The following is a 243,793-nucleotide window of genomic DNA, read 5'->3' as shown; positions in this document are numbered from 1 at the left end:
CTCCAACACCACAGTTCAAAAGCATCAATTCTTTGGCGCTCAGCTTTCTTCACAGTCCAACTCTCACATCCATACACGACCACTAGAAAAACCATAGCTTTGACTAGACGGACCTTTGTTGGCAAAATAATGTCTCTGCTTTTCAATATGCTATCCAGGTTGGTCATAACTTTTCTTCCAAGGAGTAAGCATCTTTTAATTTCATGGCTGCAGTCACCATTTGCAGTGATTTTGGAGCCCCCAAAAATAAAGTCTGACACTGTTTCCCCATCTATTTCCCATGAAGTGATGGGACCAGATGCCATAACCTTTGTTTTCTGAACGTTGAGCTTTAAGCCAACTTTTTCACTCTCCACTTTCACTTTCATCAGAGGCTTTTTAGTTCCTCTTCACTTTCTGCCATAAGGGTGGTGTCATCTGCATATCTGAGGTTATTGATATTTCTCCCGGCAATCTTGATTCCAGCTTGTGTTTCTTCCAGTCCAGCGTTTCTCATGATGTACTCTGCATATAAGTTAAATAAACAGGGTGACAATATACAGCCTTGACGAACTCCTTTTCCTATTTGGAACCGGTCTGTTGTTCCATGTCCAGTTCTAACTGTTGCTTCCTGACCTGCATATAGGTTTCTTAAGAGGCAGGTCAGGTGGTCTGGTATTCCCATCTCTTTCAGAATTTTCCACAGTTTATTGTGATCTACACAGTCAAAGGCTTTGGCATAGTTAATAAAGCAGAAATAGATGTTTTTCTGGAACTCTCTTGATTTTTCCATGATCCAGCGGATGTTGGCAATTTGATCTCTGGTTCCTCTGCCTTTTCTAAAACCAGCTTGAACATCAGGAAGTTCACGGTTCACATATTGCTGAAGCCTGGCTTGGAGAATTTTGAGCATTACTTTACTAGCATGTGAGATGAGTGCATTTGTGCAGTAGTTTGAACATTCTTTGCGGTTGCCTTTCTTTGGGATTGGAATGAAAACTGACCTTTTCCGGTCCTGTGGCCACTGCCGAGTTTTCCAAATTTGCTGGCATATTGAGTGCAGTACTTTCACAGCATCATCTTTCAGGATTTGGAATAGCTCAACTGGAATTCCATCACCTCCACTAGCTTTGTTCATAGTGATGCTTTCTAAGGCCCACTTGACTTCACATTCCAGGATATCTGGCTCTAGGTGAGTGATCACACCATCGTTATTATCTGGGTCATGAAGATCTTTTTAGTATAGTTCTTCTGTGTATTGATGCCACCTCTTCCTAATATCTTCTGCTTCTGTTAGGTCCATAGCATTTCTGTCCTTTATCGAGCCCATCTTTGCATGAAATGTTTCCTTGGTATCTCTAATTTTCTTGAAGAGATCTCTAGTCTTTCCCATTGTGTTGTTTTCCTCTATTTCTTTGCATGAAAAGGCAAAATGAATGGATACTGAAAGAGGAACTCCCCAGGTCAGTAGGTGCCCAATATGCTAGTAGAGATCAGTAGAGAAATAACTCCAGAAAGAATGGAGGGATAGAGCCAAAGCAAAAACAATACCCAGTTGTGGATGTGATTGGTGATAGAAGCAAGGTCCAATGCTGTAAAGAGCAATATTGCATAGGAACCTGGAATGTCAGGTCCTTGAATCAAGGCAAATTGGAAGTGGGCAAACAAGAGATGGCAAGAGTGAACATTGACATTCTAGGAATCAGCGAACTAAAATGGACTGGAATGGGTGAATTTAACTCAGATGACCATTATATCTACTACTGTGGGCAGGAATCCCTCAGAAGAAATGGAGTAGCCATCATGGTCAACAAAAGAGTTTGAAATGCAGTACTTGGATGCAATCTCAAAAATGACAGAATGATCTCTGTTCGTTTCCAAGGCAAACCATTCAATATCACAGTAATCCAAGTCTATGCCCCAACCAGTAATGCTGAAGAAGCTGAAGTTGAACGGTTCTATGAAGACCTCCAAGACCTTTTAGAACTAACACCCAAAAAAGATGTCCTTTTCATTATAGGGGACTGGAATGCAAAAGTAGGAAGTCAAGAAACACCTGGAGTAACAGGCAAATTTGGCCTTGGAATACGGAATGAAGCAGGGCAAAGACTAATAGAGTTTTGCCAAGAAAATGCACTGGTCATAGCAAACACCCTCTTCCAACAACACAAGAGAAGACTCTACACATGGACATCACCAGATGGTCAACACCGAAATCAGATTGATTATATTCTTTGCAGCCAAAGATGAAGAAGCTCTATACAGTCAACAAAAACAAGAGCTGACTGTGGCTCAGATCATGAACTCCTTATTGCCAAATTCAGACTTAAATTGAAGAAAGTAGGGAAAACTGCTAGACCATTCAGGTATGACCTAAATCAAATCCCTTATCATTATACAGTGGAAGTGAGAAATAGATTTAAGGGCCTAGATCTGATAGATAGAATGCCTGATGAACTATGGACGGAGGTTCATGACATTGTACAGAAGACAGGGATCAAGACCATCCCCATGGGAAAGAAATGCAAAAAAGCAAAATGGCTGTCTGGGGAGGCCTTACAAATAGCTGTGAAAAGAAGAGAAGCAAAAAGCAAAGGAGAAAAGGAAAGATATAAGCATCTGAATGCAGAGTTCCAAAGAATAGCAAGAAGAGATAAGAAAGCCTTCCTCAGATTTCAGTTATCTGTGATTAACTGTGTCCAAAACATTAAAGGGAAAATTCCAGAACTAACTAATTCATAAGTTTTAAGTCTCACTCCATTCCCGACAGTGGGATGAAATCTTGAACCATCCCACCCAAGAAAGAGGTGAATCAGCCTTTTGTCCAGTGAATCCAGCCAGTTAGTCACTTAGTAAGTGTCTGTCTGGCTTATTAGATCAACTGTTGGGATATCGTAGTGCTTTACACTCACACACACACACACACTCTCTATATTACTTAATAATGGCCCCAAAGCATAAGAGTAGTGATGCTGGCAAATCACATATGCCAAAGAGAAACCATAAAGTGCTTCGTTTCAGTGCAAACTATAAATGAAAATTGATGACATTAGCAGTTTTCATTGTATGTGGAAGAAGTGATTAATGAATGCTATATAATAAGAATATTGTGTTTCATAGAAAAAATCATATTGACTTTTTTTAGTTCTTGCCCTAATAAGGGAAAAAAAAAAATCACATATACCGCTGACAGCATGAGGCTGCTAACATCTATGGTAAGAATGACTCTACTGTCCGTGAAATGGTAAAGAAGGAAAGAGAAATTTATGCTAGTTTTGCTGTCACATCTCAAGCTGCAAAAGTGATGGCCACGGTGCCTGATAAATAGTTAAGGTGGAAAAGGCTTTATATTTGTATAATAAGGTATTTTGAGAAGGAGATACCACCTTAATATAACTTTTATCATAGTATACTGTTATAATTATTCTATTGTATTATGGGTTATTGTTGTCAATCTCTGTGTCTAATTTATTCTAAGTGTGTGTGTATAGGAAAAATATAGTATAGTGGGAGTACTATCTATGGTTTCAGGCATTCACTAGAAGTCTTGGAAAATAACCACCAAGGATAAGGGAAAATTGTTGTATTTAAGATACTCAAATTAACAAATGAGAATAGGGTCTTTTTTTAATAAAAGAAATCTGGAAGACGTAGGAGTGATAATTTTAAAAAGCTGCTGTAGCTCTGAGACTTTATTTAGGTGAAAAAATTGAAGTTTTATTCTACTTACTATGTGATAATTTGGCAGTGACTTTATCCTTACAGAGCACCACTATTTTCATTAAATAAGTATAGCCCATGCTGTCTAAAAAAAGTCAATATGATTTATTCTATGAAACACAATATTCTTATTATATAGCATTCATTAATCACTTCTTCCATGTACAATGAAAACTGCTAATGTCATCAATTTTCATTTATAGTACCCTGATGTGAATAACTTTGAATAACATTTTGCTAAGCAACATTAAAGTACAATTGTGTCCCTGAACTGCATTCAGTTTACAGCCAATCTGTGCCAAAGGATTATGGATAATAAAGGTTGGAATACTTTGTTGCTCCACTAACTTGAGTGACCTTTTTGAGTCACTTAATTTTTGCATTTTAAGTTTTTCTATCTGTCCTTAGAAATGACATATGAAAGAGACCTCAAAGTTGGTTCAGAACCTCAGGAGTTCCCCAGGTGAAATTAGAATCTGGCCCCCAGATACAGATGGCAAAGAGAGACCAGAGAATTAGAAAGACCACTCCAGATCAGTAGGTGGCAGTTTTTATCAGCAAGAGAACTTACATACCAGGCTTGTCTTGGGCAGCTGTAAGATGAGTCAAACTCTGCACCCACCTGCTAGTATCTTAAAAATTCATAGAGACCTTAATGGGGTTCAGGCATGGATACAATCCAGATGGCCTCAATAACATTACTTTCTCAAGGCTGCTTCCTTAAAGTGGTTCCTAGCGTGGGAACAGTGGGTGAAATGTACATCCAAGGACAGGGCGGGGGTTAGGTGTCTCTGATTGACCAGGTCCCGCTTAACGATCAGCTGGTGGTCATGTCCTCTTGGTGACCTTCTCCAACATTTAAATATCATTTAGTCCTACTCTTTCTTTTGTTCTGCAGTAGAGGAATGCCCAGGAATGACCTGTCTGAGGAATATTTCAAATCCATTTATGTGTCTAGGAAAATACTATAAAAACTAAAATGTATAATATTTATGTAAACAAATAGCCCTGCATTTGATTAATTTCATTCTCTTTAAAAGAGAAATGTAGTATTCCTTACTATCCTGAACTCAAATGTATTGGAATGTTTAATATGTTTTAGTAGTATCCTTTGGAGAAGGCAATGGCACCCCACTCCAGTACTCTTGCCTGGAAAATCCCATGGATGGAGAAGTCCGGTGGGCTGCAGTCCATGGGGTCAGGAAGAGTCGGACACTACTGAGCGACTTCACTTTCACTTTTCACTTTCATGCATTGGACAAGGAAATGACAACCCACTCCAGTGTTCTTGCCTGGAGAATCCCAGTGACGGGGGAGCCTGGTGGGCTGCCGTCTCTGGGGTCGCACAGAGTCGGACACGACTGAGTGACTTAGCAGCTGCAGCAGCAGCAGTAGTATCCTTTAATAGTGTATTTCATGTGCCTTTTTATATGGGGAATCATTTCTTAAAGATTTGCAACCCATCAGATATGCTGATATTTGACATTCACTGCCAATAGTTTATTTCCTTTATCCCACAATCTCAGTCAAAAATTCAGTCCAAAAATAAGTGTAAATGAGGAGTTAATTAAAGTAAATGTTTGTGAAGGGTTCATAATATATATATATTTTTCTTATGCTCTATGGACAGAAATAAAGTTCCTTACTCATCTGCCTTAGATTTCTGCCTACTGACCCATAAAACAGGAACTCTTCAATATTTATTTAGCCTCAATAACATGTACTATGCTAGGTACTGCAAGAGATGCTAAAAATGAATAAGGCATGAGCCCTCAGGGAATATATCATCTCTAGGAGGAGAATAAATAAGCACTGTATTCAAATTCTAAAGTGAGAATTATAAGTGGTATATGGCAGTTAAAGTAAAGAACTTGTGGGAATTTAGAGGAGGGATAGATCATACCAAGTGGGAGAAATCAGGAAATGAAGCCTAACCTCAGGAAGTGAGACCTGAATAGAATTTCCAGAGCAAGGTCTTCCAAGGAACCAGAATGCTTACAAGGATGAGGGGAAAAGAAAAAGTGGAATGATCATGTTTCAGTAACTTGGAGAGACCCAGATTCCCTATAGTGCAAAAGAGTAAGGGGGAAAAAAGGAATGGCCCACGAGCAACCCCTAAACTAGTTATCCCAGCTGCTGCTTCTATTTACCATATATTGTAACATATACAATAAATTTACTCTCTTCTGAATAGAAAAAGTATCATTCCTGACTAGGAGCCAGAATCTTGAGGCTCCACCTCTGCCCAGTTAAATAAAACTGAATATTTTGACTTACTGAGTCATACCTACTGGAAAAACAGTTAACTCTGCTCCAAGGCTTTGTCATTGAACTGGATGTACTAAATTCAAGAGTTTTGAGGGTCGGACAGTCCTTGATTGAAAGTGAGTTTCAATCACAGCTGATAATGATTTTGGCTGATAATGACAAGAGCAACTATCACTTTTCTATGCATTTTCACCTGTTTTTTCTCTAAACTAGTTCTTCTGAAAACTTTAATGAGCACAGATATCACGGGAGGTTCCTGTTACGCCAGGGGTTTGGATTCAATAGGGTTGAGGTGGGGCCTGAGATTCTGCATTTCTAATGAGCTCACAGGTGATGCTGACGCTTCAAGTACGTGGACCACTTTAGAGGACGAAGGCTTTTGCACAGCTCCCAGACAGCAGAATCAGCATTACCTGGGAACTTGATGGGTATGAAATGCGGATTATCAGACCCCCGCAACCAGACCTACTGAATCAGAAACACCGGGATGAGACCCAGCACCTTGTGTTTTAACAAGCCCTCCAGGTGACGTCACTGTTTTTCGAACACACTCGAAGCACCTGGCAGGAAGGCCGGGTAAAATACTATTTATTGAAGACTGAATCTCACCCCCAGATAGTCCCCTGTAACTGGTGCGTGTTGTGGTCTGGGGAAACGGGCTAAAAGCTCTACCAGGTGACTCAGATATGCAATAAAACTTGAGAACCCCACGAGGGAGGTATTTAACTTTTGGAAGACCTTCTTTTTCGCCTATGTAAAGAAAGCCTTCTTTCCACGCTGATTCCTGCCTTCGCGTCCAGATTTTGCCATCTTCAGCCACACTTAGTCGGCCAAAATCCCACTTCAGTCTCCCCTCCCGGTGTCCCACATCCTCGGGCCGAGAGCCTGAGGTCCCGGTGGCGGGACCCGCCAGGGCACCAGCCAAGCTCCGCACTCCGGCGCCGCCTTGCACGTACGTGGCCCAGGGGTCCGCCCTCGGGGGCTCCCGGGACGGCGGCGGAGCGCTCGGCGCATGCGCTCGGCACCCGCCAGGCCCCGGCCCGTGTAACGGACTCGCGCTCCCCCCACCGGAAGTGGGCGGTCGCGCGACGGGAGGAGCCGGCGGTAGCGTGGCGGCTGTGGGCTGAGGGCGCCGGGTCTGAGGGGCTCGCGCTTCCCTGTCCGCACCATGGCAAAGGCCGCCGGCGTAGTGCGGCTGCTCTTGGGCTTCATGGCGCTCTGGCTCTCGCTGCTCGGAGCCCGGACGGCCTCCGCGTCCAAGGCGGTGACGGCCCACTTGGCCGCCAAGTGGCCGGAGACCCCGCTGCTGCTGGAGGCCAGGTGAGGGAGTGCGGGCCGGACCCTCCGCCGAGCCCGCGCGGAGGGAGGGTGCGGCGGGGCTATGGGCGCCCCGGGACCTCGACGACGCCTCGGACGCCTGACCTTCAGAGCATCACCTCCTCCCCTTGGTACCCTGGGCGCCGCACTCACTTGCGGCTCCTTTTCCCCTCCATTCCTACTTGGCCTCACCCACGGGTTTGAAAATTTTTAATTCCTTTGGATTTTCTTAGCATTTACGTGAGAGAAAAGGAAGACTGGGAGGTGGACTGTGGCGTTTAGTGCAAGCTCTGCAATTGATGGAGGCAGTTCTAGTTTTTAGGAACCGGTATTTGAAGCACCTAATTTCTCATACGATGGGTTTCTATGGAGAAGAGAGCGTCCCAAAGCTCTGATTTGTTTCTGAATCTCCTCAGTTGGAGTTAGTGCATAAGGTATCATGTACCTTATGTGGAGAAACAAAACTGGGAGATAATTTTAATCTTAGTATTCCAGTAGTTAAACAAAATTTGAATTTTCTTTTTCCTTTTTTAACCGGCATGAAGTTTTGTTGGCGTGAAGTTTTAATGCCAGTTGCTTTTGTATTAATACTTCACCAGAGCCATAGCTTTTGGTTCCAAAGAGTCTTCATCACCTCCGTGAAGTTGCATATATAAGATACGAAAACAGATTTTTTTAATTGAGCTATAATTTATGTAAGGTATTAGTTTCAGGTGTGCAACATAATGATTTGATGATGTATTCACATGGTGTGAAATTATCACCATGGACATAAGTCCAGTTAATATCTGTCAGCACACATAATTACAAAGGTTTCTTTTCTTGTGAGGAGAACTTTTAAGATCTCTCTTGGCAGCTTTCCAATATGCAGTTCTTTAACTATAGTCACCATGCTGTACGTTACATCCCCATGACCGATTATTTACATTGTAGCCAAAAATTTGCACCTTTTGACCACCTTCACTCGTTTCTCCCACCTCCCTGCTTCTGGCACCCAATCTGTTCCCTGTATAGGAGCTCATTTCCTTACTGTGTTACGTTTGTTTTAAGATTTCATAGGGTATTTGTCTCTGACTTATTTCACTGAGCAAAATTCCCTCAGGTCTGTCCAAGTTCTCACAAATAGCAGTATTTTCTTTTTTTATGGCTGAATAATACTCGTCTGTGTACATTTTCTGCACTCTCCAACAGCCCCGAATGCTTCTCCAGTGTCCCGCACAATTTCCCTTATAAGGGGAACTGACCTTCAGGTCCCCCACCCTCCCATGTGCGGGTACAGTCCTGCTCACTCTCCTTTTTTCCCACTTCTCCTTTCATCCTGCCAAATTTTGCATGGATCTGTATACTCCTTTCTAGTGGTCAGGGACTCTTGCCCACTCTCAGCTGATGTTCTGCAAGACCTTCTGTGTCTGAAGGGGTATTCCTGATACATCCATGGAGAGAGATGCACTCCATGTTCACCTGCTCCTCTGCCATCTTCCTGTCTCTACATTTTCTGTATTCATTTATCATTCAGTGGATTCTTAGGTTGTTAACATATCTTGGCCATTGTAAATAATGCTGCACTGAACATAGGACTGCCTGTATTTTAGTTATGGTGTTTTCACCCAGAATTGGAATTGCTGGATCATATGATAGTTTGTAAAAATTTTTTTTATCTTATTTTTTAACTTTACAATATTGTATTGGTTTTGCCATATATCGAAGTGAATCCACCACAGGTATACGTGTGTTCCCCATCCTGAACCCTCCTCCCTCCCCATACCATCCCTCTGGGTCATCCTAGTGCCCCAGCCCCAAGCATCCAGTATTGTGCATCGAACCTGGACTGACGACTCGTTTCATATATGATATTATACATGTTTCGATGCCATTCTCCCAAATCATCCCACCCTCTCCCTCTCCCACAGAGTCCAAAAGACTGTTCTATACATCAGTGTCTCTTTTGCTGTCTCATATACAGGGTTATTGTTACCATCTTTCTAAATTCCTTATATATGCGTTAGTATACTGTATTGGTGTTTTTCTTTCTGGCTTACTTCACTCTGTATAATAGGCTCCAGTTTCATCCACCTCATTAGAACTGATTCAAATGTATTCTTTTTAATGGCTGAGTTTGTAAAAATTTTTGATGAACCTCCAAACTGTTTTCCATAGTGGCCTTATCTGTTTACATAACCAGCAAGGGTGCACACGGATTCCTTTTTCTCCACAGCCTCACCACACTTGTTATCTCGTCTTTTATATTTATATGATTATATATATATAATTTTATTTATTTTTGGCTCTACTAAGTCTTTATTGTTGCATGGGCTTTTCTCTAGTTCCTGGGCTCTAGAGCACAGGCTTAATAGTTGTAGTGCATGGGCTTAGTTGCTCTGCGGTACATGGGATCTTCCCAGATCAGTGATCAAACCAATGTCTCCTGCATTGGTAGATGGATTCTTTACCACTGAGCCACCAGGCAAGCCCATCTCTCTGTTTTTTTTTTTTGCTCTTGTTGTTGTATATGGCCTTTATTATGTTGAGAAGAGAGAGGCTGCCCACTCCAGTATTCTTGGTCTTTCATGGTGGCTTAGACTGTAAAGAATCTGCCTGCAAAGCAGAAGACCTGGGTTCAGTCCCTGGTTTGGGAAGATCCCCTGGAGGAGGGCTTGGCAACCCGCTCCACTTTTCTTGCCTGGAGAATCCCCATGGACAGAGGAGCCTGACAGGCTATACAGTCCATGGGCTTGCAAAGGGTCAGACATGACTGAGCAACTAAGCACAGCACATGTTGAGGACATTCCCTCTATACCCATTTTGAGTTTTTTCATCTTGATACTGATTTTTTTTCAAATGCTTTTTTTTTGTGTGTGTCTATTGGCCACCTCATGCAAAGAGTTGACTCATTGGAAAAGACTCTGATGCTGGGAGGGATTGGGGCAGGAGGGGAAGGGGATGACAGAGGATGAGATGGCTGGATGGCATCATTGACTCGATGGACGTGAGTCTGAGTGAACTCCGGGAGTTGGTGATGGACAGGGAGGCCTGGCGTGCTGTGATTCATGGGGTCGCAAAGAGTCGGACACGACTGAGCAACTGATCTGATCTGATCTGATTGGGATGATCATGTGATTTTTATCTTTAATTTGTTAAGGTGGTGTTTCACATTTGTATATTTGTGGGTATTAAACCATCCTTGCCTCCCTGGAATAGCTTGATTATGCTGTATGATCCTTTTAATGTATTTAATTTGCTAATATTTTGTTGAAGATTTTTGCATTTATGTTCAGCAGGAATGTTGACCTTTAATTTTCTTGTGTCCTTTTCTGGTTTTGGTATCAGAATAATGCTGGTCTTATAAAACAAGTTTGAGAGTGTTTTATTTTGGAAGACTTTGAGGATTGATATTCTTTATTTTTTAAGTTTATTTTTAATCGAAGGATAATTGCTATACAATATTGTGTTGGTTTCTGTCATACATGTTTGGTAGAATTCAACAGTGAAGCTATCTGGTTCTGGACTTTTGTTTATTGGGAAGCTTTTGATTACAGATTCAGTCTCCTTACTAATAATAAGTCTGTTTGGATTTTTCTATTTCATGGGTCAGTCTTGATAAGTTGTATGTTTCTAGAAGTTTATTCATTTCTTCTAGGCTGCCCAGTTTGTTGTTATTTAATTGTTCATAGTAGTCTCTTACGATCCATTAAATTTCTGTGGTATAGATACATCTGTATAGATGTTACAATATATAGATATTTAGATGTAGTATAGAAATTACAATAAAACAGTTTTTATTAAACAAAATATTCTAGTTTAAAATATGTCCTATTCCTCTACCTTTTCCCCAGTTTCTTCCATACTTTGCATGGATATGGTCTCACACTCAGTTCCAAATCAGTCTAACTTCTTCCAGTATTAGACTGGCAGTTGGAGTGTTTCAATTTCTACTTGCCTCAAGGGTCTGAGAACGGGAACTCCCATAGAATGCTCTAAGGAGCATCCCTGGGTTCTTCACAGTCTAGTCCCACTCTGATGTACCAACCCCATAACTTGTAGTGGGTTGAAAGGTGGCTTCCAAAAAGATATGTCCACATCCTAACCCCTGGAACCTGTGAATGTTACCTTATTTGGAAAAAGGCTCTTTGACAATGTAATTAAGGGTCTTAAGACATGGATCTGGATGGGTGCTAAGTCCAATACGCTTATAAGATACATAAGAGAAGACACAGGAAGAGGAGGACATATGAATAGAGACAGAGATAGGATTGATGTAGCCACAAGCCAAGGACCACCTTAAGCTTTCAGAACGTGGACGGCTCTCCCCTAGAGCCTTTGGAGGGAGTGTAGCCCTACCAATACCTTGATTTTGGACTTCTCCAGAACTGTGAGACAATAAGTTTCTGTTGTTTTAAGTCACCAAATTTTTGATAATTTATTACAGCAGCAATAGGAAACTGATTTGATTTTGTACCTTGAAGTAGGGTACTGCTGTAACAAATACCTAAAAATGTAGAATTATCTGTTGAATCTGACAGAAGCTGGAAGAGTTTTGAGAGGCAAAAAAAGCCTAGATTTTCTAGTGGTAGAAAAAGCCTAGATTGCCTTGAGGAGACTGTTGGCAGAAATACAGAATACTGGAGTGGGTTGCCATGTCTCCCTCCAGGGGATCTTACCAACCCAGGGATGGAACCCAGGTTGCCCACATTGCATGCAGATTCTTGACCATCTAAGCCACCAGGGAAGCCCAGGAATGCTGGATAGCCCAAGAATACTGGTAGCCTATCTCTTCTCCAGGGAATCTTCCTGACCAACGAATCAAACCAGGATCTCCTGCATTGAAGGTAGATTCTTACCAGGTGAGCTACCAGGGAAGCCCTAAGACATTTATAATTTAGTACTATTTGCTAGGGATGTTTATAGGCTGGTGAGATTAAATTTTTCAACACATATACCATAACTTAAACATTTAAACCGTATTTATTCCACTGGTGTTGCTCTTACTGAAAATATTTTTTGAAATAACACTTATAATTACTGTCCAGCTCTTTAGTATGTGTAAAATCATCCTCTACGGAAATTTTTTTTTTATCTATGTTAGAATAGATAAAATTCTTTTGGGAAGAAACCTTGTTATTTGGTGCTAAAGAGTCGGACACGACTGAGCAACTGATCCGATCTGATCTGATTATATAAAACAAGTAAACAAACTGGAAATACCAGAATTTTGGATTTTTTTTCCTTTTAAAAATTTTGACCAAAGTAATAACTTACATTTTTGGAAGGTGAGATGCTGATTTAGATGGTCTGTCAAGGATATTTTCTCCTCTAAGAGTAGTGACTGGCAAATTACCCATGACAGTAATTCAAGAAGCGTTCTCAAAGTGTTAGAGCAGTGGTAGAGTGAAGGAGTAATTGTAAGGGAATACTTTAGTAAGGTGATGACTTTGAAGGATCATACTCATATGTATAAATTCTGACATATGGAAGAAGTGTTTTTCCCATAGTTGCACAATATATGAGCATTGTCAATAGTGTTTGGTCAAGTCAGTTAGATAATAAGTGTTGTGCTCTACTTTTCTAAAGGTTTTGTACCATCACTTTTTGGTTACATCTATTTAGTGTTTCCCATAGTTTCCTTCCTTTTAGCCTTTTTGGGTGTTTGTTTGCCTGTTTTAATGCCATTGAGTTGGACACCATTAATAACAAGGGTTGCCTTGGAGTTACTGCTTTAAATTCATATACCTGTCATGTTTAGTGTGTTGATGAATTAATCAGTTTTCTCACCTCCTTTTCTGCCTTTACTGATCATCTCAGACTTATAAGAATTAGCTAACTTTGCATGTGTCTTGAATCTCCTCAATAATTAGCATTTATATTAATCATTAGGTTTACTGAGGCTGAAAAAAAGATAAGGTGGGCAATAGCAGAATCTGTACCGTCTGTTTGGTTATATCTTTTCTAGTTTAAATAGTTAGATCTACTTGTTTTTGGTGTCTTGCACTTTGTTCTAAACAAGACTAAATAACCTTTCACTTATTTCACTCTTTCCAAAAGGCTTTACGTTGCTTTGGCTAATTTTTCTTACCTATGCTCTTTGGATAAATGGCAGTTTTGGGGGGGTTTCCAGGCCAAAGACCTAATGCAGTGTATCAATTTTCTGTTAATTTTTTGATTAAGGTATTTTCTGTTTGAAATAAAATTGTCTACACAAATACGTAGCTAAATAAAAACAATAATATTGCTTTCTAAAGATGTTTATAAGACCAGGTTTTGTTTGTGAAAAATAGGCTGTCTATTTTTTACCTTTTTTACTTTTATATAACACTATCTGTATTGCCATTAAATTATACCTCTCAGGGCATTACACACGTGTGCATGCTAAGTCAGTACAGTCGTGTCCAACTCTTTTGCAACCCCATGGACCGTAGCCCACCAGGCTTCTCTGTCCATGAGATTTTCCAGGCAAGGATACTGTAGTGGGTTGCCATTTCCTTCTCCAGGGGATCTTCCTGACCCAGGGATCAAACCCTATATTGCCATTAAGTTATACTTCTCAGGGCATTTCACATAGAGGACAAAATAAGTTATCCATTTTTTACCTAATAAAGAAGAAAAACCAAAAGTAATTTGTCATATAGTCTTTTCTAGTTACGATTATATGCCTATAGTTTAGAATGAAAACTCAGGTAAGAATCATCAATGTGTTCTCTTTTTGCATTATAGTAGATGGAAATCGGTAACTTTAGTTTTGGGAGTTTTGGTTTTTACCAGAAGCTGTAATTTGGATCTGAAATACATTTTATAGTATCAAAATCACTTTTATTTTCTAGCTATTAACTGATTACTTTTATTTTTAATAGTGAATTTATAGCAGAAGAAAGTAATGAAAAATTTTGGCAGTTCTTGGAAACTGTACAAGAATTAGCAATTTATAAGCAAACAGGTAGGTGATGTACATATTTCAGTTTTCCAGATACATATTTTTGTGCCTATGTTAGACATGTTTATTGTTTTTAATGGTAATGTTTAAGTGTGTATACTTAATTAGGCTAGTAAATCTGAATATTAACTTTGAAGATATTTTAATGGAAACTATTCCAATCATCCATTTCCAAACGTATAAGGTTTTAATACTTTATTATAAGAAAACTTTTATAATTAGCAGTGTTTGGCTATTACATTATAATCAAGAAATAGAAATTATTGAATTATGGTTTTCTTTTTACCTAGATTTCTTTGAAATAGTATTAGTTTTGCATGTAATAATAGTGAAAGAATTTTTTTTGCCATAATACTTTTACTGCTGAACTCTTAAAACAGATTTTTAATTTTTGCCCTTAACAAGTCGGATAACCTGTATACTTTCATTTCATAATTTAGAAAATGGAGTTAATCATTCCTGCTTTTTATACCTATATATACATACACACACACACACATACACACATAGTTTTAGAATGAACACGTGTTTATTACTGTGTTTCTTAGGGAATATCAGATGCTGAAATTAGATTTTAGCAGTGGAGGCTGAAAGGTTAATTATTGTTATAAGGAAAGGTTAAAGAAAAAGATTAGTTTTCTGTCTCTACAGAGAATAGAATAAATGATGTTAACATTAAAACCCTCAAGAGGAATTTTCTCACCTTTTAAGCATAGAGAAAACTTCATAGTAGGATGATTAAGTAGTTTAGGATTTTATTCCTGAGTGTAAATGTAAGATGAACAATGGTTTTGAATATTTTAAGTGTTCATTTACTAGAGCTTGTTTGGCTTAAGTGGCCTTTAAGTTCAACAATTTTATGATTTTATAAGATAGGGTTAAGATAAAGAGAACAGACATACCTTTAATATTGTAAACTGAAATTATTTCCAAAAACAAGTAATTTACTCTTTGAAAAAACTTACTAAAAACCTTCATTATTCGGTAATCATTATTTGAATCATGAGAGACAGTATGCACTGCTTGAGATACTGAGAATACAAACATGAATAAATGTGATCTGTGTTCTCCAAACCTGTAATATGGAAACAGCAAAACCGCTACATGTACTAGTAAGTGATCACAGCTTTACTAGGAATGGATATGTGTAACATGGAAATATGTAAAGAGGGGCCTGGTCAGTATTTCAGAGAACACGACAACCTTTCCAGTGGTAAGTGCTGGAGTTGAGTTTGGATGACAGGATTTAGTGAAATCATAGGGAAAGGAAAACAAGCAGAAGAGACAACAGGAGTAGATTGCAAGGAGAAACTATGACCACTTAGAAGTCTACTTGTAAAGCAGTAGATTTACAACAATGGGAGATTGTTGGTTTTGTATTTATACCAGTTGAGCTATTTCAAATCCTAAAAGATGGTGCTATGAAAGTGCTGTACTCGGTATGCCAGCAAATTTGGAAAACTCAGCACTAGCCACAGGACTGGAAAAGGTCAGTTTTCATTGCAATCCAAAGAAAGGCAATGCCAAAGAATGCTCAAACTACCACACAATTTTATTCATCTGACGTGCTAGTCAGGTCAGGAAGCAACAGTTAGAACTGGACATGGAACAACAGACTGGTTCCACACAGGAAAAGAAGTACGTCAAGGTTGTATATTGTCACCCTGTTTATTTAACTTATATGCAGAGTACATCATGAGAAACGCTGGACTGGAAGAAACACAAGCTGGAATCAAGATTGCCGGGAGAAATATCAATAACCTCAGATATGCAGATGACACAACCCTTATGGCAGAAAGTGAAGAGGAACTAAAAAGCCTCTGATGAAAGTGAAAGTGGAGAGTGAAAAAGTTGGCTTAAAGCTCAACATTCAGAAAACGAAGATCATGGCATCCGGTCCCATCACTTCATGGGAAATAGATGGGGAAACAGTGGAAACAGTGTCAGACTTTATTTTTGGGGGCTCCAAAATCACTACAGATGGTGACTGCAGCCATGAAATTAAAAGATGCTTACTCCTTGAAAGGAAAGTTATGACCAACCTAGATAGCATATTCAAAAGCAGAGACATTACTTTGCCAACAAAGGTTCGTCTAGTCAAGGCTATGGTTTTTCCTGTGGTCATGTATGGATGTGAGAGTTGGACTGTGAAGAAGGCTGAGCGCCAAAGAATTGATGCTTTTGAACTGTGGTGTTGGAGAAGACTCTTGAGAGTCCCTTGGACTGCAAGGAGATCCAACCAGTCCATTCTGAAGGAGATCAGCCCTGGGATTTCTTTGGAAGGAATGATGCTAAAGCTGAAACTCCAGTACTTTGGCCACCTCATGCAAAGAGTTGACTCATTGGAAAAGACTGAGAGGAAAAGACTGCTGGGAGGGATTGGGGGCAGGAGGAGAAGGGGATGACAGAGGATGAGATGGCTGGATGGCATTACTGACTCGATGGACGTGAGTCTGAGTGAACTCCGGGAGTTGGTGATGGACAGGGAGGCCTTGCGTGCTGCGATTCATGGGGTCGCAAAGAGTCGGACACGACTGAGCGACTGATCTGATCTGACGTGCTAGTAAAGTAATGCTCAAAATTCTCAAAGCCGGACTTCAACAGTACATGAACTGTGAACTTCCACATGTTCAAGCTGGTTTTAAAAAGACAGAGGAACCAGAGATCAAATTGCCTACATCCGTTGGATTATCGAAAAAGCAAGAGAGTTCCAGAAAAAACATCTGTTTATTCCTTATTGACTATGCAAAGCCCTTTGACTGTGTGGATCACCACAAACTGAAAAATTCTGAAAGACATGGGAATACCAGACCACCTGACCTGCCTCTTGAGAAATCTGTATGCAGGTCAGGAAGGAGCAGTTAGAACTGGACATAAAACAACAGAGTGGTTCCAAATAGGAAAAGAAGAACGTCAAGGCTGTATATTGTCACCCTGCTTATTGAACTTCTATGCAGAGTATATCATGAGAAACACTTGGGCTGAATGAAGCACAAGCTGAAATCAAAATTGCTGGGATAAATATGCAGATGATATCAGATGAAATATGCAGAAATATCAGATATGCAGATGACACCACCCTTATGGCAGAAAGCAAAGAACTAAAGAGCCTCTTGATGAAAGTGAAAGAGGAGAGTGAAAAAGTTAGCTTAAAACTCAACATTCAGAAAATGAAGATCATGGCATCTGGTCCCATCACTTCATAGCAAATAGATGGGGAAACAGTGTCAGGCTTTATTTTTGTGGGCTCCGAAATCACTGCAGATGGTTGACTGCAGCCATGCAATTAAAAGATGCTTACTCCTTGGAAGAAAAGTTATGACCAACCTAGACAGCATATTAAAAAGCAGAGACATTACTCTGCCAACAAAGGTCCATCTAGTCAAGGCTATGGTTTTTCCAGTGGTCATGTATGGATGTGAGAGTTGGACTATAAAGAAAGCTGAGTGCAGAAGAATTGATGCTTTTGAACTGTGGTGTTGGAGAAGACTCTTGAGAGTCCCTTGGACTGCAAGGAGATCTAACCACTTAATCCTAAAGGAAATCAGTCATGAATATTCATTGGAAGGACTGATGCTGAAGCTGAAACTCCAATACTTCGGCTACCTGATGCGAAGAACTGACTCATTTGAAAGGACTCTGATTCTGGGAAGGATTGAAGGTGGGAGGAGAAGGGAATGACAGAGGATGAGATGGTTGGATGGCATCACGGACTCAATGGACATGAGTTTGAGTAAACTCTGGGAGTTGGTGATGGACAGTGAGGCCTGGTGTGCTGCAGTCCATGGGATCGCAAAGAGTCAAACATGACTGAGCAACTGAACTGAACAGTAATTTTAGTTTTGCTATTTGAGCTTTTTTTAAAAAAGCTAAATTAATATATCAGGTTTTCATGATAATTAAAAAAAAGAAACTAACACCAGATTTTCTGGCTCTCACTTAAAATCCTGAGTGTCCCTATCTCAAATTTTTTCTTCTCAGTACATGTTTATGGACTTCTTTGGTGACATTTTCTATTGGAGAAGCTGTGTTGAAACTTACTTTTATAAATTTTGAACCCTTTAAGTCGCTTAGGTTTATTAGCATATTTTATCCCTAAATGAAACATCATGTCTGGACAGACTGGAGGCAGGTCATTAACAAGTTGGAATATAAGCTCAGGAATACCTAAACTCAAGCATAGAAGATGTATGTATTTCAAGGTTGAACAGCTAAAATGAATTGTATTAAGATTTACTAACAAAAATATAATTCTGTTGAAGTTGTTCATAATGGTGAGAGTCAAATGCATATTGCTGCCTCATTGCTGATCTTGCTAGGCATAGGAAGAAATGGTATATATGAGGAATTAAATATGTTTAAAACTATCAGACTTCACTGAATTTGTTTTCAAGTCATTCTATAGGATACATTAAAACCCTTAGTTACTTATAATTTTCTAGGTTGTTGAATCTCCATGAGGCCTTTTAAATACTCTTCACTGAAGAATAATTTCAGTGATACACTTGCCTAAAACAAATTATAGATGTTGAACATTAACTTTTTGAATTCAGGTGCTAGTTTCCTGCTATTTCATGAGGACAGTTTACATTATGTGCCAGCATATTAAAACCTTTTAAACATTGAATTACCTGTTTTTAAATGATTTTTTATGGTTCTGCCACAGAGTTATGTATTTATTGATGTCTCAAAATAGTTAGCCAACCTGTGTTGTTTTGTGTGGTGAATCAGAAATGTCAACCAAGGTTTATCTGACTCCAGAGTCTGTCTATTTTCATTTTTCCATGTTCTCAGCATATAAAAATTCTCAAAGTCCATAAAGATTTTAATAGTTTCTACACAAGTAAAGTTGTCTATATATTTTAAAGGAAAGATTTTTAGAAAAGGTTATGACATTTCTAGCTTAGTTACTTACAACTGAGAGCCAGGTTTGGGGTAGGAAAATGTTTGCTGTCTGGATGTGTCACATTTGAAATGCTTGTGGAATATCCAAGTGAGGATATCTAGTAAGCTGATATGAGTAAGAGATTTAGGGTAAAAAATCTAAGCTAAAAGATAGGATTTGGAAGTTAGAAACACCAAGAAGGTAGTGGCAGTTACAGGGAGAAAGGATGGAATGAGAAGAAAATAGATAAAGAACACTAGTGTTTAGGAGATTACCAGAGAAGAACATGAGATAGAGTCTAAGGAGTACCAGTGGAGGTAGGCAAAAACCTAGAAAATGTGGTATGATGAAAGCCATGTTGAGTGATAAGTGATAGATGTTATCAAATACTAAAGGTGAACCAAGTAATATAAATATTAACCTTTAGCAACAGAAAAATTAGTAATGAGTTTGAGAGCAGTTTTACTGGTATAGTATTGAAAAACTATAGTAAGTTGAAGTAGAGATAAAGTATTGTTAAATTTTCCAGGATTGCTGCTGTTGCTGCTGTGTCGCTTCAGTTGTGTCCAACTCTGTGCGACCCCATAGACGGCAGCCCACCAGGCTCCCCCATCCCTGGGATTCTCCAGGCAAGAACGCTGGAGTGGGTTGCCATTTCCTTCTCCAAGGCATGAAAGTGAAAAATGAAAGTGAAGTTGCTCAGTCGTGTCCGACTCTTCGCGACCCCATGGACTGCAGCCTACCGGGCTCCTCTGTCCATGGGATTTTCCAGGCAAGAGTACTGGAGTGGGGTGCCATTGATGAGCCAGTACCTAACTCATCAAGTGCTGCTGTGGCTTTAAAAAAAAAAAAAGAGTGATTTATGTATATTAAATGCCAATATGTAAAAAACTGAGTGAAAGGTGAAACTAAAGATGAAAGATATTGAAAGAGCAAAATCATTATTGGCAGGTTAGTGGTGAGCAAGGATTTAGTTATTTTTAAACATTACCTAAAACATAAAATAGTCAAATGTATTCATGATTGTCTTGCAAGTTAAGCCTAAAATACATGTTTACTTTCTGTAAACCCCTGAATCCTATATCTGTTACTACATTAGAGATAGTTTGGTGGCTCAGATGGTAAAGAATCTGCCTGCAATGCAGGAGATGTGGTTTCAGTCCCTGGGTCAGAAAGATCCCCTGGAGGAGGGCATGGCTACCCACTCCAGTATTCTTGCTTGGAGAATCCTGTGGACGGAGGAGCCTGGCGGTCCACAGTCCATGGGGTCACAGAGAGTCGGACAGGACTGAGCAACTTCACTTTCATTTTTCACTTTCATGCCTTGGAGAAGGAAATGGCAACCCACTCCAGCGTTCTTGCCTGGAGTGCAACTAACAGTGACCTTGACAAATTTTGATGTCTCTGCCTGGTACTACTCAGATTTGTTTCTGTTGACTCAGTTCTATATTTTCATGTAAAACCAATCCATTTTGACTGATGTAGTCTTATTTTTGTTATGTGATTAAATTTTGACTATGTTATTGACCCTGTAGTGATTAGGATTTTTTAAGATCCATTTTTAAGATAATATCTCTTCTTTAGTTGCTTTTGTGTTGCTTTTACTACCAAAGCAAATCTTGCATTATTTTTTTGACTGTTGGAGGGAAACTCAGTATAACTTCCTGAAAAATCACCTGTAGTTTGTTGAAGTAGAAGTGAATGAGCACACTGAGTCTCATATGATGACTTTTTGAAATACAGGGTTAGGAAAGTATTATTGGCCTTAATGAAAAGGTCTGTTCACTTCTTAAATATTAATTCCATAAATGTATTAAATGTCTATTTTGTGTGCCAAGAGTAGAAAGGTATAATTGAAAGACTAGAAAAGATTCCTGCCTCAACAGCTTAGCTTAATGGGAAGGACAGCATTAAACAAATAATTATACAAATAATTTTTAATTGCAGTTTAAGAATTGGTCTAGAGATGGTGTAGAGTTCAATGCTGTTCTTATGCTCCTCTTAAATTTTAAGTAGGGCCTATATCTTATCCCGGAGAAGGCAATGGCACCCCATTCCAGTACTCTTGCCTGGAAAAGCCCATGGATGCAGGAGCCTGGTAGGCAGCAGTCCATGGGGTTGCTAAGAGTCGGATACGACTGAGCGACTTCACTTTCACTTTTCACTTTCACGCATTGGAGAAGGAAATGGCAGCCCACTCCAGTGTTCTTGCCTGGAGAATCCCAGGGATGGAGGAGCCTGCTGGGCTTCCAGAGTCGGACACCACTGAGGAGACTTAGCAGTAGCAGCAGCAGTATATCTTACCCATGTATTATAACTGCAACCTGGGAGTGACTGTTGGTGTCTTCCACTTAGATTTTAAGGGCAAGATTATTTTCATTTAGACTTGTATTAATTGCCTGGACTTCACTGGAAGGTACAAATGAAGTAAATAATAAAATGGAGATCTTGATTTTCCCTTTTTCTGTAACACCTTCTATTCTAAATTTAAAATATGACATTAGTTTAGTTAGCTGTACACTGAGAGATGTGCTAATGTGTTGAAATACAAAATACTAACATCCTTTTCTTTTGAATTCTTTTTTACAGAATCAGATTATTCTTACAACAACTTAATCCTGAAGAAAGCTGGACAATTTTTGGACAATTTACATATCAATCTCTTAAAGTTTGCTTTCTCTATAAGGGCATACTCTCCAACTATTCAGATGTTTCAACAAGTATGTAAAAATACCCAGACTGTATTTGACAAAGAAGCATACTAGAATGTAAATAAATTTCTTAATGTGAATATCTTTAGTTAAAAAAGATCTACAAATTTATAAACCTGGTTCCATAGCCTATGATTGATTATATTTTCATTGTTACCATTGATTATAATATAATTAAATATTTAATGTACTTTTATAGTTATTTGATGTATACAAAAAGGCAAAATGGTTCTCTGAGGAGGCCTTACAAATAGCTGTGAAAAGAAGAGAAGCGAAAAGCAAAGGAGAAAAGGAAAGATATACCCATTTCAATGTAGAGTTCCAAAGAACAGCAAAGAGAGATAAAGCCTTCCTCAGTGATCAGTGCAAAGAAATAGAGGAAAACAATAGAATGGGAAAGACTAGAGATCTCTTCAAGAAAATTAGAGATTCCAAGGGAACTTTTCATGCAAAGATGGGCACAATAAAGGACAGAAATGGTATGGACCTAACAGAAGCAGAAGATATTAAGAAGGGGTGGCAGGAATACACAGAAGAACTATACAAAAGGTTCTTCACCACCCAGATTGATGGTGTGATCACTCACCTAGAACCAGACATCCTAGAATGTGAAGTCAAGTGGGCCTTAGAAAGCATCACTATGAACAAAGCTAGTGGAGGTGATGGAATTCCAGTTGAGCTATTTCAAATCCTGAAAGATGATGCTGTGAAAGTGCTGCACTCAATATGCCAGCAAATTTGGAGAACTCATCAGTGGCCACAGGACTGGAAAAGGTCAGTTTTCATTCCAATCCCAAAGAAAGGCAATACCAAAGAATGCTCAAACTACCACACAATTGCACTCATCTCACACACTAGTAAATTAATGCTCAAAATTCTCCAAGTCAGGCTTCAACAGTACGTGAACCGTGAACTTCCAGATGTTCAAGCTGAATTTACAAAAGCCAGAGCAACCGAGATCAAATTTCCAACATCCGCTGCATCATTGAAAAAGCAAGAGAATTCCAGAAAAACATCTATTTCTGCTTTATTGACTATGCCAAAGCCTTTGACTATGGGGATCACAACAAACTGTGGAAAATTCTGAAAGAGATGGGAATACCAGACACCTGACCTGCCTCTTGAGAACTTTGTATGCAGGTCAGAAAGCAACAATTAGAACTGGACATGGAACAACAGGCTGGTTCCAAATAGGAAAAAGAGTATGTCAAGGCTATATATAGACACCCTGCTTGTTTAACTTGTATGCAGAGTACATCATGAGAAATGCTGGACTGGATGAAGCACAAGCTGGAATCAAGACTGCCGGGAGAAATGTCAACCACCTCAGATATGCAGATAATACCATACTTATGGCAGAAAGCAAAGAAGAACTCAAGAGCCTCTTGGTGAAAGTGAAAGAAGAAAGTGAAAAAGTTGACTTAAAACTCAACATTCAGAAAATTAAGATCATGGCATCCGGTCCCATCACTTCATGGGAAATAGATGGGGAAACAGTGGAAACAGTGTCAGACTTTATTTTGGGGGGCTCCAAAATCACTGGAGATGGCCATGCAATTAAAAGACGCTTACTCCTTGGAAGAAAAATTATGACCAACCTAGATAGCATATTGAAAAGCAGAGATATTACTGTGCCAACAGAGGTCCCTCTCGTCAAAGGTATGGTTTTTCCAGTAGTCAATTATGGATGTGAGAGTTGGACTATAAAGAAAGCTGAGCGCAGAAGAATTGATGCTTTTGAACTGTGGAGTTGGAGAAGACTCGTGAGAGTCCCTTGGACTGCAAGGAGATCCATCCATTTCATCCTAAAGGAAATCAGTCCTGAATATTCATTGGAAGGATTGATGCTGAAGCTGAAACTCCAATACTTTGGCCACTTGATGTGAAGAACTGACTCTTGGAAAAGACCCTGATGCTGGGAAAGATTGAAGGCCGGAGGAGAAAGGGATCGCAGATGAAAAGATGGTTGGATAGCATCACTGACTCAATGGACATGAGTTTGAGTAATCTCTGGGAGTTGGTGATGGACAGGGAAGCCTGGTGTGCTGCAGTCCTTGGGGTCTCAAAGAGTTGGACACAATTGAGCAACTGAACTGAGATAAAGAAATAATGAGGACAAATCACCATTGAAATTAACTATAAAGAATATTTTAGTTTAATGGTACATTTTCAATAATTTCAAAGCATATTTTCGTACTATAAAGTTGATTTTGTTAAATTGTTAGATTCTTCCTCTGTATAGGTATTTTTACTTTAATTAGAGCAATAACTTAATAGTAGTTGATAAGCTATTTTAATCAAAGTAATGTATGAGTTTTAAAAATGATATTGTAATTACCAGCTACTGTAGCTAAGTGTCATCTTTGAAATCTTAGATTGCAGCTGATGAGCCCCCACCAGAAGGCTGTGCTGCATTTGTGGTTATCCATAAGAAATACACCTGTAAAATTAATGAGATTAAAAAGCTGCTGAAGAAGGCTACTTCAAGGTAAATTAATGATAGCCTGTAGTAAAAGGAGCAGTTTATAAAAAGAGATGAAGGTTGAAATAGAAATTTCTTGCAATAAAAATTGTAATATTCTAAGACTGTGTTTAAAAAGAATGTGCTCTAAATATTCATCTGAGTCTTAAGTCCTTCTCTAAAATATATAAGTACTTTCAATATTTTGTCTTGATTAGCTTTTGATTTTAGAATACCAAAATACCATAAAACACATGAGAGAGATATTTTATATACATAAGTTATTTTTTTCAAATACAGACAGACCTCAAAGATATTGTGGCTTCATTTCCACCTCAATAAAGTGAATACTGCCGTAATTCACTTGAAGTTTTTGGTATCCCAGTGCATATGAAAGTTACGTCTATGCTAAACCATAGTCTGTTGAGTGTACAAATGACATTTTGTCTAAAAAATGTGTCTTACACATTTTTGTGTAAGACACAAATTAACATTTTGTCTTAAAAACACTTTATTGCTAAAAAGTGCTAACCATCTGAGCCTTCAGCAAGTCTTAATCTTTTTGCTGAAGGAGAGTGTGAAATACTGCGAGAATTAGAGAATCACAAAAATGTGACACAGACAGGGAGTGAGCAAGTGCTGTTGGAAGAATAGTACCATAGACTCGTTCAACAGAGTTGCCACAAACTTTAAGTGATTAATGCAGTTGTCTGTGAAGTGCAATAAATGAAGCAAAAAGCCCAATAAAACAAGGTATGCCTGTAAACATACATAACTGTGCATTTATCTAGACTATATCTCTTTAAATATAAATTGAATGTGTACCTTGGAAATTAAAAATTAATAACAAAAATACAGAACTACCGTTTTATAAACACATTATTCAAAACATTTTTCTTCTTCCAAGTATTTAATGCAAATTAATATGAGAAGTAAGAAGGATATTATTAAGTTAGTAGTGATTTTTACAGAGTAGTATCCACCAGTAAGTGTTTTACTGCCTGATTGTTTATACTTTAAACAGTATTAAAGTTGTTTCTCTAATCTTGAAAGAGTTATTTATATATTAGTAATGTATATTTAGTAATTCATATTAGTACTTATTTGTTGGAATCTTTCAAATATTTTCTTATATTTCATATTAATTTTAATATACAGAAACTTTTATGTAGCCTGATTTTTCCTTTATGTGTGTATGTTTTTATACTGAGACAGTTTTTTCCAAACCTGAGTAAGTAAGAGATTTTACTAATATTTTCCAGTAGCTTTCTTAAAGTTTTTATTTTACCTTAAACTTTTAATATATATATAATTTATTTTCATAGGAAGGCAAGTATCCAGTCAGATCTTTCCCCCCTTCAGGTGCTAGTCAGTTGTTATAGTCATCATATTTATGCTATGATCTATTTTATAACTGTTTGTTTTATACTGTTATGTTTCTTGTAACAGTGCTATGTTGTTAGTATTTATTGCTTTAATAATTTATTCCAGTGTCTCACAGGACAATTTGCTCTTCATAGCTGCTTTTTTTCCCCCTCCAAAAGTTCTTAGCTCTGCGCTCATTGATGCTTTCAAACTAACACTAGAGTCCTTTTTCTCCTGTCAAACTGACTCCCTAAAAAACCTGGGTAGAGTTTTAATTAGAATTCTGTTAAATCTATTAGTTAATTTAAAGAATTTAAATGTTTACTATATCAAATCTCAGTGGATAACATCATATGTCTTCTGTTCACTCCTTCTTTTAAAACTTTGAAGTTTTATACTCTTCTCTGTTTTTAGAATAAGAAATAATTGTTTTATTTTATGAACTGTTTTTCACCTATTAAGATGAATTCAAAGTGTCTCTCTTTGGACATATTGTGTAATATATTTTAAACTATTACACCTTCTTTGTGTTGCTAGGGAAAACTTTGTTAATGGTGTGGTGTTGATTTTTGTTGATTGCTTATGCTTTTATTAAGGCTCATTTTTCTACTTTAATGAGATTAGCTGTTATTTAAACTATGCCAATTTTAATGTTATTCTAACTTCATATAGTGAATTAGGCAACCATGTTATTCTGTAAGAGTTAATTTAGCATAGGAATTATATATTCCTCTAAAGCACTAATAGACTGACTCCAAAATTGTCAGCCCTAATGTGTTTTTTTTCCTAGTTCATTTCATAAAGGGAATTTTGATAACTTTTAGTTTATAATTGCTATCGGTTTCTGACTTCTGATGTCTGATGTTTCAATTTTCTTATGGAAACTAAACTTAAATTTAAATATTTAATATTTAGATATTAAGTCTAAATTAATATAAGATTTAACACAAGGTTAACATCAAGCTGTTAGGAGAGGCACCCTGCCATAGACCTTGTGAATTCCTGCATATTCTTGCTGGGTCTGACAAGTAAAAAAGGCAAGATCTGGACTGCTTTTTACTTGAACCATTTTTCATGGTTGTGTTTGTAGTGAGCAACCTTGAGGAATTACATAATTCCTAATTTTGAGAAGAAATTTCAAAATTTTGCTTTTGAAAAGAAGAGTGGGCATGTTATAAAAGGATGATTTCCCAGGTATGGTGTTCCTTGTACACCCAGTGTTTGTGTAGTATCCATTTGGGTCCATATTTTGTTACTCACACCCTGTTGTGAAACTTGGGGAGGTGTAATGCTCATTCTGCTTGCTATGTCCTGAGCAATAAAGTTCTTTGTCTTTGACACAAGAGTCTCATGTCTTCTGCCAGACATGAGGCATGACAGAAGCCCAACTTATTACTTTGTAAGTAAGCTGAAACCAAGCCATAGCCCTTTTACATTTCTTGACAGTTTTAGAAACAAGGGTGGAATGTTGACAGACAACGTGGCTTTCTGGGAGAGGAAGGACAAGGGCCCCCTGGGTTTGGGAGACTCCCCTCTCTCTCCCCTTGCTGTCCTTCACTCCCTGTGCCTCTGGCTAGGTGATAGCAGTCTTCTGATACCTGCTATTGTAGCTCCTCATACAGAGTTTTAGGTCTTTGTTACTTCAGGAAAAGGCACCCAGACTCAACTGATGCGGTTTGGAATATGCACATAATGGGAAAGGGTATTAAAATGATCTCTAGGCCAATCCGGGCTTCCCAGGTGGAGCTGTGATACAGAACCCGCCTGCCAGTGCAAGAGATGTAAGAGACGTAGGTTGGATCCCTGAGTGGGAAAGATCCTCTGGAGGAGAACAACCCACTCCAGTATTCTTGCCTGGAGAATGCCATGGACGAAGGAGCTTGGTGGGCTATGGTCCATGGGGTTGCAAAGAGTCAGACACGACTGAAGCGACTTAACATGCACACTAGGCCAATTCAATGTACTTTTATTTTTACTGTTTTGGTTCCCACATCTGAATCTGTAACTGGTATTGATATTGTACAGGTATATGCTTTGAGTGATGTGAATGCTTATGAAGTCTAGAGGGAGACGCTCTCATCGTGAGACTACCACATGTAGTACATTCCCAGGTGGTCCAACAGAAACAACATAGAATCCCAGGAGAAGAGGAAATCACAACTTCAGTTACAGACTGAATGGCTGCCTGAGTGCACAGGGATGCAGTTTCTGAGTACAACAGCACCACCTGCCTGACTCAGCCATCAAGTACACCCCCTTTTAAAAAGATAACTACTGCTAAGCTTTAGTTGAAACTGAACTCCTGACTCAGGAAGCCTTGTAACTCTACTATCTGATGTTTACATTTTGGCCTAAGTCAACTAGGATTCAATGACTAATAGGGTGGAAGGGACCCAGCAATTGTCTCTGGTCAACTGGAAACAGTATATTCAAGAGCACTGTTGCTTTGACCTTTTGTGATCTTAGGGTTACATGGTAAAGGGGCAGCGGTTCTCCTTTGGGACAAAGCACATGCCCCAGTCCCTTACCTGAAGTAAAATTTCTGACTCAGTGGGGCTCTCAGTTCTGTTATTCCCTTAAGGCTTGCATCAAGTTATTGATACATTCAGCTCAGTTTGAAGTTGATGGTGTCTTAGGGTTTCTGCTGCTGTCCATCCAGGCTCTGTGTGTGCTAAGTTGTGTCAGTCATGTCTGACTTTGCGACCCCATGGACTGTAGCCCGCCAGACTCCTCTGTCCATGGGATTCTCCAGGCAAGAATACTGAAGTGGGTTGCCACGCCCTCTTCCAGGGCATCTTCCTGACCCAGGTATTGAACCTGCTTCTCTTATGTATTGTCCTGACCCAGGGATTGAACCTGCATCTCTTATATTTCCTGCATTGGGAGGCTAGTTCTTTACCACTGATGCCAACTGGGAAGCCCTCATCCAGGCTGCATCTATGTAAAACCAAAAGCAGATGGGCAGAATTCAAGGCAGTTCTCTTATCCCTGAAGAATCCTTGACCTCTAATGAAACTTGCTGCATTTTTACTGACCCTGGGCTGTTGCCAGTGGCCTACCTATCTGGTCTGCCGCTTGGAAGATGACCAACTGGCAGATTAGAGGCATCACTTTTTGGTTTCATAATTTATTTCTCATATGCTCTTTACTTTCAGTTCTTGTTTGTGTTTTGTTTTCATTTTAGGCCCAGACCGTATCTGTTTAAAGGAGATCACAAATTTCCCACAGACAAAGAGAATTTACCAGTGATTATTCTCTATGCAGAAATGGGTACAAGAGCATTTCGTAAATTTCACGCAGTGTTGTCTGAAAAAGCTCAAAATGGGGAAATTCTTTATGTTCTTCGGCATTACATTCAGGTACATGCTTGCTTTATTCAAGATTACTTTGGCTATAAAAACTTTTTTATAACTACTTTTTATAATTTCTCTACTAGGTTTTACATAATAACTTCTAGAATACTTATATCTGATAACACAACTATCAAATGTGAATTTTATGTGGAAAAATATATTGGGATTCTGTGTCTTTTCTGGAAAGTATCCTGTTTATGTTTCTTTCCCTTATCATATATATATCTGGAACAGATTTACAACTTGGATAAAAAACAAAACCATACAACAATAGGATGCATAATATTTGGTAGGACTAATAAACATAGTTATTTTTAATTAAAATGTATCCATAATGAGGAAATCTAACTTGATATATTGATAGTATATATTAGTTCATTGTGCTAAGCATTGTACAGGAATGCTCTCAAACCAATCTGTTTGAAAGGGTGCTTACTTATTCAAGTTTCAGATCAAATGTGTAGTATTATCCCCCACTCTCCCGACTCTCACTGCTATCACACTCTACCACATTATTCTATTTTTAATGACTTCATAAAACGTATTACTATGCTATGTCAAATTTTATTTAACACCTCCACCCCCCACCAACACACACATACAACCAAACTCTCACCTCATACACTAAAATGGCTCTTAGAAGGACTTTTCTTTTTTACTTCTATATTCCAAACATGGAAAGAGTGTTTTAATTTGCACTTCCCAAAATATTCATGCTAAGTATTAATATACAATTCCTCTGTATCCATGGTTCAGAATCTGCAGGTTCAACCAACCAAGGATTATGTAATAGTGTAGTTTACAATTGGAAAAAAAATCCATGTATAATTCGATCATTGCACTTTACACAGTTCAAACCTATGTTGTTCAAAGGTTTGATTTGATTTGATATCAAATCATTATATTTATTGTACACTGTAAACTAATACAATGTTATATGTCAATTATATCAGAAAAAGAATATGAGATTACAGTATATGTTTATCTTTTTTAAAGAAGTCCCCAAGTGATTTTAATATGCTCCTGCTGGGTGGCATTTTCATCTATTAAGAATCAGTATCCCAGGCTGTTCTTTGGAGAATGTGACCATTAAATATACTTCTGTGAAAGCATACTCAACAGTTATCTGGGTACTTTGTAGCATCAAATTATAACCTATTTAATTAATTACATATTGTGCATCCAAAATAATTATACTGTAAATCTAGTCAACATGTAATTCTAGTAAAAACAGAGTTATTCACGCTGCCTTTTGAACAGATGCCTTTTTTGTAGGGAAAGAAGAAATAAGATGATTAAGAAAGATTCCTCTCAACAGTTGATTTAGCTTGTGAGAATTTTTGGTTTGCAAATCCAAAGTTATTAAACTACAATTCAGATTTTTATATTAATGCATTTTCAAATAGAGAAAGTAAATATGAAATTAATGACCATTTATCTTTATTACTGAGGAGCTAATACTGTTCCAGAACTGATGATAGAAATTGGTTATGTGAAATTGCATTTCTTTCATGAACTATAACAAGATATGTGAATTTAGAGCATAGCCACCAACTAATTGTCTTTTGAATGGACAGTCAAAATGTATTTTTAAATTGAGCTGTATGAAATTGAAAACTCTTTAAAAGACTTTAAACTTTTCCAGATTACTATAATTATAAACAACCCAGTTTTCTTATGCTATCTTTTATTATAGCATATGCCTGAGAAATTAGCAAATTAAATTTTAGTGTGGGCAGCAATGTTAAACACTTTGTGCATATCTGAAGCTAATTCTTACATCATCTTATTTAAAAATAAAACAGTCCAGGAATAGTCACTCAGGTTATATACTTACTTATTTTTAAGACTTGGGGGGAAGTTTAGGGAGGAAAGAAGAGTTAAAAGAGTAGTATACTATTAAGATTTCTTTTCCATTTGGTGTCTGCCTCTTCCTCTGTCATGTGTAGGATTGGAAAACTGCCCTCATCCAGATCGTAGTTAAGCCCAAGGCATAACATCTTCATAGTTCAGTTCAGTCGCTCAGTCGTGTCCGACTCTTTGCGACCCCATGAATCGCAGCACTCAAGGCCTCCCTGTCCATCACCAACTCTGGAGTCTACCCAAACCCATATCCATCAAGTCGGTGATGCCGTCCAGCCATCTCATCCTCCGTCTCCTCCTTCTCCTCCTGCCCCCAATCCTTCCCAGCATTAGGGTCTTTCCCAATGAGTCAACTCTTTGCATGAGGTGGCCAGAGTATGGAGTTTCAGCTTCAACATCAGTCCATCTTCACAGGAGTTTGCTAAGTACTAGGTTAAATAGGTTTTCTAACCCATGGAAAAATATGCCAAATGGTAATGATTATAGCACAACTGATAAGAATTCAGTCTAGAAGCCAGAAAGAACCTTAGACATCTTCTAAAGTTTACGTGTATTCATCCAGGTTGCTTACTTTTTTTTAAAAAATGACTTTTTTTTCTTCTAATGGTAATTTCTAGAAGTACATTTTATGTTTGCCCTTAATATATAAGGTGAAAGAAAGTAAGGTACCAAATTCTGATCACAAATACTTCAGACAACTCAGTTTTAGGCAAATTGTGACCTCTCACTGCAAGGATAGGTGCTAATCTGTGGCATTTGGTATATTTTAATCATCGAGAAACATGAAGAAAGAACTGAATAGGTTGCTCAAGGCACTGAGTTTTTTTGTTTCTTTTGCCTCTACTTTCCAGTATTTGCTTTTGGGGACACTCTAGTTGCCCTCCATCCAGACAGCTAGCAAATGAAAGCACTTACTGGTTTAGGAAATGTTGTGTAGTTCTCCCCAAAGAGTACAGTTTTGTTGAAACTCACTTGTATTGGATCCTCTGTTAATTAACTCATGGGAAAGATGGCAAAATTATCATGGTATAACAGAAAAAGATCAGATACTTTTTTCATTGTAAGAGTAATTAAAACATTAGTGTCATGACAGAGGTTTTAGAAAGTAAAGAAGTGGTCATCAATAAGTTTCTAGTTCCTTGATAGACTATCTCTAAAGAGAATATAAATATCCCCTGAATAGCAGTATTTCACAGTGATTAAAAACTTCAGTATTAATGATTTACCCTCATGTCCTAACACACAGTCATTCTGAATTCAAAAGCAGGTGTTTGACAAAATATTTTCTTTCTTTTTTAAAAAAAAAATGTGTTTGAACAGAAACCATCCTCACAGAAAATGTATTTATCTGGCTATGGTGTGGAGCTAGCGATTAAGAGTACAGAATACAAAGCATTGGATGATACTCAAGTCAGAAGTAAGTTTATTCTCTATATTTGTGTAGAAAAAATTTGGAGGGTTACATACTTCCATTTAATCCTACACATGTTAATTTGAGGCTGGAGGCAATTTAATTTTAAACTAAAATGTATTTCATGTTATTATGCTCTCAGAAATTTCAAAAATTGGAAGTAGCATATTATTTTGGTTATATTCAATGGCTTCCCAGTCATTTTCAGCAACATATAAAAATTGATACTACATATAGGATTTGTAGAAGCAATAGATGAGGCTGCTTATGACTATGAGGGGGCTCACCCAGTTCAGACTGGCCTGTGATGTACCTAATCATCCCCTGGGGGCAAAGATTGTGGATCTAAAGGGGTTGTGTCATGGTAAACCTGAAACTCACTGGTAGCACTGCTTTACAAAGCTTGGTCTGAAGTATTTATTTTTAATAAAGTTAGTTTTGTGTTGTGTTTTTGTTTTGAAATGGGATGGGAAAGTCCTGTGAATATTTGGTTAGATTGATTAGATCTGCAATCTACCAATCCAGTATCTATGTTCTGTGTACTGAGTGCATGCTCTAGATGAAAGAATCTGGAGATTTAAAAACGGTAAAGAACTTTTCAGATTCTTATGGAAATCTTTTATTACCTGGCTCATTGGAAATGTATTTATACCTGATTCTTGGTTAAGAATTTCTAATTCATTCTGTTACATGCTCTCTGATGCTGCTTCTGCTTCCGCTTTGTTTTTCTATTCAAGCTCTGGTCCTGGAGGCCTTGTTCTGATTACAGCTTAGCTCTAGTCCCTCCTACTGAGTGTGCTACAGATCAACATCTGTATTATTACAATTGAAATCCTGCTGGTTACTGAAAAAGTATAGCAGAAATAGTAATACCCAGGTTTTTTATATTTCCATATAGCTTGTATATTGCTCTACAGTGCTTTATAATTTAGTGTCTTCTTTAGTGCTTCCCACTGGTAAAGAATCTGTCTGACAGAACAGGAGACATAAGAGACTTGGGTTCAATCCCTGGGTCAGGAAGATCCCCTGGAGGAGAGCATGACAACCCACTCCAGTACTCTTGAATGGAGAATCCCGTGGACAGAGGAGGCTGGCGGCCTGCGGTCCATAGGATTGCAAAGAGTCGGACACAACTGAAGTGACTCAACACGCACATGCACACACATTTAACAGTCATGGTAGTAGCATAGGCATTTTCTAACTGTCCTTGGGCTTGTAGAAGTTTCTTTAAAAAGTCATGTGATATTCAACAATAAAACAATTTTAAAAAGTCATGTGATTACATATATTACCTATATTACAAACTGCAGGTTAACTTTTATCATATATTTGGAATATATCTTCTCTCCATTCTACTTGCCACTCCTTTAGTGCACTTCTTTTTTCCCCCCTCTGCTTATGACCATCAGTCTTCCAACTGACCTTCTCTTCAGGACCCTTAATCCTCTTATCTCCAAAAGAGAAGAATCCATCTGTTCTCCACAGTACTTTCTGATTGAACTTCCTGTGTTCAATCAGAACTTCTGACTTTGTGATTCTACCAATTAAAAACCCTTAGTTACCTAAATAACTAAGTAACCCTAGTGGTTCCTTGTAACCTCCTCATAAATTAAAGTCCTATTACACAATGGAGCTTTCCACAGCTTGGCCTCTTTCTGCCTTCTTACTGCCTCTCAGACCTCTCATTTGTACCCTGTGGTCCTGTAACACTGCACTACTATACAGAACAATTTTCTGTTTCCTGGATGGGTCCATGTATTGCTCTGTGCCAAGGCTTTATGACCTCTGGAGTACTTTCATCCCTTAGCATATGCTGTTCCTCTGTCTGAAACCTTCCTTTCACCTCTTACTTGTCTGAGGCCTGCTCATCTTTTAAGAATTGTATGTCTCCATCAGTACCTCTGAGATGGCTGCCTATGTTCCTGCTCTGTCAGAGGAGGATTTTTCCATTTTCTGTATTCCATATATTTTGTCCTTCCTTTTGGAAAAGTTTTAAACAGTCTGTTAAAGCTGTCTATTTGTCTCTCTCATTTACCACCCAGTAAGGTTTGTGTCTTTTGCATGTCTCCTCCTGGTGTATATCTGGCAGGCAGTGGGCATTATAGAAGGCAGTCAGTAAATGTTTACCTGATTAAAGCATTCCAGGGTTTTTAGTTGTGGTCTTAGAAGTCCAGACTCTCAGACAAATAAGAACGGAGAAGTGTACTTTATGCCCTCTGATGGAACATAGCCCCTTGCTGTAAAAGGTCACAGATTCTTACAACCTGAAGTACCCTCAAACACACCCTTACTACACTGTATACTATAACAATTTGGTAAGTAAAGGAGAGGGGAAAGGAAATGAATATAAAATATATCTTTATCCTTTGAGACCATGAGTTTTGGTGTCTATCTAAAGGTTTCATGATTATGTCTGAAGGTGTCAGAAATATGTGAAAACTCCTGTATGTTTTAGGGTTTAGATTTCTTGTTGGCATAAGAATAAGCCCAGGGTTTCTTGCAGACTTCTTGGTTTATCAGTTCACTCTAGTTCAATTGCTCATTAGAGTCTGACACTGCGACCCCATGTACTGCAGCAGCACACCAAGCCTCTCTGTCCCTCACCAACTCCTGGAGTTTACTCAAACTCATGTCCATTGAGTCGGTGATGCTATCCAACCATCTTCTCCTCTGTCGTCCCTCTCTCATCATGCCTTCAGTCTTCCCAGCATCAGGGTCTTTTCCAGAGAGTCAGTTCTTCGCATCAGGTGGCCAAAATATTGGAGTTTCAGCTTCAGCATCAGTCCTTCAAATGAATATTCAGGACGGATTTCCTTTACGATGGACTGGTTGGATCTCATTGCAGTCCAAGGGACTCTCAGGAGTCTTCTCCAACACCACAGTTCAAAAGCATCAATTCTTCAATGCTCAGCTTTCTTTATAGTCCAACTCTCACATCCATACATGACTATGGGAAAAACCATAGCTTTGACTAGATGAACCTTTGTTGGCAAAGTAATGTCTCTGCTTTTTAATATGCTGTCTAGCTTGGTCATAACTTTTCTTCCAAGGAGTAAGCATCTTTTAATTGCATGGCTGCAGTCACCTTCTGCAGTGATTTTGGAGCCCCCAAAAATAAAGTGTCACTTTCCACTGTTTCCCCATCTATTTGTCATGAAGTGATGGGACCAGACCATGATCTTAGTTTTCTGAATGTTGAGTTTTAAGCCAACTTTTTCACTCTTCTCTCAAGAGGCTCTTCAGTCCCTCACTTTCTGCCATAAGGGTGGTGTCATCTGCATATCTGAGGTTATTGATATTTCTTGCAGGAATCTTGCTTCCAGCTTGTGCTTCAACAAGTCCAGCATTTCTCATGATGTACTCTGCATACAAGTTAAATCAGCAGGGTGACAATATACAGCCTTGATGTACTCCTTTCCCTGTTTCGAACCAGTCTGTTGTTCCATGTCCGGTTCTAACTGTTGCTTCCTGACCTGCATACAGGTTTCTCAAGAGGCAGGTCAGGTGGTCTGGTATTCCCATCACTTTCAGAATTTTCCACAGTCTTTTGTGATCCACACAGTCAAAGCCTTTGGAATAGTCAATAAAGCAGAAGTAAATGTTTTTCTGGAACTCTCTCGCTTTTTCAATGATCCAGCAGATGTTGGGATTTGACCTCTGGTTCCTCTGCCTTTTCTAAAACCAGCTTGAACATCTATCTGGAAGTTTACAGTTCACATACTGTTCAATTTGACTTGGAGAATTTTGAGCATTACTTTACTAGCGTGTGAGATGAGTGCAATTGTGCGGTAGTTTGAGCATTCTTTGGCATTGCCTTTCTTTGGGATTGGAATGAAAACTGACCTTTTCCAGTCCTGTGGCCACTGCTGAGTTTTCCAAATTTGCTGGCATATTGAGTGTGGCATTTTCACAACATCATGTTTTAGGATTTGAAATAGGTAAACTGGAATTCAGCCACCTCCACTAGCTTTGTTTGTAGTGAGGCTTCCTAAAGCCCACTTGACTTCGCATCCCAGGATGTCTGGCTCTAGGTGAGTGATCACACCATTGTGTTTATTTGGATCATAAAGATTTTTGTTCTTCTTCTTGCCACCTCTTCTTAATATCTTCTGCTTCTGTTAGGTCCCTACCATTTCTGTCCTTTATTGTGCCCATCTTTGCATGAAATGTTCTCTTGGTATCTCTGGTTTTCTTGAAGAGATCTCTAGCCTTTCCCATTCTATTGTTTTCCTCTATTTCTTTGCATTGATCACTGAAGAAGGCTTTCTTATCTCTCCTTGCTATTCTATGGAACTCTGCATTCAAATGGATATATCTTTTCTTTTCTCTTTGCCTTTTGCTTCTCTTCTTTTTATAGCTATTTGTAAGGCCTCTTCAGACAACCATTTTGCCTTTAGACATTTCTGTTTCCTGGGGATGGTCTTGATCACTGCCTGCTCTACAGCGTCACAAACCTACATCCATAGTTCTTCAAGCACTCTATCAGATCTAATCCCTTGAATCTATTTGTCATTTCCGCTGTATAATTGTAAGGGATTTGATTTAGGTCATACCTGAATCATCTGATGGTTTTCCCTACTTTCTTCAGTTTAAGTCTGAATTTGGCAATAAGGAGTTCATGGTCAATGCCATAGTCAGCTCCTGGTCTTGTTTTTGCTGACTTTATAGAAGTTCTCCATCTTTGGCTACAAAGAATATAATTGATCTGATTTTTGGTATTAACCATCTGGGGATGTCCATGTGTAGAGTCTTCTCTTGTGTTGTTGGAAGAGGGTGTTTGCTATGACCAGTGTGTTCTCTTGGCAAAACTCTGTTAGCCTTTGCCCTGCTTCTTTCTGTACCCTAAGGCCAAATTTGCCTGTTACTCCAGCTGTTTCTTGACTTCCTACTTTTGCATTCCAGTCTGCTATAATGAAAAGGACATCTTTTTTGGTTGTTAGTTCTAGAAGGTCTTGTAGGTCTTCATAGAACCATTCAGCTTGAGCTTCTTCAACATTACTGGTCAGGATATCAGTTCAGTCCAGTGCAGTCTCCCAGTCATGTCTGACTCTTTGTGACCCCATGGACCGCAGCACGCCAGGCCTCCCTGTCCATCATCAACTCCCGGAGTTTACTCAAACTCACGTCCATTGAGTCGGTGATGCCATCCAACCATCTCATCCTCTTTTGTCCCCTTCTCCTCCCACCTCCAATCTTTCCCAGCATTAGGGTTTTTTCAAATGAGTCAGCTCTTTGCATCAGGTGGCCAAAGAATTGGAGTTTCAGCTTCAACATCAGTCTTTCAGTGAACACTCAGGACTGATCTCCTTTAAGGTGGACTGGTTGGATCTCCTGGTAGTCCAAGGGACTCTCAAGAGTCTTCTCCAACACCTCAGTTCAAAAGCATCAGTTCTTTGGTGCTCAGCCTTCTTTAATGTCCAACTCTCACATGCATACACGACTACGTGAAAAACCATAGCCTTGACTAGATGGATCTTTGTTGGCAAAGTAATGTCTCTGCTTTTGACTATGCTGTCTAGGTTGGTCATAACTGTCCTTCCACAGAGTAAGCATCTTTTAATTTCATGGCTGCAGTCACCATCTGCTGTGATTTTAGAGCCTGAAAAAATTAAATCTGCTGTTTCCACTCTTTCCCCATCTATTTGCCGTGAGGTGATTCTACCAGAAGCCATGATCTTAGTTTTCTGAATGTTGAGCTTTAAGCCAACTTTTTCACTCTGCTGTTTCACTTTCATCAAGAGGCTCTTTAGTTCTTCTTCACTTTCTGCCTTAAAGGTGGTGTCATCTGCATAGACTTGGATTACCGTGATAGTGAATGGCTTGCCTTGGAAATGAACAGAGATCATTCTGTCATTTTTGAGATTGCATCCAAGTACTGCATTTTGGACTCTTTTCTTGACTATAATGGCTACTCCATTTCTTCAAAGGCATTCTTGCCCACAGTAGTAGATATAATGTTAATCTGAGTTATTAAGAGGTGGCAACAATACACTGAAGAACTATACAAAAGAAAACTTCATGACCCAGACAGTCATGATGGTGTGATCACTCACCTAGAGCCAGACATCCTGAAATGTGAAGTCAAGTGGGCCTTAGGAAGTGTAACTACGAAAAAAGCTAGTGGAGGAGATGGAATTCCAGTTGAGCTATTTCAAATCCTGAAAGATGATGCTGTGAAAGTGCTGCACTCAATATGCCAGCAAGTTTGGAAAACTCAGCAGTGGCCACAGGACCAGAAAAGGTCAGTTTTCATTCCAATCCCAAAGAAAGGCAATGCCAAAGAATGCTCAAACTACTGCACAATTGCACTCATCTCACACGCTAGTAAAGTGATGCTCAAATTCTCCAAGCCAGGCTTCAGCAATACGTGAACAATGAATTTCCAAATGTTCAAGCTGGATTTAGAAAATGCAGAGGAATTAGAGATCAAGTTGCCAACATCCGCTGGATCATGGAAAAAGGAAGAGAGTTCCAGAAAGTCATCTATTTCTGCTTTATTGACTATGCCAAAACCTTTGACTGTGTGGATCACAGTAAACTGTGGAAAATTCTGAAAGAGATGGGAATACCAGACCACCTGGCCTGCCTCTTGAGAAACCTGTATGCAGGTCAGGAAACAACAGAACTGGACATGAAACAACAGACTGGTTCCAAATAGGCAAAGGAGTACGCCAAGGCTATATATTGTTACCCTGCTTAACTTATAGGCAGAGTACATCATGAGAAATGTTGAGCTGGAGGAAGCACAAGCTGGAATCAAGATTGCCGGGAGAAATATCAATAACCTCAGATATGCAGATAACACCACCCTTATGGCAGAAATTGAAGAAGAACTAAAGAGCCTCTTGATGAAAGTGAAAGAGGAGAGAGAAAAAGTGGGCTTAAAGCTCAACATTCAGAAAACTAAGATCATGGCATCTGGTCCCGTCAGTTCATGGCAAATAGATGGAGAAACAGTGACTGTATTTTTCTGGGCTCCAAAATCACTGCAGATGGTGATTGCAGCCATGAAATTAAAGACGCTTACTCCTTGGAAGGAAAGTTATGACCAAACTAGACAGCGTATTAAAAAGCAGAGACATTACTTTGCCAACAAAGGTCCGTCTAGTCAAGGCTATGGTTTTTCAAGCAGTCGTGTGAGCGTGTTAGAGTTGGACTATAAAGAAAGCTGAGTGCCAAAGAGCTGATGTTTTTGAACTGTGGTGTTAGAGAAGACTCTTGAGAGTCTCTTGGACTGCAAGGAGATCCAACCAGTCCATCCTAAAGGAGATGAGTCCTGGGTTTTCATTGGAAGGACTGACGTTGAAGCTGAAACTCCAAAACTTTGGCCATCTGATGCAGAGAGCTGACTCATTTGAAAAGACTCTGATGCTGGGAAAGATTGAGAGCAGGAGGAGAAGGGGATGACAGAAGATAAGATGGTTGGATGGCATCACCTACTCAATGGACATGGGTTTGGGTGGACTCCAGGAGTTGGTGATGGACAGGGAGGCCTGGCGTGCTACGGTTCATGGGGTCACAAAAAGTTGGACACGACTGAGTGAATGAACTGAACTGAACTCAGTTAAATTTACCTATTCCCGTCCATTTTAGTTCTCTGCTTCCTAAAATGTCGATGTTCATTCTTGCCATCTCCTGTTTGACCGCTTCCAATTTGTCTTGATTCATGGACCTAACATTCCAGGTTCCTCTGCAATATTGCTCTTTATAGCATCAGACTTTACTTCTGTCACCAGACACATTCACAACTGGGTGGTGTTTTTGCCTTGGCTCTGTCTCTTCATTCTTTCTGAAGTTATTTCTCCACTGTTCGCCAGTAGCATATTAGGCACCTACTGACCTGGGGAGTTCATGTTTCAGTGTCCTATTTTTTTGCCTTTTCATACTGTTCATGGGGTTCTCGAGGCAAGAATACTGAAATGGTTTGCCATTCCCTTCTCCAGTGGACCACGTTTTGTCAGAACTCTCCACTATGACCTGTTCATCTTGGGTGGCCCTAAATGGCATGGCTCATAATTTCCTTGAGTTAGACAAGGCTCTGGTCCATGTGATCAGATTGGTTAGTTTTCTGTGCTTGTAGTTTTCAGTCTGTCTGCTCTGATGGAGAAGGGTAAGAGGCTTATGGAAGCTTCCTGATGAGAGAGACTGACTGAGGTGGAAATTGGGTCTTGTTCTGATGGGTGGGGCCTTGTTCAGTAAATCTTTAATCCAATTTTCTGTTGATGGGTGGGGCTGTGTTCCCTCCTTGTTATTTCAGTTCAGTTCAGTCACTCAGTCACATCCAACTCTTTTCGACCCCATGAATTACAGCACGCCAGGATTCCCTGTCCATCACCAACTCCTGGAGTTCACCCAAACTCACATCCATCGAGTCAGTGATGCAATCCAGCCATCTCATCCTCTGTTTTCCTCTTCTCCTCCTGCCCCAAATCCGTCTCAGCATCAGGGTCTTTTCCAATGAGTCAGCTCTTCACGTGAGGTGGCCAAAGTATTGGAGTTTCAGCTTCACCATCAGTCCTTCCAATAAACACCCTTGTTATTTACCTGTGACCAAACTATGGTGAAGGTAATGAAGATAATGGTGACCTCCTTCAAAAGGTCCCATGCACGCACTGCTACACTCAGTGCGCCCCGCCCTTCAGAGGCCAACCCACGCCTCTGGACTTGGACACTTTGGGCAAGTCTGGATCAGTCTCTTGGTTTATCACTCTAGTATAAAATAGAGCTTGACTACAAAATGATCTATAGAGCATATAGCTGGTTGTAAAGTATTTAGTATTCAAGCTTGTTTACTAAGAGAGCACACTCTTGTATCATTAGACTGATCCATGAAAGAAAAGGTAAAAAAAAATGCAATTTGATTTTGAGTTCTAATTTTTTATCACATATTCCTCTTCCAGTCTGAAATATGTTCATTTTATGTTTTTGTTTCCAAAATATAGCTGTGACTAATACTACTGCAGAAGATGTTACTGAAACAAATGAAGTTCAAGGATTTCTTTTTGGGAAATTAAAGTAAGTCTGAATAGAAATGAAACTATTACTATACTCTTAAGCTTGTTTTTAAAGGAATAGATTCAATATGTTGTGTTGGCATATGTTTCACATTCTAAATGTACATATTACTGTTTTTATTACAAAAGTAACACAGGGTTAATGCAAAAAAGCTCAAAATTGAAAAATAATCACTAATTCCACAGGACAATGAGTACGATTAGAGATAATGGAAATTTAAAATGATCAGAGTTATCTCTGGCAAAAACTAAAAAAAAATTTGTAGAATCTTTTCTGATGGGTTACACAATTCATAGTTTTTATTGGCTTTTTAACATAAAAAAATCAGCACTTTTATGTCTTAAAAGAGAAAATATTTATTTCCCTAAATTTCTGTCACAAGATTGCCATATTAAATACCTTTTAACTTCTGGTCTTCATTTTATATACACATATAAGTAACCTTTCCAAAAGTAAACTTCTCCTGCTTTGCTTTTCCTGCATCACTGAATGAAGACAAGGAATAGGATGGTGAGTGCTCTCTGAATGTTAACGGATGGGAATTTTAGTTTTATGTGTGGTTTTTCTTATTAACAAGAAGGGCAAGTTTGTGATTCCATTATAAAGGCAAAATTACTTAAAAATAAAGAACCATTTTTATTAATATCTTTAGTTCTTATTTAATATTACAAATATGTATAAAGGATACTTACATCAGTTCTGTGAGGAGATAATTGTACAGAGCAAAGGGAACATTTTTGGACATTATATTGCTTTATACAGATGACTGAATTACATTTCTGTAGTTTGCTGGACAAATTCTATGCTTGTAACCTGTTAATGCTTCTTGTAAAATGGATTTAAGGAAGGTTTTTATTTAGTAGATAACATTTTTATTCCATTTCCAGCTATGTCTCACATCGTAGAATCCATACTTTCTTAAACATAACTATTTATGGGAATAAATTGCTTGTATTCCAAAAAGCCTTTGGAACTCTGGGATATTAGTTTTTTTGGAGAGGAAGTATCCAGGTTTTACATAATTGTTTTAAGCAAAAAGCTTTTGCTTTGATGTATTGTATGAATAATGTCTTTTTGCCTGGATTACATACATAATTTTACCAGTAAAACTTATCATTAAGCTTATGATTAAAGATGAAAAGCAACACAACAGCTCTTACAAACTTAATATTACTCTGTAACAAAATATTGTGAAAGGAGTGGTAAATTCATAGTGAACCTCTTTTCAAAGAAGTTCTATTGCTTTTTCACTATAAGAGCAGTCTTGATTAGTTTTCAAATGTAGTCCCACATTGAAATAAAATTTCAACATAGGACATTGCAGTACATGTATTACAGTTAACTCTGAGATGACTCCATTTATGTATGCATGTTCTGTATATTTAGTTTCCTCTCACTTTAAAATACTCATTTCTCCTTACTGTTGAAAATACAAAATTTATTTATAAATTGTGCCAATAGCTAGATAAACTTTTTAAAAAAGAATTCTCTCTAATAATAGGAAGTGGTACTATGTGTTGAGTTCATGAGAGATTGGAGAATAAGATGATAATTTTTATTATATGTATGGTAAAATGCCATTCTTCTGCATTATTATTTGTCAGTCTTTAAGAATACCTCAGTTCAGTTCAGTCGCTCAGTCATGTCCCACTCTTTGCAACCCCATGAACCGCAGCACGCCAGGCCTCCCTGTCCATCATCAACTCCCGGAGTCCACCCAAACCCAAACCCATGTCCATTGAGTCAGTGATGCCATCCAACCATTTCATCCTTTGTTATCCCCTTCTCTGCACGCCTTCAATCTTTCCCAGCATCATGGTCTTTTCAAAAGAGTCAGTTCTTCGCATCAGGTGGCCAAAGTATTGGAGTTGCAGCTTCAGCATCAGTCCTTCCAATGAATATTCAGGACTGATTTCCTTTAGGATGGACTGGTAGGATCTCTTGCTGTCCAAGGGACTCTTCAGGAGTCTTCTCCTATACCACAGTTCAAAAGCATCAATTCTTCGGTGCTCAGCTTTCTTTATAGTCCAACTCTCACATCCATACATGATTACTGGAAAAACCATAGCCTTGACTAGATGGACCTTTGTTGGCAAAGTAATGTCTCTGCTTTTTAATATGCTATTTAGGTTGGTCATAACTTTCCTTCCAAGGAGTAAGCGTCTTTTAATTTCATGGCTGTAGTGATTTTGGAGCCCCAAAAAATAAAGTCGGTCACTGTTTCCACTGTTGCCCCATCTATTTGCCATGAAGTTGTGGGACCAGATGCCATGATCTTAGTTTTCTGAATGTTGAATTTTAAGCCAACTTTTTCACTTTTCCTCTTTCATTTTCATCAAGAGGCTCTTTAGTTCTTTTTTGCTTTCTGCCATAAGGGTGGTGTCATCTGCATATCTGAGGTTGTTGACATTTCTCCCGGCAATCTTGATTCTAGCTTGTGCTTCATCCAGCCCAACATTTCGCATGATGTACTCTGCATATAAGTTAAATAATCAGGGTGCAAATATATAGCCTTGACGTACTTTTTCCCTGATTTGGAACCAGTCTGTTGTTCCATGTCCAGTTCTAACTGTTGCTTCTCGAACTGAATATAGATTTCTCAGGATACAAGTCAGGTGCTCTGGTATTCCCATCTCTTTAAGAATTTTGCACATTTTATTGTGATCCACACAGTCAAAGGCTTTGGCATGGTCAATAAAGCAGAAGTAGGTGTTTTTCTGAAACTCTCTTGCTTTTTCCATGATCCAATGAATCATGATCAGCAAATTGTAATATGTAGATATGTTTAATTGGGCAAAATTATCTTATTTAAGTTTTCTTTATAAGTTTCAAAGATGGAACTTTTCAGAAATAAGCTAAAATTTTATGGGACGCATTGATGTCTTTCTTTATAAAATAATGTTTGTTTTTAATTATAAAAGCAAGACTTGCAATTTATAAAATGTTAAAGACAACGTGTATAACATAAAAACTAATAATTCTGTCCTCACCCTTGGATCCCTTACAGGTAATGTTAACAAATGACAGTATATATCTCCATATTTTGTTTTGTTTTATACATTGAAAAAAAGAAGACATGCATGTCCCCTTCTGTATTTTTAAATTCTGTCACTATAACTGCATCATTATTATTATCTTGAACCATTAGTTGGTGTTTAAGTATTAGGAAGAGATAATTTCAAAAATATACTGCTTGTATAATAGTGGTTTATAATATGTGATGATAATTAACATTACTTAATATTCTAATACAGAGAAAGATATTCAGATCTTAGAGATAATCTGACAATATTCCAAAAATACCTGATTGAGAGTAATAAAGAAATGATGCCTTTGAAAGTCTGGGAGCTACAAGGTACAGTATTTCAGTCATGTTAAAATAGCATATTGGTAACTGATTTCTGTTTTATTAAATATGCTTTTATATAACATGATGTAAATTATTTCTTAGGCAATAATAATTACTAATTATGTGACTAATATGCATTACTTTTTGTGGACATAAAATTTAATTGAAATGTTATTCATCAAGTAAGTTATATTTTATCTCTGGAAGATTTAAAATTATATAATGTGCAGTTATCTGGTATTACCCAATCATTTTTAAAGTATGTATGAGTTATCTTGTATGTTCATCTCAAATATTAAACTATATTTCAGGGTATCTACAGCACTGGTTAAAAATCCTGATTAGTAAGTTAAGAGAAATCAGAACTAAATCTTAGTTTTCTTCTCTTTAAAATTTTCGTCTTTAGAGACCATTGCATATTTCATTATGACCTCAAAATAGCTTCTGTACTGACATCCTATAAGCAGGTATTTTGAGACCAAAATTTAGTTTGGATTAAACTGTAATTCCTTTTCAGTTTTTAATTTTCTATTTTATTTATAATTTCTAGTGGGTCATAGTGATGTCCTTTTTCTGTGGAATCCATAACTTTTATTATATCTCATCAACTTCTTTTAATACAACAGCCAATTGAAATATACTTGATGCATTATACAGTTCACCATTTAAAGAGTAGAATTAAGTGTAGTATATTTTTAGAGATTTTTAACTGTCACCATACTCAGTTTTAGGGCTTCCCTGGTAGCCCAGTGATAAAGGAACCACCTGCAGTGCAGGAGGTGCAGGAGCTGTGCATTTGATCCCTGAGCTGGGAAGATCCCTTGGAGAAGGGCATGGCAACCCACTTTAGTACTCTTGCCTGGAGAATCCCATGGACAGAGGAGTCCGGAAGGCTACAATCCATAGGGTCACACAGAGTCGGACATGACTGAAGCAACTTAGCACAGCACACACAATCAGTTTTAGAGTATTTTCCTCACCCCTCCCCGAAGAAACCAACATACCCATATTCAGCCACTTTCCATGACTCTCCAACTCTTCCAGCTGTAGACAGACAACAGTCTACTTTCTTCTCCAAAATGTTCTCCACCATGCCTTCCTTCAGGGGATCTTCCCAACCCAGAGATTGAACCCATGTCTCCCATATTGCAGGTGGATTCTTTAATGTCTGAGCCACCACCACCACCAACAATGTGCATGCTTAGTCGTGTCTGACTCTTTGCAACCCCATGGACATGATTGCACAAGGATGCACACTGTTGGTGGTGGTGGCTCAGACAGTAAAGAATCCACCTGCGATATGGGAGACCTGGGTTCAGTCCCTGGGTTGGGAAGATCCCCTGAAGGAGGGCATGGTGGAGAACATTTTGGAGGAGAAAGTAGACTGTTGCTTTCCACCAGGGAAACCCAAAGTGTTCTCCAAGGGACCCATAATTTAGAAAAGTGTAAGTAATAGAGTGCTTTTAAAGACTGGTAAACAGAGAACATGCATAGTTAGCTTAGTTTTAATTAACCTCCGTAATGTCTGTGTAAGGTATATTTGAATGGACTAGAAATAGGAAGTCTAGTTAAGACATCATTGAATTAGTATAGTGAGAGACAGAACCTTTGCTGTGGTAGAGACATAGATGGGCAGGCTGGATTTAGCAAATATTCAGGAGATTAAAAGACTCAAAGATGACTTTAAAATTTCCAGCTTGGAGCCTCTGTAGAGAGAATATAAAACAGGCTTGGGGTTGAATACAGGGTTCAGAAATAATCAGACTGGCATTTAAAAAATTGACTTAAAGTAATTGTGACATATTCAGATGACCAGTTCCAGGGGTGGGGTGAATACAAAGTCCTTATACTGAAAGGAGAAGATTTTAAAAGTGGAAAATGTTAGCATAGAGGTTTTTTGAAGGTGGAGGTGCTAACTGAAAGTGCAGAGTAACCAAATTAGTGCACAAGGGAGAGTCTGCTCATTTATGTGGGACAAGCAGACACAATGGAATGATGATGATGAGAGATGGAAGAGCATGTCACAGAAGCCAAGGAAATAGATTCAGGAGAAGGGAAGTGACCAAGACCTTTTCCTTTTTTGATTGATTTAACAAATATTTATTGAATTTCTGCTAGCAATCAGTAATGTCCCTACAACCATGGTTTTATAATTTTTGACTGACACCTGGAGTAGGAAATATATTTTACATCAAGACCATACAACAAATGTATAATGCGTTAATACATAGATACACTTAAAAAAAAAAAAAAAACTTCACTATAGATATGTGTGTTTACTGTGTGTGTGTATATGTGTGTTAGTTGTTCAGTCGTGTCCGACTCTCTGCTACCCTATGGACTGTAGCTGACCAGGTTCCTCTGTCCATGGGATTTTCCAGGCAAGAATACTGGAGTGGGTTGCCATTCCCTTCTCCAGGGGATCTTCCCAACCCAGGGATCGAACCCAGGTCTCCTGCATTGCAGGCAGATTCTTTACCATCTGAGCCACCAGGGAAGCCCCGTATACGTTTACTGAAAGTGAAAGTGAAAGCCACTCAGTTGTGTCTGACTCTTTGTGACCCCGTGGACTATACGGTCCATGGAATTTTCCAGGCCAGAATACTGGAGAGGGTAGCCTTTCCCTTCTCCAGGGGATCTTCCCAACCCAGAGATAGAACCCAGGTCTCCCTCATTGTAGACGGATTCTTTACCAGCTGAGCCACAAGGGAAGCCCAAGGATACTGGAGTGGGAAGCCTATCCCCTTCTCCAGCGGATCTTCCCTACCCAGGAATCAAACCGGGGTCTCCTACATTGCAGGCGGATTCTTTACCAACTGAGCTATCAGGGAAGCCCAATACTACATTTTATTAATTCTGATAAAACTTTCATTATACCCTGTTTCATTTGATTAAAAAAACCTTCCCATTACCCATTAATCTGATTTCACTACTGACTAATGGGTTGCAACTGACACTTTGGAAAACACATATTCCAAAGGTAAAAAGAGCTAAAACAGACATCACATTTCTTCAAAGGATGTGGATAAACGTAAACAGTTTTAAAAACCAGTGTAAAAATCACTATCACAACTGCTGCAGAATAAAGGAACAAAAGATTAAGAAAAGCATATGTCAGGAAGATCTGAGTGGTGAGATAGGGGCAGAGAAGGGGTAACAGAAAAAGGAGGCTTCCTCAAGAAGGGGTGATTGAATAGAGGTCTGAGGAAGGGTTGGAATAAATTCGAGGGTGGGTTATTTAGAGAGAGTATCAAAGACCTTTGTGAGTGTTGGAAATGGAGTGTGAGGGAGAAGAGACACCAGGAACAACTGCTGGATTCATGGTTTACCCAGCTGGATGGACAGTGGTGGATTTGTTGTAAAGAGAAGACCAAAGAGGACCAGATCTGGGCAAAGTTGGGAGGAATATGACAAATTTGTTACTGAACATGTTGCTTTTGAAGTATCCAAGTGATAAAACCAAGAAGACAGTTAAATATGAGAATCCGGATTTAAGAGGCAAAGTGAAAGACTTAAATAACAATTTGAGTCATCTAGGTATGGAACAGTTTAGAGAAAAGCAAAAGCTGGTAATGGACTCTGATAATATTATATTCATTTACTTGTTATTTACACTATCAGATTTTATCAGTAAAGGTAAGTTAAAACTTATCTTAATTGGATGGAAGTGATAGCTTTCCATTTCATTTACAAGTTCTGAATAATGGTAAGTATGAGTGTTTTTTAATGTTTCTATATATGAATACATGGCAAGAAGGGTTATTTAAATTACATGGAAATATCACAGGTCTAACATGTCAGTTTCTTTAATGATATTTTTCTCCTTCCAGATCTTAGTTTTCAAGCAGCTTCTCAAATAATGTCCACTCCAGTTTATGATGCCATAAAATTAATGAAAGACATTTCGCAGAACTTCCCCATAAAAGCCAGGTATATTAAAGGTTATTGATTGGATGATAGCCAGAACTCTTTCCATTAAATAAATTTTATGAAAATGGCTGATTTCGTTCAACTTAATGATGTCAGTTAATTCTGGTATCTATAGTGTTTGTAGAATGAGGGTCTCTATTCTGTATATTGGGTTTTTTTTTTTTAAACTAGAGCAAAATATTGTCTTGTGCATGCATGTTGTTACATACTACAAAATGGAACTCTTGATCACATCTCTCCAGTTACTCTGATGATTCATTGCTCCATGAACTTGTAGATGCTTCCTCAGCCTGAGGATGAAACAGATTGCATTGGTTTCCTCCAGACCCCATCAATGGCGCAACCATAATTAATGCCCAAGGCTAAAAATCTTGCCTCTATTTATGTTCAGACTTAATAAAAGGTTTTTATTTTTCTTTAAAAAAAAAAAGTCACTCTGTAGACAACCAGGAAATGTTCATTGGAATGAAATACTTGATAAATGAATGAAAAAGTTTGCATTATCAAATTTTCAGTTGTAGTTTTATCTCAAATGCTGCCAAATTTTAGGAAATAATACAGACTTATTATGGATTGTTTTAAGATACCCTTTCTGTTTGAGTTTTACTTAATGTCAGCTTTTAATTAACAGTCTTTTAACTTTTAAATCTTTCTTCTATGCATAAAATTGGCAGACATATAACTAAGCATTCTTAGGCATTATTAGGTCAAATAAATATAATCAATAGACTTATTTAAAAAACATTTGTGCTGTTTTTAAATTATAAAGGAGTTATAAGCTCTTCAAGAGTAAATATATGAAGTCAATATTATCAGTATTTTAGAATTTATATACTCTGGTCTAGATCCCAGGTTAACCAAAATTCTTTATGTAAAAATATTCTAAAATTTCTTATTTGCAGCAACACATATAATGACAGTGGTAATTTCATACAGAATTTCTGCCCTATGGGCAGAACAACACAAAACAACATTTTCAATCAAGAATACTTGAAAAATAAATACCTAGTAGTAAACAAGCCCTGATAGTATATAATGCATGCAGTGGGTGTGCATGAACTTTTTTACAGTCTCTGTTCCACATGAATCAAATACGTTGTCAAGTGAAAGCCATTGTGCCATCCATCAAATAGGCTGTATGGAAATGTGTGCTTCTCAGTTATAATGCCTTTAGAGTTTTAGTTCCTCATCCAGAGTATTATCTTGCATTGAATCATAGTTTAGTCCTAAACATTTAAGGAAGAATGAATTGTATCTCTCTATGTTCCCAGATATCTGACCAGAATTGCTGTAAATCAGCTTATGAGGGAGGAAATACAGGAAAATCAAAAGGTTAGTTTGAATTCCTTTTTTAAAGAAATTTACTACACTAATAACACTGTATTTTAGACTTTGGGTCTTTAATTTTCATACAAAAAATATTAGCTTGTACTTTTTGATTATTAAAACAGTTCAGGTTGTTCCATTTTTATATTGTCTGCTTTATATAGCATACAGTTTGTTATTCTAGCCAATCTTTCCTGACATAGATCCTACTTACTTTCTCATTAACCTTACATACTCCAAATTTTCTGCCCATGCTGTATGGTTTTCTTCACAAAATAGAGAATAAAGGCTATGAGATAAATCTGTTTCCTATAAAAGTTTTGCTTAAAAGCTTGTGAAGATTGAGAAAAATTTAAACCACTGGAATGTTACTAGAATCCTATAGCATATAGTATACAGTTGATCACAAATTTGATAAGATTCTGCTAAATGGTCTCTTAAATTACCTACCTCAAGACTCTAAATGATCCTAATTGTGTAAATACTTAGGGAGTGCTTGAGAACACTGCCTGGCTTTATTACATAGGATTTAATTTGGCTTTAAGTAATATAATGCCAGGCACACAGGGCCTTAAACAGTAGGAATTCACTTTTCTCACATTAAAAAGAAGTCTCAAAGTAGGTTGCCACAGACATGTTTTGTTTTGTTTTTTTCTCTCTCTTTTCTGGTTGCAAAATGGCTGCCACAGTTCCAGACTGCTTATCTATATTTAAAGCAGAAAGAGGTAGGAAGATCAACCATGTTCATCTTGACTAAAGCTTTCCTAGAACACTTCAGCCAACTTTGACTTCTGTCTCATTGGCCAAAATTTTGTACTGTGGTTCTTCCTGGCTACGAGGGAACTAGAAAAGTGCCGTTCCATTCAGTTGCTCAGTCGGGTCTGACTCTTTGCGACCCCATGAACTGGAGCACGCCAGGCTTCCCTGTCCATCACCAACTCTTGGAGCTTACTCAAACTCATGTCCATTCAGTCGGTGATGCCATCCAAGCATCTCATCCTCTGTCGTCCCCGTCTCCTCCCGCCTTCAATTTTTCCCAGCATCAGGATTTTTTCCATTGAGTCAGTTCTTTGCATCAGGTGGCCAAAGTATTGGGAGTTTCAGCTTCAGCATCAGTCCTTCCAATGAATATTCAGGATTGATCTCCTTTAGGATGGCCTGGTTGGATCTCCTTGCAGTCCAAGGGACTCTCAAGAGTCTTCTTCAACACCACAGTTCAAAAGCATCAGTTCTTAGGTGCTCAGATTTCTTTATAATCCAAATCTCATATCCATACATGACTACTGGAAGAATCATAGCTTTGATTAGGTAGACCTTTGTTGGCAAAGTAATGTCTCTGCTTTTTAATATGTTGTCTAGGTTGGTCATAGCTTTTCTTCCAAGGAGCAAGCGTCTTTTACTTTTCTAGTAATTGAGGCAATAAGAGGAGAAATGGGCTAGAGATGATGATAGGTTAGCCAGTTAACAGTGTCTGTCACACCAAGACAGAGTAAGCTCTTCGTAAATATAGGCTGTTTTGATGATGACGAAGGACTACAATGATGATAATGAAGTAGATGCACGGTTCATTGGAGATCAAGTGGTAGAAGCCACAACACATCATCCCTACCTGGGATATTCTTTGCTTCACTGACCACCTAACAAATTCTTGCTTATCCTTTAAAACTAAGTATTACTCCTTTCTGTAATTTTCCTAGTTGCTTTCACCATTCTTCAAGCAAAATGCATTTTTTAAAAGAATTTTTGTTTTTGTTTGAATAATGCCACTTACAATAAGGAAGAGAGATTGGGAAAGAAAGGAATGCCAGTGTATCAGTGGCATCACATAATCCAATTTATTTTTTGCTCAGTTAAGAGTCCAAAATGGTTGTTCCTGGTCATCAAAGTTTTGCTCTGTGTGATTTTAATTCCAGAGGCTGAAGAGTTTCATGAGGTTTAAGAGGTGATATTGTGGGAGTAAAAGAGATAATTGGAAAGACCAAATGGGATTCTTGAGCTTCCCTGGTGGCTCTGATGGTAAAGAATCTGCCTACAACACGGGAGACCTGGGTGTGATCCCTGGGTTGGGAAGATCCCCTGGAGAAGGGAATGGCTACTCACTCCAGTATTCTTGCCTAGAGAATTCCATGGACAGAGGAGCCTGGCAGGCTAGGCAACTTTCACTTTCAAATGGGATGGTTCCAAAGATAGACCACTTTTGATGACATAATCACAGGATGACAGTCAAAGCTAGCTGCTGAAGTAGAACGGAAATGAAAGTTAGGGGAAATGAGTAAATCAGAAAACTCTTAACCTAGAGGTTTGAATGGCCATAGTATCTGGCACAGAGCATTCCACCAGAGATATTTGTTGAATTGAAAACTTTTGAATATTTAGTTTACCTATAACAACTTCCCTGGTGGCTACATGGTAAAGCGTCTGCCTATAATGCGGGAGACCAGGGTTCAATCCCTGGGTCAGGGAAGATCTCCTGGAAAAGGAAATGGCAACCCACTCCAGTATTCTTGCTTGGAAAATCCCATGGATGGAAGAGCCTGGTAGGCTACAGTCCATAAGATCACAAAGAGTTGGACATGACTGAGCACGACTTCACTTTATAAAACAGTCTGTATTTAGCAGTATGTAGTTTTTAAAATGTTTTATATATGGTAGCTGTTGTAAATATCCTAATGTATAAACTGAAATCCAGTGATTTATTCTGGGTCACAGGATTTGTACAAGATGGAACCAGAATTTGTGCCCTGGTTTACAGCTCATTTCGGAACAATTTAATAAGAATTCTGAATTTTTCAATTGCCAGTCATCTTGATAGGTGATTGGAAAGATATTTGAGGAAATTAAGAAATTTGATCTAGTCACTTTTCTTCTAAAAATTTTTTTCGGTATTTCCCATTGCCAGAAGAAAAACATACAATGGGCTAGAGAAATGTATTTAAATAAAACCAAGTGGGAAGGAAGAGGCTGATATAGACTGTCAGCTCCTCAACAAGAACTCAGCAGGGAAACTGTTGCACAGGCAAAGCTGAGTTTAGTAGACTGGCTGCAGTGAAGGAGAGCAACCTTGATAGACTCTTGTTAGTGTCTCAAAAGGAGGACATTAGGGTAGAATATTTAGGTTAGAGAAGGTCTTTGTTCAAGTGGTTTAAGTTGGGCTAGAACTGGAAGAACTTTGTGAAGATATACAAAGTAAAAATAAAAGCATTTCTGAAGTAAAAACTAAAATGATAAGTGGCACAAAGGAGAACTGACCCTATAGGAAGCACAGTAGAAGACAGATAGAAATAATAAATGCGGAGGAAAAAAAAAAAACAGGATTCAAGAGAAAATGATAAAGTACAGGCAGGAAAATGAAATCCAACATACCTATACTAGAGTCACAAAATGGAAAAATAAAACCAATGGACAGAATAAGTGCTTAAGACTACAATTAGAAAATTTTCTGAAATGAAGATCCAAATCCACAAATTAAAAGATGCACTGTGTAACTTGGTACAGTTGACCACGAATGGTCAAAATGAAAACATAGACTATTGAACTTTATAGGAAATAAAGGGAATTAATTATTTATGGATTTATTTAAGAAGATTATAATGAAAGAAAATCAGATTGGTGTTAGACTTCTCAAAAACAAATTCAATGTCAAGAAACAATGAAGCTCTACTTATAAGATATTCAAGGAAAGAAAAATTGTCAGTCAAGAAGATATGAATATATGGCTACAAAGATGTTAAACATCCAAAAATTCAGGGGATATTGCTCCCAAGAACACTTTCTGAGGAATTTCTTTGGGCGAAGAACTGACTGAAGATTCCTGGGCAGAACACCTGCCTTTTGGGCATTGAATATGTTTATGTGAACACTGAAACTAAAAAGTGAGGGACAGGGTAATAGTGTAGTATGAAAACAGTACCTATTCTGACAAAGATAAAATATTGCTACGGGTAAATATAAGGGGAAAGGTAGAAAATAGAATAAACTTGCTGATTCTGTAACTGTAAACATAGGAATCAAGGATATAAAGCTGAAAAATCAAGCAGTGAAAGCCTAAAATTATTAGAAAGTACATAGTTAACCACTAATGACTAAAAACTATTGAGTAAAATTGTCCAAGAGGAAAAGCAGCAGGAAAAGCTTGAAGGCTTATTCTATTATTTTTTGCAACAAATCATTAGCTATTGGTTAAAAAGATGACGGAGGGTATTAAATAAATATGCGTGTTTGATAGTAACTAGTAGAGAAAAGTCTAAATCTTCTGAAGCATGAAGAGAGCTGAGTGAACAAGAAAAAAAAAAGAGAACTTTAAGAATGCATCTTGAAAGAGTAAACAGCATGAAAGAATCCCGTTTGAGGCTAACCAAGTCTAGGATATCAATAAATGTAAATAAGCTTAACATATTAGCAAAAATTTTCTGTTTGTTTCATTAGGTTTGAAATAAACACACCTAATGTTTGTATGTGAAATAAAAACCCTTAACATGATTCAGAAATGTCAAAAAAGAAAGGATGTGCAAAGGTATATCAAGCAAATACTATGTTCTAAGGGTATGATCTTAAAATGCCATGAAGCCAAATTCAGTTCTAAAAATATTAATGACCCAAAAATGGCCCTTTATAACACTAAAGGATACAATTCATAATGAAAATAGAGCAGTTTAAGATAGCTTTACATCAAAACACTGCAGCACCATAATGAAACAAACTACAGGAAATGGAAGGAGAAGTATAATTTACCTCTCTCGGACTAATGAAATGGTCAGAAAGTGAGTAAAGATACAGAAGACCAAGTGAAAGTAGTAATTGCAAAAATTCCAGAAAGTGGAATAAATAGGAAAAAATTCTCAGTCTCAGTGCAAACTAGAAATCAGTAACAAAGTCAGAAAAAGTTTATTCACTTGAAGGTTAAAACCTGTTTACTCTTAAGTAGAAGAAAAAATACATCAAAATTGTAAAAATTCTTGGTAACATTTGAAAGCATAAGATATTAGAATTTTTACATCAATATTTATATCAATAAAAGTGAACTTTTAACTAAAAGTGAACATTGAAACACTGGTTTCATGGAAACTTATGTAGAGTGATTGCTAAATATTTACACACACACCAATGTTTTGAGTTCTGGGCTATCAAAGAATAGGAATGTGCCAGCTGTCAAATGCTAAGTGTTTGTGTGTACATGCACATACAGTATAAAATGTAATAGGTAAGTAGTAGTTGTAGCATTAGGAAATTAATATCACATATTACAAAATCAAAATACTCAAGTATTGTCTCTAACCTTTTATAAGATTCCCATCAAGTGTGGGCAGTACTACCCACATAAAGGCCAAATATGGGCTGCGGCCTGTCTTAATGCATAAAAGTTTTATTGGGAACATAATCATGTTCATTTGTCGATTGCCTGTGGTGCTTTTGTGCTGCAGGATGGAGTTGAGTAGTTGGCAAAGCCTAAAAATATTTACTATCTGACTCAATAGAAATAGTTTGCCAACTCCTGACACAGATCAACTATTATTATATCATTTGGTTAATTATTTTCTCTATTTCCAGCATCTTCAAGATAAATTTGATATTCAGCCAGGCGATGCTGGTCTGTATATAAATGGACTTCGTGTTGATATGGATTCCTATGATCCTTTTAGGTAAGTATTAAATTACTGATAGAAACTCTGGTTTATGTGTAAAGGTGCACTTTTGTTCTGAATTTAGTATTCGTTGAAATGCAGATATTCACTTTAAAGCAAATATATCTTTTTGACTTTGCAAAGCAACTCTGTTATTTTGGTAGAAGATTCTCTTAAGTATCTGAATATCAGAGCTGAAAAAAGTCTTGGAGAAATTTATTCAGGTGATAAAATTGAAGTTTCTGAATTCTAGACTTGTTCTTGTCCTATTATTTGAAACTGTCTTTAATTGACAAGTAGGTCTATCATTAGCTTGAAAGTTTCTTGGGCCAGAGTTGAGTAGCTAGGGAGTTGTACCCTTCAGAAAAGATGTGAAAGGAGTATGAGATGTTTTCCCAGAATAAAGAAACAAGCAGGAAGAATTTTAAGTGCTTGTATCCCTCAGAAAGTAAACTTGAAATGTTAGATTGCTAGGGACTTCCCTGGCAGTCCAGTGGTTAAGACTTTATGCTCCCAGTGCTGGGAGCATGGGTTTAATCCCTGGTTGGGGAACTAAGATCCCCCATGCAGCACACACAGTGTGGCCAAAAGAAGGAAATGATAGATTGCTCGATACTGTCTCTTTAGGTCAGAAAAGTTCCCCAAAATGCTCTAGTGCAGAATTAGAAAGTATTGTATTTATCTTGGCCATTAACCTGTAAATGAAAAGCCATGGGCCACAGAAGAGAAATCAAAGTGAATTTATTTTACTTTTTAAAACTACTTTAAAAATTCATAATTAGAATATAAGATGAATTTAGTAAACACAATATACTTTATTTCAAATATTTAGTTTTAATTGAATTCAGTTTGCTTTTTTTGAATGTAAACTTTCATTTTCTTAGCAAGTTTAGAAATATATAGGAAAACACAGGAAAGATTGAGAAGTTGGATTCAAGTGGAGCTTTTATCTTTATTTAGTTGAGTTTTTGCCCCTAATATTGGGAAAATGCTAATCTAAGATGTGAAGGATAGATACTACACATAGAGAAGAGCAGTTGTTAGCTCCTGGCTGTAAGCTTCAGAGTACAGAAATTACATCTGTGCTCAAGAACAGTGAAAATAGATTTAAAAGAGGACAGAATTGGTACGTAGATTTTGAAAAGTTTTCTGTGGCATTGTATGGGGAAATTTTTATAGCAGGAACACTTTGAGACGTAATTTATCAATGGAAAGGCTACAGGTTATTTGAGAAATAGAACCCTCTTGGGTCCTCTCCTGGTAATTAGTGATCTGCATGATGTGTGATACATTATTGTTCTTTCTTGTTGGGATCACTAGTTGAAACTACTGTAATTCCCTTAAAGGAGAGAAAAGAAAATATGTGAGGATATTTATATCACAGTCAAAGAAAGTGGTTCTCAGGAAAGATCAGAGAATGTCAGATAAAAAAGTGTGAAGAGGCTGATGAATGGAAGAAAATGATGCAAGAAAGAGGAGAGGAAGGAAAATGTCCTAATATTGAAGTTATGTCCTAGATCTGGAGAGAGGTGCTGTGCAACCAGTACTGTAGAATTTGGGGAACGAAAGTGAAGGAGGAATAATTTTTCTCTTTCTTCCTATCTTCTGCATTTTGGGGTTGTGGAGAACTGATGTCATGCCCACAGCCCAACCTTTCTTCCTGTGATCCCAGAGGAGCCAAAGCCCCCATGCTTAGGGTCAGGCCAGCACTGGTTCACACAGCATGTGCCCAAGCCTTACTCTCACCCCCAGGGAGACTAGGGCAGTAGGAGGCAGGGGCAGAGACTAGGGAAGAAGGCAGATAGGACCAAATAAATTAGAGGAGTTCCATGAATGTGTTTTATATATCTACCTTAGATACATCTACCATAGAGCTACTTAATAGTCACCCCAGCATCAGAGTGACCATAGTCTGGTCAAGTAGAACTGCCCAAGAAATTGATTCTGGTAACATATAGGATGTTACTTATTTTGATAGCCAGCCTGTTCAGACTTGAGTAACGTCAGTACAGTATAACCACCAGAAAGAAAGAGGTCACAAAGGTATATTGATGGTCCCACTTGTGTAATTATTTCTGTATCTTAGTGAAGTTGTCTGGCTCAGAGTTTGAGCTCTGGATAAATATGTATCTGTAATGTGGGCAGATACATAGTGAATCTTGACATTCTAGGAATCAGCGAACTAAAATGGACTGGAATGGGTGAATTTAATTTAGATGACCATTATATCTACTACTGCGGGCAGGAATCCCTCAGAAGAAATGGAGTAGCCATCATGGTCAACAAAAGAGTCCGAAATGCAGTACTTGGATGCAATCTCAAAAATGACAGAATGATCTCTGTTCATTTCCAAGGCAAACCATTCAGTATCACAGTAATCCAAGTCTATGCCCCAACCAGTAACGCTGAAGAAGCTGAAATTGAACGGTTCTATGAAGACCTACAAGACCTTTTAGAACTAACACCCAAGAAAGATGTCCTTTTCATTATAGGGGACTGGAATGCAAAAGTGGGAAGTCAAGAAACACCTGGAGTAACAGGCAAATTTGGCCTTGGAATACAGAATGAAGCAGGGCAAAGACTAATAGAGTTTTGCCAAGAAAATGCACTGGTCATAGCAAACACCCTCTTCCAACAACACAAGAGAAGACTCTACACATGGACATCACCAGATGGTCAACACCGAAATCAGATTGATTATATTCTTTGCAGCCAAAGATGGAGAAGCTCTATACAGTCAACAAAAACAAGACCATGAGCTGACTGTGGCTCAGATCATGAACTCCTTATTGCCAAATTCAGACTTAAATTGAGGAAAGTAGGGAAAACCACTAGACCATTCAGGTATGACCTAAATCAAATCCCTTATGATTATACAGTGGAAGTGAGAAATAGATTTAAGGGCCTAGATCTGATAGATAGAGTGCCTGAAGAACTATGGAATGAGGTTCGTGACATTGTACAGGAGACAGGATCAAGACCATCCCCATGGAAAAGAAATGCAAAAAAGCAAAATGGCTGTCTGGGGAGGCCTTACAAATAGCTGTGAAAAGAAGAGAAGTGAAAAGCAAAGGAGAAAAGGAAAGATGTAAGCATCTGAATGCAGAGTTCCAAAGAATAGCAAGAAGAGATAAGAAAGCCTTCCTCAGCGATCAATGCAAAGAAATAGAGGAAAACAACAGAATGGGAAAGACTAGAGATCTCTTCAAGAAAATTAGAGATACCAAGGAAACATTTCATGCAAAGATGGGCTCGATAAAGGACAGAAATGGTATGGACCTAACAGAAGCAGAAGATAAGAGGTGGCAAGAATACACAGAAGAACTGTACAAAAAAGATCTTCATGACCCAGATAATCACGATGGTGTGATCACTGACCTAGAGCCAGACATCCTAGAATGTGAAGTTAAGTGGGCCTTAGAAAGCATCACTATGAACAAAGCTATTGGACATGATGGAATTCCAGTTGAGCTATTTCAAATCCTGAAAGATGATGCTGTGAAAGTGCTACACTCAATATGCCAGCAAAGTTGGAAAACTCAGCAGTGGCCACAGGACTGGAAAAGGTCAGTTTTCATTCCAATCCCAAAGAAAGGCAATGCCAAAGAATGCTCAAACTACCGCACAGTTGCACTCATCTCACACGCTAGTAAAGTAATGCTCAAAATTCTCCAAGCCAGGCTTCAACAGCATGTGAACCATGAACTTCCAGATGTTCAAGCTGGTTTTAGAAAAGGCAGAGGAACCAGAGATCAAATTGCCAACATCTGCTGGATCATCAAAAAAGCAAGAGAGTTCCAGAAAAACATCTATTTCTGCTTTATTGACTATGCCAAAGCCTTTGACTGTGTGGATCACAATAAACTGTGGAAAATTCTGAAAGAGATGGAAATACCAGACCACCTGACTGCCTCTTGAGAACTTTGTATGCAGGTCAGGAAGCAACAGTTAGAACTGGACATGGAACAACAGACTGGTTCCAAATAGGAAAAGAAGTACGTCAAGGCTGTATATTGTCACCCTGCTTATTTAACTTATGTGCAGTGTACATCATGAGAAATGCTGGACTGGAAGAAACACAAGCTGGAAGCAAGATTTCCGGGAGAAATATCAATAATCTCAGATATGCAGATGACACCACCCTTATAGCAGAAAGTGAAGAGGAACTAAAAAGCCTCTTGATGAAAGTGAAAGTGGAGAGTGAAAAAGTTGGCTTAAAGTTCAACATTCAGAAAACGAAGTTCATGGCATCCGGTCCCATCACTTCATGGGAAATAGATGGAGAAACAGTGGAAACAGTGTCAGACTTTATTTTTTTGGGCCCCAAAATCACTGCAGATGGTGACTGCAGCCATGAAATTATAAGACGCTTACTCCTTGGAAGGAAAGTTATGACCAACCTACATAGCATTATCAAAAGCAGAGACGTTACTTTGCCAACAAAGGTTCATCTAGTCAAGGCTATGGTTTTTCCTGTGGTCATGTATGGATGTGAGAATTGGACTGTGAAGAAGGCTGAGCACCGAAGAATTGATGCTTTTGAACTGTGGTGTTGGAGAAGACTCTTGAGAGTCCCTTGGACTGCAAGGAGATCCAACCAGTCCATTCTGAAGGAGATCAGCCCTGGGATTTCTTTGGAAGGAATGATGCTAAAGCTGAAACTCCAGTACTTTGGCCACCTCATATGAAGAGTTGACTCATTGGAAAAGACTCTGATGCTGGGAGGGATTGGGGGCAGGAGGAGAAGGGGACGACAGAGGATGAGATGGCTGGATGGCATCACTGACTCGATGGACGTGAGTCTGGGTGAACTCTGGGAGTTGGTGATGGACAGGGAGGCCTGGCGTGCTGTGATTCACGGGGTCGCAAAGAGTCGGACACGACTGAGTGACTGAACTGAAATGAACTGAATGCGGGCAGCTTTAAAATTCAATGTGGTAAAATCAGTTCAATAATAAATTTCGATTTGGCTAATGTCTGAATGCTTTCTGTGATATAGAGACTGCTAGGTATTGGGGGTATAGTGGTGAACAAGACAGAAATGTCTTAAACAGAATTTAGGGTCTAGTGGGATAATTGAAATTTAATAATAATTGTGATAAGGTTTCTAAAAAATAAAGTGTAGTGCTTTGAGAATTTTAAACTTGTTCTTGATGGGGGGAGTGGATATCAGTTTTCTTCAAGGAAGTGATATTTAAGGATAAATCAGGCAGAGTAGAGAGTGGAGGTTGTGCAAACATGACATATTTGAGAAAATGCGTGGTCTAATATGGCCAGAGTATGCAGTGAGGAGGAGCTGGACAGTACTTAGGTTTCACAGGTGGACAGATTGTGGAACCAGGTTTCACATTTTGGCCTTTTATCTTGAGGGCAGGAGAAGCCAGTGAAAGGTTCTAAGCAAATTTAATGATCATTTCAGTTCAGTTGCTCAGTCGTGTCTGACTCAGACTCGTGTCCATTGAGTGGATGATGCCATCCAGCATCTCATCCTCTGTTGTCCCCTTCTCCTCCCTCCTTCAGTCTTTCCCAGCATCAGGGTCTTTTCCAATGAGTCAGTTCTTCACATCAGGTGGCCAAAGTATTGGGAGTTTCAGCTTCAGCATCAATCCTTCTAATGAATATTCAGGACTTATTTCCTTTAGGATGGACTGGTTGGATCTCCTTGCAGTCCAAGGGACTCTCAAGAGTCTTCTCCAACACCACAGTTCAAAAGCATCAATTCTTTCAGGTTCAGCTTTCTTTATAGTCCAACTCTCACGTCCATACACTACTTGAAAAACCATAGCTTTGACTGGATAGACCTTTGTTGGCAAAGTAATGTCTCTGCTTTTTAATATACTGTCTGGGTTGGTCGTAACTTTTCTTCCAAGGAGTAGGCGTCTTTTAATTTCATGGCTGCAGTCACCATCTGCAGTGATTTTGGAGCCCCCCAAAATAAATTCTATAACAGTTTCCATTTTTTCCCCATCTATTTCCCATGAAGTGATGGGACCAGATGCCATGATCTTAGTTTTCTTAATGTTGAGTTTTAAGCCAACTTTTTCACTCTCCTCTTTAACTTTCATCAAGAGGCTTTTTAATTCCTCTTTGCTTTCTGCCATAAGGGTGGTTTATCTGCATATCTGAGGTCATTGATATTTCTCCTGGAAATCTTGGTTCCAGCTTGTGCTTCATCCAGTCCAGCATTTCTCATGATGTATTCTACATATAAGTTAAATAAGCAGGGTGACAATATACAGCATTGACATACTCCTTTCCCAATTTGGAACCAGTCTGTTGTTCCATGTCCAGTTCCAGCTGTTGCTTCCTGACCTGCATAGAGGTTTCTCAAGAGGCAGGTCAGGTGGTTTGGTATTCCCATCTCTTGAAGAATTTCCCAGAATTTTTTGTGGTCCACACAGTCAAAGGCTTTGGCATAGTCAATAAAGCAGAAATAGATGTTTTTCTGGAACTCTCTCGCTTTTTCAATGATCCAGCAGATGTTGGCAATTTGATTTCTGGTTCCTCTGCCTTTTCTAAAACCAGCTTGAACATCTGGAAGTTCATGGTTCACATGCTGTTGAAGCCTGGCTTGGAGAATTTTAAGCATCACTTTACTAGTGTGTGAGATGAGTGCAATTGTGCAGTAGTTTGAGCATTCTTTGGCATTGCTTTTCTTTGGGATCGGAATGAAAACTGACCTTTTCCAGTCCTGTGGCCACTGCTGAGTTTTCAAATTTGCTGGCATATTGAGTGTAGCACTTTCACAGCATCATCTTCCAGGATTTGAAACAGCGCAACTGGAATTCTGTCACCTCCACTAGCTTTATTTGTAGTGATGCTTCCTAAGGCCCACTTGACTTCGCATTCCAGGATGTCTGGCTCTAGGTGAGTGATCACATCATCGTGATTATCTGGGTCATGAAGATCTTTTTTAAATAGTTCTTCTGAGTATTCTTGCCACCTCTTCTTAATATCTTGTGCTTTTGTTAGGTCCATATCTTTTCTGTCCTTTATTATGCCCATCTTTGTATGAAATGTTCCCTTGGTAGCTCTAATTTTCTTGAAGAGATCTCTGTAGTCTTTTTCATTCTATTGTTTTCCTAGTAACTATTAAAAGAGAAGCATGAAGAATAGTTTTTGTTATTTAACAATACAGAGATAAGTTTTTCTGATAAACATATTATATTTCAAGAACCAGGTTTTTTTTTTTTTTTAATTTTGTATCCAAAATTCAATATTTGAAAAGAGCAAGGAAGAAACTGGTGCTGTTGAGAGCAACTGTGTGCTTAGTAGTAAATTCATTTAATCGTAATATCCTATCAGGTGATTATTGCTGTTCTCTTTTTATGTATGGGGAAACAAAGACTCAGATCTCACATAAAGATAGGGATACAACTAGCAAGTGGTTTCGAGGTTTGAAATCTCATGCCCTTTTCAGTGTACCACACCACGTAGCTCTATCTAGTTTTTCTGTTGATATGTTTCCTTGAAAACTAGGTTGTGATAACAAAGATGGTAGTTACAGAAGCTATGAAGAGTGTTATAATTCTATCACATAAAAAGTATCTCTTCAATAAGCATCATAACATTTTTTAAATGGAGAGAACATTGGCAGTGCCATCCACAATTCTTATTTTACAAAAGAGAAAATTTAAAGGGATTAAGAAGTTTAAGAAGCTACACTCAGTGCAGTGTTATAGCCCCGACTAAATCTTATTATTGGTAATTTATGATATTCAAGCTGGTGCTTTTTTTATCACGCTCATCTTCTAATACATTTGGAGGGAATGGTAAAAAGTCTACTTTGTAATACAGTCAGAACTGTCTAGGAACACATGCTGAGCTGATGTCATATGGGCCAGCTTGAAATACTTCTAAAACAGCCTTCTTAGGAGTTTAGATATTAGATCTCTTCTCTTTAAATGTAGATTTCTATAGTCCTCCCTAAGAATATATATCTAAAGCCCGTATATCACTTTATTCTGATTCTGTTCATTTCTGAAAGGCAAGGTGATTTCCATGAATGGATTTTTTAATGAAGCACTTGGGTTAAATATAATAAATAGAAACACTTGGTTTCAAAAAGTAATAATCAGAATTCCTCCTTGCCTAGTAGATTTTACCTTCCCCAACATGAACATATTTTACCATGGTCTGTACAGCCTTACCTATCTTTGCAGATGGCCTTCGTGTCTCAGCTCTGCGAGTCCACTGGCTGAGTTCCTGGGCAGGAGGTTTCATCTCTCTGAGTCTCATTGGCATCTCTTGAGACTTCCTGAGGTTGTTATGAGATCCAGAGTGAACCTGATAAGCAGTGGTTTAAAGTATCAAATTGCCCTGACTCTTTGTCAATAAGGTCCTTTACTGATGATGATGTTACTTTTAGCAATGATACTTTCTAACATTAGTAGTACTAAGAGCTATCAAATTATTATATATGCAATTAGAAATTTTAATATGTATTCTAAACATGTGAACTTTCATACTTTTATGAAACTTTGTATTTTAGGTCATGTTTGATCTTGTTTTTTGTATCAAGAGAATGACCTCTACTGTATTTTTTCCCTTCATTTTTGGCTTGCTCAGGAATGAACATATTTTCACTTCTTTGGTGAAGGAATATAATATATATATACCTTAATGTCTTGCCCTTTAAAGAAGATTTTGTTATAACTTAAAAAAAAACTCAGCATAGTTTACACTAGATAACTAATTAGAAATTCTTGTCCTATTTGTTAATGAGTTTAATAATGTGTTTTTCTGCTATTAATAAAAATACCAGAGAAACTTGTTTCTAATGCTTTGAGATATCTATGAACTTTAAAGGATTTAATAAAAAATTTTGGCAAATCAAAGTAAAACATTTCTTTTCTTTAAACCTAAAGTCTTTTGGATATGCTGAAACTGGAAGGAAAAATGATGAATGGTCTTCACAGTCTTGGGCTCAAAGGAGAAGATATGAGCAAGTTTTTAAAATTAAGCACACGTAGTTGGGATCATACCTATGCACTGGATATTAGACATTCTTCTATCATGGTAAGTGCTCCTGTAATTTCTCATTTTAAAACACCAATACAGTATACTAACGCATATATATGGAATTTAGAAAGATGGTAACAATAACCCTGTGTACGAGACAGCAAAAGAGACACTGATATATAGAACAGTCTTATGGACTCTGTGGGAGAGGGAGAGGGTGGAAAGATTTGGGAGAATGGCATTGAAACATGTAAAATATCATGTATGAAACGAGATGCCAGTCCAGGATCGATGCACGATACTGGATGCTTGGGGCTAGAGCACTGGGACGACCCAGAGGGATGGTATGGGGAGGGAGGAGGGAGGAGGGTTCAGGATGGGGAACACATGTATACCTGTGGCGGATTCATTTTGATATTTGGCAAAACTAATACAATTATGTAAAGTTTAAAAATAAAATTAAAAAAAATAAAGTATCAACCAGTCAAAAAAGAAAAAAAAACCAAAAAGCCTTTAGTAGACTTAAGACTTAAAACCAGATATTGGCAGACTTTAGAATTAATTTAAGCATTTTGAAAGAGGTTATAGGAGTGAGAAGAAAAAGTAAAACTAGACTCATTCCTTCTCCCCCGTAGATCTTCCTTTCCCCTTTCTTGTATTCTCTGTACTTCCTCAGGAGAATATCTACGCAGCTCATTCAGTATCCTTTCCAGCTTTAAAGGTAAAATGAGAACAACAGAATAACTGCCTAAGCAACAGCAGCAACAAAATACCAAATGGTTAATACCTGAGGAATATATGAATACCACCTTAATATAGTGAAAATCTTGCCCAACAATTTGTGGTGGCTTCCTGATGTTCTGGTCCATGTATTACAGCCTAAGTGAATTTTTTTGATATCTGATCACATCACTTTTCCTTCTTTAAAGCATAAAAATAGTCCATGGTATGGCCTAATAGGTGGAAATGGCTTACTTCCTCCTTTTCCGGCCAGAACAATCTTCCCACCTATAGAGTTAGTCAGCCATCCAGGAATCAGGGAATGATAACAGCACCAAAGAACTGCTGCGTTGCCTGAACATCGGAGACCTCCGACTGAAGACAAACTACATCCGTTATTTGTCAGTTGGACCATTGTATTTTCTAGGACAGTTTTATAAGTTACTTGTTTGTTGGCTCCAGGTTTTTTTTTTTTTTAACTACTGTTTAGACCATGTCCTCTCACTGACTGAATTTTACTCTTACTTGGATCTCTTTATACTCAATAACAGATATCTTTTTCTAATAATGTTTTTATCAGTAAGAGGAATGACCATGATAGTTACTTTAATTCTTTGTGCCTTTTATTTTAAGCATTTATGCTTTTGACCATTTTCACAAAAATTGGGGTGAGATAAAATGAGGGAAGTAATTTTCAAAGCTATTCTCAACATAACAAATAGACCTGTAAAGAAACTTTCCAACTCCATTTATGAAATAGCATCCTTATCCTCCAAGGTTGGCTGTGGAAGATGGTCAGTCACATGGGGGGAGCAGTCTCCTGATGCTGTTCGCATTGCCCACACCGCCCACAGAGTCTCCTCCTGTATGCTATAAAGACTCCTCTCTTGCCCAGCTCTTGGACACTATGAGGAGGCATTCTTTTCCAAGGAACTTCTTGGAAGTAATTTTTATTGAGGTAAAATATAATATAAGGTAATGCTCTGTTAGGCATTTTAAGTCTGTAATTCATTGGCATTAAATATATTCACAGTCTTGTCCAACTGTCACCATTATCTGTTTCCAGAACTTCATCATTTCAAATAGATACCCATTCCCTTCTCCCTTAAGTGCCTGGTAACCTCTGTTCTACTTTTTGTCTCGGTGAATTTGCCTCTTCCCATACTGCATGTAAGGGTAGTCATATGATATTTGTCCAATTATGCCTGACTTGTTTCACTCACCATGATGTTTTCAAGGTTCATCCATATTGTAGCATGTATAAGAATTTCATCCCTTCTAAGGCTAGTAATTTTTAAAGTATCTATTTTACATACTATTAAGGGAAGCTTTATGTCTCAGATGCTTCTATTTTTACACTTGGAAAGTGCCTGTCTGAATAGAAAATTGTTTCTGAGACTTAATTCTCTAGCTACCTCCAGAAAGATTAACTGGCACAAAATGCAGACCTCTGAGGTCTCAGTATTGTTCAACTTGGTCTGTTAGAGTGGCAAAATTAGCTCACACGTAAGCTTTATTTTTGCTTCATAGCATTTGCTACCACCCATTATGATATGTATTCGTTTATAATCTTTTTCCAATGGAATGTAAGTGCCCCCCACTCCAGGACTTTGTTAAATACCGTCAACATTCATCGGTTCAGTTCAGTTCAGTCGCTCAGTCGTGTCCGACTCTTTGCGACCCCATGAATCACAGCACGCCAGGCCTCCCTGTCCATCACCAACTCCCGGAGTTCACTCAGACTCATGTCCATCGAGTCCGTGATGCCATCCAGCCATCTCATCCTCTGTCGTCCCCTTCTCCTCCTGCCCCCAATCCCTCTCAAAAGCATCAGAGTCTTTTCCAATGAGTCAGCTCTTCGCATGAGGTGGCCAAAGTACTGAAGTTTCAGCTTTAGCATCATTCCTCCAAAGAAATCCCAGGGCTGATCTCCTTCAGAATGGACTGGTTGGATCTCCTTGCAGTCCAAGGGACTCTCAAGGGTCTTCTCCAACACCACAGTTCCAAAGCATCAATTCTTTGGCGCTCAGCCTTCTTCACAGTCCAACTCTCACATCCATACATGACCACAGGAAAAACCATCTTATTTAATAGGAAGTATGCCCCCCCAAAATTGCTGAATATCTTAATGTCAAAACAAAGTTATTCATGAATGAATGCAGTACTTTGCTTTAAATTGTTTTCCCCCCGAATCTGTGTCTCTTCTTAGTTTTTGTCTTTACAGACAAAGCTGAGTCTCTGAGTTAAGTCATTTCTGATTTCTATGTTTATACCCTCCCCCTCAAAATATGAGGGGTTGGCAGTTTATTTCCTAAAAGTCTGGTTGAGAATTGAGGAAGAACTTAAGGGTTATTAGTTTTCTTCCATCCCTGACTTATCATTTCAGGTTTCTCTATCTCAGACTTCAGGAGTCACAGTTTAGATTTTATCTACTTTAATTGCTGTGTGTTTGCAGCCTTTATATAGTACCTCAGGTATGTGAAAAGTCAGTAAAAAGTATCATAGGATTATGTGTTTGGCTCCTCTGGATTGTAATTTCTTTTTAGTTCACGGTGCCAGACCACCCACAGTGGTGGGGTCTTCGGTCATATTGTAGCAGAACTACCCTTACAACTATTTTTTGTATTTTAGTTAAGAGTGTAACTTGACAACCACACCCCACAGTCATAAAGGCAAATTTCCTTGTCCTCGTCCAATAATGATGCTGTTAATCAGTTGACTAGACATGTGGGTTTATTTCTGGACTTTGAGTTCAGTTCTGTTGATCTATATCTCCAGCACCAGACTGTTTATTTTTTTTACTGTAGCTTTGTAGTGACTTTAAAAATTGTGAATTTTTAATTTTTAAAGTCCTACAACTTTATTCTTCATCTTTAACATTGTCTTGGCATTTTACACCTTTTTCCTTTCTTTTTGAATTATGGAATGAGCTTGTCCATTTCTGTTAAAAAAAAAAAAAAGACAAGCTGGAATTTTTATTGATATTTTGTTGAATCGATAAATTATTTAAGGAATATTGCCATTTAGACATATTACAGTTGCTATTTAGACATCTTCCAATCCGTGAATGTGAGGTGCCTTTCCATTTATTTAGCGTAATTTCTTTCAACAGTGTTTTGCAGCTTTCAGTGTAAGTTTCAGGGTTGTTAAATTATTTTTAAGTATTTTACACTTTCTGATGTTACTATAAATGGAATTGTTTCCTTACGTTTAATTTAGAATTTTTCATTGCCTTTTATTTTTTTGTTGTTGAAATACTGAATACTGTGGCACTTCCTAGAAGTCAGATTCTCACCCCTCCCTGGGATTTGTGATTATTGCTGTTTGCTGTTGTTTAATAGTGACTCATTTTATAGAGTCTGTATTCTTTTTCATGTGTGGCCACAGAAATCTCTGTTAGGTTAGCCTATTCATCTGCTAACTACTGGACCGAGATTTTACTTAAATACCTGGAACCAGAAAATCTCCCAATCTTTGCATCTGGACAGAGGTGCTTTGTGTGTGTCACACGTGGAGGGAGGGAGAGTAGCACACACTGAACATTCAACCAGGCGGTCTGCATCTCTGCATTCACCTTCAATTCTTGTTTGCATAGAGCTTGAAAGTCAACCAGAAGTGAGAATTTTGGGCCTTCTCTCGGTCTTTCCTGAGCATGTCCATGGCCTTGTACATTCCCAGGAATTCATCAGAACCTCTCAAAGCCCTATTTCCCATTTCCCAACCTTTCCTCACTAGGTTTGTAGTTACTTCAACGTGTATTCCAACGATTTTCTGTTTCAGGAGTGTCTAAACATTTTCCAGTAAATGTTTTACATAAATTAGAGTAACAGCTTTCATACTAGGCAAATTATGAGTGAGGCAAGGTAAAGGCAAGACTTTTCAGAAGGTTTTCTAGGAAGTCACCAGACAGTTCAGACAAAAAGTTACAGTTCTTTCAGAATAAAGCCCATTCTCCTGCTTCCAATATTGGTACTGGAGTGTGAGCTGTCATTTTCAAGGCTACTGTTTAGGCTGGTAGCAGTAAATGGGATTGAGGTAAATTATTACAATACCACAAATCTCAGTGTTCTTACTGAAATTCAGCGTTTTTTTCTTGAATAAACACTCTCAGGGTTGCTGTAAAATTTTGATTGGTTTTCATGGTTCTAAAAATGATCATTCCCACAGATTTTCTAGTTTTTCCATGTTTTTGTATGAGGATGAAGTTTTGGAATTTCTTACTTAGATGTTTTAGCTAATGTCACTCCCCCAAAAGAACTCAAAAGATGTGAACTATAAGTCTTTGCTTCCCTCAGAATGAGTATCAGCCTCTAACAGATTGACCTATCCTGTGATTCTTTGTTGACTTGTATAACTCCCTGGATGTTGAGGTTGTTTTACAGGTTCTAATCAATAAATGACAACATCTTCTTTTCAGTATCTTGGAAGCCTAGTAGATAGCCAGGGCCTGAGTTATGACCAGCAGAACAGATGGAGGTAGGTCTTTGGACTGTCAGTGCCAGTTCTGCACACGACTTTGTGAGGCGCCCTTCTAGTTCCTGTTGCTGCTTCTGTGTGTATGCTCACCTGAGACTAGAGGCAGGGCAGTCAGTGTCTGGGGACCTAGTCAACGTGATTTCCCGTGTTGTCTCCGTAGTTCTCCAAAACTGATCCGGATATCACCTCAACTGCTTCACCCAGCACTCATGGCCATAAATTGTGTCATTTCTATAGTTTTCTAACTTTAGTATTTGTGATAAGAATCACGTAGGGCACTTGTTTTGAGTGGGAATTATTTAGTAGGTCTGAAGTGGTGCCAAGGAATCTGCATTTTAAATAAACCCATTCAGCTGTTTTGATCCACATCAAAAGCTACTCAACCTCCAGTCGTGAATTCAAGTTCAGTGGGACTGATGCATAAAGCATAATGCTGGTTTCTCACTTGAAATAAAAAAAATATAATTCACCACCAAGGGGATAAAATACTCACATCATATATCTTTTCCATATTGGAGAGCCAGAGTGTCATTTGCTGTTTGAATTATCTTCCTTCAGACTGCAGTTGTGAAAATGCCCCCAGGAACAAAATTGAGGCGAATGTGGTGCTTGCCTCATGTTCCTCCTGCTTTCAAGGGTTGTAGCTCCTTAGTTCTTGATTGTTGATTGACCCATACCTCCAAGCCTCTAAACAATGGTTTTCTCTTCCTGTTGTCATTGTTTCAGGAGAGAGAGCCAGTTAAATATAAGCTATTCCACCTTGATTAGAACTGGATGTCCTAAGTGTCGGTTTTAAAAATTTAATTTTTCTAAGTCATTTTATTTTCCTTATGTCCAAGCTTTTAAATTTTAGAGAGGTGAATGACCTCATTGCCTCCTATACCTTAAATGGTTTATGAAGACTATTTAATATAGTTTAATTTTTTAATATGAAAAGCAAACAAGTAAATAGTCAATTGTTTCAAAGGAAATGTAATGTAAAGGCTATGGGAATGTAAAATTGTTGCACATAATGTTTGTTCCTTATAGAATATTCATCTAGCTTCTTATACTTAATCAGAAATGTAGAAAATCTTAGGTATATTTCACTTGCTATTTGATAAAGTCAGATTTGGCTTTGAAAATGATTTAAGTATTAATATAGCTTTCACAGCTTTCTGGATTCTTTTCTAGTGGGTTAATAACTTAGAAACTGATGAGATGTATTTAACATGGCCTTCAAGTTACCAGGAACTTTTGAAACCAGTATTCCCTGGAAGTATACCTTTCATAAGGCGTAATTTTCATAATTTGGTGAGTTTTATATTTTGAAATTTTGTGTGCATCTTTTATAAAGATATCACTGGTTTTTTTGGTACTACCTTGCTGTTGGTAATTAGGCATCTGAGTAATAAGGAAGTATTTGCCTAATGTAATAAGCTTGAGGTGGCATGGCTGACTAGGTTTCACAAGCTAGCAGGCCTTTTATTGTTTTATACCTGTTTATTGTTTTATTGTTTATACCTGCCTTTTATTGTTTTATCCCCATGTACCTTTATAATACCAATATTAAGTTGATGGGTTACTATTAAATTTTCTAAAAGGAATTTATGATCAAACTTTGCTTCTATAAGAATTAATAAATTTCAGTACATTTAAGGGAAAAATAAATACTACTTTGTAATCTGTGCATATAAATGTTCATTATTACAGTGTTAGGTAACCTTACAGAAATTTAAACTGTGGAGAAAACATCTAGGGCTTTTACAGTTTTTCACATAGTAAGTGAATATCTTAGTTCCTACAGCAGATGTTAAGCCATTATTTTTTTGGTCAAAATTCAATTTGTTTCTTTTTTTAAAAATTTATCACAGAAAATCCAGTGAAAACTTAGAATAAGGTATTTCACTTCCAATAAAAAAAAAAAACGAAAACATTTACTTTGAGCTGTGCTTCAAAAAGAAGATGAGTAATCTGATTAAATTTCATGTATTATTATATTTGAGTGGATAGCTTTTAGAAATTCATCATAAACTATGAAACTCCTATATACATTCCTCAAAATTCTTTACTAGAAAGTTTTAAGAAATTGTACCTTGAATTTCATACTTTTAGTTACAGAAATTATATTAAATTTCAATTTCATAAAAATTGTGAAGTGTTAAAATGGTGATTATAGACTGTCTACTTTTTTTTAGGTTCTGTTTATTGATCCTGCTCAAGAATATACCATGGATTTTATAAAAGTTGCTGAACTTTTCTATCATCATAAAATTCCTCTTAGGTAATTGTCAATTTATAACTGTCAATTGAAGGAAATCCAGTGATGTTCACGTTGTGTTACACAGGGTGTTAATGTGGAATTCAAAGTGATGTTATCTCAGTGCTGTATGTTGTGAAGAATCATAATCATACACCCTTATGATAGACTCTGTTAATCACACCTGCGTGCTAATCTTGTTTACTGTATTACCTTCCTGAGAGAATGATCTTGTCACTTTGGGTGCTTAAAGATAGATCCATTTCCTATGGTTGTGTTAAGAGTACACTTCTCGGCCCCCCGCCTTTTTTTTCTGGAAAAAAAAGTAGCCACTTGATAATGTCACTACCAGAGAGTTTTAAATTTTGGAAGACTCCTACAGAGATGAGAATTTTGGTGAATAGTCATTACAAATCAAACCTTTTCAAACAGTGATACTCTTCTTTACCCCATCTGTTAACTTATTCCCTCCATCTAGATGTTGAAGTCTAATAATGTTTAAAATAAGTGGTTTGTTATGGTTCAAGAGGGAGTTGTAACATTTCTTATTCATCTTCTTTCCTAGAATTGGTTTTGTGTTCATTGTTAATACAGATGATGAGGTTGATGGAAAAAAAGATGTTGGAGTTGCCCTTTGGCGAGCTTTCAATTATATTGCAGAAGAGAATGGTGTATCACAAGCGTTTATGTTCATAGTACATGTGAGTTAATGCACTACATATAGTTTCTTCAGAATGTAGAGTGTTTTTGTGTTGTTATCATTATTACTATTTGTTTTAACATTTTAGTTTATAAAAACTGTCATGATAGATTAGTGCACAAGATGAATTTGATTCTTGCAACTCTCAGCTTAAGTACACAATATTGTCCCCACTTTATAAACAAGGCAACTGAGGCTCTGCCAAAATCTGAATTTGTTTACGTTTACCCAACTGATAAAGGAACATAAATTCTATACATAAATTTAGAGGAAGCATATTGATAGAAAATAATTAGAGAATTCTTGAACTGGGTTTTGAATAAAATCATGAATGGAGAAGATTATTTCAAATTTAAATGTTCTAAGTGGCAAAATTTATAAGACTTCGTAGAGATTTTCAAAGGAGAAAAACTTCATGGCAGCAAATTGGTATCAAAATGATAAACGATAAGATTGATACTGAATCTGACAAACTAAGAAATTGGTAAGAATCTGATTAAGGAAGTAACATGAGGTAAGAAGATTATTTTATAATGGTGGCTCTCTTATGGCTCATAATGGAAATATAAATGCATTAAAGAACTGTATTGTTGGTGTTAAGAGAGTCAGATTATAGCTTTAAAAATCTATTGATTTTTATATTTATTGTTCTATGGCTTGTCAACCATTATTATAACTTCCTATCATATTGGAATGGACTTAAACAGCTGGTAGCTGGGCAGTTAATGATAATCTGGTACAAACAGATAGGATCTCACACCTTATGTAAAAAATAATGTCAGGTAGTTTAAAAACTTAGTGTTAAAAACAAAGCATTAAGATGTTAGAAAGAAATTAGGACCCCAAAGGAGTTAAGGTTCCTCAATAATATTTTAAAAATTATGAGTCTGAGGAGAATATTGATAGATTTAGCTACTTACAAATTAAAACCAGTGCATTGTTCATCAGATATCATAAAACAGATATCACAAAGTAGTGAAGGAAAAAGTTCCAAGGAAGAGAAATATTTGCAGTACGTGATATGTATTAGACTTCCTGCAAATTGAAAAACCCAATGAAAAAAATACATAGAGAGATTTTTCAAAATATTAGAGGATACATTAATGTGAAGCCAAAATGTATTGAAATTATTAAAGTAAGTAAATGTTTATTACAATTAATGGTAACTGAGTATCTCGGAAATCATAAAAATGCAAATAAAGCTTACCCTGAGATATATCTTATCTCCGATAATCTGGCAGTAATTAAGAAAGCTGACAGTATCATACATTAATGAGAATGGATAACAATGGAAATTCCTTTACACTGTTACACTGCCTATAAGAATATGAATTGGTATAACCACTTTGAGAAACAATTGTAGTTCTTCAAAATTTGAGGTTAAATTTGCATATTCCCTACACACATGCACACACACATACTTTGAGACAAATCGTTGCTGTAGGAGACTATTAGCAGAATCATGCACAATAGCAACAAACTGGAAACTACATATATATGGTATATTGGTATACTATATATATATATATAATCCATATTAATCAGTAAAATTTAATCATTTCACATGATGGATCATGATATGCTAAAATTATGGATGTATTAGAGGCATAATGAAAGTATAGAAGGCCGACATATTACCATGTACTATTTAAAGCTCAAAAAGCAAACAAAACTAAATATCATAGTGCCTGGAAATACATTCAGATAAAACTCTAGAACTTAAAAGGTAAGGAAATGGTAAATATAAACAAGATGATGCTTGCTTCTGAGGGAATAGAGGGAGATGACATTGGGAGGAAAATTGTGCTTCACCAATAGATTGCCAGGAGAAGTATCAATAACCTCACATATGCAGTTGACACCACCCTTATGGCAGAAAGTGAAGAAGAACTAAAAAGCCTCTTGATGAAAGTGAAAGAGGAGAGTGAAAAAGTTGGCTTAAAGCTCAACATTCAGAAAACGAAGATCATGGCATCTGGTCCCATCACTTCATGGGAAATAGATGGAGAAACAGTAGAAACAGTGGCTGACTTTATTTTGGGGGGCTCCAAAATCACTGCAGATGGTGATTGCAGCCATGAAATTAAAAGATGCTTACTCCCTGGAAGAAAAGTTATGGCCAACCTAAACAACATATTAAAAAGCAGAGACATTCCTTTGCCAACAAAGGTCCGTTTAGTCAAGGCTATGGTTTTTCTAGTAGTCATGTATGGATGTGAGAGTTGGACTGTGAAGAAAGCTGAGTGCGGAAGAATTGATGCTTTTGAACTGTGGTGTTGGAGAAGACTCTTGAGAGTCCCTTGGACTGCAAGGAGATCCAACCAGTCCATTCTAAAGGAGATCAGTCCTGGGTGTTCTTTGGAAGGAATGATGCTAAAGCTGAAACTCCAGTACTCTGGCCACCTCATGTGAAGAATTGACTCGTTGGAAAAGACTCTGATGCTGGGGGGGATTGGGGGCAGGAGGAGAAGGGGACGACAGAGGATGAGATGGCTGGATGGCATCACCAACTCGATGGACGTGAGTTTGAGTGAACTCAGGGAGTTGGTGATGAACAGGGAGGCCTTGCGTGCTGCAATTCATGGGGTCGCAAAGACTCAGACACGACTGAGCGACTGAACTGAACTGATATTATAATCCACAGTGATGTTCATTTTCAGTGTTATCTGGTTTGTTCGTGGAGATGGTTCGTTTTGTTATACTTCATAATGTCCCATACTTTTTTTGCTTACCAAGTTACATAACATTTCTTAAAATTATATATGGCTGAGTCCCTTTGCTATTCACCTGAAGCTACCACAACATTGTTAATAGACTATGCATGCGTGCTAAGTCACTTCTGTCATGTCCAACTCTTTGCAACCCTATGAACCATAGCTTCCCAGGCTTCTCCGTCCTTGGGATTTTCAAAGCAAGAATACTGGACTGGGTTGCCATGTCTTTCTCCAGGGCATCCTCCCAACCCTGGGATTAAACCTGGGTCTCCTGCATTGCAGGCAGATTCTTTATCATCTGAGCCACCAGGGAAGCCCATAGCCCAATACAAAATAGAAGGTTTAAAGTTTGAGGAAAAAATTTAGACATTCTGAAGCCAAGCAATTGGAGATTGAATCACAAAAATTTGAAATTATGTATGATGTTCAAAGGTGTAAGTCTGTAATATTTGGGTTAAAGTACTTACATATCTGCAAGTTTGCCTTCCTAACTAGATTATAAATTTCACAAGATTGAAAATCTCTCTTTTGTGCTTACAAGATGTTACATACACATGTTAATGAAAATGAAAGGATTTATATTTTTATTTCAGGTCTCAAATTCTCATAGTGTATTAATATATTTAGATTACACACAGTCTTTTGCTTTCCATAGGAACAGAGTTGGTTTAAAAAAGGATTGCATTTTTAATAAACATTTGCATATAAACTGTGTTATCTAAAATGTGAATAAATTGCATGGCATCTCAAATTCCTCAAAAAAAGTTTTTGAAATTATAAATAAGAAGATTGAATTGTTATGTATCTAAAGTAGCTTATGTAAGACATTCTAGCTAACTTAGATACCTTAGGAATACCTAATATTTTTAAAGTAACAAATTAGTAAAATGACTGACCTCAAAGACTTTTCATATATAACTTTTGCTTTATTCAGAATTTTATTTTCTAATCAGTTTATGTTTTACAGAAGGCTGTACTTTCCCCCTTTTTTTGAGTTATTAAGATCATAGTGGAAAATGTGGAAAATTCTGTGGAAAATTCTGAAAGAGATGGGAATACCAGACCACCTGATCTGCCTCTTGAGAAATTTGTATGCAGGTCAGGAAGCAACAGTTAGAACTGGACATGGAATAACAGACTGGTTCCAAATAGGAAAAGGAGTACATCAAGGCTGTATATTGTCACCCTGTTTATTTAACTTCTGTGCAGAATACATCATGAGAAACGCTGGACTGGAAGAAACACAAGCTGGAATCAAGATTGCGGGGAGAAGTTATCAGTAACCTCAGATATGCAGATGACACCACCCTTATGGCAGAAAGTGAAGAGGAACTAAAAAGCCTCTTGATGAAAGTGAAAGTGGAGAGTGAAAAAGTTGGCTTAAAGCTCAACATTCAGAAAACGAAGATCATGGCATCCGGTCCCACCACTTCATGGGAAATAGATGGAGAAACAGTGGAAACAGTGTCAGACTTTATTTTTTGGGGCTCCAAAAATCACTGCAGATGGTGATTGCAGCCATGAAATTAAAAGACGCTTACTCCTTGGTAGGAAAGTTATGACCAACCTAGATAGCATATTCAAAAGCAGAGACGTTACTTTGCCAACAAAGGGCCGTCTAGTCAAGGCTATGGTTTTTCCAGTGGTCATGTATGGATGTGAGAGTTGGACTGTGAAGAAGGCTGAGTGCCGAAGAATGATGCTTTTGAACTGTGGTGTTGGAGAAGACTCTTGAGAGTCCCTTGGACTGCAAGGAGATCCAACCAGTCCATTCTGAAGGAGATCAGCCCTGGGATTTCTTTGGAAGGAATGATGCTAAAGCTGAAACTCCAGTACTTTGGCCACCTCATGTGAAGAGTTGACTCATTGGAAAAGACTCTGATGCTGGGAGGGATTGGGGGCAGGAGGAGAAGGGGACGACAGAGGATGAGATGGCTGGATGGCATCACTGACTTGATGGACGTGAGTCTGGGTGAACTCCGGGAGTTGGTGATGGACAGGGAGGCCTGGCGTGCTGTGATTCATGGGGTTGCAAAGAGTCGGACACGACTGAGCGACTGAACTGAACTGAAGATCATAGTATGTTCTACTTCAATATAAGGAGAAAACTTCCTCATAAACTGAGAGACTCATAAAATCAAACTCTAGGAGCTACTTTTAGATCTGTCACCTCTTAAAGGGATAGGTTACACAGTTTATAGTGATAAAAGGAAATTGCAGAATGCTAATTCCTTACTCTGCAGAATAATATGAAGATTCTGTCAGTCATAATATGAGGATTGTCTCTGGCAATAATACTTCAAGTGAATTGGGACTAAAAATAATATTCTTATTTGATATATCAAAATACTACCTAATGATGTTTGTATTTACTAGTTTTTCCCCTCTGCTTGGTAGGCTCTTTCCCCAGAATGTCTTGGCTCAAGTTCACATTAATGTTTCAGTAAATCATCTGCTCGGAAATACCATCTTTCTTGAGGCAGAGCTGTCTGTTTTCCCCATGTGGAACAGTGCCTGGGTCATGGTAGAAGATCTATAGTGAAGGGGGAAATGGGGAAAAAAATAAAGGGGTAACAGCTTACTTTATGCCAGTATGATTAAAGTATTTTGAGACTGGAGAAAGAATGGATGTATAGAAAAAAAGCTAGTTAAGATATTTACTAAAGAACAATTGGAAATGAAAATAAGCATTTCTGAAATAAGTCATTTAAACTATTTGTGTGCGTGACCCCGTGGACTGTAGCCCACCAGGCTCCTCTGTCCAAGAATACTGGAGTGGGTTGCCATTTCCTTCTCCAGGGGATCTTCCCGACCCAGGGATTGAACCCAGGCCTCCCGCATTGCAGGCAGACACTGTAACCTCTGAGCCACCAGGGAAACCCATATATATATATTTTTTTTTTTTAATAAAGGTAACCATTGTTATTATTAAGAATTATAGGGTCTGGCTTAATCAAAATAGACTAACATAGAAACTTGATATGGTATTTTGAAAGCTATAGAATATTCACAATACCATTTTAGTTAGAAGATGATAGATTTTATTGTTAAAATAGTTTGCTTATCTCTGTATGTGGGGGTAAGTGTGTATATATAAATGAATGTATGTAATATGCTTAGAACTTAGAAAATATAAAGTAAGTTCTTTGTAAATATTCATGCTAGGGAAAAGAAACAAAACTAATTACTGTAAGATGAAAATCATAATATCTTTATTTTCACAGATGTACCAAGAAGTGGAGAATCACAAAATACTCACTGTGAACAATGTCAAGCGTGTTCTCCAAAATAAATTTCCTCATGCTAATGTTTGGGATATTTTGGGAATTGATTCTAAATATGATGGTGAAAGAAAGGTAAGTTGGAATGCAAATTTTAAAAAATAATGGTGAAGAAGCTTTTATTATCTCATGAATAGATGATCTTAATATAACTAACTCTACAATCAGATTTAGATTTTAAACATTAAAAAAAGGGAAATTTATACCTTTGAATGACACGTTTTATACAGTGTTTAAGTTACCACTATTGACATCAAAAAAGTTACTTCTCAGAACTAATAGTGTAGAAAATCATTAAAACAATTAACAAAATGGCAATATGTACATACCTACCAATAATTACTTAAATGTAAATGGACTAAATGCTTCAATCAAAGGACAGTAACCAGATGGATATACAAGCAAGACTTGTGTATAAGCTGCCTCCAAGAGACTTAACTTCAGATCTGAAGATACACACAGACTGAAGTGAGGGAATTAAATAGGTATTTCATGCAATGGCAATGAGAAGAAATCCAGGGACCAGTTGGCGTCAGATGAAATAGAGTTTAAAACAAAGGCTGAAATAAGGGACAAAGGAGGATATCATATAATGATCAATGGATTAGCCCAAGAAGATATAATTGTTAATATATGTAACTCCTTCAGTTCAGTTCAGTCGCTCAGTCACGTCGGACTCTTTGTGACCCCATGAACCGCAGCACGCCATACCTCCCTGTCCATCACCAACTCCTGGAGTCAACCCACACCCATGTCCATTGAGTTGATGATGCCATCCAACCATCTCATCCTCTATTGTCCCCTTCTCCTCCTGCCCTCAATCTTTCCCAGCATCAGGGGCTTTTCCAATGAGTCAGCTCTTCACATCAGGTGGCCAAAGTATTGGGAGTTTCAGCCTCAACATTAGTCCTTCCAATGAACACCCAGGACTGATCTCCTTTAGGATGGACTGGTTGGATCTCCTTGCAGTCCAAGGGACTCTCAAGAGTCTTCTCCAACACCACAGTTCAAAAGCATCAATTCTTCGGCACTCAGCTTTCTTTATAGTCCAACTCTCACATCCATACATGACCACTGGAAAAACCATAGCCTTGACTAGATGGACCTTTGTTGACAAAGTAATGTCTCTGCTTTTTAATATGCTGTCTTACTTGGTCATAACTTTCCTTCCAAGGAGTAAGCATCTTTTAATTTCATGGCTGCAGTCAGCATCTGCAGTGATTTTAGAGCCCAGAAAAAGAAAGTCAGCCACTGTTTTCACTGTTTCCCCATCTATCTGCCATGAAGTGATGGGATCGGATGCCATGATCTTAGTTTTCTGAATGTTGAGCTTTAAGCCAACTTTTTCACTCTCCTCTTTCACTTTCGTCAAGAGGCTCTTTATAGTTCTTCACTTTCTGCCATAAGGGTGGTGTTATCTGCATATCTGAGGTTAATGATATTTCTCTGTTGGATCTCCTTGTAGTCCAAGGGACTCTTGAGTCTTCTCCAACACCATAGTTCAAAAGCATCAATTCTTCACTGCTCAGCATTTGTCATAGTCCAGCTCTCACATACATGACTATTGGAAAAACCATAGCTTTGACTAGATGGTCCTTTGTTGGCAAAGTAATGTCTCTGCTTTTTAATATGCTGTCTGCTGCTGCTGCTGCTAAGTCGCTTCAGTTGTGTCCAACTCTGTGCGACCCCATAGACTGCAGCCCACCAGGCTCCCCCATCCCTGGGATTCTCCAGGCAAGAACACTGGAGTGGGTTGCCATTTCCTTCTCCAATAATATTCTGTCTAGGTTGGTCATAACTTTTCTTCCAAGGAGCAAGCATCTTTTAATTTCATGGCTGCAGTCACCATCTGCAGTGATTTTGGAGCCCAAAAAAATAAAGTCTGTCACTGTTTCCCCATCGATTTGCCGTGAAGTGATGGAACCAGATTCCATGATCTTAGTTTTCTGAATGTTCAGCTTTAAGCCAACTTTTTCACTCTCTTCTTTCACTTTCATCAAGAGGCTCTTTACTTCTTCTTTGCTTTCTGCCATAAGTGTGGTGTCATCTGCATATCTGAGGTTACTGATACTTCTCCCAGCATATATATACAGTTATATATATATGTAATATAGCTCAGAGATAATCTAGTTCAGTGGTTACAAGTTCAGACTATTTGTCACACACTTGTAAGTACAAATTCTGTTTCCAAAATGTAGTAGTTATATGACATTGGAAGTGACTCTCTGTATGTTTTATCATCTATAAAGTGAATATAATAGTACTTAGCTTCACAGAGTAATTATTAATATGTTGGCTATCATGACAATTTTATTGATACATAGTGTTGAGTAGTGAATGAATTAATTATTAGTGATACTGTATCATACAAGATAAAATCCAGATGCTGAAGACCTTCATGATCTAGCCCCTCCACCCCTCTGGCCTAATATCTTCTCCCTACATATTAATAACTCCTCCCTCTGTAAACACAGGAAACTGTTTGCCATTACCTGAATATACCATATTCTCTTTTCCCTTCTATTACTTGCAGTGCTGTCTGTTTTTGCTTGGAATGTCTTTCTCCACTTTTAAAGGACAAGCAAATTTTTACTTGTCCTTTAAGATTTTGCTGTTATTCCCTGAAGAGGGTTTCTATGATCCCTTCTCTCCACACTCAAACTTTGTCACTTCTTTTCTGGGCTCCCATAAAACCTGGTATATGGCCTCAGTTTTGCTTGTATATATGTGAGCCCCTCGAAGGCAGATATTTTAGCTTTGTACTCACAGAGTCTAGCCAAACATGAATTCAATGAATGTTTACTAAACAAATGAACATAGAGATAAATTAACCTCTTATGCAGGTAGATGTATTTTTTTAAGTAAAGTCATACCCTTTTATCAAAGGCCAGAAAACTACAGGCCCCAAGCCAAATCCAGGCTTTCCACCACCGTTTTTCCACCTGTTTTTATAAACACAGGTTGTTGGAGACAGCCAGGTTCATTCATTCATTTTGTTGTGTGTCACGGTAACACACAGCACTGTAACATTAGTTTGCACTGTAACATCACGACTGAGTAGTTGTGTCACAGACCAGATGGCTCACAAAACCTAAAATATGTGTCTGGCCCTTTTAAAAAAAGTTTTCTGACTTGTTCTCTGTAGGTAAATTACCTTCTTTTAAGTAGTGTTGCAAAGAACAGATAAAATTAGCAAAACTAACATTTTTCTATGACATACAAAAATGTTGCAGTCCCTTTATGTATTTCTTTTTCAAACAGACATATTCTGTTTAACTCTCTGATATTTTTTTAATTGAATAGGCAGGAACAAACTTTTATAAGATGACTGGCTTGGGTCCTTTGCCTCAAGCTCTTTATAATGGTGAATCCTTTGACCGTGAAGAGCTGAATTTTAAGGAACTAGAAATGGCTGTTCTTCACAGAATGATGGATACAACTGCGTATTTACAAAAGGAAGTTTTTATGGTAGGTAAGCATGTATGAGAAAATGTCTGATGAATGATATTTCTAAATTATTTCTATATTACATTAGAACTATCTTAATAGCTAAAGTCAATTGCATAAAAGTTTCCATTCTAATCATTTAGTAGTGCTTTTTAAAGTAGTAATTAAATTTATCTGTGCATAATTACATCTAAAAATTGCTTAATTGGAAAGAAACTCCAAAGTTTTACAGGAAAATTTATTATAAGAATCTTAAATTGACTTATTTTAGATTAAGCAATCTTTAAATGTATTCTCTGCATCATATTAAAACATATGCATATAAATTGCCTATATTGCCTAAATAATATTTTGTTATTTTAGGGTGCCTTAAATGATCGAATAAATGCAGTTGACTTCCTAATGGGTAAAAATAATGTTGTGCCCCGTATAAATCCTTTGATTTTGCACAATAAATGGAAGTACCTTAATTTGATACCTACATCAGGTAAAATAATCCTTCCTTTTCTACAAATGTTTATTGAGTTGTGAATGTTTTATTAATTCATTATTTAACATTTAACATTAAAATTTTTAGTAACTGCTGATGTTGAAGATTTCTCTACTTTCTTGTTCTTGGATACACAAGATAAGAGTGCTGTAATTGCAGAGAACATGCACTATGTAACTGAAAGAGGTAATAAGCATATTTTATTTTCCTGAATTTATTCCTAAATGGTAAAAGTTAATAATTTTATTAAATGTTTGCATAACGCATTTTTGTATGTTGATATTTGATTAGAGGCCTGGTTTTCAATTTGAGAATTTGTAAATTGTTAGGATAAAAGGATTTTGCTGAGAAAAATGATGCCGCCTATCCTAGCTAATCATATATGCAGGGGTTAATCTTATTTCTTTGCCTTTTTTTTAAAGCTAGCTATTCTGTTATTCTCCTTTTTAGGAAGGTGGTAAAACACTTCCAAGATTAAGTAACCTGATAATCTTATAAGGCATGAATAAAAGTGTAATCCCCAGATGAGAGGAGACTAGTTCTGCATTCTGGTTAAACAGTGTCTGAATGTTTTGCTTAGGATAGCGGTCATATCCAAAGGAAGGGGGACCAAGACAGGAACATCTTTGGAAATAACGATTTAGCCTAGATAGGAAAACTGCAGTATGACCACAGACTTGTGAGATACCATGAATTCTTCAGATAATGGAGTTTGGTTGGTTTGAGTTTCACTTTGTTTTGCTTGACCCACTTTGTTCTGGAGAGAACACAGAGAACCCATGCATGAAACATAAAAGAAAGCTGATTTTTATGTTGTTATATAAAGTGGTAACTTTCTGACAATGAGTGATCTAAAGATGAAATTACTGTGAAATAAAGGGTAATTTTTATATATGAAAGAGATTTAAGCACACAGCTAGTTTTTGAGAATGCTATGGGGTGAATCCAAATTAGGACCAGATCACCTTTGAGTTACTTTCTAACAGATCTGTGATTTTATGTTCATAAAGTGGTCTGTCTACAAGAAATTCAACAAATAATAAAATATAATTCAGTTCCATTGTATGGCAGGTTAAGGTCCTGAATGTGTCAAGTGAAGGGAAAAGTAGACAGAGAAACAGGGAATAAAAAAATAGAAGAAGGATATTTATCAGGTTCTGGATTGTATTTCAAAAATTGCTTTGGGGCATCAGAATAGAGTAAGTTAGCCTATAATTAATGCCCTTAGATTAAATCTCTTTCAATTTAAAAGAATAATTAACTGAGAAACACCTTATTTCTTTATTTTTATGGGATCAAGGCCATCCCCAAGAAAAAAAAATGCAAAAAAGCAAAATGGCTGTCTGGGGAGGCCTTAAATAGCTGTGAAAAGAAGAGAAGCAAAAAGCAAAGGAGAAAAAGAAACATACAAGCATCTGAATGCAGAATTCCAAAGAATAGCAAGGAGAGATAAGAAAGCCTTCCTCAGCATGCAATGCAAAGAAATAGAGGAAACCAACAGAGTGGGAAAGACTAGAGATCTCTTCAAGAAAATTAGAGATCCCAAGGGAACATTTCATGCAAAGATGGGCTTGATAAAGGACAGAAATGGTAGGGACCTAACAGAAGCAGAAGATATTAAGAAGAGGTGGCAAGAATACACAGAAGAACTGTACAAAAAGGATCTTCATGACCCAGATAATCACAATGGTGTGATCACTGACCTAGGGCCAGACATCCTGCATTGTGAAGTCAAGTGGGCCTTAGAAAGCATCACTACGAACAAAGCTAGCGGAGGTGATGGAATCCCAGTTGAGCTATTTCAAATCCTGAAAGATGATGCTGTGAAAGTGCTGCACTCAATATGCCAGCAAATTTGGACAACTCAGCAGTGGCCACAGGACTGGAAAAGGTCAATTTTCATTCCAATCCCAAGGAAAGGCAATGCCAAAGAATGCTCAAACTACCACACAATTGCACTCATCTCACACGCTAGTAAAGTAATGCTCAATATTCTGTAAGCCAGGTTTCAGCAATACGTGAACTGTGAACTTCCTGATGTTCAAGCTGGTTTTAGAAAAGGCAGAGGAACCAGAGATCAAATTGCCAACATCCGCTAGATCATCAAAAGGGCAAGAGTGTTCCAGAAAAATATCTATTTCTGCTTTATTGACTGTGCCAAAGCCTTTGACTGTGTGGATCACAATAAACTGTGGAAAATTCTGAAAGAGATGGGAATACCAGACCACCTGATCTGCCTCTTGAGAAACCTATATGCAGGTCAGGAAGCAACAGTTAGAACTGGACATGGAACAACAGACTGGTTCCAAATAGGAAAAGAAGTACGTCAAGGCTTTTATTGTCACCCTGCTTATTTAACTTCTATGCAGAGTACATCATGAGAAACACTGGGCTGGAAGAAGCACAAGCTGGAATCAAGATTGCCGGGAGAAATATCAATAACCTCAGATATGCAGATGACACCACTCTTACAGCAGAAAGTGAAGAGGAACTAAAAAGCCTCTTGTTGAAAGTGAAAGAGGAGAGTGAAAAAGCTCAACATTCACAAAACTAAGATCATGGCATCTGGTCCCATCACTTCATGGCAAACAGATGGGGAAACAGTGGACACAGCGGCTGCCTTTATTTTTGGGGGCTCCAAAATCACTGCAGATGGTGACTGCAGCCATGAAATTAAAAGACGCTTACTCCTTGGTAGGAAAATTATGACCAACCTAGATAGCATATTCAAAAGCAGAGACATTACTTTGCCAACAAAGGTCCATCTAGTCAAAGCTGTGGTTTTTCCAGTGGTCATGTATGGATGTGAGAGTTGGACTGTGAAGAAAGCTGAGTGCCAAAGAATTGATGCTTTTGAACTGTGGTGTTGGAGAAGACTTGAGAGTCCCTTGGACTGCAAGGAGATCCAACCAGTCCATTCTAAAGGAGATGAGTCCTGGGTGTTCATTGGAAGGACTGATGCTAAAGCTAAAACTCAATACTTTGGCCACCTCATGCAAAGAGTTGACTCTTTTGAAAAGACCCTGATGCTGGGAGGGATTAGGGGCAAGAGGAGAAGGGGACGACAGAGGATGAGATGACTGGATGGCATCACCGACTCGATGGACATGAGTTTGTGTGGACCCGGGAGTTGGTGATGGACAGAGAGGCCCGGCTTGTTGCGATCATGGGGTCGCAAAGAGTCGGACACGACTGAGTGACTGAAATGAACTGAACTGAAACAAATATAAAATTGGGAGAAACTTGCTTAGCATTCTTGAAGTATTTCTCAGTTTACTATTTGTAATTGTAAAAATGCTGACATTTAAGAAGGCATGAGAATTCTTTGCCTTTCTTCTTTGAAAAGAATGTGCCACCACTGCGTTACTATTAAATTGCTTCTGAAGGATTTCAAGGAGAATCAGTATGTCCTTCATTTTGTTACATATTTGTTTCATTAACCAAAGCCAGCTTTTGCATAATTATATATTACTGGGTATGGAACGATAGCATCACCTACTCAGTGGATATGAGTTTGAGTAAACTGCAGGAGATGGTGCAGGACAGGGAAGCCTGGCTTGCTGCAGTCCATGGGGTTACAGAGTCGGACACGACTTAGTGATTGAACAACAGTGATAGAACTGTAACTTCACATTTATTCAGGTGTAAGTTTTTGGTGTAGCAAACTTTCTACAGTTATTTTAAGTGGGTCATATGATCTAAGGGACTAATTTTTGTATAGGTTCAATGATATCCAGACAAGTATTATTTCAGATGTTATATGCTGAGGTTGGATGAAATTAAACCAATTTAACTGTGACTGCAGAATTAAAAATTGTTTCATCTTGTGGCTTCCAGATTTTCAAATGTTTCTGGAAAAAAAATGTATTGATGTTTTTGGCATAAGATGATGTGAATTAGACTAAGTTAACAATAGCCAGAATTTTTGAAATACATGAATCATAAGCTAATAAAATATTCCTGTTTCCAGTATCTGCTAATAATTTATTGTGTGTGGTTTTACATTATGTAAGGCATAAATATCACTTTTTTTTTTTTTACATATGTAGCTGGAAGGCAATTTTGCATGCCAACAGTGGAACCTTGATAAGCATAATACAATTTTCTCTACTGGCAAAAGTATCCCATAGATGTGTTTCTTGGTGACTATTCTTTCTTTTTGGTATCTGAATTTATACAGTTTATAAATGAATTACTCAACATTTTCTATGTATTTCACTCTGTGTGTGTTTAATTTTTACCAATACTTTCTTATTTTCAAAATGATTCATTTTAAAAACTATTATTTTATGTATTTTGTTAACTGGAAATATTCCTGTCTTTGATTTTAAGAATTAGTTTATACTGTTTAAAACTTTCAGATGATGATGTAATTTCTTCAGTTACTTTCTGGATTGTTGCTGATTTTGACAAACCATCTGGGAGAAAACTGCTTTTTAATGCATTAAATCACATGGTGAGTGTTTGGACACTTTCTACAAAAATTAATGTGTTGTAATTTTGAGAAAGCAGTATGAAAAACATGCATTAAGTCTTTATTTTCCTTCATGTTAACATTTTCAGTTCCTTAACTTGATTAAAACATGGTGCTAAGGCAGGAATTCAGATTCTTTCTCCATGTACGATAGTGACCTTGCCCCAGAAAAGACAGCCCTACATGTCTTCTGTGATTCATGACTTGTATATTCTCTCCTAGTACTTGCTGTTGGACTTACATGTACATGTCTAGTAGCATGTATGTGCTGAATGTTTGTGTCCCCCCCAAAATTTATAGGGCTTCCCTGGTGGCTCAGATGGTAAAAGAATCTTCTTGCAATTCAGGAGACTCAGGTTTGATCCCTGGGTGGGGAAGATCCCCCTGGAGAAGGCAATGGCAAAGCACTCCAGCATTCTTGCCTAGAGAATTCCATGGACAAAAGAGCCTGGCAGGCTACAGTCCATGGGATCACACAGAGTCGGACACTACTGAGGGACTAACACTTTTTTTCTTTTCTTTCAAAATTTTTATGTTCAAATCTAATCCTCAATATGCTGATATTTGGAGATGGGACCTTTAGGAGGTAATTAGGTCATAAGGGTGGAGTCCTCATAAATGGGATTAGTGCTCTTACAAAACGAGGTCCTAGAGCTAGCCTACTCTCTTTCTGTCATGTAAGGATCCAAGGAGAAATTAGAAAATGCAACCAGAACAGGGTCCTCACCAGCACCTGCCCATGCTGGCACACTGATCTTGGTCCACCAGCCTCCATATTGTACTAGTTTTTTACATATCTGTCTCAGTAATAATTAAAACAAGTAAACAGAAAATCAATAGGGATGTACAGATGATTTGAATAATAAAATCCCCAAACTTTACCTAATGAATATTGATAGAAAAATACACATTGCATAGTATATGTTCTTACAAAGCACAAATGTAATATTTAAGAAACATTTGTAGATGCTGGGCTGTAAACCAAATCTCATAAAAACTAGACTGATGTTCTAGTTTTCTTTTGGTTATTGATTTCTAACTTAATTATACTGTAGTCAAAGAATATACTTTTGCTCTTTCAGCTGCAGGGTTTGAACAGCATGGGTCCACTTATGCACAAATTTTTTTCAGTAGTAAATACTACAGTATTATGTCATCTGTGGTTGGCTGACTCTACAGATGTGGAACTGTGAATACGGAGGACCAACTATAAGTGGATTTTCGACTGCTCAGGGGGTCAGTGTGTCTGACCCCTGCATTGTTCAAGGGTCAAGTGTACTTTGTATGATTTTAGTCTTGGAAAATTTTATGAAATTTACAAAATTCCATTGTAAAAGGATATGTAAAATACTGATCTTTATCACCTTTAAATGTGTTTTGCAGAAAACAAGTGGTCATAGTCGGTTGGGGGTTATTTATAATCCTACATCAAAAATAGATGAAGAAAACACAACTATTTCTAGAGGAATTCTGGCAGCTTTTCTTACTCTGAAAAATAGCTTTTTGAGAAACTTTCTCAGGAAACTGGCAGAAGAAAAAACTGCTGCAGCTATTTACTCTGGAAATAAAATTAAAACGCTGCTTACTGAGGTTAGTAGCTATTTGTTTGAAGTAATAGATACATATCTGTTGCATATTTCAAAAATATTTCAGTGTGCTTGGAGATATGTTGCCAAAAAATCAATAAGTATAATCAAATGGGGATCATAAGCTTTACAGTGGGAAATGTCCTCATTAAATGATATGGCTTTGCATAGAAGCACTGAACATATCAAATTTCAGATATTTCAGCTACTACTCAATGATCTTAAATTTAATGGCTTTCTAGTTTGGATATGTATTTATGTGAAGAATTGGGAGTTAAAAGAATATGTGAATAATCCTCAGTTATTTCACTGAAGGGATCCAGTACAGGGAAAAATTCTAAGGTAAAAGCTGATGCTCTGGAAGAAAGACTCATTAATCCATTCCAAAAATTTATCGATTGACTCCCAGACAATGGGGATAATACTTGTGAACAAGGCAGATACAATCCCTGTTCTTATGGACTTATACTGTAATGGGAAAGAAAAGGTAAATGGTGCTAGAAAAAAAAATTATAAGAAAGTATACTGTTTGAGGGATGTTCTTTTAGCTGGAGTGGTCAAGGGAAGGCCTCTCTAAAGAGCTGTTGTTTGGGCAAAGCTCTGAATGAAATGAGAAATCAAGCTATGGAAAGTCTGTAAGAGGAATGTACCAGATTCAAGAATACAGTGAATCTGAAGAAAGTATTTACAGGAGGACATGGTCAACTATGCCAGACGTCTTGAAATTAAGCTTCATGAGGGACCATTTTATTTGTTAAGGTGGTCGTTGGTGACTGATAAGAATAGTTTCAATGAAGTAGTAGGTATAAAGGTGAACTAGAGTCAAGAGAAGGCGATGGCACCCCACTCCAGTACTCTTGCCTGGAGAATCCCATGGACGGAGGAGCTTGGTGGGCTGCAGTCCATGGGGTCGCTAAGAGTCGGAGACGACTGAGTGACTTCACTTTCACTTTTCACTTCCATGCATTGGAGAAGGAAATGGCAACCCACTCCAGTGTTCTTGCCTGGAGAATCCCAGGGACAGGGGAGCCTGGTGGGCTACCGTCTATGGGGTCGCACGGAGTCGGACACGACTGAAGCGACTTAGCAGCAGCAGCAGCAGAGTCAAGAGAGAAAGGGAAATCAGAAAAGAGAGACAGCAAGTATTCGTAGCTTTCTAAAGGAATTTTCCTATGTGGAGAACAGAGAAATATTGTGTAGCTAGAATAGGACTTAAGGTCAGGGAAGGATTTTACTTTTTTGGTATGCTAATGAAAACAGTCCATCCAAATATGAGAAAAGATGATACGGAGAGAAGGGAGCAAAGTCAGAGGATGTTTCTTGAGTAGAAAAGAGGTGCTGGGACCCAATGCACAAGTTGTAAGTATTGGTTTAAGAACAGGGTAGATTTATTTGGTGGTAGCAAGATAAGTACTTCTCTTCTGATTGATTCTGTTTTCAAAAAAAAGTCAGATCATTAGCTAAGTATTAGGATGGGAGCAGGGACTCATTGGAAAAGACCCTCATGCTGGGAGGGATGGGGCAGGAGGAGAAGGGGACAGCAGAGGATGAGATGGCTGGATGGCATCACTGACTCGATGGACATGAGTTTGAGTAAACTCCAGGAGTTGGTGATGGACAGGGATGCCTGGCGTGCTGCGGTTCATGGGGTCGCAAAAAGTCAGACACGACTGAGCAACTGAACTGAACTGAGGTGCTCTTAGAGGTTGGAGGGAAGAAGAGAGACTGTCAAGTATTTTCCTATTGTTCTGCGAGTGAGAAAGTGAATCAACAATGGTATAGGAAAATTTCTGAGGGCTTGAGATTAGTGACCATAACTGAAAGTGAGATCAGTATTGGCCGCATGTGTTTCTCCAGCCATCCTAACACTGTTTGGATCCTGTCACAGAGTAAACAGATTTATGTTTAACCAGAGTTGAGGTTTTGCCAGGTGATTATAACTGAGAGGAGGCATTCAAGGGAACTGAGTATGCACTGTTTTTGCTATGGTAAAGGGCTCTGAGGTAGAGCTTGGTTAGGAGGAAAATTATGATATGGAAAGCACAATAGACAATAAGTGGTTGGATCAAGGGACTGAAGGGTTGACTAATGGTTGTTCTGTTGACACTGGAGTGAATGAGCTGGAGGGTCAGCAGCTTGTGATCAGAGAGGAGTTAACTGAGAGATTCTGAAAGTGAAGTTCTAGGGCTGCACTGTCTGATACTGTAGCCACCAATTTCACATGGCTGTTTTAAATTGAAATAAAATTACAGTAAATTTCTCAGTCATACTAGCCAGATTTCTAGAGCTCAGTACCCACCTGTGGCTGTGCCTTGGGCAGGCAGGGAACCTTTTCTGATATTGTGGGTGTTCCAGGAACATGATAAAAATGCAGAAGGCAAGGCCCACCCTGGATCTACTCCAGTACAATCTATATTTTAACAAGACACCCAGGTGATTTGTATGCATATTAATGTTTGAAAGAATCCACCTGCAATGAAGGAGACCTGGGTTTGATCCCTGGGTTGGGAGGATCCCTTGGAGAAGGGAAAGGCTACCCACTTCAGCATCCTAGTCAGGAGAATTCCATGAACTGTATAGTCTGTGGGATTGCAAGAGTCGGACATGACTGAGTGACTTTCACTTAATGTTTGATACACACTGAGATGGATAATATTACTTTTGTATTTCAGAATTTAAATGCACTATTACTAAACTGGTTTTGTGGGATTGGAATGAGACCGAGTATTTTTATTCTAACCAGTATTTTTTAGTTGAGCACACCAAAATGGAAGTACTGAGTTCAGAATTTAATAAACATTGTATTTTATTTTTTAATGTTAAATTTTTTTAAATGATGTTCCCTAGCATTTTATTAATCAGTAATCCACCCCACATTCTTAACAAATGGTAGCAAGCTATCTACTTATAACAGGATTTACAAATATTGTCATTGCCTTGCCAAGAAGGATTCTATTTTTAAAATGTGATTTCAGAACAAGATGGTACTTTTAAAAATCAAAAGTTAATGTAATTTTAAGTTTTATAATGACTTATTAAAGTAAGCTATGTTAAAAAAATTATTTTGTGTATTTACTGTTCTCTTATTGGTTTTATCATTCTTAACTTATGCCTTAGGGGATGGATAAAAATGCCTTTGAGAAAAAATATAATACCATTGGAGTGAATATTTTTCGAACTCACCACTTGTTCTGCCGAGATGTACTTAAATTGAGTCCTGGAGAAAAAGGTGTTGTCAGCAATGGGAGGGTAAGTAGAAAAAGCGATTGCTTACTTTTTTCAGTGACACTGTGATACAAAGGTCTCAAACATTTTCTATTACAATACACCTGATGCAGTACACACAGAGGATGATGCTCACGCCAGACAGGTCTCAGCATAAATAAACTGGCCTCTGAGATAATCTAGTTCATGGACACTCCCTGTGTCTTCACCCCTATCCCCATCGGTGGTAACATTGGATGTGGCTGAGGATGTTCTTTGGGGATAGCTTTTATAAGGTAAGTATTAGAACAAGCAGTTTAGTATTATTACAACGTTGTAATTGAGAATCACTGTTGTAAATGTGTGTATAAAGTACATTTTAACATCTTTTTTCTTTTTGTAGCTTTTTTCTACAATTGATAATACCTTTGTAAGTGTTGTGGTATAAAGTTATATGTATTAATATAATTTTTAAAAACTGTGGGGAAAGTCACTCTTACTCCCACCATCCTAATAAAGATTTTTTCTTTTTTAAAAAATTTATTTATTTTTAATTGGAGGATAATTGCTTTGCAATATTGTATTAGTTTCTGCCGTACATCAACATGAATCAGCCGTAGGTATACATATGTCCCCTCCCTCTTGAATCTTTCTCCTATCTCCCATACCATCCCACCCTCGAGGTTTTACCTTCAAATCCTTTGTTTCTACTCTGCATAGCCTTGTCTGTTTTTTAAATACATAATTATAATCACACTTTTTTCTCTTAATATACTAAAAATATTTTTCCAGTTGATTAGGGAGTTGTAATATATACATACAAAATTAGTGGACAATAGCTACTTATTAATATTTTTAGTATGATAGTCTAGTTTTCTTTCTAAGGTGTGATTTAAGTTTTTAAAAATTGAATCTGATGCTTAAGTATTACTAGAAATCAGCGAATGCAGTCTGTTTGACATACCTCTGCTTGAACCATCAAATTGTATATCCCTAAGTCATCATCAACGGAGAAGGCAATGGCACCCCACTCCAGTACTTTTGCCTGGAAAATCCCATGGATGGAGGAGCCTGGTAGGCTGTAGTCCATGGGGTCGCTAGAGTCGGACACGACTGAGCGAACGACTTCACTTTCACTTTTCGCTTTCATGCATTGGAGAAGGAAATGGCAACCCACTCCAGTGTTCTTGCTTGGAGAATCCCAGGGACAGGGAAGCCTGGTGGGCTGCTGTCTATGGGGTCGCACAGAGTCGGACACCACTGATGCGACTTAGCAGCAGCAACAGCAAGTCATCATCAAAGCTCAGTTTTCTACATTTTTATGAGTTCTGTTCCTTTGTGCTCCATTCCCACATCATCATTCCCTTAAAATTATGCTTTTTTATTCTTTCTTATTTGAGTCTGTAAATAATAGAAATTGGAGAATAATGATATCATCCACAAATTAGGTATTTCTTCTTCAGTGTAACAGTTCTTGTGCTAATTGTGTCAGCTCCTAAAGGTAGTTAGACTCAGGTGCATCAGTGTACAGTGCTACTGTAAAATTGGTGACAACAGTTGGTATTTATGATTACAATACTGTAAAGTGTTAGTGAATTTTGATAGCTATTTGAAAGCCTAAAAATGGTGTTGCTTTTTTTTTCTTTAGCAATTGCTTTGGGAAGAAATAAACTTTTTAGAACAATTTTATAAAGTATAAAGCTACCTTTGACTTTGTCAGGCATTTTAAGGGATAAAAAGGAAAAAGTTACAGCCTGCTGTATCTATTAATTTGCCTTTTGGTTATACATAATGGAAAAGCTACTCTATGTTTTCTTTGTCATGGCTTAATATAATTCAGCCATGATATTATTATCAATATTAGTAATAAAATTATAGTTATGTTCGGTTTATTTCTTTTAGAACTCTTTTCTTCTCATTTTCCTTGAAATTGACAAAAGGATTTAGCTGTAATCTTTCCATGAACCAAACATTCTTCTGGAATCCAAGAGTATAGTAGTGAAAAAACATGTTTTTGTGGAGTTTACATTGTGATGCGCAGGGAACAAAAACAAATAGTGTCCTTATTTATACGGGGTTATTTGGACAGAGAACCAAAAGATGTGAGAGAGCAAACTGTTGCATATCTGGAAGAATGTTCTAGGTAGAGGAAACAGGGAGTACCAAGTCCTGAGATGAGCTTATGTCTGTGTGTTCTAAGAATAGCAGATATGAGGAGAACAGGAGAGAAGTAGCTGGGGGCCAGATCAGATGCGGTTTTACTCTGAATGAGTTGAGAAGCTCATTGTTCTGGAGAGGGGATTGACATAAATTGACTTACATTTTATTTGGATCATTAGTGGCTATTACATTGAGAATAGACTGTAGAGGTTGGGAAGCCAGTTAGGAGCTATTACAGTAGACCAAGTGAGAGCTGATGGTGGCCTGGACCAGAATGGCTCTAGTGGAAATAGAGAGAAGTAGACGTGAGATGTATTTTGAAGGAAGGGGGAACAGGAGTTGCTTACAGATTTGCTGTGGGATGTGAGAGAACTGCATGACCAGCAGAATGAAGTTGCATTGTTTTAAAGTAAGGAAGACTTGCAGGAGGAGTGGGCTTGTTCAGAAGAAAAGGAAGATCAGATAGAGAATTTAGTTCTGCATATAGTAAGAGCTCAGTGTTCCATCCTGGACCTGAGTAGACTGGTTGAGTCAGCAACTGGACATGAGTTAAGTTCGGGGAAGAGGTCAGAACTGGAGATAGTTAGGAAGTCAAATATGTTGACTTTTTATGTTGAGTAATGAAAAATTATAATTTTAATTGTATTTGTAGGATTGTGGTTTGAATAGAAAAGTGTGATATATCTGAAAATAAGTACTGTGGTTTCTGAACTATAATGTAATATTTAGCTTATCACTGTGTCTCAAGAGTAATGCTTTTATAAAACACAATAATCATAGCAATTGTAGCAGGTAGCTATAATTCTGAACCAGATAATTTAATGTTCAAAATAATTCTGACATTTTAGAATCAGTCTTCATTTTGAACCTGTCCAAATGTACATTAAAATTGAAACATATTCAAAGTTAAAATTGTTTATAAATGATCAAAACTAGGGAGTATTGATGATCTCATACTTTCTTACTGACATGCTAAAGAATTTAAAATCTATTTTAATATTAAATAAAACCCTAAATAATACTGTTGCTGTTGGTTTGGCCAAAAAGTTTGTTTAGGTTTCTCGATAACATCTTATAGAAAAATGTGAATGAACTTTGTAGCTAACCCAATATAATTACACTTATTCTTATTACACCACATAGTAAAATAAATAAATTTGCCAACAAAGGTCCTTATATTCAAAGCTGTGATTTTTCCAGTAGTCATGTGTGGATGTGAGAGTTGGACCATAAAGAAGGCTGAGCACTGAAGAATTGATGTTTCTGAACTGTGATGTTGGAGATTCTTGAGAGTCTGGGACTGAAAGGAGATCAAACTAGTCAGTCCTAAAGGAAATCAGTCCTAAATATTCATTGGAAGGACTGATGTTGAAGCTCCAATACTTTGGCCACCTGATGCGAAGAACTGACTTATTAGAAAAGACCCTGATGCTGGGTAAGACTGAAGCAGGAGGATAAGGTGACAGCAGAGGATGAGATGGTTGGATGGCATCACCAACTCAGTGGACATAAGTTTAAGCAAGCTCTGGGAGATGGTGAAGGACAGGGATGCCTGGCATGCTGTAGTCCATGAGGTTGCAGAGTCAGACATGACTGAGTGACTGAACAATGGTTGTGCCACATATTTACAAATTACTGAAAGACATGGCACAGCAGAGAGTAGGGAAACAAGCATGGCCTTTTTGTTTAGCAGGACAGTTTGGATTCAGATTCCAGTTACACCATTAATTACACGACCTTTGTCATAAAATTTGTTCATTAGGACAATAGAAAAAGTAATAGTATATTTTACAAAGTTGTCAGAGGATTAAATATGCTTTTATACCAAAAACACATAGAATGGCTGAAGGCTATCATGAGAAATAGTGGGTACTTTTACGGATTTTGGTGGCTCAGAGGGTAAAGCGTCTGCCTGCAGTGTGGGAGACCTGGTTTCCATCCTTGGGTCAGGAAGATCTCTTGGAGAAGGCAGTGGCACCCCACTCCAGTATTCTTGCCTGGAAAATCCCATGGACGGAGAAGCCTGGTAGGCTACAGTCGATGGGGTCGCAAAGAGTCAGACACAACTGAGCGACTTCACTTTCACTTTTCACAGATTTTATGTTCATTGAGAGTCAGTATAGAGTCAGGGCCAATGGATGAAACTTCAACAAGTAGAGAGAGATTTTTATTCAGTATGTGCATGAACATTTTAATAGAGTTTTCTAAAATGTTAATGATCTGTCAAAGGAGATAGTACATTTCTGTTATAGCAGTTATTCTGTTTAACTAAAGTCACATTTCTAAAATGTTGTAAAGATTTAAGCTCCAGATAGGTTTTATTGTACTATTACATGATTTTCAAATCTAATGTTCCATTTCTCAATTTGGCCCTTATGTGATTTTACACTAACATTTTATTCCACAAACATTATATTCAACTTTAAGTAGAAGAACTAAAGCACAGAAAAAATAGAGTTTCTGCTAGCTATTTGAACTTACATAGGTAAAATAGTGCCAATTTTCTGGTGGATTTAATCAGTACAGATTCCCAATCTTGTTAATCCCCAAGGAAAATAATTTGAGATTTTATTTCCTTTTTTTTGAGTTATTAACAAAAAACTATTTGGTCACTAGAAGTGGTATAGATAAAATTCAGCTATTTTCCAGGTCTATCCCATCCATAGTCCAAAAAATATAACATTGAAAGTGCTTGGAAAGTTAACCTTAAAATAGACAGCCATCTTAAGGAAATGAAGTGTTGATATGTGTACTTTTAGTATTATAGCACCTATTTTTTGTACATTTAAGAGACCAGGTTTTATGTTTAAAGTGAAATGTGGTATTTGTTTAACTGGATGCCAGTATTCCAGCTAATTTCACCTTTGTTATGAGCAAATGAGAAAAGATTGAAGAACTATACTTTATTAATTTTTATAAAATATTAATTGCAGAAGCATATGAAGGGGAATTAAGAAAATCCACTTGCAACTGTTTCATTGTGGTCTTTTGCCAAGGGAAAAAAAAAAATTCTGGTTGACATGTTTTCTAATTGTCTTTAAGTCTAATTGTTCATAAGACTGTGTCAGAGCTCACCTTCTATATCAAGGCTTATTATGGTCATACTATTATGATGATGATGCACATATTAGCTTCCCCCCAAAATGATAATAGTAGCACATTTGGAGTGGTTTTGATGGGATAGACATCCTGAGAAATTAGGTGTTTGGCAAGTTTACAGCTTCCCACTTCTGCAGTTACTGATTGAAAACTAACCTACATGACCTTGCTGTGCTCCAGCAAGTTTATACATCAGTTAGATGAAGAATGGTTGATATTATTAAAAAATTACGTGATTTGTCTCTTGGTTTTGATCTTTTATGCCTTATTTATATATTCATATATGTATAATATGGGCTACAACTAAGAGATTAAATAGTAAATGTTGAAAGTAAAACATTTATGGAATATAGATAATTATTTGAAAAATTTACTTTAAAATGAAAAGCCTTAGGTTTTTGAAAGCATTATGTTTCAAGGTAAAACTTTCAAATAGAAATAATTTGCTGATTATTTTTTTGCCATGTTGATTTTGGTATTTGTACAAATGTTAACTTGTAATCTCAAAGTGAGGAAATACTTTTCTCATGTTTCCCAGTGGATTTAGTAAATGATAAATAACCACTATCTGTTTAACCAGTTTTTGCTTAAAGAAGTATCTGTTTGATAAGAAAATATCTGTCACAGATTAGGATCTTGGAGAAGGCAATGGCAGCCCATTACAGTAGTCTTGCCTGGAAAATCCTGTGGGCAGAGGAGCCTGGTAGGCTGCAGTCCATGGGGTCACTAAGAGTCGAACACGACTGAGCAATTTCACTTCCACTTTTCACTTTCATGCATTAGAGAAGGAAATGGCAACCCACTCCAGTGTTCTTGCCTGGAGAATCCCAGGGACGGGGGAGCCTGATGGGCTGCTGTCTATGGGGTCGCACAGAGTTGGACACGACTGAAGCGACTTAGCAGCAGCAGAAGACACACAATAATATAATTGTTTTTATTTTTAAGTTCTTAGGTCCTTTAGGTGAAGACTTCTATGCAGAAGATTTTTACTTGTTGGAAAAGATAACATTTACTAAGTTTGTAGCGAACATTGAAGACATTGTTAAAAATACAGAAATCAACTCAAAGAAGTAAGTATTTAAAATCATAAGAGCATTTCATTTTGGAGTTTGGTATTTTGCCTCTGATTTCTTTTTAAGATTAGAAAGTGTTTCAGGTACCAACCGAAGACACAATAAAAGACATATAGAGAATATAAAGAAATAGTAGAAAATACCATTTGCTCACCACTACCAAACTGTAGATGTTAATATTTTATTTGCCTTGGATCTATCTCTTTTGTTTTCTTTCCATCTGTCCCATTCTCCCTCCTCCCCAAGAGGTGGCCATTTTCTCAAATGTTGTATGCATGATTCCTCTATTTGCCTTTATACTTCTGCTTCATATGTAATTATCTATTATTAATGTTTATGGTGTTAAAGCCTTGACTTTTTTAGAGATACGCTATTATACATAGGCCTCTTTTGCAATCTGCCTCTGTAGGAACTTTATCCATTTTCCCATTTTCATGTATATAGACTGAACTTATTCACTTCAATTTCTTTCTAGTATTTTGTGAATATATTGCAATTAATTTATATACTCCATTACTGAAGTACAATTAACTTGCCTTTATTTCGTTCAGTTCAGTTCAGTCGCTCAGTTGTGTCCGACTCTTTGCGACTCCATGAATCGCAGCACGCCAGGCCTCCATGTCCTTCACCAGCTCCCGGAGTTTACCCAAACTTAGGTCCATCGAGTCGGTGATGCCATCCACCCATCTCAGGGAACTGCCTGGTGATGATGGAGCAGTGGTGGTGGTTATACAAACCTAAACAGGCAATGAAACTGCATAAAACCACACACACACACACACACAAGTCCATGTGAAAACTGAACATGATCTGTAGTCCAGTAAACAGTATTGTTTCAATGGTGATGTCCTGGTTTGGTATATGGAGTGTCTCCTTTGAAGGAAGCCAGATGGAGGGTTGAAGAGCCTCTATGTACTAGCCTGTGAGTCTATAATTATTTCAAAGTAAGTTTGTTTTTAAAAAAAAAAAAGAAAAAAGCTATCTGATTTATGTGTGTAGCACAAAGAATGTGCTAACCATCAGACAATTGTACTCATCTCCTATGCTAGTAAGGTCATGTTCAAAATCTTGCATGTGAGGCTTCAGCATTATACAAATCAAAAACTTTCAGATGTCCAAGCTGGTTTTAGAAAAGGAAGAGGAACCGGAAATCAAATTGTCAGCATTCGCTGGATCACAGAGAAAGCAAGGGAAATTCCCAGAAAAACATCTACCTCCATTTCTTCAACTATGCTAAAGCCTTTGACTGTGTGGATCATAACGAACTGTGGAAAGCTCTTATAGGAATACCACCATCTTACCTGTCTCCTAAGAAAACTGTGGGTCAAGAAGCAACAACAACAACAAAAAAAAGAAGCAACAGAACCCTGTACAGAAGAACTGATTGGTTCAAGATTGAGAAAGGAGTACGACAGGGCTGTCTGCTGTCATCCTGTTTGTTTAACCTATATGCTGAGCAAATCATGAGGAATACCCAGCTGGGTGAGTTACAAGACAGGAACAAGGAACCCTATATGGAATCAAGATAGGCAGGAGAAACATCAACAGCCTCAGATATGAGGACGATACCACTCTAATGGCAGAAAGCGAAGAGGAATTAAAGAGCCTCTTGGTGAGAGTGAAGGAGAGTGAAAGAGCTGGCTTAAAACTAAATATTAAAAAACTAAGATAATGGCATCCAGTCCCGTTCAGTTCACTTCAGTTCAGTCGTCTAGTCGTGTCCGACTCCTTGCAACCCCATGAATCTCAGCACGCCAGGCCTCCCTGTCCATCACCAACTCCCGGAGTTTACTCAAACTCATGTCCATCGAGTCAGTGATGCCATCCAGCCATCTCATCCTCTGTCGTCCCCTTCTCCTCCTGCCCCTAATCCCTCCCAGCATCAGGGTCTTTTCTTTTTTTCTCTCTCTTTTTTTTTTATTTTTTAAACTTTAAAATATTGTATTGGTTTTGCCAAATATCGAAATGAATCCGCCACAGGTATACATGTGTTCCCCATCCTGAACCCTCCTCCTTCCTCCCTCCCCATACCATCCCTCTGGGTCATCCCAGTGCACCAGCCCCAAACATCCAGTATCGTGCATCAAACCTGGACTGGCGACTCGTTTCATACATGATAGTATACATGTTTCAATGCCATTCTCCCAAATCTTCCCACTCTCTCCCTCTCCCACAGAGTCCATAAGACTGTTCTATACATCAGTGTCTCTTTTGCTGTCTCGTATACAGGGTTATTGTTACCATCTTTCTAAATTCCGTATATATGGTGTTAGTATACTGTATTGGTGTTTGTCTTTCTGGCTTACTTCACTCTATAATAGGCTCCAGTTTCATCCATCTCATTAGAACTGATTCAAATGAATTATTTTTAATGGCTGAGTAATACTCCATTGTGTATATGTACCATAGCTTTCTTATCCATTCATCTGCTGATGGACATCTAGGTTGCTTCCATGTCCTGGCTATTATGAACAGTGCTGCGATGAACATTGGGGTACACGTGTCTCTTTCCCTTCTGGTTTCCTCAGTGTGTATGCCCAGCAGTGGGATTGCTGGATCATAAGGCAGTTCTATTTCCAGTTTTTTGAGGAATCTCCACACTGTTCTCCATAGTGGCTGTACTAGTTTGCATTCCCACCAACAGTGTAAGAGGGTTCCCTTTTCTCCACACCCTCTCCAGCATTTATTGCTTGTAAGGAGTCAACTCTTCGCATCAGGTGGCCAAAGTACTGGAGTTTCAGCTTTAGCATCAGTCCTTCCAATGAACACCCAGGACTGATCTCCTTTAGGATGGACTGGTTGGATCTCTGTGGAGTCCAAGGGACTCTGAAGAGTCTTCTCCAACACCACAGTTCAAAAGCATCAATTCTTCAGTGCTCAGCTTTATTCACAGTCCAACTCTCACATCCATACATGACCACTGGAAAAACCATAGCCTTGACTAGATGGACCTTTGTTGGCAAAGTAATATCTCTGCTTTTGAATATGCTATCTAGGTTGGTCATAACTTTCCTTCCAAGGAGTAAGTGTCTTTTAATTTCATGGCTGCAATCACCATCTGCAGTGATTCTGGAGCCCCCAAAAATACTATTATGCAAATGCTATCATGAACTTAGTTTACATGTCTCCTTGTGTAATGTATGAGTTTCTTTAGATTAAAGGAGTGTTGGTACTGGGTTTAGGATAGACATACCTTCAGCTTTATCAGATATTGCTAAAGGAGTTGGAACAGTTAAGACTCCTACCAGAAATGCATTAGTTGTTGTTTCCTGAAGTCCTCACCAATACTTGGTGTTACCCAACCTGTTCATTTCCTATCTTATGGATATGAAATTACATCTTGATTTTTTAAATTTATTTTTAATTGAGTGATAATTGCTTCAAATATTGTATTAGTTTCTGCCATATATCAATGTGAATCAGCCATAGGTATACATGTGTTCCCCATCCTGAACCCTCCTCCCTCCCCATACTATCCCTCTGGGTCGTCCCAGTGCTCTAGCCCCAAGCATCCAGTATCGTGCATCGAACCTGGACTGGCATCTCGTTTCATACATGATATTTTACATGTTTAAATGCCATTCTCCCAAATCTTCCCACCCTCTCCCTCTCCCACAGAGTCCATAAGACTGTTCTATACATCAGTGTCTCTTTTGCTGTTTCGTACACAGGGTTATTGTTACCATCTTTCTAAATTCCATATATATGCGTTAGTATACTGTATTGGTGTTTTTCCTTCTTACTTCACTCTGTATAATAGGCTCCAGTTTCATCCACCTCATTAGAACTGATTCAAATGTTTTCTTTTTAATGGCTGAGTAATACTCCATTGTGTATAAGTACCACAGCTTTCTTATCCATTCATCTGCTGATGGACATCTAGGTTGCTTCCATGTCCTGGCTATTATAAACAGTGCTGTGATGAACATTGGGGTACATGTGTCTCTTTCCCTTCTGGTTTCCTCAGTGTGTATGCCCAGCAGTGGGATTGCTGGATCATAAGGCAGCTCTATTTCCAGTTTTTTAAGGAATCTCCACACTGTTCTCCATAGTGGCTGTACTAGTTTGCATTCCCACCAACAGTGTAAGAGGGTTCCCTTTTCTCCACACCCTCTCCAGCATTTATTATTTGTAGACTTTTGGATCGCAGCCATTCTGACTGGTGTGAAACAGTTCCTTTCTAGAAGACAAGGAAGTGCATCTTGTTTTAATTCTACTTCCTGTCTTCTAGTAAAGTTGAATATCTTCTCATATGATTGTTTTAGTTTGCTCTTCTTTAAAAGATATGTTCATGCTTTTTGCTTAATTATTTGTTGGATTTTCTTTCAGCGATTTATAAACATGTGGTATATATATCTTTTATCAGTAATAAAATACACTATTGCAGTTTGTGGCTTGGCTGTTGAATTGTAACTTTTTACAGAGAAGTTTTTTTTTAATGTCAAAATATTCTCTGGGTTTTTCCTTTGTAATCTGTGATCTGTATGTCAAGTGAAGGGTGTGTACTCATGTGTGTGTGTGTATAGGGTGTATAAATATTTCCCTTGGTCTGAATTCGTAAAGGTATTCTCTTTTATTTTCTTCTAAAAGTTTTACAGTTTTGCTTTTTTCTGATGTATGTCTTTAATTCTTCTTAGATCTTTATACTGTTCCACTGATGTCTTGCCTTATGCAGTCCCACATTTTAACTACCACAGCTTTATAATAAATTTCAATATCAGATAATGAAAATTACTCCTGCTACTTCTTCAAAGTTTTCTTGACCTTTTTTTTTGGCTACATTTTCATATAAATATTATTAGGACCAGAATAACAAGTTCTACAGAAAACCTTCCTGCTATTTTTATGGGAATTTATTTGAATTTATTGTTTAAAAAGAATTGCCATCTTTATGTGATATTGTATTATCTTACCCATTAAATATATACATATATTATTTATATGAAACTACACATACATACATACATATATATGTAGGTAGATAAGTAGGTAGACAGACGCACTTATTCGGGGTCTTTAGAGTTCCTTTTGGGCTTCCCTGGTGGCTCAGCTGCTAAAGAATCCACCTGCAGTGCAGGAGACTTGGGTTTGATCCCTGGTTGGGAAGATCCCCTGGAGAAGGGCTTAGCAACCCACTCCAGTGTTCTTGCCTGGAGAATCTCAGTGAACAGAGGAACCTGGCGGCCTACAGTTCATGTGATTGCAAAGAGTCGAACACAACTGAGCAACTAAGCATAGCACAGTGTTCCTTTTAGATTCTTCAGTGAAGCTTCCACTTTTTCCCCCATGAAGTCTTACACATGTGTTTTTAACTTTATCCCTAGTACCTATGATCTGGCTTTCCTAGTAACTCAGTGGTAAGAATCCTGCCTGCCAATTCAGGAGACGCAGGTTCAGTCTCTCCATCAGGAAGATTCCCTGGAAAAGGGAATGGCAACCCATTCCAGTAGTCTTACCTGGGAAATCCCATACAGTCCATAGCGTTGCTAAGAGTCAGACACGACTAAGGGATTAACACGTTCACTTTTCCTCTCTTTAGTTCAAAGCACTTTTCAAAAAGACAAAAATTGACCTGGATAGCTGAAAATTCAGAAAATCTAGGAAAAGTTTGTTGGAGGCCTCAAAGATTTTCTTTTTTTTGTCTCCCTCTCCTCTAAGTACATAACAGCCCAGTTTAAAAAAATGGGGAACATGTTGTCCATAAATATTTCCTCCATTGTGCCTACAATTTTACATATTAGAGATTGTGTGGCTAATTTAACCTTAAGTTTCTAAACCTTTAAGGAAGTTTAGGAGTCGATTATGATTTTGATTAATTCTTTTATTTTATGTTTATTAAGTGGCAACTAAATGCAATGCTCTGTGAAAGATATGGTTTACAAATAGAAATAATATAAAGTGTACAGGAACTATATATCCAGCAAAAAATGATGCGGTAGAGAAATACTGACAAGGTTCTCAACCACTCTGACTCTGAATTTCTTTGTTTATAAAATGGAGATGCCTATTTTTTCTATTTTTCTTTTTTTTTTTTACTTAAATTTCAGCTAACATTTTCTGTTATCATTAAACATACACATTTTCATATTTTAATGATATATCAGCATATCATTAAATGTACACATTTTCTCTGTCATAGATTTATGAATTTGATTATATTTAATCTAGGTATTTATTTTGTACATTTTTAATTTTTGAATGAATTTGAAACCATAGAAATCTGGGCTGCTTAGCTATATTAAAAATTCTATGAAAGTAGATATCTTACCATTTACTTTTTGTTTTTCCTGCATGCTCTTCTTTCTTCCCTATGTGGGTCTAAGTGCTTGGATACATAACCAGCAACTCAGCAAATTTTGACTAATTGAATGATTCTCTATATCATTATAGACACTATTAGGAATATCACTTATGTGCTTTAGCTATCAATCATATCAAAGATAAAAAATAAGTTGACCTTAGAAGCAGCAGTCATTGTACTTTTGATAGAATCTACAAGTTTGGAAGAAAAGTCTTTTACATACAGTTTATCTACTAGAGATACTTTGCAGTAAATTCCCTTTTCTTAAGGTGTTATATGATAGATGAAATATGGACCTTTCTTCCCCCAAAATTCATTCATTGTTTATCTTGTTTCTCTAGCTTGAGTGACCTTGTTATGAAAATTGATGCTCTTGTTTCCTCTTTGCCTAAACGTGCCTCTCGGTATGACATCACATTTCTTAAGGAGAGTCGCAGGTAAGAATATATTAGTGCTGTGTTTTCTGTCACTGCATCCTGTACTTAGTTATGGTTACATTTGTGTTCATGATATAGCCAAAGTTAAAGTAGAATTAAAAGTTGTTAGACAATAAATGTTTTTGATAAGATTAGGAAAAAAATTCTAGTCAATTGTATTCTGGTAAATAAATTATTTTATATATATATATATATATATATATATATATAAAATATGAAGTTTCAAGTAAGTAAACCTAATATGATTTGTCTTACTTTGATCTTTCTTCCACACTCAAGTTCATTTGAAATTTTGCAGTATAGTCATTATAAATAATAATAGCTTTATGTTGTCATTGTATAAAAGACTCAGTTACCAAAGAATTCTGCTTAATTAAATGTAGACATGTACAAAAGAATATCCCAAAATGTGTTCTATGGAACATTACTCTGAGATGTTGACAAATATCTTCTGAGGGAGGACCTATCTAGTCAAGTAAATTTAGAGAATACTTTACCCTTTGGGATGGAGGAGTGAGATTTTCAGTGTGTATCCATATATTGACAATTATGAGATGTGGTGTAGTTAAAAGAAAACAAAAGGTTCGTTTTGGGTAAAATGTGCAGTTGAGTAACTATTCGTGGAACATTTCTTTGTTAAAAATTTACTATTCCTTAAAAAATTAGATTTCTAAAAACAGCCATCAGAGAAATACTGTTTTAAAATAATAAACTAGTTTATAATTTCACTATATAATACTTCTCCTCTAAGATATTTGAAATAAAATTCATACAATTATCTGGGTACACAGCTGGAATTTTTTTTTAAATTTAAGGACCACTGAGAATAGGAAAAAATAATCAGTTAGACATTATGTGACTATAAATTTTATTATCTTTTTCCAATCAGTGCTCTTATAAAACTAAATTGAGACAAATTAGTTTATCATAAACTTAAAATGGCTGGCACTTCCTTCCTTATTTTCCAATTTTATACCTCTCAAAAAAAAAAAATACCTGACTTCCTATGTTGTTACAATGTTAAAACAGTAACTCAATTGGACTATTCTGTACTTTGAATTAAATATATACTTTAAACTTTTCATTGAATTAAATGTAGGATTTATTATCTCATACTGGCCTTTTCTGTACTTTAAATAATTTTCCCAACTTTTTACTTTAACATATAGTTCATCTTCAATCTTAGAACTTGTTTCAGTGAAAGACTGAATGGAAAGGACAGAGGGAAGGAAGTGTGGAGAGGGTGACTGAGGTCAAGATAATATAATACATTAGGGTGTTTTTCCCCTGAGCTTTCCTGTTAATAATATGTTGGGTTTTAAAAACTATTAAATTTAATAAAAGTACTGAGTAATTTATCATTCTCAAATCTGAGGAAATACAATTAACAAAAAAGCATCTTTGTTTTATTTTTTACATTGTATGATCCATGAGAATTTGAGGAGCTTTAAATTATCATTTTTTTCCACTAAAATAGTATTGTTCTCTGAAGAGTTTCGATTCATGGGGTCGCAAAGAGTCAGACACGACTGAGTGACTGATCTGATCTGATCTGATTCATAATTTCTTTCATTTTCTCTAATTTGGATTTTCTGGTTTATTGAATGCAGACATTAAACTTTTAAATTTGCATTTTCTTCTATGAAGAAATAGCCAGGATTTTTTAATCCAGTGAGAAAGAAATTTATAAGAATGTACATAGCTGCTGCTACTGCTGCTGCTAAGTCACTTCAATTGTGTCCGACTCTCTGCGACCCCACACACGGCAGCCCACCAGGCTCCTCCATCCATGGGATTCTCCAGGCAAGAGTACTGGAATGGGGTGCCATTGCCTTCTCCATGTACATAGCTAAGATTAAGATTAATTCAGTAATTGAGTAGACTTAACTGATCATCTTTCACCTTATTTTTCTAGCATTATAAAGATAAATTCTGTAGAGAATGATATGTCCTTTGATGTCATTGCTATTGTTGATCCATTGACAAGAGAAGCACAGAAGATGGCACAGTTATTAATAGTAAGATAATTTTACATTTTATTAAACAGTATACATATATTTATTATCTACTTTTATTTTGAAATTCATAATCTTTTCAGGTTTGTTTTCAAGTATAATCAAATGTTTGGTCTTGATTCTTTATTTCATGCAGCATTCTAAATAGATTGTCATATATCAATGTAGAAAATGAAATGATAGAGCTGTGCCTGGGGTATTATGGCAGGACCAGATTAGATGTTAATAAGGACATAATTGTTGTCTCCATCACCCCAAAACCCTCATCTCCAATGTGACTGTATTTGGAAATAGGGACTTGGGTAAGTAAGTAAGGTTAAATGAAGTGTTATAGGTTGGGCTGTAATCCAGTAGGATGAATAGCCTTATAAGAAGAGGAGAAGAGATCATTCTCTCCTCATATACAGAGAAGAGGTCATGTGAGTACACTGCAACATGGCAGCCACCTAAAAGCCAGGAAGAGAGCCCTCTTCAGGAACTGAGTCTGCCAACACTCTGACATGAAATAAATTTCTGTAGTTCAAGCCACCTGGTCTGTGGTGATTTATTATGGCAGCCTGAGCTAACTGATACAAGTGTCTTCCCATGGTCATCTTTCTTTCCCTTGGTGTGGAGAATGGCTTCTGGAGAAGCAGATGTCTAAGCTTAATGACTATGAAAAGTTTAGAATATACTAAGTAACATTAACCATACAGGGGAAGCTAGTGGAAGAAAAAGCAAAAAAGTTGAATTCAAGAGGTTTGGCCACTGTGACAAAAGCAAAGTTCCAAAGAGTTCCAAAGAAGAGCAAGCACAGATAAGAAAGCCCTCCTCAGGGATCAGTGCAAAGAAATAGAGGAAAACAATACAATGGGAAAGACTATCTCTAATCTTCAAGATTAGAGATACCAAGGGAACATGTCATGAAAAGATGGGCTTATAAAGGACAGAAATGGTAGGGACCTAACAGAAGCAGAAGATATTAAGAAGAGGTGGCAAAAATACACAGAAGAACAAAAAAGATCTTCACAACCCAGATAATCACAATGGTGTGATCACTCACCTAGAGCCAGGCATCCTAGAACGTGAAGTCAGTGGGCCTTAGGGAAGCATCACTATGAACAAAGCTAGTGGAGGTGATGGAATTCCAGTTGAGCTATTTCAAATCCTGAAAGATGATGCTGTGAAAGTGCAGCACTCAATATGCCAGCAAATTTGGAAAACTCAGCAGTGGCCACAGGACTGGAAAAGGTCAGTTTTCATTCCAATCCCAAAGAAAGGCAATGCCAAAGAATACTCAAACTACCGCACAATTGCACTCATCTCACACACTACTAAAGTGATGCTTAAAATTCTCCAAGCCAGGCTTCAGCAATACGTGAATGGTGAACTTCCAGATGTTCAGGCTGGTTTTAGAAAAGGCAGAGGAACCAGACATCAAATTGCCAACATCTGCTGGATCATGGAAAAAGCGATAGAGTTCCAGAAAAACATCTATTTCTGCTTTATTGACTATGCCAAAGCCTTTGACTGTGGATCACAATAAACTGTGGAAAATTCTGAAAGAGATGGGAATACCAGACCACCTGACCTGCCTCTTGAGAAACGTGTATGCAGGTCAGGAAGCAACAGTTAGAACTGGACATGGAACAACAGACTGGTTCCAAATAGGAAAAGGAGTACGTCAAGGCTGTATATTGTTACCCTGCTTATTTAACTTATATGCAGAGTACATCTTGAGAAACGCTGGGCTGGAAGAAGCACAAGCTAGAATCAAGATGCTGAGAGAAATATCAATAACCTCAGATATGCAGATGACACCACTCTTATGGCAGAAAGCAAAGAAGAACTAAAGAGCTTCTTGATGAAAGTGAATGGAGAGTGAAAAAGTTGGCTTAAAGCTCAACATTCAGAAAACAAAGATAACGGCATCTGGTCCCATCACTTCATGACAAATAGATGGAGAAACAGTGGAAACAGTGGCTGACTCTATTTTTCTGGGCTCCAGAATCACTGCAGATGGTGATTGCACCATGAAATTAAGACACTCCTTGGAAGGAAAGTTATGACCAACTTCAGTTCAGTTCAGTTCAGTCGCTCAGTCGTGTCCGACTCTTTGCAACCCCATAAATCGCAGCACACCAGGCCTCCCTGTCCATCACCAACTCTCGGAGTTCACTCAGGCTCATGTCCATCGAGTCAGTGATGCCATCCAGCCATCTCATCCTCTGTCGTCCCCTTCTCCTCCTGCCCCCAATCCCTCCCAGCATCAGTGTCTTTTCCTATGAGTCATCTCTTCGCATGAGGTGGCCAAAGTACTGGAGTTTCAGCTTCAGCATCATTCCCTCCAAAGAAATCCCAGGGCTGATCTTCAGAATGGACTGGTTGGATCTCCTTGCAGTCCAAGGAACTCTCAAGAGTCTTCTCCAACACCACAGTTCAAAAGCATCAATTCTTTGGCACTCAGCCTTCTTCACAGTCCAACTCTCGCATCCATACATGACCACTGGAAAAACCATAGCCTTGACTAGAGGGACCTTTGTTGGCAAAGTAATGTCTCTGCTATCTAGATTGGTCATAACTTTCCTTCCAAGGAGTAAGCGTCTTTTAATTTCATGGCTGCAGTTACCATCTGCAGTGATTTTTGGAGCCCCCCAAAATAAAAGTCTCACATTGTTTCCACTGTTTCCCCATCTATTTCCCATGAAGTGATGGGACTGGATGCCATGATCTTCGTTTTCTGAATGTTGAGCTTTAAGCCAACTTTTTCACTCTCCACTTTCACTTCCATCAAGAGGTTTTTAGTTCCTCTTCACTTTCTGCCATAATGGTGGTGTCATCTGCATATCTGAGGTTATTGGTATTTCTCCCAGCAATCTTGATTCCAGCTTGTGTTTCTTCCAGTCTAGCGTGTCTCATGATGTACTCTGCATATAAGCTAAATAAACAGGGTGATAATATACAGCCTTGACGTACTCCTTTTCCTATTTGGAACCAGTCTGTGCATATTAAAAAGCAGAGACATTACTTTGTCAACAAAGGCCCGTCTCGTCAAGGCTATGGTTTTTCCATAGTGGTCGTGTATGGATGTGAGAGTTGGATGGTGAAGAAAGCTGAGTGCTGAAGAATTGATGCTTTTGAACTGTGGTGTTGGAGAAGACTCTTGAGAGTCCCTTGGACTGCAAGGAGATCCAACCAGTCCATCCTAAAGGAGATCAGTCCTGGGTGTTCATTGGAAGGAGTGATGTTGAAGCTTAAACTCCAGTACTTTGGCCACCTGATGTGAAGAGCTGACTCTTTTGAAAAGACCCTGATGCTGGAAAAGATTGAGGGCAGGAGGAGAAGGGGATGACAGAGGCTGAGATGGTTGGATGGCATCACCAATTCAATGGACATGGGTTTGGGTGGATTCCAGGAGTTGGTGATGGACAGAGAGGCCTGGCGTGCTGAGATTAATGGGGTCTCAAAGAGTCGGACACGACTGAGCAACTGAACAAAAGCAAAATACCTTCAAGTCTGAAGTGATTTCTGTCATCTCACCTTCCAAGTGTAATCCATGTGAAGGTGCCAGGGAAGCTCAACAGTGTGAGGGACTCGGGCACCTTCTGTTGTTCAGCTGTCCTCATGAAGTAGCCTCTCTGTGGCAGTCTAAGATCACAACATCATCTCTATCACTGCAGCAGGCAGTGCAGACAAGGATGCAACCCCAGCCCCAAATATCTTCCATCCAGTCACATCCCATTGACCAGACTAGCCAGCCAGCCGGCTGCACCTAGTCACATGGGGCAGGGACAGACACTGTGTAAACCTGAAGATTCCTTCACTGGGAAGTAGTGTGTTAGTTGCTCAGTTGTGTCTGATTCTTTGTGACCCCATGATCTATAGCCCACCAAGCTCTTCTGTCCATGGGATTTTCCAGGCAAGAATACTGGAGTGGGTTGCCATTCCCTTCTCCAGGGAATCTTCCCTACCCAGGGATCGAACCCCGGTCTCAGCATTGCAGGCAGATTCTTTTACTGCTGAGCCCCAAGGGAAGCCTATAGTTTCCGTCAGTGGGAAGTAGAGAAGGAATATTAGAATACAGATAGCAGACACTGAAAGAACATTCTGTGGTTTTTCTTGTACTTATAATCTTAAAAGATTCAATTTGTTATGCAGCTTTCAGTACTTAAATTTGAATAAGCTACTCATGTTGGAAGGCATATTTTTTCTAGTGATGTTCAAAATTTTTGGATACTCCTGTTTGAAATTAGTCAGTGCGTTTTTAAAAGACATATCAAAAAATATTCTCGAAGTGGAAACTATTCTATGACCATTTACTTTTGGAAACAAGCAAAAATAATTAGGTATCAAGTCTGGGAAAAGAAGTAAATGATCAAGCTGGGTCATACTGATGTATGTATACATCATACATACTGATGTATCATACTGATACATTCTATCAAAATTTCAAAATGCTATTTCTTTCCGAATTTGGTGTGCCCTACCAAATCATACTGGGAAAGTGGGTAATAGGTATCTCTTACAAATGCATTTCTTAATGTGTACAAGCAGTTTTGGATCCCCTTTGTCATTATACCTATTCAGTGTATAACCAGGGCAAAGTTAATTCTGTAGTTGATTTACTTGCCTTATTCTTTCAGCATTTCTGTACCTTCAAACTTTAACTTCTTTAAAGCACAATATTATTCTGTGGAAAACAGAAATCAGTAATCATACTAATAAGGAATGAAGGTAGTATGATGCATGTTAGTATATAAATTCCCTATTCCTATGGAGACTCATTATTCAGAAAAAATTGCTTACCTCTGAAGCTTTTATGTAAACATGGATTTTAAGAGTAAGAAATATGGATTATACAGAAATACAAGATATGGAATTATATTCTAGTTTATATCATTGGTAATAGTAGCATACTTCATTTCAGAGCAGCTCAGAACTTTACATAACTTATTTCATTCTATACAGAAATTTTATGCTATAATTTTGTGCTATAAAGCATAAATTAATTTACTAGAAGAAATGGGTAGTGTCTCATTTAACACTTGGGAGAAACAATGGCTCAGCAGCCTCCATTGTAGCTAATAAGAAGAATGATAGAATGGGAATTAAAATTCAGAGCTCTTAAATGCTTAGTCTGTATATTGTAATTCCTCCTCAAACATGTATCCTTTCCATTCCATATATCTGTTTTCTTCTCCTTTTACATCTGTCCTGTGTTGTCTAATATTTTCAAATCTTCACTGACTTGTTGCCTTTATAGATGTAAGGACTATCAGAATTAAAAATTCTCCTACTTTAATGCTCTAGGAAAATGAAAAGAGACTATTTTATCTGTATGTAGCCAACACCTTCCTATATCTTTTACAACATAGATGAAATTCCATAAGGATCAGGGCACCCTTGCCATACAATTGTGAGGTCACTACTTTGTATTTGCACATTGAGGTTCTCTCAGATATGCGGACGACACCAACCTTATGGCAGAAATTGAAGAGGAACTAAAAAGGCTCTTGATGAAAGTGAAGGAGGAGAGTGAAAAGTTGGCTTAAAGCTCAACATTCAGAAAACTAAAATCATGGCATCCAGTCCCATCACTTCATGGCAGATAGATGGGGAAACAGTGAAAACAGTGGCTGTCTTTATTTTTGGGGGCTCCAAAATCACTGCAGATGGTGATTGCAGCCATGAAATTAGAAGACACTCCTTGGAAGGAAAGTTATGACCAACCTAGATAGCATATTCAAAAGCAGAGACATTACTTTGCCAACTAAGGTCCATCTAGTCAAGGCTATGGTTTTTCCAGTGGTCATGTGTGGATGTGAGAGTTGGACGGTGAAGAAAGCTGAGCACCGAAGAATTGATGCTTTTGAACCGTGGTGTTGGAGAAGACTCTTGAGAATCCCTTGGACTGCAAAGAGATCCAACCAGTCCATCCTAAAGGAGATGAGTCCTGGGTGTTCATTGGAAGGACTGATGCTGAAGCTGAAACTCCAGTACTTTGGCCACCTGATGCAAAGAGTTGACTCATTTGAAAAGACCCTGAACCCTCCTCCCTCCCCCCTCCCCATACCATGGGGAACACATGTATACCTGTGGTGGATTCATTTTGATATTTGGCAAAACTAATACAATTATGTAAAGTTTAAAAATAAAATTTTTTAAAAAATAAAATAAAATTAATTAAGTAATTAAAAAAAAAAAAAGAAAGGACCCTGATGCTGGGAGGGATTGAGGGCAGGAGGAGAAGGGGACGACAGAGGATGAGATGGCTGGATGGCATCACCGACTCGATGGACATGGGTTTGGGTAGACTCCGGGAGTTGGTGATGGACAGGGAGGCCTGGCCTGCTGCAATTCATGGGGTTGCAAAGAGTCGGACATGACTGAGCGACTGAACTGAACTGATTGAGATTCTAATAATTATTTTATTTGTTCTTCAGTAGTGAAGAAATTTAAATGCCATGAAAGGAAGTCACACTAGGCAAAAGGTAGGCAGTATAACCTTTGGGCAATGATATCAACTGTGTGGATTCAAATCTGACCTCTGCCCTGACTTACTGTGTGATCATGGGCAAATTGCTACATCTGTCTGTGCCTCAGCTATAAAAGTAGCTACCTCAAAAGGAAGTTGTGAGAATCAGATGAGTTAACAGATGTCAAGTATTAATATAGTTCCTGCTGCTGCTGCTGCTGCTAAGTCGCTTCCATCGTGTCCGACTTGTAGCGACCCCGTAGACAGCAGCCTACCAGGCTCCTCTGTCCATGGGATTTTCCAGGCAAGAGTACTGGAGTGGGGTGCATTGCCTTCTCCGAATATAGTTCCTGGTGCATAGTAAATACTCAGTAAGTGTTAGCTATTAATATTAATTTCAAATATGGGAATTTTTTTCTAATAGGTCCTTGGAAAGATTATCAACATGAAGTTAAAGTTGTTCATGAACTGCAGGAGTAAACTTTCAGAAGCCCCTTTAAAGAGGTTGGTCTATGTGAACATAATTTCATTTTGAAAAATTTGTACATGCTACAAGGGGAAAAAACTTAATTACTACACCTGTTTTTTCCTTCACAAAATGCTTAGTTGAAATAGATCAGAGATAGTTTATTGATATAAAATTAAGGTAACCTAACCAGTAAAATTCACCCAATATAATTGCAGAATTTACATGGATTATTTTCATCTATGGGTATTTTTAAAAATTTGATTTAGAAGTACCTATTTAGAAGTATACAGTGGGTTGCAGCAACATGGATGTACTTTGAGATTATTATACTAAGTGAAGTAAGTCGAAAGACAAATACCATATGATATCACTATGTGTAGAATCCAAAATATGACAAAAATGAAAGTATAGGTGACATTTATTACCTTAACAAGATTTTTGTCCTCGTAATTCATTCATTTTTCATACTTATTTTTCTTTTGTATTTCAGATTTTATTATGTGTTTCTAAATCTCATTTTAGCCACTAATTGAGAGGTCTTTCCATGAGTACAGAGTTTTTACTCACACAAGTAGGAATCCTCTCCACAAAGTCTCTGTAAAGCTTTGGGATATATGATAAAGAGTGAGAATATTAAACATAATCTAGCACAGTTTGTTAGAAGGGAAAGAACTTGACTTCTCTAAAGTGAAATAACACCTAATATACCAGATAGATGCTGCAAGTGGTTAATAACAGTGCATTAGACAAAAACTGTTGAATTTGTTTTAACCTGTGAGTTCAACAGAGTCTTATATACTTAGTAGCATATATTAAGGAAACTAGTTGACACATTAATTCTGTTGACCTAAAACAAATAGATTGTTAGATATTTCTCCAGAAAATATGGGTTTATTTAGGATCAGGAGAGTTGCAATTCATGGTCAGCAAGCACAGAGTGCCATGTACAAGTCTCTACACAAGGCAGAGGAAGGAGAACTCTTAGAGAGGAAAGGAAGTCGGGGTAGGGGAGTCTGTAGTAAACAATGAGCCCATGGCTTCTCATGTCTGAGTCCTTGCCAGGGAAGAAGGAGAAGTCTTTCTTCTTCCTGTTGGGTTATGTTATCGGAATCAGAGGCTGTGAGTACTGCCCAGTGTAGTCTCCTGATTGTGAGGTTTCTGTTTATTAACTTTTTTTTTTTTTTACAGTTCATAGACCTTAACTTATAAAATACTGTCTCATTCTTCTCAGAGATGACAGAGGTTATGGGCAGGAATTCTCTCAGTTCCTCCTGTCTCCTGTACCTTTCCAGGCTTCCTGTGTGGTATGGGAAGAGTTGTCATCTTTCCTCTTGGTTAAGGTGTTCCTGTGTTTTGCCATTTATTTCTAGATCCTTCCTTTTATCACATAGTTCTTGTTCCATGTCTCTAACCTCTCTAGTAGCCCTTTTCTTTCAGTCTCAGAGTTATTCAATTTTTAAAAAGAAAATAAACTGCTCCCTTAACTTCCTCTCCTCTAGAGCCCTACCTCTTCCTTCTCTTCTCCATTCTTGGTCATGTCAGGTTCTCTTAAGTGTGGCCAGCCCCCCTCTTCATCTCTCATTCACTTGTACCTCCCACTGAAGTTAGTCTTTATCCTCTTTGCCACTGAATTATTTTTACTAATTCACAAATCGCTGCTCGCAAAATCCATAGGATACTTCTTAATGACATTTCTGCTGCCTTTGATAGTACCCGGTACTTGGTTTGGACTGTGTTCTCTTCACCGTCTCCTCTTACTCTCTCTTTTTTGACTCTGCCTCTGGGGATTCACACCCTACCTAGATTCTCCATGAGTGCCGGTTGTATGTGATGATTTGCTTCTAATGAATAGGATATGGCAAAAGTGAGGGAATGTCTCTTCTGCAATTGGGTTATAAGAGGCTGTGACTTCTGTCTTGTGGCATTCTCTCTCTCCTGCTCTTGTGTGCTTCACTAAGCTTGCTGGAAATTCTCTTGTGCTAAGGACTGAGTGCAGTCTCCAGCCAAGGACTAGTGAGGAGCTGCAGGAGCCTAGGGGTGGATTCCTCCCCCATGGAGTCTTGAGATAACCACAGCACAGCTGACACCTTGATTGTAGTCCCAAAATAGTGAAAGTCACTGTTCTTAGTAATGTAACTATTTCTTACTGTGTAAGACATAAGGTTAAAATACACTGTGTAAGACATAAGACATAAGGTTAAAATACACTAATAATTGCTGATACTTCTGAAAGTTCTGTTAATAAGCAGCTGCTTTGAACTCACTCCTGTTTGTTTTTAATTGCACTTTTTAAATAAGTACCAGAACGTTAGCTTAAATTTTACTTGCTTTCTGCTTATCATTTCTCTTAATATTATTAACAGAGCTAAGAGCTAATAAAATCACTAAAAATAGACCGTGGTCACATTTGAAGAAGGATCAGTGAGTGAATTCAGATCATAAATTCCTGGAACCTGCATAAGTCAGTGTATCTTAAAGGGATTCATATTCATTAAGAAATAATTAACAAGGGTATGTAATATAGACAATCTTATAATAGATAATAGTATAAACAATAATAATGATTGTCTACCACTCACATAAGCATTAACTTCAGTATAGTGTGTTTTTAGTCTTTTTAAGATTTTCTGGTCATGTTTTTAAGCCATTTGCGATTTTAAAATATTTTAGAAGAAATCTCAGTTTTGATTGCAGTATATATTTTATCTGTTTCTGCCAACAGCTTTTACCGTTTTGTTCTGGAACCGGAACTGATGTTAACTAGTGATATTACTGGACCAGTGGCAAAATTCTTGGATATCCCTGAATCACCCCTTCTAACCCTCAATATGATCACTCCTGAAGGCTGGTTGGTTGAAATAGTACACAGCAACTGTGACCTTGATAACATTCATTTAAAAGATGTAAGTTATAAAGTTGTATAAAGAAAGACAAAATGCTTTAGGGATTATGGATACAGGTTAATGAAGTATATGAAGTTCATCACTAGAGTAGTAATAATTCAACAACTGGTTAAGAACCCAGCTAAAGTTGTTGAAACAAGTACTGTTTTCAAGAAACTACTTATTTTTTGTTCTCAAAAACGGTAAACTGGACTCAGCGAGCACCCATCTGTGCTCACATCTCTCTTATGATTGTGGTGCATATATGATGATGGTGGAGTAGAGCTGGTATTACAGGAATGGAAGAAAATTAATCATAAGCTTTAGTGTTCAAGAATTTCACTCAACTGTTAGGTTCACTCAGCTAAAAGGAAGACTTGAGACTGCCCCTGAAAATACTTTGGCTAATAATAAAATAATCACGTGTATTTATTACAGAATTTACATTATGAGAATTACTAACCCCAAAACAATGACCTGTGTCCTCCTAGATTGAGAAAGCTGTCACAGCAGAATATGAACTAGAATATCTACTACTCGAAGGACATTGCTTTGACTTAACGACAGACCAACCTCCTCGGGGTCTGCAGTTTACTCTGGGCACAAAAAATAAACCTGTTGTAGTAGATACAATAGTGATGGCCAATCTCGTAAGTACATACATACTCAATTAGAAATTTTGGTGAAATCCTCTAAGTTTTCCTAATAATAAGATGAAATAATTTTTATCCTGCTCTTGTTGTATAGGTCCCAGGGGAAAAAAAATCCTTCAATATGGTAATTAAAACAAAAATGAAGGGAGTTGTACATTCAGAATATGCTTTTATAGGTTATTATAAAATCTTCTTTCTTGGAATTCATTTATGAAAATTATTCCACAGTTAATGGAATACTGTTGGAGTATTCATGAATAATATTTCTTGAGCAGTTGGATGTTGTTTTCATTCATGTAACTGTGATCATATTTTTCTCATCTTAAAAGGGATATTTTCAATTAAAAGCAAACCCAGGTGCTTGGATACTGAAATTACGCCAAGGAAGATCCGAAGATATTTATCAAATAGTTGGGTGAGTTATATAAACAACTTTAAAGTTTTTATATATAAAAAAGTTTTTAGTGTGACATAACAAAGATCATCAAAACAGCTAAAACATTCACAAATATCATTATTATAAAACAAAACATCATTATATATATATAAAAAAAAACATTATTATAAAACTGTAACATTTATTCTTATTGTTTTATTTCAAAAATACAGAAGGTATGCCTAATGTATACATCTTGTTCTTTACTCCATCTCCTTTACTTATTATTTTCTGTAGAATTTTCCATGTTAACACTGTAAACATTTATTGTTTAATGATTATATAATATGTATATCTTATCTAGAAAAGCCATTATCTTTTCATTATGTTCAGTTTTTCATTTTTATAGATAAGAATTGGTGTCTCAGTAAATTTCCTACTCATCAATGAGCCTAGTACAAAGCAGATATCATCATATTTTTTTTTATAAGGAACCAATAGTAAATATTTACTGTTTGAGGGCACATATGATTTTTGCCAATATTGTTTTTTTCAACAACCATTTTAAAATGTAAAAACCATTTTTAGTGCAGGGGCCATACAAAACTCACCCACCAACTTGATTTTGCTCACCAGCCATAGTTTGCCAACACCTGTTGTTGTTCAATCGCTAAGTCTTGTCCAGCTCTTTGCAGCCTCATGGACTGCAGCATGCCAGGCTCCTCTGTCCTCCAGTATATCCTGGAATTTGCTCAAATTCATGTCCTTGAGTTAGTGATGCTGGCTTACTATCTCACCCTCTGCTGTCCCCTTCTCCTTTTGCCTTTACTGTTTCCCAACATTAGGGTTTTTTCTAATGAGTCGGCTCTTTGCATCAGGTGGTCAAAGTATTGGAGTTCCAGCTCCAGTGTCAGTCCTTACACTGGATATTCAGGGTTGATTTTCTTTAGGATTGACTGGTTTGATCTCCTTGCTCTTCAAGGGACTCTCAAGAGTCTTCTCCAACACCACAGTTCAGAAGCATCAGTTCTTTAGCGCTCAGCTTTCTTTGTGGTCCAACTCTCACATCTGTACATGACTGCTGGAAAAACTGTAGCTTTGACTATACAGATCTTTGTTGGCAAAGAGGTGTCTCTGCTTTTTAATTCACTGTCTAGGTTTGTCATAGCTTTCCTTCCAAGGAGCAAGCGTCTTTTAATTTCATGGCTGCAGTCACCATCTGCAGTAATTTTGAAGCCCAGGAAAACAAAACCTGCCATTGTTTCCACTTTTTCTCCTTTTGTTTGCCATGAAAAGATGGGACTGTCTCGGGTGACCCTCCTGGGCATGGCTCATAGCTTCATTGAGTTATGCAAACCCCTTCTCCACAACAAGGTTCTAATCCATGAAAGGGTTGCCAACACCTAGTAAACTTTTTTATACCTCTTAATATCTGTAGGAGGAGGTTTAGTCACTAAGTCGTGTCCAACTCGTGCGACCCCATGGACTGTAGTTCGCCAGGCTCCTCTGTCCATGGGATTCTCCAGGCAAGAATACTGGAGTGGGTTGCCATTTCCTTCTCCAGGCTTAGTATCTTTAATTTTTCATTTATTTCAGCAAGTATTCATTGAGCATCTATTATTATGCAGTATGCTTAACAAGGATAATATAGGGGTAGGGGTTATTGTGCCTTTTGTCCATTGTTTTTCCCCTTTTCCTTATAGTGCCTAGAACATGGTGTCATTCAGCAGACATGCTTAATAATTTAAGTACACAAAGTTGAGAATGCTCAATTCTTTTTTAGTGCTTTTCTTTTTTACTGAATGAAAAGAGTCTTTAAATTCTCAAGTGCTTTACAATTTTCAGAAGTTTCACACACATAATTTCATATAATTCTATAATAACTCTTTTCCCTATTCCTCTAGTGCTCTGCCCTCCTTCCCTCTCTGCACTCCACTGCTTGTTCTCTATATCAGTCAGTCTGCTGCTTTTTTGTTTTATTCCCTAGTTCGTTGTATTTTTTAGATGTCACAAATAAGAGATCGTTCAGTATTTGTCTTTTTCTGTCTGACTTATCTCACTTAACATAATGCCCTCCAAGTCCATTTGTGTTGCTGCAAATGCAAATTTTCATTCTTTTTTAATGATTAAATGGCTGCACACACAGACAGCCCACCCCCACCCCCATGGCTTCTTTATCCGTTCATCTGTTGAGGGATATTTAGGTTGTTTCCATATCTTGGCAATTATAAGTAATATTGCTATGAACAATAGGGTCAACATCTGTCTTTTCAAGTTAGTGTTTTTGTTTCTTTCAGGTATATACCCAGGACTGAAATTGCTGAGTCATATGGTAGTTCTATTTTTAGTTTTTTGAGAAATCTCCATACTGTTGTCCATAGTGACTGTACCAGTTTACAATCCCACCAACAGTGTAAGAAGGTTCCCTTTTCTCCATATCCTTGCCAACATTTGTTATTTGTGTTCTTTTTTTTTTTTTGTGATAGCCATTCTGACAGGAGTGAGGTGATAGCTCACTCACTGTGACTTTGGCTATTTCTACTTCATAAGTTGGAATACTTTTTTTTTTCCTAGTGGTTATATTCCTGGGCAGGCCTGTGCCTCGTACTGTGGTTTAGGCACCTCATCAGAGGAACTGGGAGTGAGAGTCAAGGCGTATGATAGTCAGCGTAGCCCTAGAATCCCCAGGTTTTCATTTTAGAAAAATTTTCAAGCGTGTGTTATAACTCTGACTGAATGCAAAGTATGTAGTAATTTGACATCTGCTGTTTTCCCTCTTTGAAAAAATTCAGTTTTATTGTAAATGTTTTTTACAGTAGCATTTTTCAGTTCATAGTGAAAATACTATAAAAATTTTTTGAGCAAAGTTGTCATATTTGATTGACTTATGCAGTGTTGAAAACTGACAGGGAAATGCATAATGTGTAATATAAAATAACTTCAAGTGATGCAGATGGACATGAGAGACATATTTTCAGTATTATAAGTTTAACAATGTGCTTCAAATTTTGGTATTTGAAAATGGCTAATAGATACTGAAAAATAGTTGTATGGTATGCAGTTCCTTTTGTTATGCTTTATAAACAACTGACAGTCTAGAAAATATTTCATATTTTAATTATCATTGTAATATATGAAATATTACTTTTGTGATAATCTTAATATACAATATTAAAGATAAGCTATAATCTACTTTTCTGAGTTAGGCGATATCAAATTTAGTGAGTTATTTGTGTATAATCTTATTTATATTAAGTTAAAATTGGGTAATTTTGAAAATTATAGTATATTGCAGCATACCTTAATTGACTATACAAACAGTAAATATTACATATGTACCAATAAGATTATACTTATGATTATTTCAGAATGGATTTATTCTGTGATTTATATGATTATAATTGTATGTCTTTTCTTAAATTGGGCATAAACATTTACATGTTTTTATGCTTCTAGGCATGAAGGAACTGACTCTCCACCAGACCTAGAAGATGTCATCGCTGTTTTAAATAGCTTCAAAAGCAAAATACTGGAAATACAAGTGTGTGAGGCCAAAACACTTCATAGACTTTGTTCTTAATATTAAGAATTATCTTTTTTGTTCTTAATTTATTTTACAAATAATTTCACAGTGTTACTACCTAAAATGTCATATTGAAACTCTGGCAATGGAAGGAGGAAGAGAATTAAATCATGAAGGGAAAGCAGCACACTTAAACATAGAAGAAAAGAATTTTTTTAAGTTATGATGTATCTACTATATTTGCAGCCAAATAATGTTATAAACTGTGCTTCACTGGTGGCTTAGCAGTAAAGAATCCGCCTGAGATGCAGGAGACGTGGGTTCAGTCCTTGTGTCAGGAAGATTCCCTGGAGGAGGGCACGGCAACCCACTCCAGTATTCTTTGCTGTTGTATCCCATGGACAGAGGAGCCTGGCGGGCTACAGTCCATGGGGTCACAAAGAGTCATACATGACTGAAGCGAGTGAGCACAATATTATAAATTAGGCTTTGGAGATGAGATTAGGAATGCATGTTGAAAACCTATCCCTTTCAACAGGAAAAACAGTGATTTTTCTTTCCTTGACAGAAACAAAAACCAGCAAAATTTTTAATGACGGCAGCATTAATTCTTTTGGATGAACCCACCTACTTAATACTTGAAATCAGTAAAAAACAAAAACTTGTTGGGTGAAATGTTTATTAACATTTTAAAAGTAATGAGGAGCTGACAGTAATGATAACAAGAAAATACAAAACCAAAATTAAACAGAAAATGAGAGCCTAGTGAAATGAGCAAGCACAGAAGATTCTTATAACCCAAGAAAGCTGCTGTTGCCCTCGAACATTTGTCCATTTTGGTTCACTTGAACTATCACTGTGATTTAATTTGCAAGGTGATGGGGATAGAAATTAAAACCCTTGACCCTTACAAAGTGGGTAATCTATTAGAAGACCCTCTCTGCTATAAGCTGGCTATAGCTCAGGGGAAGGATGAACCATAGTAAAGCATACCACACAGTCTTTTAGGCAAAATTAATAGCATCTAAATAATGGCGAAGGACAGGGAAGCCTGGCACACTGCAGCCCATGGGGTTACAAAGGCAGGGATGACTGAGCAACAACAACATGTTATTGTTTGAATAACAACAACAAAGCAATCGAGGGAACCCTGAACCTTGAATTTGTATTAAAATGGTTCCAGATAGATAAGGTTTTACAGGCATCTGACAGAAATATTCATATATCTCTGGAATAAGACTATATCCAAATACACAAAACCAGCAGAAACAGTGAGTAACAGAAAGCAGATACACGAACGCTCCGTATGTCAGCATTATTGACAGAGACTCTGAAACAACTATGCCTACAGTGTTTAAGAAATAAAAGACAAACTTGAAAACAATTGCAGGGAATAAAAAACTATAAAAAGTGCGTATCTGACTTTTAAAGTAGAACTTCTAAAACTGAGCAATACAATGACAAGAAAATTCAGTTTTTGGCTTTAACAGGCCTCAGGAGATAGTGAGTTGGAAGATAGACCAAAAGAAGTATCCCATATGCAACAGAGACATGGAAAAAGAGGAATATACAACAGAGACTATATAAAAGGCATAGAGAACAGAGTGTGAAATCTAAGACACCAGGGTTACATTTAAACCTGGCTCTGCTATTCGCTCACTGTGTGACCTTGGACAGATTGCTTAAACTCTTTCTATGTCATTTTTCTTATCTATAATACAGAGTTAATAATGGAATCCTCCTTATATGTCTACTATAAGGGTAAGGTAATTAAGCTTTATAAAATACTTTTGAGTGTTTAATAAAATCCATTTAAGTGGCATTCAAGAAGGTGATGAAAGACAGAATGAGGTACAAGTATTATTTGAAGCATAATAGTAGGCAACCAGAGCCCTTAACTTATATACTGCATAGATCTTAAACTACCAAATTAATCAGAATTTGCCTTGAATCCCACATTATAACCTATTTCTTATCACCTCTGCTCTTTATCCTTGATCAGTGTATTCACGTTGTTTCAGTTCAGTCGCTCAGTTGTGTCCGACTCTTTGCGACCCCATGAATTGCAGCATCACCTGCTGCAGGGAGCCAGGCCTCCCTGTCCATCACCAACTCCCAGAGTTCACTCAGACTCACATCCATTGAGTCAGTGATGCCATCCAGCCATCTCATCCTCTGTCGTCCCCTTCTCCTCCCAGCATCAGAGTCTTTTCCAATGAGTCAACTCTTCGCATGAGGTGGCCAAAGTACTGGAGTTTCAGCTTTAGCATCAATCCTTCCAAAGAAATCCCAGGGCTGATCTCCTTTAGAATGGACTGGTTGGATCTCCTTGCAGTCCAAGGGACTCTCAAGAGTCTTCTCCAACACCACAGTTCAAAAGCATCAATTCATCAGTGCTCAGCCTTCTTCACAGTCCAACTCTCACATCCATACATGACCACAGGAAAAACCATAGCCTTGACTAACGGCCCTTTGTTGGCAAAGTAATGTCTCTGCTTTTGAATATGCTATCTAGGTTGGTCAGAACTTTTCTTCCAAGGAGTAAACGTCTTTTAATGTCATGGCTGCAGTCACCATCTGCAGTGATTTTCGAGCCCAAAAACATAAAGTCTGACACTGTTTCCACTGTTTCCCCATCTATTTCCCATGAAGTGATGGGACCGGATGCCATGATCTTCGTTTTCTGAATGTTGAGTTTTAAGCCAACTTTTTCACTCTCCACTTTGACCTTCATCAAGAGGCTTTTTAGTTCCTCTTCACTTTCTGCCTTAAGGGTGGTATCATCTGCATATCTGAGGTTATTGATATTTCTCCTGGCAATCTTGATTCCAGCTTGTGCTTCTTCCAGCCCAGCGTTTCTCATGATGTACTCTGCATAGAAGTTAAATAAGCAGGGTAACAATACACAGCCTTGACGTACTCCTTTTCCTATTTGGAACCAGTCTGTTGTTCCATGTCCAGTTCTAACTGGTGCTTCCTGACCTGCATACACATTTCTCAAGAGGCAGGTCAGGTGGTCTGGTATTCCCATCTCTTTCAGAATTTTCCACAGTTTATTGTGATCCACACAGTCAAAGGCTTTGGCATAGTCAATAAAGCAGAAATAGATGTTTTTCTGGAACTCTCTTGCTTTTTTGATGATCCAGGAGATGTTGGCAATTTGGTATCTGTTTCCTCTGCCTTTTCTAAAACCAGCTTAAACATCTGGAAGTTCACAGTTCACATATTGCTGAAGCCTGGCTTGGAGAATTTTGAGCATTTACTAGCATGTGAGATGAGTGCAATTGTGCAGTAGTTTGAGCATTCTTTGGCATTGCCTTTCTTTGGGATTGGAATGAAAACTGACCTTTTCCAGTCCTGTGGCCACTGCTGAGTTTTCCAAATTTGCTGGCATATTACACTCACCCTTGATACTGTTTTTCCTATATTGACCTTGGCTTCTTTTCTCAGAAATGGAAACTTACATTCTGGCCTTGATACATTTCCTTCTAATCATTTCAAATGAAAACCCCATAAACTCAGAGCAGCTCCTTAAGTTACCAAGTCAACCCAAGCCCTTTAGGACCAGCATTCCAGCTAGTATTATCCTAGCCCTACAAACAGGAAAGGAAAATAGTATTTCTGCTGGGAGACTTGAGGTGTTTTAAATTTGAGGAATTTTGACCATTGAAAAATTATTAAATTTTCTTTTTGATGAGCTGAATTTTTTCACTCTCCATATTGGCTCTAATTTTACCTATTCTTGCCTGGTATAGAGCAGGTCTGACTCTTTCACCAAAGTCATCAAATCTTTGTTGAGGGTGATAGTCATGCCATGCCTGAAGCATACCTTCTACAGCCTAACCATATCTAGGTCCTTTACTTGTTTTTTAATAACAGTTCTATCTGTTCACCTTCCGTGTTTCCAAATTACACAAAAGGATGGGAAAAGGGGAAGAGAAAAGATAAGCAACATGTCAGCGCATGAATTCCAGTAGCTCACCAGTTAGGAATTCCAGGAAGGGAGAACAGAAAGTGGAGGCGGCAAAGTATTCCACAGGTAAAGAGAGGCAAACATATTCGCATCAAGGGCTCCACAAATCAGAATGCATGAGAAATGGCCCACACCAGAGCCTAGAAACTACCAAAGAGAAAAGACGAGTCACTTCAGTGACCTTAGAATGACTCTTAACAGTAGCATCCGATGTTTTATTTTTCAAGACAACAAAACAAAGACTTCAGTGTTTTGAGAATTATTTTGAACCTGGGATTCTTTAGTCAAATATTCTCTAAAGGGTGAAGATTTAGAAAAATTACCTTTCACACCTGTTCTTGAACATGTTTGCCATCACAAAGAGAATAAAGAACAAGAAAGAGGAAAATGGGTATTTCAAGAAATGATGAAATTAATGTGAAAACCAATGCAAAGAATGCTTGAAAGAGGCAGTTCATTGTTAAGCCCAAAGAAAAATGTCTTCAAGAAGATAGGAATTCCAGATGATGAATAATAAACTGGAAAATATTAGGTATATGATAAGAAATATCTTTCCACAAGGAAAATACAATAAAATTCCAAGAAAAAAATACTTATCTATTGATGTGAGAAAGCAGAATCCATGTGAACCAAGAAGAGTATGGTGGTCATACCTTTGTAACTGGGGGTGAAATGTAGTAACCTTTGAGACTTAATTGAGCAGTATTTACAGTGTCACAATATGTACTTTTTATTGATTTTTCAAGTTGTAGAATAAACAATGCAAAAGATAGTTATATTGACCAAGGTAAATGTAAATTTTATCCATATTTACAATGCTAAAGTAAAGGTTTAGCTAATGTAAGTTGAGACAAAGGGAAAAGGTAGAGATGCTAGTATCTGTATCATAGGATGTGTGCAAGAGAAACTGTTGAATTTGTTGGAATAAAAAATATAGATTTAAGGATTACTTAAAGTTACAAAAATACTCAGTAGAAAAACTAATGATAAAGATAATATTACTAGAACCTCTAGACAAAGAGGGGAAGGGAAGAGTGATACAAGTAAGCTACTCGTCTTTTTGTTACAAAGAACAAATAATGTCTAAACTCTGCGAATCAGATATATAGTAGATGACATCTATAGTTGATAAATCAGTAAGTACAAGTGTAAGCACATTATTTAGCAGTGTGGAGGTTATTACAAAAGAACTGAAAATGAGACTGAACTGATGGTTGAAACCAGATTGTGTCTATAAAGTACTAAGATCTTTTTTGGCTTCATTTACTATAACTATTTAGGGCTTCCCTGGTGGCTCAGTTGATAAAGAATCCACCTGCAATGCAGGAAACCCAGGTTCGATCCCTTGGTGGGGAAGATCCCATGGACAGAAGAGCCTGGTGGACTACTGTCCAAGGAGTCACAAAGAGTCAGACATGACTTAGTGACTAAACCACATCTTAGATTTACAAGAGTCACCTGCCCAAGATATTTCTATCCATGCAGCATAATATTTAAATCTATAAAATTCTAAAGTTTTTCTTTACCATGCTATCTAGGTACGGAAAAAGCCAGATAAAATCAAGGAAGATATCCTTTCCGATAAAGGTGAAAAGAAGAGAGGAATGTGGGATTCCATTAAAAGGTAGTTACTAATGGATGTTTTAACGTATAACTATAGACCCATCAAGAGTCTAGTGTGTGGAAGCCCTCCACATGGTAAACATTTAAGTTATGCACAGATCTTCTCTGGAAAGGATAAGACAAATACATAAATGTTACTGATACAGGATAGGAAAAGAGAAGGAACCTCAGAAAAGACTGTGGAGGAGTGCATGACTAAGATATATTCTAAAGGATGGACAGAGAGAGAAGGTACCTGGTTACGTGAAGCTAGAAAGATTGGGTATGTTTCTCACAGAACAGGAAGTAGCCCAGGTTAGCTGAGATGTTAAATATTATGGGAAATACTTAAGTTAGGTTGGGACCTGTATTAATCAGAAAAGGAATATATAGGCTCACACATCTAGAGTTCAGGAGCAGAGCTGACTTTGAGCATTCAGGTGATGTGGCCCAGAAACTCTTTCTCCAACATATAGTTCTGTTATCTGTGCTGCCTTCACTTTCAGACAAATGTTTACAAGAAAGAGCTTGCCCAATTAAGGCCTCTTTTTCTGTAAGTTGACTTTTTGTTTGATGAGTATGATGTTACTGTCCCAGTATGCTGTTGAACTGGTTCCCGATTGAGAAAGTCTCAAACTCACTCCTTTTGAGATGAGTTCTGTGTAGACTTGTTTAGAATCTGGGCATTTTAAAGAGTATCTGTTCATTAGCTTCCATTGAAACCAGAAGGTAGAGACAGAAAGGAATAAAGATATTGTTAAACTATGGCGTAGCCACTTACTATGCAGAAGGGATACCAAAACAAAGCACTGCTTTGTTAGAAAGAGAGAAGATAAGTCTTGGGGGATGGTGACTCCTCCAGATACATAAGTGTATGTTAGAGTGCTTTCACTTTTATATCTTAGTTTTAATCCTAACTTCAAGTGATTTTTTTCTTCCCCTCCCTGAATCAACTTAGTTGGGGGTTTACAGTGAGAAAAGATTTCAGAAATACCTCTGTCGTAACAAAAGCCTCAGTACATTGCATGTGGCCATAGCATGCTGCAACTCATTCTGTGCTCTTAAGATAACTTTTGTAACTCACAAAGATTCAAAAGTATTATCTCATTAACCTACAATATAATTGCATTCTATGTTGTCCATTTTTTAAAAATCATAAAATTTCAAGTTATATTGTCATGTTTAAATATAAACCATAATTTTTAGGGTAAGTACTTATTTCAGTGTACTAACCATTCATTTTGAAAAGCATTCCTGTTTTTTATCTCTTATCAAATTCAGTACTTTATTTAGGTATGTAAAGTGTGCAGATGTGTTTAAGAAACTAATGATCAGTAGTTTTTTTTTTATTCCAAGTTTCACAAGGAGCCTGCATAAACAAGAAGATAATAAGGAAAAAGATGTTCTAAACATTTTTTCAGTTGCTTCTGGCCATTTATATGAACGCTTTTTAAGGTAGGTATTTTTTTAATCTAATGTTTTGGAAAGGAATACACTTACATGGTCTGAAAAAAAATTTTAAGTTTAAAAGAAGGAAAGAAATTACAGTGAAAAAAAACTCTCACCTCTGTTCCCTTGATTCCCCATTCACTTTATCACAGGAAACCAATGTTATTATTTTCATACCTGCCAAAGATATGTATAGACAAGCTCAAATGTATATTTTTTAACTCTTTTACCGAAATAACAACACAGTACATACTACTTGGCACCTTGCTCTTTTTTTTTTAACCTAAAATTATGAGAGATGTATATTTTCTAAACACAATGAAATTTTAAGTTTGATTTGAAATGTCAGTATTCTTTAAGGTTAGAAAACGGACATATTTTGTAGTAAGATGTGAGAGAAAAAAGAATATATAGTAAATTTTCTGGCAAACAAATACCTTGTTTTATAAAAAGGAGGAGGAGTCTGAGAAGAGGGAGAAATATTTATAAACTACAAAGGGCTATTTTTTTAACTGTATATATAGAAGGATCATAGAGAATGCCTCAAAAATATTTGAAGATGTTGACATTTTAAGATGGTACTTTAGATACATCTGTATCTTCTCCGAGCAGAGGTCTAGAATAACAAAACACATGGCCTATCCAGTGAATTTATCAAGACAGACAGGCTGTTCAGGCCTTCAAGGTTTACATACCTTCTATTAATGACACAGGGCTTCCCCAGTGGCTGTCAGTAAAGAATCTGCCGGTAGAGCAGGAGGCACGGGTTCAATCCCTGGTCGGGGAAGATCCCCTAGAGGAGGGCATGGCAGCCCACTCCAGTATTCTTGCCTAGGATATCCCATGGACAGAGAAGCCTGGTGGGCTACAGTCCGTAGAGTTGCAAAAGAGTCCGACACAACTGAGATAATGACACAATAATAGAGCCAAGATTAGACTTTGAGTTCAGTTCAGTCAGTCAGTTGTGTCCAACTCTTTGTGACCCCATGAATCGCAGCACACCAGGCCTCCCTGTCCATCACCAACTCCCGGAGTTCACTCAGACTCACGTCCATCGAGTTGGTGATGCCATCCAGCCATCTCATCCTCTGTCGTCTCCTTCTCCTCCTGCCCCCAAAGCCCCCCAGCATCAGAGTCTTTTCCAATGAGTCAACTCTTCACATGAGATGGCCAAAGTACTGGAGTTTCAGCTTCAGCATCATTCCTTCCAAAGAAATCCCAGGGCTGATCTCCTTCAGAATGGACTGGTTGGATCTCCTTGCAGTCCAAGGGATTCTCAAGAGTCTTCTCCAGCACCACAGTTCAAAAGCATCAATTCATCGGTGCTCCACCTTCTTCACAGTCCAAATCTCACATCCATACATGACCACAGGAAAAACCATAGCCTTGACTAGACGGCCCTTTGTTGGCAAAGTAATGTCTCTGCTTTTGAATATGCTATCTAGATTGGTCGGAACTTTTCTTCCAAGGAGTAAACGTCTTTTAATTTCATGGCTGCAGTCAACCATCTGCAGTGATTTTCAAGCCCAAAAACATAAAGTATGACACTGTTTCCACTGTTTCCCCATCTATTTCCCATGAAGTGATGGGACCAGATGCCATGATCTTCATTTTCTGAATGTTGAGCTTTAAGCCAACTTTTTCACTCTCCACTTTCACTTTCATTGAGAGGCTTTTTAGTTTCTCTTCACTTTCTGCCTTAAGGGTGGTATCATCTGCATATCTGAGGTTATTGATATTTCTCCTGGCAATCTTGATTCCAGCTTGTGCTTCTTCCAGCCCAGCGTTTCTCATGATGTACTCTGCATAGAAGTTAAATAAGCAGGGTAACAATACACAGCCTTGACGTACTCCTTTTCCTATTTGGAACCAGTCTGTTGTTCCATGTCCAGTTCTAACTGTTGCTTCCTGACCTGCATACACATTTCTCAAGAGGCAGGTCAGGTGGTCTGGTATTCCCATCTCTTTCAGAATTTTCCACAGTTTATTGTGATCCACACAGTCAAAGGCTTTGGCATAGTCAATAAAGCAGAAATAGATGTTTTTCTGGAACTCTCTTGCTTTTTTGATGATCCAGCAGATGTTGGCAATTTGGTATCTGTTTCCTCTGCCTTTTCTAAAACCAGCTTAAACATCTGGAAGTTCACGGTTCACGTATTGCTGAAGCCTGGCTTGGAGAATTTTGAGCATTACTTTACTAGCGTTTGAGATGAGTGCAATTGTGCGATAGTTTGAGCATTCTTTGGCATTGCCTTTCTTTGGGATTGGAATGAAAACTGACCTTTTCCAGTCCTGTGGCCACTGCTGAGTTTTCCAAATTTGCTGGCATATTGAGTGCAGCACTTTCACAGCATCATCTTTCAGGATTTGAAACATCTCAACTGGAATGCCATCACCTCCACTAGCTTTGTTTGTAGTGATGCTTTCTAAGGCCCACTTGACTTCACATTCCAGGATGTCTGGCTTTAGGTGAGTCATCACACCATCATGATTATCTGGGTGGTGAAGCTCTTTTTTGTACAGTTCTTCTGTGTATTCTTGCCACCTCTTCTTAATATCTTCTGCTTCTGTTAGGTCCCTACCATTTCTGTCCTCTATCGAGCCCATCTTTGCATGAAATGTTCCCTTGGGATCTCTCATTTTCGTGAAGAGATCTCTAGTCTTTCCCATTCTCTTGTTTTCCTCTATTTTTTGCATTGATTGCTGAGGAAGGCTTTCTTATCTCTTCTTGCTATTCTTTGGAACTCTGCAGTCAGATGCTTATATCTTTCCTTTTCTCCTTTTCTCCTAAATCTCTTAACTAAAGATTAGACTTTAGTTAAACTAAATACTGTTTCAAACTTGCTTCTTTCTCTTGTCAGCTGGAACAATCAATCAGTTTAGTCTATATCAGGTGTGTGTGTATATATATATATACACACGCACACACACACACACACACGTATGTGTATCTATATATATACACCTATTTTATATTCTTATACGTTATATACTGATGAGCAACCATAGTATTTGAAGACACTTCACTCTATTTCTGCATAATCTATAGTGAAAAACTAGTTAATATCTTTAAATACTTAAATGCCTTAAGAGAAGTAGGATGAAACCCTATTAATGTGAGTTTATTGTTTTATGCAGAATTATGATGCTTTCTGTTTTACGGAACACAAAAACACCAGTGAAGTTCTGGTTTCTTAAAAATTATCTCTCACCAACATTTAAAGTAAGTACATTAATTTTTTATATAGAGTGGTTAATATTTCAATAGTAAGTTATTTATATCATTGCAACATTTACATAACATTTCTTTTTTTAGAATGTGTCTTTTGAAATGTATATTTACTCAAATTATTATATATAATCAATTAAAACTTGGTATTCAGTATTTTTATCTGGCTTAAAAATTCTGTACAGCTTTTATTTAAAGCAGTGATGAAAAAGACAACAGGAGATGGTTTAAAGTAAACTCAGAATTAGGATTAGTGGATTTTCATGATAAAAGTTGGCAATGAAAAATATGTGCAGATTGTTAATTTTAAAACTTACATTTTTGTTATATTTTTACAAAGAAAGGAAGAACAGTAGTATCCAGAACATATGAAAATTGTACCACAGGAAATAGTTTGATAAAGCTGAGAAGAGTGAAGGCTCTGGTGTCGCATGCAGTGCGTGGTTGCTGTGGTCCTGCGGACACTACAGTTAGTGTCTGTGGCATTTTATGTTTAGCACGTCTGTTCCCCTTTACTTAGCCCCACAGTTTTGCCCTCTTTCTTCCTGTTAATCAGATTCCTGGCAAGTTAGGGTCTGTTTTGACAGCAGTTAAAGGAGTTCTCTTTCTAGACCCAAACCAGTGGTGAAAGCAGAAATAAAAACAGTCAACCATGCTTTTATTCCTTGGTATTGCCAGGTACATTTCTGAGTACTTTACCTCCATTATTCAGTTGCTCTGCATAAAGTGCTATTCCCAGAAAAACCAAGACTCAGAAGTTACACAGCTGACTTGCACAATTGAGAGGTATCCAGGACCACCCCTAAGTTCAAGAATCCAGTAGGTCTCACAGAACTCAGAAAAGCAGTTACACTCAGAGTTACATAGTTCTTTACAGCAAAAGGATGCAGATTAAAATCAGCAAAGCAAAGAGACACATAGGACAGAATCCAGGGGAGACCAGACCAAGCTTTCCTTTTCCTCTCCCAGTGGAGTTGTGTGCACAGAGCTTGCATCTCCTAGTAGAACTGCAGCAGCATACATGGAGTGTTGCTAAATAAAGAAGCCCATTCAGACCTCGTGTACAGGGTTTTTATTGGGGGTTGCGTTTTTAATCCTTGAAGCAAATAGTCATAAATCTCAGATACTTATATCAAGAATATAATTTATCAGTTTACAACTCATTTTGTGTGTGTGTGTGTTTTTTCAACACCTTTCACATCTTCTGCCTCTCTGATCAACCAGCATGTGGACATGTGCATGAAGTGTTTGATTCATAGGTGTTCCAAGATCCAGAGGCTTTCTTTTCTGTCATTAAGTTTTCAGGTCAGACATTAGTAGTAAAACTAGAGGAACAGTTATCTTAATTAATAACTCTGCTAATTAATGTAGTGTACCTGTTTTTTTAATGTCTTTCAAGGGCTTCCCTGGTGGCTCAGGTAGGAAAAAATCTACCTGGAACTCAGGAGATCCGGGTTCAATCTCTGGGTCAGAAAGATCCCCTGGAGAAGGGAATGGCTACCCACTCCAGTATTCTTGCCTGGAGAATCCCATGGACAAAGAAGCCTGGCGGGCTACACATCCATGGGATTTCAAAGAGTCAGACACAACTGAGTGACTAACACTTTTTTTCATTTTTCATGTATACTTATATTTTTATATTTGTCAGCATCACCATATTTCTTATTAATAGGTATAAGTTGTAGGTGACAACCATTTAAGACATTTTACCAATTCATTTGTAACAATATGTAGTAAACTCTAACTTTTAAAATGTTAACATTTTTCTATGAAACAAAAACTACTTTCTGTTCCTTAAACATATTCTTTGATTTGTATGTGTGTTTTAGGAAGTGATCCCGCACATGGCTGAGAAGTATGGCTTCCAGTATGAACTAGTCCAGTATAGGTGGCCCCGGTGGCTTCATCAGCAGACAGAAAAACAGCGGATTATTTGGGGTTATAAGATTCTTTTCCTTGATGTCCTTTTTCCTCTTGCAGTGGACAAAATCATTTTTGTTGATGCTGACCAGGTAATAAGATTAACTATTGTTTTTAAGAATACTTTAACTTTTTCACACTTTGAAGTATTCAGTTCAGTTCAGTTGCTAAGTCGTATCCGACTCTGCGACCCCACGAATTGCAGCACGCCAGGCCTCCCTGTCTATCACCAACTGCCGGAGTTCACTCAGACTCACGTCCATCGAGTTGGTGATGCCATCCAGCCATCTCATCCTCTGTCGTCCCTTTCTCCTCCTGCTCCCAAAGCCCCCCAGCATCAGAGTCTTTTCCAATGAGTCAACTCTTCGCATGAGGTGGCCAGAGTACTGGAGTTTCAGCTTTAGCATCATTCCTTCCATAGAAATCCCAGGGCTGATCTCCTTCAGAATGGACTGGTTGGATCTCCTTGCAGTCCAAGGGACTCTCAAGAGTCTTCTCCAACACCACAGTTCAAAAACATCAATTCTTTGGCGCTCAGCCTTCTTCACAGTCCAACTCTCACATCCATACATGACCACTGGAAAAACCATAGCCTTGACTACATGGACTTTTGTTGGCAAAGTAATGTCTCTGCTTTTGAATATGCTAGGACACACTTTATGTTGCTGCTGTTTACTGCTGTCTTTGTTGCCATGCTATGTAAACATAAGACATAATTTTGATATATAAGGAAAGTATCTTTTCTAAAGATAATCTGCATTCCAGGGGAAAATCAAAAGTTTTGCCAGAAGTACCAGTTATTCCTTAAGATATGGCAATTTTTCCTCTGAGGTAGTGTTTTGTTTTTTTTTTTTTTTGGTAGTTAAAAATAAAACAAATACTTATAGCTACTTTTATTGTGATGATTTATATATGAATTCCTGTGGATATGAGCTGAAATTTGTTTAAAGTGAACTGTTTCTTCTTGCTGGAAAAGTTAGCAATTACACACATTCACCTCTCTTTTTTCCCCCTTCAGCAACATTCTTTGGCAATTAGCAATAACCAAATCCCATTATTCTGGCACTTAAAAGAAGCCTAATTTGGCCAAAAAAATTATGGTCCTCAGCTTTCAACAGAAATTTTTATGATTTTTACCCTTCCCTCCTTACCTGCCTTTGTAATCATGAATGGTAAAAAAAAAAATAATAAGTACTTTTAAAATACACAGAATTTTTCTTAAAGCCTTTAAAAATATGCAGAATTTCTAAAAACAATAGTATGTAAATATAAGTGTTATTTTAGTTAAATGCACAAGTTAGCATATTATTTAGTACTAAAGTATATTTTCAAATCCTATTTTATAATATACTTCTATATTATATCTATATATCCTAAATTCTGTTATCTTTGTATTGTTTTCCAAATTGATAAATGTGAATAATTATAATGAAAAACTAAGAAAGTAGGCAAAAGTGTAATGAAGTATTTTCAAACATACTAACATAAAATTGATTTCTCTTTCCCATTATATATGCATTAATATTTTTCTAGCAGGCTAGAGTCTGTTATAAAATCAAACATGCTAATATTACTTCATTGAAGCCATTGAGAATAATCAGAAGATTTTTATGATTCAAACTAACATTTGCCAGTATATTTACAGTAATAGATATATACCATAAAAATTGTTTTGAATTATTAATCTATACCTTGAGAAATTAAGAGCTGTGTACTTATATATTTAATTCCTTACCAAAATATGTTTTGTTCAGAATACCTTGATTATAAATCAAAACCACAATGAGATATCACCTCACACATGTCAGAATGGCTATCATCAAAAAGCACAAATAACAAATATTGGTGAGGATGTGGAGAAAAGGAAACCCTCCTACACTGTTGGTGGGAATGTAAATTGGTATAGCCACTGTGGAAAATAGTATGGAGGTTCCTCAAAAAAACTTTCCATAGAACAACCATGTGACCCAGAAATCCCAGTCCTGGGTATATAGCTGAAAGAAACAAAAACACTAATTCAAAAAGACATATATACCCCAATGTTCATAGCAGCATTATTTAAAATTGCCAAGATATGATAGCAATCTAAGTGTCCATCAACAGATGAATGAATACAGAATGTGATACATATTACTACTCAGCCATAAAAAAAGAATGGAATGTTGCCATTTGCAGCAACATGGATTGACTTGGAGGGCATTATGCTCAGTGAAATAATTCCAACAGAGAAACACAGATATGGTATCATATCACTTATATGTGGCGTCTAAAAGTGCAACAAACTAGTGAATAAAACAGAAAGCAGACTCATAGAGAACAAAGTAGTGGTTACCAGTGGTGAGAGGGAAGGAAGGAAAGGCAAATATATGGGTAGGAGATTAAGAGGTACAAGCTCTTAGGTATAAAGTAAGCTACAAGAATATATTGTACAACATGAGGGATTTACCAATATTTTATGATAACTATAAATGAAATATAACCTTTAATAATTGTGAGTCACTATCATATACCTGTGACTTATATACTATTATGTATCAACTGTACTTCAGTTTTAAAATATCTTTATTAAAAATGATGTAACAAACTATTCTTATTAATGAATAAAACCACTAACATACAGACTAGGTATGTACATTTTAGGTTTCTTTTAACCTGTGAGGATAAGGGGGAAAAGTAGAAACTCGGTAAACTCACGCTGGATGAAGGAACTGTGGGGAAAATTCAGGTCTCTGACTTTTCTACAACAAGATAATAATGACTTGAGAGTCACATTAAAAGGGCTTCTATTATTTTATACTCTTCATCAGAGAAACTGTTCTGTTATTTAGATTGTGAGACATGACCTGAAAGAACTTCGAGATTTTGACCTGGGTGGAGCTCCTTATGGGTATACTCCCTTCTGTGATAGCCGCACAGAAATGGATGGATATCGCTTCTGGAAAACAGGCTACTGGGCATCACATCTTCTAAGAAGGAAATACCATATCAGGTAAGAAAATTCATACTCTTATCCTTGAGTGAATAACTTTTTGAATCACAAGGATCAGTTTTCTTTGAAATTCTAAAATAACAGCAACCAATTATATAGTGCTTATTACATGCCAGTCACTCTTACAAGATTTAAAATCTATTAACTCATAAAATCTCTATGACAGCCTTTTGATACTGTTATCATCCCTATTTTATAGATGTGAAAACTGAGGCATATAGCATTTTTGTACCTTGCCCATGCTTACGCTGCTAGTCCAAAGCTGAGCCAGGAGTTAAGCCCAAGTAACCTGACTCTACTGTCTGTTCCTAACTACTGCAGAAGATTTAAACTTTGTTTGTCATGTAACAGAATGAAGATACTGTCTTCAAAGCTGATATTATGAGGACCTCCCTGGTAGTCCAGTGGTTCAGACTCCACGCTCCCAATGCAGGGGACCTAGGTTCAATCTCTATTATGGAAACTAGATCCCACATGCCACATCTGAGACCTAGCACAGCCAAATAATTTTTTTTTTAATTAGAAAAAAAAAGCTATTACTGTTTTGTAGGGCCATGAGTTTCAGGAGATCTTAGAAAAACTTGGTAGTGACCCTAAGAGGATGTGGATCCTAACAGCATCAAATCGAACCTCAAATTCCTTGGAAATAGTATTAGACATGGGGAGAAAATTATGAAAGGATTCATTGTTGTTAGACCTAAGCGTATCTAAAGTTGATACCATCACTGTAGATAGACACTGCTGCTGCTGCTGAGTCGCTTCAGTCATGTCCGACTCTGTGCGACCCCAGAGACGGCAGCCCACCAGGCTCCCGCGTCCCTGGGATTCTCCAGGCAAGAACACTGGAGTGGGTTGCCATTTCCTTCTCCAATGCATGAAAGTGAAAAGTGACAGTGAAGTCGCTCAGTCGTGTCCGACTCCTAGCAACCCCATGGACTGCAGCCTACAAGGCTCCTCCGTCCATGGGATTTGCCAGGCAAGAGTATTGGAGTGGGTAGACACTAGAGGAAAGTAAATATACATAAACAACACTGGCTGTCAAGGAGTATACATTTCTTGCAGCGCCTTATACGTGGTGGATCTTAAGAAGTTCAGGAGAATTGCTGCAGGTGACAGGCTCCGGGGCCAGTACCAAACTCTCAGTCAAGATCCAAACAGTCTTTCAAACCTAGATCAGGTAAGTGAAATATTTATGGAATAATTTTCAGTACACATAGACTGCTGTAACCCCCTGCTTATAAACATCTCAATCTTGTATTTTCAACCTTTCTTCCCTTTATACAATTTTGTACATATTTTTTCACTTTAAGCCCAGCATTGTCAGAACTGAGTGTTTGATCTTGACTTTTCCATCCTTAAACCTCTTTCCACCGTGTGTCTTCACTATGTTACCTGTCTTTTTCTCACTTGCCTCCATCGTCATTTAAACGTGTCTGTCTCCCTCCCTCTCTCTCCCTTTCTCTCATTCTCTCTGATCTCTAAGATAAATTCCCTTCATCCTTTGCCCTCCCTGGATACTGCCTTACACTTTGTTTTTCCTCATAGACAAATACTTTTTTCCATGTCCTCTTATTTCCTCACTATGGTACCCTTAATTTTCTCAGAAGGAAATGGCAACACACTCCAGCTTTCTTGCCTGGGAAATCCCATGGACAGAGGACCCTGGCGGGCTACAGTCTATGGGGTCACAAAAGAGTCAGACGCGACTTAGCAATTAAACAACAACAACAAGAAAAAGACCCTGCAGTCCTTAGTGTCCGCTATTCCTTCTTTCCAGTGAATAACAAATATAAGTTCTTATTAGAACCATACATATTTGTTCATTCAGTCAGCAAGTATCTGTTAAATACTTATAATGTGTCAGATACTTTCCTAAGCCCTGGGACATCAGAAAACAAAGCAGAGATCCTTAGCTCTTGGTGGTTTCATTCTAGTGGTAAAATAACCAAATACATCAATGAACAGTATTTAAAGGTAATGCGTACTTCAGAGACAAAGTAAAACAGGAAAACATGGTAGAGTTCAGAATGGTGAACAGGGGTTAGAGTTTGCTGTTGTAAATTGAGTGGCCGTAGACCTGTATGAAGGTGACATTCCAATGGAGGCTTAAGAGCTGACTGTGCAGATACTGGTGAGAATTCCAAACAGAAAGACTATTGAATACAAAGGTCCCAAGGTGAGAGTGGGTCTTACATGTTTGAGGAATAGTAAAGATGGGGAGAAAATAGTCTGATGTAAGGGAAGAGAGGTGACAGAGGGTCTAGATAACACAGAAACTTGAGGCCCTTTGTTTAAAAGTCAAGCGAATGTAATATACTAATGATTGATTCAAGACCACAGTGATGAAGGACCGATTTAAAAAAAAAAATCATTCTTGAAAGTTGAGAGAACTCACCATATGTATGTGTGCAAATGCAAGGTAGTGTCTGCAATATTGCCAATTAGTTACCAAAAAAATGATGTTGAGTCCGCAGTAAACCCCAGTGACGTTCCAGATTTAGATTATGAATACCACATTTTTATAATTCAGTCATTTCCCTGGTGGGTTAATCATAAGGAACCCTATCTGCCTGTGGATAACTGAAGAAAAGACCAGTTTTTCAGCAAGCATCTCAGGAACTCTCCCAGAACAGCATCACTGTATTTGAGGAATAGTTGTCCTTTCTCTGATATGTTTGACTCCTGTTCCTGCCAGTCCAGTAAATGCTTCTCTCTGAAGTCAGAATAATATCTTCTTATCCAGTGAACACTTTTTGTTTATTTACCTTCTTTGCAACACAAATGTTTTCAACCTCACCTTTCTTTTTTTTTTTTTTTCACCAATTGATGTGTATTTAATCGCAGCCATCAGTTTACTATTTTAGTGTGAGAGTCAGTCTTTTCCTGGTTGGCCATTTCTAAGAAAGCAGACCTCTAGAGACACAGTTCTAAACTGTCTGACCTTTTCTATTCAGTTACTGGCTGCCCAGCTTGTACTTCTCCATGGTCTCTTTCTTGGGTGGCTGAGGTTACCTTCTCTTTTGGTTCCCTCCTTCTTTGACTCTGCCTCATATTTTGATGCCCTCTTCGGCTTTGATTCAGTTTCTTACGTGCACAGGAACAGAAAAAACAGTTTGGTTTTCTTGTTTTCTTTTTTTTTTTTTTTTTTATCAATTCTTTACATTTCCATTCATGTTTTATTATTTTTTTTCTAAATTATTTGAGGACAAACTGGAGATAACTTTGCCACTTTACCTTGAAATAATTTAACACGTACTCCCTTGGAACAAAGACATTTTTTTGTATGACCACAGAGCAATTATCAACAGTAGACATTATATCACAGATACAGTGTTATTATCTAAATTCAGTTCATTCTCATATTTTGTCAATTGTACTATTAACCTCACCTTTCTTGAAACTCCCTTGGCTTTCATAATACCAAATCTTCTTGCTGCTTCTCTGATGTCCATGACTTTCCCACTGCAATTTATTTTAGAGCTACTCTTTTTCTACCTCTTATTTATATGTTGCTGTCTTCTAAATTTCTGCTCGTGGCTCACTTCTCATTCTGTGCCCACTCTATTAGCACTCCTACAAACACTCAAGGTTTTAATTCACAGCTTTTCTATCAAGAATTCCCAAATCTTTGGCTCTTCTTTCTCCTCTGAATGCCTGACTCATATATTAAATCTATTGAAATAGACACAGTAATGCCCAGAACATTTCTGAAATTAAAAATCAAAATTCAAGCTACATTTCTCTTCCACTATTCCCTACATCAGCAGATACTATTCAGCTGCCTGTTACAGGTTAGGTTATCCAGTAAACAAACTGACTCTAAATTAGCTTGCAGGAAGTTTATTAGGACGTGCTTTCAGGACCAATAGCTCTTAGAGAAGGAAAAGAAGCAGAATTGGGCGAATTCTACAAATTCAACAAAGGCCTCAGACAACCCCTACAGGGGGCTCTAAAGCTGATATGGCCTTTCTTGATTGTCACAGTTTGTTCAGGGGGGCTGGATCTTTGTTCCTTCACCTAGATTCCCCAAACCTAGTGATATGACCCAGAGCCTCCCAGAGTTATGAGGATAATAGGCACAGCTTCCCCAGGAAGCTCACTGGGAGGGATAAGCAGGGTCACTTCTACTTTGTCCCCTTGAACCCATGTCCTTGCCTTTCTGGGCCCCTGACCAATCAACCAAGCCATTCACCATTTCATATGAATTTATATATTTTTTAGCCTTAGGCTACTTCTCTTCTGTATACAAGTAAATGATAAGTTACATCATCTGAAGTAGTTAAAATAATTCTTAGAAAAGCAGTAGCACAAAGTACTATATTGAAAAGAAAAAGGATCTCAAATAACCTCAGCTTCTACCTAGAAACTAGGGGGAAAAAAGCAAATTTTAAACCAGAGTAAAAAAGAGGGAATAATTAATGAGTGGAGTGGAATCAATGAAAGCAGAAATCAATGAAATGAAAAAATGGAAAAAATTATGTGTTTCAGTAGGTTTTCTTACAAACAAAAGCTGGTTTTTTGATAAAATTAGCAAAACTCAAACCGCTAGCCGGACTGATCAGGAAGAAGATAAAAGACACAAATTACTAATATAATGTAGAAATGAGAGACATGATAGCACAGTATCTATAGATACTGAAAGAATAATGAGAAACTATTATGAACAACTTGATGGTAATAAACAACTTCGATGAAATGGACAAATTACATAGAAGACAAACTATCAAAATGTACTCAGAATGAAATAGATAACCTGAAGAACCCTGTATCTATTGAAGAAATTGAATTTAGCACAACTTTCCAGGCCCAGATAGCTTCTAATTTCTACCAAACTTACATGAAATTCTACCCAGTATTAAAGAAAGAAATAATATCAGTTTTCCACACACTCTTCAGAAAAGTGACATGCCATTACGTTTGCATGTTCTGTTGTTAGAAGGAAGTCAGTGGGTCCAGCCACACTCTAGGAGGAATACTTGCACAAGAGCGTGAGTACTGTGAGGCAAGGATCACTGGGGGCCATGTCAGAAGCTTCCTGCCACAAACCCTGATATCTATCAAAACCAGATTGAATAAAAAAGATTTTACTCAATGGTAAAAAGGTATATTTACTGAACAGTAAAAAGGGTGGAATTACTCATCATATACATAACAACTTTGATGAATCTAAAAATTATGCTGATCTAATTAAACAAGCCAGGCCAAAAATATACATATTGTGTGATTCTGTTTATATAAAATTCTAGAAAATGTAAACCAATCCACTTGGACAAAAAGCAGTTCATGTTTGCCCAAGAACTGGCTTAAGTGTATGTAGAAAGGACAGCCCAGAAGGATTGCAAAAAGGCACAAGACACTTGGGGGTTATGTATATATTCAGTGAGCTTGATTGTGGTCATAGTGTCAGGAATATTTAATATGTGAAACTTATCAAATTGTACCCTTTAAATATGTACAGTGAGTGGACTGACATAAGGTTAGACATATAAATCAATGGTATAGAATTGAGAGTCCAGAAATAAACTGAGAGTCCATGTATCTATGCTCACTAGATTTTTGACAAGCATACCAGGATAATTTAAAGGAGAAACAATAGTTTTTTTCAACAAAGGTGTTAGAACAATAAGATATCTACCTGCAAAGAATGAATTGGACCCCTTCCTAACACCATACACCATATACAAAAACTTAACTCAGAATGGATCAAATGCCTGAACGTGAGAGGATGAAGTGTAAAACTCTTACAAAGCATTGACATAAATCTTTCTAACTTTGGATTAGGCAATGGTTTCTTAGGTATGAAACAAGTATAAGCAACTAAAGAAAAAACAGATAGGACTGCATCAAAATTAAAAACTTTGTTCATGAAAGAACACAAAGTGAAAAAGACAACCCACAGAATGGAAGGAAATACTTGAAATCATATATCTGATAAGGGACTAGTATCCAGAACATATAAAGGATTCATAATTTAATAACAAAAAGACAACCAATATTTTGAATACTCAAAGGATTTAAATAGATATTTTTCCACAGAAGGTACACAAGTGGCCAGTAAATGCATGAAAACATGCTCAGCATCATTGGTCACTAGGTACTGCATTAAAACTACAAGATACCACGTCATACTCACTGGAATGGCTATAATAAAAAGATGGTCCATAACAGCATTTGGCAAGGATATGGAGAAATTGGAACCGTCATACACTGCTGATGAGGATGCAAAATAGTGTAGGGTATGTGTCTGTGTGTTTTTCCAGCCATGTTTAGTTGGATGGGGGCAGGTCAGAGTTTGGATTTAACCAGAACTATTTTGCCAGACATATCCAACTAAATGAGAGAAGGGTAAGACAGTTGAGAATCTATTCAGGGGATTAAATATAAGGATTAACCATGGAAATTGAAGAAAGGAGAGTGAAGACATCAAGGATAAATGACAGTGAAACAGTGGTGCGATCAGGTCTAAAGGGGATTGAAGGATGTTGATATCTGAGTACTTGATGGAGTAAGCTGAAAATCTAGAGGTAGTCAGAGAGTGGGAGTATGACGGGAGAAAGTGGCTAAGATGACAGACCCGGTTATTTAAGGATTTAAAGAATGGATTTCCAGGAAAAGGGGATTCAAAGAAGGAATAGTCAAACTTTTATTTTTGTTTAATTGATAAGACTTTTTTAGAGCAGTGTTAGACTTACAGGGAAAAAAATGAGTAGAAAGTACAAAGAATTCTCATATTTCTGGGCTCTATTCTGTTCCATTGCTGTGTTTGTCTATTATTTTACAAATCTCCATGTTTTAATTAACTAGAGAATTTATATGAAGATTTTCAAATTCAGTATTATCATCCTGTTTGTTATTCTTCTTCAACCTTGGGTTGGCTATTCTGGGCCTTCTATGTAAACTTTAGAATCAGTTGATATCCACAAAATAACTTTCTGGGACTTTGATTAGGATTGTGTTGAATTTATAAATTGAGTTGGAAAGAACTGACATCATACCAGTATTGCTGCTGCTGCTGCTAAGTCGCTTCAGTCGTGTCCGACTCTGTGCGACCCCATAGACAGCAGCCCACCAGGCCCCGCCGTCCCTGGGATTCTCCAGGCAAGAACACTGGAGTGGGTTGCCATTTCCTCCGCCAACGCATGGAAGTGAAAAGTGAAAGTGAAGTTGCTCAGTCATGTCCGACTTTCTATCTGTGAATATGAAATACCTCTCCATCTATTTAGATGTCCCTAAGTTTCTTTCATCAGAATTTTAGTTTTCCTTATGTAGAGGAACATTCTTTTAGATTTTTACCTGGGTTTGTTTGGTGGGGTTTTGGGGTGGGGGGTAGATTGTGCTAATGTAAATGATGGTATGCTTTCAATTTTAAATTCGACTTGTTCATTGCTGGTATATAGCACTTGACTTTCTGTATATTAACCTTGTATCCTGAAACCTTGTTACAATTGCTTATTCATTGCAGGAGTTTGCTATTGATTCTTGTCATCGTCAAACAAAGACAGTTTTATCGCTTCCTTTCCAATCTGTATACTGGTTTATATTTCCTTTTCCTATCATGTTGCATCGGCTAGGACTTTCAGTATTATGATTAATAGGAGTGCTGTGAGAAGAACCCTAAAATTATAAATCTTGGACCTTAGATGGGACATCCAACACAAGTACCCCTGGTGCCCTCTGGGAGAGAGAGGAAACATGCCCTTTGCTCCGGAATGCAAACAGATACTCTCTGGGGACACATAGGGACGGGCTCTACAACCCTTGACGTATAAACAGATACCTCTGCGAAAAGGGTCTCTTGATGTCTCCAGAGATCTGTCTTTAACTTAATAGGTTCATTTGCCATTTAAACATCCTTTTACCCGGGTGCCAGCAGTCTTTGCTTAGAAAGCTGTGAGTGTGCAGAAGTTTCCTGATAGGGAACTGAAAAGTCACCTCAGAATCTGGAGAGTGTGGTGGTGACCACATAACCAGTAAGATACGGTGTAAGTGATTAATCCTGGTGTTTCAAGGCAGTTGGAAGTAGAAAGGGAATTGCAAAGGTGGGTTCTGGGCCCCCCTCTTCACCCCCAATGCAGGAGTAAAGTCCAGAGCAGGTGTGTGCTTCCTCCCAGTGCACAGGTTCATTCACGATATGAGACCATTGGGTCAAATTAAGTATTTAAAGCTTAAAAATATGACCATATCTCAGATTTGGGTATGTTTTATAGAATCCACTTATAATCTAAATGACAGCTTCAACTTCTTCCACTCTGACTCTAATTGAAATTCCTCTGTGTTGAAATCATTCTTTTTCTAATAGGATCTTCCCAATAATATGATTTACCAAGTTGCCATCAAGTCTCTTCCCCAAGAATGGTTGTGGTGTGAAACCTGGTGTGATGATGAATCCAAGAAAAGAGCCAAAACAATTGATCTGGTGAGTGTTTGCATTTTCCTTTGTATAAGCAGATATGAAAATGTTCCAATAGAAGTATTTTCTGTTTTACAAATGGCATGGCACCCTGTGGCTCAGTCTGTAATTTACTGTTTTATTTACCTACGTTGGCAGGTATAGGGCTGTATCAGGGGCTCCCAAGACCACCCCAGGTTTGATGATTTGATAAGAGGACTCTTAGGACTCAGAATATTTCATGGCTATGGAAATATTACAGTGAGAGAATACAAAGTGAAATCAGCAGAAGGAAAAGGCGCATGGGGTGAAGTTCAGAGAAAACCAGATCCAAGCCTCCAAGAGTCCTCTCCCTGTGAAGTTACCTGGGACAACCCTCATTCCTTAAGCTCCAAGAAGTACACCACCACGTGTGAAATGTGGTCTATCAGGGAAGCTTACCAGAAAGCCAGTGCCCAAATTCTTATTGGGAGCTGGTCATGTAAGCAACCCCTCAGCCTGGCACGTGCCAAAATTCCCCATATCTAGAAAAAAGGCAGGTGGTCAGCATAAATTACAAGTTTGCACAGTTTAGGCACAGTGAACTGTTCTTATCAGGGAATGCTGGGAACACACCTGAAACCCAAGTTCCCAGAAGCCAGCCAAGGGCCAGCCTTGTAAGCACAGGCCTCTCAGAATAGCAGCCTCTGTGTTAATAGCAGCCTGCTGCGTTCTTTTCTGCACAAGGCCTTTTCAAAGAAAGGCCATCAACTGGCTGAAATGTCATAAACTAAACATATGATGAGTTATCATCTTAACATATCATCAGTTTAGTTCTTACGCCAATAATTTCCCAAATAAAGACAGCCAGAATAATTCCAGCTACTTGCTGCTGCTACTGCTAACTCGCTTCAGTCATGTCCGACTCTGTGCGACCCCATAGACGGCAGCCCACCACCTCTGCCATCCCTGGGACTCTCCAGGCAAGAACACTGGAGTGGGTTGCCATTTCCTTCTCCAATGCATGAATGTGAAAAGTGAAAGTGAAGTCACTCAGTCATGCCTGACTCAGCAACTCCATGGACTGTAGCCTACCAGGCTCCTCCATCCATGGGATTTTCCAGGCAAGAGTACTGGAGTGGGGTGCCATTGCCTTCTCTGGCAATACTTAAATTATCCTATACGTCTTTTTATTCATTATTTTTGAGAAATTTTTTTCTTAGGTTTTCATTGTAAGCAGTTTATGCTACACAGTTTAAATCTAGACATGAAATATTTTAAACTAGTTGATTTCTTGTCCATATGTAGACATTATATTCCAGTACTGTGTATTTTCTCTAGTAGTACAAGATATTATCATTTTTTTCCTGACCATATTTTTCTGTGGTGATATAAGTTTAGAATAATTGTGTACAAGATCTTCTTGTACACAAGATCTTCTTTGAAGAACAAACTGTCAAAATTTTAGACCTCATAGTTTTTAACAAAATAAGACTGGATAACAAAATAAAGGGATGTTTTACCAGATATGTACAGAAAGTAGCATGCCAAAATATAATTAGATTGCAATCATAGGTGATAGAATGTAGCAGAAACAAGTGGTCATCGGTCAGGAAAAAAACAAGGGAAATTTCTAAAGAGTGGATAAGGACATTACCGTGTTAAGGTTGTGTCACATAAGAATGTGACTCATCCGTTAGTTGACATAAGTCTCCTTGGGATTTTTAGTACTTAAATTAACATGAGCTACTCTAGCAAATGCCCAAATTTCTGTGGTTTCACGTACACCCAGGCCCAAGTGGGTGTCCTGTCAGTGAGTGGCTTCCCTGTACATCATGACTCAGGGACCAATCTCCATCCATCCTGGGACTTCTTCATCCTCCAGGGTCCTGTCATCATCTGTGTCCATCTGAAGCCGATCCATCCAGTATAGCAGCCACTTCCCACAGGCAGCCATAAAGTACTTAAAATGTTGCCAGTCTAAATTGAGGTATGCTCTAAGGTATAAAACACATCAGATTTTGAAGACTCAATAAAAATGTAAAAATATCTCATTACTAATTTTTATATTGATTACATTTTGACTAGATAACATTTTGGAAATACAGTGTTAAAATTTATTCCACCTGTTCCTTTTACATTTTTTTAATTTGGCTGTTTGAAAATGTAAAACTGCATTTGTGGCTTCCATCATATTTCTGTTGGGTAGTGTTGATCTGGAGGGTAAGAAGAAAGGGTGGAGGATGCATCCTGATCCTAAAGACCTTGGCCCCATGGTGGCAGTTGGTTGTGTGTCTACATCCAGTTATAAAAAGAGCTGAGGATCATCATTCCTGGATGGGCAGCCACTTCCTAGCAGTAGGTCTACTGAGAAAATGGATGGGTGGCATAGATTTTGGTGGACAACATCATCTCTTCGACAGAAACATTTAAAATAAAAAAGAACATGCTGTTTTTGGTCATCTTAGGGGAAAGGTTAAAAATGAAAATCAGGAAATGGCCTAACGGAGAGGAAAAAGCATTATTGACCTTAGGAACTATAGTTCTCTGTTGTGAGGGCTGACTTGTGCAATATAGGATGTTTAGCAGCATCCCTGGTCTCTACCCACTAGATGGCGATAGCGCCCCCCAGCCCCCAGTTACAGCCATCAAGTACCTCCAGACCTGGCTGCAGCTCCCCTGTGGGACATGATTGCCCCCTTGAAGCACTGCTGATAGAGATTATGCTTCCCAATGGCTTAGCAGGTAAAGAATCGACAATTGTAGCATAAGCTAAGGAAAGAATAGTACTTTGTTTTTTGTTTCTGACACAGTTAGAAAATCCGTTATCTTGTTCATAGAACACATTATCTGTGAAGTTAATTTGTACAGAGAAGTTCCTGTTACCCACTTACTTCAGAAATACATTACTGTAGGAAAAAATCCACAATGGAATGAACTGGAAATATTTGGTGAGGAAAGGATTAAGATACCAGGCTTATGGGTCATAAATAAGCTTTCCCATAAGGCATAAAAGATGAAGCAGGTTGGGGCTACCATGAGAAAGTGCCACATAGAAGTAAGCTTCAGGACACGTGCTCTATTAGTGTGCTTTGTGAAGAGCAGACGGATGCCTGTGTAGCTCTGTGAAGTTTGTGCTCCTCCTGTAACCTTTCTTTACATTCCTCAAGCCAAAGACACTGGAGTCATATTTGATGCCTCTCTTTCTCACAGTTCACATCCAGCCCACTAGCACTGTCAGCTGTATCTTCACATACATCCAGAGTCAGACCCTCCTTAAACTCTGCCTTTGCTTTTTGCCTTTTAAACTTAATTTCCCAAGAATCTTTATAGTAGAACCAATTGCTAATTAAAATTGATCAAGTATTAGAGGAACCTTGGGGATAACCTTGTTCTAATTTCCTCGTTTGCCAATGAAAAGACAGTTTCTGCCACTGGTGCCCACATACGCACACACACAGTTTGGTGATGTTTACAGGTCTCCCTACTAGTTTAAGTGGGACTGTCCAAGTCTAACTGCTAGTAAGAATTGGAACCATGAGGATCGAGGATCCCTGTCCATTGTTTTTCCACTGTGCCTCTTAAACAGACTACTTAAATATTCTTAAGGCATGGAGATTTATAGGCTACTCTGAATTTCACAACTATCAGTATTTTGCCAAATGAATTCCAGTTAACTGATTTTAATACCACAGCTGCTAATAAAAACAGAGGCATAGGAAAGAGGACAAATGCTTTTGCCAAAGAAACTCGAGACATTTCTAAAGGCTGACAATTAGTTCTACGTATGAAAAAAAAACTATGTAAAACCAGGTTTTAGTCCAAAGAAAAGGCAAGAAAATATTTATTAATATAGTCTGCTGTGCTCTTTTACAGAATGGTCATATAATTGGCTTCTTTGTCCAAATATTTTATAGAATTGTTTGACAGACTTCTTATGAACCATCAGAAAATCTTCAAATTTTTGTTTAAACTTCTGATTGAGTGTTTGCATTAAACACTGCTTACATAAACTGCAGTTTGTCATTTCAGTTGATCCTTTCTCTATTAAACTAATTCTAATATTTATATTTTCAGTGCAATAACCCCAAAACAAAAGAACCTAAACTAAAAGCTGCTGCCAGGATTGTCCCAGAATGGGTGGAGTATGATACTGAGATACGGCAACTGTTAGATCACCTTGAGAACAAGAAGAAAAATGCAGGTGAGTTGTTCTGCAGTTGTGTATGAACCACATGTTGCACTAAGTGAAATTAGAATAATTACAAAATCATTTCTTAATGGTTATCAAATGATTACGTCAGAATTTCTTTACCAAAGTCTGTGACATGATTACAGATTTTCTTTTTGTGTGGACTAAGTTCACAAATTTAAAACATGGATAGAGAATCTATTCCCCTATGGATATAGCTTCATATCATCACATAGATAAGCAGCATAGTATTAGTCTCCTGACTTAAGATAGAGGTTAAAAAAAAAAAAAAGTAAAAGAAACACTCTAAGATACACTGAATTTCCTAAATATGAAAATCCAAGCCCTGAAGTTTAATAAAAGCCTTACACAGCCAAATAGAGTATTTCCTCCTGTCTCCTTAATTAGTGACACACATAGTATGTTTCCTCATAGGAAGCTGGTTCCTTATTCCAATAGCCTTTATCACAGACCAGAGGATGGTTTGAATTAGTTTCCATTTCTTAGATTTAAAAAACTGAAATTACCTTAGCATTTTATCACCCTACATAAACCCTTAACACCAATAAATGTGTGTTGGATATTCTTTTAAAGCTGATATCAGCTTCTTGATTCCTTCATGATTCCCTTTCCTGGTCAGTACCTGTCTCTATTGTTCTTTGCTCTTTTTTAAAAGTAGTATTAGCCAGAAAGAAAAACACCAATACAGTATACTAATGCATATATATGGAATTTAAAAAGATGGTAACAATAACCCTGTAAACTAGACAGCAAAAGAGTCACTGATGTATAGAACAGTCTTTTGGACTCTGTGGGAGAGGGAGAGGGTGGGATGATTAGGGAGAATGGCACTGAAACATGTATAATATCATATATGAAATGAGTCGCCAGTCCAGGTTCGATGCATGATACTGGATGCTTGGGGCTGGTGCACTGGGACGACCCAGAGGGATGGTACGGGGAGGGAGGAAGGAGGAGGGAGGAGGGTTCAGGATGGGGAGCGCGTGTATACCTGTGGTGGATTCATGTTGATAATATGGCAAAACGAATACAATATTGTAAAGTTTAAAAATAAAATATAAAAAAATTAAAAATATAAAACTTAAAAAAATTAATAAAAGTAGTGTTGAGCTGCTGTTGTGTTCCAGTCAGTATGTTAAAGACTTTCACCGGTTAGACTAATTAATCCTCATCATAATTCTTTCCAGTAGTTCATAATATAATTCTTATTGTCCTCAACTTTACTTTTTAGGGAGGCTGAATTTCCTCACATAAACATGAAATTGTGTTTTATATTGACTCTGTTTTCCTTAACAAAATCAATGTGTGCTATCGAAGAAGTTCAGTATTTTAAACACACCTGAGTATTTTTAATAATCTAATAATATAAAGGTGCCATTTCAGTTCAGGAGAAAGATTATTATGTAAGTGGCATAACTGTTTTCAAAGGGAGAGAAAGATAAGACAGGATGGAGGGAGAGAAGAAAAGAAACTAAAAAAGGAAAGAAGAAAAGAAAACTCACATAATTACCTCACAATAAAATATAAATGCATGAAACATTGAGATGAAATGTTTCTCTTATCAAATTGGAAAGAGTTAAAGGATTAACAATATCCAGCACTAGCAAGAGTATTGACAAGTAAGCGTGTATATACATACATATAGTAGCTATATAAATTAAGTAAATTTTGTAATATACATAAAAATTCAAATACATGCCATTTGATCCATGAGTTCATCAGAAACTTACATTTAAACAAAAATGTGTGTGTGTGTATGTTTGTCACAACATTGTCTTTAATAATGACATAGAATCTGTCCAACAATAGAGGACTGATCGATTGCATAATTCCAGTGGAATTTAGTGAAGAGAGAGAGAAAGTCTGCCATTTGGAATTGTGGAACAGGATCCGTTTAAATTGTGTTTTAGTTAATTTCTGCCTGGAAAATATCATTTTGAATTCTCACGTGTCTTAAATCCATTAGTATGTGTAGCGCATTGATGCAGGAGAAAAAAACATTTTGAACTCTTAAGTCTTCACTGGTATTGACTTTGATTCTCACAGTTATATAGTATTTTTTCCTGCGTTTGAATGCTCTGCCCGCTCATCTTAGACAAAGACCACATATGTCTTCTGCTTTTTGTTGTTCCATTACATTAATGACGGCATACTTTGTACCTGCTGAGAAATCGATTTTTCACCATCAGGGTGCTAGGTCTTGGAGATAACAAAGATGAATAAAGTATTGTTCTAATAGACTCATGGGAGCTCACTTGTAGGTGGGTAAAAGGGCAAGTAGTTATGCTCCCATATGATCGATGCCATGGGCTTCCCTGGTGGCTCAGTTGGTAAAGAATCAGCCTGCAATGCGGCTGACTTGGGTTCGATCCCTGGGTCGGGAAGATCCCCTGGAGGAGGGCATAGCAACCCTCTCCAGTATTCTTTCCTGGAGAATCCCCATGGACAGAGGAGCCTGGCGGGCTACAGTCCACAGGGTCACAAAGAGTCAGACACAACTGAGCGATTTAAACACACAACAATAGATATCATAATGTACAAAGAGCTGTTCTCACTGTCACTTAATGAAGCGAGTAGGTACTAAACTAACAAACAGGAAGATCCTCGGTGAGCACCTACACTTTATGTTAATTCATGCCTCAGTGAGGTTTAACTAATTTGATATTTAAGATTTCAAGAGCTAAATATACTTTCCTCCCCTACAGTTTTGACACATGATGAACTCTAGCACTGGCTTGTGTAAGAAGATGAGAAAGTATGACAAGAAATCTGCCACCTGCTGGGGAAATGTGGAACTACTTCCAAGACTTGTCAAAGTTTCATTAAGATCAGTGACATATTCTTGGATTTAAATTATATTATTTAAAAGTAACATGTATTTAATGTATTGAATAAACTTAAGTTATATATTGTAAGAAATGACCATTGAGTGTTTAAAATTAGATGGTTCCTCTTTCCTGATTGCATAAAACACTGGGTTTTCATCAGTTAAAGTGATAATTTTGCCAGATAACCAGGTTGAACATATCTGACTAGCTGGTCCTCATGGAGATTTATCAAACCATCTACATCTTTGAATATTCCAGCTGTATTTATTTATATATTTCTTTATTCAAAAGATGCATTTAAATTTGAGAGACCTATTTTGTGTTTTTTTTCTTCTGAGAAAGAAGGACTTATGGTTATCTCTGAATAGTATTTTTAAAAATTAAGCCCATTTGTACCTTAACTATTTGTTTTAAAATGAAAGTAGTGCCACACTGTAACCACTTAGTTTATTTATCTTAAACCATATGATGTTTTAATCCTATATTTTTTTTAACTGGTTCTAATTTTTATTTTTATAAAATTATATTCACGGGCTTATGGGATGTGTATGTATTCTTTTTAAAAAAGAACTGGTTAGTTTTATAGAAACTAAGTTAAGAATATAAACAGCTTTTCTCTTTTATATTAGATGAATAATAATAGTAAATGTTCAAAAAAACTGTCCAGCTACTCTAGAATCATAGGATCTTGGGACAGGAGAAGACCTGTGTCATTTTGGACCCTGTCCTCTGAAGAAGCTGATTCACTGGGGCTGAGGTGAGTGTGGGAAATCATGATTGTTCCGGATGACCCTGTTGATAAGTGAGGTTTGAGGAACAGTTAATAGAGTTTAGCCTCCAGCCAGTGTGTCAGCCCCGCTTCCAAGGCCCTGCCAGGTGGAGCCTCATGCCATCCTGGAAGCTTCCAGGGCCATATGGAACTGTCTGCTCCTAGAGCCGGACTGCTCTGTCTTTGGACAGTTCTATGCAGAGTTCCATGGTGAGCCAGAAGCTGTCTACCACGTGTCTATGCTTGTTTCTCTGAACCCTTCTGAACAAATCTACCCTTCTCTATTGGATAACAGCCCATAACATTTGAAAATAACTGCTCAGCTCCTCGCAGCTTCCTTCTTCCTGATAAGAGATCACAAGACCTCACTCCCTTTTCCAGTAACCACGTCCCTCCCTGGTTACTTGTTTGGGTTTTTCTGTGATGAAATGGAGTGCTCAAGTACAGGGAACAATGTAGCTCCTTGAAGGAGAGAATAGAATACTTCCAGGAAGCACCACAGGCCATCAGCCTGGAGTTACAGATAAAATTGGACTTTTCTGTATAAATATGTAGTTTGATACAAATGGGAGCTGCCCATAGAAATGGTTGCTTCTATGGGCCAGGCCCAGCCCCTGGGACACAACCAGACATGCAGTGCCCCTGGGACACAACCAGACATGCAGTTGCTACTGCCCAGGAGAGGTGTCAGAAACCCAGATGAATAGCGTTCAAGGCAACACGTGTATGTCAAGTCAGACTGTCTTCAGTCACTAAAGCATGGCTAAGAGAATTTTCTTCTCTGAGATTCAGCAGCAAAGAAGATAGTAGCATTTAACTTCCCCCTAGAACAGAAAGGACTATTCATTGAGGGGCTCTGACATCTGTCTCAGATCCCTGGTTCACAGAGCAAGTGGTAAGTGTGCCACAAAATCTGTCACTACCCAGCCCCTCTTGCCCATTTCTGTTCAGTAGTAAGGGGGTCCACTCTTCCAAGGGGCTTCCCTGGTGGCTCAGCAGTAAAAAATCCACCTGCCAATGCAGGAGACCTGGGTTCAATCCCTGGGTTGGGAAGATCCCCTGGAGAAGCAAACAGCAATGCACTCTAGTATTCTTGCCTTGAGAATCCCACGGACAGAGGAGCCTGGCGGGCTACAGTCTGTGGGGCCACAAAGATTTGAACACAACTTAGCAACTAAACAGCAACCACCCTCTTCCAAAGAATCAATTGATCTGTTAAGATCTTACTTTTGGTGGCAGTTAAGGAGTTGAGGCACAAAGGACCAGGACTCGGATTGATCCACGTTCAAAATGCAGGCAACTTTGTGATGGCAGCACATGGTTAGGGGCACCCAGCCCACCCTGTAGCCACTCAAAAAATGAGTCTTGAAGTGTTAGATAATGGGACAGCTGTTCCCATTATCTTTGCAGTTTATTAGCCCAGTATCAAATGTAAAATTCTAGTTCCTGAGAAATTCTAGAGGTCTCTACTTAGAACCTGCTGTTAACAACTTTGATTATAGACTTCAGATTTGGAGAATACCTTGTCCCCTACAGTTCATAATTACTTGCATTTAAGTTTTTTACTTTAGTCATGTGATCCTGCCCAACTGTATAAGGTTTGTATCCTGTTTGATGTGATTTCACTTTTTTAAAAAATTTATTTCTGGCTGTGCGGGGTCTTTGATGCTGTGTGTAGGCTTTCTCTAGTTGTGGCAAGTGGGGGCTACTCTCTATATGCTTGGGCTTCTCCTTGTTGGGGCTTCTCTTGGGGAGCACAGGCTCTAGGGAGCACGGGCTTCAGTAGTTGTAATATGTGGTTTCACTTTAAAATCAAAGGTTTTGCTTAAAATCTGGATAACTTTTCATCCTTAAATTCTAAAAGACTGGTTCAAAATCCAAATGTTTGAATGGAGACGGCCTCAGGTAAACCTAATGTTCAATTTAAATCTGGGGGCAGAGCTAGAGAAGGCGTAATCTTGGTGCCAGTCTTGAGTAGGATGAATTGTGAAGTAGACATAACTGACCATACAGTGGTGTCTAGCCTCAGAGCATTGTGCTCAAACTCACTTTTATACAAAAGTCAACAGACCTACCACTGGTGTATAGACTTCGCTTTGTGTTCCCACCGTCTGCTTCTACCAGAAAAATGTTTCCAGTTTTGTTCAAAGGCCAGTAATCTAGGTCTTCCTAACCTGCACAAACCCAGCAGATTTTTAATGACCTGTTGTGTAACAGTTGACATGTCCTTTTGAAGTTACAAGTGTAAGTGGCATTAAATATTCAAATGAAAATGCTGGAAAGGGAAAGCATCAGAAGGCCCGCAGAAGTGACACTGGATGCAACGTGCAGGAGGAGGAAGTGCAAGCCAGGCAGAGCCAGCGTGGAGGTAGGTTTCTTCCTTTGAGGACAAGGAAGATGGGTGTGGGGGGCTGGAGCCTGGCGCACAAGGTCACACGGTGGGGGTTGTAAAGCACGTGGAGAGGCTTGGTGACTTTTTCCTGACGTGCAGTGAAGCACTCTCACACTCCTTGGTGTTAATCCAGAATCTCTTGGGGGGTATTTTTATGCCAGCATGTTTCCTAATATTACGTTTATTCATAACATCTGTCCTTACTATATTGGGGAAGAGCTCTTGGATAAGAACAGATAGACTTATATGGGATCTGAAGATGCCATTTTTCATTGCACAGTGTCCAAAACAAACTTCCCCGGCCTAAGACCACATGGTACAGGCGCTCCCTGCGTGTGGACCCACCAGGAGGAAGAGAAGCTAGTTTGTTTGCCCTAAAACTGTACAACTGTGGAATGAAGTCTTTCCACTTTTATGAGGTGTTTGTAACCTGAGGTAACAAAAGCATAAACACTGCAGGAAATCCAACATTGCAACAGGTGGTATATAGGAAGGAGTATCAGTAAAAGCCTAAAAACTGTATGATGGTGAAAGGCTGTTAGAAGAGTTATCCTTTGCCATCTTTAAAGACTCTTTCACACCAGAGAGAAAAATCACATCCATTTAGGAAGACCAGTCTTTAAAAAAAAAAAAAAACTCTTCACACAGATACACACACACATACACACACACATACAAATGAGACACTATGCTTATAGAAATCTCCTGGAATAGCAGGGAAGCATGCAAAGAACACAAACTTAAATCCCCTAAGAAATGCTGCAAGCAGTGCTTTCTTCCTCGTGCTTTTTAACAACGTATAACTCCAGCTTCCTCAGGAAGACCTTGGAACTCGCTTCGCTAGTGGCCTTCCAAATCTGGCAGCTCGGTCCCTGGAACAGCTAAATCAGAGGCACTTCTCCCAGTAGACAGACCCTAGTGAAGGTTGGAAACATGTTCTGAACAAGACCGCGACCTCGGAGTTGTCAGCTGGATGCCTTTTTATTTTTGGCTGTGCTGGGTCTTCGTTGCCGCACAGGCTTTTTCTCTAGTTGTGGCAAGCAGGGGCTACTCTCTAGCTGCAGTGCGTGGGTTTCTCACTGTGGTGGCTTCTCTTGTTGCAGGCACAGGTTCTAGGGCGCAAGGGCTTCAGGAGTTGCAGCACACGGACTTAGTTGCTCCTTGCCATGTGGAATAACTGAACCCTAGTATAAGGTAGTGACAGATGAATGTGCATCTCTTACTTCTGCTGCTGATCTCTTGATCCCAAGAAAGGATCGACTTGGTGGATAGAGGTTTGCAGGTTTCTAGGGTGTGACCTATGTACCTTAAGATTAAAGTGACTTTTTTTTTCTTTATAGATCACGAAACCCTGCTTTGGGTGTGAAGGCAGGAGGGGGAGGGGATCAGCTACTTTTGCAACAGGTGGTATATATGAAAAAGAAAGCTACTTTTGTTTGCAGCTAGAAATTTGAGATAAGCAGCAGTGTCCACCCAACCCCCTTTCAGAACTTTAACAGAAATGTACACCTTATGGTATAAAAGGGAAGGTCCTCAAAGCCAGCCTAAGAGTTAGATTTTAATGGTACTGAAAGTGAAGGACTGGTCACTCATTAAGGCCTCGCTGTCCTAGATTTTAATCATTTCACTTTTTGAGCTCTTCCTTCGGCTCATGACAAGCCAGAGCCCTCTGTCACCTCAGTTGCTGACTATGTATAAAGCAAAGTTGGAAAATAGACTCCTCCAAAAGACTGAAGGCCAAAAGTACTCATTTGACCATAAATATTTTTATTAAATGTGAAAATACACGGGCATAAAAATAGTACCCATATTTGTAGACATGTCTGAGACCCATTTCCATTAATTTCCGGAGTCTTATTTATTAAAACACTAAATTGAGATGGATTAAGTTGTACTTAGTTTTGTCTCATTCAGACCAACTACAGACTTAACAGCAGGAGTAATATTTTAACTCATCAGACATCTCCACTTCTTGCCTCCTCTATGCTCTGCTTTCCACTGCAGGTAAGAGGCTCAAATACAGAGGGTGTTAAACAAAACCCGTTTACTATACGTGAAGCCACGCAGTGGCTAATTTTACTCTTAAATCATTCAGCAAATGAGATCATCCATTAATCAAATTATCTCCACCTATTAACATCATTTGCAATTACAGAATAAACTCTGCTACTAACAAAAAGGGAATGATCTGATTTAGAATAATTGTTGATAAATCAGCATTTGCCACCCTCTTTCCTTTATAAATATGGAAAAGTCAACTACATTCAGCACAGTGGCGTGCATTTCTCTAGGTTAACCACGCATGTGTCCTCAATGAAAACTGCACAGGGCTGTCACGGGTGCCCTGTCCCTTTAAGGAAGCAGAGACCTGGCTGAGGGGCATCTTGTGTCCTTTTTTCATGGTAAATTTCACAACTTACGACCAATTTCATGCTCTAAAGGTGAAATCTTTCATTTTTCCACCATGAATAGAAAATGATGCCAACTTAAAATTGTTAGCTTCCTCCCCACCTCCACACTCAGTTATAACTATAGTCTTTTTCTCTTAAGCGGTGGGTAGTTTTGACAATTATTAGAGTCCCAAAAAGTTCTGTTTTCATACTGATACTTGAACTTTTAATACTGCCTAAAGAGCAAAACGTTTTAAAATTAGTGCTGTTATATCCAATTGATATTAGTAAACTGTTGAAGTCGTTTTCCAGTTTTCATTTATCCATGGAAAAAAGCACAAACTTTCAGAAATGGGTATTACATTAATTTAGTTTCTTTTTAGACTTTTTTTCATGTTTATAGGCTGATGTGTTTAACACTTGTTGCTGTGGAAAAATACCCATTTACCGACCAGCGACACTTCACTTCTGGAGCTCACTGAAAAGGAAGGGAATGTGACATTCAAGGCCGGGCGCCCCTCTCCTTTTGCTTTTCCACAAAGAGCCGCACAGGTTACCGGGCACCTGTGGTCCCCAAACCAGAGCCTGGAGAGTGTGACGCTCCTGCATCAGGCTGCCAGGACGGACAACTGTCCCTTCTCGCTCCCAGCACTCTTATCACTGTGGAGGGCAGGAGGGCCTGACCATCTTCCCAGTCAGGCGGATTCCAGAAGACTACTGATGACCCTCAAGGCTGGAACTGAAAAGTCGTTATTTTCCTCACTCATGAGCAAAAACAACAGAATCCAGAGAATTTCTCTCCACGGTGTTGGCACCTGGCACCATACCTGCTTCTGTCTTCACTGAAAACAAGCAACTCTGCAGAGTTCCCTTATGACAAGTCTGCATGGTAAGACTTCAGGAACGGGATTTATAGTTCTCACAGGTGAAGAAAAAACAGAGCAAACCCTCTCAGTAGCAGGATGGCAGTCGGCGAGTGACAGGTGCCCAGCACAGTGACCCACATGGCCCAGCCCCAGCCACCCTGACCCCTTCAGGTGCCTCCTTGCTGGCAACTTTACATCCTCTCCTCCAAACGGAAGGTGGGTGGTTTGATATTTCCTTTGTTCTGATTTCTTTGTGAAAATTCTTCCTTGTAAAAGTAGGTAGAGGCCATTGCAAGATTTCAAAGAGTTCACAGTGACATCATACATGAAAGAACTGGAGTGAAAAAGAATTGATGATTTAACTAATGAAGTAATAAGATTAAAGAATAAAAATGAATTTCCTTTGGAAATTATTTTCACACTGGCTTGAATTTTGAGACATTAAAACAGAAGGAAAGCTGCAAGCTGTTCGCTAGTTTTCAAAATGCCATCTTGTTTATTGGAAAGAAATAAACTTCTAAATAGATGCAAAAAGCATTTAACGTGTTGTGTCCAACTCAACTATGTTGTTTTTGTCCCTCAGATTAAAAAACTTTTCCAAGTATGTTTCAGAATGACTGTAGAAGGAAACTATTTGTGCTTGGCTGGCTGTTGTGGATATTAGTGGTAGGACAGCCCCAACAACTCAGAAGATGCTTGATTTCCCAAAAAGCAGTCAGTATATTAGGCCCATCCTACTTAAATTGTCAAAATGTTCTGAGGCAAAAAAAAAACACAAAACCTTTCTAGAATAAAGGTAATAATTTTTATCTAAATAATTCTTAGATTTTAAATGCAGCATCAATAGTTCCATAATATTTTATGGAATCCCTATCCATAAATATTTAATGTTATAGATTAACACTTATTTTTCTTTTAAGGAAAAAATTATCCAGCATATAAAGACTGAATAGTTTCATTTTTCTTAAAAGGTAAGAAGGTATCCCAAAAAGAGATGCTATCTTGATAGTGGACATACAGCCAGAGCTCACTAGGTCTGTAAACCTGTTTCTTTCCTGGCAGAACTTCCAGAGGCATCAAGGTCTGTAAAGGGGCAGGCCTGCTACTTAACACCCACCTCAAAGCAGTCCCACGTGGGCACCCACGGGCCAGGGAGGCCAGGACGTAAGAGAAGCTGCTGAACTTACCAAAAGTGGGAGACATGGCATACTGTCTATGTTGACTGAGCAACTTTACATTCTAAGCCAATCCTGTTACAGGAAATGCTGTACAACTCACAACTTCAGTTGTTAATTCTGTACTACAGCAATATTATTTAAATACCACTGCTATGTTATCTGAACTTATTTTACATATTTTTAGTTCATTGTATTTAATATTAAATAAAAGGGCCAGTAGGGTTTACAGTTAATTCTGTTTCCATTGTTTTCAGTATTCTCCTTCAGGTACTGAACAAAAAAATACGTATTTACCAGACCTCACCCTGCCATTCGTAGCAGGTTCTCTAAGGGCTCTGCCCACCTTCAACAGCAGCCACGTTCATGCTCAGCGAGAGATGGGAACGCAAGTGGAAATGTAACATAGTGACAGGTGACCGGACAGACCAGAGTCGAAGCCAAGTTGTGCCTAAGAACATACAGCTCAGAAGGGTCATTCCTCTTGGAGAATGCTGACAGCCCAGGCTCCTCCTCACACACGCAGGTGCTGACACGTATGCAACAAGAAGAGAATCTCACCTGCTCCAGTGTAGAAGATAAAAGATCTGTGCACCTGCCTCAGACTGCTGCTTCCATCCGGTCACAGCACAGACACAGGCTGCTCTGCCAGAAACAGAAGCCCACCTGCCTCCCTGCCCTCACCCCCATCAGCCTCAAGTCTGCAATGGATAAGAACAGACACTGCCATTCTGAACACCTCTTTGGTCGTGGACAAACTGAAAGATTTGAATTTTCTTTTTCAATAGGATCCCGGAACAAGGTTATTTTGTTTGTTTTAAAACTTTAAAAAATGAAGGAAGAGGAGCAGAAAAACAGCTGGTTTAATTGAAGTGGAATTTAAATCTAAAAGGTCCGCCTGAGCTAAAGGGATTGAACCCTTGCCATGAGTTCCAGCTCCTGTGGAAAGGGTTGCCGCCACCTCCTTGTTGGCTCTCTGCGTCCAGGGGGTCTTCTCCGTCATCAAACTTCTTCCTCATTTCTGGAAAAGAAGCCAGCAAGGTGAGACCCAGCTGCTGCCGGGGTGGGGGAGGGGCTGGTTCTGGGGGCTACACACCCCAGTTGTTGAAATAGCTGCGCCTGATGTTCAAATCCAGGCTCCCTGCCACCCCACCCCCATCAGAAACAGACTAGAAAAACCCGCCAGGGCTCAAAGTGGGCATTCACCGAAATTCAGACCCCTGAAATCTTCTCAGAAGCCACCCAAGGAAATTCTTCCCTGGAAGAGATGAGGAATTGCAGAGAATGAGACCTCAGAGTCACATGTGCTTTTCTGATCCAACAGCCCCTGTCCCCATCCTAACCCCAAACATGAGGTCAGCTAGGTGCAGCCTCGTCAACGCATGAAGTGTCTGGGCCTCACTGTTAAGTCTGAACAGAAGGCAGGCTCCCCAAGCCTGAGGGAGGGAGGTGCCTTATTGTACAATCCAGGAGCCAGCTCCACTGCTGTGCCTGTCAGTCCTGAGGAGACCGAGGCCACTGCAGACAAATGGCAGTAAGGATGCGGTAGGCAGCAGAGATTAGAAAAAGCTGTTTCATCCTTAAAATGAGGACAGGAAGAACAGACAGAAAAGAACTCTTAGTAAGCAAGAATGCAGCTCTTTTCTCCATCATGCCATGCTGCCCCCTGCTCCCCTAGAACTCAGATCCAGAGGCCCTCCAACTTGACATAGCTGCCTGACCCGCACTGCACAGGCTCAGGGGACAGAGCCGCTCATAGGCGTCAGTATCTGCAGATAAAAGAACAAACAGTATGTAACCTACTATACTAAGTCAGTCCTGTCGCCCTCACTGGATTGTAAGATACTTGGGAATAAACATCATTTAACTTCAATTCCATAGCGTAAGTAGTAACTCAAAACTCTGTCAAATGGGCATAAAATGTGATTTCCTTCTATTCTGTTGTAGTTGTCTAGCTCAAAAGTCATAGTTTGTGCTTCCACTGACAAGGATGGCCACAAAAAAGCAGTAAGTATTACTAGCTTAACATGAGATTCCCTCTAGAAGTGTCAAAGATTGTTCAACACTACCTCACTTCTTAACTGTCTCCCTCTTATTACCCAGGTCATTTTAGCTTATGGTGAAATAACAACTGGGGGTTAATATCAATCACCAGTAATCAATTGACTTGAGTCAGGGCAAGATTCCTGGGGAGCCGCTCTCAGAGGGTGAGGATATTTGCCCCTCTCCCACCACTGCACATGCCCGCCTGGCAGCCCGTTTCCTCATCAAGCTCCTGTAAGTACGGTGTGAAAATCAGCACTGATCTGTGACTCTGGAAGGAAACTAAGAGTATCCCTCTTGTACTTTCATATCACAGGTGAAAAAAACCTGAGGCTCAGAAAAAGTTCTAGGAGCTTGCTTAAACAGAACCTTAGCTCCGCCTTAAGAGTCATGCTCAGGCCTCCTGATTCCACGCTTGGTGGTGTCTCCACTATACCCAGAGTCTGACAGGGGCAGACACAGAAATGAACTTCGGGGACCGTCACCAGCTCCCAAGGTCAGCCCCACGGGTCCCCACCAGCACGCGCTCCACCGTCCACTTCCGCCTCTAAGACCGGCAGAGGAACAGAGCTAACAGCCACCATCACTGACGCAGCCGCTTCAGGAGAAGAGAAACCTGAAGGCAAACACTACCTGGATCGGAGAGGACTTCTTTAGCAGCTGCTATGTCAATGAACTTCTTCTCAGCTTTTTTCTTTTCTTCTTCGTTCTGGAAGTTGTCTGGGTGCCACTGCAGTGCTAATTTTCGGTATGCTTTAATGATTTCTTGCTTTTTGGCATTTCTGAAGGGTGGTAAAATTCACAATTATTTAAGAAGTGTCCAACACACTGCCACAAAGAGCTGAAAGACAGCCCAGAAGATTCCACTGGTTTTCTGAACAGTGCCAACATAACCAACTGAGCATCTGATGCAGAGCCCTGCCTGACAACTACAGCCGCCAGGCTTCCCTGAATGCTTGTTCCCTAATGCTAGGCTCTCAACAGAAATAAACTAAAGTACTCCTTCCTTCTCTTTACAACTTTCCCTTTTAAAAACTTCTTTGATGCATTTTGAAATTTTCTGAATTCCCAAACTACCATGATTCACTTCTTGGCATTAAAAAAAACACTGAGGCACACTTTCTAATTTGTTCTTTTTAAGTAGGCAAACCTAGAAGCAAAGTTTCAGACAAGTGGTTCCCTTCTTCAGGGAAGGTGGGTCTAATATAAATGCACATACTGAGTACATTACATTCTCCCTGTGCCTCAAAGTTGATTCTCAAAGTGCCATTGTTATCTTTAGGCCTAGAGAAGTTTTGTTTTCCTCAACCCCTCACCCGTCTGTTCCCCACCCAACAAAAGCTCACTCCTGCCTCTTTACCTTTCTTAAAAAATCTAGGCCCAGGATCTGTTCATGCTCCAGTGGTGTGTCTTTGTCACCAACTACTAATTCTCCATCATTACATGCCTAGTCTCGATCAAACAAATTTATCTGTAGTATATTAAAAACAACTTTGTGATGTTAAAGGTTGTTAGAGTTTAACTTATAGCTGACATAAGAAAATGAATCATGGAATAAAGAGCAACATTTAGCTTTAAAATAGTTGATTAAAAATAATGCAAATTTTTAGTAATTCACCTTTTTACTCCCAAGATTTTGTAATAATCTCGTCTCTGTGACTGTTTCAGTAGCCTCTGTGCTTTCTCCAGACCTTCTCGAATCTGCTGATCATTCTCATTGTGTTCCTGAGCAGTTTCATAATCCTGAATAGCTGTCAAAATATGTTGAAGATAATGCTGTTAGAAGGAATTATAACTTGTGACATTTACCCTGCAAATGTGATACCAAGTCACCATCTCAACCCCTTCCCTCGCCATCACTAAGAGCCTAAGAAGTGGTATCACCTTCATCATTTGGTTCAAAACTACACTAGGGAAAAAAAAAAAAAAACTACACGAGGCATCCTTTTAAGGCTGCATTAGGTAGCTTACACTCCCATTCAGTAATCGCCACTCTGCTTGTTTACCTGGCCACCCTCCCAAATTATCTTCCCCACAGCTGTATGTTGTCTTAACCTCAGCCCTGACACAAAGCAATGGAGTGACTGTTACAGGAAAATAAGACACAGCAAAGACAATCCGCATGCTCAGTTGCAGGGCTACAGTTCAGAAGACTGAGAGGCTTAGAAGGGACCAGGAGAACCATCAGAAAGCACAATGACCAGTTCACCCACAGGTTTCAACACAAACTATTACAAAGCTGATTTTTTTTAAAGTGCCAATCAGAACAAATACATATACAGTCCTGGTATGGGAAGGCTGATGCCAATTCACACTGCATCTTATTTGAGATTAAATATGTAGACGATACAAGGCATCTGGGTATCTAAGGTCACACAGAGCAGACTTACCCTTAGAAGGCCCTGAGGGTGAGGGTGGCCCTTAGCTGGTGACTGACAAGTTGGATTTGGGTAGTGTTCCCAACATTCTCTGATAGGAATAGCTGGCCATAGCTAAACGATGTGGATTGGGCTAACCATCTTCTGGGCATCTGGCATTTTGGTATGGGCTGGCCAGCCCCCAGTAAAGGCCCTGGGTCTCTAAAGAGCTTCCCTGGTAGACAAACTTCACACATGCTGAGGAATTTGGCTTGTCCTGCACAATTTCAGAGCTCGAATCTCCCACCTGGTTTCCTCTGGATTTCACCCCATGCGCCTTTTCCCTTTGCTGATCTTGTTTGTGTCCTTTAGCTGGAATAAATCTCAGCCCTGAGTACAATTGTGTGCCGAGTCCCATGTGTCCTGAATCCAAATCTGGGGGTGGTTTGGGGAGACACCAACACATGTTTTTCTCACTCTCCTCCCTGGATAGACAACTCTAATGGATCTTTGGGTTCAAATTCTATTTTTTTATGGAAATGCATTTCACTATGGGAAAGACATCTCTATGGATAGCATGCCTGAGCATTCATCTTGGCAACAGCTAATCCTGGAAGGGGTTTAAAAAAGCCCCTGGGGCAGGTTAAAATGAGAAAGACATTCAAGCAAAATGGACAAATTTAGTCTACACTACAAAGAAAAATAACCAATACTACCTTCCACTCATGGAGCAAGGAAGGGGGAGGGCACTTCAAGCTTTCATCCTCATTCCTGCCTCAAAGCATTAATGTTAAATATTAATATGAAACATTAATATTACTGACAGCCAACTAACAGTGACATCACAAAATACCTTTCCAATTTAGTACATAGACACAAAGCCATTATAAAGAGCAGTGAGGTTTAACCTGCAATACCCACAGTACTTGACAGCACAACCTAGTGAGGAAATGTACTTGGAATTTAACACAAGAGGAAAATGTTTCAGTATGCTCAATTTTTTACTTATGCAAACTACATTTAAAACATGTTTTCATTCTTAAATATTCAGAGTAGCTTTCCCAAAACAGTCTTCTGTCTCCTGTATTTTATTAAGTTAAGATAGATACATTTTTCACAGTACAGGAAAAATAGGTTGTTTCCTCAAATTCACATGATTACAGGTAGGTAACTAAGTAGAAACAATATGGATGATGTAAACATCCCATGGACATAAACTAGATAACTCATTTTTAATATTTCTTAGAACAGTATGTTATATATTAGCCAATTAATTTTCTAACCTCTGAACCTAAAAACTCATCCTTCTCAAATTCTTTTCTTCCGTATGCCCCTCACCCAGTTCTTAAGGAGGAGTGCAAACCACCAGATCAAGATGGCAGAGAGTAAGCACAGGAATTTCCTGCCCTCTACCCTCCAAAAATAAAAAATAATATAAAACACAGCAGTCCTCAAACTACGGCAGAGCAGAAATGGTGACAAATTGCTGGAAGAGAAGGCAACTAGGATTGGATTAATGAGTAAGCCTAACAACTGCAATCCAAACACACACTGAAAGAGGCCCTAGAAGATTTTGGAAGCTGTTTGCTTTGGCCAAGGATTCTGAATTTAGCAAGCAGGAGGAGCTCTAAGGCAATCATCAGGTTACTTCATGAGGTGGCTTAAGTAATGGCTGGGCAGCCTCTCCGCCTGTATGTGGAGCAGCTGGCTGCAGCATTAACCCCAAGCCAGGCCCAAGAACCAGTCTCTGCAGAGTGCCAGACGGCATGTGGAAGGCCCCCGACGTGGCTGCTGGGCCCCCCGGACACCAAAGGCCTCCACAACAGCCTGGAATAAACACCAGAAAGGCAGTTCCACACCAATGGGCTCCACCGATACATGTGTCACGTCCTGCTTATTCTGGCAACTGGGCAAGATGACGAGCACGACAGGGAGTCTGTCTGTAAACAGGTCCTGCCCACTTCGAGCCAGCGTGAGTTCCGAACACAGAGGAGCATTCAAACGAGAGACGTGCACAATACACACAGCTGCAAATGGCTCCCTTCTCACACTCCATAAACCCAGTATTAAGTCCCAAATCAGCTTCCCTTCAAAATATATCCAGGATTTAACTATTTCTCACCATTTCCACACTTGCCACTGTGACGCAGTCCAGCATTAATACACCTGACAGCTCTAATACCTTCCTAAGGTGTTCACAAGGTTCCCAGCTGCCCCCTTACTTCCCTAGAGTCTATTCTCAAAACAGTGACCTCAGGGGTCTTTTTAAACAGTGTATCCGACCTCCAGTATAATATGCCCCCAGGAGCACCTCCCAGATATCATATAAAACAAGGTAGATGGTCGGGGGAAGGGAAATGAGGGGAACAGGAGGGCACACACCATTTTCAGCACAACAGTGCAAGGAGACTGTTCAAGGGCTGCTAAAACTAGCTAGTATCAGCCATGAATCCAGGGTAAGAGGAGGAAGCAAACAGAAAGCCCTAAGGGAAAGAGCCCAGAAAATGCCAGCAAAATTCACTTCCTGTGAGTATGGTCTCTTCCAGAAGAGAGCAACAACCTGCATCCTTTACCAAGAAAACTGCAATACTCCCTTCTGGAATTGATAGAAGGACAGGGAGAGGGTATCATCAGGAGAGTTTAACAGTCCTAAATATGCAGGCTGCTAACAGCAGTGTAGCAAATTGCATAAAGGAAAAAATGGACAATATTAAAGGGGAAGATAGGAAAGTTTCCAATTTCCACACCAGGTAATTAAAGTTCCCTCTCAGCAACTGATGGGAAAAATAACAGAAACATTACACCCAGAAATTGCAGGATACACATTTTCAAGTGCACATAGAATGTTCAGCAAGATAGATCCTACACTGAGCTATAAAACAAGTCTACATAAATTCAAAAGGAGATACACCTAAATAAATTTAAAAGGAAAGAATTCATGAGTATGTTCTCTAAGCACAACAGAATTAAAATAGAAATATATAATAAGGTTGTATATTGTCATTCTGCTTATTTAACTTATATGCAGAATACATCATGCAAAATGCCGGGCTGGATGAAGCACAAGCTGGAATCAAGATTGTCAGAAGAAATATCAATAACCTCAGATACACAGATGACACCACCCTTATGGCAGGAAGTGAAGAGGAACTAAAGAGCCTCTTGATGAAAGTGAAAGAGGAGAGTGAAACAGCTGGCTTAAAACTCAACATTAAGAAAACTAAGATCATGGCATCTGGTCCCATCACTTCATGGCAAATAGATGGGGAAACAGTGATAGACTTTATCTTCTTGGGCTCCAAAATCACTGAAAATGGTGACTGCAGCCATGAAATTAAAAGATGCTTGTTCCTTGGAAGAAAAGGTATGACCAACCTAGACAGCATATTAAAAAGCAGAGACATTACTTTGCTGACAAAGGTCCATCTAGTCAAAGCTATGGTTTTTCCAGTAGCCATGTATGGATGTGAGAGCTGGACTATAAAGAAAGCTGAGTGCTGAAGAATTGATGCCTTTGAACTGTGGTGTTGGAGAAGACTCTTGAGAGTCCCTTGGACTGCAAGGAGATCCAACCAGTCCATCCTAAAGGAAATCAGTACTAAATATTCATTGGAAGGACTGATGTACTGAAGCTGAAGTTCCAATACTTTGGCCACCTAATGTGCAGAACTGATTCACTGGAAAGACTCTGATGCTGGGAAAGATTGGAGGCAGGAACAGAAGGGGATGACAGAAGATGAGATGGTTGGATGGCATCACCGACTTGATGGGACATGAATCTGAGCAAGCTTCGGGAGTTGGTAATGGGCAGGGAAGCCTGGTATTTTGCAGGCTTGGGGTCAGAAAGAATCAGACACGACTGAGCAACTGAACTGACTGATGTAAAAAGGTGCTTAGGAAACTGAAATATTTTAAACTTAGACAAAATATCTAAATAATACATGCATCAAAGAAGTAGTTAGAAGGAAAGTTAGAATATATTTCAAATCAAATGACAATGAAAATAAATGTGAGAAGTGCAGTTTTAAATACTTATATTTAAAAAGAAAAGAGGCCTAAAATCAATGACAGTTTAAACTTAAGAAGCAGGAAAAGCAAAAAATAAGTCCAAAGGAAGTCAAAGGAAAGAAAGAAATCAATGAAATACAAAGAAAAGTCATAGAAAACATTAACCAATCCATAAGTCGGTTCCTTCAGAAGACCAACAAATTTGACCAAACTACACTGATCAAGAGGGGAAAAAAAACAAATTGTCACTATTAGAAATGAACAAATTATCACTTCAGACCTTATAGACATTAAAAGAAAAGTAAGAAAGCATTAAAAATGTGATATAACCAAAAGGAGCAATGTAGGTGAAACGGACGAATTCACTGATGCACACAACTTACAAAAACTAAAATGAGAAAATAGAAAATACGAGAAACCCTATACTGATAAACTGAATTCACCATCAAAAATGTTCATACTAAGAAAACTCTGGAACCTAAGATGGTTTCACTGGTGAATTCTAAACTTAAAGAAGAAACACCAACTTTATACCACTCTAAGAAAATGAAGGTATGATCTTTTAACACAGAATACTTTCACAGAATAGGGCAGACTTAGCGTCACTAGGTAGAGTTCAAGAATAGGCGAGAAAGCATAGGAATCTGGCTACAGGACATCATAGGATGTCAAACATAAAATATATCTTTTCCACAATTTTGTCAGGTTGGCCCTTCACCCAGAAAAAGTGTTACCTGGCTCCTGTTCTCAGAATTATAGATATTATTAGTAACACTAAAGTAATAGCCATGTCAGATGGAGTTAGCACAGCAATCACAGGTCACACCTAGGCAGTTGTAAACAGTCTGCCTGGCAAGAAGGAGACTCAAGAGATGCAGTGTCACTCCCTGGGAGGAAGATCCCCTGGAGAAGGAAATGGCAACCCACTCTAGTATTCTTGCCTAGGAAATCCCATGGACAGAGGAGCCTGGTGGGCTACAGTTCATGGGGTCACAAAGAGTAGGCCACAGCTGAGCAACTAAACCACCACAGGTCAGAGCTAGAAGCAAGCTGTCCCATTAAGTACCATTTATATAGCAAAGTCAATGCAAGTTACCAACAACTACTCTAAAAATAAGTACAGTGGAAACCATTTACTAGAAGCACTGCATTAAGCATCACTTTCTGAGCACCATCTTCTTTCTCTTGTAACTCAGGAGAGTTTCAAAGAGGGTTAAGTGAAATGAAGTTTTTTACTCTCTGCTCAAGTCTGCTGACTCCTCACCTACCCTCTCATGTTCTTTCTCTGTCACAAGAGTCCTATGCAATATGTACTGTTCACATTCTTACTGTACCTATAAGGAAAGTAAGATATTACAGGCTAAGTTACTTGATGGAAGTAACACTGCAAAAATAAATGGTACACTCCAAAGGCATAAAACTGGCCAATAAGCATATGAAAAGGTGCTCAACATCAATCACTAATCATTAGGAAAAGGTAAGTTAAAACCACTAGTTATCACTTCACATCCAAAACCAGCAAACAAAATATAGAAAGCCTTCATATAAGGAAAAAAGACTTCAAAGATAGATCTATTAAATTATTATCAAACATCTTTTTCTTCAGGAATCGAGCTTCAAATTTCTCTAAAAAATAAGTGGGTTTAACATTCAAGATACAAAGGCATGTTTCAACTTATATGTAGCAGCCTACAAAATTGAACCTTTTATTTATCTTAACAGCTAAGCTTAAAAGCTTGTGCAGCTTCACTAATTTCACATTTAGAGCTCAGGGTTTACATACAGAGAAGAAAAGCACACGTTGATGAAGCATTCCAGTAACTAACTGGAATGAAAATTCCTAGAATACAGCCTTCTGGGAGCCCAAAAGTGAAAAGAGCAAGCAGGCTAAAGGCATCTGTGTAAATCACTTGCCTTACTGACACATTCTTCTGAATCTGAAAATTTTGCTCACATACATTTCAAGCCTCAATCAGACCTCAAGGACTATACATCACTCCCAGGAAACCACTTATAAGATTCTTTTTAAATTGAAGAAAGCAGGAAGAAAGTAAACGACCAGTTTGCCTTAAAAATGAGTACCACGAATCTTTCTCAATTATAAGTTCAGTTATCTCTTTCTTAGTACAGTTTTATCATTGCTGTAATGCATTCTTACTATGCTTAAAATAACTGCACATTTCATTAAATAAATATGCAGCAATTATTAGGGGGAAAAACCAGAGTACCACAAATCAAGTTTCCCCAGAAACATACCCTTACTGTTTTCGATCTTAAATGCTTTACTTGATTTGAAACCAAAACTTGTCATTAAGGGCTATAAGGCTCACTTCTTTTAAAATCATCTCATTTAGATGTTCATAGTATAATGTCACATGAAAAAGGTCACAAAACAATATATATGAAAGGATTCTGTACGACTACTGTATTGGCCTTACTTATTCTCCAAAAATAGAGCACTGCTTTTATTCAAGGTGCTTACAACATCTAGCAGGAAACTTTCTCTGCTACTTGAACAAAGTTGGATAAGCAACTGTCCTGACATTTACTAACAGCTTGCAATGCGGGAGACCCGGGTTCAACCCCTGGATTGGGAAGCTCTCCTGGAGAAGGGAATGGCAACCCACTCCAGTACTCTTACCTGGAGAATTCCATGGACAGAGGAGCCTGGCGGCTACAGTCCATGGAGGCACAAAGACTCGGACAAAACTGAGCAACTGAGTGACTAACACTTTCACACTTTCTAGGGATCATAGAGGGTCATTTTATATTTGGGCATATATGTCACATATATGTCTGCTGTATGTCTAACATGTATATGCAAAGAATACATATATAGGCATAAAATACACACTCATATATATGCATAGATAAAAGTCTGAAAGATATAAATCCAAAGTGAGCAGTGATTACCTCTGGATGATATGAGATCTGTAATTTGAGTTTTCTATTTTGTTATTCATCTAACTTGTCTACAATAAAGCAAGCTAAAATTTTTATTTTTATATTCCAGTGTACTGGATTCAACAGCAGAACTCTTTCTTTACATGGTATACCTCTCATGTTCCATCAAGAAAGAATGATTTACTAAGAAAATGATATTTAGGTTCTCTGCCATTTTTCTAAAGTCGCCAACATCTCCAGGTAAACTTGTTCTAAACAAAGGGATGTTAAACGGAGTAACTGCACATACATCAACTTTGAGGTACTGCATATCAAATTCCTTAAAGATTTACCTTCATCATACATTTCTTCTATTAAATAGGCCTCTGCTCGGTCTTTCAGAGCATTCACGTTGTCAGGTTCCACCTGTAAAACTTCTGAACATACTCGAATAGCTTCAACAGGCTTCTCATCCTAAAGGTAAACGTGAGAAAAGAACTTATGGTGGTTATTCCATATGTCAAGTTTTACAATTCTGGAAATGAGTCAGCAATTTACCTTAGAAAAGCAGTGGCAAATCCTTTCTTTTGAACGAATTGTATATTCATGAACACCTGGCTCTGTTTTCATGACAGATTCATATTTGCTGATTGCATCTGTGTACCTATTAAATGAGCAAATCATGATGAGTAAACTGAATTCTATTTCCAGAGCTAAAGAAAAGGACCCTCTGCTCATCACTATATGTTGCTTCATCAACTGACCTGAATGAGCACAAGCCCTCAAAGACTCCTTCCACCTTATAATCTACAGTAGCAACAAAGGTTCTCTCTGCAAGTAAGAGCTGAAACATGTGACCACAGAAAAAGTATATGCATAAATTAAAGCACCCTTTCTGAGTACTAACTGATCAAATCAAATGATGGATTCTTTATAGAGAAAGGTTCCTGATTTTGAAGCTGAGGAAAACACTTTGTTAAAGTCAGACTAGCACAAAGCACGTTGAGGAAAACAGAGATCAGGTTTTACACACTTGGTTACTACATGTTTTATAAAATCACAGAACCCATTTCATGTTATTTTATATAATAAATATCAATATTCATAACTGAGTACAAGGTAATTTCTTGCAGAAGAAACCCCCAACTTTACTAGCTTTCTAAGAACAATAAAAGCTACTTCAGAATTTTTTTAAACTGGTGAAAAATACTAGTCATGTTATGCATTGTTACTTTCCTCAGTAACAACAAACTATAAGATCTATCTACATCGTGCTGTGGCAGATTTTTCCAAAAGTGCTACAATCTTCACATTTAAATGCTGCTTTATTAAAATACAGGTTTAAAGATAACACTTAAAGCAAAAGCTAGCCATCAATGTCAAAATCCTAGTTGGGATGCTGTTTTGTAGATTTATAAGATGGTGGGAAACTCTACAGAGTGTGTGAGGCCTCACTTTATCTCTTAAAACTACACATGAAACTAATATTAGAAATTAAAAGTTCAATTACAAATACTATCTAACTTTATATAAACGATATCATAATAAACTATTTTTGCATCAAAAAGAAAGTTCAGTTAGAAAATAATGTGCTTCACTTAAAAAAAGAAACCTCTGGGAAGGTGGGGTAGAGATATTTTCCCCAACTCCTCGAGCTAGACACCCGTGTAAACACCCTGGACATTATACTGTTTTAGTAGGAGAAGACTCAGGTAAGAAAATTATGGTCCCAACCCCCACCAACATCAGCAGGTCAACTGGAGAGCGAAGACTTCCGGGAGCCTCTAATGAGGTGTGTCCACATCCCAACCAAGGTGGTGTTGGAGAACATCAAGTTGGGAGCCAGAACTTTTACGCCTGATCAGAACTGAGTCCCCCAAACTCTCACCTACACCAAGCAACAGGAGGAGAATCCCACAGCTCGAGCAGCAACAAAGGCCGAGTGCGAAACGTCTACCTTCATCTTCCAGTTAACGAGGTGGTGGCCACCCTCCAGCCCGATGCTCACATTGCAGAGACAATGTCAGAAAAAGCCACCCAAAACAGAAGAATCAAAAACCAGACTCTTATAAATGAAAATATCCAGATTTCAACTGAAAACTAATCATCATACCAAGAAACAGGATCTCCAAACAACACCGAGAGGTCAGAGATGTTAGAATTATGACAAAGATTTTAAAGTAGCCACACACAAAAAAAAGCAGCAATTAACAAGCAGGCTTAAAGCAAATGGAAAAATATAATGCCTCAGGCAAAGAAATGGAAAGTCTCAGCAAAGAAATAGAAGATATAAAAATTCCAGATAGAATTTTTAGAACTGAAAAGTATAAAAACCGAAATAAAGAGCTCACTGCATGTGCTTAACAGCAGAATGCAGAGGACTGAGAAAGGGTCAGTGAATTCAAACAACAGAAATAACTAAATCTGAACAACAGAGAAAATGGAAAAGAAAAATGAATAGAGCCGCAGGGACTGTGGGGCTAAAACTAAAAAAAAAATCTAATATTTATGGAAGTGAGAAATAGATTTAAGGGACTGGATCTGATAGAGAATGCCTGATGAACTATGGACAGAGGTTCGTGACATTGTACACGCAACAGGAATCAAGACCATCCCCAAGAAAAAGAAATGCAAAAAGGCAAAATGGTTGTCTGAGGAGGCCTTACAAATAGCTGTGAAAAGAAGGGAAGTGAAAGGCAAAGGAGAAAAGGAAAGATATACTCATTTGAATGCAGAGTTCCAAAGAATAGCAAGAAGCCATAAGAAAGCCTTCCTCAGCGATCAATGCAAAGAAATGGAGGAAAACAATAGAATAGGAAAGACTAGAGATCACTTCAAGAAAACTAGAGATACCAAGGGAACATTTCATGCAAAGATGGGCTCAATAAAGGACAGAAATGGTAGGGACCTAACAGAAGCAGAAGATATTAAGAAGCAGTGGCAAGAATACACAGAAGACTGTACAAAAAAGATCTTCACAACCCAGATAATAACGATGGTGTGATCACTGACCTAGAGCCAGACATCCTAGAATGTGAAGTCAAGTGGGCCTTAGGAAGCATCACTATGAACAAAGCTAGTGGAAGTGATGGAATTCCAGTTGAGCTATTTCAAATCCTCAAAGATGATGCTGTGAAAGTGTTGCATTCAATATGCCAGCAAATTTGGGAAATTCAGCAGTGGCCACAGGACTGGAAAAAGTGACTTTTCATTCCAATCCCAAAGAAAGGCAATGCCAAAGACTGCTCAAACTACCGCACACTCGCACTCATCTCACATGCTACTAAAGTGATGCTTAAAGTCTCCAAGCCAGGCTTCAGCAATACGTGAACCATGAACTTCCAGAAGTTCAAGCGGGTTTAGAAAAGGAAAAGAAACCAGAGATGAAATTGCCAACATTCGCTGCTGCTGCTGCTGCTGAATCACCTCAGTCATGTCCGACCCCCTGCGACCCCATAGACGGCAGCCCACCAGGCTCCCCCATCCCTGGGATTCTCCAGGCAAGAAAACTGGAGTGGGTTGCCATTTCCTTCTCCAATGCATGAAAGTGAAAAGGAAGTTGCTCAGTCGTGTCCAACTCTTCATTGGATCATTGAAAAAGCAAGAGAGTTCCAGAAAAACATCTACTTCTGCTTTATTGACTATGCCAAAGCCTTTGACTGTGTGGATCACAATAAACTGTGGAAAATTCTTCAAGAGATGGGAATACCAGACCACTTGACCTGCCTCTTGAGAAACCTGTATGTAGGTCAGAAACAACAGTTAGAACTGGACATGGAACAGACTGGTTCCAAATAGGAAAAGGAGTACATCAAGGCTGTATATTGTCACCCTGCTTATTTAACTTATATGCAGAGTACATCATGAGAAATGCTGGGCTGGAGGAAGCACAAGCTGGAATCAAGATTGCTGGGAGAAATATCAATAACCTCAGATATGCAGATGACACTACCCTTATGGCAGAAAGTGAAGAAGAACTAAAAAGCCTCTTGATGAAAGTGAAAGAGGAGAGTGAAAAAGTTGGCTTAAAGCTCAACACTCAGAAAACGAAGATCAGGGCATCTGGTCCCATCACTTCATGGCAGATAGATGGAGAAACAATGGAAACAGTGGCTGACTTTATTTTTCTGGGCTCCAAAATCACTGCACATGGTGACTGCAGCCATGAAATTAAAAGACGCTTACTCCTTGGAAGGAAAGTTCTGACCAACCTAGATAGCATATTCAAAAGCAGAGACATTACTTTGTCAACAAAGATCCATCTAGTCAAGGCTATGGTTTTTCCTATGGTCATGTATGAACATGAGAGTTGGACTGTGAAGAAAGGTGAGTGCCATCAATTCAAAAGAATTGATGCTTTTGAACTGTGGTGTTGGAGAAGACTCTTGAGAGTCCCCTGGACTGCAAAGAGATCCAACCAGTCCATCCTAAGGGAGATCAGTCCTGTGTGTTCATTGATAGGACTGATGTTGAAGCTGAAACGCCAATACTTTAGCCACCTGATGCAAAGAGCTGACTCATTTGAAAAGACCCTGATGCTGGGAAAGATTGAGGGCAGGAGGAGAAGGGGACAACAGAGGATGAGATGGTTGGATGGCATCCCCGACTCAATGGACATGGGTTTGAGTGAACTCTGGGAGTTGGTGATGGACAGGGAGGCCTGGCGTGCTGCGGTTCATGGGGTCGCAAAGTGTCGGACACGACTGAGCGACGGAACTGAACTGAACTAAATATTTACGTCAGTCAGAGTCCTAGACGGAAAACAGAGAGAGGGCTGGGCTGAAAAGGGATTCCCAGAAATAATGGCTGGAAACTTGCCAAGTTTGACAAGAGACATAAACATACATATCCAAGAAGCTAAGGATACTCCAAACAGTATAAACATAAAGAAATCCATGCTGAGATATATCATAATTAAACTTCTGAAAACTAAAGATAAGGAAATAATCTTAACACCAGTCCAAGGAAAATGACCCCTTATCTTTAGGAGGAAAAAACACAATTAGAAGGACAATGGATTTCTCATCAGGACCCACGGAAGCCAGAAAGAAATTATACAATATTTTTCAGATGTTGTAAGAAAAGAACTATTAACCCTGAATCCTATACTGAGAGAAAATGTCCGCATACTCTGTATACATCGCCATCACTCTAGATATGTTAATATAGTACCTTTTAACACTCGGTTTATATGCCTGTCTCCCACACTAAACTATAAGCTTAGACCAAAAACTATAGTCATGTTCATTTCTAACCTTCCTCCCTGTCCGGTATGTGGTCAGTACCTGACAAAGGAGAAATTCAATAAATAGTTGGCAAAATATAATAAATCTGCTGAAAAGAATACTATGCAGTTACCAGCATCTGTATTCTGCCCTGTTCAAAAAGTGTAAGAGTGTGATAGTTTTGTTAAGCCCCAATGCCATCTAAGATCCTCCACCCTCCAGGAGTGAAAAAGTAAGTTCAGTTCTTCTGTGCCCATGACCAGACATCAGAGGGAAGGTGGAGGCGTCCACACAGCGCAGCCTTACCTGCCTTCTTTGATGAGCTCTTCAGCTGACTCAATCAGCTTATTCAGTTTCTTTACTTGTTTATAGTGTGCAAAACACCTTTTATGATCCTGGTCAAGTTTAAGACATTCACGAACTTCACTGTTTACATATTTAAAGAAGGAAAATACTCCATGTCAAAATAATTAATAAACGGTTTTCCATACTAAATACAGAAATTACAACAAAAGGTATTTTTTTATCTGTTAACACTGACTTAATTTATCATACACTTTTACATATGGCATTGTATTAGGCACACACATAAATTAATTCAAGTTCAAAATGACTCAAGTAGAGATAATATATTAAACACTCTATTTTGCTTCTGCAAAGTAATAGCCCTCCTATTTACCTTACAGAGTATACTTCATGAAAATGACTATGTAAAAGCAAAATAACTTAGAAATAACACAAAATTATAGATAGGAAAAAAGCCCAACCCTAATTTTATTAAAGTTAAAATTAAAAAGAAAATGGGAGTATTCCGTTACTGCAAACACTAAAAAGACATTGAGATGTGCATGTTACTAGAACTAACCTGAGAGACAGTTCATGGTCTCCTAGTTCATAGTAGAGTGTGCTGATTTTATAAAATGCCTCAGTATTATCGTTTTTCAATTTTGATGAAGCTTTTAAGTCACTTATCGCTTTCCTAGGTTCCCCTTCTTTTATAAAACATTCAGCTCGAAGTTCTCGAAGTTCTGCATCCCAAACACAAACCTTGAGAAACAAAAGAACTAGACTTAAAGAGACAGTAAATTACGTACATTCATCCCTGCCCCGCGCATATCTTATCAACAAAGAACATCCTCAATTACTGTGATGACTTCTATATTGTAAGAAATGTTAAAAATTCTGATACAATTTAAATGTGACAAAAATAATGAGATGTGATAAAGTAATCTCTCCAAAGACTTTTTTTTGTTGGGGAGGGGGGGTGTCTGCACTGGTCTTTGTTGCTGCACGCAGGCTTTCTCTAGCTGCGGCGAGCAGAGGCTCCTCTCTAGCTGTGGTGAGGGGGCTCCTCTCTAGCTGTGGTGAGGGGGCTCCTCCGTGCAGTGGCTTCTCTTGCCATGGAGCACAGGCTTTAGGGTGCGCAGGCTCCAGCAGCTGCAGCTCATGGACTCCAGAGCTCAGACTCAGTGTTTGTGGCACAACTGCTTAGTTGCCCCAGGGCGTGTGGAATCTTCCCAGTCCAGGGATTGAACCCATGTCCCCTGCACTGGCAAGTGGATTCTTAGCCACTGGACCACACGGGAAGTCCCGAAACATGTCTTAAATATATTCCAGTGGGGTAAGGAGTGTGCATGTGTATATATATACACACACTAACAAGGCCCTTTTTGCAAACCCCTTTCAATTATATAATTCTAAAACACTGACAATAAGAAAACAGGGCATTTATTATTAGAAAGTGGTTTCCAGTGAAGCATTTTTTATTTTGAAGAGAATATTATCTAATTGGATTTTTATACTTAATCAACAATTCTAATTTCTAGTCTCAAAAAAATATAATCTAGGTTCTAAGTTCACAATTTTTATTCTACTAGTAACTAAATTAAATGAACTCTTATAAAATGTTACCTCCTTGAAATTAAATCCTCATATCACAAAAATAGAAAAAAATGTGAGAAGGCTGAAGTATCTCAATTTCCATTTTATCAGAAAGTTGACAATGTTTAGTTAACCACCATTATTCTTCCAAATACACATCCAAAAGCTCACCACCAATAAGACCCGTGTAAGTGTCTTTACATATTTCGTAGAGCTGTTTTAAAGTCACGTCAACTTTTCACGTGAAGATATCAAAATCGACATTGTACATAAATTAAACACCATGGACAATGAGCCAGATCAAGACGGATAATTACTAGAAGGTAAAAATCATAACTTTATGTTTTCTTAATAAAGCATTAACAAAATAATCTAGTAAACTGTGAATTTCACTGGAATTTCCACTGGAAATTGCACTTCACATGATTTCCTCTATAAAACTATCAGAAAGTGGCCATTCTACACACATAACGAGTTTATCACCAAGATAAAATGAGACTGTACAAAGCATTGTGAAAATGATAAATATGAGTTATGATTGCTTCCATTTGAATATGTTATTAGACTTCCTTCTGATACCCTCACACCCTCCTCTGTCATTAAGTCCTTGCTGAGGCAGATGTAGATTTCTGTATCTAGAACCCTCTGAATCCTATCAACTCTTCAACTGCCTTCTTCCCTAAAAACTTCTTACTCTAAACATTCATCTTTCCTCCCAAACATCATTTCTCCTTTTTCTGCAACCAACTTTTATCTTTTATCCCATTATCTAACCTCTAGAGTTTTCTTGCCCCACCCCACAAAAAATGCAATAGCAAACAAACACAGCAAAGCAAGCGATGTATAAAAATACCAAGTCCCACTCCATCACACCTTCAGTATTTTCACTGAAAATTTCAGGCCCAACTTCTGTTCTGTATAAACGTCATCTTTCAATTAAGAGTGGAAAACCCCAGAGTTGATCTGATTTTATGCTACCTAGGATTTTTGTGGTATATAACATGTCAAAGCATATAAACATACCTCACAGGAAAATGCAGTAACTGTCAGGCTTGTCGGCTGCAAGAGCAAAACAACTTACCTCTAAAATCTTATCAAGGAAGGTTATAGCAGCAGTAAAATCTGAGCTCTCAAAGGCATCCAGTGCTTGTGAGCGCAGACGCTGCATTTCATCAGATTTGACAAGCTGGGACTGGGCCTCCTTCTCTTCATTTTCACTTGGATTTGACTTGAGCTGTAACAATAAGAAGAAGTTAAACTAAACAGGGCTTTTTTTTTTTGAGACTAACAATCATACACAATTATCTGAACTTTCCGAACATTCGAGTTTATTGGGGGATCAGTAGGGAAACACAGGCACAGCCAGCTTCCCCCACGACTAGCCCCGGGTGCTGATCACCGTGGGAGGCAGCAGCCAAGGCATCTTTATTCCCACCCACGTGATGACGAGAGCAGGCAGTGGAACCGGAGTCAGAAGACTGGGGCACCAAACTTTCCAGGAAGCACATGGATTTAGGACTGTGAAAAGGGAGAGACGAGGGGACGCACCGCGCTCACGCTCTGACGTACGGCTCTGCAGAAACACTCAAGCTCCATGTGTTTTGCTTTCTAGTTACGTTTCTTAAGGATTTATTTTTTAAGTATAAAATAACTGTACCACAATACTGAAAGGCAGAGGGAAACTGAAGGGAAGGGCAGTGTTTTAGAGGTATAAGAAAAAATCTGATGCCAGAGGGGTTGAGGCACAATAAGAAAGACTTTACAGAGAAAAATAAGAGAGTAACAGCTTATTAAAAGGCCTATGAAGTGGTTTTAGGAGGTTTGTATCTCTTTTTTTTAAGACAACTTCACCAAGGTATAGTTTATTTGCCATAAAGTTCACTCATTTTGAATGTGCAATTTTATGATTTTTAACAAACTTATGAAGCATGCAACCATTGCCACAGTTTTAGACCGTTTCTGCCACCTCAGTAAGATCCCTGTGTCTGCTTACAGCTCATTCCCGCCCCCAGCCGGGCCTCTAGCAGTCACTCTTAACAGTTTCTTCCTCCAGATGGAAAAATCTTAAGCCTAATGGCTCAGGAAAAAAAAGTGCCTACATTAAGAAACTACTCATTTTTTATAAAATTTTTTGAGATTACAGTTATATTTAACTCCTGAAATCTAGTGTTTCTACTAAGATGGAAATTGTAGTTAATGGGCTCTCTCCCATTTTGGGTGAGGTGCAAATGCCAGTAGGTTATTTCTAGAAATGTCTCTCCTTCAATTCTCCAATCACACCATTTCCCCTTTTAGTGGACTCATGTTTAAAAAACACCTCCACAAGCTAACTGGTAGGAGAGAATACTGCAGATTAGAAACCTTAAGAACATTAATTCTTGGTAAAGGGTCTGCATTTCTCCATTTTGTTTCTTAGAGGATACTTCAGATATTTTTTCTGTTGTTTTAATCTTTGGTTTTTGAAGGAATGGCTAGGACTCCAAATATTCATAGCTAACTACAAACTGGTAACCTCAGCTCACTCTGGGGTGGGTTTTCCCTGTGTGACTAAACTGTCCAAGTTGAAGGAAGCTGCTCTGCTCTGGGCCATGGCATGCTTGTCTTTGTTTTACCATCCTCGGGGTAGCCGAATCCTTCCGATGAACCACGCTGGAGCGGGTATTAAACGTGTGTGTACCGTCACTTTACTCTGGGTAAAGGTAGATGCTTATTGGTAACTGCCGCTTCTGGATGGGATTTGCATCTCTTCTCTCCCAAAGGGTAGAGTCTGTCCTCCTCCACACAATCCTCCATGGAGGCAGGTGAGGGAGGGGCAGGGGGAGGGTGGAGGACTTGGCCTCACTCCATGGTCAGACAGTGGGGACGGGAGAAGAGGAGGGCTCAGGGCATCGGGGCCTCATCAGGGCCAGGGGCCGGGGATGAGAGAGACAGGATTCCTCCAAAGAGGTTTAAGAAAGAAGTTTGAGGAACAAACTAAAGATTGAAACTTATAACTCGGGAGAGTTTCAACTCTTTTCCCAAGGGTGCTGACTCTTCTCAACTACCCTCTCATGTTAACCCTGCTGGCATTTCCCTCCCTCCTTTTGTCATGTCTCTTGATATCCCTTCTCTTCTTTGGTGTTTTACATTTCAGGCAAACCTTTACCTATTTTACAATACTTTATTTCTTATTTACCATGGTCACTATCTTACAGAGAAAAAAATAATAATGAACACATGCAAAAATCCTCAACAAAATACTAGCAGACTGTCTCCAACAACACATTAAAAGGATCATACACCATGATTAAGTGGGATTTATTCAAGGAATACAAGGGCTTTTCAACATCTGCAAATCAATGTGATATACCACACTGACAAAGAATAAAAGCCATATGATCATCTCAATAGATGCAAAAAAAGGCTTTTGCTAAAACTCAACATTTATTAATAATTACCAAAAAAAACTCTTCATAAAGTAGGCTGCCAGGAGCCAGCGAGAGAGAGGCACTCCACTCATGGCAAAGGTCATGAGGAAGGAGGCTCGGCATACGCAAAGGCGGGATCGAGCCTCAGGAGTCCCCCCTGGATATTCTCAAGCATCTACCCCACAAAAACCAGAGTCTGCCTACTTTATTGCTTTGTGCTCTCACCTCTGACTTTACTGGGGGCTGTCCCCCACCACCATCTCGCTGTCTCTGACAAACAGTTAACTTACAGCTCCAATTAATAAAGTTCCTGGACATTAGGAGTGTTTAAATCCAAACCCCTCAGATAGCTCTCTAACTCGCCTGACAAGTTTACCCGGACTCCTACAGCTATGCATACAGTCTCCCAGCCTCGAGAGGCACGGGAAGCTTAAGATATTCAAATAGCTTAGAGCCTCTCAGAGAGTTAGAAACTGTCAGAATAAAACTACTAAAAGATTTCATTGATGAGCCAATGCTTGCTGCCAAGTTTCCACATCCCCTGTATTGTATCCTTGAATGTGTATTAGTTAATATAGTTGGTATGAAGAAAAAATAAGTAGTGGCCTTGGTGTTAGCAACTTTAGACCCTTAAGGTAATAAATTTTTTCCTTTGTTGTAAACCCACTGCACCTCTGCCCTATAGGAATGCAACTTTATCTAACACCTTCGGAGGATGGCGCCAAACCTTAAAATAATTACTCTTAGAGAAAATAAGTCTTACGGTTGACAAATCTTTGTCAAGAGTCATAAAATGTTAATAGGCCTTCTGGCCAGAAGATGATGTAAATCACCTAAACCATTTGTATACGATAAATTTGCAGGAAAGAAACCCTGGTTTCGATAAGGATCAAAGACTGCTGACTTTGCATGATTTCACATCTCCTATTATCCTCTATGTGTAACTTCGGGTATAAAAGCCCTGGTTGAAAATAAAGCTACGGAAAGTGAAGGGCTGGAAAAAGATTTTCCATGCAAATAGGGACCAAAAGAAAGCAGGAGTAGCAATACTCATATCAGATAAAATAGACTTTAAAACAAAGGCTGTGAAAAGAGACAAAGATGGTCACTACATAATGATCAAAGGATCAATCCAAGAAGAAGATATAACAATTATAAATATATATGCACCCAACACAGGAGCACCGCAATATGTAAGACAAATGCTAACAAGTATGAAAGGAGAAATTAACAATAACACAATAATAGTGGGAGACTTTAATATCCCACTCATACCTATGGATAGATCAACTAAACAGAAAATTAACAAGGAAACACAAACTTTAAACGATACAATAGACCAGTTAGACCTAATTGATATCTATAGGATATTTCATCCCAAAACAATGAATTTCACCTTTTTCTCAGATGCACATGGAACCTTCTCCAGGATAGATCACATCCTGGGCCATAAATCTAGCCTTGGTAAATTCAAAAAAATTGAAATCATTCCAGGCATCTTTTCTGACCACAATGCAGTAAGATTAGATCTCAATTACAGGAGAAAACCTATTAAAAATTCCAACATCTGGAGGCTGAACAACACGCTGCTGAATAACCAACAAATCACAGATGAAATCAAAAAAGAAATCAAAATTTGCATAGAAACGAATGAAAATGAAAACACAACAACCCAAAACCTGTGGGACACTGTAAAAGCAGTCCTAAGGGGAAAGTTCATAGCAATACAGGCATACCTCAAGAAACAAGAAAAAAGTCAAATAAATAACCTAACCCTACACCTAAAGCAACTAGAAAAGGAAGAAATGAAGAACCCCAGGGTTAGTAAAAGGAAAGAAATCTTAAAAATTAGGGCAGAAATAAATGCAAAAGAAACAAAAGAGACCATAGCAAAAATCAACAAAGCCAAAAGCTGGTTCTTTGAAAGGATAAATAAAATTGACAAACCATTAGCCAGACTCATCAAGAAACAAAGGGAGAAAAATCAAATCAACAAAATTAAGAAATGAAACTGGAGAGATCACAACAGACAACAAAGAAATACAAAGGCTCATAAGAGACTACTATCAGCAATTATATGCCAATAAAATGGACAACGTGGAAGAAATAGACAAATTCTTAGAAAAGTACAACTTTCCAAAACTGGACCAGGAAGAAATAGAAAATCTTAACAGACCCATCACAAGCACAGAAATTGAAACTGTAATCAAAAATCTTCCAGCAAATAAAAGCCCAGGTCCAGACGGCTTCACAGCTGAATTCTACTAAAAATTTAGAGAAGAGCTAACACCTATCCTGCTCAAACTCTTCCAGAAATTTGCAGAGGAAGGTAAACTTCCAAACTCATTCTATGAGGCCACCATCACCCTAATACCAAAACCTGACAATGATCCCACAAAAAAAGAAAACTACAGGCCAATATCACTGATGAAAATAGATGCAAAAATCCTCAACAAAATTCTAGCAATCAGAATCCAACAACACATTAAAAAGATCATACACCATGACCAAGTGGGCTTTATCCCAGGGATGCAAGGATTCTTCAATATCCACAAATCAATCAATGTAATACACCACATTAACAAATTGAAAAATAAAAACCATATGATCATCTCAATAGATGCAGAGAAAGCCTTTGACAAAATTCAACATCCATTTATGATAAAAACTCTCCAGAAAGCAGGAATAGAAGAAACATACCTCAACATAATAAAAGCTATATATGACAAACCCACAGCAAACATTATCCTCAATGGTGAAAAACTGAAAGCATTTCCTCTAAAGTCAGGAACAAGACAAGGGTGCCCACTTTCACCATTACTATTCAACATAGTTTTGGAAGTTTTGGCCACAGCAATCAGAGCAGAAAAAGAAATAAAAGGAATCCAAATTGAAAAAGAAGAAGTAAAACTCTCACTATTTGCAGATGACATGATCCTCTACATAGAAAACCCTAAAGACTCCACCAGAAAATTTCTAGAATTAATCAATGACTATAGTAAAGTTGCAGGATATAAAATCAACACACAGAAATCCCTTGCATTCCTATACACTAATAATGAGAAAACAGAAAGAGAAATTAAGGAAACAATTCCATTCATCATTGCAACGGAAAGAATAAAATATATTCTTAGGAATATATGTACCTAAAGAAACTAAAGACCTATATATAGAAAACTATAAAACACTGGTGAAAGAAATCAAAGAGGACACTAATAGATGGAGAAATACACCATGTTCATGGATCGGAAGAATCAATATAGTGAAAATGAGTATACTACCCAAAGCAATTTATAGATTCAATGCAATCCCTATCCAAGCTACCAACGGTATTCTTCACAGAGCTAGAACAAATAATTTCACAATTTGTATGGAAATACAAAAAACCTCGAATAGCCAAAGCTATCTTGAGAAAGAAGAATGGAACTGGAGGAATCAACCTGCCTGACTTCAGGCTCTACTACAAAGCCACAGTTATCAAGACAGTATGGTAGTACTGGCACAAAGACAGAAATATAGATCAATGGAACAAAATAGAAAGCCCAGAGATAAATCCACATACATATGGACACCTTATCTTTGACAAAGGAGGCAAGAATATACAATGGATCAAAGACAATCTCTTTAACAAGTGGTGCTGAGAAAACCGGTCAACCACTTGTAAAAGAATGAAACTAGAACACTTTCTAACACCATACACAAAAATAAACTCAAAATGGATTAAAGATCTAAATGTAAGACCAGAAACTATAAAACTCCTAGAGGAGAACATAAGCAAAACACTCTCCGACATACATCACAGCAGGATCCTCTATGACCCACCTCCCAGAATATTGGAAATAAAAGCAAAAATAAACAAATGGGACCTAATTAAACTTAAAAGCCTCTGCACAACAAAGGAAACTATTAGCAAGGTGAAAAGGCAGCCTTCAGAATGGAAGAAAATAATAGCAAATGAAGCAACTGACAAACAACTAATCTCAAAAATATACAAGCAACTCCTGCAGCTCAACTCCAGAAAAATAAATGACCCAATCAAAAAATGGGCCAAAGAACTAAACAGACATTTCTCCAAAGAAGACATACAGATGGCTCACAAACACATGAAAAGATGCTCAACACCACTCATTATCAGAGAAATGCAAATCAAAACCACTATGAGGTACCATTTCACACCAGTCAGAATGGCCGCGATCCAAAAGTCTACAAGCAATAAATGCTGGAGAGGGTGTGGAGAAAAGGGAACCCTCTTACACTGTTGGTGGGAATGCAAACTAGTACAGCCACTATGGAGAACAGTGTGGAGATTCCTTAAAAAACTGGAAATAAAACTACCTTATGATCCAACAATCCCACTGCTGGGCATACACACTGAGGAAACCAGAAGGGAAAGAGACACGTGTACCCCAATGTTCATCGCAGCACTGTTCATAATAGCCAGGACATGGAAGCAACCTAGATGTCCATCAGCAGATGAATGGATAAGAAATATGCACAATGGAGTATTACTCAGCCATTAAAAAGAATACATTTGAATCAGTTCTAATGAGGTGGATGAAACTGCAGCCGATTATACAGAGTGAAGTAAGCCAGAAAGAAAAACACCAATACAGTATACTAACGCATATATATGGAATTTAGAAAGATGGTAACAATAAACCTGTGTACGAGACAGCAAAAGAGACACTGATGTATAGAACAGTCTTATGGATTCTGTGGGAGAGGGAGAGGGTGGGAAGATTTGGGAGAATGGCATTGAAGCATGTATAATATCATGTATGAAACGAGTCGCCAGTCCAGGTTCGATGCACGATACTGGATGCTTGGGGCTGGTGCACTGGGACGACCCAGAGGGAGGGTATGGGGATGGAGGACGGAGGAGGGTTCAGGATGGGGAACACATGTATACCTGTGGCAAATTCATTTCGATATTTGGCAAAACTAATACAATGTTGTAAAGTTTAAAAATAAAATAAAATTTTTAAAAATAAATAAATAAAAAAATAAAGCTACGGGCCTTGCTCACCAAAGCTTGGTCTCCCCATGTCATTCTTTCTTTTCACATTCCGGCTGAGTCTCCATTTGGAGCACGGAGGTCCTCTGCAACCATTTATTTGCCTGGGCTTCTAAGACCCACTCGAGAAGGTGTCTAAGGTGGGGCACCTTCCGCTATTCGAGAGGGCGTCTGCGGCCTCCATGGTCAGAGCTAATCTGGTGTCACAGGTTATATTGATTTTCCGCATAAACCAAGCTACTCAGCCTCTTTTCTTCACTGAATTTTCCTACTGAGCTATCCTCATGCTATTACTCTAATTAATATTTAAATAAATCACCGATGCCATCTCTCCTTCGAATACCCTGGATCAGCCGGGGCTAGACCCCGGCAGTAGGCATAGAGAGAATATAACTCAGCATAATAAAGGCCATATCTGACAAATCCACAGCTAACATCACACTCAACAGTGAAAAGCTGAAAGCATTTTCTGTAAGATTTGGGGCAAGACAAGGATGCCCACTCTAACCACTTTTATTCAACATAGTTTTGGAAGTCCTAGCCACAGCAATCAGAGAAGAAAAAGAAATAAAAGGAATCTAAATTGGAAAATAAGGTACTACATACAGAAAATCCTAAAGAGGCCATCAGAAGACTACTGGTGCTGATTAATGAATTTGGTAAAGTTGCAGGATACAAAATCAATGCACAAAAATCTAAGAAATGAATACTCATTTATCTCTGTGTATTTAATTCTATACACTTCCCTGTATCCATTAACACAGTCAAGATACTGGTAGACTGTGTCAACATCAATATCCTGGTTACAATATCATACAATAGTTTCCTAAGATATTAACATTGGCGAAAACTGCTTACTGAGTAAAGGGTACACAGGATCTCTCTGTACTATTGACTACAACTGCATGGGAATCTATAATTCTCTCAATAAAGATTTCAATTAAAAAGGAAAGATCATTCAATACAGGTATACATTCTCATGGAAGAACCCTGTGACAACAGCAGCAAGGGCAGTTTTAAGAACACATTAGCAGAAGTGTGACTGTCAGAGAAAAATTACAAGTGTGAAGTTTCATGAAAGTCCCCTTCTCATTCCTGAGAGGTTTTAATATTGATGACAGAAAAGACATTAACTCAAGATACATCCACATTGCTGAAAGGATACATCCAATGCCCGGTAAGGACTAATTTGTGCTAAAGCTTTATTCTAAAGTGTGTTATTTCTAAAAGGCTACTCCAGTCTTTGTAACTGGAAAAAGAACTCTAAGTTTAAGCACTTATTAAAAAGAAGGAAACTAATTATTATGTTTTATCACTCATCCATTTAACAAATCTTTACACAACACTTGCTGTGTGTCTAGAGGACTGGGCCAGGTAAAGTTTCTCCAGTACTACTGACTCCCTTTCACAGCATCATCTTTCAGACATCCGGTACATCACTTCATGGGAAATAGATGAGGAAACAGTGGAAACAGTGTCAGACTTTATGTTCTGGGGCTCCAAAATCACTGCAGATGGTGACTGCATCCATGAAATTAAAAGACGCTTACTCCTTGGAAAGAAAGTTATGTCCAACCTAGATAGCATATTCAAAAGCAGAGACATTACTTTGCCAACAAAGGTCCATCTAGAAAAACCATCAAGGCTATGGTTTTTCCTGTGGTCATGTATGGATGTGAGAGTTGGACTGTGAAGAAGGCTGAGCGCCGAAGAATTGATGCTTTTGAACTGTGGTGTTGGAGAAGACCCTTGAGAGTCCTTTGGACTGCAAGGAGATCCAACCAGTCCATTCTGAAGGAGATCAGCCCTGGGATTTCTTTGGAAAGAATGATGCTGAAGCTGAAATTCCAGTACTTTGGCCACCTCATGCGAAGAGCTGACTCATTGAAAAAGACTCTGATGCTGGGAGGGATTGGGGGCAGGAGGAGAAGGGAACGACAGAGGATGAGATGGCTGGATGGCATCGCTGACTCGATGGATGTGAGTCTGGGTGAACTCTGGGAGTTGGTGATGGACAGGGAGGCCTGGTGTGCTGTGATTCATGGGGTCGCAAAGAGTTGGACACGACTGAGCGACTGAAGTGAACTGAACTGACTCCCTGCCACCTGTCCTTCAAGCTCCTCTCTAACAAGTTCCCAAGCAGCAGGGAATATTAGATAAACATAAAATGACACTGAATTTTTTTGTTTGTCTATTTTAAGCAGAAGAGCATACAAACATGGCTTAAGTGCAGGCCTCGAGGATCAAGTGTCCAGCCAGCAGTGGGCAGTGCGGAGCCTCTGTGTTTTGGTCCAGGTTCCTCAGAAGACTGGACACACCGTCTCCTGCCCCAGTGCCCACTGAGGCCTGGGCACTTGCTTCCTCCCTCCCTGTCACATCTCTCTCTTCAGGTCAGGAGATGCCTTCTTTTATGGCACCTGATCTATGAAGCTCACAGTCTGAGAAACCTCCCGTTTGCTAAAGACTGTCTGACCCGGAGCATCTGTCCCACGGGCATGCTGACTACCTTGCAGGCCTGGAGCCTCCTCTGAAGGCACAGGGCCTTCTGGACAGAGCTGCCGATCAGCTAACGTGTTTCAGTGAAAGACGGGGGCAAAATGGCAATGTGTCAGGTGCCCTCCAGGCAGACCTCATCGGTGTGCGATGCTGAACAGTGTACCACAGGGTTTTGGATTGAGGAGTCAATACAGCACAAAAGATAAATGATGGCAAAATGCTGAAAACGACATTGAATTTTATTAAGACCAAGAGTGTCAGCTTCTGATTCAATACAATTAATATCTAATGTGTTCTGGATTTGTCTGCATGTGACTGAGTATTGTGACAAAGGTTAGGCAAACGGAAGTTTTACTTTTATTTTCATAGTGGTTATCATCATAGTAATTAAGCATTTGGATAAACTATAAAAATGCAAATAATGAACAATGAAAGACATACACACACACACACATATGTGTATATATGAACACTCCAGAATCAAATCCATGTGGAACAAAACAAGTGGGTCTTAAAACAAGCCCCCTGAAGGTATAAAGACACCAGCTAGCTGTGTCTCTTCAAATCCTTTTTCAGGGTATAATCCCTTCAATTCCATGTAACCTGTAACATCTCCTCAACAAATCCAAAATGATTTACATTTTGTAAAGTAGCTAAGTGGCTGGTTACAAAATTTCCTGTTGCAAATCTGTTTCACTATCCCTTTCAAATCAGATAAAGGGTTTCCTGGGTCACTCAGGCAACTTTCAGAATAGCTCAGCTGACATCTCTAGATCTCATGGAGGACAAAGCAGAACATGAGCTGTATAAACTGAGTGAGGATTATTTATCTGTTCCATACACTTTACCTTCCATCTGTTAAAGTGATTCTTTGATGTCAGCCACTAAATATTAATTTAGGAACTATGATTCTTACATAAACAAACCAAACAATTTTCCCTCTCAGGTATAAAACTATTAAAATGTCTTAATATATAAAAAAAATAAGTTCAGTATGTTCACTCAAAATAAATCTTAGCAAAGCCACATAAAAACTGAACTTACCACTTTTTTAAAATCATCTTCTGCTTCATCAAGTTTTCCTTGTTTGAGTAATAAGTGACCTCTCTGTAATCTTGCCTAAAAAAGAAAAAAAAAATATACTGAGTATACTAAATTTTCTTCAAACCCAAAGAATAAAACTAAATAGGCTAATGAAATACTAATTTTTCTTATACCCACATCACTTGGCCCTCTGAGAATAATTCCTAGAACCAATGACTATTTATAAATTTTGTTAGAGTCTGCTTCCTTAAAAATATTTTTTATTATATCAAATAAATAGAATCTTGGACATGAATGCTCAAAGCAACAGCCAGAAAGTAGAACAAGCCAAATTCCCATCAACTAATTAAGAAGCAAATATGATATGTCCATACAATAGAATATTATTCAGGCATAAAAAGATATGAAGTACTGACAGATGCTACAATGTTGATGAACCTTGAAAACATTACACTAAGTGAAAGAAGTCAGACACAAAAGGCGGTGCATTGTATGATTCTGTTCATATGAAATATCCAAGACAGACAAATCCATAGAGACAGAGAGAAGTGGTTGCCAAGGGCTAGGACAGAAGTGGGAGGTGACAGCTAATGGGAATAGGGCTTCCTTGGGGCTAATAAAAATGTTCTGGAGCTAGATAACAGTGATGTTTGCAGAACCTTGTGAATATACTACAATAAAAGCTGCCAAATTACACACTTTAAAAAAGGGTAAATTTGATGATATGTGAGTTATATCTCACTTTAAAAGTACTTTAAGCCATCATAATAACTTTTTGCAATTCTAATAAAACTTGTTTAACTTGGGACTTTACCAATCAAAGCTCTGGACATAGTTTTTGTTTTTTTATTAACTCTTAATTGCACACATTTACTCCACTATAACCAGAATAACAATGCCTCTTTAACATCCATCAGTCAACTCTGATATTCCTCTTCTGATGTGCACAGTCCCATCTCTTCCAAGAATACCAACTCTCAGATGATGAATGTCTACCATAAGACAGAAACCACACCAATATTTGACTAAGACATATATTACTTTCACAGTACATAAAAATTTCCCTAATCCTTTGTTAAATGCATCAACACACATAAAAAGCAAAATTAAAGCCACTTCAACTGGCTAATAAATACTATAATACTAGGAAAATGAGCTACTTAACCTTTGTGGACAGTTATGTTTAGTTGGGTAAAGTAATAAAATTTGACACTTGTGAACTCCATCTTAAAATAATACAATTATTTCAAGCCAAACATTCACCCACATCTAATCAGTCATCTCAAATCCTTTCTGGATTACAGCAGGACACAAACACACAAATAAATGAACTGCCAAATTGTGAGACAATATAATTGGGTCCTATTATTTTAAGCCATTACAGTGACCTGCCAACTGTCAAGATATCCTATTAGACCATAAATTCCTCCACTTCTGAAGCTTGAGTGTTGGTTCAGAGCAGGACTCTGTCTAATTCACACTGTATCCTCATCACAGACCACTATTTAATTGCGTTGCTCCCTCTTTAAAACTTTAGTCTTCCCACTACGGCCTTAATTGAAACTGCCGTCAGTCACCTGACAGCCTCTTAATTCAACAGCTTCTCAATCAGCTCATTTCTCAGCCTGCACCCATCCTCCACCCAGATACCTTTCCAAACCACAGAGCTGACATCACTGCCACACTTCCAGGCTTCTCTGGTGGCTCAGCTGGTAAAGAATCTGCCTGCAATGCAGGAGATCCCTGTTGGACTCCTGGATTGACAAGATCCCCTGGAGAAGGGATAGGCTACCCACTCCAGTATTCCCGGCCTTTCCTGGTAGCTCAGATGGTAAAGAATCTGCCTGCAATGCTCCTGAAAATCACCTAATGTCCCACTCCACTGTGCCTCCTTCACACACTGTGTTCCGAGGACTGAATCTCTCTTGTTGCCCAGTCCACCACATCCCAGTGGCTTTCTACACCCTCCAGCTATGCCTAGCACGCCAACTTTCACCTTAAGAAACAAATTACCTCTTCCAAGTTTCCTTAAGTTTTCCTTTTAAGAAAGTTTAGGTGCACTTACTGCAGTGAAATCCATCTTCAATTCAATCACTTTAGTTAAATCAGGAAGTGCTGCTTTTGATTTGCCCATAGCTAAAAAGACAGTAGCTCTCCGATAGTAAGCAATATAGTTATCAGGGTCACCATCTGAAAATTAAAATAATAAATATTAACTTGCAGTACTTTATTCAAAAAACCCAAATCACCTTAACAGTATTAAAGCTTGCACTTCTATTAAGAAAAACATTAAGGAAAGAACTTCTTCATCAATACTGGGTCATTTTGCCTAATAAGATCACTGCAAATAAATCCAGAACAGGGGTTCAGCAAACTGTAGCCTCTGAGCCAAAAGCAAGCCTCAGACTAAGTTAAGAATATTTTTTACACTTTTAAAGAGCTGTCCAAAAAACAGAAAAATATAGACACTATATAGCTGCAAAGCCGAAAATATTTATTATCTGGCCCCTTAGGGGAAAAGTTTGCCAACTTCTGATCTAGAATATTAACTATATTCAACTCAACTTTTATAAATATGCAATTATGTTTGTCTTTGTTGAAATTTTCTTAAATGAAATACTGACTGAGAATATAGATTCTACACTTATTCACATTTAGAATAGTATAGACCCAGTTACAATGATACACTGAATGTGCAATCCCTGCTCTTTCCCAAACTCCAGCTAAAATGACAGTGAAGAAATAAGGGTATGGACCACAGGATGGAGAATGGACAGGAGAGTGAGACCAGAGAGCAAGGTGAGAGTCAGTATCTGAAAGAAGGCAAGCAGCCAGAAAAGAAAAAGGAAGGGAAAGGGAAAGAAGAGGAGGAGAAAGAAAGGAGGGAAGGAGGGAGGGAAAAAGAGAGGAAGGAAAGAAAGGTGGAAGGTATGGGCGAGGATGTGGAGATGGGAGCCCTTGTGCACTGCAGGAGGGAATGTGAAATGGTGCAGCCACTGTGAACAGCAGCATAGAGGGGCCTCCAAAACTAAGCACAGAATTACCATGTGAACCAACGATTCCATTCTAGGTGTACCTATTCAAAAGAAATGAAACAATCTAAGTGTCCATGAACAGATGATGGATACAGAAGATGTGGTGTAAAAAACAATGAAATCTTGCCATTTGCAGCAACATGAATGGGCTGGGAGGGCATTAGGCTAAGTGAACTAAGTCAGACAGAGAAAGACAAATACTGTATAATATCACTGATATATGGAATCTTAAAAAATACAACGAACTAGTTCTAACTAGACTCACAGATACAAAGAACAAGCTAACGGTTACCAGCGGGAAGAGGGAAGACGGGAGGAGCAATACACAGATAGGGAACCAAGCGGCACAAACTATTAGGTACAACCCTGAAGAAGAGGAATTGAAAGCTGGTAACTGTCTACGCGTATTCAGAGCAGCATTATTCACAAGAGCCCAATGGTGGAAACAAGCTAAACGCCCACGGGCGGGTGAGTGGACAAATAAAACGTGGCATATACAGACAACGGAGTATGATTCGGCCTTCAAAAAGGAATCGAATTCTGACGAATTTGAATATGAATATGAATGAACCCTGAAGACACTATCCTAAGTGGAATAAGCCAGACACAAAAGACAAATAGTGTACGTTTCCACTTCTGTGAGGCACTGAGAGTTGTCAAATGTTTAAAGACAGACATTAGAGTGGTGGCCGCCCAGGTCTGAGAAGAGAGGGGGATCAGAAATGGAAACAGCTGCATAATGGGCACAGAGCTTCACTCTGACATCATGAACAAGTTCTGGAGATGGACAGTGGTGATGGCTGCACCACAATGCCAATGCACCTCATGCCACTGAACCACATGCTTAAAAATGGTTAAAATGGTGAATTCTGATTTGTATATTTTACTACAATAAAAAAGTGAAACAATGAGGCAGCCAGGGAAAAACATGGTCAAATGTTTTTATGCAGAAAAACCTTCAGAGAAGATTATGGGTGAAAAAGCTTTTTATTAAGTATTTGATATCCCCAAATAAAAAGTCTATATAAAAATTTTGGGGGGCATTCACTTTCCCTTATTTTACTATTCAGTTTTTAGGTATTTTAAGATATGAAATGGGATTGGAAGCCCAATTTATAACACTGAACCTATTAAAAATAAGGAATCAAATGTCAGTGGCTCAACCTAGGAATCAAGATTCGATGTGCTCAGTGACACAGGGTCACTTAAATGGCAAATCGAAGCAGCCTCTCCTGGTTCTTCATCTTAAATACTATCAGTTCCCAGAACCCATGCCCATTTCTATATCATTATACATGACGGAGCAGCTGAACAAGAACTGGTTTAAGAAACATGCTTAGTTTCTCACATTATAAGATTTGATAACATTGAAAATAATAACTTGCCCTATTATCCATCCAAATACAAGACAGTTCATTATTTAAATTATATGCAAGCCTACATATGGAAGTATTAGACTTCATTCGAAAACATGTCAAGTGTTTTACTAGTTTATTCAAAATTTGAATATGAGAAATGAAAGTCTAATCCTAAAACTGTCAAACAATTCAAACATGAGAAAATTAGCTCTAATAAAGAAAAATGCAACTACTACCTGGAGAAAAACATCAGAAAGCCAATTACAAATGACGCTGTAAACGGGGGCAGCGGGAGGCAGAAACAACACCACCCTTGCGGAGGTACAAAAACTTTTCATTCCCTAGCAGTGAAATGTGTATACTACCATGTGTGAAATAGATCACCAGTCCAAGTTCGACACATGAAACAGGGCACAGGGCACTCAAAGCCGGTGCACTGGGACGACCCAGAGGGATGGGGTGGGGAGGGAGGTGCGAGGGGGGTTCGGGATGGGGGACACATGTACACCCGTGGCTGATTCATGTCAATGGATGGCAAAAACCACCACAATATTATAAAGTAATTAGCCTCCAATTAAAACAAAGTAATTAATTTTTAAAAAAACCTTTTCATTCTTGCTCTCAGCTAACCCAACTCTATCCCTTCATTCATTCAAACTTTTATTCAGCACCACCAGAGACTAAAATAGTAATAATAATAACAACAGTAAGATAATACCTATCCTTAAGAAGTTTACAATCTTCTGCACTGGAATGTGACCTTCGGCAAATCACTAGAATACTCTTTGCTCTCTTTTGTGTAAATGTGAAGAGTAATGTTCATCCCCTTTTCACAAGTGGAGTTTAAATTCAATGAGAAAGCACCACAATATGTTTAAGTACCAAATGAATACAGCCATGGATTTAGCAAAATTATGTTAAGTGTGATACTGGTTTTCCTACAAAGCAATTGAAGAAATCTATCATTTCATTCGTGTCCACCATTTAATCCACCCCTTTAGACATTCATTCATACCAGATATACCTAAGACATTCTGCAGGGTCTACCAAAGAAATGCTTCAGCCCCTAGTGTCACTGTCCACGTTAAGACCACGCTGCAGAGATGAGAGGCAGGGCATCCTCACTGCAGGAAACCCACACTGCGCTTTCTTAAGGATAAAATCTCGAAACACAACCTGTGTCTGACTACTCCATAAAACTGAAACAGAGGCGAAACTTCCCTGGTGGCCCAGTGGTTAAGAATCGGCCTTGCAGTGCAGGGGATGTGGGTCTGACCCCTCATCGGGGAACTAAGATCCCATATGTCACAGAGCAACTAAGCCTGAGGGCCCAATGAAGACCCCATGTGTCCCCAGCTGAGACCTGATGCAGCCAAATCAATAAATAAATATTAAAAAAAAAAAGTGAAATAGATGCAACTGTTTCAGAAGACTATTTTAAAAGTGACACCAACACTCTTCTTAAATCACAGTTTCCAACCCAAACAGTTACAAATCTTAAAACTCCTGCCAAAAAATATCTATATGCCAGATGCAAAAACCACATCACAGACAGATCTGTACTATAGTTATCTGTGATGCTACTGAGTTTTAATACATAAACATTTTTCTGTGTAAAAATGCATTTACAAAATACACCATGCATAAGTAATTTTCAAAATGTAAACCACGTAATTTTTCAAAAATGAAAATGAGAGAAGGATGCCACAACCATAAATACTGTCAGCTATAACATTATAATAAAAAGTGATGCCTTGATACACCTGATGCCACTACCCAAATTACATTACAAACTCTAACATCAATTTCTAATCACAGGAAAAGTTAAAAAGATAAAGTACATTATGAAATTTAGAAGTGTGGAAGCATAAACATTTAATGAATTTTTTATATAGTCAGTTTAAAGCAATGTACTAAATTATGGGTGATATTTTAGAACTATGGACAGAGATTTGTGATACTGTACAGGAGGCAGTGATCAAGACCATGCCCAAGAAAAAGAAATGCAAAAAGACAAAATGGTTGTCTGAGGAGGCCTTACAAATAGCTGTGAAATGAAGAGAAGCAAAAGGCAAAGGAGAAAAGGAAAGATATACTCATTTGAATGCAGACTTCCAAAGAATAGCAAGGAGAGATAAGAAAGCCTTCTTCAGTGATCAGTGCAAAGAAATAGAGGAAAACAACAGAATGGGAAAGACCAGAGATCTCTTCAAGAAAATTAGAGACTAGGGAACATTTCATGCAAAGATGGGCTCAATAAAGGACAGAAATGGTAGGGACCTAACAGAAGCAGAAGATATCAAGAAGAGGTGGCAAGAATACACAGAAGAACTATATAAAAAAGATCTTCATGACTCAGATAACCATGATGGTGTGCTCACTCACCTAGAGCCAGACATCCTGGAATTCGAAATCAAGTGGGCCTTAGGAAGCATCACTACAAACAAAGCTAGTGGAGGTGATAGAATTCCATTTGAGCTATTTCAAATCCTAAAAGATGAAGCTATGAAGGTGCTGCACTCAGTATGTCAGCAAATTTAGAAAACTCAGCAGTGGCCACAGGACTGGAAAGGTCAGTTTTCATTCCAATCTCAAAGAAAGGCAATGCCAAAGACTGCTCAAACTACTGCACAATTGCACTCATCTCACACACTAGTAAAGTAATGCTTAAAATTCTCCAAGCCAGGCTTCAACAGTATGTGAACCATGAACTTTCAGATGTTCAAGCTGGACTTAGAAAAGGCAGAGGGACCAGAGATCAAATTGCCAACATCTGTTGGATCTTCGAAAAAGCAAGAGTGTTCCAGAAAAACATCTACTTCTGCTTTACTGACTATGCCAAAGCCTTTGACTGTGTGGATCACAATAAACTGTGGAAAATTCTGAAAGAGATGGGAATACCAGACCACCTGACCTGCCTCCTGAGAAATCTGTATGCAGGTCAAGAAACAACAGTTAGAACTGGACAACAACAGACTGGTTCCAAATTGGGACAGGAATATGTCAAGGCTGTATATTGTCACCCTGCTTATTTAACTTATACGCAGAGTCCATCATGAGAAAAGCTGGGCTGGATGAAGTACAAGCTGGAATCAAGATTGCTGGGAGAAATATCAATAACCTCAGATATGCAGATGACACCACCCTTACGGCAGAAAGTGAAGAGGAACTAAAGTGCCTCTTGACCAAAGTGAAAAAGGAGAGTAAAAAAGTTGGCTTAAAACTCAACATTCAGAAAACTAAGACCATGGCATCCGGTCCCATCACTTCATGGCAAATAGATGGGGAAACAATGGAAACAGTGACAGACTTTATTTTCTCCAAAATCACTGCAGATGATGACTGCAGCCATGAAATTAAAAAACACTTGCTACTTGGAAGAAAAGCTATGGCCAACCTAGACAGTATTTTAAAAAACAGAGACATTACTTTGCCAACAAAGGTCTGGCTAGTCAAGACTATGGTTTTTCCAGTAGTCATGTATGGATGTGAGAGTTGGACTATAAAGAAAGCTGAGCACCGACGAATTGATGTTTTTGAACTGTGGTGTTGGAGAAGACTCTTGAGAGAGTCCCTTGGACTGCAAAGAGATCCAACCAGTCCATCCTAAAGGAGATTAGTCCTTGGTGTTCACTGGAAGGACTGATGCTGAAGCTGAAACTCCAGTACTTTGGCCACCTCATGTGAAGAACTGACTCATCTGAAAAGACCCTGAGGCTGGGAAAGATTGGAGGTGGGAGGACAAGGGGACAACAGAGGATGAGGTGGCTGGATGGCATCACCGACTCAATAGACATGATTTTGAGTAAGCTCCGGAAGTTGGTGATGGACAGGGAAGTGTGGCGTCCTGCAGTCCATGTGGTCACAAAGAGTCAGACACAACTGAGTGACTAAACTGAACTAAAATTATGGGTGATATTTTACCACACACACACAAATTGTACCTTTTACAGGAGGACAGCTCTTTGATCTACAACAGTAACTACAGTAACTGCACAACCTGCTGGTCTAAAGGTCAGGAGACCTGGACTAACTCACTGTTTGCAAGAGGCTCTCACTAAGTCACTGGTTATCTGAAGCAGTGAGCATGGCCACACTAAATTTGATGTTTTGTAAATAAGATAACTGAAGTAGAAGACCTACAGCTCTTTTCTCATAAACAAACACCTCTTACAAACATGCAACAGGCCATGATACCACATCACCCCATCCCAATCTACTATATATTCCCATCGACTATAATTTAAAGTCTATTTTCTACTGTTAATTATAAAACATCAGTGTTTTATATAAATTAAAATGATGATTGTCTCAAAACATACAGGTCTTCCTCAAATTCTAGGAAGTGTACCATTTGAGAATCACTGCTACTTGCCAAATTACCATGAAGAGAATGACATTACTATTCAAATTCTGAATGCATTAGCAGTGTCTCACCCTATCCCTTTTCTGAATTTCACAAATAAATTACCATGTTTTAGCGTTACTAATTTATGTCTTTCAGTGTAGACAATAAATATTCTATTGGGTATTTTTGGAGAAGAGCCATCTGTGGAATTCTTGTATGGTAGTGAAGCTAAAGAAAAATAGGCAGTCATTTTAAACAACGTTAACAATATGCCATGGCCCTTAATGTTCCTATTAATTTGTGAGATTAACGAAAGCAAATAATAAAGTACAAAATAAGTAGACGTCTGCGGGGAGCCAGCGTGAGGAGCTCCGCCCCTGGCAAAGGTCATGAGGAAGGAGGCTCGGCATACGCAAAGGTGGGATCTAGCCTCAGGAGTCCCCCTGGAAATTCTTGCGCATCTACCCCCAACACCAGAGTCTGCCTATTTTCTGCTTTGTGCTCTCACCTACACCTCTGACAGTACGGGGGGCTGTCCCCCACTACCTCTCTCTGAAAAAGAGTGAACTTACAGCTCCAGTTAATAAAGTTCCTGGGTGTGATAGTGTTTCAACCTACAAACTCCTTTGGAAGTCCTCTAGCCTGCCTGAATAGGTTTTTCCGGCCACAGGTGATTGTTCAGAGCCTCCCAACTGTGAGAGGCACGAGATGTTCTAAAGTGTCTAAATACAGATTCCTTTGAGCAGTTAAAAAATTGATTAGAAATTTTATTGGTGAAGGGTTTTTCACTTGTTGGGCCAATGTTTGCTGCTAAGTTTCCATATCCCTTACCTGCTGTGTCCCTGGCAGTGTATTGATTAATACAATTGGTGTAAGTAGTAGCTTTAATGTTTGTAACCTTGGACCCTTGAGTTAATTCTTTTTCTTGTTATAGCCCACCACACCTTTGCCCTGTAGGAATGCAACTTTATCTAATGCTTTTGGAGGACGGCGCCTGACTAATCACCTTTAGAGAAAAATAAGTTTTCTGAAGAAAGGGTCTTAAAATGTTAACAGGCCTCCGGGCCAGAAGATGATGCAAATCACCTAAACTTTTGCATATGATAACTTTGCAGGAAGAAAGCCTGGCTTATTGCATGACTCTACCCCTTCCCCCATTATCCTCTATGCATAATTTAAGGTATAAAAACTACTTTGGAAAATAAAGTGCGGGCCTTGTTCACCGAAGCTTGGTCTCCTCATGTCGTTCTTTCTCTCACTTTCTGGCTGAATTATTCAGCCTCTTTTCTCCGCTGAATTTCCTCACTGAGCTATCCTTATTTAACCACTCTTTATATCTTTAATTAACGTTTAAATAAGCTGTTGTTTCCTCATCGCCAATGCTGCCTCCCCTTCAAATTCCCTGGATCCACTGGGGCTGGACCCCGGCAGACGTACATGTTTCTGCAACTATCCTCGCAGTAGCAAGAAAGAATATTTTTTAAGACTTGCATTATCGAAGGCAATAACTGCCATGCTGCAGCAATGAAGACAACTCAAATCATGGAAAACTGTGGGCTTGGGACACCCGGCCACACAGCACAGGCCTCTAGCGAAAAGTTAACTAGTACAGACGGTCATGCCAACAAACTGTGACTTTCCAAGGCCAGCTCATCATCAAAAGTGCACGTAGTTAAAAAAAACCCTATTAACACACTAACTCTGTTTTTAGAAACGTCTTAATTTTCAAAGACACAGTATTTCTATATTCCTTACACATGTGATTGTCCCCTATTTTCAAAGAAATCTTTATACACAGTTCTCTCATCTAATCTTCACAGAATGCACTTTTTTGAGTGGCAGGGTAAAAACTGCTGGGAGCATGCAGGTAACTTCTTATTTAAGCCTACATTTTCTTACATAACTTGACCAACGTCACAGAATTATCAAGTGGCAAAGCTATGATTAAAATCTGGGTTTCCTATTATTCCAGAGAGTTAGTAACATCAGTAATAAAAATCTAAAAAGCATGAAGAAAAACATCACCAAGCCAAAACCTACTTTTTGTTGATATAGTAAATTATAATAGAGTAATTCCTTTAGTGAGCAGAACTGTATCTGATTAAAAATGTTTCACTCCTTACTCTGCAGATTGACTTGTCACTCTTAACCACCCCAAATAAAGGTGAGACTATATAAGTAAATTAAAAAGGAATGAAGAGTATCAATGTCAAAAGCTTATATAGTGACTCATAAGAAAACCTTTAAGACCTCATTCACACCCTATTAACATTTATTCTGGTCATCTCATCTCTCATAGTCCTGTAAGATTAAACACTACAAAGACAGTTGATGCTACAGGCAGACACAAGCAAGCAGTAAAAAGTAACAGATTAAGGGGCAGAGGGAGTCTAACCAACAATGAACAGGCAATGAAGTGCAGGATTCCCCCAAAGACCTCCAAGTAACTATTACATTGTTGCTCTCAAATCATCAAGAAAATTAAACTGTATTCAGTGAAATCTGTTTCAAAAGGCAGAAAAATATATACAGTACCTCCATACCTGCAGGTTCCACAACCACGGATATAAATACTTGGGAAAAAATTTTCTCAGAGCTATTTACAGAGCATCTGCATTACATTTACATAGTATTTGTACTATATTATGTATTATAAGTAACCTAGGGATGATTCAAAGTATACAGGAGGATGTGTGTAGGTTACATCCAAATACTACATTCCTTTTATATGAGGGACTTGAGTATCCACAGATCTTGGCATCCAAGGGGGTCCTGGAAGCAATCCCCTGAGGCTATCTAGGGATGACTATTGAGTCTCGATTACATTGAAAATTTTCTCATGTTAGACCCATATGTACTCAAGTGTTGTGTATTTACTTTATTAATCTATTTCACCCAGAATCCTGTAAACATTTTAAAATACTTTACTTAAACCATAAATACTATTTATTTTAAACGTAATCCCAAAAAAGCGCTACAAATCAGAATTCACCAAGACGGCCACTGCGTGTTTGGACGCCGAGATACAAACCTACTGCAGCGTGAAACTGAGATAACGCATCCGCGAGCTGTCCGGCTGCGAGCAGCTTCTTGCCCAATTCCAGATGCTTCTCAACATCTGCATTTACTCCACATTCAGCACCTAAAGTCAAACAAAAAAATAACAAATTAACTTTCCATGAACCACAAGTGAACTCTCACCAATACAATGTTAAAAATATAGTTGTCTGCTTCAATCATCTACCCAGATGAAAAAAGTCACAGAAGCTGAAGTGAGCTAAAGAAAGCAACAATCAAGTACAGGGCTTCATTTTACAGTGTATAAGCCACCCGAAAATATATCCATATTAATAACCTCATCAGTCCAAAGAACATACCTACTCTACAAAATATAAGGAAAATTGGGTAACACAGTAACTAGCAAAAATACTTAAACTTTCTTGGTCAACAACAACAAAATTAGAACTGCTTTGTTTAACTAGAATCTCACTTTAATGAATATTAGAATTCACAGATGTATAGAACAGTCTTTTGGACTCTGTGGGAGAGGGAGAGGGTGGGATGATTGGGAGAATGGCATTGAAACATGTATAATAACATATATGAAACGAATGGCCAGTCCAGGCTCGATGCATGATACTGGATTCTTGGTGGTGCAATGGGATGACCCAGAGGGATGGTACGGGGAGGGAGAAGGGAGGGGGGTTCAGGATGCGGAACACGTGTACACCTGTGGCGGATTCATGTTGATGTATGGCAAAACCAATACAATATTGTAAAGTAATTAACCTCCAATTAAAATAAATAAATTTATATTAAAAAAAATAAAACAAACAAAAAAATAGAATTCACTATAATAATCAAGCGGAGAAGGCACTGGCACCCCACTCCAGTACTCTTGCCTGGAAAATCCCATGGACAGAGGAGCCTGGTGGGCTGCAGTCCATGGGGTCGCTAAGAGTCGGACACGACTGAGTGACTTCACTTTCACTTTTGACTTTCATGCATTGGAGAAGGAAATGGCAACCCACTCCAGTGTTCTTGCCTGGAGAATCCCAGGACGGTGGGCTGCCGTCTATGAGGTCGCACAGAGTCGGACATGACTGAAGTGACTTAGCAGTAGCATAATAATCAAGAACTTATTGAGCAACTACAGGGCACCAGGCACTGTTCTATGTATTTGGGATAAGTGAGCGAAACAAACAAAACCCTCAGTCACTCGTGGCACCTGACATTACAGCAGCAGGAGTCAGACATAAGTACGGGAGGTGAAAAGGAGAGCTGCCTGGGTGGGGGCTCAGGAGCAGTGGGGCTTTCAGTATTAAACAAGGTGGTCAAGGACTCACCATGCAGGTATCTAAGAAAAGAGTTTGCCAAGAAGGACGACCACCTAGTGTGAAGGCCCTGGGGTGAGGCGCCTACCAGGTATGTTCCAGAAACAGCAGGGAGGTCTGGATGACCACCACAGAGCCAACGAGGGAGACGACAAATGAGATGAGGTCAGAGTAGTAGAGGGGCCTGACTGTTTTCAGCTTTGGTTTCACTCTGAGCAAAATGTGGACCTAGTGAAGAGCTGGGAGTAGAACAGCATCATCTGACCGACAGGCCAATAATCAACCGACGTGCCGCCTCTCAGCTCCACATCGATGCTCCAGTACGGACTGTAATAACGGACTGGGGTGGGTAAGCATTTTTCTTTACATTGAGCACAATGCTGGGCTTTGACAGGAAAGGGCGCTGAAGGGGCACTGCGGGAAGCTCCCCTCCTGGTTCCTTTCTTCTGGCCCCTGCCGAGGCGTGTGCAGGGGGCCCACCTCCAGAGGGGCCCTGTCCTAGCCACGAATCCAGGGTCCAGTCCCTAGGCCACCTGGAGCCTCGGTCACACACCACCTCCCACGAGGACACCACACACCTGAGAAGGTGGCTTCTTGCTTCCCCAGTTGCTGTGGACTAGCTCTAGCCCCGGCAACTCAGCAAACCTTTCTATCAACAAATGGGCTGCAACTGCACTGTCTCCAATGAGATCTGAACCCCAGCCTTGGGGAGGGGACCCCCTCCAGGCTGGCCCTTCCCTGGGGGACTGCCTCTCGGTTCTGGACTATCTATCCCACAGAGTTCCTTTGACACCATTACAGTCACCCTCCTATCGTAACAGTTCTTTACATTAAACTTCCTCTTTTAAAATAACCATGAGGTTTCTGTCTCCTGAAGAGAACCAGACTTTCATACACAATTGGTATTGGGAGTGATTCCAAGACACAGAGCCACAAAAATGGGATTTAAGGAATGGTTTGGTCATGCCCTTGAGCTTGAGCGCTGTTGCTGAATTCTGTGTCAATGAGAAATGAGTTAGTAATTTATAGCAGGTATAGAATCAATTAATGAAGATATCATTTGCCGTTGACATGCTGCAAACTGAGACACACGGCTGGGAAACCCAAGTGGCTGCTGCACTTGACCATAATGGCAGTAATGATGAGAATAAGGACTGTGGGATGGATTCCTCGGAGCACACTGCAGTACCTAAAGAGGAAAGAAAAGCTCAGGGCTAACTCCTAGCTGAGAGATTCCACGGTAGCCCCTAAAACAAACTCTTAATGTTTTGTAGCCATAGCGATGATTTAGCTGGAAATTAAACAGAAAATTTAATTTTCAGGATCGCTGAATTAAAACAAAAGTTGAATTCAAAGCCTCTCCAAGTCTCTCCTAAGGTATTTAGAACATATTAATAAAGAATGGGACCCTCAAACTTAAAATGGAGACATCTGGTTGTAACCTACATGAAACGGACCAACTCAACCTCCCAGACCTTCTGAGCCTGCCTTACCCCACAGAAGAAGCTTGCCTTCCATCGTCAGTGGCACCTTGGCTTCAACTGCTTAAAATTCCAAGGAAAACCACTCAGGGCAGAAGCCATGAAAGGCGATGCTCACTCAGATACACCTAACCACTCCAGATGTCACCAGGCACATATATTACTGTGACCTATAGAAAACAATTTACTACTCAATGCTCTGTCATTACCTAAATGGGAAGGGAATCTAAAACAGATGGGATATATGTGTAACTGATTCACTCTGAGGTAGAGCGGAAACTAACAACATTGTAAAGCAATGATACTCCAATAAAAACTTAAAGAAAAAACAGTTTATACACCAAAAGAATTGCAAGACTTGGCTGATAAACTAGCAGAAACCGATGGAACATGCATGGGAATGGATTCTAACGGTTTTAGATCAAGAAGAGTAGAATATAATACTGTATCTGGTCTCATTAACTGGTGTGTGCCCACCTTCTAGAATAGAGGTCAGCAAACTGCTTTTGTAAATAAAATCCTACTGGAACACAGTCACGCCCCTTCACTGCACCTGCTTAATGCTGCTTTCATGCTACAATGCAAAGTTGAGTAGTTCTGACAAAAATCACATAGCCCACCAAACTTAAAGACAACTATATTGAGAAAAGTCTTCTGTCAAAATTATCTTAAACTTTTCTCAGTACTTACAGTTAAAAGTCTCAGTTACATGGAAAATCCTTATATTGGGTAATATGCATTGAACATTATGTATTTATTAATCTATTTCACCCAGAATTGGTCAGTATTTTTAAATATTTTATTTAAATAGCAAATAATATTTATTTTAAATGCTATCCCCAAAAGGGATTATAGAATTAGAATTCACTAAAATGGCTGCTGAGTGTTTTGGTTCCAAGATACAAACCTCCTGCAGCATGAAGCTGAGATAAAGCGGCAGCGAGCTGCCCAGCTGCAGGAAGTTTCTGATCAAGGAGAAGCGGGCTCTGCTGCTACGGTGGCAAAGAGGGGTATGCCTGGACCCTAGGGGACTCTCTGGGGCCTTAGTCCTTCCATGCCCAACACTAAAGATTCATTTTAAACTATAGCAACCAAAAAACAGGGCAGTTGAGCACTCAGACCCTTTAGAAATGAGGGTTTTGGTTACACCATCAGGTGAAGAAGCCAGAGGAGCTGAGGTTCCAGCAGAAGGCACGAGAAGTAAGGGACAGGAAGTTAACAAAGGATGCCATATATGTCAACTATGACCTCATGACTAATTACAGACTCAAGATGCAGCAGCTTTGCACATGTTCTCTTTGCTTGTTTATACACATCTGTTTATTGGTATCGGAAAAGGAAATGGCACCCCACTCCAGTACTCTTGCCTGGAAAATCCCATGGACAGAGGAGCCTGGTAGGCTGCAGTCCATGGGGTCACTAAGAGTCGGGCACGACTGAGCGACTTCACTTTCGCTTTTCACTTTCATGCATTGGAGAAGGAAATGGCACCCCACTCCAGTGTTCTTGCCTGGAGAATCCCAGGGACAGGGGAGCCTAGTGGGCTGCCGTCTATGGGGTCGCACAGAGTCGGAGACAACTGAAGTGACTTAGCAGCAGCAGTTTATTTGTATATAGTCAAGCCTCACAATTCAGACTGTGTCTCAGAATTTGCCCACTCACTAAAATTTATCTGTAACCCCCTAAAACTCATTTGTAATCTCCAAACTAATATTCAGGGCCCCCTGGCGGTCATTTGAGGACATGTGTATGTGCAGAACGGTAACACACCGGGACACTTGAAGAGCATGTTCCGGCTGAAGTCAAACAAGGTGATTCTCCTTCTTCCTGTGTCAGCTCTCATGTTATAAACAAGTGTCCTCTATGGTTTTTACTTTCCTTCTTTTTCACTGATTTCACTGTTTAAAACTGGCCCCCAAGCGTAGTACTTCCTAATGTTCCTAAACACAAGAGAGCATACTGGGCCTTTCAAAAAAAATACGTTTGGGGAATTCCCTGGTGATCCAATGGTTAAGACTCTGAGCTTCCACTGTCAGGGATGTGGGTTCAATCCCTAGTAGGGGAAATAAGATCCTGCAAGCTATATGGTACAAGCAAAACACTTTCAAGAAAAGAAAACATGTTTGTCAGATAAGCTTCACTCAGACATGAATGATAACGCTGCTGGCCATGAATTCAATGTTAGTCAATTATATTAAACAAGATATTTTTAAACAGAAAGTCACACAAACAAGGTTACATTTTGATCTGTTGACAAACATGTAGTGACCTGAGGCCTTGCAGGATCCTAAGCCCGAATTTTCTCCCACGTGCAGTGGTTTAATATTTGCTAATTCAACATTCATAATGACATATGGAGTATAACTACCATGAACAAAGAGAATTGACTGTACTAATCGTATTTTCTCCAGTTTCCATTTTTATTTACAAGCTGTTGAAATTAACTTTACAATTTAGTTTTTATATAACTAAGTACCGAACAGGACAGTGGTAATTAATACAGTCAGTAATGGACCCAGTGACTGTTGAAAACACCTTAACCAGGATACAGGCGAGCGTTTCTTCATTTACAAGAAGACCTGCACCTTGTTAGGTAGAATAAAGACTCTTTTTGTTGTTCTAAAGTTCAAATGCGTGTAGAAGGGGCACATGGAAACTAAATGCCACAGCATTTCTCTTTCACAATGAAAATGATGTTGCGCTTTTCAGTGTGCTAAGGAGACACTGCAGGGAAAACAATCTGAACAGCCATCACTTGAGAGGGTGGAGACAGGACTGGGAAGGAGCAGAAGAAATGTCTCTGGGGTGCTGAGAGTGCTCCAACCCTGATGAAGGCGAGGGCTGCACAAGCACATGCAGTTATCAAAATCCAGCAAGTATATACTTTAAAACGGACATTTTATTGTATACAAATTTTACCCCTGCAAAAAACAAATGCTAATGACATACATGTTAAAGTATTTAGGGACATGTGCACAGATATTATTTTGAAAATTATTTTTTCAAAAGGATTAATGGATAGAAAAATGCCCAGATGGATATGTATTAAAAACATGTGTAGTAATTACATTAATAGTAGAATTTAGGTGATAGGTACAGGACTGTACACAATAAAATTGTTTCAACTTTACACCATGTTTGATAATAAAATGTTGGAAAAGCATACAACACAGTAAGTGTTAGGATGGAAGGAATACACAAAGGGCTCTGAGAGGGCACAAGTAGAGGCACCTGACGCCTACAATTAAAACTGAATAAAATTTAACATTCAATTCGTCAGTCTCACTACTCACAGCATAAATGCCGCTTAGCTAATGGTGAGTGTGTGGGACAGTAAGGGTAATAGAGAACATTTCCCAGCATCACAGAAAGTTCTCCTGGACAGTGCTGGGTTGGGGGGACACGGTGTTCCCTGAGGTCTCCCCTGAAGGACAAGTGAGAAGGATGGACCTATGTGCCAAGCCTGAAGAGGGAATCCAGCATTCTGAACACAAAGAACATCGTACCTTTATAACAGCCAAGAACTCAAGATTAATGAGGCTTTCCGAGAACTCAGAGTCCAGTACCGCAGCCAGCTCTCCTCTCCACCATGCCTTCGCTACTGAGTGGGTCTTTCTCACTACTTTCTCTGCTAGAAGATGCCAGTAAACAGCCAGAAGGAAAGAGGGAAATCAATCAAGTCCCAGTGACAGTAACTCAGGTAACATGATGCTGACTAGACCATGTAGTAGCAGCAGTGCAAACAGAGAAAACAGACTGCGGAGAAAAATTACCAGAGAGGAAAAGGCTACACGTGACTTACGTCAACTGTCTGAACAGGGGTCAAGTGAAGAGATGGAGTCCAGGAAGACAGCCAGAGCAAACTATCTGAACAACTGCCTGCCATTTCAATCATCAAAAGCTAGTGAATTTCTGATTTCATCTAATACAGCAAAAAGCCAAATGAAATACACTTTACCTTACTCTTCACCCTACTAAACAAAGTAGCTTTTCATATGCCCAGTCTGCATTTTCTGGGTTTCTGTGTAGTGTTTTATTACACTGGTTGCCTGCTGGAGCCCTCTAAATAAGGAAGGAAATAGGAAGGGGAAAAAAAAGAAGGAAGGAGGAAACCTTAAATTGGTGGTCTCCAAAACTCAGGGTCCTAAAGCTACAATTCAAAGAGATAAAATGCACCCCTAGGTTTATAGCAGCGCTATTCACAATAACCAAGACATGGAAACAATCGAAAAATCTCCATCGACAGATGAACGGATAAAGAAGATGTGGTACATATACACAGTGGAATACTGCTCAGCCATGAAAAAGAATGAAATCATGCCATTTGCAGCAACACGCATGGACCTAGAGATTAGCAAACTAAGTGCAGTCGGTCAGAAAGACAAATACCATGCACTTAAATGTGGGGTCTAAAATACGACACACATGAACTTATCTACTTCTACAGAAACACACTCACAGGGACAGAGAGCAGACCTGTAGTTGCCAAGGGGGACAGAGGGACTGGAACTTTGGGATTACCATTTTATATATAAAATGGATAAACAAAAAGGCCCACTGTGTAGCACAGAGGACTATATTCAGTATCCTGTGATAAACCATAAAAGAATATGAAAAAGAATGTGTATTTATACATATATATGTATGTATAACTGGATCGCTGGGCTGTAGAGCAGAAACTAATACATTATGGTAAATCAAGTATACTTCAATACAATAAATTAAAAGAAAAAACAAAACTCAGGATCCTACAAAGTCCTATTTGTTTGGGGGCAATAATGTGAAAACGTCTAACCTATTTAAGAGTATGTGGATATAATCTGGAGAAATTAGTTGGGGGTTTTCAGTGAACTAGGAAAGCACTGTTATTTTTCCCATTTAAAATGAAGACACAGGCTCCTAACCTGTATCTTCAGAGAAAGTCAGTATGCTATATAGACTTAGAAACTGATTATATTCAGAATGTGAGAGTCAACTGTAGTTTCACCTAATTCCATATCACATCCAAAAATACAACCTGCTTTTCATAATGAAGATTATGGAAATTAACGTTTTACTTAACAGACGTTACTGAACACTGTATAAAAGTGCGGCCTTAACAGAAATGAATAAGAAGGCAATGAGGAGAATCCTACAGGCTTTAGCTTTATGAGAACTCCCCAGCCTACAGGGCAATCACTGACTCTGGAGAGAGGCTATTTTCCAGCATCACGTTGGAGTTTCCACCACATAATGAAGTATTTACAGAATATATCATGTGCAGGGACTGCCTTCAAAATAATCTTGGGGAGGAGGATGAAAGTGTAGACAAATGCATCCACCAAGTGCTGGTAATTTTTGAAGTGGGGTGACAAGGTCACAGCCATGAAACGAAAAGATGCTTGCTCCTTGGAAGAAAAGCTATGACCAACCTAGACAGCACATTAAAAAGCAGAGACATACTTTGCCAACAAAGGTCAGTCTAGTCAAAGTTATGGTTTTTCCAGTAGTCACGTATGGATGTGAGAGTTGGACTATAAAGAAAGCTGAGCGCCGAAGAATTGATGCTTTTGAACTGTGGTGTTGGAGAAGACTCTTGAGAGTCCCTTGGACTGCAAGGAGACCCAACCAGTCAATCCTAGAGGAAATCACTCCTGAATATTCATTGGAAGGATGGATGCTGAAGCTAGAACTCCACTACTTTGGCCACCTGATGCGAAGAACTGACTCACTGGAAAAGACCCTGATGCTGGGAAAGATTGAAGGCGGGAGGAGAAGGGGACAACAGAGGATGAGATGGTTGGATGGCATCACCAATGGGTGTGAGTTTGCGTAATCTCCAGGAGCTGGTGATGGACAGGGAGGCCTGGCGTGCTACAGTCCATGGGGTTGCAAAGAGTCAGACACGACTGAGCAACCGAACTGAACTGACAGGACACAGTGGTACACAATACTATTTTCTATAATTTAGTGTATTTTTAAGATTTTCCAAGAACAAAATTTAACTTACATCCTTTCAATGAAGAAATGACTCGCTGATAGAAATTACCTCTTAGCTTTAAATAAAAAAATTTTTTTAAGAAAGTGGTCCATAGGAAATAGAAAAAAACAGTCACCTAACTAAGCACATAAGCCTACTTCCCAATAGACTCAAATTCTAGAAATGACAAGATTTATTTAAGGAGATACATCCATAACCTCACTGAAAAACAAAATTCTTTTTTAAGAAGAAGAGGACCATCTGAAAAACAGAAATTTTGGAAAAATTCTCAAAACATAAAATGGACAGGATGAGACTGGTGGGCAAAATCATATCCAAACACCTTCTCAGGAGAGGTATGCCGTGAGGTGGCTGCAGCTCTCTGGGAGACCCAGAGAGCTGAAACCAGGGAAAGGAAGGAAGAGGTCCTGAAGACTTCTTAGCCTCCAGACAGGCAGTCAGCCTTCTCTCACAATCAGAATTCAAAGACAGGCAACAAGCAATTCTGAAAAACAAAAATGAGCGTTAAAACCTATCCTTATGAAACCAATACCAAACAAGAGAATTAAGGAACCAAAATTGGTGGAGCAAATAGGCAAAAAATTCTAAAAATGAAGATAACTGACATCCTTACAGATCCACAGGATGCAACACACATTAAAAAACAGACCAGTGTCCATGCAGACTGCTCTAGCAGTGGGGATGCAGTGTAATAAAGATAGACAAGCAAATCACTCCTGCCAGAGGACAGGAAGCGGTGCTTAATATAGTGCTTAGGAGTCAATAACTTCTCCCTGAGTTAGAACATAAAAGGCAGGAGAGCAGTCCCAAACGACAAAAAGCCGCCAGCATGCCAAAATATGATCAGGCAAGTAGTACCAAACAAGTGCAGGCTTGGGCAGAACCAAGCTCAACATTAAGGCACCACGAAGAGGCTCCCGGCTGGCAGGATGGGTCACACACAGCCTTGCAGGCTATGGTAAGAAATCTGGGTTTTACTCCAAGAGCAGAGGGACGTCACTGGATGGGTTTTCAGCAAGGAACTGACGATCTGATTTACATCCTAAAAAGATCACTTTGGCTGGCCGTGTGGAAAACAGATTAGAGGCGGGCAGGAATGGAAAGAACTGTGGTGGTGTGAACCACGGACAGCAAGTTGCGTTAGAGTAAATGTGTTCAGATTTCACTGATGCTTTAAAACAAGGATACAGTATGTACTTCTGTGCAGTTTAGTTTTTTCCTCTGGTAAGAATGTATTCATGTGCTTATACAATAAAAAGAAAACAAACTGAGCAATGTGTTTTGTTAAAGATGTACTGATTATCACTTGAAACTGAAAACTTTTAGAGAATATTTGTTAACACTAAAGATATTTTATAACTAAGCAGCCAGTTAAGTCAAGACAAAAGAGCAAAATACCCTGTCTCAAACATTTCTGTTAGACTGTAGTTCAAAGGTATAGCATTGTAATCAAATACTGCAGGGAATATTTTTAGATGATATAGATTCTAAAACTTAAAGCAGTCCTTATCTTTCATAAACACTAAAATATTTATAAACAAAATGATGTCATGTAAAATGTTCCGAAATAATCCACAGGTACAGATGGAATAAGATTGGTCAGGGGTTGTTAATTGTTAACACAGGGAGATGAGTACAGGGAGGTTCATAATATCATTCCCCACCTTGGTAAATGTAGAAAATTTCACACAGTAAGGTTTTACTTTAAATCTTTTGGGGCTTCCCTGATAGTTCAGCTGGTACAAAATCGCCTGCAAAGCAGGAGACCCTGGTTTTCGATTCCTGGATCAGGAAGATCCCCTGGAGACAGGATAGGCTACCCACTCCAGCATTCTTGGGCTTCCCTTATGGCTCAGCTGGTAAAGCATCTGCCTGCAATGCAGGGTACCTGGGTTCAATCCCTGGGTTGAGAAGATCCCCTGCAGAAGGGAAAGGCTAGCCACTCCAGTATTCTGGCCTGGAGAATTCTACTGACGGCGTCCATGGGGTCGCAAAGAGTCGGACACAACAGAGCAACTTTCACTTACTTAAATCTTTTTAAGGGATAGGGGTAGGGAAGTTAAAACAATTAAAGGCAGTTCATTTCGATTTTTTAAAGGTAAATTCTAATATAAACTCTACCTCCACATTTACTCTACCTCCATAAACATTTAGAGTTCCCAGTATAAAGTTTAAAAGATTGTGCATCACATGTACAAATGTGTGTACAGAAAACATGTTAAAATGACACTAAAAAGAGACTGAACTAGGGATCAAGTAAGAATGGTGAAAATGCTGTGGCTGAACTCTCTAACCATCCAGTCTATTACAGCTGGTAAAATTAATTTCAAAGGCAAGCTGATGGATTTATCTATGTGCTCACAACACGTAAAGGAAGCAGTCTTCCAATCATCAAGATTTCAAACATCTCCCATTTAATTTTCTCAAAGGGACAATCAGATCAATGTACTCAGTAGAGGATTTCAGATTGCTGGAGGAAGAAATCTGGATAGGAGCTAAACCATTAGTCACAGCACTTTCCTTATCCAGTCACGAAAATGTCTAACAGGAAAGATGTAACACAGAAGGAAATTAAGAAAAAAAAAAAACCATGCTGAATACTTTCAGAATATCTATTTCACTTAATTTTCACAACAAACCTAGAAAGTAAACCTCTTTCATACTTTGATAACTGAGGAATCTAAGGCTCAGAGAAGTCACCCAAGCTACCTGAAGACTCATGGTAACTGTCAGAACATGACTCAATTTCAAAGCCTAGTTTTATTTGCAGCACAACTCAGAAACCTTTCCACCACAGAAACCAGGCTAAGCTCTCTCTCCACAGTTGCTCAGCCTTGCATGCTTCACTCACCCAACCCAACATTTAATGGAACATTTTAACCACAATCTGTTCCAATCTCACAGGTAGACCCTGAGGTTTAGTGGGAGCCAAGGGTACATTTGCAAAGTTCCTTCAACTATTTATTCCAGATGCCTCGGGCCACACATTTTACAGAGAGCCACTGTAGTTTCCTGCTTCAACAGTGCTTGCCAGAGGCTGGGCCGAACCAGCACTGCCACACCTCCGCCTGGCACCCTAGAGGGTGCCTCGGCCACCTGCCGAGACGCCCCAGCGCCCTTCACAGGTGTGCCCAAGCGACCACCAGGACTCTGGGGCCACCATCAACTGCCAGATCCAGCTGGCGCTTCTTGCCTCCTGCATCTCCCTGGCCATGTCTTGCCGCTTTGATCCTGACGGTGCGGCTGTGAAGGATATGCCAAATTTCTTCAGCAGTCTCATGAGGACAGAGAATATGCGGAGACACTGATGAAGCTACAAGCCAACAAGGCGGCTGAATCCCAAATTCTTCAGGGTATCAAGAAACTAAACCAGGAGGACTTGGAGAGCAAGCCGGTGGAACACAACAGAACACGTGTTACTCCTGAAAAGCACCTAAGGGAACTGCACAAGCTGGTTACTGACTAGACAATACCCGCTTGGGCGACTTCCCCGAGACTCTTTACCTGAATGAGCAGATGAAATCCAAAGACCTGGGTGACCACGACACCAGCGTGCACCAGATGGGGGCCCGCGAATCTGGCATGGCAGAGGATCTCTCTGACAAGCACACCCTGGGGGACAGAGACCCTGAGAGCTGAGCCCCAGGCTGGCTTCCCACAGCCACAGGGCCACTTTCTTGGTCACTGAGGCCGTGCATGCATGTTCGGGTTACCGTGACCTTTTCTATAAATTGGACCAAAACATCCACCTAGGCTCTTTCATTTGCACTAGTCCTTCAAATAAAGCAACGAGGTGTCCCTCCAAAGAGTTTTGTATACTGTCACCCCAGAGGTCCAGTTCCTCTCCAAACTAAGCTTCTCTTGCCTTCTATGATTGAAAGCGGTATCCAGCATTTCTTGTGCCTTTACCTAAAACTCAGATCCTTATCATGTTACTATCTTATCTAACATCACTTCCACCTAACAATGTGATAAGTAAATACCACTTCCTCTATACAAATTTCAGTCTTCCAGGGAGAATTGATTATCATCCCCCGGTGCACCTCGGTCACTTCTCCTAACGGAACTTGCCACAGCGTGTAAGTGGTGGCTGTGTAGCCCCTTTCCCCGCAAGAGAGAGGGCATGCCTCCTAACTGGGATATTTCCCCACCTTCCTCCAAGGCCAGCCCCCTGCTACAGCCAGAGAAATCCTCCCAAAATGCATTCCTAATAACAATTCTGCAGTGTTTGCACAGCACTGGAGAGATTCAGTCCAAGTCCCTTCAGATCTAAAGGCAAACAGGATCCTGCATGATCAGGTCCCTCATCTGGGTCCAGCCTCCTCACCCCTCACTCTCAAACGCTAAAGAATCTGCCTGCAATGTGAGAGACCTAGGTTCGATCCCTGGGTGGGGAAGATCCCCTGGAGTAGGGAATGGCAACCCACTCCAGTATTCTTGCTTGGAGAATTCCATGGACAGAGGAGCCTGGTGGGCTACAGTCCATGGGGTCGCAAAGAGACAAACACGACTGAGTGACTGACACACACAGACAGCACAGGGAACGGGCGGAACCTCCCTGAACACACCAGTTCTCACGCTGCATCCCTTTCAACTTGCCGTTCCACAGAAACGCCTTCCCCACCTGCCCCCCTGGCAAAGTTCCCTCCTCCATCAGGATTCTGCCCTCACACACAGTTCCCCTGTGAAACTTTCCCTCACTACTTGGATGAGAAGGCGGGGACGCTCCTCCTCCACTACTTCCCTGTGCATCCCTCCACTCACAGGCACAGGACTTCACTCTGCAATCCCCCAGCCTCAATAAGCTGGCCTGCACAGCTGGCCTGCCAAGTCCCAGACCTGACCAAAACAAGCCTGAGAGAACGAACTGCCTTTTCTTCTTTATATACCACCGAGTCCAGTACCTTGCACAAAGTGGTACTCAAAATTTATTGAATGCTGCTGCTGCTGCTAAGTCGCTTTAGTCGTGTCCGACTCTGTGCGACCCCAGAGACAGCAGCCCACCAGGCTCCCCCGTCCCTGGGATTCTCCAGGCAAGAACACTGGAGTGGGTTGCCATTTCCTTCTCCAATGCATGAAAGTGAAAAGTGAAAGTGAAGTCGCTCAGTCGTGTCTGACTCTTAGCGACCCCATGGACTGCAGCCTACCAAGCTCCTCTGTCCATGGATTTTCCAGGCAAGAGTACTGAATGAATGTAACTAAATTCCTTCTTTCTTAAATGTATTATAGTTCATCAATATAATAGAACCTAAGATACACAATAACAATTATAAAAATCAAACCCACCAAAGATTCATACAGACACTAATATGTTTCTTTAAAAATTGTAAATGTGTCTGCTTCTGCAGTATCTCAACTGTGTATTTTAAGCCATGGATAATTTTTATTCCTTTGCCACATCCTGGGAGACAGTGACAATGAGAGAGGCCTCCTACTTCTGAGAGATAAGACAACCAAACATCCTGCTGTCTTCTGAGCAGCAATAAACAAACAGGTTTCTCCACAGACAAGAGTCAGCCAAAGGTCAGCCAAATATACAGCATGGACGGGGGAAAAGGTGAAGCAGCTAAGTCTTGTACTGAAGTTATAACAGTATTGCTGCTGCTAAGTCGCTTCAGTCGTGTCCGACTCTGTGCGACCCCACAGACGGCAGCCCACCAGGCCCCCCCCAAGATCTGTCATATTTTTACAGAGCAAAAACTAAACAATTTTAAGAAACAAAGTTGAGGGCTTAAAAAGTATGATGTGCTGAGAGTCACAACCAAGACTGGAACAACCAGACTGAAAAAGTCAAGAACGAGGTTAGAGACGCGAAGGCTCAAGCCAAGGCCAGGTGGCAGAAGGGAAGCTAGCCCGGGGGGGTGGTGTTCAGGCTGGAGCACTTAAGAGTGTCAGGAAGAAAGAGAACTTTAAGATCCTTCTAAAACCGAACATAGGCGGGGAAAAAGAACACAATGCAGGGAGGAAAAAAGTACTGTCTATAAAAGGTCCTATCTAAACTCAAGATCAGAGCAAGACGGGTCAGAGAAAGAAGTCTCAAGACAGAAACAGAACACAGTGGAATCTGGCTCTTCTCCAAAGAACAGGAAGTTCATTATCTTCACAATGCCACAGTCGAGTAAGGACCAATGACAAAACAGTTTTAATAAAAATACACTGAGCTGGAACCCCTAGACCTTGCAAGCATCTCTTTCCAATCACCCTAGCCTAAAAACTGTTTGAGTATTCAAAGCCAAAAGTTTCCAGGTGGCACTAGTGGTAAAGAATCCACCTGCCAGTACAGGAGACAGCAGAGACACGGGTTCAATCCCTGGGACAGGAAGATTCCCCGGAGGAGGGAAGATCCCCTGGAGGAGGAAATGACAACCTGCTCCAGTATTCTATTACAGTCCATGTTGCTGCAAAGAGTCGGACATAAGTGAGCACATGTGCGCACACACAGCCAGACTTAAAACGGAGCACATGCGCGCACACACACATAGCCAGACTTATAACTGAGCACATGCACGCACGCACGCACACAGACTTAAAGGAAGTTATGTAGCAAGTACATACGAACTATGTCTGCACCAAAATCTTCCTGGGTAAACTAGGAAAATAAAATCTATTGTAACCACGTTTGCTCAATTCCAATGGACTTTAGTCTTCGTTTCAGTTAAATGTGAAAGCATAAATGTTGTGACGGGTTTCCTTTTTCAATGAATTTTAACTTGGAAAATCAGTTTAGAAGCGTTCATATTTAAAAAAAGTTAGAACAGTCAACCTCACTCATCCATTTTGAAAACATTTATTGCAAATCTACTTCATGTCAACATAGTTTAGGTATAGAGATTAACAGCACTTTCCATAAAGCTTATATTCTAGACAGGCAGACAGACAAGAAATACAAATCAAGTAATTGAGGACAACATTAAGTTTTATGAAGAAAACACAAAAAGGGAAAGGGAGATTATTAACTGACCTAGAGCATGCTTCTTAAACAGCATGTCAGGGCTGAAATATGAACGCTCATTTGGAAAGCTGTTCTCTGAAACCCTCAGAGTATAGGAACAACAAGAATAAAGACACCTACATCAGAAATGAGCTGGGCATGTGGAAGTCAAGTTGATGTGGCAGGAGCCCAGTGAAGGAGAAGATTAAGATGAGAAAAGATATAAGTAAACAGGAGTCAGATACATAAGGCTTTGCAGGCTCTACTGTGTTGAGAAGAGAATAGAAGATGAGGATGTAGCGAGAGAGACTACCAAGGACTCTCTGATCTGAAGTTCCCCTCTCAAGAGAAACAATGATACTGTTCAGTAGCTACAGCGACACATAACATCAAAGCCCAGTTTAAGACGGAAACACTATAGCGTGCTGCAGTGCTGATGTCAGAGCCCCAGTAGAGGAAGAAAGTGATGGTGCAGGAGAAAAACAGCAACTGTAGAAGCAGTCGTTTCAGATGGTGACAAGAAACGGAACCCAGGCCATAAGTATAAAATTGGATTTTGCCAAGAGGAGGGATTTTTTTTTTTAATCATTAATGTTTTTAATCATTAAGTAGCAGAATGGGTACAGATGCAGGTAGGTAGGCTACTAAATTCAGAGGTAGAAAGAAGAAGAAACTGCCCTGTGACGGCTTTCATTTTCTCAATAAAGACAAAGTCTAAAACAGCAGTCCCCAACTTTTTAGCACCAGGGACAGGTTTCCTAGAAGACAATTTTTCCACGGATAGGGTTGGGGAGAGGAGACAGTTTCAGGATGATTCAAGCACACCACATTTATTGTGTGCTGTGTTTCTATTATCATCACGTCAGCTTCACTTCAGATCAACAGGCATGAGATCTGGAGGTTGGGGACCCCTGGTCACAAAGAATGGGCAAGAGGGACTTTCCTGGTGGTGCAGTGGCTAAGACTCTAAGTTCCCAACGCAGGGGATCTGGGTTCCATCCCTGGTCAGGGAACTAGATCTAAGATGCCACAGCTAAGACCTTGTGCAGCCAAAAACAAAGAATGAGGAAGAAAAGAAAGGAGGATTTCAACTGGAGATTTAAGGAAAGAAGAAAAGGTCTGAGACACTAACTTTCAAGAACACTAGGGAACTGGAGGAATTGTAGGGAATTGTAGGTAGGAATGCTAGCAGTACTGAGTATGCACTGGAAGGAGAGACTATATGCTTAAAATGAGACCTGTCAGCAAGGTTATCTTCATTTTTCTCCATCCATGATCAGCTCTGAGGTTCAACAAACTAGTTGGCCAGGTTGAATTTAAATCAGTTCAAATCTTGGCAAGTGAATAAAACCAAAGTTTACATGGACAAGAAAATTAAAGGGTGCTTCCAATGGACTGACTACAAGATAGATCATGAAATCCACATTGAGCAAGTAGCAAGAGAACACAGATGCTTCACAAAACATGTGTTATATCCCCAAGTTGTCTATAAATGCAAAGACAAAAGCCAAGAGTTCTATACTGCGTGTATCTCACCTATAAAGAGCACTACAGTGAAGCCTCTGCTAGCCGATTAAAATTAAGAAATGAAACTGGAGAGATCACAACAGACAACAAAGAAATACAAAGGATCATAAGAGACTACTATCAGCAATTATATGCCAATAAAACGGACAACGTGGAAGAAATGGACAAAGTCTTAGAAAAGTACAACTTTCCAAAACTGGACCAGGAAGAGATAGAAAATCTTAACAGACCCATCACAAGCACAGAAATTGAAACTGTAATCAAAAATCTTCCAGCAAATAAAAGCCCAGGTCCAGACGGCTTTACAGCTGAATTCTACTAAAAATTTAGAGAAGAGCTAACACCTATCCTGCTCAAACTCTTCCAGAAATTTGCAGAGGAAGGTAAACTTCCAAACTCATTCTATGAGGCCACCATCACCCTAATACCAAAACCTGACAAAGATCCCACAAAAAAAGAAAACTACAGGCCAATATCACTGATGAAAATAGATGCAAAAATCCTCAACAAAATTCTAGCAATCAGAATCCAACAACACATTAAAAAGATCATACACCATGACCAAGTGGGCTTTATCCCAGGGATGCAAGGATTCTTCAATATCCGCAAATCAATCAATGTAATACACCACATTAACAAATTGAAAAACAAAAACCATATGATTATCTCAATAGATGCAGAGAAAGCCTTTGACAAAATTCAACATCCATTTATGATAAAAACTCTCCAGAAAGCAGGAATAGAAGGAACATACCTCAACATAATAAAAGCTATATATGACAAACCTACAGCAAACATTATCCTCAATGGTGAAAAATTGAAAGCATTTCCTCTAAAGTCAGGAACAAGACAAGGGTGCCCACTTTCACCATTACTATTCAACATAGTTTTGGAAGTTTTGGCTACAGCAATCAGAGCAGAAAAAGAAATAAAAGGAATCCAAATTGGAAAAGAAGAAGTAAAACTCTCACTATTTGCAGATGACATGATCCTCTACACAGAAAACCCTAAAGACTCCACCAGAAAATTACTAGAACTAATCAATGATTATAGTAAAGTTGCAGGATATAAAATCAACACACAGAAATCCCTTGCATTCCTATACACTAATAATGAGAAAACAGAAAGAGAAATTAAGGAAACAATTCCATTCACCATTGCAACAAAAAGAATAAAATACTTAGGAATATATCTACCTAAAGAAACTAAAGACCTATATATAGAAAACTATAAAACACTGGTGAAAGAAATCAAAGAGGACACTAATAGATGGAGAAATATACCATGTTCATGGATTGGAAGAATCAATATAGTGAAAATGAGTATACTACCCAAAGCAATTTATAGATTCAATGCAATCCCTATCAAGCTACCAACAGTATTCTTCACAGAGTTAGAACAAATAATTTCACAATTTGTATGGAAATACAAAAAACCTCGAATAGCCAAAGCGATCTTGAGAAAGAAAAATGGAACTGGAGGAATCAACCTACCTGACTTCAGGCTCTACTACAAAGCCACAGTTATCAAGACAGTATGGTACTGGCACAAAGACAGAAATATAGATCAATGGAACAAAATAGAAAGCCCAGAGATAAATCCACGCACATATGGACACCTTATCTTTGACAAAGGAGGCAAGAATATACAGTGGATTAAAGACAATCTCATCAGACTTTTAAAACTTATCTTCAAAAATTTAAAAAGCAGTATCCCAAAGATCTTGAAAAATTAATTTATGGCTGATATGATGTTTTTGTTCTTAAGAGCAAGTGACTGCGTTCCCATGATATTTCCATAAAAAGAAACATTAATAACTGGACAATAATCAAAGGAACACTATGGCAAGAGAAATTAAACTTAACCACAATTCATTAACTTCATATGGGAAAGTAAAGCCTATTGACTATTGGCCATTCCATTTCAGCACAACTCCCCCCATCCCACAGTAACTAAACTACTCCATTTCTGGGCACTCGCTCAGTAAATACTAACTAGTCAAGTGAATTGGGACCTGGACACTACTGCTAAATAATAGCCTATAACATTAGATGAACTTAAAATAACTTTCTAGAAGCTCTCTGTCTGCTACAATACTTAGTTTACAGGAGTTACCCCTTATTCTCAGGGAATACATTCCAAAATCCCCGTGGTTATCAAAACACGGATAGTACTGAACCCTATATATACATTTAGGGCTTCCCTGATAGCTCAATTGGTAAAGAATCTGCCTGAAATGCAGGAGACCCCGGTTCGATTACTGAGTCAGGAAGAGCCACTGGAGTCGGGATAGGCTACCCACTCCGGTATTCTTCGGCTTCCTTGTGGCTCAGCTGGTGAAGAATCTGCCCACAATGCAGGAGACCTGAGTTCGAGCCCTGGATTGGGAAGATCCCCTGGAGAAGAGAAAGGCTACCCACTCCAGTATTCCGGCCTAGAAAATTCCATGGACTGTATAATGTGGCTGCAACGAGTCGGATATGACTGAGCGACTTTCACACACACACTATATACACATTATATTTTCCTATTCATATGCACTTATCATTATGATAAGGTTGATTTAAAAATTAGACAGAGATCAACAATAGTAAAAGAACAATTACCACAATATACTATAATAAAAGATGTGAATGTTGTGCCCTCTTCTCAAAATATCTTATTGTACAAATGGAATGCCTTTCCCATCTTACCTGAGCACTTATCAAAGACTGTGACCACAACTTCCTTAGTCTGAGGTGCGACAGTCAAACTAGCACAAATTACTTTTTCCTTTTTCACAATTTCACAGATAGGAGACTGATTCTTACCACAGATCTTAGCAACCGAGCACACAGTTTTGTTTTGTTTTTTCTTTCCTTACTAAGACACAGACTTTTTTCACTTAAAGGCAGCAGTTTACAGCTTCTCTTGGCATATCCAAACTTCCGAATTGTCAGCATCACCAGGTTTGCACTTTAGGGCCATTATTAAGTAAAAGAAGGGTTACCTGAACACAAGCTCTGCAACAGTGCTGATAATCCAGATGGCTACTAAGTGACAGGCTGGATACAGGGGACAAAGAGATGATTCACGGCCAGAGCAAGACCCTGTGAGATTTCATCATGCTATTCAGAAAGGTTTGCAATTTAAAACTTATGAATTGTTTATTTTGGGAATTTCCCATTTAATATTTCACACCACAGTTTACCACAAGTAACCGAAACCAAGAAAAGAGAAACCACAGGTAAGGGGAAGGGGGTATATAAATTACTGAAAGTCCTTTGCTTTTGCTATTTATTACCTTCATATTTAAATAATGTCAAGAAAATCCTAGCGAGCACAGTTCACATAAGAAATATCACCATCTTTTGTAACTATTCTTTTCCCAGCGTCCAAAGTATATGGTTTTGTCAGGTCAGTTCAGTGAAATAAAGATAAACTGAGTTCAGAAAGAATGTTAAGGAAGAAAGAGATAAAAGAAGGTTTGGTTCCCAGGTTATGTTCCCACTTAAATCACCAAATAGAACACACCATTAGCGGAGAATTAAAATAGCTTCCTTATCTGTAACATAAGAATACTAAAGTAGATAATACAAAAGTTTTTCTTCTGCTCCAAAAATTCTATTCCTAAACTAGTGCTTCAGACTTCCTTCTTTCAAAGGCCTTTTGGAAAAGGGCTGCTAAAAGATTTAACCTTTCAATTCATGAACCTATTAAATAGTTTATTTCTCTGAATTACAATTAACCGAAAAGCCTAGGGAAACAAATAAGTATTTTTAAATCCGACACAACTAGGCCCCCTAAGCTAATTACTGGGGACACTCTGCAATACAACTCTTTCATAGTCACTCTTCTCACACCTGTTCTGTGTCTTCCGTCTCCAAGCCTGGGCCCAGTAGTGGAACCATGCGGTCCTAAGTGCCTCCAGAAAGACAGCTTAGAAAACTCAGACACACAGCTTACTTGGGAAAACTCGAGCTAACAGCTTGCTTTCAGAGGTTCTTGCCTATCTTTACATCTCCATCAAATAAAATAGATACCTGATTTACACAACAGATACCTAATTTAACTCCACTGCATAACTCATTATACCAGTGACTCCTTTTTAGACATGCAAAATTTCAGGTCCCACCTAGACTTACTGAATCAAGGACTTTGGGAGTGAGGCTCACCACTTTGTTTAAAAAGGAATCCAGGTGACCACACACTCAAGCTTGAGAACCACTGTATTAAAGACGTCAGGAAAATTCTCTTCCTGTTCATTACTGCTGGTGGCAAACAAACAAATAGAAAGGCTGAATTTTCTCAGCTGCCAGTACTTACAAGTGCTTGGGCCCACAGGATACCCTCAGCCACTTAACTTCTGTCTCCAGTCCACAAGCAAGATGAACTTTAGAGTCAAATAATGTAAGTTCAACTTATGTCTCTTAGAGTTAACAACTATGTGACCTTATCCAAGTTAAATTCTTAGAGCCTCAGTTTCCTCATCTGGAGAGTAGAAACAACATCTTGTACCTCCTTGAACAGGAGATAGCTTACAGAAAGGTGGCCAGGAGAGTGCCAGGCACCATCAATAAGTTTAGGAACTTTTTCCTTTCTTCTCTACCACCTGGACCAAGTCTTGGCCACTTCACACAGACAATACCCTAAAGAAGACAGCACTTTGGCACCCCTCTGTGAAATGTCACCATGCGTTCCACATTGGGTGAATAGCTCTCGGGTGAGGTTTTCCTTCTGGAAAATACTACAAGATAGAAATGAAGTGTTAAAGTCCTACAGAATCATATACAGAACAGTGATTCTAAAAAGACAGCCTATAAGCCAGTGGAAAAGGCAAACCTTACACAGGTGTATACCTGTGTAACTTAAAATAATAATTCACGTTAAGCAGAACATAGGCAACTTTCTCTTCAAAGTGAAGTATCAGTCCATCAGTGGTGTCCAACTCTTTGCAACCCCATGGACTATAGCCCACCAGGCTTCTCTGTCCATGGGATTCTTTAGGCCAGGACACTGGAGTGGGTTGCCATTCCCTTCTCCAGGGGATCTTCCTGACCCAGGGATCAAACCCAGGTCTCCCGCACTACAGGCGGATTCTTTACCATCTGAGCCACCAAGGAAGCTCAGTTTTCTCTCAAGTGGCCAAAATTAATTAATGCTAACTGTACTACACTTCATAGGGTAGGAGATAGTTAACATTAAAATATGTAAAAGAAGTGGAATACATGACCTATATTAAAGGTCATGGTCCAGGCATTGCAGTTCCAATTCCATATATTTTTCTGGGGCAGCCTCACTGTCAAATTCTTTTTCCCAATGTTGCCATGCCACATATTCTGCTTTCTGATTTAAAAAAAAAATATGGTCCTCCGGAACACCACCCACCCTGCCCCGCCAAAAAAAAAAAAAAAAAAAAACAGCTGCTATGAATAAGACCTAAAAATTGGAGAGTATTACTCTTTTTCCAAGTTGAAAATCTGGAGGGGATTTTACCAGCAACAATTCCTGCCTTCAGCTCTTCACTCCTTCTAATACGAAATCCAGTATTAAACTGTTTAATTTGACCTCCGTAACTACTAGCCTGTTCACGGGGCTGCAAACAGTTGAGTGCACGACATAACTTCACTATACTCGAATATTCCGCAGGGTAACCACGCTTGGAGCATCAGATCAATGGGCACTCCCGGCTTTCATTCTTACTCCTGCCCGCTGACAACTAAAACGGGACAACCCTCAGTTTCCTGTTAAGAGCAGCCAACATGCCAAACTGTAGGACTGAAGTGAAAATTAGCGTTCGTATCTTCTTAAAAGTGGATTCCCTACCACCCCACCCCCACCCCAGGGAACTCGTAAAAGGAAAGGTTGAGTGACACCAGACTGGAAACTGTAAAGCCACAAACTTTTAGTGCCTTGCCCGCCGGGAGCTTGAATTTCAGCAGCGGCTCCTTAACGCACCAAGCTAACAACTTCGAGACACAACCCAGAGCAGAGTGGGGTGACGGTTACTCACTTCTAACATCCAACACGACACTGTCCCCTCCACCTCCCGGAACTCCAAAGCCAAAGCACCCTCCCTTCGGGCCACCTTTACAGCCTCCTCCCAGCACCGCTGACCCGGAGCCCCCGGCGCCGATCGAGGGTCCCAAGCGAGGCCGGGACCGGACAGCCGCCCGGGTCTCCGCGCCCTAGGACTCCCCAGAAGTCGCCGCCCCGCTTCCCGCCGGCCCCACCGGCCCGGCTCCTCAGTCCATACCCGCGGTTCCGCGGCCCGCCGCTGCCCGCACCTCTCCCCCAGACAAACCCGGAACCGGGAGCCGGCCGCGGAGTCCCCGGCTCCCGCCCCGGCCGTCCCGAGACGCTCGACGGGGAAGCGCCGGGAGGCCTGGCCGCCCCTCCACCCCCCACCACACCCGGAGCGCGCCTCCTCCGGGCCGGGGCGGGACACGACTCACCTTCGTACTGCAGGTCCACCAGGACCAGCAGGAAAGGGAACACCGAGCCCAGCCGGCTGGTCACAGAGCCGGGGGCCACCATGTCCGAGAGCGCGGGCGCAGAGGAGGAGCAAAGCTGCGGGGCCCACCAGCCCCCCGCCGCGGCGCTCAGGCTGCAGCTGCGGCCGCCCGCCCGCAGTCTGCTCTCGCTCGGGCCTAAGGCGGCTGGCGCCTAGAGGAGGGAGGTGGCAGCGGCGGCGGCAGCGGCGGCGGGCGGGGCCCTAGCTACGCCACGCCCCCAGCGCCGCCGCGGCCCAATCGCCTCCTTCCTGGTTGCGCTTCTACTGGGCTCGCCGGGATCGTGGTTCGCGCTGATAGGCCGCGGGGGCCGCCGCCCCGCCCCGTCTCTGATAGGATAACGTGGAAGCACGAGACGAGGCTGCGTCCGCCGGTGGCGGAGCTGTCAGAAGCTCCAAACCGTCGCGGCCGGGCCGAGGGGAGGCGGTCCGGGGAGGCTTGTGTGGCGGCCGCCGAGTCCGCATGCGCAGGCCGCCCAACTCTTTTTGGGTCGGCCCCCAGCGCGCCGGCTTGGCTAGGAGGAGAAGGCTGTCAGCAATCCGAAGTTTTCCGGCGTGTTGTTTGGAGAGAGAGAGAAGGGAAGCCGCCGCGTCCGGGATGAGAAGCCAGACCTGATGCCAGGAAGTCTGCGGGGCTGGATCGCGGAACAGGACGAGTCGCAGAGCCTGCTGCCCTCCCGCTGAGTGTCTCGGAACCAATACGGACCGAACCCTGAGGAGGGCTCCAGAAGCGATCAAGAGAACCTGGAGCGCAGTGAAGTAGGGTTAACCGATGGAGCCAGGGAGCTTTTCAGGGAGCTTTTCAGGCACAATCAAGTACGTTAGGGTCCTAAAGCAGGTTAAGTGAGAATGGCATGGAAACCTGGGACCCAACCCCCGACCGTCCAGGGGACCAGCGTGTCCAGAAAAGAGCAATTCTGGAATATATTGTGCAAAAGAAACCTAGGAAGCACAGCAGCTAAGAGAGCAAAGGGCTGTTGAGAGTACAGCCGACGTCAACTATAAGGGGGAAAAAAAGAAAGAGCTGTTAGGACTGGATTTTGTATCTTGTGCTCATGAGATGAAACTTGAGAGACATGAACAAGATAAAGTTCAAGTTATGCAGTCTGGGCGTTAAACTTGTTCACATCCACTTCCTCTGGCATCCCCAAAACAACGCACACTATACACCAGTGATGCTTCCCATTGGGTGAGACAATAATGCCTTTCTGTGTTAAGCGTTGTCAAGTGTAAAGTTATTACTTTTCCAGATTATGTTTGCTTCCTTGGTGGTACTGTACACTTTGAAACTCATGAATGATAAATAGCATAGTGAATTCGTGATTTCCTAAAAAATACACTCAGAAGGCTAAAAAGCTTTCTAAGCTTTTATTCCAGAGGGAACTAATGCAAAGGAAATGGTTTGCAGAAAGGAAAAACAAGCCAAAAACACAGTCCCTTAGTAGCTGTGGTGGAAAGCAATACAATATAATGTGAACAGGGGAGGATTCAAATCCCCGAAATTTTGCTGCACACCGCACCTCTTAGCTAAAGCTATCTTCATCTGTAAAGTGGGTATGACACTGATAGCCTCAACGGTTTGTTCTGAGGTTTCATGAAGGGGGTACAAATTTTTCTAAATTATAAAGTATTATGTGGGCTTCCCAGGTGGGGCTAGTGGTAAAGAACCAGCCTGCCGATGCAGAAGATGTAAGAGACGCTGGTTTGATCCCTAGGTAGGGAAGCTCACCTACAGGCGGACATAGCAACCCACTCCAGTATTCTTGCCTGGAGAATCCCCTGGACAGAAAAACCTGGCAGGCTAAGGTCCATAGGGTCGCAAAGAGTCAGACACAACTGAAGGGACTTAGCACACACACATGCAAACAAGTGTTATTCATACTTCTAACAAGAGTGAGATCATGAGACTCCTCTTTGGAATTTTTTTTTATTTTTGTTTTGTCCTTTCCCGTATAGGGCTTCCCTGGTGGCTCAGATGGTAAAGAATCTGCCTGCAATGCAGGAGACCCGGGTTCAATCTCTGGGTTGGGAAGATGTAGAGAAGAGAATGGCTACCACTCCAGTATTCTTGCCTGGAGAATTCCGTGGACAGAGGAGCCTGGCAGGCTACAGTCCATGGGGTCACAGAGAATCGGGCATGACTGAACAACTAACGCCTTCAATTCACTTTTCCTTATCGACCATCACAAGGCAGTGTTAGTGAAAAAAGAGCAGATGATTTTAGTGTCCACAAGTAGTTAGTGAAGACATCATCTGGATAAAGTACTGTGGCCAAGGCAGCTAACAAAAAATGTTGAACATAATGAGGACAGAATTTTGTGAGCAAATAATTTGTTGTTGTTTAGTCGCTCAGTCGTGTCTGAATCTTTGCCATCCCATGAACTGTAGCCTGCCAGGCTCCTCTGTCCATGGAATTTTCCAAGCAAGAATACTGGAGCGGGTTGCCATATCCTTCTCCAGGGGATCTTCCCAACTCAGGGATTGAACCCAAGTTTCCTGCATGGCAGGTAAATTCTTTACCACTGAGCCACCACGGGGAGCCCAAACAAATAATACTATACCATGAATTATCACCAGAATGCTGCCTGTCTGTGCTTTTGATCTTAAGGAAGAGCAGTGCTAAAGAAGTTCTAAGAATGGAAATTAAAAATGATTAAGGAGAGGATAGACCTTGTGCTGAAGTGAAGTTGCTCAATCGTGTCCGACTCTTTGCAACCCCATGGACTGTAGCCTACTAGGCTCCTCCGTCCATGGGATTTTCCAGGCAAGAATACTGGAGTGGGTTGCCATTTCCTTCTCCATAGATAATAAATAACAAGGGCCTTCAGTGTTGAGTGATTTGTAAAATTCACTGATCAACTCGCATATCAGTGAAGCCTGAAGTCTTAAAACTAAAATTTACAAAGTATCCCGTGGAAGAGAGAACTTTACAACAAAGAAAGGAAACATTATTTTAGACTGCAGTTAGTGTCCAGGGCTAAAATTATCTTTACATATAAAATGCTTAGGAATGTTTTCTCCAGTGCTCATCTGGGCATGGTTTTCACCTGATCACCCCTGCCAATAAAATCAAAGTAATCCAGTGATTGTAGAGAAAATTATAAATATTGTTTGCATTTATCAACATTTATGCAGTACTTTAAAAAATTAAACATAAACACCCTAATAGTAATTAATAGCACCTATTCACCATGATAGTAAAAGATTTAAAATAATAGTAGAATATTTAAATTGTGGTATATGCAAAACCACCAATATCATATAATTGTAATATATAAAAATATATTGATTTGTGTTTACTGACCAGTAAAATAATACTGGCAAAGAGGAATGGACAGATGTAGAACACAGTTTCTGGAGGTAAAGAAGATAAGATTTAAAAAAAAAAAAAAGAAGAAGAAGATAAGATTTGCTGATGGATTAGCCATGGGGAGAAATAAATGGCTCAAAAGCAAGTATACTTATAACATCTTTTTGAACCAAAAATGTCAATCCACTCCAGGACTATTGCCTGGAAAATCCCATGGACAGAGGAGCCTGGTAGGCTACAGTCCATGGGGTCGCAAAGAGTTGGACACGACTGAGCGACTTCACTTCACTTCACTTCAAAAACAAAATAGGCAGCGTTGTAATTCACACAAGGAATGATGTAGTATACATCCTTCTACATTTATCTTTATGAACTTGAGCTTTCATTTCTATCAAAGGGATTTCTAACCATGGGCTTACTTTGTCAAAGACTGCACATTTAATATTTAAGATATACTGTTAGACTATTTTCCCTAAAAGTCAGGGTAATTTGCATTCCTAACAACTATTTATGTCCCTACATACCATCACCAAATATAACTGATTTCCATAGTTTTTGCCAACCTGATGGTAAAGCATTACCCTTCTCTAAGTTTACTACTTCTTTGCAGCAATTTGAAGACTCTGATCCAACTTCGGTGTTCTCATGTAGAAATTTGGCTTTAAAGCCAGTCCTCTGTTGGACCACCTTCTTTTATGTTGTTAGCATGCTTCTGGCCACATCAACCTGTCTCCTTCATCACACCATTTTCTCTCGTTATTGACCTTCCTCCTTCATCTTATAAGGATCTTTGTAATTAATTATTTAGAATCCCTCCGGATAATCCAGGATATTCTCTGCCCACAACCACCTCAATTTACTCACATGTGCGCAATCCCTTTTTCCATAAAGTACAACGTTGTTGGGGATTCAAAACGTAAATGTCTTTAGGGGGGAAATCTATTCAACTTAATGTGATACTCCCTCCCCCCTGCCCCCCCCCCACTTCAGGAGGTAGACCTGAACTCCCCTGTCCCTTAAATGTGGACTTACTGACTACCTTTTAAAGACTAGGGTGGAGATACGCAAACACTAACTTGGCCAGGTGGTCAAAGTAAATGTTACTAATGTGAAGCTATAGATATTCTGTACACTCTTGATTCAAAGTCATTGGCAGGGTACTTCACCTCGGTGATATTCCTTCCATTCTATAATCTAGTGTAAATATGAAAAAAAAAATCACCTAATAGAAAACCGAGGAACAGTCTTTAAAAACACCTGATCAGTACTCCTCAAAACTTAATAGACAGGAGGACACTAAGGAGACATGATGACTAAAAGGTGCTATCTTAAACCAGATCCAGAAAGAGAGAATGGATATTACTGGGGAAACTGCTGAAATCCACATGAAGTTTCAAGTGTAGTTAATAGTACGGGACCACTATTAACTTCCTTAATTTTGACAAATGTACCATGATTATATGTAAGATGTTGGCAATAGGGGGAAATGAGTGTTTAGGACCTCTCTGTAGCATCCTCGCAGCTTTATTCTAAAATTATTTTAGAAATAAAGTGTACTTAAATGTGAAGGACTACAGTATCAACAGTAATGAGTGGTTGTATCCAGTAAGTTTTTTTGCATCTAAACTTCCTTTTCCTTGCAGAAGAAAGAGAATCAGCACTTTAGGGAGACAGTTTCTTAGTTGTCTAAAACCTGCTCCTCTCTTGTTTTTTTCCTATTTTCCCTCTTTTCCCTTCACTTGGCAAATTGCTAATTACTTGATTTAAAATCTGTTACATATACACTCTAAGAATATTATAGTCCAGATAATCAAAATGTCTATAAGAAAAAGTTCATTAACTCTACTTTGTTTTTAAAATATGAACAAGTGTATGTAAATGATAGCCTATGTTATAATAATTGTAAGATAAAAATTTTGAAGCATGACAGGGATTCTTTAATATTTGGTTCTGGAATAGAAGGTTTAAAATTGTATTTTTAAAGGTTCATATACTATTTCTGATAAATAGGTGAATCTTTCAACAATTGGGATGAGTTAATATTGACTTAAAGACAGCTCTTTGTCCACTAGCATGTTCACTGCAGCGTTATTTACAATAGCCAAGATGTGGAAACAATCTAAGTGTCCATCTGCAGGTGAATGGATGAATATAGTGCGTTTAGACACATATATATGCAATGAACTAGTGTTCATCCATAAAAAAAGGAAGGAAGTCCTGCCATTTGAGGCAACATGAATGAGCTTGAGGGCATTATGCTAAGTGAAATAAGTCAAACAGAAAAAGACAAAATACTGAATGATCTCACTAATATGTGGAAACAAACAAAAAAAAATTGAATTCATAGATAAAAGAACAGACTGGTGGTTGCCAGAGATGTGGGTGGGGGAGGATTGTGAAATAGTGAAGGTGGTCAAAAGGTACAAATTTCCAGTTACAAGATAAAAGATTCCTGTGACTGTAATGGATAGCAGGGTGACTATGTTTAACAATACTGTATGGTATATTTAAAAATTGCTAAGAGAGTAAATCTTAAAAGTTCTCATCATAAGGAAAAAATTGTAAATGTGTGGTGATTAAAGTTAACTAAACTTACTGTGATAACCATTTTACAACATGTGTATTTCAAAACATTATGTTAAACACCTAAACTAACACAATGCTATATTTCAATTATATCTCAACAAAAAAGCAGTTCTATGTCTTCTCCAGTTATAATACATGGTATTTTATATATAATAAACACTTAAAAACTTAAACCTTGTACGTTTCTAAGTTAACTAAATGAAGTTATAATAACCAATGTCTTGAAAAAGACTTATAAAACTTCTATAACATAAATCGTAAGGGCTTAATGCTTATTTTCCAAATACACCTTAAATCCAAATATATACATAATTGCATTAAATGTAAATGTTATAAACATAGTAATTAAAAGAGTGTCAAAATGGATAATTCAAAAATAAATAACATGAATCAACTATAAGCTGTCTACAGGAAAGGTAAAATTTCACACTGATCAACTAATTTCAACAAGGATGCCAAGATAATTCAATGGAGAAAATGTAGTCACTTCAACAAATGATGCTGGGACAACTGAATGTCTATTCAATGTATTCAAAAGAGTGAAATTGGACCCTTAGACCATATATGAAAAATAACTCAAATAGGGTCACAGACCTGAATGTAAAAATCTAAAACTATAAAACCCTTGCAAGAAAACAGGAATAAATCTTCATAATCCTAAATTAAATAAAACCTTAGGTACAAAACCAGAAGCATAAGCACAGAAGAGAAAGTGGATAAAATGAATTTCACAAAAATTTAGAAACTTTGTACTTCAAAAGATACCACTGGACTTCCCTGGTGTTCTAGTGGTTAAGAATCTACATGCCAATGCAGAGGGCATGGGCTCAATCCCCAGTCCAGGAAGATTCCACATGCCCCAGGACAACTAAACCCATGTGCCACAACCACTGGGCTTGAGCTCTAGAGACTGTGCTCCACAATAAGAGAAGCTGTTCAAGGCATTAGATCTGATACAGTGCCTGAAGAGCTACTGACAGAGGTTCATGACACTACACAGGAGGCAGTGATCAAGACCATGCCCAAGAAAAAGAAATGCAAAAAGGCAAAATGGTTGTCTGAGGAGGACTTACTGTGAAAACAAGAGAAGCAAAAGGCAAAGGAGAAGAGGAAAGATCTACTCATCTGAATGCAGAGTTCCAAAGAATAGCAAGGAGCAATAAGAAAGCCTTCCTCAGTGATCAATGCAAGAAATAGAGGAAAACAATAGAATGAGAAAGACTAGCGAACTCTTCAAGAAAATTAGAGATACCAAGGGAACATTTCATGCTAAGATGGGCACAATAAAGGACAGAAATGATATGGACCTAATGGAAATTAAGCCCTTCCTAACCTAATGGAAGCAGACGATATTAAGAAAAGGTGGCAAGAATACATATAAGAACTGTACAAAAAAGATCTTCATGACCCAGATAATCACGATGGTGTGATCACTGATCTAGAGCCAGACATCCTGGAATGTGAAGTCAAGTGTGCCTTAGGAAGCATCACCACTAACAAAGCTAGTGGAGGTGAATGGAACTACAGTTGAGCTATTTCAAATCCTAAAAGATGATGCTGTCAAAGTGCTGCACTCAAAATGCCAGCAAATTTGGAAAATGCAGCAGTGGCCACAGGACTGGAAATGGTCAGTTTTCATTTTAATGCCAAAGAATGCTCAACTACTGCACAATTGCACTCATCTCACATGCTAGCAAAGTAATGCTCAAAATTCTCCAAGCTAGGCTTCAACACTATATGAACTGTGAACTTCCAGATGTTCAAGCTGGATTTAGAAAAGGCAGAGCAACCAGAGAACAAATTGCCAACATCCATGGGATCATCGAAAAAGCAAGAGTATTCAATAAAAACATCTACTCTGCTTTATTGACTATGCCAAATCCTTTGACTGTGTGGATCACAACAAACTGTGGACCATTCTTCAAGAGATGGGAATACCAGACCACCTGACCTGCCTCCTGAGAAATCTGTATGCAAGTCAAGAAGTAACAGTTAGAACTGGACATGGACCAGCAGACTGGTTTCAAATCAGGAAAGGAGTATGTCAAGGCTGTACATTGTCACCCTGCTTATTTAACTTATATGCAGAATACATCATGCAGAATTCCAGACTGGATGAAGCACAAGCTGGAATCAAGATTGCCGGGAGAAATATCAATAACCTCAGATATGTGGATGATACCACACTTACGGCAGAAAGTGAAGAATTAAAGAGCCTCCTGATGAAAGTGAAAGAGGAGAGTGAAAAAGTTGGCTTAAAACTTAACATTCAGAAAACTAAGATCATGGCATCTGGTCCCATCACTTCATGGCAAATAGATGGGGAAACAGTGGAAACAGTGACAGACTTTATTTGGGGGGGGGGGGTCCAAAATCACTGCAGATGGTAACTGTGGCCATGAAATTAAAAGACGCTTGCTCCTTGGAAGAAATGCTATGGCTAACCTAGACAGCATTTTAAGAAGCAGAGACATTACTTTGCCAACAAAGGTCCCTCTAGTCAAGGCTATGGTTTTTCAAGTAGTCGTGTATGGATGTGAGAGTTGGACTATAAAGAAAGCTGAGTGCCAAAGAATTGATGCTTTTGAACTGTGGTGTTGGAGAAGACTCTTGAGAGTCCTTTGGACAGCTAGGAGATCCAACCAGTCCATCCTAGAGGAAATCAGTCCTGAATATTCATTGGAAGGACTGATGCTGAGGCTGAAACTCCAATACTTTGGCCACCTGATACAAAGAACTGATTCATTTGAAAAGACCCTGATGCTGGGAAAGATTGAAGGTGGGAGGAGAAGGGGACAACAGAAGATGAGATGGTTGGATGGCATCACGGACTCAATGGACATGTGTTTGACTAATCTCTGGGAGTTGGTGATTGACAGGGAAGCCTGGTGTGCTGCAGTCCATGGGGGTCACAAAGAGTCGGACACGACTGAGCAACCGAACTGAACTGAACCAACATGAGAAGCCCACACCCCACAACTAGAGAGTAGCCCCCACCCGCTGCAACTAGAGAAAGCCCAAGCAAAGCAATGAAGACCCAGCACAGCCAAAAATAAATGAATAAATATAATTTCTCTTAAAAAAAAAAAAAAGACACCATCAAGAAAATGAAGACAATGCATAAAATTGAAGTAATAAATTGCAAATCATGTTTGGTAAGGGACCTTCCTTACCCAGAATATAGAAAGTACCGTCTTAGAACTCAAAAATAAAAAGACAGCCCAATTTTTTTAATGTGCAAAGGAATTGAATAGACATCTTTTCCAAACAAGATATAAAAATGGCCAAGACAAAAAAAAAGAATTCTTTTTTTTTTTTTTACTTATACTGCTTTTTATTCAAATCGTCATTAAAAACGTGTTCATTGTGAAACCGTCATCAGTCTCTTCGCTGGGGAACACGGGAGGGTGCAATAGGAAGAGACGGCTTGTAGTTTACAGGAGGGCGTGGTGGGTGGGGGCGGGGTAGAGCTGCTTGACCCTCCTGTAGCGCTGTTTTGATGTAAAATCGGAACAGAAAATTAACTTTATTTGAAATGCATTGACCCTTCTCCAAGCAGCTGATAACACATGGTAAAAGCACACTGATTCTAGATGTTCCCGAATGAAAAGGCTCATCCTTTGCAGACTACCAGCACATGCATCCACTTGGCCAAGCTGTTTTCCTGCTGGTAACTTCAATTCCTGTTTTAAAAACCATGCCAACTCCTCTTGGGTGTTCTGATTGATGGAGCTGGCAGCACAGGAAGCCAGGCCTGTTCCAACAAAGGTAAGCAGAAAGCAGGACCAGTCAAAAGGCGCTGGAGCCAGGGCGAAGCTGGCCGAGGTGGTGCTGACGACCAGGCTGTGAGGGGACAGCCGGGCCAGAATTCCTGGCAAATCATCCGCACGGAGCTTAATCTGTTTCCACTGCTTCTCTTCTTCCGTCTCTTTCTCCAGAGCTATGGAGCCCTCAATTACTGAGGTGGGTTCTAGTTCTATCAATGGTTTTTCACTTGGCTTCTGGACAGAGACAGGCTGGAGGGTACAAGAGGTCTCATCTCGCATATTTTGGCTTTGGCCTCATCCAAAGAAGTTTTTTCAAGGAACGGAGATTCTGCTGGTTCTGGCTTCGGTTTTATTTGCTGCTTGAGGCTTCTGTTTAGTTGTGTGACATACATGTGCCGGAGGAAGTTGAAGTGTTGAAATGTGACCCACTGCTGATTGACGTTCCTGAGAAGATGCAGGAACCTATGAGGTGACTCCCGCGTGGCTCTTCTTTCTAGATACCAGATGCATCCTCCTCCCCAGCCTGTCAGGAAGTGTGAGGAGAGAGTGTGCGGGGATGCGGCCATCACTCAAGAGTTCAGCCACGCCCTGGGAGCCCCGTGTCCTCTCTCCTCACCGGTTGCCGGGCGCCGCCATCTTCTTCAAAAAATCCTAATAAAAGAAGAAAAATGGGGGGGAAAAATGGCCAAGACATACGTGAAAAGATGTTCCACATAATTAGCTGTTGTTGTTGTCACTAAGTCATGTCTGACTCTGCAGCCCCATGGATGCACCACGCTGGGCTTCCCTGTCCTTCACTACCTCCTGGAATTTGCTCAAATTCATGTCCATTGGGCTGGTGATGATATCCAAACATCGCCCTCATTAGCCACTAGGGAAATGCAAATCAATGACAACTTCATACTCACTAGGATGGTTATAATCAAGATGAACATTAGCAAAAGCTGGTGAGTGTATGGAGAAATGGGAGCACTCACAGATTGCTATATGGAATATAAAATGGTGCAGGAACTTTAGAAAACAGTTAAACATCAAAATGTTAAACAGAGTTACCATGTGACCCAGCAATTCTACTCCTAGGCATATAGTTTACAGAACTGGAAACATGTTCACACAAAACCTTGTATCCAAACCTTCCTAGCTATTATATGTTCATAATAGTCAAAACGTGGAAACAGTCCAAGTGTCCATCAATAAGAGAATGGGCAAACTGTGCTAAAAATCATAAAATGTTTTTGGCTATAAAAAAGGAATGAAGTACAGATGCATGCTACAACATGGATGAACCTTGAAAACGATTATGCTAAGTTAAAGAAGCTGCTTACAAAATGTCACAAATTGTATGCTTCCATGTGTGTGAAATGCCCAAGATAGGTAATTCCATGAAGGCAGAAAGATTTGTGGTAATATGGAGAAATACTAATGGGTATAGAGTTTCTTCTTGGGATGATGAAATGCTCTACATTTAGGTAACGATGATGGGTGCACGTATCTGTGAATATACCAGAAACCACTGAGTGCAGACTTTCAACAAATGCATTTTCTCTTACGTGAATTATCACTTTAAAAAAAGTTTTAAAGGAATGGAAAAACATTCATCATGCAGACACCAATTGAAAGAAAGCTGGAGTAGGCACCTGACATAGTGAAACCTATAGAAACAGAAGACAGAACTGTGGTTGTCAGAGGGATGGAAGAGGAAGAAAGGGGGACTTGTTCAGTGGGCTCTTTGAGTTTCTATGAGTTTCAGTTTCACACTATGAAAAAGTTCTAGAGATCTGTTGTACAACAGTGTGAATATACTTAACACTGCTGAACTGTACACTTGAAAAATGGTTAAGATGGTAAATTTTTTACCACAATTTAAAAGAACGTTTTTAGATCTCAGCACAACTATGAAAAAACACATTAAAAAGAAAGCTGGAGTGGCCAACTACATCTGCTGTTATTCAGTCACTAAATCATGTTGGACTCTTGGCAACCCCATGCTCTAAACATCAGTCTCCTCTGTTGTCCACTCACTCCCAGAGTTTGCTCAAACTGATATGCATTGAGTTGGTGATGCTATCTAACCATCTCATCCTCATCCTTCTCCTTTTACCTTCCATCTTTCCCAGCATCAGGGTCTTTTCCAATGAGTCAGCTGTTCCTATCAGATGGCCAAAGTATTGGAGCTTCAGCTTCAGCATCAGTTCTTCCAACAAATATTCAGGTTGATTTTCTTTAGGATTGACTGCTCTGATCTCCTTGCAGAATCTTCTCTAGCACTACAATTCCAAAGCATTAATTCTTCAGTACTCAGCCTTCTTTATGCTCCAACTTTCACATCTGTACATGATTGGAGTGGTTTGTCATTTCCTCCTCCAGTCGACCACATTTTGTCAGAACTCTTCACTATGATCTGCCATCTTGGGTGGCCCTGTGCAGCATGGCTCATAGCTTCTTTGGGTTATGCAAGCCCCTTCACCATAATGCTATGATCCACGAGGGGCCAATGACATTAGTATCAGACAAAGTAGAATTTAAAGCAAAGAAAATTATCAGGGATAAAGTGGGACATTACATAGTGATGAAACGATCCATTCACCAAGAAGACAATAATCCTACATGATATGCTTCTAACAACAGAGATTCAAAATATATAAGAAAAAACTGGCAGAACAGAAAGGAGGAAGAGACATTCACAATTTTAGTTGGAGTGGTCAATACTCTTCTGTCAGTAATACATACATAGAATGAATAGACAAAAAATCAGCAAGAAAAAGTCAGTAGAATTGATCATCAAGCTACTAAATTTAATTGACATTTATAGAACGCTCTACCCAATACACATTCTCTTAGAGCATGTGAAACATTCACCAAGATAGGTCATAAAATGAACCAAATCCTAACCAATTTAAAAGAATTAATATTATAAAAGAATTAGAAGAATTTAAATTATGTAAGGTATGTTCTCTAACCATGATACGATTAACCTAGAAATCAGTAAAAGAAAAGTCATTTCTGTTAGAAAACTAGGAAGGAAAAATCTCCAAAAGGAAAATCTCCAAATACTTGTAACAACACACTTTTAAATACTCCATGGGTTAAAAAGGAAGTATCAAGGGAAATGAGAAAATATTTTTACTCAAATAAGAATGAAACTACAACATACCAAGCTTTCTGGGTTACAGTTAAAGTACACAAAGTCCAGTGTAGGTCCTGTGCAGATATCTACAAGTAGTGAATAATATACCCAAGGTATTGTGACTCTGCCAAAACATACAAGGGCTTGTGGTTGCCCAGAAACGGAAAGGAAAATAGAACTCGAATCCAGAAGTCACCTGTTCATTTGTGTCGCCATCGGCTATGGTGAGTGACATGACTTCATGTAACTTGAAAGGGAAGTTTGCAGAAGTTTGTTGGGGCACCCGGATAATCAGTGAGCCCTAATATCAATATATCTGTTACAGTGACTGCGAGTGTAACAGGGTTCCATGGACCAAGGTGATAATGGCAAAGGAAGGAAGTGTGAGGATTTGGAATATTGGTTCAGTTGGTAAAGAATCCGCCTGCAATGTGGGAGACCTAGGTTTGATCCCCTGGTTGGGAAGATCCCCTGGAGAAGGGAATGGCTACCCACTCCAGTATTCTGGTCTGGAGAATTCCACGGACTATACATACAGTCCATGGGGTGGCAAAGAGTTGGACATGCCTAAGCAACTTTCACTTTTGGAGGCAGAGCCAATAGGACTGCTGATAGATGCCAGGGTACAAGAATGGGGGAAGGCAAGAAGGAGGCCTGATTTATGAAAATGAGTCAGTCACCTTAGAAACCTGAGAGAGGAAATAGTAAGTGCAAAGACCTTGAAATAAAAGCAGTTTTATGGTGTTTTAGGAACAGACTGTGGAAATGTAATAAACTTGGGGGATAATAGTAGAATATGATGTCAGGAGGTAAGAAGGAATCAGATCATATGGTGCCATTTAGGCTGTTAAAAGGGAGTTTTTATCTCATCCCATTGAAAACAGGAAGTCACCAAAGGATTTTTTTTTTAATTAATTTATTTGGTTGTGCCAGTCTTAGTTGCAACATGCGAGTTCTTAGTGGCAGCATGTGGGATCTAGTTCCCTAACCAGGGATCGAACCCAAACACTCTGCGTTGGGAGCATGGAGTCTTGCCACTGGACCACCAGGGAAGTCCCTGGTTTTAAGGATTTTAAAGGATTTTAGGGATTTTAAACAAAGGGCTGACATTATTAGCTTTAGGTTTAAGAGCAATCCTGCTGGCTCCCATATGAGTAAGAGAGGGATAAACTGTGAGCCAGTTAGGAGACTACTGCTGTAGACCAGGTAAAAGATGATAGTAGTCTGAACTATGGTGATAACAAGAGATAGAGACTGAGATACGCAAATAAATATGGAATGTATTTTTTTGGTAATAGGATTGATTAGGACCAAGTGAGTCATCAGGTTACCTGGTTATAATATATTCAAGGTGTTGTGACTCTGCCAAAACATACAAGGTCTTGTGGTTGCCCAGGAATGGAAAGAAAAATAGAATTTGAATCCAGAAGTGACCTGGTCATTTATAGCTCCATTGGCTATAGCCAAAATATTTTTGATAGCTACTTAGGCTCTGGAAAGACCAACTGGCAATTGGACTCAAAGCATTCAATTGTTGAGCCTCTATTACAAATTCATAGCAATGATATGGAAACTAAAACGAGAAAACAAATAGAAAAAAAAAAAGAAATTTGCTGGAGCCTAAGCCAAGATAAGTGTTTCTATGGACTAGAAATGGGGAAAACATCACAAAATCATGTGTCAGCAGAACCCAGGGGGATGCTAGCCACTATTTTCGACCAAAAGTAATCCAGAAATAGTTTTCTTGTTCTCCTGGGTGCTTGACACCAGCAGCAGCAGCTCTGTTATAGCTTCTTGTTTACATGGATTGTAGAAACCTAGGAATGGGGAATCAAGCTGCTTCTGGCTGGCTCTGCAATTTCAGCTTCCAGGCTGAGTACTGGAGTCCAGGACAGGAAAGAGGCACCCTAGGGAAAGAAATGTGGATATATCAAACCAGTCAATCCTAGAGGAAATCAACCTTGAATATTCATTGGAAGGACTGATGCTGAAGCTCCAATATTCTGGCCACCTGATGCGAAGAGTCAACTCATTGGAAAAAACCCTGATGCTAGGAAAGATTGAAGACAAGAGGAGAAAAGGGCGACACACAATGAGATGGCTGGATGGCATCACCAACTCAGTGGACATGAGTTTGAGTGCACTCTGAGAGACACTGAAGGACAGGGAAGCCTGATGTGCTGCAATTCATTGGGTCAGATACGACTTACTGACTGAACAGCAACAACAAGAAGCAAATAAACAAAAACTGTCTTTTCCACTCTAAATGGAACTACAAAATAAAATTGCAAAACATCAAGAACTCAAATGCTAAAAAGGACTTCCCTGGTGGCTCAGACAGTAAAGAATCTGCCTGCAATGCAGGAGACCAGGGTTCAATCCCTGAGTCTGGAAGATTCCCTGGAGACGGGACTGGCTACACACTCCAGTATTTTTGCCTGGAGAAGTCCATGGACAGAGGAGCTGGGCAGGCTATATAGTCCATGGGGTCGCGAAGAGTCACACAGGATTGAGTGACTAACACTTTCTTCTTTGTAAAGCCAAAAAAGGCAACGATTCAATAACTGAGCTGAACACACCTAAAAGGAAGTTAATTAAAGAGGCTAAGGAGGCTTCCAGACATAGATAAGGAAATCTCATCCATACTTACAAAAAAAGAATGGGCTAAAACTGGCATACACAAAACAAGAACAGTTGCCTAGGGGTGCCATAATAAGTTACCACAAACTGGATGGTCTTGTTACCAAATTAGGTTGGTTTGTCCACTTGTAGCAAACCAAACCACTGACATGACAAGCTCTGCAGCAAATAATGCATTTACTTACAAGGCAGCCAAGCAAGGAGAGAGTGAGTCTCAGACCTGCCTCCCCAAAGGTGAGGGGCTGTGGGGTTTGTGAGATAAAGAAGCAGAGTGGTCTGAGGTGTGGGGATTGTGGGGAAAGGTGACTGGAAATAAGAAAAGGGTAAGGTAATTACATTTTCCAGGGGTGCAATAAGCTACATTAGTCTTCACAGGATGCCAGTTCAGAAAATGGCAGAGAGCTCAAGATCTGAGGGTGGAGTTTTAGGCCCTCTGACATCAAAAGGTCAAATAGTGGGCACTGGTGCATGCCAAGTTGAAGGAGAGGCGGTCCTAACCAGTCTTAACTGGCTTGAGCTAGAAGGAGACACAGCTGACTCCAATTTCCTGAAAAACAACGCAGGCAAACATCTTGTATAAGCAGCATCTTGGAGGACAGGCAAGTTTTTGGTGGTAACAATCAAAATGACTTTGATCAACAAAGGCAGGTTACAAGTGCAATGGATTTAACCCGTGGTTTCACTTAAGAACAAAAGAAATTTATTCTGTCATAGCTCTGGAAACTAAAAGTCCAAAATCAAAGTGTTGCCAGAGCTACACTCTCTCTCTGAAGGCTCTAGAAAAGAATCCCTCCTTGCTTTTTCCTCATTTCTGGTGGCTCCCAGCAACGCCTGGCTTTCCTTAGCTTGTTGCTGCGTCATCCTAACCTCTGCCTCCATCTTTGCATGACACTCTTCTGTAGGTCCTCGCCTTTTCTTCCTAATTACATCTGCAAAGACCCTCTTTCCAAATAGTGCACACTGTAAGGCCTGAGTGTACATGAATTTTAGAGTGAGGAGCATGATTTTACCCACCACAATAATTAATAAATAATTTTTGAAGTTAAAAGTAGCCCCCAACCCCCCAAAAAAGACACTGAATCTAACAGCTCTATATGTAGACAGAGAGGTGATGATCTCTCTCTAATATTTAACTATTAGAGTAAATATTTTTTATTTAGGGTAATATTTTTAGGGTAATATTTTATTTAGGGTAATATTAGGGTAAATATTTTTTCCAGGATGCATGAAACATTTTGAAAAATCTACCAAATATTCATAAACAAGAGAGTTCCAGAAAAACATCTACTTCTGCTTTATTGAATATGCCAAAACCTTTGACTGTGTGGATCACAACAAACTTTGGAAAATTCTTAAAGAGATGGGAATACCAAACCACCTTACCTGCCTCCTGAGAGATTTGTATGTGCGCGACTGAGCAACTGAAGAGAACTGACCAAGTAGTGGTCCACAGGGGAAGTTTTAAAAATCCCTAACCACCCTTATCATATATATAATGTTCTCTGACCATAATGCAATTAAATTGAAAGTCAATAATTAACAGATTTTTCGAAGCCCTAGAAACCCAAATGTATCTCTAAACTAGTCATGGTAAAAAAAAAAATCATGAAAATTCCAGATTATGAAAAACTAGATGATAATGAAAATGCTACATTATCATAATTCGTGGAAAGCTGCTAAAGCAAGTATTTAGAAAGAAATTCAGAGCCTTAAATGCTGTCAGTTAACAAAAAAAGGAAAGAAGAGATGTACTTAGCTTAGGATGTTATAAACACTACAGAACAATAATAAAGAAACAGAAAGGAAAAAAAACTAATGAAAAATGAATAAAATGTACTGTGATGAGAGTGACAAAGAAATATGAAGGATCCAAACCAAAAAGTTAAACATTGAAAGCCAAGTAGACAAAAATAGAGCAAGCTTAACAAAAGAGAAAAGATGTATATTAGCATTTAAAGGGGGGCAAACAGCTACAAATATAGTAGAGATGTTTTAATGTGTAAGATAAAACATTTGAGTGTCTTTATGCCAAATTTGAAAACAGAGGTGAAAAACAGAATGCCCAAATAATCCAAGAGCTAAAAAAGAACATAAATTAGTAGTTGTGCATTCTAACCTAAAAAAAATCTGCCTGGCCCTCACAGATTTGTAATCCCTAGCTTATATAAAGTAAGAGTTTTGTGTTTTTTTTTAATTAAAACCTCTCCAACTCAATTTAAAAGTCTTGATGCTTAAACTGGAAAGAAAATAAAACCATGAAATGAATTATGAGGGTAGATATAGCAATCTTAAATGGACTATTTCCAAAACCAGCTCAGCAGCTAAAAAAACAAACAAACCAAGAAGTTAACCAGAAATACAAGGGCAGACCAACATTGAAACATCTTTTAATGAAATACATCAAATTAACAGGCAGATGAAAAATCATTTGAACAGATTCAGCTATTCGATAAAATACAGCACTCATTCAGGTTTAAAAGAAAAAATCTCGGCCAAAAAAAAAAAAGGAAGCAAACTGCTTTAACTTGGTACTTACCAAACCTTCTATTTTGAGGATGGTAGTGTCAGATCAGTATCGCCTCCTTTCCCTCTTGGAAATTACCAAAGCCACAGCAACAAATAAAACACAGAAAAACAAATTTCAACCTCAACAAAATGTTGAAAACTCCAGTTCCCAAAGTAAGGGGGAGGGATGCCAAATAAGAGAGGAATCAGAGAGAGAATGTCCGCCAGTGCTCCTTTCACAAAAATTCAGGAAGCTACTCCTCCAAGTGTTACCAGCCTGGGTTCTTGGACTCTTTAATCAGTAAAGCTTGATAAGAGGCCAGACCAGGAATGTAGTCAAGGCTCTATTGGGACTTACGCTGTAGCATGAGGCAGTGAGAACAAGTAACATGTGCCCTTTTTCACTCCCTAAGATGAGTGGAGGGGGCAAATAGGGTGAGGGTGAAGGCGGATTGGTGGGTTGGGTGGAAGGGGTGGCTTGGGTGGTCGGCCAGCCCCTTGGTGGAGATGTGTGTAGGGATTATCCGTGGTACCCTGCTATTGCTCCTGGCACCTCAGAAGTGGCAATTGGGTTTTGGCCTTTTGTATCTTACTGTTCATACTTTGCTCCAGCTGAGTAT

The 243,793-nt window shown here is 38.9% G+C and overlaps 2 protein-coding genes across 3 annotated transcripts; one reads left to right on the top strand and one right to left on the bottom strand.

Moving 5' to 3' along the window:
• Window positions 1–7,029: 7,029 nt before the first annotated feature.
• On the top strand, window positions 7,030–151,895 carry UGGT2 (UDP-glucose glycoprotein glucosyltransferase 2). 2 transcript variants are annotated; one of them, XM_010810955.4, is made up of 39 exons: window positions 7,030–7,287; window positions 14,130–14,212; window positions 21,684–21,814; window positions 24,181–24,293; window positions 28,816–28,990; window positions 32,168–32,264; window positions 41,201–41,273; window positions 44,528–44,628; window positions 48,453–48,552; window positions 49,824–49,884; window positions 55,426–55,517; window positions 64,367–64,517; window positions 70,830–70,949; window positions 71,834–71,919; window positions 72,461–72,596; window positions 78,534–78,665; window positions 81,894–82,058; window positions 82,401–82,524; window positions 82,615–82,713; window positions 86,889–86,983; window positions 88,385–88,591; window positions 91,705–91,836; window positions 97,996–98,120; window positions 104,766–104,861; window positions 106,777–106,879; window positions 113,755–113,834; window positions 116,522–116,702; window positions 117,173–117,331; window positions 117,664–117,749; window positions 121,167–121,251; window positions 126,745–126,830; window positions 128,147–128,263; window positions 131,396–131,480; window positions 133,316–133,498; window positions 136,235–136,395; window positions 137,458–137,572; window positions 144,695–144,811; window positions 148,841–148,967; window positions 151,682–151,895. In XM_010810955.4, exons 1-39 carry the CDS (start codon window positions 7,136–7,138, stop codon window positions 151,702–151,704), a joined length of 4,554 nt encoding a protein of 1,517 aa, XP_010809257.1. In that variant the 5' UTR covers window positions 7,030–7,135; the 3' UTR covers window positions 151,705–151,895. The 2 variants fall into 2 exon arrangements, with proteins under 2 accessions (XP_010809257.1, XP_002692017.1); XM_002691971.6 differs by having other exon boundaries at window positions 7,031–7,287; window positions 128,165–128,263.
• An 8,347-nt stretch (window positions 151,896–160,242) lies between these two features.
• On the bottom strand, window positions 160,243–225,378 carry DNAJC3 (DnaJ heat shock protein family (Hsp40) member C3). Its single transcript, NM_174756.3, is given in 12 exon segments — window positions 160,243–160,417; window positions 162,073–162,221; window positions 163,058–163,190; window positions 171,041–171,161; window positions 171,246–171,351; window positions 176,219–176,338; window positions 176,778–176,959; window positions 178,875–179,027; window positions 189,755–189,829; window positions 191,820–191,944; window positions 201,527–201,637; window positions 225,183–225,378. Coding segments are annotated over 12 exon segments (1,515 nt in total). The 5' UTR covers window positions 225,265–225,378; the 3' UTR covers window positions 160,243–160,259.
• Between the last annotated feature and the right edge of the window lie 18,415 nt (window positions 225,379–243,793).

Source organism: Bos taurus, chromosome 12 (assembly GCF_002263795.3).
Source record: "Bos taurus isolate L1 Dominette 01449 registration number 42190680 breed Hereford chromosome 12, ARS-UCD2.0, whole genome shotgun sequence".
Taxonomy (NCBI): Eukaryota; Metazoa; Chordata; class Mammalia; order Artiodactyla; family Bovidae; genus Bos; species Bos taurus.
This window is presented reverse-complemented; position numbering and strand designations above follow the sequence as displayed.

Excerpts from the sequence above, each read along its gene's own strand:
- UGGT2 (XM_010810955.4), top strand. The coding sequence starts at position 7,136 with ATGGCAAAGGCCGCCGGCGTAGTGCGGCTGCTCTTGGGCTTCATGGCG. Across the intron at positions 121,252-126,744 it reads GCAAAATACTGGAAATACAA|GTACGGAAAAAGCCAGATAA; the intron begins GTGTGTGAGGCC and ends CATGCTATCTAG. Across the intron at positions 136,396-137,457 it reads AGAAGGAAATACCATATCAG|CGCCTTATACGTGGTGGATC; the intron begins GTAAGAAAATTC and ends CATTTCTTGCAG.